This window comes from Talpa occidentalis, unplaced genomic scaffold (genome assembly GCF_014898055.3).
Source record: "Talpa occidentalis isolate TD23 unplaced genomic scaffold, MPIMG_talOcc4v2.1 talOcc4.11, whole genome shotgun sequence".
Taxonomy (NCBI): domain Eukaryota; kingdom Metazoa; phylum Chordata; class Mammalia; order Eulipotyphla; family Talpidae; genus Talpa; species Talpa occidentalis.
This window is the reverse complement of record NW_023601104.1, coordinates 61,475,021-61,763,378: the sequence shown is the minus strand read 5'-3', so window position 1 is coordinate 61,763,378 and position 288,358 is coordinate 61,475,021. Positions and strand designations below refer to the sequence as shown.

The window sequence follows — 288,358 nt, the reverse complement described above, 5'->3', positions numbered from 1 at the left end:
TGCTGCTGCCCTCTGTGATGCCGCCTTATATACGCTCAGCCTCTTGGCTCAGGTGTGCCCACTTACACACTCCCACGCCACTCTAGGTGCCGCCATCAGGCCTGCGTATAAGACCACAGGTGTCCATCATAGATGCTAATGGCGCGAGGGCAGAAAAAACCTGATAACTTCCATTTACCCTCCAGCTTCATAGGATTATTTTGGTGTACTTTAGGAAGATAGCATTTGACATTTGAGTAGGAAGTTTAAATGACAAGGTAACATACAAAAAAAGTTGCAAATAAGGGTAGGATAGCATAGTAGAGAAGAACTTGCTACACTAACCTCACCCAACGTATACTTTATTTTTTTTTTTTTTTTTTTTATAGAGGCATGTTTTATTTATTTATTTGTTTGTTTGTTTGTCCAACGTATACTTTAATACTAATGTCCTGGGATGCTGAGAAGATGTTACTTGAAAATGGGTTCCATATGCAAGTAAATCTGGAAAATATCAGATAAAACAAAGGTAAACTGGCCTTGTTAGTATAAGGGCTTAAGTTTGTTCTACTAACATCCAGAAGCACAGAATATACAGCCTTTTCCAAACTCATTTTACCATGAGGATCTTCTTCATGAAACATCTTGTGGGTCCAGTGTTCTAAAGAAGATTAATTTGAGAAGCAATGAACTGTACTAAAGTCAATGATTCTAGGTTCAAGTCAAAATGTCACCATTTACTGTTGTGTAACCTTAAGCAAATCTTTTGGTGTCTTTGAATTTCAATTACTTATCTGTAAAATAACAGTGATGATGATGATGATGATGATGATGATGATATTTGCCCCATGCACTTAATAAGACTGATGTGAGAGTCAAAGGGGCTAAAGCTTGCGAAAGCATTTTGTAAGCTTTAAAGCAGTATACACATGAGTCAAGTGTTTTTACAATACCTCACATTAGAGATAAGGTAAATACTAAGAAGTTAGAAAGATGTAATCTTAGAATAAAGTCCTTTTTTTTTTTTGAAGATTTATTTATTTATGCATACAAGAGCTGGGGTACAGGCCAGAGGTGTGGGGGGCGAGAGGATTCACCAGAGACAGAGTGGGGAACAGAACAGGCAGATCGACAGAAGTACACTGCTGAGGGGAGCAGCAGTTGAGTTAGGAGAGGTCTGCTGCACATGTGTGTATCTACCTGGCTGGGGGTTGAACCTGTGCTGCAGTGGCTGTGGACAGCTTCATAGGTTGCATCTCAACCCACACACCACCAGGGAGGGCCAAGTCCTTTAATTTAATAGAAAAATTGCACTGGCATATTTTTGTGTCCTACAATTTCTCCATGAACTTAAATCCAAGGGCGAGAATGCACATCATTTTATGAAATTTATGTATCCACAGACTGAAAATCAGCTTAAAGGCTGGGCCCATTTAACAACTGGAATACATACAAAGTAGCTGAAAGTTCTTACATGTGGTATGCAACTCAAAGTGACTACTACTTTGCTTTCTCCAGCAATGAGGTGTCAAAACATGCATTGACAAGGAGCTTGAAGATTGTACCAAAAAAAAAAAAAAAAAAGCAATCACATTCCTGACAGGTTGGCAAAAATAACACTTCCAAAATGGTTCAAATCATAATCAAGTTAAAGTCTATCAAACACTAGGGTTGCTCAACTGGAATATGCCCCTTCATAATCAAACTAATGTTTCAAACAATACAAACATTCCTCTTCCTCAAAGGGGAAAAAATGACAAAATAACTTCTCACTACCTTTAAAATTATACAGGTTTCCACCACGATCCAGAAGTAAACCATTTCTATGAAATAATTCATAATTAAATGGTATAAAGCAAAGAAGCAAGTACCATTAATCCATGCGGTAAAAATTTTGAGCATTCCCATATCCAAAAAGCAATCTACCAAATCATAAAGTAACTCATAAAACCTAAAATACATGGCCTATAGCAAGAGCAGGAATGATATGATACATACATAGCCTTATGAGGTAGTTCCCTGGAAGGAGCTTGCCAGTGCTGCTCTTGCTGCTCGGAGTGCACTGTCTTTAAAACAACTGCTGCAAAAGAAAGGCTGAACACTTCTCAACTTTTGTCAAGTAACCATCTCAGATTTCTTTCTGTTAGTGAAAACAAGCACTAACTTAAATCTTCGGTAAACGCAAAGTGGCATAACTAGAACTTTCAAAATAAGGAGAATATCCAAGTTGCTGCCATTCTCTGTAGAAGACTCAAATTACTATGTGAAAAATTGCAAAGATACTTGCTAACTAAACACAAAATCTGAATGAGAGGAATTTAAAAGCCAAAAAAAATCTGTTCTAGGTTCAAAATCTGATTTCACACTGAACAGCTGCACTTGAAACCAATACACACCAGTTTTAGCTTCTAGGATTTCATTTCTATCGCTTACAGATCATAACATTGGCATAATATGAGCAATAATAACAATTAAATAGTTCCTGAAAAGGTAAACAATATTCTTTTAAGCTTGTATTACTGTATAGGTTTGTGTACATGTCTGATGTGACCCAAGAATTCATTTCCATCACATATATAAAAATTAACATTTTTACTGACCTTTGGAAGTCACGGTGAGAGAAGTACACCACATCTAAGAGTGAGCACTCTCGGGTAATAAAATCGATGTGGAACTAAGCTGGGTGAAGCAAATCGAGATACCACTGTTCACAAAATTCAGAGGTTACAGCTGTGCTGATATTCTCGTTCCAAGTAACTGAAAGCCTGTATAAGGAAAACCGCCTCATATAAGATGTCCAGAGGTAGAGGTAGATTCCAGTGTCAGAGCTCTAGCTTTGCTTTTCTGAGATTCTCTCAGTTCTGCCCTGCCTACTGATTTCATCCTCAGGCTGGCAATGGCCACAAAATCCTAGGAATCATATCAGATAATGGCAAACTCCAAACTGTCTCTTCTGAGCCACACTTTTACAAAAAGAGCTCTTACCAGAAACCCCCATTTCTTCACCGGCTCAATTGGCCTATTCACTGACTATGTCCGTGGCTGGATTAGATTACTGTGTGTCTGAATTATCAAAACTCACCCGTAGTAAGGATGGAGACAGCATCCCCAGAAGCGCACAGAGAACTTAAATTCTGAGTTCTACGGTCAGGGATAAGAAAGCTAGAGTAAACAGGTTTACTATGTAGTAAAGGCAGGCTAGTCTTGGCCTTTTCTGCTCCATCTTAGCAGACTAATGGCCAAATTACTGCGAACTGACCCATTTTGTTTCACAAATATGAAAATCAATGCCCAGACAGATGACAGTCACATTCCTACTCAGTAGAAGAGACAACATATGAAGCCAGGTCTCCTGATCTCGGCCCAGAGTCCCCCCACAACACTATGGTTTGTCTCAGAGTTTCAGGCCTCAAGGAGTTGACAAGCAGATTTTGGAGACAAGACTGCAATGATCATCTTGTTCAAGGTAGAAACCATTTTACTCATAAATTACAGCTTAGAAGATATATTACAGGCCTCCCCAGTGGCGCAGCGGGTTGAATGCAGCACTGTGAAGCTGTCTGCAGCCTCTGCAGCACTGGTTCAATTCCTGGCCAGCCAGGGAGATTCCCACATGGCGTGGCAGACCTCTCCTGTCTCGCCCACTGCTCCCCTCAGCAGTGTATTTTGGTCCTTCTGCTGTTCTGCTCCCTGCTGTCTCTGGTGAATTCTCTCACCCTCCTGTGCCTCTGGCCTGTACCCCGGTGCTTGTATAAATAAATTTTTTTTAAAAATCTTAAAAAAAAAAGTATTACAATTTGCTCAATGTAAGTAAAGTAATTGGTATAATAAATATAATATTACAAGACACAATGCAATTGGAGACTGATAAAAACCACACTATGAGAAAAATGAGTGTGGGTCAATGAAGGACTTATAGGATTTGAATGAACTCCTGAACCATCAAATGGCATATGAGGCAGACTCATGGAATTTTTTATTATTTTAGCAGTTTCAGGAATATTATTTGGGTTGGGCAGGGAAAATACAGCTCAAAGCATTTAAATTTTCCAACCAAGTAGATACTTGATTTTGTGGAAACAGAGATATCTAAGTTTAGAAAAAGTTCTTAGGAATAGCAAGTAGTAATATGTTGAATCTTCCTAAATTACCTGAGTATGTATTTCAATCTATTAGCAAACTCATTTCTGTGATATGCCTTATTAAAAAACTGAAACTAGGAAATTTTAAAAACTACTAACATAAGTTATTCCTCAAAGTGAAATATATTTTCACTGAACTTAAAACTCTGAGATTTAAAACAAGGTTCAGATAAATCAAATCTCCATTTGATCAACTGAAATTATTTTCATTTCTTGTGTTCTCATTATAAGGATACAATCAGCCTGACTTGTGATATCTCAATGAAAAGAGGCTTAAAAGTAATGCCACACACAGCAAATGAGCAGAAAGGAGGCACAAGCTGCTTTCATTACTGACCACAATACTGATATTATATCTTGCAATTAATTAAAAACAAGCACTCATTTTAAAAGGGGATATTTTGAATCTGTCCAAGTATATAGTTTGACTGTACAACTTAATCAAACTTCCAATTTATACTTTAGCATTAATGGCTTCAAAACAAACACTAAAGTTGTTAAATATGCAATTCCAATATATTTAAATACACAGGTAAGATACACAATTTAAAATTTTACTTTTAGATTATGCAATTTTTTCAGTAAAAACCACATTTAAATTCTATTTCAAATCAATTCTTATTAATAAAAGAGCTAAATCAAAAGTAATTAGCAATCATATCTCAATAAAACTGGGGGAAATTAGTAACTTATTAAAATAATTCTACCTTAAGCTATGATAACCCTGAATTAAAATATTCATCCAAAAATGTTAATTTCATCATAAAGCTTAGAACTATGCCTTTAATGCACTGGGTTGAACAAGAACACAAGTGATTTGAGAAAAAACTGCTTTAATATTATCATTTACTCTGAGGTCAAATGCACCTCTGCAAGAGTTGTTGCTATTGCTGTCCTTGGACTGAGTCAAGCATACCCAGGGCTGCATTTGCAAAGGGGCATCAGACATGTGCAGTTGTTGCATGTGATGTCAGGGAGCACTAGCTTGCAGATGTAAATAGGGCAAGGATATTTCTCTATGAAATATGTGAAAGACAGAAGTATTTGTTCACTTTAAGAAAGCACCATTTACTGCAATAACCTTGATTCTTAAGAAGTAGGCAACATGGGCCTCCCCGGTGGCGCAGCGGGTTGAGCACAACGCTGAGAAGCTGTCCGCAGCCTCTGCAGCACAGGTTCGATTCCCGGCCAGCCAGGGAGAAACCCACATGGCACAGCAGACCTCTCCTGTCATGCCCACTTGCTCCCCTCAGCAGTGTATTTCAGTCCATCTGCCTGTTCTGCTCCCCGCTCCCCACTTTATCTCTGGTGAATCCTCTCACCCTCCCACGCCTCTGGCCTGTACCCCGGTTCTTGTATAAATAAATAAAAAAAAAAATCTTTAAAAATAAAAAAAAGAAGCATGCAACATCACACAACAGCAAATGCTGAATACTGGTATTTCTGAATAGTATTTGTCATGATACTCAGATAGGAGTGAAAGCATAGCCTAGTTAATATACATATTAATGAATTTTCAGTACTCATACTGAATAAAAAACACAAAATTTGAAATCAGAACTGGACTGAAATTATACCCATTTGTGTCCCAGTTCTGCCTATTTGCCTGAAAGTTGTGAACACTTACATTACAGTTAGGACAAAATGAATACAGGAAAACCTAACAGGTAGCTAGTGAATGGCAGCTGTTATGACATAGATGCACAGGAATCTTCGTGAAGTTTTGGACTTCTGAGTAAGCAGTTAGTAACATGTGGTAGCACACTGCATTTCTCAGGGTAATGACCAGATTTTACATAATTCAGTAGCAGAGCTGAATGACTGTGGAGAGGGCTGTGGGCAAGAGTTCTCCAGGATGCTTTCACACAGTACCTTATTTCCTCCTAAATTAATTGTAGCTAAGCTGCCAGATTAAGCCCCATAAAACCAATAAGGGAAAAAGAGTGGTCTGCCAATGATAAAATGATTCCATACCTTTTCTGTCTGTGCTATGGCAGAAAATTGATTATTCAGATATCCACAGTAACAAGTCTGAAAAAAAGTGTAACCATGGTTTTTGAAACATCAAATCTTCACCTGCTCAGCCTTTTACATTTTCTGTATTTTCTACTTAAAAACTTGAAATTTATAATGTCATGTGGACTAGAATACCACACACAGTAGAACGCATAATCAATGAGGACTATTTTCTTCAGTCAGAAAATGTGTTTTACTCTAGCCTTTTGACTACAGACCAAGAACACATATGGTGATATCTATTAACTTGAACATTGTTAAATACAAAATAGTCATTTATAAATATGCAACTAGAAATCACCCTTGGCTTCAGCTTTAGTGAAGTGCTTAGAAAAATTTATTTTGTGCTTAAGATATTTCTTCTAAAGCATCACAAAATTATTACACATCCAAACTCTTCTTCAATGGTAGAATATTTAATATTCTAAAGGAGAGGTCTTTAAAACTGTTGTACATTATGATACTGTTAAGTCTAATGAATTCACACAGCAGCAAAATCTAGACAAAATGGGACACGTTAAAGATATTGTAGACTACATAATAGGCAGGTGATTCATTATGTATATTTATGGGTTTCCCCTCCTAATAGCTAATACAGTTCTCTATTGCCCAATCTCCCTTTCTTTGCTGTAACATATAAACTCAGTACTCTAACTCATTAAGGAGCAAAAATATTAAATGTCCCATCCTGCTGATTATACCTATGAAGTACCACACAACAGGAAGCACAACAGAACATGGAGTTTCTTTTCAAAAACATAAGAATATGATTTTAAAACATCAAGCACACACTGACTTTGTAAAATCAATTAAGAACTTTCTATATACGTTAATATATATTGAATACATATACTCTTAAGATACTTTTTCCTGAGTAGAATGCAGTTTATTTTATATCAAATTAAACTTCTGTGCATTTCCAAAATGTAAAATAACAACAAACGCTTTTTCACATCAAATTAAAAAAATCAGGAATGTCCTGTCTTCATAGTCAGAAATAAAAATGAAAAAGTTCAAGTAGCGCTTCAACAAGAATGACAGAAAATCTGAAACAGGGGCCAAAATTTCAAATTATCAGTGACAGCTCTTTGATTTTAAGGATCCCTCAAGTAAACCTCAGTTTGAAAGAAACAAACAAAAAATACTATTTATTAAAATATGAATGTATTTCCAGGAAATTATCTAAATTAGAAAATGAAAACTACAACCCATTATAAGTAAGAAAAACACAAACCATACACTCAGCATAGAAGGCAGGCAACCAACCTTTAGAGGAATCAAGACAACACCATGAACTTACAAAAACTTCCTAAATCAGTAGCACATCCTACAGTAGAGCATGTATTAGCATTAGCATGTGTAGAAAACTAATTAAAGATAGTTTTTAATTAGTTACATAATCTAAAAATAAGGAAACTTTTACTATATTTCTAAAAGGACCACAGAGTTGTTATTGAAATACACATTTCTTGAAACAATGGGAAAAGCTCCCATTTATGGGAAATGTCTTTTTCACACAGTGAAACTGAGAAAATTATATCATATGAGAAATCCTTTTCTCTAAAATAATCTCCTTAAATATCTCGATAATGCAATACTTGGGAAATGAAATTTTTCAATTCAAACTTGAAACAGATTATAAAACAAACATACACAAATCTTATTGCTTGGCACCAGATTTTCAAAAATTAAAGGTTTAAATCACTATACTGTACTTAAATCCTACTTCCAACATTTTTAGGTGGTGCTTTTATTTTCTAAAAGCAGACTGTTCAATCAAATGACATCTAGACTGAACTCTGCAATGCACAAGCAAGTCACAGTTCACTTCAAACCAAAAGAAATGATAAATCTTCTATTTCTGTCAAAATCATATTAAGTTATTTATAAAAATTAACTAGGATTTATCTGTGGCTAATGAAGAACCCACAGAACGTTGTCTTATGGCATTCTGGGGAAAGTCTTTCTTTATTCCTTCTTTATTTTCAGTTTCCTCTTCTGAAACATCTTCATCATCAGCCTCTTGTTCTTCCTCCACTTTTTTCAAAGGTTGAGAAGATTCTGGTAATATTTTTTCTTAAAGATAAAGAATGGAAATGAGTTTTTTGTTGTTAGTTTGGATCATGAGTTTGGATTTCCAAAAGGAAAAGATTACCAAGAATAAATGATATTGTAAAAATAAAAATTGTAAAAAAAATAAATAAATAAAAATTGGTTTGGAAGACCCATTTACTTACTAAATTCATTCTAATTAACCACTTATTTATAAACTGAACTAAAATTAATGCTGTGAATAAGGCAGTTGTAAGAAAATATACTCCATTAAATATAATCATATATTAACTTTCTCTTAAATCCTCTAGGTAACAAACTTCAACACTACCCTCTATTCAGTTCCCAAATGGAAATTAGACTTTTCAAACTAAAAGTTATATTCCTATCGATGTTTTATTTTCAACTGGTATCATAAATGTGCTTCCCCTAATCCACATATAAAATTTTCTTAAGATGTAATCACAAATAATAAAGGTATCAATTGTAAGGACAATGAACTTCTGAATATGTGTACACATATCCATTGCTTGCTTTTACATTCATTACATTGCTTTTAAAGTAATCTACATTTTCCCCTTATAGAGATCCTATATCCTACATAAAAATGATCCACACATCCTTTTTAGTAGCAAAACAATGTGTCAATTAGTCAACAGACAAGATACACTATAAATGCCATCTCCACAGGTATCACTCCAAGAGTTTTGACCTCAGTAAATACAAAGTCATAACAGGTATCACAATCAGAGAAACTGTCAGGCCAAGAGTCTGATTTAGATTCTACTCTCAGCACTCTTCTTTCAGTATAACCTTGGAAAATACTTTATCTTTCTGAACCTTGTTTCCTCAAGGACAAAATGGGAATAGTATCACATATGCAGTCCACCTTAGATAGTTGCTGAAAAGCAAACAGCATTACAAAAAGTCAAAGTTTTTTACAAACTGCAAACAGGAAGCCATCCATAATGGCATAGTTTTCAGTATGAAAAATAAATGACTGGTAGGGAATTATATGCAGACAGCAGCAAATGCTTCTAATGATATAAAGTCATCTTGTAGTAAAGTACAGTGTTAATGCCAATCCTAAATCAGTCACTGGAGTATTTTCCAATATCCTCCCATTTACAATAAGAAAAATCTTTGAATGTGCTCACTGTACTAATGAATAAATTCAAGACCAGAAAATAAAACTTTTTTTATTTTATTCAAATGTGTATTCAAATGAATCCATGAAAATCATGGAATGTCCAAATAAATTGGCCAATAAAAACTGACAGCCAATCAACATTATTAAAATTCTCCATATTATAAAAGCCAAGAAAGTAACTATGTTCCAAAATCTACTGGATGTTTTTCTTACATGAAATATATTTCACCCTCTCCATTTTGATAAAAATTACCACCTCATATTTAGTGACCTAAGCTAGAAGGGCATCCCATTAAATGTGGTTGTGTTTACAGAAATGAATGGATTATGATGAATAAAAATAAACATTTTAAAATATACTTACTGGAAGGGTAGGGTTGGGGTCTGCGCCTTTTTGAAGGACAAAGGCAATCTGCTACAAATATCATACACTGCAAAAAATAAACATAAGAAATATGAATGTACAATGTATGATATAGCTAGTGCAATTCTACTATCAAATTTTGAAATATTCTTTCTAGTACTCTGAAAATGAAGTACTTACAAGTCCTAATAATAATCCTGAAAGCAGAGTTGCTAAAGCAAAAACGGCATATGATCCCCAAACTGGTAATCCAAGGTCTTCAATAAAATAGTTATGGCAAGTCTAAAATTAAAAGAAAAACATGAGCTAAGAAACTGGTTGCTTAAAAACAGGTGAATGTTAAAAATATTTAAAACAGAAATAAAATTTTAGGTCATACCCTGATCCACATAGACAGCTGAAAGAGTGCTGACATACTACTCATCCTAAAGTAAAAGAGAGATCATTGAAAATCAATCAGAGCTCATTCTGGATTGTTGCCATTATGTTAAAATATTTGCTACTTTCTTTTCCGTTTTCTCCTTAATCACAAGGTAAACCTTACATCTGTCAATTTCTCCAATAAACCCTGAGTAACAGGTAACAAGCTCAATGGAACCAGTTGAAAAAAGTTAGGAATACTATAAGCAAATTCCAACTTTTGTTCACCCTTAAGATGCTCCCAAGAATAAGCAGAGATGGGAGCCAAAAGGAAGAACTAAGAGCACCTGCTGAGCCCATCCTGCCCATGTAACAATTATATCCCATTACTAAAATTAAATAAAGCCTACAATAACATTAGTTTGATAACATAAGTAAAAATTCGTTTTACAAAACCCAAGTAGTTTATTTACATGGGTAGTCAGAAAAAAGGAATGTTCAAGAAATAAGATAGGTCTGCCAATTACCAACTATTTTCCCTGTAGCAGAAGTGTTGTTACTGGTGTTGCCATCAGTACATAAATCAATTCACACATTAGCCAAAGTTTCTGTATGCATGATGTCCTTATTCTGTTTTCAGCCATTTGGGTGGGTCTCAAATTTCCTGAGCTGACATTGGGTTGCCCTTCAATCAGTACTCCAAATGGCAAAAAAAAAAAAAAAAAAAAAAAAAAAGGTATAGATTGCTGCTCTGAGGATTCAAACAAGATTTATGAGCAACCCCCTTATGTATAAGACCCCAGAGGTTAAGATTCACTTCTGAGATAAGATTAGATTTCAAAGAACAAACATCAATTATATTTTCAGTTCAACAAAGAAAGATACTTTAATCACATTGTTTCTGTTGTTTAAAAGGCAAAATGGGAGTAGAATCAGGGAATCAAAACCTAGAGCACTGTGTAGTCTCTCTGTAGGGTGCACTAACTAGACTATGAGGAATTGTAGGTACTTGAAGTTGGGCATGGTGGTTTAGTAGGGAAATCCTCACAGCTAAGAAACAATTCAATTCAGAGGCTTTCTCAAGAAAGAAGGCATAACGGAAAGGTGTTAAACTTTTCTTTCAAAACACTGCTTAGAGTTGATCTTTTCATGACTCTCAGAATCCAGAGTCATGACTCTCAGAATTCTGTGTCCTCCAAGGGCAAGAGTGGCAAGGAGACAGAAGAGTTAGCGTAGCCACACCAGGATGAGGCCAGAGGCCTCTCAAATGATCCATGAAGTCTGGTGCCCCCCCAACAATGTGAAAGGAAGCATGCTTGCTAACTCTAATTCTTACTGCTCCATATTAAGCTGGTATGGAGAAATGTATCTATCCTTTAGCTATGTATAATGCTCAGAGTTAAATCATGCCATTACTAAGGTCACTCTTCATCCGTGTTACTCATACACAGTTATCGGGCAGGTAGAATAGCCAACTAAACATAACTCAATCACATTATATCAACAACTAAAATCTAAAGGTAGCATGGATAAGTGTATTATTGAGACTTCTCATTCAAAATCAGTTCAAATGACTGCTTTACACATTACATTGCTCATATTCTTAGAAGATTTATTTAGTTTTTGATGATACCAATGACCATATCTACAAAGCTGAAACATTCCTGAATTTGCATTCAAGTTCTATAAAATGGCTCCTATCTTAACAAGTAACAAGGATAAAAGTTTGATTTAGAAAATAAAGTCAAACTAAAAAAAATCATAGTAAATGTGACTATACCTTAAGAGTCCAAGATATAAACTGAGTATGAATGCTTTCTTATATGAAATAAATCTTTATTGCAATTAATTCAGAAATAAGCAAGATAAAAATCCCTCATACTTACAGAATAGAACCTGGACCAAACCATGTTGAAACTGGTTCAATATTCTTCCATTCTTTTTCACTTATGTAGTTTATGAAGTCCTTCTTAGTCCTTGGTCCCTGATAGCGCCTGAATTCACCATCTTTACAACTAAAGAAGGTTAGAACTAAATATTAACCAGCACCAAGTAAATAAACTTTGCATTTATTCTGCTATTTTTTTTTTAAGATTTATTTTATTTATACAAGCACTGGGTACAGTCAGAAGCATGGGAGGGTGAGAGATTCACCAGAGCCAAAGTGGGGAACAGAACAGGCAGACTGACGAAATACACTGCTGAGGGGAGCAGCAGGTGAGACAGGAGAAGTCTGTGCACCATGTGGGACCCTCGCTGGTGGCCGGGGATCGAACCAGCGCTGCAGAGGCTGCGGGCAGCTTCACAGCCCAGCGCTCAACCCCTGCACCACCGGGGTGGCCCTATTCTATTTCTTTAATCTTTTTACAGTCAATCCTAACTTTCAAAATCATTAGTAATGCACAAGTAGCACACTATACTGTTACTCATGATATCTCAGCCACAAATTAAATGAGATATTTTAAGCCATAAACCTTAAGACTTATTGTTACTCCTCTAAATAATAAAACCATGAAACATAGTAAGTAGCTGTATGTCAATTTTCTCTCAAAACTTGGGTGGCTAGGAGAGAGAACACAGTACTGATAAAGCTCAGAAAATCACTTTAAGGCTTATGTATATATAATATTATGCAGCACTATTGATAATAGGTAAAACCTGGAAACAACCCAAATGCCCAAAAATAGATGACTGGATCAAGAAGATGTGGTACATATATACACAATGGAATATTATTCAGCAATCAGAAAAGATAAACTCATGCCATTTGCAGCAACATGGATGGAGCTAGAAGGAATTATGCTCAGTGAAATAAGCCAGAAGGAAAAAGAAAAATATCGGATGGTTTTACTTATAACAGGAATATAGGGGAACCAAATTAGACATTAGTGTAAAAAAAATAATAATAACAGTACAAAACACAACAACGCAAAAATTATAAACCAGAAACAATTATAAACCAGAAACATCCTGCAAGGGAGGGAGAGGGATCAGAGGGAGGGAGGGAGGAGCACAGGGGACAGTGGTGATGGTGCATGGGTGCCTTGGGGAAGGAAATTCTATGGGGACTCAATCTGAGGGGATGGAGGGAAGCAAATATTGTCTAAAAAATTTTAAAAAATGATAAAAGTTAAAATGAAAAAAAAAACTTATGTGTATGTAATACTAAAGGAAAGCATGAAAGATTGTTGAAATGTTTGGCCACTTATTATTAGCTACTGTTAAGGTATTGGTTAAAAATTTAAAGCAGTTTTTCTGGTATTTCCAGTCAGAATCACATCATCTCCATCATCACACTTAGAATTGCTGGAGGCATCTGGTACAGTCCTTCCCTTCCTATCACTGCAGTAATTCTACTTTATGGTCTGCTTTGCATTCTTCCTGACATCCACCTCCTCCCTCCCATCCCCACTATACGGAGCTCGGTCACAGAGCTTGGTCATAAAACCATAAGTGTTCTCCCTGCTCTACATCTTCACCTTTTGCAAACTACACACCTTAAACACTGCCAATCAATCTCACTTAAATTACACTTCAAAAACTTTCAATAGCCCACTATTATCTACAGTAGGGCTAGTGGCTCCCTGTCCATTCAGAGTTAAAAACCACAAAGCAGCATGCAATTAAAAATTAATTTTGTGGGCCTCCCCTGGTGGCGCAGCAGTTGAGTGCTAGGTTGCGAAGCTGCCCGCAGCCTCTGCAGCACAGGTTCGTTCCCCGCCCACTGGCGAGGGTCCCACATGGCCGCATACCTCTCCTGCCGCCCGCTGCTCCCCTCAGCAGTGTATTTCGTCAGTCTGCTTGCTCTGTTCCCTGCTCTGGCTCTGGTGAATTCTCTCACCCTCCCGTGCTTCTGACTGTACCCAGTGCTTGTATAAATAAACAAATAAATCTTTAAAAATAAATAACTAAATAAATAAATATTAATTTTGTGTAGAAAATGGCATTTGAGGTTTCTTTGAGGCTGGGTGGAATTTCAACAGAAGAAATTAGGGGAATGAGCAAGATTAACAATGTGACTACAAGAAAAAGGACAGGAAATTCCAGAAAAGTTCAGGGGTGTTTAGAAGTAGAAATGAAAGGCAGAGACTAGAGTTAGATTAGGGGCAAGAAACACTTAGGGAGACAAAAAAATTGACATTTAAATGGATACAAGGGAGAAGAGGGAAAAGCCAGAGAGAAAGATACAAAAATAGGGGAGGGAGAAAAGGTGACAAAGAGGGGTAAGATACAAAGAACTTCAAATTTATTTTCAAAATTTTAAATGAGAAAAGTAATTCCTGACATTTAATCTACCAGCTAGGAGTTACTAAGGTACAGGACAGGTACAGATTTGAAAATTCCTATTTTCAGTTTAGAAGATAAAGTAAAACTAAAAGACCTGATACTGAAGACTAATCTTGTTCATTCTGACTTAAGACATAACCATGACACCCTCTCCTCTCTCCTAAGACTGAGCTATAGCACTTTCTCAGCTATTTTTTTGAATATGCCAAATTCTTACTTATGACTGTTTATGAGGTTATCCTCAGGATCAAGGCTTACTCTGCACTCCATAGGAAATTCTACCTCCAAAACTCTACCTGAAACCCACTGTTCTCCAGGAACCACTCCAGCTCACAGGGATGTTTCCCTTATTAAACTTCCCACAGGAATTACAACTCTAGCCTCATAATCATTTATTATGCTGAATAATATTTTATCATTTCAAAAACAATGAATCCCTGAGATCACAGGTTTCATACACCATTCACATATTTAAAGGCACCTCAGTTAGCCTTCCAATATACTTGCCCAAAACAATGCTGTTTAATTATTTACTAGGCCAGATGCCAACTACTGTGATTATAGTCTGATGCATCCTTCTTCTTAAGGACAGAATCTTCACATACTTACTGATAAATAGTAGGAAGAGCAGTTATGATAAATCGTCCACTCAGTCCTACAGTGATTAAAAAAAAAAATCAATTGTATACTTAAAAGCAACTTAGAAAATACTACTGCACATTGTCTCAACTAAAAAGTGTAACAGTTTGAATAAAGAAGATGTTTTGTGTGTGTATGTATGCACACATACATCCATTATAGACCACTGCTTGATTAAGACTACTAATGATGAATCATGGAATAGCACAATATAACAATCTTAAAAAGGTCTGATACAGCAAATCAAACATTGCATCCAGCAAACAAAGACAGTTTAAGATATTGCTAAAAAGGAAAATACTATAAGTTTTTATAAGATGGGTAGTAACTATAGCAGCTGGCATTATTATTATCCCAAGCACTAATATAAATAAGGGTTAATGTATACCTCAGTTTTCTTATCTGTAAAATGGAGATATTACCTATAAGTTTGTATAAGGATTAAATAATAAATGAAAATACCTGGAATGGTACCTCTAATAGCTAAATGCTTGATAAATATTTGCTATTATTACCATTTGGAATGGTGGCAGAGTCAAGAAGCCACGTTCACTGTAACCAAAAGTAGTTAAGATGAGGCTGGTCTGAAAAAGCAGCATCCTTAAGAGCAGGTTCTGCCATGGGCACAGGTGGCCAAGTCAAGAGCATACTTGACCACACAACCCTGGCAATTTTGTAATTAAGAGCCCATGTCTCAAATCATAGGTATAATATTAGGTACCCAATTATAGAAATTCATATCACTTGCCAGGAAATGTGACCTGGACTCCACAAAGAACCTCAACTACAAGCTCCTTATTCTGAAGCTTGATATGGATGCAAATGATGGTTTGGCCAATGTCCAACTGGAGCACAGTGTTCTAAGACTTCTCAGAGGCATTTTTGTCTGGGGCCTAAGGCACCAAGGAAAACAAATCAGATGCAGTTATACAGGAAAGGTGGGGGAGGTAAGACACAGTATTTCCAAGATGCTTCACCCCAACACATACAATGAGCTGCATATGCAACCAAGGAGTTTGCCTTTTGCAGCCACTGCAAACTAAGTCCCCATCAGGGAGTTGGGTAAGTAGGCTGAAGACAATTCTGTTTTCAAAATCTAATGAAAGGTACTGTAGAAAACAGGAGAAGTACCATCCAATTTGCAAGAGAAACAAAACTAACCATTGACTTATAGTACCTGGCTGTTCTGTGACATCTACTTTGGCAACATTGACCTCAAGATCTTCTCCCCACTCAGCAAAACTTTCCCATTCTGGTTGAAGATTCTGACAAGCAGGACACCAGGGCGCGTAACTAAGATACAATTAAAAAAAAAAAAGTTAAGCACTCTAACATGACCACATTTGGATCAAAATTCTACAGCAAATACTTTGTGAAGAGTATTTTATACTAAAAATAAGATAGTAATGAGACTAACTTTGTGAAGATGTCATTTTAAGTGTGACCTTAACATGGAAATCAAGAACAATGAGTTAATCATGAAAAAGTAATTCTGAAAATAAGTTCAGATATGCTTTTTTACATGCAAACAGGTCTTTAAAATCCTTTGGATTTCTCTATTAAAATGTGGCAATTATAAAGCTCAAAGTCAAATCTGGGGTTCACCAGATTTAATAATTTTACACTGCAGGAGTCATAAACCCATGGTGCCAATAAGAGAAAAATGGGAAGTACCTAGAGCTGTGAGAATAAGGAAACACAAGCCCCTGCCTTAAAAAGGGACCCACAACTAAGTAAGGTTGCCTGTCAATTATTGGTCCAGTATGACAAGGTTATTCTTACTTTAAAAGAAACTAAAAATTCTACATTATTACATTAAAGTATTACCCCAAAATTTAATCCACAGAACACAAAGAGGCCATACAAAATTCTTTTAGCCTATCGCTGGTCAGCCAATTTTTAAAACCGTGGGTTTATAAACCTAAGGCCACACATGTTATCTTAATTATTCCTCTGATATTCAGCATCTTCCAAGGTCCTGATTTTCCCCTCTTTATTGTATATTATCTTATAATTTGCTCTGTTTTTTCATGGAACCAAGAATAAAGGCAATACCTTTTAAGACCCAGAGAACAGTTTTTGCACTTCATTATATTTTCTTCACTTGTTTTATGAAAGCAAAATTTTTTAAAAGTATTGGGCCTTGTAAAACAAAGCTAAAATCCTTAACAATAAATTGTACTGCAATGAAAATATGTATGTAAAAAAAGTCTGATCAAAATGGCTTTAATGTAGACAACAGATTTGTAATTAAAAGCAAACTATTATTAGGTAGATCCCCTTTTTCAAGTTCCTTTTGTTTCTCAGCTGTGTTTTAGTTTTAAAGACCACCTCAGGATCCATAGGCTAAGGAGAAAAACTTCTAACCATATACCCTAACTTCACACAGATGCTTTAATTTGAATTCCTCAATATTTCAATTTTGACAGATGCAGTTTTTACTCTGTGAGAAAAATTTTATTGTACTTTGCATAAAAATTTATAATCACTATTGTTTAACACACTAAGAAACTGAATTATTTCATGGGTTCGATTGAAAACAAGTTACTCATGACAAAGAAAAACAAAAAAAAAATAACAAAAACAAATGCTGTCATTGGTTATATTTCTTCTCCCCTGCAGTTAACAATGGTGCATAAACATTTTCCCCTATCTTATTCTCCATGTATAAATACTCTGTCTTTTTTGAAATTTATGACTCAAGAATCACTACTTTAGCCTTCTGAGTTCTTCCTTGGGAATATCCACTCCACCTGACACCTTAACTGACAGTCCAAAGACACAGGAAAACATTCACTCTAGGTTATTCTAACAATAACTGCATGCTCACTGTTAGGGTCTAACCTAACAAAAGACCAAAAGGAAGCCAGTATATCAACACCTGAAAAGATCTGTTTCTCACTGTAAAACACAGGAAATACTACCCATCTTAAAGAACTTGTAGAGGGTGAAATATGACAGTATATGATGCCTAGTGCTTAGCAGAGTCTAATTAATACACAGCTAACATTTAGTTAAGGTGCATTTTTACTAATGTCTTAAACATCACTTATTATCACTACCGCCACCGCTGCCACCACCAACTTAGCACCTAAAGTTAAAGGCAGATGGTTTTTTTCTACAGATGCAGAAGCGACATTATTATAAAGGGATCACAAGACATATCATTTTCTTCGAACAATAAACGATGACCTGGTGCTTTTAGGAGTTTATATGCACACTCATACATTAATTTCACCTTTTGATGCAATACCACTTTGAGAGGCATTAAGAGTCACAACCCAGGACATCCAGACCGTTGTAAAAACACACACCCAAAAGAAAAATGAGAAGGATAAAAGCAGTGAAACTGTAATGAGGGGAACGAAGATTTACAATAACCCAACTTGAACTTACCATTAAAAAAAAAAAAAAAGCACAACCTGTGCAGAATATAAAATTTAAGACAGAGTCCCAAATTCCAACACTACATTCAGGCTACCTTTTAAGGATAATTATACAAAAAAAGAGACTGCTCGATTTCCTCGTTTGCAAAGTTTGATGTAAGTCTGGAAGTCTGTTTGAGAAGAATCAATCTAAAACAAGTAACTGCACAGGCAGCACCACGGCCCTAGAAGAGAAACTAGGGTGCACAGTTTAGAAGAAACTTCATATTCCCTGGTAAGAATAGAGGCTGATCCGAAGAGGAGTTTGGGGATCAGGAAGAGTGGGGGGCGCCCGCGCCGCGGCTGGGACTCGCCGTCCCAGGCAATGAAGGGGCGCAGAGGTGAATGACAGTCCCAACTCGGGTGAGGGTCCCCGGCCCCACAGCGGCCGAGGGAAGAGCCCCGAGACACCCGCCCCGCACTCACAATTCTATCATCCACTCCCCTTCCAACAACTCTTTCCAGTTCTCGTCAGTGATGATGCGCACGTCGCTCCGCCGCCCGTGGGTACACGAGGCCCCCCAAAGCAGCACCACCAGGGCTGCCAGCGGAGCCACGAGACTCCCGGAGAGCGCCATGTCGGCCGCTCGCCCACCCCACAGCGAGAGCTGCGGCCCCCACCTCGGCGCAGCAGCTGCTCACTTCCGCCCTCGCTAGCAGATCTGCGCATGCGCGCGGCGGACGGGCGAGGCGCGCGCGCCTAGAGGACTGGCAGTGCGCGCGCAGTGCGCCTGACGCGGCCAAGTCCTGAAGGGTTGGCTGAGGAGGGAGAGGGAAACGCGCTTATCTCTAGTGCGCATGACAGAAAAGCGGTCTTTTTCTGACCCCAGTGTTGCTAGGGCGGAAACGAGCCAAAAGGGGCGTGGTGTAGAAAGTGAGGCCCTGACGGGAAACTGATTAAAACTCTGTGTCAGGTTTTTGGCGCCAAGTGATTGGCATTTATGCTTACTTGTGCAAATTGACACGATTGTAGGAAAGCAGTTTCCAGTTAAAATCCCTTTAGCGTTCTCGTTTGTTCCTTTTGAAATTTATAGTAAAGCTAATGGATAGTTTTTATGTGAGTCAGAATATTTGGTTTACTTCTGGGGCACTAGAGACTGAAACAGTACACAAGGGAAACTAGTGGGGTACTCTTTGTGGTCTGTATCTTGTGGTGAACAGTGCTTACAGTTGTCTATATTTGTAAAAAAAAAAAAAAAACTCATCAAGTGCATTTTAGGATGTCCGTTAGCCCTCAAATTTTTTTAAATGTAGTAAGTACTTATGTTACAGGGCAGGGAGAGGGGCAGCCCAAACCCAGCAAACCTGCCTATTCTAAATGGGTTTTGCCATCCGCTGCATCAATACAAAACATATGAGACTTTAATGGGAAGGAACTTTAATACAACTAGGAAACAATACAGGAAAGGCAAAGAATTTAGTTTCTAAATCAAGCACCCAAAGTTACCCGACCCCTCGTGGGTAAAACTCCATTCAAACGGGATTGGCCCAGAGCAAGGCCCCAAAGCCTGCCACAAATATAAAGCATCTTCCAGTGGGGACCCACAAAAAAGGGTCAGAAACAACCAGACAAGCCCGGAAGGAAAAAAGCAAAAGCAAAATCAAAATAAAAGCTGCCATTGTCTCCTCCCCACAGGTCTCACCCACATCTGTGTCACCCAGTCCATGATCAAAAGACAAGCGCAGTTTCTTCACGTGTCTCTAGGCTCCATGTGCCTCCTCCAGGTCTCCTGGCTCTCCATCCCGCTTCCTTCCTCAGTCTCCTCTGCAGCTTCTTCTCTTCCTGCTCAGCTCCACCCTCCATTTGGGTGGAACAGGGAACCTGGAACCTCCCCCTTTCCTGGGGACCACCCTGTTACACTTACAGAGATGCTGGATCAGAAATTCAAAATGGAACAAGACACATAGGGGCTTTGGTGATTTTAATTGAGGTAACACTGGTTGACAATACTGTCTATGATTCAAAGGTGCAGGTTCACACCTCTTCAGATTATGTTACCACACCACACCCACCACCATACCACACATAATGCTCCACAAAATCCACTGTGCCCTCTCTCCCTGTTGCTCTCTATCCCCTTCCCTCTCCCTCGAGAAGCCTCAATTCTAATCAGGTTTCTAGGGTTTGGTTGGTTTTGTTTTGACCGTTCCTTTATTTTGTTTCTTTATATTTGACATATAAACGAAATCTTTCGTATTTATCTTTCTCCTGACTTACTTTGCCCCTCCAGTTTCATCCATGTTATCGCAAATGTCAAATTTCATCTTTTTTTTCTGTACAACTGACTAGGATTCTATTGTGTATATATACACCACATTTCCTTTTTTCACTCATCTGAACTTGGGCACACAGATTGTTTCCCTAACTTGGTTATTATAAATAGCAGACATATAGATTTATAACAAACATTTGTGATTTTCTTTTCAAGCATTGTAAATAAATACAAATGCAAAACTACTAATCAGTGAAATGAAAATACTTCCACATCTCATATTCTTTCCTAAGCCCACTCCACAAAGCTAGCAGACCTCCCCAATCCTCCACTGAAAGACCCTTTCAAGGATGCTAGTAGTCTGCAAATGAACAAAACCAGTTGTTCTTTGTATCCACTTTACTTGACTGCCAGCAGCTTTCTGCAGTCACAATACCCTCCCTGAAGTGGTGTATTGTCTTGCCTTCTTTGGCATTTCACTTGCTTTTTTTTTTTTTTTCCCTCTTTTTTCATTAGCTGCTCCTTCTGAACTTCTTGGCTGGCTCTTCTCCACTTGACTTCCAAGCATTGGTTGGCCCAGGGATGCTATACTGGCCCCCCACCCAAAGTCACACACTCCTACAGATAAACTCATCCTGGCTTTAAAAGCAATCAATATGTCTGTCACTCCAGTCCTGACTTTCTAGGCTCTTTGGACATATATTCAACTGGATACCCCTTAGATATCAGGCAGCTCAGACATGACCCAAAATTAAAATCCTGGTTTTCCCTCTCATACTCTTCTATCAGTATAGAAATTCAAGGCCTAATCTGATTGCTCAAGTTTAAAATTTACATGTTAAGTCTCTATTGCTCTCTCTCTCCACCCCCTTCTCAGGTACTCCATTAGCATGTCCCATATACTCTAGCTCCAAAACATGTGCTGAATCAGACCATCTCCACAGTCCAAGTCCAGTGTTCTAGCATCTCTTGTCTAGACTACAATGATAGTTTCCTCTCTTACTTCTCCAGATAAGAGCAAGTCATTTCTCCTTAAAACTCTCCTAGTAATTCCCACTGCACTTAAAATTAAATCCAAATTCCTTAAAAAGTCTTATGTGATCTTAACTCATGTAACACTTACTCTACTCCTCTCTACTCTGTTTACACTCCAGTGGTTCCTTTAGAAGGTCAAATTCATTCCCGCAGTAGAAATTTGGTTTTAGGTGGTCCTTAACTACTTATCCACTGGTCTGCACAAAACTTCTTATCATTGACCTTAATTTTATTTCAGAAAGACCTTCCCTAACCACCCACCTAAGGAGGCCTGTCAGTCATTTTCCATCATATTAGTCCACTGTAATTCTCTTCATAATATAAACCAACATGCTTGTTAATTGTTTATTACCTAATTTCTTTCCTTTTCCAATAAGAATTCAAGATTCATGACATGGAAAACCTTCCTATTTTCTTCACTACTATATAATCTGCAAGATTTAGTGCCCAAGTTACTTCAGTGCCTGGCATATCATGAATGCGCAATATATATATTTGTTGAATGAATGAATGAATGAATGAATGAGGAAAATCATAATTATAGATATGCCATGCTTTTATTATATATGCTGCATTGATAAAGGAGTATGAATATATTCTTAGATATTCACAGGATTGGTAAAAGGATAAAATGGGCTATGTTCATGAATAGTCTTTTTAAACTGTAAATCATATATGATAATTCATTATGAAATTTTTATTTTAAGGGAATTTTTTATTTTATCAAGAAATGCAGTCTTTTTTTTTTTTTTTTAGAGGCATGTTTTTTTTATTTATTTATTTGTTTGTTTGTTTTTGTTTTTTTTTATACATGCACTGGGTACAGTCAGAAGCGCGGGAGGGTGAGAGAATTCACCAGAGCCAGAGCAGGGAGCAGAGCAGGCAGAAGGACCGAAATACACTGCTGAGGGGAGCAGCGGGCGGCAGGAGAGGTCTGCGCGCCATGTGGGACCCTCCTCCGGTGGCCGGGGAGCAGCCGGGGATCGAACTGGCGCAGCAGAGGCTGCGGGCAGCTTCTCAACCCAGCGCTCAACCGCTGTGCCACCAGGGAGGCCCAAGAAATGCAGTCTTATGACTAAAATATGCAAAGTACAGAAGGCTGTGAAGTGAAAAGTAAATATCTTTCCCATCTCCTGCCAGAATTTGCATGCCTGAAGCAACTGCTATTAATATTTCTTTTGTATTCTTTCAAAAATTTCATATGCACATAAACTATTCTTCTAAATATGCACATAAACTATTCTTCAAACACAAATGAGCTCATACCTCAGTTAAGTAAGTTAAAGAAACAGTTTTTTCATTTAATACAAGCATGTCAATTTTTAAAAATTCAAATTTTTAGTATTTGCCTAAAAATATAAATATTAAAAAATATAGGAAAGTATACAATATTACAGTGTTTATAATTTGTCAATTATTAAGTATTAATTTAAGTTTATTAGTAAAATACAGTGTTTATTAAATAATATCAGATGGTATTATAAAATATAATATCTAAAGTATTGTTGATTATTAATCATTAATGTCATGTTTCCTATGTTCTAAAACTACCTTGTTCTCTCAGTCAATGAAAGTTTATATGCAGACCAGTTGATGATTACTTTGATTAATGAGTTTTCTTTGCTCATCTGTATTTCCTCTCTTTAGCAACTGAAATATATTTTACCATGCATTATGAGTGTGTTCTGAAATTACTACTGCCCATGAACTATTAAAAGGCAATGTAGGGCCTCCCTGGTGGCGCAGAGGTTGAGCACTGGGTTGCGAAGCTGCCCACAGCCTCTGCAGCGCCGGTTCAATCCCTGGCTGCCGGGTGAGGGTCCCACATGGCGCGACAGACCTCTTCTGCCGCTCCCGCTGCTCCCCTCAGCAGTGTACTTCGTCAGTCTGCCTGTTCTGTTCCCCACTCTGGCTCTGGTGAATTCTCTCACTCTCCTGCGCTTCTGACTGTACCCAGTGCTTGTATAAATAAATAAATCTTTAAAAAAAAAAAAAGGCAATGTAGTGAGGTAACTAAGTGAATGGACTCTGGACTATGTTCAAATCAGGACCTTCCTCTAAAATGTTGGGTGATCTTTGCTTGACACCGTTGTATCTGAATACAAAGTTGGTTGCAGCATCTGTAAAGGGGAATAGTGATTGTCCTTCCTGTAGAGTTGTAATGAGAATTATATGGCTTAACATTTGTAAAGTGCTTAAAAAGAGTACGGTTAAATCCTCCAAGAATCAGATGTTAAAATGGGGTTAGAAGGCAAAGACGTTACTGGAAGAAAAATCTGTGAAGAATAAAGGGGGAAGAAACAGGAGGATTTTCAGACTGCAGTGTTAGTCTGACACCTGTGAATGAACAAGAGAAAGAAGATTGGCTGAGAAGAGTCTCAGAACACTGAACATTCTAAGAATGTCTCAGACTGACAGGGAATCCTGTGCCAAAGTTGCCTATTAGAGGACTCCCACATCAGGCAGGAAAGGCCAGCACTAGTAAATCTGCTACTTGGTCTTTGGCTGGGAGCTGTGTGTCATTGTAGGGGGTGGGAGGGGATAAAGCCTCAGCATTTACAATGGCAGCAGTTGGGGATCATCAATTAGAGCATAGGTCCCCTCTGGACCCCATAGAAGGTTCTCTTGAAGGTGATCTGGGTAGTGCATTTCCATGACTGCCACACAGGACCTACCACCTAGCAAATACTAATAGATTATGCCTTTATTAACATCAATGGAATGCTTCTGGATTCCTGGTCTAAGGCCAGACTGGTCAATTCAAATTTAAAAAAGCAGAATTTTGGTCAACTTTGCACTGGTCTTATCTAAGGGAAGGCTGAGGAGGAGAGGAATATTTATCACAAGGGCCACTGGGAGTCATATCATGAACTTACCTGTGCCTCTTCGGGCTGTGATCTAGGGCATACACAAAGGAGGGGTTAGTATAAGTTCATGGCTTCTGCAGGCTGCTTGGCCACATGAAAAGGATGTGGAAGCAGCAAAATTATGAAGCAGCTCAGATAAACTTCTCAAAAACTATACTATCTGTAAGATAACATGCTCAAATGAGCTATGGCTCTTTAAGCCAAGATTAGAAAGATTATTATTCTTTCCCATCTGGATGAAGAAAGGCAAAAGTCATGGTCATTCTAAATTTATGAGTTGGATTTAAAAGTTAGCTTTAGAGAAGCTTATTAAATATTTTATAATGTTTCTGCTCATGCATAAATGTTTAAAACTAGCTAGAGAAGATGCTGAATATTCAAAGAGGTAGTATCATGTGAAGCTAAAATTAGAGTCAATAAATGAAAATTTGACCATCTGAATATTTGGCCACTGAAATAATTACTTGGGAAGTTACAGGGATTTATAATTCAAGATTAGCTTAGTATATGTTATTATAATCGTCCAAACGCTCAGGAAAGCTGAAGCTATAGACACCAGGCTTAAATTCTAAACTGTGCCCAATTTCAGAAGAAGAAAAGTATGTTCAATTAGCATTAAAATCTCTGACACAGGTAGAAGCTCTCCCCACAGATAGCCCAAGGCATAAAAAGGATCATAAATGATTCAGAATCAGGACAACAATAAATGCTTGAACTGGACCAGTTTGGAAATAACTATCAGAGCACACTTAACCATGGATGTCACAATTTCCCCGCCCATTAGAATTTGCAGTTAATATAAAGCAAGATAGCATATTAACTTATGTTTACATATTATATTAAAGACACCAGGTTAGATATTAAAATTTATATATGTATACTGATACACCATAAATACACAAAAATCTGTCTGAAATTCATAATTATAGAAAAAAAAATCACAATTTAATTGTTATACAATGAGTATGCCTCCCCCAAAACATTTATATATCAAAGCCCTAACTTCCCCTTGTCATGGTATTAAGAGGGAGGGCCTTTGGGAAACAATTTGGTTTAGATGAGTTTATAAGAATAAAAACCCATGATTGGATTTGCTCCCTTTTAAGAAGACATCAAAGTTTGCTTCCTCTGTCACATGAGGATACAGCAAAAAGGTAGCCAAAGGCAAGCCAGGAAGAAGGCTCACACCAAAAACCAAATTTGTCAGTATTACGGTCTCAGAATTCCTGGTCTCGAGAACTGTGAGAAATAAAAGTATGTTATTTAAGCTATAGAGTCTGTAGTATTTTGTTACAGCAACCCAAGCAGACTAAGACATTCATTTAAAATAATTAAAGATAGGATATCAATGTGCTTTTGGTTTTATTTATTTATTTTTTAAAGATTTATTTATTTATTTATACAAGAACCAGGGTACAGGCCAGATGCACAGGAAGGTGAGAGGATTCACCAGAGACAGAGCGGGGAACAGAACAGGCAGACTGATGAAATACACTGCTGAGGGGAGCAGCGGGCGCAACAGGAGAGGTCTGCCATGCCATGTGGGACCCTCGCCAGCCAGCTGGGATTGAACCGGTGCTGCAGAGGCTGAGGACAGTTTCACAGCGTGGTGCTCAACCACCTGCGCCACCAGGGGAGGCCCGCTTTTTGGTTTTAATCATTCCATTCTACATCATATTTGGACCCAATAGAATAAGAAGCATTTATTTTTACAAAAGCCTGATATATTACTTATCTATAATGCTTTAAATTGCCACAAGTTTTAGTAACTTAAAGCAATAGATGGGATCGCTTAGAGTTTCTGTGTTTCCAGACTTTAGAAGTAGCTTATTGCTAGTGGTTCTAATTCTGAGTCTTCCATAAGGCTGTTGTGAAGACATTGATCATGCGATACAGTCATCCAAAGGTTTAACTGGTGCTAGAGGATTCACTTCCAAAGTGGATCACATGTGGTCAGAAAGTTGGTGCTGGCTGGTGAGACATTTTAGCACAATTGCATAGGCCTTTCCCTGGAGTGCTTGAGGGCTTCTTAACTGGCTTCCCTCACAGCAAGATATCAAAAGCAAAGTATCAATGATGTCTTTTTTTTTCTGCAGAGGCTGCGGGCATTCTCGCACCCCAGTGCTCAACCGCTGCGCCATCAGGGGAGGCCCTCAATGATGTCTTTTATGACCCTCAGAGGGCACTCACCATCAGTCACTTCCACAACAGCCGACTGGGCTCAAAGATCAGATCCAGTCATCATGGGAGAGGACACATAAGAGTGTGATACAAACAGACAAGGATCCCTTGGCCATCTTGGGGTCTTCCTACTGCATCTAACAGCTTCTTTTGAATGATAATACCACCATAGGCTTGGTGGGTAAGAGGATCTGGAGGCCTGGTTGTAGAGTCAGACAGACCAATATTCTAATTTTTGTTGTACTACCTACTAACTTTCTAGTTCTCCATTTCCTCATCTGTTGAGTGGAAATGATCCTCATAGGTCTGCTGTATTTGATTAGACACAGAATAATTCCTTCTGTCAGATCATACCATTTCCCAGCTCAAAGTCCGCTAGTGACTGCCCATCACACTTAAAATTCAGCAGGTCTACCAGATCCTAACCTAGTGACTAATTGACTTCGTTGCAACTGCTGCTGCTTCTGCTACTTCTGCCAACATCACCAAACCAGATACTACTATGATCTTGTTTCTTTCCACTGTCTCCCTTTCCTGCTCCCCTCCATCCATTAACCTCTTCATTCCTCAAACATGCTAGCTCTCACCTACATCAGGGTCTGTGCACTTGCTTTTCCATCTGGAAAATTCTTTTCCCTTTGTTTTTTGGATCATTTTCCTATTTCATTCAAGTCTCTTCCTCAATATTAGCTACTCAGAGACTTTCTAACCATTCCTTTCATCCCTTTTTTCTTCATTTTTCTCTACTTATAGCACTTCTCACAACTTGGTATTCCATTATTTATTTGTTGGCCTATTTAATTCCTGTGGTTTTCCTCACTAGTATGTTAATTCCATGCACCACCTTGTCTATTGTACTTAGAATATGGCTTGCAGTACATGTTTCATATATATTTGCTTAAAAATTAAATAATACATGAAAATTACTCAACACATTGATTGGCTCAGAGGATCATGAGAGTTTAATAAATCTTAGCTAACTTCAAATTTATCATCAACATTCTTCCCTGACCATCAAAATGTCTGACATATATATGCAAGTAATAATGCTTTTAAAAGTAAAGCCGTAATTGTGTAGCTATATCTGGCATTTTCTGACAAGTACTGAAAGAAGGAAGTGCAAGAGGAGGGTTCATCTCACCATCCTAGGAGATGACTAATGAGTTAAGCCATATTGAGAAGACCAAGTTTTCACTAAGAGGAGTCTAGCACAGTGGATAGCACCATCTAGCACAGTGGGGAACAAAGTGCTTGAGTGAGGATTCTAAAGTCAGCTGTCCTGGCCTTGAATTATATGTCTACCAATTTAATGACAGCAGACCTTAGACAAGTTATACAGTCTCCCTGTGCCTCAGTTTTCGGTTATTGTGAGGCTTATGTGAGTTAATATAAGTAATATATGCTCAATATATTCCATTTATTAATATAGGGTAGCCGAGACACCTAGGAGAGTTGTTCAGCTAGTGCTTCCTCGTACAATTTTGAACAACTAGATGAAATTGCAGTTCCATCTAAGAATGCTTCACTTAATACCTCTCACCCACCTTTCCTGGAATCAAAGACAGGCAGACAGCACTGAGTCATTCAGCAAGCATTTGAACTCACTGTGAACTGTGGTAGACATAATATTTAAAGAGACAACAACCCTCACTCCCCCAAATTAGTATGTTCCTAATTCTCAAGAAAAAAAATCAATCAAAACAAGAGAATGCTGCTTATTGTCCTAAAATAAATGCAACCATTTCAGGAAGCGTGATATAGGCTGAGTGGATGGTGCTTTAGAGATAGATCATCTTCAAATTCAGGCTCCCTTACTTACTGTCTGTGTGATCTCAAGTAAACTGAACTTCCATGTGCCTGTATCAGAATAGGTAAATTAAGGGAGGAAAAGTTCAAGAATAAGAATTTAAATAATATTTAGAAACAAAAGGCTGGGCCTCCCTGGTGATGCAATGGGTTAAGACTCAGCACTATGAAGCTATTGGCAGCCATTGCATCATGAGTTCGATTCCCGGCCAGGGAGCTGACCCCACACGGCACAGCAGACTTCACCTGTCTCACCCGCTGCTCCCCTCAGCAATGTATTTCAGTGGATCCGCCTGTTCTGCTCCTCACTCTGTCTCTGGTGAATACTCTCACCCACCCCACACCTCTGGCCTATACCCTAGCTCTTATATACACAAATAAATAAAAATAAATCTTAAAAAAAAAGAAGAAAAAGGCTGTTTAGCACAAAGATAGCTTGTGTCCTCAATATTTTTTATTCTCATCTAGTTTCCATAGTAAAGAACTTTGACCACTCCTACTACCCCATAGGTTCAAGTCCAGGTGAACTGCATTCTAGGCCTCTGGAAATCTATCTTTCTACCCACTCACTTCACCTCAAACTGTATAGCCAAACACATGAAACTACTTGCAGCTTCCAGGGCCTGCTATTATACCTATCCTACCTTTACAACCAACATCCCTTATGTCTAGATGAACCCTTTTACTTTTTCTTTTACCCAGTAAACTGCCATTCTCAAAGAAAACATACATATAGCTTGAAGAATAATAATAAAATAAACATGTACTTACCCCCAGGAAAGAAACAGAAGTAGAGGACCCCCAGCACTCAATGATTTAAAAAAAAAAATCAACATTTGCGATACTTGTATTTTTAACACAGAGGACAAAATCAGAGGACAAAATCATTGTGCTATGTAGCCCTCATGACATGAAGAAACCAAATAATTGGTCACCTAAAAGCTATAAAGGCTCCTGGTCACTGTGCAGAGATGCTGTTAGCAATGAAATATTCAGTGCAACTTGACCAATATCATATTATGGGAGCATATTTGAATATTTTAAGCATAAGCAGTTTTTTTCCTGCTATGCATTGTTTCTTTGGAAACCCAATAGCATAACCCCTTTGTTTAAAATAAATATAGTGGGCTTGCTTTTTTCTTTGAGTCTTTTATGTTTTTCCAGACAAGTCATAAGGATTACCACTAGGTGGCAGAGGATGCGTCTTTTGGTTACAATGAAGAAGCACTTTTAAAAATAAGCCAGGAACAGGTTTTGAAAAATATTAAAAAATCATACTCTAAACTTCATATTTTAATTTCTTGCACTAGTATGCCATGGCCAACTAGTATCCCATGAGTTAACAAGTTTGGCCTCTAGCCATATTGTAGTGATGATAATAATAACAACATCAAAGCTACATTTATGGACTGGTTACTGTGAACCTGACACCAGACTAAGAAGAGATGTCCACCTATTATGCTGTTTAATCCAACAGCAGCCAAATGAGGCAAACACTGTTCATCTCCTCTTGGCAGAAGAGAAAGCCGATCCTTGAAGAAAGGAAACAATGTACCCAAGACATTAAGTAGCAGAGACCAGATTCAAAGGAAGTCTGCTGGGTTTCTGGGTTTGAGAGAATAACAATTAATTTCACTTCACAGACTCTCACTACTGGGAAAATATTTAATTTGGGGAGAGAGCATTCACACTATGATACAATTACAGTCTTTTGCAGTTTGACAATAGGGGTGAGCTCTAAGAAATGCGTCATTAGGCAATTTCATCCTGGTGTGAATGTCATAGTCTGTAATTAAATAAAACTGGATGGTAGAGCTGTATGGCATGTATTTGGGACCGCCATTGTTCATGCATTCTATCGTTGACCAAAATGTTATTGAAAGACATATACACCAATGTTATTTCAGTAAATGAGAGTGGCTCTAAATCACCATATTCCTGCATACAAAGGTGCGAGTACTTGCTAAAATAGGGAAACTTAAATCTCATGTTTTTATTACATATTAAGTTATGGCATTGTCTTAATATCATCTAGTTTGAATGATGACATCTCACCCTGCATTTATTAATGCTTTATGGCTTAAAAGGTGCTTTCAAAAACATCAGGGTCTTTTTTCTTTTCATCTTTAAGATCATCCTTTGAGACAAAGGGAGAGAAGTTGACAGATTAGAAGGACTATCAGTTCATTGAATGGTGGTAGTTTGTTGGATGTTACATATGATACTTGCATTATTCTTTAAATTAGATTTAGTGGGGTTTTTATGTATTTTTCATTATGAAACTCTTCAAACTGGTAAAATTAGAACTCAAAAGTAATACCCTTTTATTTGTTTTCCTTTTAAATAGTCAAACTTTATGTTGGACAAACTAAAGTGTCTAATACGACTGTACATTTAAATGTGCCAATAAGTTGTACATGTATATAATTAACAACTTAAAAAAACACAAGTAAGCAGCTCTTTCTGCCTGCTTGTGTCTATATAAGTGTCCTTTACTCTTATTTCCCTTTATAATAAACTTATTCTTTTGAATATGAAAAATAAAATAAAAATAAAAACAAGTAAAACTTTCAAAAATTCAATTTTTTTTTTTTTTTTTTGAGGAGTCAGAGTCCTCAGCGGCTTTTTTTTTTTTAAAGTTTTATTTATTTATTTATACAAGCACTGGGTACAGTCAGAAGTGCGGGAGGGTGAGAGAATTCACCAGAGCCAGAGCAGGGAGCACAACAGGCAGAAGGACTGAAGTACACTGCTGAGGAGAGCAGCAGGCGCAGCAGGAGAGGTCTGCGCGCCATGTGGGACCCTCGCCCGTGGCCAGGGATCAAACCGGAGCTGCAGAGGCTGCTGGCAGCTTCGCAGCCCAGCACTCAACCACTGCGCCACCAGGGAGGCCCCAAAAATTCAATTTCTTAGGCATTAGAAATATTGTTATCTCACTGACAAGTAACTTCTTAATATTATTACTTCCTAAACTAAAGAAATAAATAGCAGTATGTTAGGGATTAGAGATTTAAGGCTATTTATTGTCACTTTGATGATTTTTTTTGTAAGTGGTTTCCATGCTTTTTAAAAAAAAAAAAAAACTACTCCTTTTTTAAAAAAAAAGTTATATTCACATATAATAAATTTGAGAGCCTTTTTATGTCAAAAGGGATCATTCTTCTAATTTTACTGTCTTGAATAGAATGCATTTATAATAGAATGTAATGTCCTGTGTGATATTATTTTAGTTTAATTACTTTTTCTGTTGAATAATATTCTTTTTATCCATTCATTTTTATGTTTTGCATGATTTGTATATGTATTGTTATGAAATAAAATTAGTAAAAGTCAGATGTTTTATAGATTTGTCTTTACTCTTCTGCCATTCTCAGAATCTCTATAATGTTCTCTGTTTTCCTACCTAGAGTAACTACTTTTCAGTTACCTAAAAAGCATCAAGAGCCATCACTCCACTATAGATAGTAGTGTAGTTATAACAAAAAGGGGGCAGTCTTGGCAAAGACATCAAGGATAACACATTTCAGATTGCTTACAACTGCTTCCCATTGCCATTGTACTAGAGTTAAGTAAAGGTAGCTGCTGTGACAATAAAATCTCAAAATGTCAAAGGCGTGATACCATAAAAGCTTTTTTTTTTTTTTTTTTTTTAATCTTGTGTAAAGTCTAATGAGAATGTGCTGGGTTGGAGGACAGCCTTTGATGTGATCATTAGGGAAGCTGTCTCCTTCCCCTCTGTGGCCCTCTACTGGACCCTTTGCATCTAGCTGGCAAACAGGTACTTAAAAATCTTGCTTGCATGACTGGCCTGGAAATGACAGGCATGGCTCTGCCCTTGCTCCATTGGCTATAACTCAGTCATGTGCAAGGGAAGCTGGCAAATGCTGTTTAACCATGCAGTGAAAGAAGTAAAGGAAAGCAGTTGAACAAAGAGCAGCTTTGCCTAGCCCATGTCAGTAGTACTGTGAAAGAAGTTACTTCCAACAATTCTTTCACATCTTTCTTAAGCAGAAGCAAATTAAGCATGGGACTGCAAGATTTCCAAGCCACATCTCTGCCCTGGTACCATGCCTAATCTTTGAACCTATAAACTACAGTGAATTCTGTTTCTGAGACTTTTCAAATGTTAGTGGGCTGTTTTATATGGATTAGACAATAACAGTGGATGGATGTAAAGTCTCCAAAGCAGGGGTTTTGTACCCAGGAGAGCATTGCCCCAAATGCTTTTAAGGAGAATTCTATCACCACCTTGCCAGTTCTCTAAATCCACTTTCCACTGCCTTTAGCATGACCTGGTCTCCATCTCTGGCAGTCAAAGAAATCACACTCATTGTGGCAAAAATTCATTAGTAGAATGAGAACTGAAAAACTGAACAATAAAATTAATGAGGTTATGGGTTCATGATGCAAATTTATTAATGAATAGCTTAGTGATATTTGAAATAGACTAAAAATTGTTTTTTATCCTTATGAAGTATACTTGTGTCTTGCATTGAATTTGGTAGTTGGGTTGTTCAGTTATTGAAAATTACATTCAACTTTAAATTTTTGGTGCTGACAGAAGGTAAATTTGATTTAATGGCTTGAATTTGAATGTGTCATAAAAGACCTTAATCTCTTTTATGGAGATTAAGAGAAACCTCTTCTGTTAACTTATTTTATTGTTGTTACCATGGAGACCACAGGAGGTACAATCTTCATAAATTCATTACCCAAATGAATTAGCCTCCAAGCAATTAATGTTTTCATACATTTATTCACTTCAAATATTTTTTAAAGTGATTTGCATTTTTGTCAAAAATGAATATGGATTGTTTTTACCTTGAATTTCATAAATATGCAGCTGAGGATCAGAGGTTACAAATATAAAATTAATTCCTGATATATTCATTTTATGAGTCTCATAAGATATGAGTCTCAATTAATTAGTTCATCACAAACTGTCATAGCAAAAAGTCCAGTTAATGATACAAGTTACTCTTATCAGTTATAGACCATTAAAATGTAAAATTATAATAAAAAGTATAATGCATAATATCGAATTTCATGTTAGTATTGTAGTCTAAATTATCTAATATTCTATAGCTTGCATATTATTGTGTTCTAAATTTTAGAATTATAATTGTTAATTGAAAATACATACATAGAACAAGAATCACTAAAAGTCATGAAACAAAGTAAATTGCTGTTGCCAGTTTAGTGTTAGTAATGGTTATGGCCAGCAATATTTGCTTAATAACAGACTCTGCTTGGATAACATTTCCCTCCTAAATATAATTGTTTTTTTCTCATTTGGAATTATTATCTACTCAGAATTTTTGTGAAGGTTCTGGAAAAAACAAGTATTTAGCCCAAAGGACTAATATGGTTCTATAAATTCATTCATCTGAGTCAGATGACATCTTATCTTACTTACAAGAAGTTCACATTGCTATTGTCTTAAAAGCTACCAAGATTCTACATATTGAACTTGAGTTCAGGTCCAGCCTCTTGCTGGGTGGAGGGAAGAGGAGGAAAAAAAGCAGTCCTTTTTAGTTTCTCTAACCAGCCTTCTAGCCATCCATCATCCATCCCTTCCTAAACCTACCTTCCCCATTAAAGATCTAAAAAATAGTTTTTGCTACAACCAGTGATTAGAATTTAAATAGAGATGAAGTTGGGGACACTGAGGTCTGTTTTTAGTCTATACCACCCTAGCAGAGAAACATAAAAGGTTTGGAGCCTCAATTTGTTAACAATTGAACCTTAGTCAAATTAGTAGAAGCTTAGGTAAATTAGTAAGCTTCCTTCTTCTTCAGCTTCCTCTTTGTGTAAAATGAGACTAATTATGGTGGTTATGTCTTAAACAGTGTAAGGATTTGTATCTGTTTGCAAAATCCAGTTGTTGAATTTTTAGTGGTTTTGCAAGTTATTATTAACACAGCCTCTATAATAATTGATATAATTTAATAAATAAGTCCCATTAAATCAAAGGTAATAAACACTCAAAACTCATCATTTCCTGATTTACTCAATTTTACTAATATCCATTTTTTTAATGTATACCTAATGTATCTATATGCTGCAAATAGCATAAATAGTGGACTACTGCAAACTTCTGCCCCATCTCCATGGTGAGTGATATCAGATTGGCAGCTTGAAATTTGCCATGGTAGGGAGCATTTAGTCATGGGAGTTGTCAAACACTACAAAACAGGTTTCTTTTCTTTTTTTTGAGATCTTGTTGTTAAACATTTATCTGTACAACAGCAGCATGCCAGAACATGACTATTCGTGCTAAAAAAAAGTTTTTTATATGTGATTAAATATGTCATTTATATTAGCATGTAAATTTGTTAAATATGTATGTATATAAAAACATAATAACATCGCCGGTACTGTAAGTTCTCAAAATGTGTTCACCATTACTATTTCCAAGTTGTGTTAATTTCATTTTTCCCATCTATATATATATTCTTTTTTTTTTAATTTTTTTTTTTTTAAAGAGAATTCACCAGAGCCAGAGCAGGGAACAGAGCAGGCAGAAGGACCGAAATACACTGCTGAGGAGAGCAGCGGGAGGCAGGAGAGGTCTGCGCGCCATGTGGGACCCTCCTCCCGTGGTCAGGGAGCAGCCGGGGATTGAACTGGCGCTGCAGAGGCTGCAGGCAGCTTCACAACCCAGCGCTCAACTGCTGCGCCACCGGGGAGGCCCTCCCATCTATATTCTTTCCTCCTTCCTCCTCCAGCTACACTTCTTTCCTTTCTTCCACCTCCAAACCTGAAGCAGTGGATATGGGGACAAATGACAATAACTGAAAGTCATTCTAGTTCCCATGGCTTTCCTTCTAACCTCTCTGGACTTAAGACCCACCCTCATGAGGTAAGAGACTCATGAGTATCTGACTGACCACTAGGTCTTCAGCATCAAGCAATGAATGCGTAGCACAGCAGCCCTCAAATAACCTTGCTCACAGACCCACCTGGGAGCAGGCAGGGAGAACTCTGCAGAAATCATGCCAGACAACTACTTGCCATCTTCCTTCTGTGTGTTCTGATTTTCTTATGACCATTAAGTTCTAGAAAGTCAAACCTGCAGTTAAGAACTACTTTTCAACAATGTGGTCCACCCAGGCCACCTCTATCTAAGATTCACTAGAAAGATTTTAGAAAACATTTTAGAGACTATATTTGATTAAAAGACCTCAAGCAGCTATAGACAACAGTTGACGATTCTGTGAAGAAGTATGCAAACATAATGACTAACAGATTTTCATTGCTCCACAGTTCTGGAAGCGCTTCATATTTGTCCTTCTTCCTCTAACTTTATACACATAGTCAAGAGCTTTCCTCTGTAGCAACTGTGGTCAAACTGGCTCTAGTTTTGAGAATCAGATATTCATTCTGTTTGTCAATTTAATGACCTGCTTTGGTTCATTTTACAGTTAGAGGTCCCTCTGCCCCATGTCCTAATTTGGTTTTTATTAATTCTCCTTTTAATGAAGAACTTTGAGATTTAGTTTTATTATGTCGTAGCTGTGTTCTATTTTAGATTATAGGTTACCATTTTGCCCTAATTCAAACTAATAGCAACATCTGACTTTTAGTTGCAGTTGAGTATGTAAAAATACTAATTTGCTATGGTATAGCTATCTATAATTATACTTTTTGTAAGCAGAATAATTTATAAATTCCAAAATTTAGAGAGAGCTATGCCAGGAAATGTTATGCATGACTTTTGCCACAATCTTGATGAACTTCTTAGTTTCTTTATGTTCAAAATATCTGTAACCAGCTTTTTTATTTATGTCTCTGGGGCTAAATTATCTAAAATGCAAATCTTCAAATAATTGTAGATTTTTAAAAAAATGACATTATAAGATACAAACTTCCTTTTAATAACCTAGTCCTATAAAGGTATTTTTTATAATTAATTAAAAACCTTCACCCCAATTTTGCTGCCCTAGTCATCTTAATTAGGATATGATTGGCATTAACCCACCATCTGGGCAGTTTAGGTTAAAGGTGGCCCTCTGCAGGAAAAAGTTTATTTTCTAATGCATGTCTGGTAGTGACCCATCAGCAAAGCAGATGGTTTAGTGAGCAGAGGGCAGCTGTGGGGGGTCTGCTCCATGGTTTAATCTGCTTGCAGGTCACACACCCTCTCTACCAGGGACTCAAAATCACTTTCTTCCATCTCTGTTTACCCCACTCGCAATAGAGATCTGAAATATAAATGCTTTTTTGTGTAATAAAAGATGATAGAATGATTCCCAGACATAGTTGAAAAATTTCTTTGAGTTTACAGAAAAAGCCTGGATTAGGAGTCCCTCAAAGAACAGGTGTTGCAATGTGTTTGAATGGCAGACCATCTGCGGGACTACGGGAACCTGCTGGGTCCAGCTCACTGCCTAACACATCAGGGTGTCACTGATTAATACATCACAAGAAATATGTTAATATCATAGTTTCAGAAAATAGTGCCCAGTGTGGTATAAAGCTAAAATTAAAAAGATCTATAACTTGTTTGTTCTTCTTGGTGTAGACTAATGTGAAATTTAAATTATGCCATATTGGAGAGGATAAATAATCTTTCCATTCATCTATTGCTGTGTAAAGCTAATAAAGCCTGTTACTTTTTCTTTTATACCATGTACATTACATTAATTTTTCAAAATGTAAAATATCCTCCTCTACAAAATATAATGCAATAAGACAATATTCTACACAAAATACACATCTCTCAAAGATCAGATTACTTTTTCCATTGCAACCCAGAATTTTTAAATAGTGCTACCAAAATTCAGTATTCTGTTTTAAGAACGTAATATATATCCAAAATGCCTTACTTTGTCTTGACTCTCTTTGAATGATGTTTCTGTTTCATAGAATTTCTTGCTCATATTTTTGAGGGGAGTAGGTGTAGAACCATTTGCAGCCATTATGGAGCTTTTGGAAGTATGTTATGTGTTATCTGAGTGATCTGTCTACTACTCTTACATCTTTCAAACAAACAGGCTGGCAAATTACCAGTGGCATTCCTCATCTTGAAATACAGTTGACAAACTGAAGGAAACATTTACAACTACTGGGGAAAATCTTATAATTGGATTATAATTTTTCCTTTCCAAAGGGAAAATAACATTTAGACATAGGAAATAAGGTGGGAAATATAAACTTGGCAGTAGAAGCAACTGGATCCATAATACACTGACAGTGTTAGGTAATCCTCAGTGAAATTAGAAAAATCTCTTCTTCATGAAAGAATTCTGATATGAAAACAGTGCAGAGTTTTCAGAATTTTCTTTTCTTGTATCTCTCCAATTCTCAGGAATTATACAGGTGAATTATAAAAATGTGTTAATAGTCCAAGAGACCAGAAATTCCATTGGTCATTGCTGGTTTGTGAACATTTACTGCCAAGTTCATCTCAAAACTCAAGCCATCGCGGGGGCTTTTCTTCTCTCTCCTGCAAGAGTCACAGGAGCTGTTGTCAGACCCTGGGGCTCTGGCAAGTTGGAGGATGACTTTGCCCATGTGTTCAAATACTTTGAGGGCTCTACTCTGGTCAATATGAGCCTCAAAATAGAATTGTTTTGAGTGTTCAGCAGCAACAGTTGGGATGAAGAGAGAGAAGAGAAAGGAGAAAGAAACAGACAGCATAGAAGGGCCCAGCAGCCACCATCCATTGAAGAGGCCACCCTGGCCCTGGGCGGCCGGGAAGGGGAATTAAGACAGGCCAGAGGAGAGGCCCATTTACAAAGTCTTCAGAAATGATATTGACACATTAGTGATACCCCACATCAATTATAAACTCCAAAAGCCCTGCTCCCTTGCATGAAGTGCTACAATCTGCCAGTGAATTCATGGGCTTCCTCTTACAGCATCAGTCTATGATGACAACAACATTCAAGACAATTGTCATTCATAAGAAGTAAAATAACATTTTTTTAAAAAGATTTATTAATTTATTTATTCAAGAACCAGGGTACAGGCCAGATGTGGGAGAGGGTGAGAGGATTCACCAGAGACAGAACAGAGAACAGAACAGGACAGACTGACGAAATGCATTGCTGAGGAGAGCAGCGGGTGAGACAGGAGAGGTCTGCCGCACCATGTGGGACCCTCTCTGGCCAGCCAGGATCAAACCAGCGCTGCAGAGGCTGCGGACAGCTTCACAGCGCTGCCCTCAACTGCCTGTGCCACCAGGGGAGGCCCCAGGAAAATAACATTTTAAAGATTGTTAGCTACTCCTTTGTTAAGCAATGTGATTCTATAAAAATTCTGGTTCACCCAGATGAAATGCAAGGATTATTATAATTATGTAAACTAAAAATAGCTCTATAAACAATAAAAATTAAGTTTAAGATATTACAGCCATCTTACAGAGAATATACCTCTGAACGGTGTTCAAAGGAAGTATCTTTTACAAAAGCAGGGAAACAAAAATAGAAACTGAGCAGTGGCTCACATCCACTTTTATATCATTCGGACTGAGAACAAATTGTGCCTCAACAACTACAGGTGAAAAAGAGTACATCCTGTCCAAATGGGAGAACAGGTAACAGTGATTAAAGAGGCACTTTTGAAGAAAGCATGCCTCTGGGAAACAAATGAGAGACAATCAATGAAACAGCTATAAATGGTGACTATTCAAATTCAGGAACTGAGCCAATATAAATTGAAACATGAGAGTAAGATGAATAGGTGCTATTACTTCAGGCCCATATCGCCCAACTCTTTGTATTAAAATAACCACAACTAAATAAGCAGCTGCTCTTTTATCTTTTCAACATATATAAGCTGCAGTTGCCAGCTGTACTTGCCAGACCTAAACTTGATGTTACTTTGTCTTTGTATGAGTTCAGTGTATTTAAAAAGAAACAATAAACATTGTAAAGAAAAATAACTAAAAGGAGGTCTCCTAGCCCTCAAGTTTAGAAAAATTGAATTATCTGAACTGATATTTATGGACTTTTATTAAAATGGAAGCTGGGGCCTTAAAGCAAGGAGGGCCAATCTACTAGCAGTAACCTCTGTGACATGATATGAGAAGAGTGCTGTGTGATATTGCATCTGTATTCAACATGGGAAATGAACAGATCATCTCTGCTTTTTTAGTTGGACTTTGGTGACACATTCCCTGGGCGGAGTGACCATGTCATCCTCCATCACTTTCCTCACTTTCTATGGTCACAACCTTCTCCCCTGCTCCCATCAGCCCATATGGCCACTGGCATAGCATATGTCCACATGATCCTAAAAGCAGCAAAGGGAAAGAAGGAACTACCCAGCTGATGTCGGGGACCAGGCTGCTCTCGCCACAGGCTCTGACCCTTCTCTTGACCTGCTTCTGGCATAGCTGCTTCTGAAAGATTGTGGCTGGACCAGGACAGCAGGTGGGCTCTGGGCCACCCAGTGCACTCTGATGCATGTCCTAGATGCAGGGAGGCATCTTTCCAGGCAGGGGTGCACATTATTCCCACCTCACTCCCACTAAGAGGGGACTGCTGGGCTTAATACTGAAACCGGGAACACACACAACTGACTACCAATTTGTGTACCATGCCAGAGAATCTAGGATTTCTGGGTTTTGTTTTATCAAAAAAAAAAAAAAAAACCCTGCAAAATTGGTTCACCAAGAAAAATGAGTATTTCTTTCTCACTTAGGAAAAAGGTGATAAATAAATGAACTGGCCCAATCATAAATGTTTCTTAAATGATAAAAGAAATTTATACAAATAAAACTTTGTTTTTCATTCTTTCTGCTTGGAACTGTGTAAAGAAGTACAATTTATTTTATATTTTATATTTATAAATGCATTTTGTTAATGTTTTTAAAAGTCTCTACAATAAATAGGTACCATTTCCATACATGTAAATGTAATAAAATAATAATGCAATAGTTTAGTTCTATCCTTAAGTACTACAAAATAACAATAGTGAGACAGAAATTAAATTAATCAAGAGAAATCAAGCATGGCAATTATCTTTCAATAAAGGACTAAAACAAAATACAGATTAAATGAGACTTTACATGTGATAACTGAGTGAGATACTTTAGAAATTCCAGAATTCCTGGTCACAGAAGCCAAAGATCAACCTGCTAAGCCAATATTTTTTTCTTGATGTTTATAGTGGGGGTATGGGGTGAGGAGTTCACATAAATTTTATTTGTAGACCCTCAAGCAACAATTAATTGATGGCAATTATCAACAGTATTAGTATACCTTAGAATTCCATGTCCACAGGGGAAAAGAAAATTATCTAATATTTATTGTGCTATTTAATCACCAGATTAGAACACTGAAAAGTTATATACATGACAAATCTTTAACTTAGTTAATGGGAAGGAAGGATCCTGTTTAGTAGATTGTGCTGCATACTTTTAAAAACTTTTTCTCAGAATTCCCTAAGTTACAAATAATAAAAATAAAACACTGCACATGTGTTGACAAAGACTGTAGAGATCTATCAGCTGTTTGAAATTCAGTTTTGAAAAGCTTTATTAAGCTCACCCACACTTTACCTCACCAGGGAAAATTGATGTGTGAGATGGTAAATTCTACATTCACCCACTTGCCATTTTTACTGGGTCTTTTTTCTGATATAGCATGACATTTATTGTTAAGAGTAATGTACCTTCTGGAAATAATACATGAAAACAGCCAGAAATTACTAGCCTCACAAGAATATTGGATTACAGAGAGGAAACTTCAGAGACTTAAGTCCTTCCATGGGCACTAAACTCCCAGGAGACATAGTCACCTCCACGACCTTTACTTCCTTCTGTTTTTCCCCCCAAGGGTTCTGCTTTCCTTCATCAGGATAGTCTTGATTTGACTCTTTGGTATGTGGATGGGTAAGAAAATTCTGGCAAGTTTCAAGTTCAATCAGAAAACTATCAAATGAATGTGAATGTGAGTATGGTTCCTCTGCATTGTCCTACAGCCATGTTTTTACCAAAGTACTTTTTGAAAGAAGATATAGAATATAAAGAAAACATAGATGAAGAAGATATAGAACAATTCAACGGTTACTAGAAAAAATTCAAGCTGGACATACAAAGAATTATATGGTGACAAGACAGATTATACTCCTAATTGGTTTTTGGACAAGGTCATGTGATGGCTATCTAACAGAAATGTCTTTTTTTTAATATAAATTTTATCAAAATATGAGTTTGCAGTATGATAGTAGCAATTTGACAGGCAGAACACTGAGCAAATGTTATCAGATCAAAAATGTATTCTACAGTTCCTATGATGATACAAAAAAGTCAGTCTCTCTAGTCTCTCAAAAAAGTCAGTGAAACATGACAGTGTTTTGGTTTTTTTTAAAAGATCTATTCATTTATTTATACAAGCACTGGGTATAGTCAGAAGCGCAGGAGGGTGAGAGAATTCACCAGAGCCAGAGCTGGGAGCAGAAAAGGCAGACGGACGAAGTACACTGCTGAGGGGAGCAGTGGGTGCAGTGGGACCTTCGCCGGTGGCCGGGGATCGAACCGGCACTGCGGAGGCCGTGGGCAGCTTCGCAGCCCAGTGTTCAACTGCTGCGCCACCGGAGAGGCCCACCTGACGGTGTTTTAAAGGAGATTGCAAGCATAAAACTTCAGGACCCAGATGGAACTATACTGCATAGCCCTGTTGACTGTTGGAATGAATGGGACAATGGATTTCTCGGACTGTTCTTCAAATACAATATATTCAAAATGGAGGGGAAATCTTTTTTCCCACAGGCAAGAATAACTTGCATTCCTTAGTCTTAAATTTATTCTAGTCTATTTCTATTCATCTAGCCCATTCATTTGCCAAAAGATCATTTCCTAATACACCATAAAGTATGAAATGAATGGATGAATAATGAAATGAAGATAACTAATTATTGAACCCCAATATATATTTACATTAAAAATTTAGAAGTCACAAGTTTAAAATCCCCTGCAAGATAAATATTATTTCTTTCTATTCTATGTTCTAACATAGAGAAAGTTAAAGTTGTGATGCTAAGTTTTACCCCACTATATTATTGTACTCCATTATATCTACATTAAAATTTTAAAAGTCACAAGTTTAAAATCCCCTGCAAGATAAATATTATTTCTTTCTACTCTATGTTCTAACATAGAGAAAGTTAAAGTTGTGAGTCTAAGTTGCTATTGAATCATTACTGGCGGCATTTTTTTTTTTAAGTTTTATTTATTTATTTATACAAGCACTGAGTACAGTCGGAAGTGTGGGAGGGTGAGAGAATTCACCAGAGCCAGAGCGGGGAGCAGAACAGGCAGACTGACGAAGTACACTGCTGAGGGGAGCAGCGGGCAAGGCAGGAGAGGTCTGCCACACCATGTGGGACCCTTGCCGGTGGCCAGGGATCGAACCGGCGCTGTAGAGGCTGTGGGCAGCTTCGCAGGCCAGTGCTCAACCGCTGCGCAACCGGGGAGGCCCTAGTGGCATTTTTGAAGAGGAAAACAGATTGAAGAAGATTCAGGGGGCCTCTCTGGTGGCACAGGGGTTAAGGTCACAGTGCTGTCAAGCTATGGCCAGCCACTGCAGCATGAGTTCCATCCCTGGCCAGGGAGCTAACCTACATAGTGCAAGCAGACCTCTCCTGTCTTACCCGCTGCTCCCTTCAGCAGTGTATTTCAATAGATGTCAGTGATTAAAATACTAAACACCCCCAACCATTCTTTTTTTCAACAAAAATATTTTCCACACAGAAACTACTACTTGTATTTCAATCAATTTTTTGCTTTATCCTACATGGTCTCCAGCTTTTCCACACTCTGTTATCAGATACTATATATTACTTTTTAAGAGTCAGACCAATTTAGAAAATAACAGAAGACTTCTTGGCTGTCAGGCATCAAAATTCTTCAATAAATCTTTGTTCCTTTTTTTTTTTAAATTTATTTATTTATTTATTTATACAAGAACCGGGGTACAGGCCAGAGGCACGGGAGGGTGAGAGGATTCACTAGAGACAGAGTGAGGAATAGAACAGGCAGACTGACAAAATACACTGCTGAGGGGAGCAGCAGGCGAGACAGGAGAGGTTTGCTGCGCCATGTGGGGTTCTCACTGGCTGGCCGGGATCGAACCCACACTGCAGATGCTGCAGACAGCTTCACAGTACGGTGCTCAATCACCTGCGCCACCAGGGAGGCCCTAAATCTTTGTTCTTAATGACATTTTAAACAATAGTATTGCTAGTTAGTATGTGTCTTTGAGATCAACTGTATCCAGTTATTTTTTCCAGTATTTAGGCTTAATTAACACTTAACGCATCTTAAATTTCTGCTTGGAGTCTTTTAATCTCCCCTAACTATATCATAGGAGTCTTTTCCCTTCTGATATCCATCCATTTTTTAATTAGTCTCTTACCTGTTCTCAGTCAATTTGAAAATGGTCTCTGTCTCCCAGAGTAAAAAATAGCACAGTCTCAGATTAGGCTTTCTAGGAGCAGATTCTGAGGCAGGGATTGGGGTAATGTGTTTTGTTTTTTTCTTTTGTTTTTTTTTTAAATTTTTTGTTTTTTTACATCATTGTTCATTTTATTTTATTTTTTATTCAGAAGAAAATTTATTTATTTCTTTTCTTTTTTTAATTTAAATTTTATTTTTATATTCTCCACACAATAACAACCCCCTTATTTTGAACCCAAACCCTCCTTTCCCCATCCCCACCCCCCATAAAGTGCCTCTGGTTCATAGTTGTTTGTTGATTTTGATATTTTCTTTCTTATAGTTATTCTTTTCCCTGGTCCCTTATTTAAGTTTTCTAGATTCCTGCTATGAGTGAGACCAGCCGGTATTTTTCTTTTTCTTTCTGGCTTATTTCGCTGAGCATGATCCCTTCCAGCTCCATCCATGTTGCTGCAAATTGCATGTGTTTATCTTTTTTGAATGCTGAGTAGTATTCCATGGTGTATATGTACCACATCGTCTTGATCCAGTCATCTATTTTTGGGCATTTGGGGTGTTTCCAAAGCTTAGCTATTGTAAATAGTGCTGCTATAAACATAGGGGTGCAGGTGCTCTTTGGAATTGATGTTTCTGTGTCCTTTGGGTAAATACCTAGGAGTGGAATTGCTGGATCATATATCAAAAAATGGGCAGACAAGCTAAAAAGAAACTTCTCTGAAGAGGAAATGCAAATGGCCAGCAGGCATATGAAAAAATGTTCAACATTACTTGTAATCAGAGAAATGCAAATCAAAACTACAATGAGATACCATCTTACACCAATGAGAATGGCACATATTAAAAAAACTAGCAACAACAAATGTTGGCGAGGTTGTGGAGAAAAAGGAACTCTCCTGCACTATTGGTGGGAGTGCAAACTGATCCAACCACTATGGAGAGTTGTGTGGGGTAATGTGTTTTATTTACTGTACAAGAAAGCCTGTAAGGATGAGGGAGGCAGGACAGGGAAGGGGAAATTGAGGAAGGATATGGTCTCAGGTAAACTCAGGCCTTAGGCTGATTAATTGAGCTGTGAAGAAAGGGGGAACAGGGAGGGGGCACCCTGGAGTTAAAATTTATAATGTACAGCAGTTGTGTTGCACCAGTAGCATCTACTTCAGTCCATCCCATGCACAAATCTTTGCTACCAGGGAACAGATTAAGGCAGTCAGATTTCCTAGAAGTCTGCTGTATCTCCAAAATTCCGATCAATATAATAGATATATAAGAATGCATTTGGTTGATAAATCTCTTTTTTATTATATTTTAATAATATCCTATTGTATATAAAAATAACTGCTATTTACATCACTTAATGTTTTCAAAGAACCTTTGTATCCATTATGCTAACATAGTGTTCTTTCCTTCACATATATTTTCTCTTTTGGGGAAATTTGTGAATTAGTAAAACATCAGCCAGAAAAGTAAAACTTTACTACCTAGAAAGCTAAACACCAAGGCCCTTAAGGAACAATAAGAAGAAAACCATAATAATTTAAAAAACAATAATAAATGCGTGTAGGCAGACGGAGAAGAAACTGACTTCCAATTAAAGACCCTGGGCTCATTTAAATTGCTAATTGCTTCTTAGAGAGGCTAAATAGGCTCTGTGTCCTACTAAATCACTGCCTAAAAACTTCTCTAAAAATGGCAGGTTCTGAGTTTTCTTTGAACTTTAAAAATTTCTTCTCACATAGCTGCAGGAAAGTCATCTCTATTTCAAAAACTTCAGTTCTTGGCTAAAAAGGAATTAGAAAAGTTAGGAGAAAAAGACACTTTATTCAGGTCCCACGAAGGCAGACAATTAACATATTTTTCGCTACCATACTCCTGGAAGCCCCATTCTATGTTGGGAAATCCCCATCTTTTGAGTCCTAGCCTTCCTATGCCAGAAGTTTAGAAATTTTCCTACCTCCCATGCAAACAGTCACCTGCACTTGATAAACGCAAACCTAAGAGACATATTTACACAACACCTCAGTTCAGAAACTGGGACCCACATAAGCCAGTGACGCTCATTCTGGAGGACATGACTGCAGAGTCTTGGATTTCTGGAGGCAGCAGGGGCCAAGGTTCAGCTGCAAGCTACAGTTTGTTTTCAGGGCCAGTCGTAAGCTGTGCAGCTCCCTCCATTGATGACTCCATCAGATCCACTTCAAGTTGTTCAGGCTGTTTAACCTTCAGAGCAGAGTCTCTGGTCCTCCCCAAGAGCCTTTATACTACCAACATCATTTGTTAATTTTTTTTCTGCTTAAACTAGCTAGAATTTACATCTGTAGTTGCAACTGACTGAAAGTTATAATGTAAGAAATTTAAAGATGAATAGGATTGTCTCAAGGAACTTATAGAGAACAGTGGGAGAAAGAAGGTAAATAACCTTAATATGTAAAGAGAGCAGAAGAGTACTAGAGGTATAGTAAATCCTTTGAAAGCCCCACCATTGTTAATTATATTTCCTTGGGTAAGTTATTTAACCTCTCTGCACCCCAGTTTCCTTACTTGTAAAATGGGGATAATTAACTGACAGTGTTTAATGGTAGAAAGTTCTCATTTCTCTCCATATTTGTTCTCTACTTTCTGGACACATGGATGTTATATTTTCCAACCTCCCTTAGTATTAAGTACACATGGCCCTGCAGCTAAGTGCTGACTGATGGAACGAGAGTAAAAGCAATTTGTACAATCCTGGCTTTACATGGCTAAAAGGAAATTTCTTATTCTAGATGTAATCTTTCTTCCCTTTCCTCCCAGCTATCTAAGAATGATGATTGTGGGTCGTGAATTGTAATGGTGAAGCTAAATATTGAGAAAGGCAGAGCCATACTGCTAGCCTGGTGAATGGATGACTGTGTGGAGTAGAATGGGCCATCTAACATCATTGAATTGCTGTGAGAGGAATCAGTGTCTGTATTGGTAAAGGTCCTCCAGAGAAACATATTAAATAAGAGGGTATTTATTATAAGGACTGACTCATGTAATTATGGGGGATGAGATGTGCCATAATCTGCCTTCTGCAAACTAGAGAACCAAAAAACCAGTGATGTAAATCCGTTGAGTCTGAAGACCTAAGTATGAGGCTGGGGGAGTACACTGGTTTAAGTTCTGAGAAGCAGAAATTCTGAGTACAAGAGAAGATGAATGTCCCAGCCCAAGAGAAAGAGAAAATTCACCCTTCCTCAATGAATGGGATGTTACGCACCCCCAAAGTGATGGCTGACCATCTTTACTCAGTCTACTGATTCAAATATTAATCTCATCTGGAAACTCTCACAGACCAGGAATAATGTTTTACCAGTTTTCTGTGTATTCCTTAGCCCCGTCAAGTTGATACATGAAATTAACTCGCACAATATCTTTATCCTTTAAGCTTCGCCATCACTGGAAATTTGTTAGACCAACTCTGACTTTTATTATAAATACTATAGTTTTTACAAGTATTAAATACACATTTTATATATGGCTTAGAACTCTACCTAGTTTACAGTATGGATTATACACATTTATGCTGGTATTATGCCTTTTTCTCATTTGAAGACACTGAAATCCAGACAAACTTACAATTGACCCACAGCTACACTCAAAGTGTTAGAATTATGTTTTAAATTCAGGTCTGTGTGCCATAGAACTGTTCATGAGTCTTAAAATACAAGTTTGTTATTTAAAAACATTTCACATTTACATAAAATGAAACCATAATCAATATTATCATCCCTGAGATTTACATTTATTGGGTTCCCTTAAAGGTCAAGAGAGGTCCTTTCTATACCAGGCTTCCCTTACCCCCTTAGTAACACTGAAATGAGTCATCTGGGGAATAGAAAGTGGGTGGCACTAAGGGCTTAGGAAGGCAATCTTAAGACAGAAGAGTCTAAATCTTAGTGAAAAGGCTGTCTACGAGGGTCAAGCTAGGTAGGAAGAAAGGGACTTTGAACCCAGGGACAGACTGTCCTGTAGGTATATAAAGAACAAGTGAGAGACAGAGAAGACTGGGAAAGGTAGAAGGATAGGAAGTAGCAGTCACAACAGGAAATTGAAATACCTGTGTGATAGGTATGATACACATGTATTATAATCAAGTTTCTCCACATTTGACTGCAAATGGATTGAAGAGGACTTCTAATTGACAGCTCTGCTCTATGATAAGAGTGGAGGACCTCTAGGATTGCAAGAGAAGGGAAGAAAAATAGGGTTTATTGAGCACCCACTGTATTTGACATTTTAACATATACTATTCTTACTTCTAATAACTCATAGCGTCTTATTATCTCAGCTTTTAAAGACAAGAAGCCTGAAGTTCCAAGAGGTTATATAACTTATTCAAGATCACAAATTTGGCAAGTAGAGGAACTGGTATTCAAGATGAACCCTCTGACTCCAAAGTCTATGCCTTCCCCTCTGAGCACAGCCCATGATGATGCTGCCACTTACACTGAACCAAATTTCCTCTATAATATGGGGTGATACAGTACTTATCTCATGCAACTGAATGAAATGAAATAATATATGCACTTAGCACAGTGTCTGGCACACAGTAAGTGTTAAATGTGCTTGGAAACATGTACAATTTTTTGTATGTAACATGAAATGATAAAGTTAATGGCACTTCATTTTGTACTGAAGCCAGAGATACGAAATTGACTCATCTGTCAACGTGGTGAGCTTCTCTGAACTGTGAGAGTACATCCTGGGCTAACTGTTCTGCTTTGGTAGTAAGTAAAGAATTATCATGTTAAGGCCAAAAATATAACAGGACAATTGACAAATCATAGGTAAACAAAGCCAAATGAGTAGAAGTTATAGAAAGATAGACTCCAACAATAACTAGAGAAAGAAGTCCAGTCAGACATTTCCTAAGGAAGGAAAGGTCACTGAATTTATTCAAGCAGACTGGGGAACTACACCATAGACAAAAGTGCTATGTCCTGAACTAGCCAAGACGCTGGAGCACAACAATCTGATCCAGTCTCTTGGCCAAGTCTATGGCTTTTTTGTAGGTTGGGGAGAACGGTTCTATTTCTTCCCTGGGTAATTTCAGGACATCCCAGCCTTGAAATTTATATGAATTATGCTTGATTGAAGATTGTTTTCTCCAAAAGCCACTTTTCCTATTTGTCTTTCCCTGCACCTTTTGAGGGAGGAGCTGTGTCGAGCATCTGCTCCCAGATTTATGTCCTGTCCTCCAGCTATGAAGAACACCCCCGTTCCGGTGGGGGCGGGAGGCTTGGCTCTCCTTTTAGAAATTCCCTTCTGTGCTGTGCTAATCACACCCTCGGTACATTTTACATCTTATTTTTAGGAGCAAAGTAAAAAGAATCCTAGCACCAACAGCAGTTTCTGTGGCAACCTGCATCGCCCCCTTGCTTGTCCAGCTGTGCGGAATTAAATTCTAAAAGAGGCTATTTTACATCATGTAAAGGAGATCCACAGTGAAAGTGCTTTTTAAATGAAGGCTTTCTTCTAAGTTAAGTGGGAACTGGCCAGGAATTAGGTTGGGGGTGGGTGGGTGAGAAGAAGCAGAACCTTTACTTAGAACTAGAACCACTGTAAAATCCCAGGTGTTCACAGGCATGCCCTAGTTGTCTTGATTTTTTTTCCCCACAGGGCATTTCAGACACAAAAATAGCATTTAGACCAATGGAAAGTAGGTCATACCAGAGGATTTTGTTGTTGTTTTCCTTCCACCTCCTCCCCTTGTAGGGTCTCCCTGCATAACTTTCAAGGCTAGTCTAGATTATAAATTGACATACTTTTCATGTTCATTTGAATAGCTTTCAAGTCGACTGTCTCAGCTCCCAGGAGGCTTTCACTAAACTCTTCCTTCCTGACACAGACAAGCAGTGTGTGCAGGGCCAGGCCTCAAGGTAGGCCCCTGAAAACAGCCAGTGTGATTTATGGGACACAAAAGACCACCAGTCCAAACTAATCTCTTCAAGGTCATGTCATGTCCCAACCTATCTGTATTATTAACCACTGCCTTGTGTTACATTCCTTATTCCCATCTGATTCTGTGAAATTACAAACATGCTCCTGGGGAAAATATCATTTTATAACCAAATTCATATTTTGTATTCTTCTTGCTTTAGAAAGTCATGACTAATCCAGAAACAAATAATCTAAAACATTTGGAAAGTGAGCTCAGTCACTTCCACACTGAACTGTTGTAATTTTTCATGTGTACATTACTCAGGCAGTATGTGTTAGGTGCCAGAAAATGTTGGTACTGTCTTCAAGAAAAAACATCAAAAATTAAATGCTGATTTAAGGGACATGGAAATGACTTTTTTTTTTTTTTTTTTTTTTTTTTGGAAATGACTTTTTAAACTCAGACTAAATATTTGCTTCACCCTTAAAATTTGGTAATATGAAAATATCAGCAAAATGGATTTAGCTTATAAAAGCATGAGGCTCTTATTTTGTCCCTTTGCTTTCAAAAACAGCTGATTCTGGGAGCAAAAATGTGCCCATGGTTTCTCGGACTGACTCTAACCTAAGTATTGTAATAGTCAAGTATTGTAGAACTAAATTTGATGACCAAGAGTTGGCGCAAGTTGGTGTGTATCTGACTATATCTGTGCATTAGTGAGGAGTAGGAGGAGAAAAGAGGGAGTTTTATCCGTGAATTTTTTCTCCAGTAGACGTACACTTACTAAAGGCAGGGACACATTTATCTATCTCAGGATCCTCAGTATCTAACACATTTTCCAAGTGTCATACACAGAGACACTGAGGACATATTTATTGAATGAACTGATAATAAAACCAGTTCTTCGAAGTATAACCTCTAACATTGCAGAAAAATTCACCCTGGCACTGGATTTAAATATGTTACTGTATCTCCATTTGGGAGACCTGTAGAGGATATGAACAGGAGAACAAGGTGTCATGTCTGCATCTCCACCCCTTAACCTTTCTATGAGCATCCTCTTATTCGGCTCTGTAGATTACTGGGGAATTAGTGTAATCCTTTCTGGTAGAAGTGGTTGAGACTCGGAGATGACATCATAACAGGTGCTGGCTTTAGGATGAAGTCCAGCCACATGTCTCCTGAAAGAAGGCAAGACCAAGACTGGAGCAACTGACAAGAATGCTAGCATGCACCTTCAGGTGGCACCAAAAGACGGGCTAAACCCCAAGAAGTTCAAAGGCTGAGGGCTTCCTCACTATTTCTGTTCTTGGGTAAGCCCAGAGGAATAGAGTTTCTCCTTTATCCACCATAAGAATCATGGCTCCTCCTCTGTATTTATCTTGTGGTGAGAGGTCTGTAAGATACTTAACCATTGAGGTTTCTAACCATTCAGCCTTAATCCCATTGCCTGAACATGGAGTGTTCATTTTTATATTACTTCCACCTCTCCTAGAGCCATGATGCTCTGAAAATATTTCACCAAGGACTTTTTGGAGCACTGAAAAAGCAAGGTTGGCTCCCTCTCAGTCTCTTTCTTTCAGTTGAAAGGGTTTCTGAATCTCTTAGGTTACAAACAGCTCCCTAGAATTTTGCATACAGAATTTCTTGGAAGTAAAAGTTCTTCCTTTCCTGGGAAAATTCTACCCACACCAAATCCTTTCTGTTGTTGCTCCTCCGAAAATTATCTTATTCTTTATTTAAATGCCCTGGATTTCCCAACAACTCCAGGCTTAATTCATTGTCTTACCTGACAAATGTTAGTGTATTTAGAGGTGGACTTTAACCTACTCACATGTATTTTAACCACAAATATATTTAGTCATACTCTTGACTTTTTAGTTTAATTTCCCTTTCTTTTTTTTTTTTAAGATTTATTTATTTATTTATACAAGCACTGGGTATAGTCAGAAGCATGGGAGGGTGAGAGAATTCACCAGAGCCAGAGCGGGGAGCAGAACAGGCAGACTGACAAGTACACTGCTGAGGGGAGCAGCAGGCATGGCAGGAGAGGTCTGTGCACCATGTGGGACCCTTGCCCAGCGGCCGGGGATCGAACCGGCGCTGCAGAGGCTGCGGGCAGCTTCACAAGCCAGCGCTCAACCGCTGCGCCACTGGGGAGGCCCTCCCTCTCTCTTATATTATTTTTTTTTATGATTTCCTATTTACTGTGTTTCTCCTTCTTTCCTAACTTATCCTGGATAAATAGGCCATCTTTTTCTTTCCCTGTACAGGAGGGACACCTTTTCTCTATGGGCCATATGAAAAATGTCTCAGGTTCTTTAGGCCGTATAGTCTCTGTCACAACTCCACAACTCAGATGTTATAGTGTGAAGCAGCCAGAGAGGATACATCAATAAATGAACATGGCTGTGTTTCAAGAGAAGTTTGTTTACAAAACAAGCAGCAGGCAAGATTTGGCCTGTGGCCATAATTCACCAACCCTTGTTGTTGAGGATTAGAAGTTCATTTTTAACAAACATATTTAGCATTTATTTGAATATATGTTCAACTTCTGTGACAGATAATCTAAATAATATGACTTAAACAAGAGAGTTTATTTCTCCGACTATAATTCAGCAGCCAAGGGTTGCTTTGACAACACCACAGTCTTGGAACATGGGATCCTATTTTATTGGTCCCCATCACAAAGGTGTTGCCCTCACCTGTACCTATATCCACATTTCAGTCAGTGGAGCAGGGGAAGGAGAGGATATGCTTCTTCCCTTTAGGAGCACAACTCTGAAGACACACACATCGCTTGTGCTACTTCTTTTTAGACAGAAATTGGTCATAGGTCATATCTGGCTTATGAGAGAGGTTAGAATTTGTAGTCAAACTGAAAGACCCATATTGTACTCAACTACAAATTCAATGTTTATAAACAATGGGGGGGGGTAGAGGATGAATAGATACTGGGAACATTTAGCAGTTTCTGCTACAACTAAAATTTTGGTTTTCAGAGTTGCTTCAAATTGGAATCCATAACTCCTCGACCAATCAAAACAAAATTTTAATATGTGTTTATTTAGAACACTTAAAATGCAGCTGTGTTTTGACTGACATTCCCTGGATTCAGATTCTTCTGACCCCATGTGAGTTTTTGATATCCCACATCTCTTCTTTAATAGATGTGATTGCTTTAACTGGTGCTCATTTTCTAAGGTATGACCTCCAAACTTTCAGAACAATTATTTAAAAACTTTGCTTCTTTTTTCATGGAGAAAGAAGCAGTAGCATATGGGAAAGACAATATTGTTGCTTAGAAACACCTGAGTTTTAATTACTGTGGCTTACATAAGAGTTTGTGGTTAGTGGACATGAAATGAAATGTTTGCTAATGTGACATGACACTAGGTGAAGGAAGAGCCTTCCACACACATTATCAGTGAAGTAATTCTCTGCTGTTGTATCTGTTCTGAGAAGCTCAGTCATCATCCTCCTTTAGGAATAATGTTTCATTCGTATGTATGGGTGGCTGACAGTTTGTTTACAGGCACAGTGGGAAGAAAAGCCAAAATTATTTGGCTTGGCATCAAAACTGCCTCTATTTTTGTTGTCTGCAGTACTCTGATTCAATGCATTTTAATAAGTTTTAACAATGCATGAATTTGAGTCAGAGGAATGAGAGGAAAGGCTGCAATAACACACACTTATTATAGGATATAAGAGGATGAGACGTCATCTATTGTTTGCCATGCCAACCACCCTTAAATTAATACCCTATCTCCTTTGGAAGTGAATTGTTCTCATTATGACTGCGCACGGGTAACTTGGCAAATTTTGGTTTGTTCCTTTAAGAGGTTTTAAATCTGAAGCAGTGCTTGAATTAACCTTTATCTCATCCAGATTTTATCAGTTTTTTTCAGGATCTGGGCTTTGGAAGTCTCCTTCCCTATATAGACATTAGACATTTGTAGTTCATTGTGTGGGGATATACCCTGTCCCAAGCAAAGAAGACAAAATGTAATGTTTTCTTTAGAGACTAGAATAATACCTTTTTCTGCATGCTTGCCTTCTCTTTGACTTACATCATTGAAGCAAATATGAAACAAACTAAAATTTATGAGCATTAGAGTTTATTAATTTTTTTCTTAAGTAAAAGATTAATTTGGGCTCTCTTGTTTAAATCTTACTTTGTCCTTATATCAGGGAAAACCAGTATATTTAATCTGTCTGCAGTTTTTTCTTGCTGCCAGAAGTTTTAATTCTAAGAGCTGGAAACTGAAAAATTGCTTGCTATCTGGGATTTCAAAACCAATTTTTTATGTCTTCAAATGAAACTGGGACTTATTCTGCAGGCAAGCCTCTTCTTCAGTTTTGCATTGCAGATAGATTTAAGGCAAGTGACTCTACATTAATTTTGGGAAAGCCCTGAACTACTGAAATAATACAAATATAGATATCTCAGACTAAGATATTTTCATTCAGCTTAGTAAGAGGAATTAGATGTGTCTATGTCCTTGCAGAAAAATGTCTTTCCTTCTAAATATATGTTTGGACTGCAAATAATATGCCACAAAAGGTTTGTTATTTAGGAATTAATAGGCTAGACTTTAGTTAGTTGTTTTTCATTAACTACTATGATTATCTTGCAGTGGATGGGGTAGGGCATCAGACCACTCTGTTTCCCCCATCATTCATACTAAGGTGGAAAAAAGAATGTGGGTTTTGGTCTGAGGAAAGAGCACTTTCTCTAATGGCTGAGAAGGGTGGGGAACTAGACTCGGAAGAAAGATCAGGGGCCATGTTATCCGTAGGACATTAGCAGATGCCTACATATGGTGACAGCTCAGGAGAAATGACCTTTATGGGACCATTGTAAAAGGATGTAGCCCATGGGCATTATTTAGCCCAGTTTTATAGCCTAGAATTTCCCAAATTTATCCAAATAAGGAACCCTTCTGTTGCATAACACTTGTTATTATGTCATAGAACACTCTTCTGAAGAACATACCTTAGGAAATAGTGTTAATCAGGACTTCCTCCTAGCATGTGCCAGAATCACCCAGATGGCTTGTTGGAACACAAATTGCTGGCTCCACTCCCAAAGTTTCAGACTCAGGGGATCTGGGACAGGCTTGAGTATATGCATTTCTACCAATTTCCTAGGTCATACCAATTCCTTTCTCTTTTTAGAGTAATGCAAACCAGTTCAAGTAATCAGTAAAATAAGGTCCAAATATGAAAAGCCCACAGCTAATGTCATACTCATAAGTGAAAAATTAATTCACAAAGAATAAGGGAAGGATACCTTCTCTTACCAGTTCTAGTCAATGTAGTACTAGAAGTCCTAGCCAGAGCAATCAGTCATGAAAAAGAAATAAAATATATTCAAACCATAATGGAGGAAGTAAAACTGTCCCTGTTTGCAAATGACATGATCTCATATGTAGAAAATTCTAGTCTCCACAAAAAAAAATTGTTAGAAATATAATCAAATTCATTCAGGTTTCAGGTTTCAAAATTCAAAATTAACATGCAAAACTTAGTTGTTGTGTTTCTACACACTAACAAGAAAAAAACTGAAAAAGAAATTTAGGGGAAGAACATTACGAATTGGGACAAAAAAAAACACAAAGGATAAACATAACTGATAGACTGAAAGACTTACACACTGAAACTACAAAAACCATGATAAATTATTGAAGATACAAATGGAAAGACATCCTGTGTTCATTAGTTGGAGTAATTCATATTGTTAAAATGTTCAGGGCCTCCCCTGATGGCTCAGCGGTTAAGCGCTGGGTTGCGAAGCTGCCCACAGCCTCTGCAGTGCTGGTTCGATACCCGGCTGCCGGCGAGGGTCCCACATGGCGCACAGACCTCTCCTGCCACCCGCTGCTCCCCTCAGCGGTGTACTTTGTCAGTCTGCCTGTTCTGTTCCCCACTCTGGCTCTGGTGAATTCTCTCACCCTCCTGTGCTTCTGGCTGTACCCAGTGCTTGTATAAATAAATAAATCTTAAAAAAAAAAGAAACCATTAAAAAAATTTTTAAAAATTAAAATGTTCATTCAATGCACTCATATATAATTCCAATGACATTTTTCACATAAACAGAAAAAAACAAATCTACAATTCATACAGAACTACAGAAGATCATGAATAGCCAACCAATGTTTAAAAAGAATAAAATTGGAGGTATCACTCTTCTTAATACAAACTATATCATAAAGCTAGTCATTAAAACAACATGACATTGCCATAAAGACAGATATATAGAGCAATGGAATAGAATAGAGTGTATGCAGAAATAAATTTATGTGTATATGGTTAACTGATTTTCAGCAAAGGTGTAAAAATACACAACAGAGAGAAATAATCCCATCAAGAAATGGTGTTGGAAAAGGGAATATCCACATGCAAAAGAATGAACTTGGTTCCTTATCTTATACCATACAAAAACCAACTCAAAATGGAATAAAGACATAATTGTAAGACCTGAATGATGAAACTCCTAGAGGAAAACATAGAGGGAAAATCTTTGTAGCATTAGTCTAGACAATGATTTTATGGTATAATGCACACGATCTTAGCCAAAAGTCTGAGAAGCGATAATGATTTTATGGTATAACACCAAAAGCACAGACAACAGAAACAAAATAAACAAGCAGGACTACATCAAACTAAAAAACTTCTGTGCAGCAAAGGAAATAAGAGTCAAAATGCAAAGTAAAAAATGGGAGAGAACACTTTCAAACTCTATATCTAACAAGAGGTTAAAATCTAAAGTACATAAGGAAGTTCTACAACTTAGTAGTTAAAGAAAAAACCTGATTCAAAAATGTCTATGAGCACAAATACATACTACTCCAAAGAAGAAATGCAAATGGCCAACAGGTGTAGAAAAAGTGTTCAACATCACTAGTAATCAGGGAAATGCAAATCAAAACCACAAGAAACATCACTTCACATCTGTGATGATGGTTATTATAAATTCAAAAAATAAAAACCAAGGTCCTCCTTGGTGGTGCAAGGGGTTAAGACGCAACCGATAAAGCTGTCCGCAGCCTCTGCAGCACGAGTTCAATCCCCAGCCAGCCGGGGAGCAACCCACATGGCACAGCAGATCTCTCCTGACTCGCCTGCTACTCCCCTTAGCAGTGTACTTTGGTCAATCTGCCTGTTCTGTTCCCCGCTCTGTCTCTGGTAAATCTTCTCACCACTACCCACCCCCCACACCTCTGACCTGTATCCCAGCTCTTGTATGCATAAATAAATAAATCTTTTAAAAAATAATAAAAATAAATAAAAACCAAAGAGAACAAGTGTTGGTGTAGATGTGACAAAATTTCAATCTTTGCACATTATTTGTAGGAACACAAAATGGAACTATATGCATAGAATCTAAATGCATATAAACTAAATGAAAAATAGAACTATAGCATATAATCCAACAGCCCCACTTCTGGGTATTTTTCCAAAATACTTGAAATTAGATCTAAAAGAGATATCAGCTCTTCCTTGTTATTGCAGCACTATTCATAAGTCAAGATGCGGGAACAAACTAAACGACCATTAAGAGATGAAACAATTAAAAATGTGGTATATAGATACAATGGAATATTATGCACACTTTAAAAAGAAGGAAATTCGGCATCAAGCAACAACATGGATGAACTGAGACTGTTATGCTAACTGCAATAAACAAGTCACAGAAAAAGCAATATTATTTACATGAAGCATCTAACATAGTTAAACTCATAGAATCAGGAATTACTAATCAACAGGCATAAAATTTCACTTAAACAAAGTGAACAAACTCTAGAGATCTACAGTACAATGTTGTTCCTATAGATGATGATAATGTTTCATACACCAAAGAAATTTGTTAAGACAGATTTCATGTTGTCTTATCCCAATAAAATAAAACCAAAAAACACACAAACAAGCAGTTATTGAGCTTGTACCATGAGCAGGGCATACAGGGTTTATTCTGCCCCAAAAATGAAAAGACACAATGACAAAGGATATTCCATAGACAAAAGATTCCAAATACAGTCACCCCCACCCTGTTACAACAAGGCAATTTGAAAAATTAATAAGCACACTCTAAGTGTCCTGGTTATTTTGATCATTTTATAATTCAATAGTGTTTTCATTTTAAGTGTAAAATAATTGAAAGAAGATGGAGTTTTAGTCATCAATATTAGCAAGAGTAAATTTTCTGCAATTTGCCACCTTCAGAGCCATTTGGGCATGCTGGTTTATATTATTACAGCAGTTCAACTTCTAGTCAATTAAATCTGAAGAAACCCAGTTAGTCGTTAGGCGATTTGGGATGTATAACAATAAACAACTGGTTTTGTTGATTACTTTGGCTGAATTGATTAAATGCCTCAGAGAAACTGTAGAAACACTTTGGTTTGTGTGACAGCTTTACATTTCTGCTTTCCAGTAATTATAGACTCTGTTGAGCCAATATTTCCAAAGGAAATACTGTGAAATGTTCTGAATTGCTGTCTCATTTGCAATATATTATTATCTTCATTATATTTACCTGAAATAGCGAATTAGCAAAAACAAAACCAAACTACAGCAGATAGATGAACTGTCTACCCTCAGGCAAAGTTCATTGAGAGAAGTTAAATATGCACACACTATTTCTATATCTGTGAGCCAGTTAGAAAATGATACACATTATCAACCCCCAAATTCAAATGTGTTTCACTCTAAGTTGCTTTAGGCATTGCCCTTTGTTATATCTGCCTATAATGATGAACTTTGAGAAATGTCAAGGTCACTCCTGTGTCTCAAAGACCATCCATCTGTCCATCTTCTTATAATGTGCTTCATAGTAACTCTGGTGGCCCTGAACTTAAGCTGCTTGGATATCCAGCTGGAATGAGCATAACTGACCACAGCCCTAGTAGTTACCCCTCTTAATGAGGCACATTTGTGCCAGGCTCACAGTTACAAAGGTTGCTCCCAAAGACAGAACGTGATGAACATACAAATGTGGTCCTATTCCTGTGGACATGAGACTCTTCAATGGATAGTTTGGCTCAAGAACTTTCCTTTGGCTTGTTGGCTATTTCTTGGAAGCATGCTACAGTATGAAACTCTTATACCCAAGCTTCCTGCCCTCTCTCACTCCACAGAGGTCAGACCTCTGTTCCCATACAAAGGAAGTCTCTTTCTATTGCCTTTCTTCCCCTTTATACAGTACAGCTGTCACCTCTCTTGCACTCTAACTCCATCTTGGCAATTACTTCTTGGAGAATCCAAATTCCCAGAGGCCATGAGTTTTACACCATCACCCAACACAAAATCAAGATAACCTGAAGCTTATGAAGAAATTTTAAATAATGGGGAAAGTAATGCTAGACTTAGAGTTAAAAAAATCTGAATATTTAATCATTTTATTGTCAGATCACAAATTAGATGTGAAATCAATTGATGTTTTCTGATACTACAGCCTTTGTTGCTTTATTTTATATGCATGTCAAATTTTGTTTGTCAAAACATCCACAGCAGCACATTGCTATGATAAAAAGCCTGGTTTTTCCCAAGTGTACCCTTTCTTATTCAAAAATTGATGCAGATTTATTGAAAACTGTTTTCCATGTAAAAATTTACAGTTTTTTGATTAGTGAATTCTTTGGTATCCTCTTACTTGTTTTTGTTTAGAGATTTTTCCTGTTAGAAAGTCATTATAAAATCGCTTCTTGGCCTTTTGGCTAAGATCAATGTAGAAAGTCATTATAAAAAGTTATTTTCTTATTTGAAATGAAAATCATTACCTAGTTCCTATACCAGTGCCAAAGTCAGACAATAACCACAGTTACCATTTTAGCAAGCTTTTTTTTTTTTTTAAAGATTTTATTTATTCATTTATACAAGCACTGGGTACAGTCAGAAGCACAGGAGGGTGAGAGAATTCATCGGAGCCAGAGCTGGGAGCAGAACAGGCAGAAGGACCGAAGTACACTGCTGAGGGGAGCAGCGGGCAGCAGGAGAGATCTGTGCGCCATGTAGGACCCTCACCCCGCAGCCGGGGATCAAACCGGCGCTGCAGAGGCTGCGGGCAGCTTCGCAGCCCAGCGCTCAACTGCTGCGCCACCGGGGAGGCCCCATTTTAGCAAGCTTTTTTCTATTTTTCTGTGCATGTATCTATCTCTCCATAATAGAAATAATACTACATATACATAATTAGTATTCTTCTTTTCCCCATGGTGCTAAATTTTTACAGAATACTTTTAATGGCTACACAATATTCCATTATATAATTACCCCATTATTTACTTAACTATTAACTCACTGTTGAGATTCAGTTAACTTATAATTTTCTGGCTATTATAAATATCCTATAAAGAATACCCTTGCTCATTCGCAAGAGACTGTGGTGATAGATCACAGGTGCCAAGGTGGTTGGGGAACTATGGGTCTACACCTGAGGGGAGATATCAAATACTGTACAAAAATTTACAATGATATAAGGAAATAAATACATTTTATAACTTTTTTTTTTAAAAGAATACCTTTGCTCATAAAACTTTAGTCTGTATTGTGGATTTGTCCCTTTGTATAAATCCCTGGAAATCTGTACTGGCTTCGTGTTAAGCCTGCAGCTTGAGAAGAACCAAGAGGCTCAGTCCTACATTCAGGTGGCAGCTTAGGACAGAAGCCATCAGTCAAAAGACTCACTATTTCATTTACTAGTTGAGTGTCCTATGCAATTCTCTTTACCTCCAAGTCTACCAGTGTAAAATCAGGGAGTTGAATTAAAGAATCCCTATTGTCCCTTCCATGTTTAATATTCCTTAAACACATTCACTCAGTAAACCTATCTCCTATCTAGTGCTATAATTTTTTATACCCTTTAGTGCTATAGAGACACAAAGAAACACCAATGGTAATGGATTTAGGATATTATTTTTTTCAAAGATTTATTTATTTATACATACAAGAACTGGGGTACAGGCCAGAGGTGTGGGTTAGGATATTATTTTTATACCACAGAGAACACTCAACATTATATAGGAGCATGGTTGCTTCAGTGACTCTCCTCTCTCGATCTCACATAACTGATTATTGTCTGTGGGTTTTTTAATTACTTTTAGCTTCTAAGCATTAAGAAGTATAATATAGCTATGCGAACCTGCTTACTGAACCTTGTAATATTAACCCAAGGGAAAATACTGTTCACTTTCTAGGTATTAAGATCTTACATTTAATTTCTTTTCTTTGTTCCCTGCATTTACCTCTGACTCAATCTTCATTAAAAATACTGTATTAGATGTTTCACTGAATAGGTCCTTGTGCTCAGAACTGAAATACAAAGATTATATTTTTGATATCTAGGAATTTCTAATTAAAGAGCCCTAACACTGAGGACAAAGGAGGCTCTAAATACCCATTGTGAGTTTCAGCGCCTGCTGGGGGTGGAAGACTTCTGGTGGGAGGCCAGGAAAGAAGGGCTTTGAGGAATTTTGAGTTTGGAGAGACTGGAACCAAAGTAATATATTCCTCAGAGAGAAGATACAGAGAGAAAATGGGATTTTATAAGCTTTTCAAATGAAGTGGCAAGCCTTGGGATTCAGAGAAATAACATTTCCAAATCTGGAATCTCCATCAGAAAAGATCTGTCTCCTAATTAAGCTGGATATACCATGCAGTATTTTACACATTGAAAATAAATCAGCTACAGAATTAATAGGAATGATAACAGAGGAAAGGCAAGTCTTAGTGAATTGTTGTGCAAATCCAGAAAGGGAGTTAATGTGGAGAATTAAAGCTAAACACTTGCAGTCACTAAAATGCTTACATGAGAAAATATAATTACTTTCAGTAGCACTAGACCTAATTAGGTCCCCTTATTGCTTTTAATAACAATCACTATGAACTACAGTAGTTCCAGTTATTTGATAATACATATTAAGAGTCTTTTTGCTATCCAGGACTCCATGAAGACTTGGGAAAATATTTTGTAGGAAATATACTGCCTCTTTAGTGTGTGAACTTGGAGTAGAGAGTATGTGTAGCTTTGAGAATGATAATGTTACCTGAAATCATTTAATATTTGGCTGGGCTATGTTTTCCAAATGAGGATATCTTTACAGGCTAACTGGTGCCCAGCACAGCACAGATAGAATTTTAGGAATTTAAAGTTCTATCACAGAAGAGCCTTAATTTGAGCTCCCCTAAAAGAAAAGCATGAGACAAAATTGGGGTACTTAAATTGGGAAGGGTTTCAGAGAGCAGAGTAAGACTTTTGAGAAGGAAGATAGATTAAGAGAAAGAATAATACATGGTGAGATTTTAACTCTTGAGGACCTCATTTCTGAGACCAATACAGGTAGACTTTTCTGTTGTGTACACTGTGGACTCAGTCCACTACACATGCTTAAGGAAACTGTGGAGAGTATATCTAAAGATTGTTCCACTGAAAGACAGGGAGATGGGAGGTGGAGGGGAGGAGGAGATTTATTCATCACCTTCTGTTCCTCTTCATTGAAATGTGCCCACTACGGCATTAACCTCCCACTTCTAGATCACATCTAAGTGGAAGGAGCAGACTTTGGAGAAAGTCCTAAAGCAAAAACCAGAGAGTGTCCTGGCACACACTTGAGGTGAGATATTGGCGATTCACAGACACTAGCCACTAACCTGCTCCAGGGTTCCTTTCTGAGGTCCATCCTGGAATCAGATGGGCTTAGGGATTATAGGACTGCACTTAAGAAGGACAGCTATCGGGCCTCCCCAGTGGCGCAGCAGTTGAGCGCTGGGTTGCGAAGCTGCCTGCGGCCTCTGCGGCGCCGGTTCGATCCCCGGCTGCTCCCCGGCCACCAGAGGAGGGTCCCACATGGTGCGCAGACCTCTCCTGCCACCCGCTGCTCCCCTCAGCAATGTACTTCGGTCCTTCTGCCTGCTCTGCTCCCCGCTCTGGCTCTGGTGAATTCTCTCACCCTCCCGTGATTCTGACTATACCCAGTGCATGTATAAAGAAAACAAACAAACAAACCAATAAATAAATAAATAAAACATGCCTCTAAAAAAAAAAGGACAGCTATCATCGACTTCCCAGTGACAGGCAACAGTTGTGTAATATTATACTCCTCAGAGAGAAGATAATGCAGTTGTAATTCAGTTCCTTTTGTCTTAGTGAAGTGACTGTCTTCCAATCCTTCCTCCTGGGAAACATAACTATTAGATGGTTTCTCTGGTATCATGCAATTAACTAATTCTGATCCAAGCCCTCAGACACCTCTCATCATACTTAGCCAAGGCAATTGTGGCATTAATGCCTTATCGATTGTATGTTATTTCCATGTCCAGCCATCAAAGAACCCAACCAGTTACCTATTGTCTTTGCCAGGAAGTTAAATCCTGTACCATGGAGGGTGCTCTGAGGCCAACAAATACTTCCTTATAAAACTTTACATCCCTTTATGATGTTGAGGTATGTCTATAGCAGCACTATTTACAATAGCTAAGCTTTGGAAACAACCCAAATGCCCAAAAATAGATGACTGGATCAAGAAGATGTGGTACATATACACAATGGAATATTACTCAGCAATCAAAAAAGATAAACTCATGCAATTTGCACCAACATGGATGGAGCTGGAAGGGATCATGCTCAGCGAAATAAGCCAGAAAGAAAAAGAAAAATACCAGATGGTCTCACTCATAGCAGGATTAGAAAACTTAAATAAGGGACCAGGAAAAAGACTAATTATAATAAAGTAAAAATCAAAATCAACAGGCAACTATAAACCAAAGACACACTACAGAGGGGGAGAGGAGAGAGTAGGAACAAAACAAGGGGAGGTGGGAATTGTATGGGGACTATAACAAAGATGGAAATGCATACATTGTGTAAAAATGAAAAATGATGTAAAAATATATAAAATTAAAAAAAAATTTACATCCCACCCCACTCTGTCCAACACCCTCAAGATAAGCTCCTACACGAGTTCTGTGTTCCCACCAGTACATATTACTAGAGTACTGCAGTTCCTCGAGAACTTGGGGCAAGAGGGTATCTTTACAGGATGCTTGGGCTATGCTGAAAATTGACCCAAATTATTAATCTGATAGCAGTAATGGAAGGTGGGGACAGATCTTGAAAAAGACAAGCATTATTTTACATCTACTTAAGATGAAGTATTTATGTAATCTGTTGGCAAAGGGAGGCTGTTCTTCTCCAGAAAGATGAAGGAAAATATTTATTTCCATTCAAAAAAATCAGGTGCATTCACAAAATATGCAGTCCCGTGTCTCAGCACCCAACTCCTTCCTTATAAGGGCTCTGACCTTACTAAAGTTAACCTGTCAATGATGAACATTCAACCTTCTGAATATCATCTCTTTCCTTTACCAGTTAAAGATCAGCATCTCTTTAATGCTGCCATGTACACTTATTGGGTTTCAGAACATGCCCTGTTTTGATAGTTACAACATCGATGATTCTTTCAAGAGGATTCATTTCATTCTTGAACTGAGAATGTCAACCTCATAAGTACTAGAGCTACTGCAAAGGTCAATGCTTCCCTTGCTACCTTAACCTCATGCCAGTTCTTCCCTAGTGATATTCTTGGCAGTAATGATGATAACGCTCGCCAGAGGTTCTTTCCACCCTGCCCACCATTTACAGGGGTGTCCTCTGTTCAGTGTCCAATCACAAGGGTCTGCTATTCTATAGCCACTTCCATTTCCAACTGTCTTAGTTGATTCCTCTAAACCACATGCAGATTGAGCAATCTTCCACAGCATCTGAGAAAGCATTAAGATAGAAAAACAGAGAGGTACTTGAGGTAGGATGTTGCCAATGTGCTTGGCATTGTTCACTATGGCTTTAAGGAAATCAGAGAAGCAAGGAGTGTGGTTTAGGGGACACCAACCATCTGCTACAAGAGGTTCATGAGCTAGAAGGAACTCAGGAAAAGTGAAAGACTCTTTAGAAACTTGCATTATCAATCCATTCCCCAAAACCATCAAATCAAGGATAGTTACAACATCTATGATTATTAATTTATGAATTAATAAAATTCATTAAAATAGTTTTTCTTCTTTTAAGTTAAAACCTGAGGAATACCAATCACTTAAAGCTGAGATTCATGAAGAAAATTATGCTACTTTCCCAAAGACCAAAAAAAGAAAAAAGACTAAAATACAGTTCAGGCAAGTAAACTAGGAAGAAGGGACAGTGACTCTGCCCCCTGGATTGGATAAGGACAAACATGGAATTACTAGAAGACACCAGCCAGCACTATAATTCAGAGGTACACTAATGGGGCCAGAAAGACAGGCATATATACATTCAACCTTAGTTTGGATATAGTTCATACCCCGAAGTCCCCATCATTGTAACAGAAGCACCTTTTGTTAACTGTTCATGGGAAGTTCTGCACAGAGTAAAGTGTTTATAACAACCAAAGCCTATGAATCTAGGTCTTATGTAAGGTAGAGAGGCCTTGTTTCCTCACTCCCAGCAAACCTCACGTGGTAGCACCAGAAAGTTGCTCAGGAAAAGCAGCAACATCATCTGCCCAGGGAGCTATCTACCAAGAATTTCATGGAGGAATCTACCAAGAACTTCATGTTTGTTTTACACATAAGTTGAAAAGAATAAGCTTCCAGCTGGCTTCGGCCATGTGTCAGAATAAGGTTAAGTGTTAAGATAGCTAATAGCTATAACGAGCAAAACCTCAATGGTTTATACCTACAGAAAATGTTCTATTTTTGTTCTTATCATAATCCAACCAAGTCAACAGGGGTTCTGCTTATTGTAGAAATTCAGGGATATGGACTGCTTACATATAGAGACTCCTTGGGCTCCTCCACTTTTGAGAGAGTGTGTGAGAGAGAGAGAGACAGAGACAGAGACAGAGACAGAGAGAGAATATGGAGTGGAGGACCATTTGGAGGACTGGTGGCCTACTGACTTCTATGCGCATTCTTTTACTCAGAACTAGTTATGTGGCCCTACCTAGACACCAGGGGATGGGCAAAGCAGTCATTGTGTAGTCCCAGGAGGAAAATGAAAGAGTTGGGGGAGCACAGAGCAATGACTGCCACAAACTTTATTCTGCTACAGTTGCACTGAGTGATGTCCACCAGAGAAAAGGGGATAACTGTACCACCTTTGAGAGTCTAGTGATGTTGCAAATTAATGCAAATGCAAATACCCTTTGCTTCATCCTATGACCCTACATTTACCCTGGGCTTTGTTCCCTGCAATGTGATCTGCTCAAATATTTTTCAGAATCATTTTGATTATACAGGTCAGGATTTTTGAAGCATTGTGGAAGACATTATTATGAACTTCAGTATTCTGAGCTGTTCCAGGAAGCAGTTCAATAGTGCTTTCCCTGCTCTTCTTCATTACTTCCCAGGAATTCAAAAATTATTTTCAAGTGTTGTTTATTTAAAAAGTTATGTTTTGGAGAAAACCATGGATATTAATAATCCTGAAGGCATTATTGTTTCCTGATCAAAATGGAGCAAAAAGAGCATGATAACAGTTAGAATTTACTTTTGAAAACTTGTTTGCTATCTATGACTTGTTTAGAGCGGGGACAAACAAGTATCACTCTGAGATATGCTCTCCTCCACCTGGTGAAGCACCCAGAGGTAACAGCAAAAGCCCTGGAAGATTACATATGTAGCTGATAGACCCTGCTTGCCAGCCAGAAGCTACTTGCCCTAGAAGGATGCTTTGGTGCACCAGATCCAGAGATACACTGACCTCTTCCTCCCCAGCAACCACTGTGTGCAGTGACCTGTAACATTAAATTCAAAAACTATCTCATCCCTAAAGGCATGATCATACTTACATCACTGTAACACAAGTGACTTACATCACTGACTTCTATGCTGCACAATGACAAATGATTTCCTATTCCAGAAATGTAGAACCCTGACAACTTCTGGATGAGAGCAACCACTTTATTAGTGTTTACTTCTTGTTGTTTTTTTTTTTCTTCCCAGCAAGAAAATGGTCTTATAAGAGATAGTGCCTAATCTGGATGGAGCTGTTTTTATTTCTCATCACCGTTTTATAGAAATTTACCTTAAAATCTGTGTTTGGCCCCAAGTAATCGCTACCACCCAAATTGCCAACAAATTTGCTTATGTGCTACCTTCTTAGCAGCTCAGCTGCATTGCTGTGTGAGGAAGGACAGATCATTTGGCTTCTGCTATGATGTTTTCTAATATTCCCCCTCACCTGGGGCATCATTCACCAACTTTCCTCTTCATCTCCTTCAGGAATTCCTTCTTTGCCTTCCCCTCTCCTTAGCAGTGCATGCTCTCAACATACAAGGATATCTAACATCCACTAAAGGAAGATTTCCAGAGTTTTCCTGCACAAATATATCTGCTAGTCTTCATATTCTCTAACATTTGCACTGGCCATCACATATGCCAATATTTATCTAATATTGAGTCATACTATGTGGTCAGTATAATAAGATGATTAGTGTGTGCCAATACAGAGCCACTATAGAACGTCCTCTAAATGAAAATCATAATTTGGTGGGGAAAAAAAGCATATAGAATATCAGAAAAAACATTTGCCTGGAGAATTTTTTTCTCCCTATTTTATTTTGTTTTCACTCAGTGATAATTCCTGATAGCAAACAGAAAAGGGTAAAAATCCCTGCCCCCTCTCAATGATTTGTTTCTTTATGATGGTTGAAAACTATGTAATAAAATGATGACACAGGGCCTCCCCGGTGGCGCAGTGGTTGAGCGCTGGGTTGCGAAGCTGCCCGCGGCCTCTGCGACGCCGGTTCAATCCGTGGCTGCTCCCTGGCCACCGGAAGAGGGTCCCACATGGCGCGCAGACCTCTCCTGCCGCCCGCTGCTCCCCTCAGCAATGTACTTCGGTCCTTCTGCCTGCTCTGCTCCCCGCTCTGGCTCTGGTGAATTCTCTCACCCTCCCGTGCTTCTGACTGTACCCAGTGCTTGTATAAACAAAACAAACAAACAAACAAATAAATAAATAAAACATGCCTCTATTAAAAAATAAATAAATAAAAAATAAAATGATGACACTGTCAATCTTTTTTTCTGCATATATTTTCCCCTTTGTAAAAATTTTTTTTGAAAGAATAAATGGAATGTGAGTTGTTAAAAAAAAAAAACAAAAAAACATACTATGATTTCATTTATATGAGATATCTAAAGTACTGTATTCATTAGAAGCAGAAAACAGAACAGTAGTTACCAGAGGTGGGAGCAGGGGTGAGTGGGGAGTTATTGTTTAGTGGGCATGGAAATTCCATTTGGGAAGATGAAAATGTTCTGGAGATGGGTAGTGGTGAAGGTAACACAATAATGTGTATGTATTTAATAACACTGAACTGTGCACTTAAAAATTATTACAATGGTAAATTTAATTTTATATCTATTTTGCCTTTGAAGGAGAGAAAGGAGGGAGGGAGGGAGAGAAGGAAAGAAGGAAGGAGGAAAGATGGATCCAAAGAGGAGACAAAAAAAAAATCCTACTCACAAATCAAGACCCATTGTTTAGTTATGGATTGGGTAAAAACAAGGTGGCTATCACCCAAGTTTGCACTCAGCTGCAGTTCTCAACAGGCTCCCTCCCTCATGAGTCTCTTTATGTGGTACAGAAAGGGAGAAAAAATAAGGTTTAAATTGGATTTTCATGCCATTCATCCTTTTCAAATTCTGGTTGCTGTATAATTGCTATTTACTGAATGCCTGCTATGAACTGGGCACTCTATAATCCTCACTCTCCTATATGATAAATCTATTCATTCTTATTCTCCCTCCCCCTCTCTCTCCTCTTCTCTCCTCTTTTCTTTCTCTTCCTCTCTCTTTCTTCTTCCCCCCACCCTGCCTCAATCTATCTCTCTCTCTCCCTCCCTCTCTAGATTAGTACACTGAAACTTAAGAGAGGTTGAGTCACTTCCTGACACCTTAAAGCTATTAGTGAAATAGAAGCAGAATTTAGTTCCAGCTGTGCTTGACTTCCTAACCATCACACCTCCCTCTTTTTTCTTAGACAACCACTTGTAAAGCTGTTTGCTACTGAGACTCCCACTAATGAGGGGCATGATTGAGGAATATGCATTCATTCCTATTTCAACAGGATACCAGTTGCTGCACTAGTTTTGTGCATGTTTGAAAACATCCATAACAAAAAGTTCTTTCATTAACATGATTTGGATGAGTAGTTCACAAGCAAAGAAAAGTTGGGCTCGTAAATTCTGTATGTGAATTGCTCAAGCAGCATCCTCCCTCTTACCTGCTTTGAAAATTCTTCCTATATGGGCCAATTGTTTAAGTAAGCCAAAATGGCAGGGCTACATGTCAGATAAAATGCCCCTGAATACCAAGATACCAATGATTCTTTCAGATTCTATCTGAAAGAATAAAACATGTTTCAACCTCTTTCAAAAGGGCTGGAGAAAGAGGAACACAGGCTGAATCAACTGTAGTGAGTATATTATCTAGAATCTAAAGCCCAGATTGGTGCACCTTACAGAACAGAACCTTCCATTCCATTCTGCAGATTTTCAGGTCCAGACCCAAAATCTGTTTCTGAAACACCTCCCACACTTGTTGAACAGCTGCTCAATCTCAAGTTAGCACCCAAAGGAAAACATAATGATATGGGTTGTTTTGTTCTTTAAGGCCTCACTTGCCTCGATTTTATCATGCTGGCATCAGCACCATATGCCTACTGGTGTGGCAAATTGAAAAGAAAATGTTTCTATGACTGTACTGTGGGTTTTAAAATAACATATCTAATGAACCAGCTGTGATTAGGCAAAAAACACTAATAATCATTTCTGTACTTTATTTTATCCTAAACAGTTGTCAAATATTACTCTATCTTTTTCAAACTGCAATACAGATATCATGCAGATGACCCATTTGATAGGTTATATTTTATTTATTTTTTTAAAAGATTTATTTATTTATGCATACAAGAACTGGAGTACAGGCCAGAGATGTGGTGGGTGAGAGGATTCACCAGATACAGAGTGGGGAACAGAATAGGTAGATTGAAATACTCTGCTGAGGGGAGCAGCTGGCGAGTCAGGAGAGGTCTGCTGCGCCATGTCAGTATCTCCCTGGGCAGAGATCGAACTCGTGCTGCAGTGGTTGTGGATAGCTTCATGGGTTGCATCTTAACACCTTGCACCACCAGGGAGACCCAAGATGGGTTTTATTTAAATAGGCCACCTGAGAGAGCATTGTTTTTATCAAAAGTTAAGAAAAATAATCTACCCTAGATCAAATGGACAGAAATAAAAATATATTATGTCTTTTTTCTATGGAACCACAAGAGACCCTGAATAGTCAAAGTCATCTTGATTTAAAAAAAAAAAAAAAAAGAGGAAGGAAGCATTATACTCCCAGACTTCAAAAAGTATACTACAAAGGTAGGGTAACAAAAATAGTATGGTATTAGAATAAAAATAGATACACATAAACCAAAGGAACAGGATTGACAGCCCAGAAAAAGCCCACATTTAAGTGGACAGATAATCTACGACAGGCAATCAAGAGTACACAAAGGAGAAAGAAAGGTTTCTTCAACTAATGGTGCTGGAAAAACTGGAGCCACATGCAGAAAAATGAAACACCACCACTCTGTCACACCATACAGAAAAATTAACTTTAAGTGATTTAAAGACTAGAATGTAAGAGTAGGAACAATAAAGCACATAGAAAAATTATAGGCAAAACACTCCATGACATAAGTTTGGGGGACTAAACTCCAAAAGCAAGGAAAACAAAAGCAAAAACAATCAAATGGGGCTACATCAAGTTAAAAGCTTCTGTACAACAAAAGAAACTAACATTAAAACAAAAAGACACAAAACTCAATGGGAAAAAATATCTGAACCTCATATATCTAATAAGGAACTAATATATAAGCTCTACTAAAAACTCATACAATTCAACAAAAAGAAAACCAAGAACCCAACCAAAATATGTGTCCCAAAGAAGACATACAGATGGTCAATAAGCACATGAAAAATCTTATCAATCACCATTTACTATCAGGAAATGCAAGTCAAACCCACAATGAGATACTACCTAACTCCTGTGAGACTGGCCCATATTAAACAAACAAACAAAAAAAACCCACAGAAACAACAAATGTTGGTGAGAGTGTAAACAAAAAAAAACCCTCATACACTGTTGGTGGGAATGTAGATTGGTCCAGCCCCTATGAAAAACAGTCTGGATGTTGCTCTGAATATTAAAAATAGAGCTACCACGTGACCCAGCAATTCTACTAGGAACCTACGCAGAAAATTCAACACCACTAATCCAAAAGGATATATGCACTCCTATGACTTTTGCAGCACTATTTACAATAGTCAAGTATGAAATCAATTAGATGTCCATTGACAGAGCAGTGGGTTAAGAGGAAATGATATATATACCAATGAAACACGCCTCAGCTATAAATAAAAAAAATTCTTGCCTTTTGCAACAAATGGAAGGGACTGTAGGTTATTATGCTAAATGAAATAAGTCAGAAGGAGTAAACAAATAACAGACAATTTCATTGACAAGTAGAATACAAAAACAATCAACAACAACCAAAAAAAAAAGGAACTGAAAAAGTACACCAAAATTAACTCTAGATATAAGACTGCAGAATTGAGGTTATTAGAGGGAGAGGAAGGGAGGAGTAGGAACAGAGCGGGGGGGGGGGGGGAGGGGGCACGGTGATCTATGGTAAAGCACTGTGGATACTTGGATGGTGGAGTGGATGGTAACAAATATCCATGTGGAGCTATTCTCCTAAATCACATATAGTTTTTTAAACCAATGTTACCTTGGGCCTCCCAGGTGGCGCAGCGGTTGAGCGCTGGGTTGCGAAGCTGCCCGCAGCCTCTGCAGCGTCGGTTCAATCTCCAGCTGCTCCCCGGCCACCGGAGGAGGGTCCCACATGGCGCACAGACCTCTCCTACCGCCCGCTGCTCCCCTCAGCAGTGTACTTCGGTCCTTCTGCCTGCTCTGCTCCCCGCTCTGGCGCTGGTGAATTCTCTCACCCTCCCGCGCTTCTGACTGTACCCAGGGCTCGTATAAATAAATAAATAAACCTTTTAAAAAAAAAAATAAACCAATGTTACCTCAATAAAAAAAAAAAATTAAAAAAGGATTTGCATGTACCAGTGATAGTTGCCAAGAATCATTACCCAACTCTCTCTACCTTCTGTGTGGATTAACTCCATCTCTACCACTTTCCAGCATTCCTATGATTATTGTGCAAAGATGACACTCATTAAATCAGTAGGCAGGGACACTGAGAAGGTCCCCAGGGAATCCAAATCTTTACATGTCTATCAGTCTCATCTATAACAGCAGAAAACAGTGATAAGGAAGAACCAGAAGTTTCCCTTCTGATTTGTGGTTGCCAGAGGCCATGTGAAAGGGGTTGGGGAAGAGATGGGTATGGAAGGTCAAAAGGTATAAATTTGTGGTTATAAAATAAGTCATAGATGAAAATTACTAAGAGAGTAGTAAGTCTTAAAAGTTCTGATCACAAGAAAAAATATTTTTGTGTAGTTGATGGATGTTAACTAGAATTATTGTGGTGATCATTTAGCAATGTGTACAAATACTGAATCATTTTGTTGACCTGAAACTCATATAATGTTATATATCATATATACCTCAATATAAAATAAAAAGAAAATGGCCTTGAAAAAAAATAGCTTTGATAAAATGTTGTACATTATATAAGAGAGTATTGTCAGTTCATGGAAATATAATGATTTATCCCTTGGAACCTGAAAATAAAGATTGACTTGAGGGCCTCCCTGGTGGCACAAGGGGTTAAGACACAACCTAAGAAGCTATCCACAGCCCCTGCAGCATGATTCAATCTCCGGCCAGGGAGCTACCCACATGGCACAGCAGACCTCTGCTGACTAGCCTGCTGTTCCCCTCAGCATTGCATTTCAGTCAGTCTGCCTGTTCTGTTCCCCACTCTGTCTCTGATGAATCCTCTCACCTCCCCCACCTCTGTACTATACCCCAGTTCTTGTATGCATAAATAAATAAATCTTTAAAAATAATAATAATAAAGATTGACTTAAGCGTTAAACCCTACAGTCAATACATAGCAATTGGAATTGAAACTGCAAATCTGCTTAGAGACCAAGCAGCTGTCAGGTCAGCAAGACTGGACCAGAAAAGGATTATGATACCTGAAGAATGTGTTCATCCAAAAGTGTATGGGAGGAGACGATGTTGTCCTGACATAAAAACACAGGGAAATAAGTGTCAATAACTAAAGAAAGGGTTAGCCATGTGCACCTAAGCATTGTTCAGGGGACAAGGAGCCTTAACCAAAAGCTCTGAGTTTACTCTCATCTCATAAAAAGACCACTCCTCCAGTGGGCCAGATGCTCCAGACTTTAGAAATTCAAAGCAGAATTTATAAACTGGAGTGCAGGACTCCAATCCAGTGCACAGATGGATTTGTCTGGTTCTTATAGGTTTTCTTTTTAATATTGAAGTTGATCAGAAACTTTTTTTTTAAAGATTTATTTATTTTTATACAAGAGCTGGGGTATAGGCCAGAGGCACGGGAGGGTGAGAGGATTCACCAGAGACAGAACAGGGAGCAGAACAGGCAGATGGACTGAAGACACTGCTGAGGAGAGCAGAGGGCGAGACAGGAGAGGTCTGCCACACCATGTGGGAATCTCCCTGGCAGGCCGGGAATCGAACCCGCGCTGCAGAGGGTGCAGAGAGCCCACAGCACTGCACTCAACCTGCTGTGCCACCGGGGAGGCTCTGATCAGAAACATTATTAACTGACTTTTTTTTACATATCATTTACAATATATGTAAATCAACTTTCATGCTGTATGCCTTAGATTTCAACAGTGATAATGGAATGTTTAACTTTATATCAGGTTATCCATTTACCGCTTTTCTTGAAAAAGTCCACATTCTCACATGGCAACAGTTAGCTAGCATGAAGCTAGAGTTGTCACCTGTGACAGCTCTCCCTCTGGCTGTCCCTGGTCTCCATCAGGACCTTTAATCAGCTCTCTTACCTACCTGGTCCCTGAAGACACCTATATTGGCTACTTCCAACTAAGCTTGTGTCATCAGTGACTTTCACTTCCTGCGTTCCAAGTGCACATGTACGTCTTAGAGTTCGAGTCCCAGTCCCCCTGTAGGTTAAACACAGGGAGAGAATGAACTGGTCATGCCAGTGTGAGGACTCCTGACTATGTGACAGGTTTATATTTCATGGTACAGTAAATGTGGCATTTTGAATTTACATTATCAGTCTCCGGTAAGTCAGCCCCCAAGACACAGATCCACTCTTGGTATAACAATAAAATCAAGTGTCATACAAAACATCAATGAGACATCACCTAACACTTGTTAAAATGGCCATCATCAAAGACAAGAGACAAAAATGCTGTTTGTGACATGGAGAAAAGGAAGCCTGTGTACTGCTGGTGGGATTGTCAATTTCCACTAGGTTCAGGCACTACGGAAAACAATAGAATCTTCCAAAAATTAAAAATAGAACTGCCATATGATCTAGCAATTCCACTTCTGAGAATATATCCAAAGAAATGATATCACTAACTTGAAAAGGTATCTGTATCCCATATTCATGATAGCATTATTGATAATAGAAGAGAGTTATAAACAACCTAAGAATCCATTGATAAGATGCATGGATAAAGAATATATTTAAAACTTGGTGGAGACTACATATATTATAAACATCTATATATATATATATATATATACACACACTATATATATGACCATTATTCAGCCATAAAAAATGAGGAAATCCTACTATTTGCAACAACATGAATGGACCTTGAAGGCATTATTGTTAAGTGAAAAAAGTCAGAAAAGGCAAATACTGTATGATCTCACTTATGTGAAGTCTAAAAAAACTCACAGAAAAAGAGATCAGACTGTGGTTATGAGAAGCTTAGGATGGGGAGGGGTAGTTGCAGAGAGGAGGTAAAAAATTACAAACTTCCTGTTATAACTAAGGACTAGGGATATAATGTATTGCAAGATGATTCTAGTTTATCCTGCTGTATGATACATGGGAAAGTTATTAAAAGAGTAAGATCTAATAGCTCTTATTGCAAGGAGATTTTTTTTTCCCTTTTGTCTTACTTCTTTCTTTCTTTCTTTTTTTTTTTTTTTATATATTGTAACTACATGAGAAGACAGAGGTTAGCCAAATCTATTGTGGTAATCATTTCACAATACATGTAAATCAAACCATCATGCTGTTTTGCCTTAAATTTCCACAGTAATATGTCAATTATTTCTCAATAAAACTAGAAAATAATAATAATTAAAATGAAAAGAGGGAGGAAAATATCAAGTGTCAGTATTCAAGCCTGAAGATCAAAACCCCATTGCTGCTAAACTCAAAGTGGCATTTTCTCTTGGTACTGCGACTTGGGATTGAACAATCCAATGTTCCCATATGAAATCCTTCAGAAAGGACAAATTCCAATTTTTATCTTATACCTAGAATGTATACTTCATGCTCTAATTTTGTTTTATAAGTCACATTTGCTTAAATCATGCTTTTGTATGTAGGAATACATGTGTGTGTGCATGTGTGTGTGTGTAAAAATCCAAAAATAGGAGATCAGGTTAGCAGAAGAGAATATGAAATGAAAGCTGTGTTTCAAAAATAAAATGGTATTTGCCTCTCTAGCATTCCCTCCTGCAGAGTGCAGGGTGTATGCTTTTGGTTGCTTTATCCTTTCTATTAGTATCACATGTCATGGTTCTTTACTAATTGTGGAGGAATTACTGCCTTTGCTAACTCTCAAGCTTATCTTCTCTACTTTGTTAATGCCATTGCCTCTGCAGTCACCCATTAGCCTCCTTTATTTTATAATTTAGAAGATGTCCACCTACATATTGCACCTCAATTGTGTCATCTGCCAAGAAGCACGATGATTGGGAAAGAAAATTTTAAAAACACTTCCTACACATTCACACATTGCAGAGGCTTTCCATCACTGGCATTTGGGAGTCCCACTGTGTCTGGGAGAACTTTAGAAGAATCCATGCAGGAAGCAACTTGGAGAAAAATGAGCTCTGGAAGATTCTGTTTAGCATGAATGTCGCTACACTGACTCATGTGACAACTCTGAAACATTTAAAATCCTCCAACTCTTTCCACATTTCAGCTATAAACATTAACATCTCATTCATTCATTCATTCATTCACTCATCATAAAACATCACTTCTACTGTGTGTAACTGACCAGAGATGCACCTAAAGTTAATAGAAAGCAGTTTTCTGGCACTTACTTCAATGATGATAATAATGATGATGACAAGAATAAAACAGAAAAGGACATTTTTCTTTTGCAACCACCTAAGTATTTTGTTTTCAGCACTACCAGATAGAACTGTTTGACAAGAATTTCCAGAAAGTGTCAAGTAGACTTCCAATTTCTTTTTTCTCATGTAAAGAGGAAAAGATCTTTGGAAGTCAAGTTGGAGCTTACTATAAAGATGCAGGCTGAAAACTAGCAACTACTTAGGAAATGTCTCTGAACATTGCTTCCAAATAATTTTAAAAACACACCCGAAAGTCAGAAACTCATTTTCTTTTTTTTTTTTTTTTTATAGAGGCATGTTTTATTTATTTATTTATTTGTTTGTTCGTTTTGTTTATACATGCACTGGGTACAGTCAGAAGCGCGGGAGGGCGAGAGAATTCACCAGAGCCAGAGCAGGGAGCAGAGCAGGCAGAAGGACCCAAGTACACTGCTGAGGGGAGCAGCGGGCGGCAGGAGAGGTCTGCGCGCCATGTGGGACCCTCCTCTGGTGGCCGGGGAGCAGCCGGGGATCGAACCGGCGCTGCAGAGGCTGCGGGCAGCTTCGCAACCCAGCGCTCAACCGCTGCGCCACCGGGGAGGCCCAAGAAACTCATTTTCTATCTCGGTCCTCCTTATATCATTCCTATATCAGTGTTACTTATCATTGAAGCAACTTCAAATGAAATGTAAATATGCAGTATATTTAAAAATAATAAATAAATAGATCTTTTAAGATTGTTTTTGAAATCCCATATGTATTAATAAACCACATAAAAGGATCCTAACTGAGGGCCTCCCTGGTGGCGCAGCGGTTGAGCGCTGGGTTGCGAAGCTGCCCGCGGCCTCTGAGGCGCTGGTTCGATCCCTGGCTGCTCCCCGGCCACCGGTGGAGGGTCCCACATGGCGCGCAGACCTCTCCTGCCGCCCGCTGCTCCCCTCAGCACTGTACTTCGGTCCTTCTGCCTGCTCTGCTCCCTGCTCTGGCTCTGGTGAGTTCTCTCACCCTCCCGCGCTTCTGACTGTACCCAGTGCATGTATAAAAGAAACAAAACAAACAAACAAATAAATGAATAAATAAAACATGCCTCTATAAAAAAATAAAAAAAAAAAGGATCCTAACTGAGCAATCCTGAGATCTTTCATTTCTACAAAAAGGATACTTCCAAGGCTGACATTTAAATAACCAAAATATATTTCAATGACAGACGGAACATTTGAGTCAACTTTTTATAAGGGTGACAAACTTTATTTTAGATTTTGCTTTCTAAGAATCAAAGAGAATGATAGGAGAAAAATGACCATATTGTGAAGGCTGAAATATTGATGTTTTAATTACAGAAATGACAGTCCTGCTCCAGAAATTCAAGTAAGGCACCTGGCATTGGTCTCAGAAAGGGTTTTATCCCCAAAATATTATTTATAACCTTTAATGATTTCTTAGAATTCAAAAATATGATTTTAATATAAACACTATTGAATTAGTGTCTACCTCTTTTTTCTACAAAGATCTGCTTAAACAAAAACTTGTTTCTGCTCCTGTAAACTTCAACAACGAGCCAAGGAATTTAGTAACCTGACAAATAATGTTCTGGAAATTACTTGAAATTACGTTTTTAAAACTGTTAATTTTTTAATGACAACCACATTGCTTTATCATAATGACAAAAAATAATTTTGTGAGTTGTATATGGGAACTCTGTACAACCATCTTAGCCAACTACAGGTAGACTTAGAGATCTGACCACCAGAAAGGACATTTGATGACCTGAGAAGGGTGGGTTTGAGATCGCAATTTGCACTAGGAGGGAAAAAATATCAAGTTGAATGTCAAGTATTAAAATAAACACTCTAAGTATCCACAGAATGACCTACTGGGAGACAGTACACATATGTACTGTGCTACTCAAAGTCACTACCAAAGTGCTCTCAACTTGAAGGATGGAAAGCAGATGACTCCCCTGTGTGGCATTTACTGTATAAAGCAAAGATTGCAGGGAGTCTATTTTACTCCAGAACCTCAGGTCTCATAATTAGGCATTTAGGGTCTGTGTGACCTCAGTTTCCATAATGTGAGTCTAAAAATTTTATCTATAAGATTAATAAATGTAATTTACAAAAACAGAAGTACATAAAACTGTTTTAAGAGTCAAATGAGAGAATGAGCTCAGAAAGGCATCTGATGGAAAGTAAATGCTCAATAAAGGCGAGGACTTTGAGTTACCCTCACCCCATGTCTTCCAATGCCATAAGCAAAGGAACAAAACTGTCCCTTCTGGTTTCTGCTTTCTGCTTTCTGCCTAGAGGAAGAAAGTTATATAATAGCAATATAATGTGTGTGAGCCCCCTTTCCTGGCATCAGTGAGATGTTGAGAGAGAGAGATGGTGTTCTAGAGATGGCAGATAATTGTTCGCTTCTGTGTGGCTGTGTGTGTCAGCTACCCCACCCCAGCGTAGTGCAGAATGCCACTTGTGCACATAGAAAACACAGGTCAAAACCATTTTTCTCATTCACATTAAACTTCTTCTCCAATAGGCATATCTCAAGTCATTGCTTAAATATCCCCTTTTCAGTGAGGCTTTCTTTGACCCCCATGTTGAAAATAGCACCTAGCTGTTGATGCTCCTCCTTAACACTTTCTTCTTCCTTAGACTACTAATCTAATAGAAACTCCTGTTTTCAAATTTAGTATATCTATTGCTTATTGTCTGCTTCTTCCAACTAAGGTGTAATCTTTTGGGAGACAGGAATCTGTCTACTTTGTGCCTGGAAAACTTGATAATTTGTTGAATGAACAAATAAATAAATAGCTGTATTTATATTTGCTTGTATATGCATGAAGTAACTCTGGAGGACTTCTGAGAAAATAATACCAGTTGTTATTAGGGCAGGGAAAGTGGCGAGGTAGTGAATTGGGGATGGGGGTGGGAAGGAGACTTCAATTTTTAATTTTTGAATCACAAGGATAATTTGATATTGGTATCAGAAACCACTGTTTCTAAAGTCATCAGTCACCTCTGGCAGGCCTGACTTCCTTCTCCTCACCCTCTCTAGACAGACCTCTCTCTTTTCTCTTTTTTCTGCATCCCTATGATTTCTCTGGTAGGTATGGAAGTAGCAAATTTTCCTCCTGCTACATATGCATATATATGTGTGTATACATATCCTTTCTGTGTAAATCAATATTTTAAGAAAAGTGTCAAACTGAACTTCAAATTCAAAAGAGATATCCCGTCCAAATATAAAATGAACCCAAAGTCTCTAGTTAATAAAGGCTTACTGAACAAAAGTCACAACAAAAAGTTGACTCCTAAGAGAAGAACAATCAGGAAGAGCATTGGTGACTTTACAGCATTCATTAATCTACAGATAGAAAATAATGGCAGAGGGTAGATACTGCCTTGGAGGGCAATAGCCCTTGCTCCCAGGAGTCATGGGGTGGAAGTTCCATTGTGTAGCAGGGAAGAGACTTCTGTACTGGGAATAGGTGCTCTGGGATTCTCCCTGCTGAGCCTTTCCCTGGGGCCAGGATATCTACTTCTAGGTTGCATCCTCTACCGCTCTGATCAAAAGAGTCAGTGATGTTACAGTATCTGACGGGAAACATCTCAGAGAGACTGAGGGATAACATACAACAGATCTGCAATATGGTCTCAAGAGAACAGAAGGAGCCCGTGAGTTGGGATGTATTACACATTGTGACTTCATTTCCATTGTCACTAGAGGGAATAACATTACCTAAGTCAAGACAAAGCCACCTGCCTTCCAAAATCCAGTATGTTTGAACATACGAAAATTTTTCTTCCATTCCAGCCTCTTTTTTACCTTCTTCCATGCTTTCCAGACAATTTTAACAAAGTGGATTATTATTCTGGCCAAATTCCTCCAGGAAGGAAAGAATAAGCTCAATCCATCTTCATGTCTCTCATCTGACAAAGTAGGCAGGACAATGGTACTATCAGTCTTTGAACTCAATGGATTTTGCTCACAGGGATTTAATGAACATCCCTTAATGCACTGCAATTAGCAATGCAGAAATATGAAGAATAGCAAAGTGATGAAGGCCATGAATCACAAATTCCCAAACCCTTATTATGCAGAAATCTAATTTCTTCTTACTACATTAAAATCTGGCTACACTAGACCCAGGATTTTTGTATACCTATATGAATTTTAATTATGTAAATTTCTGTATTTTTATGTAAAAATGAGTCATTTTTAATATAATTATTTATTCCTAATTTCTTACAAAATCATTTCTCTTTATTAAAAAAAAGTTAGTGAGGGCCTCTCCGGTGGCACAGGGGTTAAAGACAGAAATATGAAGCTCTCGCCAGCCACTGCAGCATGAGTTCCTTCCCCAGCAGGCCAGGGAGCTACCCACATGGTGCAACAGACCTCTCCTGTCTCACCCACTATTCCCCTCAGCAGTGTATTTTAGTAGATCTACCTGTTCTGCTCCCCACTCTGTCTCTGGTGAATCCTCTCAACTCCCCCACAAGTCTGGCCTACACCCCAGTTCTTGCATGCATAAACAAACCTTTAAAAATATTTAAAAAGTTAGTGAACAATAGTCCTCCCAGGATCAAAAATTGTTAGTCACATACCACAATGACCTGTATGTTTAAAACAAAGTCTAGGAGATTTTTTTTTCATTGACTTGTTAGATTGTGTATTGTACTTAATCCACTGACCTAGAAAATCCTGTTAATATAATTGGAAATTGAAAGCAACATTTTCTAAATTGTTGCCTACAATTTCTCAGTGTTAGCTGGTGCATCCATTCTGAAACATTATAAATGACACCACCCCTTGAAACCCTGTCCCAAAATAAGACTGTCATGTGATTCCAGAGCAGCAACTAGTGGCACATCACTTAATCCTCTGCTGTTCCCCCACTTACTCATGTCATGACTGTAGTTGTTTTTCCACTGTAGGGGCTCCCACAACAAAAAAGGACAGATCCTACCCTACAATATCTTCCCTTTACATGAGCACTCAGCCCTAAGGGAGCAACCCAGGTCCTCTGAGTACCTCCCACACAGAAAGCGCTTCAGATCCTAAATAGCAGCTTTGCCCCTTGCTGCATATATTCTGCTCAGGATATTCAGAAACTGTACACAGTCTATGAAATTGGGCTTCCCTATAGCTCTAAAAGAAGTCATGCTTCAATGGTCAAGTGCTGGAGGAAGGGACAAGCCAGAACCAAAAGCTCTAGCCGTTGCCATGGCTGCAGCAACAGGACTATGAAAGGTTTCCAGAAGCAAGTCTGTCTCAAGAGTTTATAACTCAATCACATACTGTCTTAGTTTAACAGCTGAATAAATACAGATCTAGTCGTTTTCCAACTCCCTGACTCCGTCTGCATTAAGACTATCTGGTGAAATTCTGGAGAGGCAAGAGTGCTGAACTCTCTGACCCAGTCTTCAAGTTAGCCTGCAACAAGAAGGCTCAAGCCTTCCTCCCAGCTTGCACAGGAAATGTAGCAGTAAGCTGATCACTGATGTACATTTAATTCCCCTGGCTGAAATTTCTGGTTGTACTCTAACCTTTACCAGTCTATAACTGCAGAGTGATTGACCTAAGAGCAAAACTGATTTGCTTGCTATGGTTTACTTGGAAATACTGAAAGCTAATTTAGATGGCACAGGGGAATATTCTTTGCATCTCAATTCATTTCTGGAACAGCAATAAAGGAACATTTCTTTTTCCTTATTCCTCTCTAATTAGCAGAGGAAAGCAAACTCTAATTGCAGATGTAAACTCTCCTCTGGAACAAGGCCAAATATGGGTCCATTCCCTCACTCCAGGGGAAGTCAAAGTATCTTGTTTTTGTAGTAAAATACACATAACTCAACATTTACCATTTTAACCATATAACCGCTATATAACTCAGTGGCATCAGGTATATTCACAATGTTGTGCTATTATACCACTATCAACTTCCAGAACTTTTTTATCATCCCAAATAGAAACTGTACATATTAGACACCAACTATCTATTACTCCTTTTCCCTCAGCCCCTGGCAACCACTGTTCTACATTTTTTCTTGAATTTGCCTATTTTAGGCACCTTATATAAGTGTAATTATACAATATTTGCCCTTTGGTATCTGGCTTCTTTCACATAGTACATTTTCATGGTTCATCCATGTTGTTGCATATGGCACAATTTCCTTTTTTAAGGCTGAATAATATTCCATTGTATGTGTGTGCATGTAATTATATATCTATAAATATATATGATACACAAATTGTATGTATATTTTATTTATCTAGTTCCTCTGTTTTTACTTTGTGGCTACTGTGAATAATGCTACTATGAACACTGATGTCAAGTTTCTGTTTGAGTCCCTGCTTTCAATTATTTTTGTTAACATCCAGAAATAATCTTTAGGATCTTTTGATAATTTTATGTTTAACATTTTAAAGAACCCCAACTGTTTCACAGTGTCTGCACCATTTTACATTCCCATCAAGTGTCCTTACCTTTGAAATTCTATGTCCTTTGTGTCATCTTCCCAAATATCAAGGTGTTGGGGGAAGTTTGCCAAAGGGCCAACACTGGGAATCAGTGTCAACAACCTTTCCCTGATGTCACCGTAAAATCCCAAGAAGTTAAAGTTAGTAAACATTGGTTGAATACCTTCTGTGAGCCAGGCAATGTGTCAGGCATTAAAGATAGACAAAGAACTCAGAGCTTTGTGAGGAGGGTATACATTTAAATGCAAAAATATTGTGTGATGGAGCCAATAATAGAAGGATGCACTAGACAATAAAAGGGCAGGAAAAGCTTTGTAGAAAGGATGACTGAGCTGAATTTTGATGATGAATAGGAATTTGAATCCTAAGAGATGAATAAAAGTTTGATGAATAGGAATAATGATGAACAGCAGTTTGCCACAAAGGAGAAAAGGGAATAGCCCAAATAGAGAAAAGTAAATTCAAAGAATATCCAAGACCTGTGATGCTCAGAGGACAGTACCTTATGGCTACAGCTTAAAACCTGGTTTCTGGCCTTCTGTTGTCCCCTCAGAAACTGTGGTTAGGACAGGAAGACATGCAGATATGTAAGCATGTGCTCATATATGGACCTGAAGCAGTGAGGCTTCATCAGATGCTGTTCAACCTTGTGATTTGTTATCAAATTCAGGAGCCTAGAGATAGCAAGTTAGGATGGCGCAAAGTAATATTTTGACCCTTTGAGGCACTGAAGTGGTTGCTGCCAACCTAAAGATAAGAAATGTGATCCACTCAGAACTTTAGGAATCCACTTTTTCTCAGTCATTTACATATCTACATAACTTTGGGTATACAATACTGTACCTCTATATGTACACATGCTTCACTCACTCCTAATCAAAACCCTCATGCCAATGTCCTTTCAAAACTTCACTTTTAATTGATCCAATTTCAGCAATATGGCAGGCTAAGAAACCTGAAAGCCCTCCCACTATAACCCCTAGAAAGAATTTGTGAACTATAATAATAATTCTTATAAATGCAGAGCCAAAGTAACATATACACAAAATACAGACATTTTCTGATAATATAAAAGAGGTCACTGAAGCACAAACATGACTTGAATCTGTATATATGGTAGTTCAGGGACAAAGTTGCAAAATGGATGTTGAAGGGGAAGGCCAAGTTTACTGGTTTCTTATAAAGCCAGCAGAAGAGCAAGAATGAGAGTTAACAATAAGGAATCTAATAAGGAATCTTATCTAGTGTAATATAACATGATTATGTGGGTGACATCCCATCACTTTTGCCTTATTTTGTTGATTTGAAATCAGTTACAGTTGTCACACTCAGAGGGCAGATTATATAAGTCATGAATTCCAGAAAAGAGGGGTCACTTTACGGCCTGCCTACCAAGGTACAGCTATTCTGTAGTGCCCACATCCCAGAGTTATCTATGCAGAGGTCTATCACCAATGTCAGAGTACAGTGCTGACTTCCACTGTCACCTCTGACAAGCTAGCTACGTGGTTTGTCCCTTAGCCATTGCCTATAAATGTTGAACACAAGATTTGTTAGTTTTTCATTTGTGTATTTTATGAGCAACACATGGTTATGGAAACATTCTAAACAGTACAGAAAAGTATAAACACAAAGGACAATTTATCTCCTCCACTCACAAATGCCAGTACTATTCTTCAGGTGCCATCTTTGGAAATAGTTTCTGAATAGTGCAAATTATCAAGACTATCACCATTTCAGGAGAACAAGAGTACCATCTGCTCAAGAGAAAATAGGAGTTGTCTTGAGCAAGGTTTGTTACTTAGTTTCTGGACTACCCAAGGTAAACTTCCATACTGCTTTCCACAAAGGCTGGACCAGTTACATTCCCACCAACAGTACACAAGGGTTCCTTTTTCTCCACACCCTTGCCAATACTTATTGTTTCTGTTCTTTTGATATAGATCATTCTCATGGATATGAGTTGGTATCTCACTGTGGATTTGATTTGCATTTCCTGATAATAAGTGATGACCAATAAGAATTTTTTCACACGCCTGTTGACCCATCTGTATGACTATTCAGATCTGCACATCTATTCAGATTTCTACCCATTTTTTGATTGGCTTACTTCGTAGTTAAGAGGAAGAAAGGTAACATGAAAAGAGTATAAACTATAAACGTAAATAAAGATTACATGAAAACACATTAAAAGTTAAAAATCAAAACAAATAATTACAAAGTTAGACTTAATTTTTTAAAAAATATCGGTAAAGAGATGAACGATTTACGAGAAAGACAGATGTCCTATATTTGTGGAAATATTATAGTTTAATCTCCCTTATAACCAAAAAAATGAATAAAATCACAAGATTCTACTTCTCACCTAATTAGACTAGCAAAGATTTAAAAGTTAGGTAATTTCAGTATAAACATGAGGAGAACAGTCACTCTCAGAAACTGTTGATAGGAATATAAATTTCTATGCCCTGTTTAGGTGACAATTTGACAGTATTCATAAAAATGTATAAAGCTATTCTAAGAATGTACCTTACATCTGCATGGTGTTTGTATATATAAATCTGTCATTTATCTTTATATGTAAAACACATATAAATATATATTTATATAGATATTCATAGATATATAGATCACCAATGATTGAAACAGGGAAAAGATAGAACACCCACAGATACAAAAACTGGCAACATAAAGGATTGTATCTCAAGCAAATATGACTTCTTCCCTTAATATAGCTTTCTCCCACCTGAAATGGGTTTCCTTTCATTCCTCTCCTTCAGGAAATCTTCTCAGGTTCTTCCATATTCTTAATGATGAAAACTTTAATAAACAGTAAATATCAATTTTCACTCACTTTTAAACTACCTGATGTGATAGATTGATTGCATTAATGGTCCCAGTCATATGTATGCCAAGTACCTCTGTTGTTCTGGCTCCATTTGAATCAGGGCTTCACTATGTAAATTGTTTTAGGCCAATAGGAAAATAGTAAACCACTAACACACATACAAAAACACAGAGAGGCTTGAAAAAAGAGAGTGTACACTCTGCCCTCTCTGTTTATACATTTCTGCTAGATCCCTGTGATTGCAAAAAACCTGCCTAGACTGGAATATGTGGGATCAAGCCCTGTCATCCCAGCTGAAGCCATCACGGATCAACAAACTGCTATCTAATTGTCAAGTCAGTGAATAAGCCCAGCTAAAATCAAACTCAGTAAAGATCAGCAGAACCAACCAATCAATATATAGATTGAGGAGAAGTAATACATAGTTGTTTCAAACTACTATATTTTGGAGTAGTCTGTTACATAGTAATAACTGATATAACTGCCAATTTACCTTTCTGAAAAAAATGTGCAAATTATCAAGCTACTTGTTCTTATTAGTTAACATTCACTGTCTAGCTTAAAAATATATTTAAAATATGACCTACCATTAAGTTTAGGATATTTTACTCATGGTGGTTTAGTTATTATATCTTCTATGAACGTAGATTTTTTTCCTACAATTTAGGAGTTGTTTAGTTGTTTGTTGTTTTTTTTTAATCAACCTCTCTTAGTCTTTTTGAAAGGAAGCTATGCATACTTTCAATTGTGTGGTAATCAAGAGTATAGTGATTATGAGCAAAGTAAAGAGAAAAATCTTTGGAGGGGATTTCCTTAAGTCATCAGTTTGGGGGTTTGTTTTTCTCCCATCCTGCCCCAGGTTCCTCTATGAATCAGGAACTCATTTGACACAGTATTGGTTTCAAACTAGGAGAAAACTATGAGTACCCATAATCAATTACCCAAAGTAAGAGAAGTATAAAACAGTCTTTCAGATCAAGATGAATATGACTATTTTGATCTTGGAAAAAAAGTCAGTTTTTACATTGCTATGTAGTGCAAATTGATTTAACTTCATCTTCACTTTATACTTTATAAAAACCTATGAAAAAAAGCTGCTACAAGGGGAAAAGATATAAATATTAACAATTTAGTTCCCTAGGTTTAAGTCCATCAGATTTTCTTTCTGCCGAGTACCTTTTCTAGAACCTGTCTTTTTCTTGCATTCTGTTGTCTTTTTTTTTTTTTAAAAACACACTTCAATTTTCTGAAATAAAAGGAGGATTGATTAGGCCCTCCATTCATGCTTCAGGTGCCCCATTCATAGATGAAATACTTCTTCAAAATTTCTTTTCAAACAAGCTCTCAAGTTAATTGCTTTCCTTCTTTTGGCAACATAAACTAAATTGTACCATTGGTTATTTAACACAAGCAAAATGTCTCCCTTTGTGAAAACCACCAAGTCATCTGGTTTAAAAAACTAAAAGATAAACCACCTTTACCTAATGGATGGAAATTTATGACTCCTCCATCTGTTTTTACTAAAATTGACATGGCAGAAGTTGCCAAGAGGAGGCCATAAACAGTAACTCTAAGGAGAGAAAACTAGATTATGAATCCTCATTAAACATATCTTTGTTTTAAAGTTTGATTCTACTTCCACCAGGAAATTGACGTATTTCCCCATCTCTATATTTTGTCTATAATTAAACAGTTTTAAGATAGATGTTTTCAAAATAGCTATTCCCAAAGTAGAGAAAGCAACATTTCCACATAATTTTTTATATACTTAGGTTGCCAATGATTGTCCTTTTCATATCTAACAGAGCAACAAAAAGATGCCCATATCAGCAGTACTTGTTTTCTAGGATAAGTAATTGACCTTGGTACTAAATATCATCAGTTACACAGGAAACCAGAAGCCTCCAGAGAAAAATGACCTAAATTCAAACTGGTCTCTCAAAGTCCAACCTAAATCTTCTAAAGTCATTGTTCATATTCAAAACATACTCTCACCTCTCCTGTCAATTGTACTATATACCTCCACACATACACAAAAAAAAAAAATCTGTGAATTTCATTCAATCTCTTTTTTGCTATTTGGCAATGGCTTTCAAAAAAAATTAACTGAAAACGTTACACTGGCAGCCAAAAATCACTCTTATTCAATGGCAGGATGCTGCTATTTTTTTTTTTTAATGCGGTTTTTTGGTCTCACAAGTCTCCTTTGTTTTAATCTCTTAAGCATTTTTCTTACTTAAAAAAGTGGTTTTTATATTGTTGAAAATGTCCCCTTCTATATCCATTAAAGAGAGGTGTGATTTAAAAAAAGAGAGATGTAAACTAATTTAGCAGTAACCACAAGCCAAGTGCTTTACATATGTAAGCTTATATAGTCCTCATAACCACTCTGTAATTATACGGGTTTTGTAGTTGAGGAAATCAAGGCTCTTTAATGGAGGTGATAATTTGCCCAAGGTCACATATCGAGTCAGAATTTGATACCACTTGGGTCTGAAGCCAAGATTATCCATTTCTTTTTATTACCCAGCCAGATTTTAATAAAACTTATTTGAATTACACTTATAAGTTGTCACCAAGATTTATCTAATTTAATTTTGACTTAGGAGCAAGAGAGACAGACTCTTTGAAAGGTTCATGGTTTAATTCCAGGCTCTGTCATCAAGCAGGCCTATGTTCAAATCTTCAGGGGGTTGTCCGAAGACTAAACAAGGTCATCTAGGTAAGCAGATGATAGATGTACAAGAAACAGCAACTTAATTTTACCAATACTTAGATCTATTCCCCAACCCCCAACCACATTTGATGAACCTTGGAAAGAAAGGGAATAAAAAGAGAAGGGAAGGGATTAAAGAAAAGGCAAGGGCCTCAAGGCTATGGAGCAAAATGCAATGGAGCACACAAACAAAGACCAAACCTTCCCATTTTACAAAGTCAAGGGTTGTGACTTTTAATTATATCTAGATCCTGGTAAAGTCTTCTTCTCCTCTTAGAGAGGCTTCCAATTTCCACTTGAGAGTGGAACAATCACATGTGGCAGACAACAAGCAGTTCTACGATGACAACAATGCCCAGACAACAAACCTGTTGACAGAACAAGCTGACAAGTTCACACCCTCTATGCAGGATTGTAAATTCTCAAACGTGTTTTGCCACCTTCAAGTGTGGACAGATATATTTTGAAGAAAATTACTTTCTTGCGAATTAGAATTGTCATATGTTGCTGAGCAGCTCCTGCAGTTTTGACAGGTGCAGGAGAGGCAGGGGGAGGAGGGGTAGGTTTGCGAAACCTAGCCAAAATTTGCCTCCCCAACTGTGCAAGGTGGATGATGGGCAGCATGGGCAGTACCTGGTAATACTGTCACTTGTCCTGATGGACAGAGAAATGGGGGTGGGACTCATCTTTCCACATTTAAATACATGCATATTTAATGAACACCTACTCTGTGCCATGCATTTGGGGATGCAGGAGAATTCCCTGCTTTCAAGGAGCACATATTCAAGTGGAAGGATACAACAAACATACAAAAATATAAGATAATTTCAGATCCAGATAAATATTGTGGAGATGTTTAAGTAGTATCATGGGTGTGACTGAAGGGAAGGATACGTTAGCCAGGAATGAAGGCCTCTTGAGAAAGGACCTGAAAGATGGAAAGAAGGGAGCTATGAGGAAATCTGAGGATAAGTATCCCAGATATCAAGATCAGCAAACGCAAGGACCCTGTCATGGAAGACCCTTGTCATGTTTGAAGGAAAAAGTCTCAGTTATTTGCCATGACCTTGTTCGAGACTAAAGATATGGTCATGCTTCAGTGATTGTGTATGGCTCTCTGGCATGAAATACTTGGTGGGGAAGAGAAGGGCAAGGGATTTGTTCCCTCAAATTCTTTTCTCTTTTAATCTCTAAATGTGTTATGTTGATAAATGAGTTGGGGGTGGATTACACCTACTCAGACCTTTAGCATTGAGATGAGTTGAATTAATTTGCTTAGAGAAAAATATTAATTACAGCATGTCTTGCAGAAAGTGTATATCATAATATAATGGTCACCAAATGTCTAGCAGTCTAATGTTACCTCCTATAGACTATTCACAGGTTTCATAGCCTAAAGACTCTTGTGGGCTGAATTGTTTCTCCCCTAAAACTTACACCCTGGTCATTCAAAAGGCAACTATATTTGAAGATTGTGTCTCTAAAGAAGTAATTAAAATTAAATTAAATCATTGGGATGGGTGTTAACTAATATGATTGTCCTTACAGAAGAAGAGATCAAAGGAAGTTCATGTGAAAACAAAAGAAGACAGCCATCTACAAGCCAAAGACAGAGGCCTTAGAAGAAATTAACCTTACCATCACCTTGATCTTGGACATCTAGACTACAGAACTGTAAGAAAATAAATTTCTCTTGTTTCAGTTACCCAGTCTGTGATATTTTGTTACGGCAACGCTGGCCGACTAATACAAATAGCTATGGAATCTATTGAACTTATGTTAGAATCTCAAGTCTTCCATACAATAGTTGTGAAACCTCCGTCAATTAACTATTTGAGATTCATTTTTCTCATCAGGAAATGGAGATGATAATGCCTATCTCATAGGCTGAAGATTAAATGTGATGTGACATTATACATTATTTATTAGAACAGTGCCTGCATGGTAATTGTACTTAGCATTTCCTAAGTATTATTACTACTACTATTACTGTTGTACATGGAAGAAATCACTACTTCTTTGTCATCACTTGTCTTTATATAGTAGATACTCAAAAGGTATTTATTGCTGATCACACTGTAGTAATGGCTTCTTACTCCTAAGGGACACTTTATTCCCCCATAGGTGGAATCAGGAACTATAGGTGTGGTCTCAATCTCCAAAATATAGAAAGAATTGTAGAAAAATATAAATGAAGATTATTCTACAGTGGAAGAGGCAGAAAAGTCTGTCTTTTTAACAAATGAAATAAATTTTTAACTTAAAGAATGGTGAAAATTTATAGTTAAACAAATAATTAAACCATTAATGCCAACAAGGAAGCTGCTTGTTTCTGATTAATTTTCCGAGAAAATTATTTCCAGTTATTTATCAGCATTAACTGGAATGCACATTCTTCCAAGTGAGATGCTCAGTGCTCCATTTAAAAAGGTGTTGAGTCTATTTCTGTTTTTAGTAGAAAGTAGAGCAAAATTGTTACCTAACAATCCTAGACTGCACTACCTTTGAGAAGTATTCTTGCACTTGCTAAAAATGGAATAAGCTGGACTTTAGGAAAGGTACCATCAATTCCTTGGACTATGTAGACCTGGGATTACAGGCTGTGACTGATATGGATTCATTCTTAAAAAGAATGGATGTTTCCCCTGTCAATCTCCAGGAACAGAAAAGGATACCCCACCAACACCCATGGAACAGAAATGGGTCTGGCAACAAGGGTGGGGAAGGGCATTTTCCCTTCTCCACAGTGAGAGTATAGACTGACCGACAAAGGTTGCTGGAACTTTTAATGTTTGAGGTTGAACCAACCTCTACTGCTCAGAGGTTTACCCAGACATCACCCTTCCAGTAGCTACTTTTGATGGCATATCTAGGCTGTATCTTGTCATTTACATCTTGTCACTATATCTTGTCACTTACAAATCTTATCCTAAATCTCAAAACAGAAAGAAGTTTCTTGTTCACCTTTATATCCCTGGTATCTAGCATAGCTCTTGACACACATTTACTGGTTTAAATTTTCATGAAATTATCAGTGCATTCACATCCAGATATTCCTGATCTCAATATTCAAGTTTGTTTTTATTGCACATGGAAGCTGAAATGCAGTAACTCAGAAGACTGCAATATTTGTTGACTGAATAAATGTTGTGTTGCCCTTCCTCGACTCAACAGTGGAAGCGTGTACCCAAAAAGTAAAAGTAATTCAACTATTGGCTCTAAATTATTTATTTTTTAAACTTCTTTTACTAAAAATTATATTGTTAAATTTCCTTTTTTTTGTCCAGATTCTGGAGAATCTCAGGTTTTCCTTAGTTAGCAAGGAATTATGCTGGGTCGTTCAGAGGATGCTAAAACTCATGGAATGTTTCTGCCCTTTGGGAAAAGTCCAGCAGTTTCTTCCATCTATATGTTTTTGTGTCTCATACACTAAAATAATAACTTCAGGATTGAGACCCCTTTTTATTACAAATTATTTCTTCAAAAATCCAAATTTCAACTTCTCTGCTTACTATGTACCCTACTAAACATCCTTCCCTCTCTTATACTTTCTTTTGAAAAATTTTACCCAGGAAGGCTTCATAACCTCACCCATGCATGCTGTCTCTTTCCTCTGACCCCAGGACACCCTGGAACCATTTTCTGGCACTTAGAGTCTGACACTGTGATCATGAGTGACTTTTATCTTATTTTCTCTAATAAAGCATTAACTCTGAGAGGGTAGAGATGCTTCCTCAAGTCTTTCATAATCAACAATGAGCAATAAATACTTTAATTGAATTTTGTTATTCTTTAAAATTAGGCCCATAATTATCTTTATTCAGATCTTTTAACTGCTATTTTAGAACAGCAACTACATTCAAAACCATAAATAAAGATGACATTCAAAATAGAAGCCCCATGTTATAGTTAATTTGAATCTGTAAGAATATAAAAGAGAGTTTGACTTCAACCCATAATTAATTATTTGTCATCTACATTGCACAAAGAATTATTTCAGGAGAATTGGAGGTCACAGTGAAGAATCAGGTGTACATATAAATTTTTGAAGTGTTATAAAATAATTTAATAGCTAATCAATTAAGAGGTACTGTGAGCAACTCAAAGAGATTTGAACCATGGATTTTGGGCAAGGAAAATAATTTTTTTCATTCAGGCTCTTATCAGAAGTAAAATTTAAAAAATGATGATCCCCAACCCAGAAATAAAGTGAAAATATCCCAAAATCTACACAAAAGCATTCTAACATAGTATCCATTAGCAACACTAAGAAAGAAAAATATAAATTTATTTCATCCACAGCTTACATGGAAAAGTCTTTTTTTTTTTTTTAAGATTTATTTATTCATGCATACAAGAACCAAGGTATAGGCCAGACATGCAGGAGGGTGAGCGGATTCGCCAGAGACAGAGCAGGGAGCAGAACAGGAAGACTGATTGAAAGACACTGCTGAGGGGAGCAGCTGGCGAGACAGGAGAGGTCTGCCGCACCATGTGGGTATCTCCACAGCCGGCCAAGATCGAACCCGTGCTGCAGAGGCTGTGGACAGCTTCACAGCGCTGCCCTTAACCTGCTGCACCACCGGGGAGACCCTAAAAGCCTTAATGGAAAACCCTTAATTAAACCCATTTCTAAAATTCACATTTATTTACATGCCATAAAATGCACAATTAAAAAAAACTGTATGTGTTAAAAAAATAGAGAAATATGGAGCAATAAATAGTAGCCACCTCATAAAAAGTAGCATCTCATTTTACTATGTAACTACCCTATAAATATCATTGGAGCTGAAAAAACATTGCATAGAATAACACTTTAGAAATTATGACAACAAAATGTTAATTTGGCTATCCCTTCATATGATCTGAGCTTTACTCCACTGCTATCTATGTGACCCTGGGCACATTACTTAACCTTTCAGAAACACCCCTGTTTCTTTACAGCTAAAGTCACTTACTGGGGTTATAAGGAGAAAACGACATCAAATAAGTCAAAGCATTAAAGTTAGGTATACTTCCAAAAGTATTTTATGTTTTTTTCTTAAAATTCAAACCAATATGCTTATTACATTAAATTTATATTTTAAGGTATAAACATATTTTATGCTTGAAAAATGAATGAAAGTTCATGTCAAAAGAACAGGCGTTCATAAAATAGCTTAGTAGTTGCATAGTCATAGTGTAGCCATTTTCCTTCCCCAAATGGGGAAGGACATTTCACATATTCATAGGATGTTATAAGTCCTAGAACTTAAGTCTATCCTCATTCTCATTGAGGCTGGGGAGAAAATGTTTTATCTTAGAGACTGCAAAGCAGATCCTTCTCTCCACTTCCTTTTTCCCCTTCTTTCCATAAATATAATGTGGATATTAAAGTCAAAGAGTCATTGAGTTTCAAAGGATCTAAGGAAACATCTAAACATTCTTAAAAATTGAAAATTTAGGGCCAATAAGGTACAGGACCTGCACAAATCCATATAGCTCATACAATCCTGAGAAATCTAATTTTAGAACTGAAATCTGTGATTTCACTCTTCAAGGAGCAGTCAAGTTGGAAAAAATTGGTCCATTCAAATCTTCATACTCAAATCTAAGATTTTTATAAATTCTCTTACCTTGTTCTTTCTATCACTAATATTTTCAAATATATAATAATAACTATATTCTTGCTTCTCCAGTAATAACTATATTCTGCTAACTTAATATCAAGGAAAGAGAATTGGACTACAGCGCAAAAGTCCTGGCTCTACTCCTTACTGTGTAAACGTGGCGAAATCATTAGTCCCACTTTTTGCACTTATAAAACTAAGATGTCAACCTTAAGTACCCTGCAGTATTTAACAAACTAGGAAGTGAATGTGACTATCTTCTCTAAGGTTCTAAGTGAATCCAGACACTTTTGTTATATACTCTGTGTTCTACTCAAAGATTTCTAAAGATTAAGAGGGAAAATTATATTGGTGGAAATGTAAATAAACTAAATTCTGTTTTAAAATGGACAATAAAAATAATGCCAGAAAAGTGACAGAACAGGAAGCTTCAGTCCTTATTCCCATACAGAGACACTTAGGTAAAAATATATGAACCAAAACACTTTTTTGAGAACTCCAGAAACTAGTTAAGAAGTCTCAGCATCCCTGCCGAACGCATGGCTGGGAACAGCTGCACTGAAAAGGATAAGGAAGCCCTTGTATTTTACCTGCAGTTGCCCCTCACCTCAGTTGACACAGTTTAGGACAATTAAGACAAAATGTCCAAGTAGTTGTTTCTCCCTTAGGAGGGATAGAGAAGAGTGGAATGCACATTCAACACTCCAGCTTTTAGGGACTGCCCTGGGACCTAATTTGGAGTAATAATTTGGAGAACTGGCATACTTTGGATCCCTGGGGGCTTTGTTTTCAGAAGCCAATTTTTAAAAAGTAAAACAGGAATGCATTTGTCAGCGAGGAGAATGAGAAATATCAAATTGTAAAGGGCATTTAGATTTCTATGAGGTTAACAGAAAATAAAAGTCAGCACTTTCTGAAAGGTAGGAACAGAGTATAATGACACCATCATGAAAGGAAAAAATACATATACTTTTAACCTTAATAGATGTTCCTATACAACTTGTTTAGTAATCTTTACTTAAAATTAATTGACCATGGATACATTAATCTGTTCCTAAATTATTTTCTGTTTCATCGATCTATTCTCAAGACATTTGACACAATAATTTAATAACTAAAACTTTTGTAGTCTTAAATCAGTTAATGTAAATCCTTCAAGTAGGATTTTTTTTTTTAAGATTTATTTTTATTTATTTATACAAGCACTGGTTACAGTCAGAAGCACGGGAGGGTGAGAGAATTCACCAGAGCCAGAGCGGGGAACAGAACAGGCAGACTGAAGCACACTGCTGAGGGGAGCAGCGGGCGGCAGGGGAGGTCTGCGCGCCACGCGGGACCCTCCTCCGGAGCAGCCAGGGATCGAACCGGCGCCGCAGTGGTCGCGGGCAGCCCCGCAACCCAGCACTCAACCGCTGCGCCAACTGGGAGGCCCCTCAAGTAGGATCTTTTTAAAAATAGTTTTGGCTGCACAAGCTTCTTTGCATCTTCAAATAGATTTCAGAATCAAGTTGTCAATTTCTATCCCAAAAGAAAAAAAAAAAATCCTTTTGAAGTTTTGCTAAGAATTGCATTGAATCAGAAGGAGGAGATGGAGGAGGGAGGCAGATGGGGTTTTGGTACTGGTGGTTTGGTAGAGGGTGAGTGGACATGTGCACATATGGAAGAGCAAAAATGAAACCACACAAATTAAAATAAAATTTTTTTAAAGAATTGCACTGAATCTATAAATCAATTTGGGGAAAACTGCCATCTTAACAATACTGACTGTACCAATCTATGAACATGGCATATCCCTCCATTTATTAACATTGCCTTTAAATTTATCTCTGTAATGTTTTGTGGTTTTAGTGTGTAGGTCTTTTGCATATTTTGCAATTAAACTTCATGTAGTTGATGATGTTGTTAATGGTAGTATTTTTTATTTTAATTCTGATCAAATCAAAATTTTTTTAGATTTTATTTATTTATTTTTGCATAGAAGACCTGGGGTGTAGGCCAGAGGTATGGGGGATGAGAGGATTCACCAGAGACAGAGTTGGGAGCAGAACAGGCAGATTTACTAAAATACACTGCTAAAGGGAATAGCAGGCAAGACAGGAGAGGTCTGCTGCGCTATGTGGGTTAGCTCCCTGGCAGTGATCAAACTCGGGCCTTTATGGTGGGCTATCATGGTAATAGTGCAAAGACTTAACCCGTAGGCCACAAGGGAGGCCCCAGTGGTAGTATTTTTAATATTAATTGCTAATTCTGGATAGCCATTATAGGCAAATTGATGTTTGTATAGTTGAGTTCTCTTCTTTCTGGCTGAAGGAAATATAAATGATTCTTCTTTCCTCAAAGTTATTATTGCTATTTACCTGTTAGAGGTTCATCCTATATAAGTACTCATTGTATTTAAAAACCTAAGCCAACTCCCATGCAGATACATGAAACTTTGTTCAGCTCTTTTCACTCTGGACACTGGACTTTCCTTAATCATCCTCAAAGCCAATCTCTGCATCCTCAACCCAGGGAGACTGATGAACAGTTTAGAGTCTTCCTCTTTATACCACAGTCTGAAGGTATGACTCACTTCTTCGCATTCTCTTAGGAATTAGACCTATACTTCCTGAGGTCTACTATCCAAGGTCTGAGAATAGTTGTTTCCTATAATTTAATGATGCTTTTCAGTTAGGTATGGCAAGAGGATTCCTCCCATGTGGCCAAAAGAGGGAATTCTGTCCCTCTTTGTGTAATAAATTGTTTTGATTGTTTTCTGAATGTTCAAACAAATAAAAAGGAATTTCCTAGAGAAATCCCTACTTAGTCATAGTTTATTAATCTTTCAATACAATGCTGAAATCTATTTGTTATTATCTTTTAGCAACTGAATAGTGTTAAAAGTGCCAACATCTACTACTGAGATAGTTTTGGTCTGTAGTTGTTTGTTATATTCTTTATTAACTTAATTGTCATATATTGTCAAGATTATGCTGGCTTCACAAGATAAACTGGGATATAGTCTGTATTTTTCTTTAATTTAGATTATTTCAATAACATTAAAATTATTTGTTCTTTTAAAGTTAGCTAGAACTCATCTGTGCAACCATTCTCTCCTTAAGATAATAAATTTGAAATTATCTTTCAAATTTTACTTATGGAGTTTGGTCTATTCAAGCTTTCTACTTTGAGGGATTAATTCAGTTAATATGTATTTTGCCAGGAAAGTATCCATTTCCTCTGGATTTCAAAATTCGTTTTCATAAAGTTTCACATAGCATTTTCCTAACGTTCATTAATTATGGGTTCTATTGTACTTCCCATTATATTAGTAGTTATATTTCCTTTTCCAGGGTTCACAATACACATATTTATTTACTAGTATGTGAGAAAAAATGATACCAAACAATATTTCAAAACAAAATATTCTAATTCTCATCTCCAGTAATAATGGATCCTCAGAATACTTTTACTTCCCCACTTGTTTCTTATCCATCTTGAGGACTCTGTTAAGATTCAGTCATTGTTCAGCTGAAAAGTCTTTCTATAGTATTTTTCTTACAGGGACGATGAGTGCTATGTTCTCTGAATTGCAAATTCTTTAACCTGACAAAAAGTGGTATTTTGATTTAAGTAGACTATAGATTTTATTCATTTTTTTCTTGCCTTTAGGCTGCAGAAAGAAGTCCAATGCCAATTGGATTCATTATTTCTTTATAATTAAATTCTTATTGTCTAGGGGCTGGTTAAGATGTTCTTTTCTTGGAGCTCAAGAATTGTATTTGTATGTATCTGGGTCTTTTTCATCAATGTCATCTATAATTCTAAAATTCTTTCAATCTTTAATCTCTTACATTTCTTTAGTTCAAGAAAGTAATCTTTTCAATTGTGTTTTTCCCCCATCTGTGCCTTTTTTTCTTCCTCCCTCCATTATTCACAAATTGGTGCTGGTTTATCCAACTCTACCTTAACACAGGATTTATTATAAACCTCCATCTTTCCAGATTATCTCTCCCACCCTTTCCAAAATATCAGTAACAAAGTTACTCACAGTTAGAAACACTACACAATTTAAATAAGGTCATCTTCCATTAGTACTATATGAGCAAAACACTTAATTTACTACATTAGTTGTATAATTAAAAGACAAAATGATATCAACAATTAATATGGAAGTTACCAAAGAATGGAACAAAATTGCAAATATAAAATCAAATATTAAATTATCCCCCCCAAAAGGAGTTTCTTTAGGAATTCTTTTGAAATAGGACATCAATATCTTCAAATAATACAATTTTTATAATCCACAATCTGCAGTATCCTTAATAACAAAGAAAATAGAGAATACTTGCATCTATTAGACAAATCTTAAAGTGTTAGAGCCTATAATCATTTCATTTTTTGCTTTTCCCCTTACAAATAAGAATGGGTGTCTCTAAGAAGGAATGTGGGGAGAAATAAGAGAATTCCTTCTTCTAAATTCATCATTTAGAATCAGAGAAGATGTGTTAGTAATCAAGCATGGTAGTGAAAAAGCAAAATAGAAAAGTACCAAATTTTATCATTGAAAAGCAATTATCCTTTTAAAAATGAAAAGGCTGGCAGTTCAACTCATTGCCAAATGATATCACTTGGGTGAATAGTTTAATATGTTTCAGAGGACAGCCAGACACTTTGCACATTATACAAATAAGAATATCTGTACTCACCCCCGGAATGATGAAATTACAGGACTATCAATCCTTGAGCTTCAGGACATAGGCTGATCACCAACTGGACGAGAAGAGATATTCCCTATAGTATTTCTATAATATCATCAATTACATTCATGTTTTTATACCCCTCTAAACACAATTCACTTAGTGGATCTAAAGGGTATGATGATCAAATAGTACAACATGAGTGGGAAATGTTCAAAAGTATAGAAAAACATTTTGGACAAATTAATTCAGGAAAAATAATGAACCTTTAGGGGAAGATGAACAGAAAAGCATAGAAGTTAACAAAAATCATTTTTTGTATTTATCACACACAGAGCCTGACAGAGAGTAAAATTAAGCATATGTTGAATGAATTAATTAAATGACTGAACAAAGAAACAAACTTAGATGTACCTAGGTTCAAATCCCAGTCTAGCCAATATTTACCTTGAATATTTTACTTAACTTTGCTTATCCTCAGTTTAACCAACTGTAAATGGAGATAACTGTACCCATTTCTTGCTATTATAGGTATTGATCTAGATAGTGCATATAATAAATAAATGATATGCCTAGAACAGGATGAATATTCAACAAATGACAGTCATTTTAAGAATTTATTTATTTTTTTTAAAAACTCTATTAACTCATACTTTTATCCATGTAACAGTCTTTCTTTTTTTTTTTAAGATTTATTTATTTTTATTTTATTTATTTATTTATACATACAAGCATTGGGTACAGTCAGAAGCACGGGAGGGTGAGAGAATTCACCAGAGCCAGAGCAGGGAGCAGAGCAGGCAGAAGGACCCAAGTACACTGCTGAGGGGAGCAGCGGGCAGCAGGAGAGGTCTGCGTGCCATGCGGGACCCTCCTCCGGTGGCCGGGGAGCAGCCAGGGATCAGCCGGGGATCGAACCGGCGCTGCAGAGGCTGCAGGCAGCTTCGCAACCCAGTGCTCAACTGCTGCGCCACCAGGGGAGGCCCCATTTTAAGAATTTACCTGGTATTAACTGATTTAGCTAATTCCTGGCCAAATACATCTAGCAATTTTAATCTTAAATCATTTCAAAATATTTTATAATAGATTAAATTGACTAAGTCTGTATTATAATCAGTCACTTTGTAAAACCAACAATTATACCTTCAGATAATCCCTAAGACTATTCTTTACTTTGAACTAAGCATAAGTTTCCTGCTAATAGGCAGATGTCGAAGATGGTGTCTTAATCTGTTCAGGCTAAAATAGCAAAATGCCACAGATTGGGTAGCTTATAAAAAATTAGCTATTTAATTCTAGTTCAAACTGGGAAGTACAAAATCATGGTGATAGCAGATTTGATATGTAGTAAGGACCTGTTCTTCATAGAAAATGGTCATCTCACCGTAACTTCATGCGGTGCAAGGGCACAAGGGCATTTTCTCAGGCTACTCTTACAAGGGCTTTAGTCACATTCATGAAGGTTCTGCCCTCATGACCTAAACACCTCCCAAAAGATCCAACTTCAGGAGGTGTTTAATGTCTTCACTTTGAGGATTAGGAATTCAAAATATGAATTTTAAGGACATCCAATCTATAGCAGATTGTGACTGTGATGAGCAAAATTTAAACTCCTAAAAGGACTGACACCTGCTCACCTTGGGAATATCCAAAACCCTGCCCCAAGGCTACTGTGACTTTCAACCAAATACATACAAGTCATAAAAAGGATTGTAAATTATGAGTGGTACTGACTCTAACAGTTTTTTAATTAACTACTTGTTATTAACTTCTCTTGAGAACTATAAATTAGATATACCCTCCAGATATAGATAATGATTCCACTTCCTTACATGTGTTTACAGAGTATATATCTGCCTTAATTTTGGACACTCTGGACTCAACTTGCTAAAAGTCAGGTTAAAAATAAATCACATGGCATTTGTGTTTAGCATTACTTTAAATAACAAAGAGAACATTTTGTCCCAGGACAGTGATTGACTCCTGTTTTATTGTAACTGAAAGTATTAGGAAAATAACCTAGTTTATTGGACTATTTATCCAGGGGCAGGGTTATAAAAAGTTCATTTTTATAAAATGCACTGGGCTGTAGCTTTAAATTATAAATGTAGCTGCAGAGAATCAAGTTGTCTCTTTTTTAGAATATGGAAAGTTGGTAGATGTCTTAGAATTTTTGTCACTTCATGAATCACTCAGCAAAGGGTAGCCACGTACTATTTCAAATGTTACCTCAGCATATCACTTGACACAAATATTTTTTTGTTTTTCATTTTTGATCCTCCATCACCAAATCAACAGTTCTGCAGCAAGGAACAGAACTAGGTATCTCCAGCAATGTTTGGCGAGAGAGGGAGAAGGAAGCTTAATATTTCAGGACTATCACTAGACCCACTCCCCACCGCAACCTGCACCACCATCATCCCCACGCACTTCACAGGGAAGAAACAGAAAAAAACCCACCATTCTGGAAGCTGTGGTGGGCGCTCAGGCCACCTGACACTGGAGTCAAACACTGAAACTCAGCAGTGGCACAGTGATTCATCCACAGAGCTAAGTTGCTAAACTCTGGCATTCCAGCCTCCACTGAGCCCAGGGTCTTGCCAGCCGTGGGGAAGGTGCTGCCAGCACAGCTGGGGTGCATGGAGATTGAAGAGGGCATAGAAACACACTCACACCACAGCCTATACGCCTCTGGGCCGAGCCTGGAATTTTAAGCGTGAAAAGAAGGGGAGCATAGCTTTTAAGTATATACTGAGCTTTTTCATCAGTCAGTAGGTCTCATGGCAACACCTGGAAATCCATGTTATTCATCTCCTTTTAGGCGCCAGGACTGAGGGTGAAAGAGGCGAAGAGGCTCCCGGCAGGACCCACACCCGAGGCGGTCAGGCTCCCGGGAGGAGGGCGCGCCAGGGGCGGGGTGATGGGGGGCGCTTCAGCCGGTTGCTCGGGGTTGGGGGGGCGCGCGCAAAAAGCCTGGTTGCCATGAACCTCGGCCTGGTAAAGCGCCTGCCCAGGCAGCCAGCAGCGGCAAGAAAAGGGGGTCTCCGCGCCGCGCGGCCCGTCCCCAGCGCAGGGGGCCGGGGGGACCCCAGCTGGATGCCAGACGCAGGCTCCGTCACGAGCGCCCCGCGCCAGCCCCCTCGCCGCGGGGAGGGCTTTCTCACGCCCCCCGCTCCCGGTGACTGCGCCGGAGGTCGGAAGGAAGCGGGGCGAGGAGTGAGTCATCCCGCCTCAGTCCTCCTTCCCGGCCCCCTCGCCTGCGCGCGCCTGCCCCCTCCCGAAACCCGGCCGCCGGGAGCGACGCCTCCCCTTCGCCTCGCCTCAGAGAGCGCCGCCAAACCCGCCGGGGCCTGCGGAGGAAAAGAGAAGGACGGGCCCGTGGCCAATGAGAGCGCTGCTCTCTCGCCCGCCGTCCAATGAGCGTCTGCCTACAGGCGAGGGGCGGGAGAAAGGGGGCAGGAGGGGGCGGTTCCGGGCTGGCGCGCGGCGCCGCGGGTTTGAGGCTCGGGGAGAGCGCGCGGCTGGAAATCGCGCCCCGGCGACGCGGGAAGCTGCCTCCGCCGCCGACGCCGCTGCCGCTGGCCAAGGTGCTGGCCACGACTGGCCGACCGGCCACCTCGTCAGCGAAGGCTCCCGCTGCAGCTGCCGCTGCCTTGCCCCCGCCCGGTCCCCATGGAAGAAATGGAAGAAGAGTTAAAATGCCCGGTGTGCGGCTCCTTCTATCGGGAACCCATCATCCTGCCCTGCTCTCACAATTTATGCCAGGCGTGCGCCCGCAACATCCTGGTGCAGACCCCGGAGTCAGAGTCCCCCCAGAGCCGCCGGGCCTCGGGCTCCGGGGTCTCCGACTATGACTACCTGGACCTGGACAAGATGAGCCTGTACAGCGAGGCGGACAGCGGCTACGGCTCCTACGGGGGGTTCGCCAGCGCGCCCACCACCCCGTGCCAGAAGTCTCCCAACGGCGTCCGTGTGTTTCCCCCGGCTATGCCGCCACCGGCCACCCACCTGTCCCCGGCCTTGGCCCCGGTGCCCCGCAACTCCTGTATCACCTGTCCCCAGTGTCACCGCAGCCTCATCCTGGATGACCGAGGGCTGCGCGGCTTCCCGAAGAACCGCGTTCTGGAGGGAGTCATTGACCGCTACCAGCAGAGCAAAGCCGCGGCCCTTAAGTGCCAGCTTTGCGAGAAGGCACCCAAGGAGGCCACCGTCATGTGCGAACAGTGCGATGTCTTCTACTGCGACCCGTGCCGCCTGCGCTGCCACCCACCCCGGGGACCCCTAGCCAAGCACCGTCTGGTGCCCCCGGCCCAGGGCCGCGTGAGCCGGAGGCTGAGCCCCCGGAAGGTCTCCACCTGCACAGACCACGAGCTGGAGAACCACAGCATGTACTGCGTGCAGTGCAAGATGCCTGTGTGCTACCAGTGCCTAGAGGAGGGCAAACACTCCAGCCATGAAGTCAAGGCTCTGGGGGCCATGTGGAAACTGCACAAGGTGAGTCCTAAGAAAACCCGTCTGTAACTACTGGCGCCTCGAATCCTGGGATTTTACAGCAGACATGGTCCCTTCTCTTTTGCGCACAGTGCATCCCAGCAGGGGCGCAATGCAGGTGCCTCCTATATCTGCTTCCCCCGTCTGGTGCATTGCAGGAAGCGCAGGGGAACCTTAAAGGGCGCACAGGAGAGTTGAATGTCCCCAGAGAGTGTCTGGGTTGCCTTACGTTGGGTCTTCCGTGGCGCGCTGCCTGCGAGCCAGGCGCTGGCTCACTTCCTTGCTGCGGTTGTGTAGCCTGCGGCCGCGGCTAACTTACAGAAAAGCGTTGCGTAATTGCACAGAACCACGCCAGAGCTCAGGGCCACCAGGCACTTTCCAGGCTAGAACCGGCTGCGCGGCTCCGGACGCGGTCCCCGGGGAGGAGATGGCGCGGCTGGGTGGTGAGGGTGGAGTGAGGCTGGAGCTGCTGGAGAGAAAGGGCATCAGCTGGGTTGCGGAAGACGTCGCCGGTTGAATACTAATAGGTCAGCGCGGGCCCAGACCCTGCTCCCCAGCTGGAGGAATTGCAGGTCAGGGTACCTTGAGTTCTGGAGGCAGAGTTCCAAGTCCAAAGCCGAGGGGGGTGGGGTGGGGAAGGAAAACAATCCTCTGGTTGCCATGGTAACACGACTTTAAGGCTGTGGTTCTCACGCTATAGGAATGGACCTGAGGCCTAAGGACTGGAGGAGCTTAGTTTCGACCTAAAAGCTAGGCAGGTTTATCAATTACGGTAAGCCCTTCTCCCAACCACTTCTCCCATCCACACCCACTTCTCCAGAATTCAGCCCTTTTCTGCTTTCAGCAGTTGTCTGTGCAAACTTTTGAGACACCTGTTATTGGATTATCCTTTTGATAGCTTTTGATCCTTTTGGCATCCACCAAAACTAGCTTCAAGAAGAGTGGTTTAAGTACAAGTTAGGTCAGGCCACTCCTCTGCTCAAGTCCTCCAATTGTTTCCCACATTCTTGGAGGATTCTTAGAAAGGTTCGCCAAACCTTCATAACCTGCTCCTCTTCTGCCTAGTGGGTCTCATTTTCTCCCACTTATTCCCTCTGTTTCAGTCCTTCTTGCAGGTCCTCCACCAATACCAGGCACCTGGTGTGATCTACCCCCAATACCCTACATCCCAATGACTCACTCTCTTGTGTCCTTCAGATCTTTGTTCAGATGTCACCTTTGCCATGAGACGTTCCTGACTACAGTGGCTGCTGTCCATCTCAGACACACCTTAGTTTCTTCCCACTTTAATTTTCTTAGTAGTACTTATCACAATCTGGTGTGCTATGTATTTGAATTATATCACTTTTGTATTTATCTATTGCTTCCTCCCCTCCTCCACTGCAGGAAGATAAGCCTCATGAGGAAAGAGATCTTGATAATATTATCCCTACACTACTTAGAAGGAAGGAAACCACTCTTGAGTAAACGTGCAAAAATTGACATTTTTATTTCAAATAATCCATTTAGTTAGGGGTGTGAAGGGTAGAACAGGGGTTCAGAATTATTGCAGGGATATTTTATACACATCATGGAGTTTCAGACCCAAGGGTGAGGCAGAACAGTAAAAATGATGGTGTTCAGGTCTCAGTTAATGCCCCCATTCAGCTTCCAAGCATTCTCTAGAGGCTAGAAAGGCTGGCTTTTGAGAGAAGTCAGTGATATTTTATTACAGCAAGAAAAAAGTATCACTTTTTCAGGAAACAGGGAGGTTTTCTTAACTCAGTATTGAGAGTCCTTTGTGTTTTAATCGTTTTGTTACCATCATTTGTATTCTTACCTATAACCTATTAAATCATATTTGTCTGATGGAGATGTAACTCAGCATAAATTTAAGCTTCACTAGGCACACCCCAATATTTATTAAACACTTCAATTAAAAATATTTTAATTATATTTAATTTTAAGTTTCCAAAACTAGTTAATGACTGATTTTTTCTTCATATTATTTCACTCTTAAGGTGCTAACTACAGTCTGTGTTGAGTTGCCCTACAAAACTCTCCTTGGAACTAAGAAATTAATCATCCTGTCTGAAAGAAGAACTTAGAGCCACACACTAATTAGGATGGCCAAACTACATTACTTTTCTGTGAAGAAAAGTCTTAATTTGTCCATTTATGCCAAAAGAAACATCAAGTTTCTGTCAAACCCCATATAGATTTGGAATGTTAAATCATTTGTTTAATGATAGATACTGTGGTGCAAACTGGATTGAAATTTGATGTCTGTTAGAAAAGAACAATTTTAAAACCCTTGACATATGACATAGTAGGTTAGGAAGGGAGTGCTGGGTCATTAAAAAATAAATAGAACATTTCTTCTCTAATCTCTTACACAAAGTTCCAAAATAGTAAATAGGTATAAGTTTTGTTCACTCAATCTCAGGATTATTAAACTTCCAAGAAAAAATAAGGCAAAAGTGACAGATTTTAACGTTCAGTTATCACCTGTCACATGAACAACAAACATTACTCTGCTACTTTATCTCCTTAGTTAGGTTATTTCATTTTCTCGTACTTTCAAGTGAATGAAACCTGTATCCCACAAAAGCTAATGAGCCAGAATTCCTAAGCCCTTCAAAACATAAACAAAGAATTATGCCAGTAGTTCTCCCAAATTTGGGCAAATAATTATCAACACAGGTTATTTCTAGACCTTAATTTTTTCACTAATCTACTATATTAGTCATTTCTAGTAATAATGAAAATCCTGTGAACAACAGTTTCTCTCGGACACTAAACCATTATCTTTCATATTCAAGACAAAATGGCTGAAGTTTATTTATTAAGTGGTTTTAAAAACAACAGTGGAAATTTATTAGTTCTCAATTGACCAAATTAAAATACTTTTTAGATATATCTGGCCTTCAAACCCTATACAAAAACTTCGTGAAGGGGCCTTATAAGATAAATAAATACCTGATAATTTTCATTTGGTATCAGCACTCACTGTATTCCTTTACCAACCTTGATTTTTATAAAGAAATGCTATATCAAAATGATTTGATAGTCTCAAATAGGCAATTAGAACCATAAATATTGCTTGTAAATCTAGCAATTCATATTCCTAAATCTAACATCATTCTGAATTCCTGGTATGTTTTATCAATCACTGAATCAATAGTATATTTATAGCCTTTTTTGTTTTTGTGTAATTGAATAAAGATTTCCTTTTCCTTTCTATCCTAAGCACTGGATTTTCATTCTGAATCTTATCTCAAATGCTATTTCTCCCTTGCCTTCTTGTTTTTAATGAAGGTTTGCAATTTAAACAACATTTTGACATAAACCATCTATTGTTATGCTTTCATTTTCGAAGTATTCTGGAAAACTATCTGTTTATAATATGGAGGCATCTTATCAAGTATTCAAGGAGCAATACGTGTGTTATTTAATGAAATTAAATTGGTATTCAGTTAATTATGCATCAGTAGTGAACACAATATAATCTAGATGTTCCTGTGGTAAATGTACAGTATGTTTTCATGTTTTAAATTTTTCCTTTTAATTTACTTCTAGTACAGTCAGAACATTCTATGTTCAATGTAAACATTCTTAGAGCTATTAAGAAGAATGTAACAGAGAAGCAAATTGTTCTCTTGGCATTGAGGCATAACAAAAGAGCTACATGACATGCCATCCAGATTGCAGAATAGATGCTGCCACTTACTCACGAATAGCTTTAAGCAAGTCTCATAACCTCTTTATGCTTCCTACCCACAGATGTCAAGAGCTCAAACTGTATTTGTGAAAGTAATTTGAAAAAAATAATTGAAGTGTTTATGTAACCAGTTTCAGTCTGGCATGAGTACATTTTGGGGTCAAATAATATTTGTCTCACTAGTCAACAATTCCTGCATGAAAATATCATCCCCCAACTTAGGGTGCCTTACTTGTTGCTTTCAGAGTACAAAGCCACACTGGAAGGTGATCTAAAAGAGTGATCCATATCCTCAAGGGTCAGAGGGAATGCTCAGTTGAATTAAGCTCAAGGAATAAGAACACTACATTAAGATTCATTTCTACATTAAACACAGGTATTTTTTTTTCAGTAACAAAGCTTAAATGAAAACTGATATGACTCAGTTTTTTTCAGGTTCTCCAATCAAGATATTATCACCTTGAAGTAGCATAAATTGTTCTTCCTACAAATACCATGAAAAGATACTATTAATTGCAACTTCAGATCAAATCACAGTTTTCATAAAGTAACAGAAGAATGATCACAGCCATCTGTTATTGATTAATAATAAAGACACACAGGCAAAAATTATCCTTACCATCAGTATATTAAGTTGTATTTCTCACACTTACTTTTTTGTGCGTGTGTTTGTGTGTGTGTGTGTGTGTTTGTGTGTGTGGCATGGAGAAGGATGGAACCCATTATATGATAAATGTTTAACAAAATCATTGTAAACAATGTCATTTTTTTTTTTTTTAGTTTTATTAGGGATAGTTAGTTGTAAGAAACAGAAACCCATTTTTAGGTGATCTCAAAAAACTTAAAGGTGAATGAAATTGGGAAACTAGAAACTAAGTTCACTCTCTATCAGTCAGCTTGGACTCAGTTTTGCTGAGGTAACAATCTCTAAATTTCAGTGCATTACAACAGCATCTAATTCCTTTTCTTAATATCTACTGAGAGTCAGATGTGGCCTTCCTCTAGATCCTTCTCATGCTTACACTGAAAGAGCATATTTAAGACATGCCAACCTTATGGCAGAAGGATGGAAGCAAAGCAGAACCAATCAATGGCACTTAAGGATCTATTCTGATATGGCATGTTACTTCTGCTTACATTCCATTGGCTAAAACAAGTCATGTTACCAAATCTGATGTCGGGGCTATGGGAAGATCACTGTTCCACAAGCAAAGGATTCTAGGGAGGGGTCTCATCCTCCACTCTTCCCTCTGCTTCTTTCTTTCAGAATGGATCTTGTTAGAACAAGGTCCAACATGACTCTTCCAGACCCTACTCAACTTGACATTTCAGTTTAAGTGTTCGTTATCATCTTCCTGGTGTCTTCCTGAACTCCCTGAGTTCACATTTTCAAGACTAGAGAAAAAATTCTTATTGGCCTAGCTTGGTCAGGTATATAATGGTGAACATGTGGGCCACAGCCCACCCCTTTGGCTAAGTGGATCCAGGAATCTTGGGTAAAGCCAGTGAGACATTTACCTCAGGTGCAAAACCTGAGGGTACCAAAAACTTGGTAATAAGATAAAAAATATTGTCATGCAATATCTTAAAATGTAAAATTACATGTAAGAAATCTATGATGAGCAAAATATCATCATTTTAAATAAAGGTAAGATCAGTAACAGTCCCATGCTAAGCTCCCTTGGAGTCTGGGTACAAGGAAAACTCAATACCTATGTTTGAGCCTATCTTTGTTTAAGAGGTTGATCTTTTGTTCATCATGGACTTTTTGCATTAATTTTTATTGTTAAAAATATTGCATTAAATTATTGTTTGTGTTGATTGCTAATATATTGGCACCCCCTTAACTTCTGCACCTCAAAAGAGTGCCTCACTCACCTCACCCAATCTAACCCTGATGGACAGAGTCACTGATGCACACCAGGCTCCTGATCTCACTGTTCAGCAGTAGGAAAACCCAGGGCAGAATGCCTTTGAGAACAGCGAGGGTGGGGAGGCACTGACCAGCACAGCCTGTGCAGTGTAACAGGATGCCTTTCTGGGTGCAGAAGAAAGACCTTGTGCTCTACCTGCATCATCTGTACTAATTCCTAGAGTTGCTTTGAAACTGAAGCAACAGAGTGGGTGATGATGAAAAAGAAGACAGAAGTACAGAGAATGCTGACAACTCTAGTTCAGTGAGTCCTCTCTCCAGCAATGCCCCAACACCAAGTGGTTTGTGCTGTTTCTGATTCCTATTTCTATCATGCATTATGGTCAATGTGGGCAGGTGAAAATGGTGCCTAACTCTGCTTGTGTAGGACTGGAGGCAGGAGGACAGACAGTGTTAAAACAGGATTTTGTACTAACTTGGGGCTTTTAAAGTATGTTGTTGGGTTGTTAGTGAGAAGAAAATAAAACCATATAGTTTCATTCAGTAATTCCATCCATTTTTCAGAAAGAAAGAAGTTTTAGTAACCATGGAATTTAGTGGGGTTTAGTTTTTGTGTTTTGTTTTCTTAACAGCAGTACTCTTCTTATGTTATCTAAGTGTTTCCCTCACCATCACTTTCCTGCCTCTGCCCAGTCCATGTGATTCTGCTAAGATGCCAATTCCAATCACTTGCATTATCTGGCCAAGTGGGAGGCCAAGTCACATAGTCCTGGCCAAACATTATACCCTATCTCTCTGGCCAACATTATTAATTCAAAGGATCAGCACAAGACCCAAGCCAATTTATTAAGAGTCCTTTGTAAGGTTTATATATACTAAATTAGGGCAAGGGAGCCTCGCTTGCCTCTGGACTTGTTACAGCTGCAAATAATAAAAGCCAGGAGGTGTCTGTATCCATACGTTTTCCTCCCCCACTACCTTAGTAGAAGAAAATAACCCAACACGGAGATACCAAGAAAAGAAAAAATACTGAGAACATTATTTGAACCCTGGAAGCGGTCATGATTGAAGACACTTATCCATTTCTTCTTGTCCAGTTATGTGACTCAACAAACCTACCCTTCTTCACTTTAACTAGTTTGGATTCATTTTCTGCTACTTTCTTTTTTTTTTTTAAAGATTTATTTATTTTCGCATATAGGAGTTGGGGTACAGGCCAGAGGTAAGGGGTGGGGTGTGAGAGGATTCACCAGAGATAGAATGGGGAACAGAACAGTCAGACTGACTGAAATACACTGCTGAGGGGAGCAGTAGGTGAGACAGGCAAGGTCTGCTGCGCCATGTGGGTTGCTCTCTGGCCGGCCAGGGATCAAACTCCTGCTGCAGAGGCTGCGGATTGCTTCATAGTATGGGGCTTAACCCCTTGCACCACCAGGGAGGCCCTCATTTTCTGCTACTTTCAACTAAGAAGTCCTGACTTAAAAAAGACATATGGATTAACACATATAAACATTTGTATTTGAAGATGCTAATTCTTATCAATTCTAGATATTGTCTTTAGATTTCTAAGAAGGCTGCATTCTGATGCCACAAATACAAATGGGTATGCAGTTTTGGTTCAGTGAAGCAAAAATCATCTATTTCACCTAACACTGTCCACCCATTCACCACTATGTAACAGGTTTTTATTAGCCCCTTGGCTGATCTCTTCCATTTTTATTGAAAGATTGCTTACAAAGAAGCTTAAGGGGATTTTTTTAAAACTAACTCTACTTGGTTTATGTAGTGATGGCACTTTTAAGTATAGGGAGATTCTGAAATTAAACTTCCATCAATAATCAATTTTGTTTTCAAAGACAAGAAACCTCATAAGCATGCCAGAATTCATTTTAGTTTAAACCATACTCTAGGTTAGAATTTCTCAAACTGTGTTCTCATAAAGTTTCCATAGTTAAATAAATTTGAGTCTCTCTACTCTAAATATGTGCCTGGTAGCTCACATTGATTGCTATACCAGTGAACCAACCCATCCTGCAGCAAAGACCCTGCTTGATTCAACCTGGCATTTTCCAGATATTCAACTTTGGAAACTCTTTTGTTTGTTTATTTCCTTCATTTTTTCCAACATTATTAAGTTATTGACATATAAAACAATGTAAGTTTAATGTGTACATCATGATGTTTTGTTATACATGTGTATAATGAAATGATTACCACAATAAGGTTAGATAATACTTCTGTCCTCTCACATAATAACCCTTTGTGTGTGTGCTGGTAAGTTTTAAACTCTATTGTCTTAACTTTCAAGTATATAATACAGTATTGTTAATTATAGTCATCATATTGTATATTAGAGCCCCAGAATTTATTCATCTTATAACTGGATGTTTGTACCTTTTAACAAATATTTCCCCACTTCTCCCACCCCTAGCCTCTGGCATCTACCATTCTACTCTCTGTTCTATGAGTTTGACTTTTTAGATTCCATTATTATGTCAATGAGATTATACAGTATTTATCTTTAATTTCACTTGAGATAATGTACTCAAGCTTCATCCATATTGTTGCAAAGGGCACAATTTCCTTGTTTTTTTTTTATAATTGAGTAGTATTCCATTGTTTATAGTATCCAATATCACTTAATGATGAGAATGCATTCTGAGAAATGTGTTAGGTGATTTCATTGTTGTGTGAATATCCTAGAGGGGTAATTATACAAACCTAGATGGTGTAGCCTCCTATACCCCTAGGATATGTCAACTAGCCTATTGGGACCACTGTCTCATATGTGGTCAGTCCTTGACCTAAATGTCATTAAGCAACATGTGACCATTATATATCACATTTTCTTTATCCATGCATCCATTGGGTTGTGCAAACTTTTCTTTTTTCTTTTTTTTTTTTTTTTGAGTGCTACACAAGTTTGGGAAACACTTTTCCAGGCAATGATTAAACAATAAGTCAGTAAGGAGATAATTATTCTTAAAATTTTGTTATGCACAGTGGACTACCCTAGAACAATAACCTGTAGATAAATGTCCCTAGTAAGCTTATTTTTAAGTCTTATGTTAATTTTAAAAATAAATATTAAAAGTTAATTTTTGTTATTCTTTAATTATTAAAAGTCAGAGGTAAAAAGTAAAAGTTTTTGTAGTACAGATACACATGAAATTGAATATGTGTTGTTTCCTCCCAGAAATAACTGAAAAACAATTTTCAACATGAGACTGATATAATTAAAAATAACTACTTTGATCTCCTATGACTACTTTTATTTTTTTTTCTTTTTTTTTTTTCCAATCCTTCCCTTCCTGCCCCCCACCCCCCAAAAAGTGTCTCTGGTTCATAGTTTTTTGTTGATTTTGATTTTCACTTTCTTATATTCATTTTCCTGGTCCCTTATTTAAGTTTTCTAGATTCCTGCTATGAGTGAGACCATCCGGTATTTTTCTTTTTCTTTTTGGCTTATTTCACTGAGCATGATCCCTTCCAGCGCCATCCATGTTGCTGCAAATTGCATGTGTTTATCTTTTTTGAATGCTGAGTAATATTCCATGGTATATATGTACCACATCTTCTTGATCCAGTCATCTATTTTTGGGCATTTGGGTTGTTTCCAAAGCTTAGCTATTGTAAACAGTGCTGCTATAAACATAGGAGTGCAGGTGCTCTTTGGAATTGATGTTTCTGTGTCCTTTGGGTAAATACCTAGGAGTGGAATTGCTGGATCATATGGAAGCTCTATGTTTAGTAGGTCCAGAAATCTCCACACAGCTCTCCATAGTGGTTGGACCAGTTTGCACTCCCACCAACAGTGCAGTGCACTCTCCACACCCTCGCCAACATTTGTTGTTGCTAGTTTTTTTAATATGTGCCATTCTCACTGGTGTGAGATGGTATCTCATGGTAGTTTTGATTTGCATTTCCCTGATTACAAGTGATGTTGAACATTTTTTCATATGTCTGTTGGCCATTTGCATTTCCTCTTCAGAGAAGTTTCTTTTTAGCTCTTCTGCCCATTTTTTGACTGGATTATTTTCTTTGTTGTTGCTCTTTGCAGATTTTTGTGATCAGTCCTTTATCATTAGTGTTGGGTGCAAAAATGTTCTCCCAGTTGGTGGGGTTTCTCTTTGTTTTTGTTATTGTCTCTTTTGCTGTGCAGAAGCTCTTTAATTTGATGTAGTCCCAGCTGTTTATCTTTGCCTTCACTATCACTGCTTTGGGTGATGTGTCTGTAAAGATGTCTTTGATGTGCAAATCCCGTAGTGTTTCGCCTATATTTCCTTCTATGTATTTTATGGTTTCAGGTCTTATGTCTAGTTCTTTAATCCATTTTGAGTTGATTTTTGTGTATGGTGTGAGGTAGTGGTCAAGCTTCATTCTTTTGCATGTAGCGACCCAGTTTTCCCAGCACCATTTATTGAACAAACTTTCTTTGCTCCAATGCATAGTCTTTGCTCCTTTGTCCTATGACTACTTTTAAATTTTGTATACATGATGCTAAATGACTGGTTTGATTGAGTTTTTCATTAAATTGAGGTGGATGGAAATAGATTGTTTTAATATTTCTTTTGAGAAAGCAAAAAAAAAGATAGTATTGAAAATTTAAAATGTTAATGTTGCTTCTGTGATAATATAGCACAGTTTAGGAAAGTTTAAGGGGAAGGGGAAGTTCTTTGCCTGTTACATTCTAAGCTTTGCTAGTATTTTCATATTGTCAGATTTTCATTACATTCAGAGTTAACTTTTAACCTTAGAAGAAGAGCTCGGTAGCCATGTGCCTGAGTTAACAGAGACCATCTAGATTTTGTCAGCAGTATGTCAAATTTATCCCAAGAGCCATCTCAAAGCTAAAAACACTTCCCTGGAGTATTCTTGCAGCAGCTGTATTCCCAGCCCCAAACCGGGTCCTGTTTTAAACTGAGAGCTATCTAAGTGGGATTACTCAGAAAAACCCAAGTAGCACTCATAGAATGCATTTGACATCATTGTCAGGGAAATCATCACAGTTTCATTTCACTTCTAGTTGATCCTAGCTTTGCCATCTTTTTAACTTTCTAGCTTAAAGTGCAGCCCAGATCTAGTCATAGGTCTCTTTCTGTATAAGTTACCTCTTCCTTCTTGACTATCTTGGCCTTCCAGCTCCTGGCTGGACTCTCTCCCTACCCTCCAGGCTTGCCTGCCACTGTTTTCTTAAATTACACGTTCAGGTCACCTGACCAAGCTTGCCAAGACCAGTTTACATGAGCCAGCCTGGACAATCTGGCATCAGACTGATCTGGCAACCAGGAGCCTGTGAGCTGCACCCCTCCCCACCAGAACCACCAGGCACCGCAGCAGCCCTTCCCACTGTGCTTATTTATAGACAATTTTTAAAAACTGTCAAGATTTTTCTTCATTGTGACTGATTCATTTGAAGTTGAAAACACAAAAAAACCTTACTTTTTATTTCTACTCATGAACAAATAAATATCACAGCTCTCCTCCCATCCTCACCATGCCTGTCTCATCCACCCCATGGTTTCAACTCCCGCTTGTACCAGAATGTCTGAAACAGAGCCCATCACTTCAGTCCCCTACACTTGCTCTCTTCTATCTTCTCTCCACTGCCTTCCAAAAACCCCACCTCTGTGTACCAACACTAAACACCCTCCCACTATCGTAGCCTAGCACCAATTAGAATCTTCCACAGGACCCTAATTACTTGGTCATAACTTTCTTACATATTTCTGATTCCTCCCTATCTCCCTTTAATAGATGTTAAAGAAAGATTTATTTAATGAGGAGAAGTATGAGTAAGAAGACTAATTATTATCAACATTTAACTATATTTTAAGTTTCTCAAATTAGCCTGACAGTGATCATTAATTTTTTAAAGTTTTATTTCATTCTTTCCCCTAAAAACGTAGTGAGCGCTTACTCTGTGCTGGGTACTGTTCTATGTCCTTCCCAGGCACTTTCTCATCTAATCTTCAAAATACACACTGTGAGAAAGCTGGGGACAGAAAGATTATAAAGTCATACCCATAATAAGGGGCAAAGCCAGGGATTGAATACAGGCCCTCTGACCCTAGAGCTCATGGATTGAACTGCCCTACCCTTCAATAATCACAAGAACTATGTGATCTATAAAGCATAGGTTTATGGTCTTATAAATTAAAATGACATACAAAATAACTGATATCCTTTAGTTCTTATGTAAGAAAATTGCCGAAAAATTCAAAGTCATGTTTTTTACTTTCTTGTGACAAAATAAATTTGAATAGGAAAGTACATAATGGAATGAAGGGAGAGACCAGTGCGTTGAGTGTTTCCCAGCAGTGTGCTAGGGAGGCCAGGTTGCCTTGTGATGGTGGATCCTGCCTCCTTGTCAGAACCAAACAAATGACAGATAAGTAGAAGATTCCATTGGCTCAGCCATGAAAGTGGCTTCATTATCCTTCCCTTAACAAAATAATCACTTGAAAAATTATATACAGAAATGACATAAGAGAATAAGTAGAGGGCTTTTTGGCATTTTAAGAGTGATCTTTATTTTTGCAAACCTAAAACATTTTGTAATGTCTATCTTTGTGAAGGCACAAAAATCTTCTAAACCTCTAAGCCAGCATTTGCCCTGTTTGCCGTCAGGTTTTTTGTTTGTTTGTTTCTTTGGGTATTTCTACTTAGGTGGTTAAAAGGAAAAGATATATTTCTGTTCAAGAATATATCCCTGATCCATCCCTTACCAAAATATAACAAGAAATATGTGAAATGGAAAAGCCTATGTTTAGGAATGTATTTAAGCACTGCCAAATCAAACTGTTTTTCATAAGCCTTGCATAAGAACCAGAACTAATAGGTCTGATCAAAGAAGAAACTGTTCTTTGAAGACTTAGCCTTGGAAGTAGAATGCTAAGCATGGTTCAGTGGTGTGGGAACAGCTACCTTCTGTCATTAGCCAGTACAAATAGATGGTTAATTCTCATCCACTGTTGATTTATTCATGTGAAGCTGACTTTCTAGCCAGATAGAATCAATTCCGCTTTATTGAGATTTTTGTTCATCCTCTTTTTTTCTTACTTTGCATTTTAAGCTTGCATTTTAAGAAGCAACTGTTTGACACCAAATACCTCTCTCTCTCTGATGCCCAAGAAAAACCATGGGAGAGCCATGCTGCTCTGAACAGTGCTGCACATCAGTCTAAGATATGTTCTAGTCTCTGGAAAATTCAGATTGCAGAGATGAGTAAAGGTGAATATGGGGCATTAAATGGTTTCTATCTAAGACTTTTGGATTTTGTAGAGAACAAACATTTAGAAAGTCAAATATATACAGGTTCAATTGTAATTACAACCCACCCAAAGCCAAGAATGACTTTATAACATTATCTACAATTTTTGATCATCATCTTTATTTCAGATTCTTTCATCAGTGCAAACAACCAACTGATTTTGTTATAGATGTGTACAGTCCATCACATAGTAATAGTGAGATATTTGAGCCATGCCTGGTCCCATCAATTCATGAACTAGATAAAATACTTGTGTCATGCCTTCTCCCTGCCACATCTATGGAGTGTTATCCCAAGAGCATTAGTCACATAAGAATCCAATGTAAAATTGGACTTCTGTCCAATCTGACAATCTCATGTGGCACAGATATATCCATGGTGCTTTTAACAAGCAATTGTTATTGATTATATTGACCACCAATCATCTGGCTAAGACTTAGCAAGGAAATATGATAAACAGCTTTCAGCACACAATCAACGAAGTATGAAGAAACTTGACGTTTCCATTCAACTCATGTTATCTGGCTATCTCTTGCCATAATGGAAATGAATCTACCACTGGTACAACTAAAATATTCACTGTTAAATAAAATGCTCTCTATTTTCTCCTTTGAGAAACAAGAAATATGTAATTTAGAAACTTGTATGAGCACTGAATTTCTAATCTGGCTTCAACAAGCATGATAAACAAAGGTACAAAATATAACTCCCTCTCCCTCCCATTTCATTGAAAGGGTACATTTACACCTGGACTAGGACATGGATTTCTGATTGCTCTGGTCACTGCATATAAAAATTTTGTGGAAAACTTTGAATTGATAGCAAGATCCTGCTATGCAGCTAGAAAACATATTACTAAGCATTGATATTAATTAGTAAATCAGCACATAAATATTTTATATGAATTTTTTGAAGGTCCAGCCAAAGGGAAAATTAATGTTTCTAGCATTAAGATTGAGAATATCTTTGGTTCTTGTTTTCAAAGAGACTGCACCATCTAACATTCCTAGCAGCAATGTATAAGGGATTTCAAGTTCTCCATATCTTTACTGACACTTGTTATTACCAATTTTTTTTATTAGAGTCATCTTTGATTTGAAGGATTGTCTCATTGTGGTTTTGACTTACAATTCCCTAATAATTAGTGATCTTGTGTGTATTGACTATATTTATATCTTTGTTAGAGAAAATGTCTTTTAAATCCTTTGACCCATTTTTAAATGGGATCACTTCTCTTTTATTGTTATATTGTAATTTTTTATATGTTTTAGACATTTTTAAATTAGGAGAGAAAGAGATGTGAGTCTCATTTCTCAGAGACACAATAGAGAAAAAATAGACACAGAGCTAAGGAAAAAGTTCAGTCTGAGAAGGATCTACTGCTAATTCCTTGCCCAGTTATCCCATTAACCAATTCTGAGATATACTTGAATCATCTCTACCAGGATTGGCTCAAGAGTAATGGAAAACATGTAAAAATACAAAAGCAGGGGGAAGAAATGATTTAGTTATCAAGATCCCTGGCTACGGTGGCTATGCCTCATCCCCCTTACTTTGAGCTGCTCTTCCCCCAGCTGTGGAGATGGAGTACAGGTTTATAAAGTTCCAGGGCTGCCATGATTTCTGTTACTTATGGGTTACTTTCGTGGTTTTAAAAAAAAATCATTTTTAAGGTGTCAAATTGGTGACTTCTTCCCCTCCATTTCAGTTATACATTGATAGTATTAGGACACTGAGTATTCAAGAGCACTCCCAACTCCCTCCAAAGTCAAATCCCAAAACATTTCAGCAAATTTTAAAAGTCACCCAGTACATAGTACCAAAAAAAAAAAAAAAAAAAAAAAAACCAATGGGAATTCTGAATATCAAAGGACCCATTTTCAGTTGTATGTGTGTGCACCTCTTTCTCTTTTTGGAAGCTTTCCTTTGCCCCCAGAAAACCATAATGAGCTTTTCCCCCATATTCCATGACCACATCTATCAAATTTTACCTTAATACTAATTCAATTAATATTGAATTATAAATGGGATATTCATTTTTTAGCATTGGCCTTTGTTCAAAGTATCTGTCTAATGGTAAGTGTTGAGCATGAGGTGGGAAAAGGAAGACTGTGGGCAATAGGCCTTGCTTTGTCCCTCAGACAGGGAGAACTGCTGCCTTGCTGTGTGGCTGTCCCCTTGGATTGACTATCTGATTGGTTCTGGCTCTAGCCAAAAATACAAAAGTTGTTAATGGGAGGAAGCAAAAGAATGTCCTATTGTTCCTCTTCCCATTTTGGTGCAATACCTGCCAGCTTTGTGGGTATCTTAGAACTCTCTACTCCTTCCATCTCCTCCCCCTGTAGTCTCCTGTGAATCTTCTGCTTACCTCTCTGCAAACCCAGGTTTGATTGCATTGTATGTGCCCTCTTTCTGGTTATCTCCATGCCTTGCTCTGACCAGAGTGTGACCAGTCTGCTCATCCACCTCCAGACCCTTAACAAGCAACTTCTGGGCCGTCTCTCTGCCCAGCCCATCTGGCTTGTGTACCCTCTGCCTCCAACCTGACACTGGTTTTCCCAGTCTTGGCTTCCTTCCCACTGAAGGTCTTGGTACTGACAGCTCCTCAAATTATACCTTGTGGGTAATGGCTTCAGGGTTGGCAGTGCTCCCTGTAATAGATTACTATAAAGTACTCGGCCAATAGCCTGTAATGTTAAAATAAGATTACATCGTATACATCTGGATTGTGTCACGCTTTGCTTTTGAAACATGTCATTAGATGATTTAACTAAATACAAACACAGAATCCCTGAAACGTAGCCACCACTGAAATAATGGATACTCTGCTTACATTGAGTATAGGAAGTAAAGAATTTTTTATAATTTTTATCTGTAAAAATATTATCTGAAGGAATGAATTAGTAGAGAGAAGATTATTACCCAATTTGGAGGCCAGCCAAAGACTGACAGTCAGTTCTTCTCCTCTGAGTGGGGCCAAATAGATAGTTCAAGTATGTTATAGATTCACTCCCTTAAGTCTTCTGCTTGCTTTTATGAAAACAAAGTCATCAATTTAACACTTAAAATATTTAATTTGCACATTATGATGATTTTTTTGGATTATGGTCATGGTTACTAGTTCTCCTAAAACTATTTGTAGAAAAAGTTATTATTAAGATATAGGCATCAAAAATTAACCCAGTGCCTCCCCTGGTGGCAAAGTAGTTGAGCGCTGGGCTGCAAGGCTGTCCGCAGCCTCTGCAGCGCTGGTTCGATCCCTGGCCATAGGCGAGGGTCCCACATGGCGGCAGACCTCTCCTGCTGCCCGCTGCTCCCCTCAGCAGTGTATTTCGGTCTATCTGCCTGTTCTGTTCCCTGCTCTGGCTCTGGTGAATTCTCTCACCCTCCTGCGCTTCTTACTGTACCCATGCTTGTATAAATAAATAAATTAATTAATCTTTAAAAAAATTATTTTTTTTTTTTTTTTTTTTATCTTTTTTTTTAAGATTTATTTATTTATTTATACAAGCACTGGGTACAGTCAGAAGCGCGGGAGGGTGAGAGAATTCACCAGAGCCAGAGCGGGGAGCAGAGCAGGCAGAAGGACCGAAGCACACTGCTGAGGGGAGCGGGCGGCTGGAGAGGTCTGCGCGCCATGTGGGACCCTCCTCTGGTGGCCGGGGAGCAGCCGGGGATCGAACCGGCGCTGCAGAGGCTGCGGGAAGCTACGGGCAGCTTCTCAACCCAGCGCTCAACCGCTACGCCACTAACCCAGCATTTTTAGACAAAGTCTTTAATTAATATAGTTGAAGGAATTGTTTTAAAAGGTGCGTAAATATTAAATCTGAAATTAATTTCATTAGCATGTGTTCATATCATGATTTTTTCCCTAATATATTTAACAGTGGTATACTAAATCCACTTCTGTCCTACTGTTTTTTGTCTTCCCAACCAGTTTAAGGAATTTAAAGGATCTGTAGTCAGAGCTTCATCCTCACTATAACTACCTCAAGGTCCCATGTGGACTGAGTGAGGCCCTTACTGTCGTTGATCAGATTCCAGCTACTGGCAGTGTGACCTGACACCACTGGCTGCTCAGTGGCGCTGAGCTCCAGTTTATCCAGCTGCTCAGCAGGGCGAGTCTAGACACTGAGGGAGAGTCCCAGGTTGATCACATAAACAAAGTATTTTATATGCCCTCACAGAGCACAGTAGTGGTTACACAGATAACATGTATGACCATTTTCGTTCCCAAGTGCCTCTGAGAACTAATTCTTGGGATATATTTAAAACCAAGGTCATGGAACAGCTGTTGCTGGAACGGGGTTTGCTGTGTGAGCCCAAGGGTTACTTTCCTTCAACATTGCTACTGATATTGGGATGTTGGATCAGAAAGTGACAGGCTAAGGGAGACCTGGAGGGAGCAGGTGCTGGATCAGTGTTTCCTTTTGCTATAATGGGAGAGAGGTAGAGAAGGAGAGGTTTAAGCTGAAGATATGAGGGTCTGTCAAGGAATTTAGAATAGGAGGTACAAATATAGAAAAAGCAGAAGACTCAGAGTGAGAAGCTCCTGTTCTGATCTCGTCTTCCTGTTGGCGGGTTTTATGTTTTGGTCAAACAAAAAATTAAATGAGAAAGTCAAAATCTAGTTAAAAGGTGACCTATGCAAGATCCTGGAGTCCCACCAACCTGGCCCCCTCATTGGTACATAACTGAGTGGTTAGAGCAGTAGATTTAGGGGCCCAGTGCAAGGTTTTACCAAGAGAGTGTTCTGCCTGTAGAGCACCTCCACGCAAGGTCATATATTTGGGTTATTTGGTATTGACTATGCTAGGAAAACTGTTAAAAGGTGGGGTGGGGTATTTTCAAGTGGATGTTGCTGGAATGTTGGGGTAGCCATCATCAGGAGGCTTGCAGGCCTAGTGAGTGGCTTTACTCCAATGAAAGTTAGGGTCAAAGCACTAGAACACAGATGAAGAGGCCTCTTTTATGATAAAACTCTAGTTGGCTGCCTCCAAGGTATTGTGCCTCTTGCTTGTGGAGGACCAGAAGGGCTAGTTTCTGTTCCTGCTTCTACCAGCATCCAGGCAACACAATGAAGGGGTTAGCGAGCAACAAACTGCTGTGTTATTTCTCAAGAATGCACCCCAAGTGGGCATGTGTTCCTGAAAACATTGTATAAGTCAAATCATCTTAAATACACTGGAGATGTTTTCAATATTACGAAATCTTTGGTATACATTTTTCAAGTGTAAATATCTGTTATAAATGTCTGCTATGAATCTACGTTGTCTAGATTTCAGGACACCAACAAGTTAATAACAGTCTTAATTGTTGTTGTTGTTTTCTAAATAAATAAATAAATAAATAAGGAAAAGAATTACCCAAAAAAAAAGAATTACCAAAAAGAATTATAAGGTATACCCCAATTTCAGAAACATTAACCTGCAGAAGAATTGAGGGGTCTGTCAAGGAATTTAGAATACTGGTTACCATGTCATCCTGCTGTGCAACCCACTCAACTCCTAGGGTCTTCCAGCTTTTCATATAAAGAATAAGGATGTAGAGGGCCTCCCCAGTGGCGCAGAAGGTTGAACGCAGTGATGTGAAGCTGTCCACAGCCTCTGCAGCACCAGTTCCATTCTCGGCCAGTCAGGGGGAATCCCGCATGGTGCGGCAGACCTCTCCTGTCTCGCCTGCTGCTCCCCTCAGCAGTGTATTTCCGTCTTCTGCCTGTTCTGCTCCCCGCTCTGTCTCTGGCGAATCCTCTCACCCTCCCACGCCTCTGGCCTATACCTCAGGTCTTGTATAAAAATTAAAAAAAAAAAAAATCTTTAAAAAAAAAAAAAGAATATGGATATAGGATTAGATGAGAGCTAAGGTCTCAGTCAGGGGCAGGTTTAATTGGAATCTAGATTTATTAATGCTTCTCTGGCTCAGTTCCTGACAAGAGTCTCTTGGATAAAACTGTCTGCTACCTGCTGCTTGTGACTTTGTGAGGAGATTTACTTTAATTTCCTCCTGTTTCAAGTTTCTCAGCAGTTGGGGCTTCAACATTTGGGGAGCAGAGGAAAATGGACCAGGTACCTGCAGCATCTTCCATTCCCCTCATTTTACCCTTGCCTTGAAAGTGCCCCAGGGGGCCCTGAGCCTTGTAAGAGAGAGGCAGACAGTGCAGGGTAGAATAAACAGAGGCAGCTGAGCCTGGAGAGGGAGGAGTGCTGCCCAGCCCAGCTTTGAGCTCTCTTCCCAACCCCCTGTCCTGTGCAGCAGCCCCTGGAGAATCTGTAATGACCCTTTGTCTACAGATGAGATTCTGTCTCATTTCCTTGCAGAGAAAGAAAAGGAAAGGGCAGGGAAAAATAGTTAAGAATTAAAAGGCAGTTTTTGACCATTTAATTCCTAAAATGAAAAGCAAGATTTGATTGGAAGAGATTAAAGGTGATAGCAAAATGGATATATATGCCCATGCCTCCTCACTCCCCCATGGAGATGGGGATTTTGAAGGATGGCTGGAACTGGCCTGGAGTTCCTTATCTCAAGAAAAGAGCCAGTCTGATGTTAAACTTCAGGGGGAGTGTATATTCATTTCAGATGTCAAATTGCTTCCACTTTAAGTGATTACTATTTATGCAGAAGAAAGAGACATTTGGCTTATGGTGGTTTGTTGTTACTCCTAAGATTCAGTGGTTTACTCGTAAATATGTAATTATGTAAAGTCCTATTGTATTTGCTAGGGCTGACTTGATGCCACCCTGATCCCGGCACTAACCTTGAAGTGGGAAAGAGTCAGTAAGCCAGTTCCAGCACACCATCACTTGCTAAGTCTTTTACTTTTTGTCAGATGGCAGGAAATGACAGATTGCAAGTTTTCTAAAATAATTCCTAACATTATTTAAGCCTGCAGCTGCAATATATATATATATATATATATATGCATATGTATGTGTGTGTGTATATATATATATATATAGAAACATATAGTGTAGAAATCATGAATGTACTGTTCAATAATTTTTTTCCAAATCTGTGTCCTAAGTCAGGACACAGAATATTATCAGTCCCCGGAAACCTTCCTCAAGTTCTCTTCCAGTCAATAGCCCTCCCCGCCAACCTCTGCCAATAGCAACAGGTATCCTGACTTCTAACAGCATATGAATTTCCCTTGGTTTTGTACTTCCCATGAATGTGATCAGACAGCACACATTGCAGCATGATTTCTTTTGCTCATATTTATTTTTGTTGAATTAATTCATATTGTTGCATGTATTTTTAGATCATTCATTCTCATTGCATAATATTCCACTTTAGGGATATCCCACAATCTATCCATTTTATCATTTGTTGGGCATTGGGGCAGTTTCCAGGTTTGAGCTATTCTGAATACCACAACGATAAACATTATAGCGTGTGTTCTTTGGGGTACTAATGTGAGCAGTACTGTTGTGTGTATCACTGCAAGAGGAATGGCTGGGTGGAGGGCATCAGCTCAGCATTAGCACATGCTGGCAAGAGTGCTATAAGCGGGGGGCCTCCTGGTGGTGGCTGGGCTGTCTCAGAACTACCAGCATGAAGGCCCACTGCAAGGGACTGAGTTCCATCCCAGCCAGGGAGCTATTTCACATAGGGCACAGCAGACCTCTTCCCTTAGTAGTATATTTCAGTAGATCCACCTATTCTGCTCCCCACCCTGTCTCTGATGAATCCTGTCAACTCCTGCATCTCTGGTCTACACTGCAATTCTTGTATGCATAAAAAAATATAAATCTTTAAAAAAAATACTGCTGTCAAATGGTGGTGCACTAGCATATTTCCACCAGTGGCACACCTCATTCTCACCAACACTGGCTATTATTTGTGTTTTCACTTTTGCTATTCTGCTGGTTATAAAGTGGTAGTGAAGTGTTGTGATAATCAATGATAATGAGCAACAGTACATTTTCTGGTCATTCCAATATCCCCTTTTGTTTGCTGTGTGCTAAATCACTTGCCCACTTTTCCTTTGGCTTGTCTGCTTTGATCTTACTGACTTATCTTTTCAACTTCTTTTATCCACAAATTCTAAAAACAAAAGAAACCTAATTCTGAAATAAGTCGCTTTTGCCTATGGACCAGAGGTACCCATTAGGAAAGAGTTGCCACTTCTGCTTTCTCTGGTAATCATTTCTTAATGCAGACCTTCTCCAACACATTGCTCTCTACATCATTCTTCATCGAGTCTTTATCAGATTTTGTGCATATTTCATAGCTCCACTTAGATATATTTTAAAGCAATTTTAGGGAAAAGGATTTTCTAAGAACAAACAGTACAAATGCAAATGTTTTCAGTAGAGAACAATTCTCTTTTTTAACCAATTCATTTTCCTTCTTTCTTTATTTATTTTAATTAAGATTTTATTTTATATAATTCTTACATCATTTTTCATTTTTGCACAATGTATGCATTATTGTTTTGGTTATATTCCCCATATAATTGCTCCCCCCCTTATTTTGACCCTAGTCTTTCCTCTCTACTTCCCTCCCCCCACCCGTGGTGTGTCTCTGGTTTATAGTTGCTTGTTGATTTTGATTTTTACTTTGTATTAATTAGTCTTTTTTCTTGGTCCCTTATTTAGGTTTTCTAAATTCCTTCTATGAGTGAGACCATCTGGTATTTATCTTTTTCTTTCTGACTTATTTCGCTGAGCATGATCCCTTCTAGCTCCATCCATGTTGAGAACAATTCTCTCTTAAATGAAAGTAAGAACTCTTCAAATAGTCTGCAAGAAAAACAAAAAAAACGAAACCTCAATAAGCTCAAAAAAGTAATTCTGATTTCATATTAAGTATGAGTTTCAGCAAGTTTCCAGAGAGAAGATTTCTTTTTCCTTTCCTTTTTCTCAAAAGAAAAACCTTGTTTCTTATCTACTTGTCTTAAAAAAAAACCTTGTCCACTAGAAATTGAATTCCTCCTATGTATTGTATAAACTGTCTTTTTTTTAAAAATCCTTTTTCAATAAAGGAGTGCAATCTCTTAATCCATAACTGATTCTATGGCAAGAAAATAGAAAATTTTAAAGAATAATTCACTATTTCAGAGGTGAATTATTTCACCTTTCCTTGAATAGCTAGATGTGGGTCAAATATACAAATAACTTTCTAATAGAAGCTTAGCTGTCTTAACGTCCTTCAGTATATAGTAAACATTTTAAAGATAAAGTATGAAAACTATGATTTCAGAAAAGAACTATCGCCCTGTGAAGAAGAGGAAAGAAATTTCCTGAATGTCCCAGAAAGAATCAGAGATATTCCCAAAATCTTCTTGAGACCCAGACATATTTCCCCCAAAGCCCAGATTTGCCAGTTCTGCTATGAGTGCCATTCTACTTCACCCAACATGGGCAGCCCACAGCAAACCTGGGGAAAAGGGGAAGTTTCCCTTCCATAAATTCTGCTTCCCTTGTCATTATGCTGTTCCTTCAAGGTGCTGCCTCTCATTGCTGAGACCATGATTGATACATATGTAATACCTTCCCACTCTGTTCTGAGTCCTTGGCATCCATCACTGTCAATCATGGCACTTTTCCCCAGTGAGTCCAGGTATAAAGCCAACACAGCTCAGAATTATTAACACAGTGCTCTAAGAGACCAATACCAATTGATCCGATTTTTAAGATGGCACCTACTTGTCATCATTTTCTTAAGCATTATTATTCTTATCCCATCTTCCTGTCAACCCCAAAGTAGAAATGTATTCCAAAGATTATATACATCACCTTATATGACAGTCCTTATTATCTGAATCTCTGACTCATTGTTTTCCATCCTGGTTCTGGACACTTTCCATCTCCATCAAAACAAAAGTGTTAGGGGATTTGGGAGACGGGGGTGGGTGGAGGAGGAGTGCAGTTAGGACTGAATCAAATGCCTGCAGATGATACAAGCAAGATTTGCACATTTAGTCCACAAGAACAACAACAGTACTTTTCACCTACATTTATGAAGTGAAATATGGCCCTCGGTCTATTGTCCACCCTAAAAAATAGCATTCAGTTGATTCTCATTATTCGAGGTAGTTATTTTCTGTAAGATCAACACAAACACTGAATTAGCAAATACTGTACTGAACCTTTGTTCCTAGGGGAAATGCAGGACTAGGTTCCTTCAAGCCTCTGGTCCTAAAATTTTTGTGAACCAACCAGTATATGACTTTGTTTTATGTGTGTTTCTGTTTATACAGTTTATTTAAATATATTGCTAATTCATTATCCTTGAACTAAAGGCCACAGCACCATAACTTATGCCTGAATGAAACTTACCTAACACATGCATTTTCTCTTAAGACACATCGCCACCTCCATACACTAAAGAATAGTAAACAGCATTTAAGCACTCCACCAAGGTCATTTTTAAACAGCAAAATCACCAACAAAAAGCACAGAAATGCAAAAACCTAAATGCATATGGAAGGACACTTGTGCAGTTTGAGAGCGGACACAAGAAAGTAAGGCATTGGATGACAGATTTTTCACTGTTCTAACTGAATGATCCCCAATGTGCTATAAATGTTTATTTGGAGAATACAAATAAATTTTATCAGGTAGGCAATATTATAAAAGCAGAATTTACATGTAAAAGTATCTGCTGTGTTTTTCTACCATGAAACAATTAATAACGCAAGCACAAAGATAAATGGCAGCTGAGCTTGATCTGAGTAATAGGGATAAAATGGGTGTTGCATTGTGAGACTGGAAAACCAAGGAGGATGCCATCAATTACAGTCAGGTATTGCCTGGAAGAAATTTGGGCCCAGGATCGACAGATCTTCCAACAAAATCCTGCATCTGAGTAATTTTAATATGAAGTCACCTGGTTTTAAATGTTGATTTATGAAGTCTTCTGGTTTTAAATGTTGATTTAAGTGAAAAAACAACACCACCACCATGGAACAAACTAAACACATTTCTTTACCATGTTGGACAACTCAAAAGGCATCAAAACACAGACTAGGAAAATTTTTTAAATCTATCAAAGAACTTGAATCCAGTTTATGTGTAGTTTTCATTGCTTAATGATGGGAATATGTTCTGAGAAATGTGTTAGGCAATGACATGATTGTGTGAACATCAAGTGTACAGATGGTATAAGCTACTGTACACCTATGCTATGGTATAGCCTATTGGTACCACCATCATCATATGTGTGAGTGACACATGACTATATCCCTACAGCAAAAAGCAAGCAGTTTCATTTAAAAATTATAAAAAACATGAACAGGCATATTATGGTCATTAAGCACCTGAAAAGGGGCTCAACATCATTAATTATCAAGTAAATGTAAATTAAAACCACAATAAATCACCATATTACATTAGATAGCATATATTGTAATTAACTTGCATGTTATAATCACATTGTGCATTATGCTATTTTGTACCTTTTTTATTGTAAATAACATATTAGAAATGCTATTTCTGAAATATTATCCTGATAGTCAAGTGATTTAGAGCAGGAACAAAAGGAAATCTAGGAAAAGTATTACAAATTCAGAAATAGTCCAGGCAAGAGATAATTCATCTATATATTCCAGCTTGATGGATTCTTTCAAGTGAGAGACCTAAGAAAACCTGAAAATTGGTCCAAGACTGTGGTTGTAGAATTTATTTTGTATTTTCCACTTAATGCATTGTTTTGAACATGGCTTTAGGGCCTTGCTAGTAACCAATATTCAAAAGAAGCTGCACTAATGTTAGATGCCCAAAGCTGTAGTACAGAAAGGGGGCTATATATTTTTCCCCATTCTTTTTATTGAGCATCAATTTGAATATTGGTGAACAATTAAGCACAACTGTATAAGAACAAGACAAGCCTCAGCATGTGTATTCTTCGCAGATGAGGCTCTATTTCCTATAATTAAGGAAGGTACCTGTATAACTTATATGTTTACTGGCTTCCACAATGCTGTTTTGTAGAAATGAATTCAAAAGTCATGAGGTAACCATGGTAACATGAGAAAAAGTTGTGGGAGTGGTGTTAAGGGAAATGAAAAATCTCTGTCCTTCCTCTCCTCTCTGATCATTTGTGTCCCACTGTTTCCCTTTTGGGGGGAAAGTTGATTTCCCAAGGATCCTTATGTGTGGGCGGGGGAGGGAAGCATGTGCTGATATTGGGGAGGGTCTTAGGCCAGGCAGACACTAAACCTCCATTTCATCAATACATTCTATACAATGTACATATTCTGACTTGCCCTAGAGAATGTGGAAAACTGTGTAATCAGCAGGAGGACTCCAAAATTCTTGTGTCCTACCACAGTCTCTGGAGAAAAATGCAAATCAACACATGAGAATTCTTACTTGTGTATGGAGAACTAAGCTTAGGAATCGGCAACATTTTTCTAATTGTTCCAGCATCTCATAACAAATCCCCATCCAGAATCTTCAGGGCATTTGTCATTCTGAATTGGTGTGATCAAGAGATTTAACATGCTGCTGAATTGTAGGAGCTTAAACAAAGCAGAATTTACCTCTTTCACATAAAAGTCTGAGTTGAGTGTATCTTTTCTGCTGAAGCAGTCACCAGGAACGTAGCACCTTTGGTCCTGCTGTAGTCAGTCATTCTCATGCCTGGGTGGCTCCTCCCCACGCTGCGTACTCATTACCACCCTCGGTGGGAAAGATGAAGGGAAATTATGAACTGGAGCATGCTCACTTGACTTTCCCTCACATCCAAATAGCCAGGGTTGGTTCTAGGGTTACATCCAGCGCAAGAAAGGCTAAGAAATGCAGCCTTTGTTCTGGTAGAGAAGGATTCACATGCAGCTGAATCAATAACCTACCTAACTAGATGTGATCTTATTTGGTCTTTCCAATCAATTATGTTAATAGAATAGGCAAGGCACTCTGTGAATGTGAGGCTCACAGCTCCTGAGTGTTTATTTGCTCAAGGGCACTCAGATAATAAGTGGTTTTATGGGGACTAGACTCTGGTTTGGCTCTGAGTTCCAGTTCATGCTTGTTTTGTGCTATAATACAGGGTCACCCTCAGGCTCACTGTGGGAAGCTGAAGTGTATTAGCCTGGGCCCCTCTATTACCATGGAAACTCATTTTCGCTTGTTTTTCAGTCCCTTTACTGATAGTAATGTGTTTATAGAAGCATCACTTTCTGTGAGTTTTAGACTTAGAAACTAAATAATCAAGGTTATTAGAATTTAATTTAAAATCAGAGTAAATTGGCTTGGAATCAAGCCCCAAAATTCTCTCCTTCCAGTAAATTATCTTTAATCGATCATTAGTGGATAAACTTGTATATTGACTTGGTTCTGCAGACACATTTTTCAGTTACCTCTTCGTTTTTCAGAGATGGTTTTGTCTTGCACAAATGTTTTAGTCTCAAAAAAATTTTTTTAATGTATGGATTTTCTGAACCATCTATTTTTTAAATCATACACTATATTACTAGAAGAAAGATTAACTCAACCAGATTAAAAGACCACAATTTTGATCTAACAAAAATAAAACATGATTATCATATCACCTGAAAATTCTGATGTACAATGACATACTGCCCATATATGTCATATTTTTAGTGGGTCACAAAAGAATAGTTGACAAGCAGATTTTAAAGATTAAAAAAATAGGGAAATTTTTCATATGCGACATTGTATTTTAAGTTCAATGTTTTATATCTTAGCAAATAGGATATTATTATTACAGAAAGAAAACTCAAGCTTTAATGACATTAACAATGATGACTTCTAAATAACAAATTTCTTCATCTATAAGAGGAAATATACATGTGATATATATATGTCATATATATATATAGCTTACATATAGCTCATGTATATAGCTTCTTAAAGACAAGGAATATCCGTACACATCTTTGGTTATTTTAGAAAACAGAAATACTTTAATTCTGGAAAAAGAACAGCACTCCTAATAATCAGGCTAATAACAGTAATAGAACAATTCATTAGCTCAGCCATTTACTGGCATGGCCCAAGTAATTTGCTTCCCATTGAATATGTGAGCAGCAATTTCTATCAAAGGGTGATGGAGTTTTAGGGTAATGAAACATGAGTTGAAAGACAGCACAGCATCCATGGCGATGCCAATATGTGTCTGAGGCCTTAAGCTGGCTACCAAAAGAGACTTATCAATGAATGCTTTCAAAATAAAAAGCTCCAGAATAATTCTGTTAAAGAATGAGAGATGCATTCATTTATTCTTTCTTTTGTCTGATCAGCAGAAGCTAAGCAAAGCTAGATGAATATTAATCGGTATAAGATATTGCCTTAAATCTCTATTTCAACTTAATAAATATTTGCTTCTTGACCCCAGAAGCTTGAAATACTGACCTTTGATTTGAAGGAAAGGAAGGGAAAACTTGGGAAAATTGTATTATGTGTGACATGACAGCAAGAATAGAGGAAACAAAGAAATAAAGTTTTCAAAAAATTTTTCACCAGAAAAGTCAAGATTTTGGACTAGTTGCAATTAAGATCCTGGATTGTAAAACTGGAAAGAAGAATGATGTATTAAGAATAGCAAAATAATGGTTTTCTTGATAGTTTCCCAAGCTGTTGATCCAACCCACCTGCCTGAGTCATCTATTTTACATTCAGAGTGCTGTGCCCTCTGATGGATAGCTCTCTGTGCACACGTGAGGTGACATTTCCAAACTGTCTGGAAAATGTGAGACTCATTTCTCTAATGTCAAGGCTTTGTATGTGAGTTATGAGATCTGGGATCTTGGGTATAGCATATCTGGCACTGGAGATTATTTCATGAGTTTGTTTATTTTGTTTTGTTTTTAGAAATTCAGTGTTGGAATTAGATAACACAGCTGCAATTTATGCATGTGTGTAGAATCTGTGTTATATGCTAGACTGAAGGCTAACACAAAGAATTTGATTTTTTAAATTGTAAGACCAAGTAAATATCAGTTAATGTTTTTTATGAAACATCAGAGATCAGAATGGAGTGTTGACCAAAGAGAAGATGGTTTTAAACTTAATTAGGCCTTTCAGATTGTTTAAAACTATTCAGGAATAATAATTGAATGATTCTTATGAATTTATGTATCTGGCAAAAGATTATTATTTCAAATCTGTAAAAGTTATATTGTATACATGGATTGTAAGATTTACTGTATTAGCTTCCTATCCCTGTCATAACAAATTATACAACCTTAGTGTCTTGAACCAACACAAATTATTCTCTTCCACATTTTTGTAGGTTAGAGTCCCACACAGATCTGTCTAGGCTAAAATCAAAAATTCATTTCCTTGCTTTTGCCAGCTTCCAAGGGCCGTCCACATTTCTTAACTCCTAGCCCCTTCCTCCAAGGCTTGCTTCTCTCTGACCACTTTTCTGTAATCACACATCCCTCTGACTCTTCTGCCACTGTCTTCCATGTTAACGACCTTATGATGACATTGTGATTACAACCCAGGATCATCTCCCCACCTGCTGATGGTACTCTCACATATTTATCAGGCTCTTAAAGGTGTCAAACTGAGTAATTCCCACTCTTGCTCATAGACCTTAATGCCATCTGCAAACTTAATTTCCTTTTGCCATGTTCCCTAATATATTCATTGTTTCTGAGCCTCAGGATATGTTTGAGGGTCATTATTCTGACTACCACACTCATTTTTTCCACATTTTACCATCTCTGCAATCAGGATATGTCTTACAATCAATGTGATAAGAAAATCTTTTCATTGTTTAATTGGCAATGCTTTTCTTTCTTTTTGATACATAAAATAATGGTGCTTCTTATAATTGATGGCATTTAGATTTAATGAAATAATAATATTGTAATTTCAAAGTAATAAATGAAATGAATATAAATAAGATCCAATCCTTTTTCTTCTGTGTGAGTCATAAATTATACTCTCAAAATGATGTTAAAATGATTTATAGAGCAAGATTAATTATTTCTGTAATCATTTCTGGACTTCAATTACTACATTTTGAGATAATGAATTTTTAAAATTCAGGTTAACCATTCATTTATCTTTAGAGATGGTGGCTGATTTAATTGACATCTTCATTTATTAAAGATTTTAAGACAGCTGATCCTTATAGATTCATCCTTGCCCATAAATATTTCCCTTACATTTTATAGTTTTTATCATTGGATAATTTGTAATCTCTCCCATCTGTGAGAATATCTAGTGTGATCCATTTTACAGTTGAGCTTGTATGACTGTGACACTCCCAAGGAGTGTGAAATGCGAACTAAAACTGAGTGTTGAATCAACTTTTCTGTATTTGAATAGAGGCATCGCCTATTGTCAGTGTGCACTACATATGACCCCATCGTTCAGAGGCAACCCCCTCCTCCCATAAAGAGTCAAGTCTTTTATGAGGACAAATCTAGAAAACTGACCAGGGATCTGAGACATTCAGGGGAAGGGAGGCAGGAGAGAGGATGGGAGAGGAGTGAAAACAGGAGGGAGAAGAGCACAATGGACTCTGACTAAGGACTATGACTCTTTGTGGTAGGGTGGGAGCAAAGGGAAGAGGGGGGTCCAATGGAGGATTACTGGGGCTTTGGTGGTGGGTGTGGTAAAATAACATACGATTGTAGAGGGGTGAACCTCTACGCCTAAGACATAGACTGTGATGTAAATTAACATTATCACAATTTAAAAAAAAAGATGTAATTCTTTAATAATTATACTGACATTTTAAAAAATGAAGAAAAAAAGATTCAAGTCTTTAAAAGAAAAGATTTTCTTTAAAAGTATTAGGAAGAAATGAAGAATTTCCCTCAGGGCCTTGGAGGAAATGAGCACTTGAAAATTGGGCTCATATTGGGACTCTTAAGAAACTTGTGAATAATGTGAGAGTACCTAAAATAAAACTTACCTTATTATCATTAGTAAGATGTTTCATGAATGTGATATAAAAGTGCTCTGTGCAAGGCGTCGATCAGGGTTCTTTTCAAACCTGAGTGTATTGGGTTAGTACAAGATAGTAAAATGACAAGCTTTCTCAGTGTCAGAAATGAGGTATGGGTACCATGAGATACCATCTCACACCAGTGAGAATGGCACATATTAAAAAAACTAGCAACAACAAATGTTGGCGAGGATGTGGAGAAAAAGGAACTCTTGTGCACTGTTGGTGGGAGTGCAAACTGGTCCCACCACTATGGAGAGCTGTGTGGAGATTTCTGGACCTACTAAACATAGAGCTTCCATATGATCCAGCAATTCCACTCCTAGGTATTTACCCAAAGGACACAGAAACATCAATTCCAAAGAGCACCTGCACTCCTATGTTTATAGCAGCACTGTTTACAATAGCTAAGCTTTGGAAACAACCCAAATGCCCAAAAATAGATGACTGGATCAAGAAGATGTGGTACATATATACCATGGAATATTACTCAGCATTCAAAAAAGATAAACACATGCAATTTGCAGCAACATGGATGGCACTGGAAGGGATCATGCTCAGCGAAATAAGCCAAAAAGAAAAAGAAAAATACCGGATGGTCTCACTCATAGCAGGAATCTAGAAAACTTAAATAAGGGACCAGGAAAATGAATATAAGAAAGTGAAAATCAAAATCAACAAAAAACTATGAACCAGAGACACTTTTTGGGGGGTGGGGGCGGGAGGGGAAGGATTGGGGTCAGAATGGGGCGTTTGCAATTGTATGGGGGAATATAAAAATAAAATTTAATATTTAAAAAAAAAAAAAAAAAGAAATGAGGTATGGGGCTTACACAGTGCACCAATAAAGTGAGGTGGCCTGCTGAACCCTAGCTCTCAACACTTAGAGATTTATAGACAATGCTGTATGTACCTGGAGACAAGATTGAGGGCTGAAGAGGAACCTGCTTAAGTAATGGGGCCTGAGCGCACAGTGACTGCAGCTAAACTAAATGTTATAGAATCTTGCCAACCTCTGTGCTTACATCAAAACTCTTACTTGGAAGTCAAGGGCTTATATCATTCAAGAGTGAGAATATGTCAGATTGACTTTCTGCTTCAGGTAATTGAAATTGCTGTCTCCTTTCTACTCAAAATCAAATCTGTAGGGATTCACAAATTAAATGTTGCTAATAGCAGCAATAGACAAAAATAAATAATACCAAGGGACAAGGCTGTTAATGAATTCCAGCAGACACCTAATAGTGGGGGTAAAAAGGTTTTGAAGTGTGGTTATTAACTAAAAAGTAATTCCTAGTTTGTTCACAGACCTTGGTTCTTTTGTTACTTTTAAAGGGTCTCCCCAAGTGTTGGGTAGTTTGTACTTTGCTTTACAACACTTTTAGGTATTTTTTTCCACCATATTAAAGAGTTTGAATGTATATGTTGAGAGAATTAATTTAAAAGGCCAAGCCAAAGAAGGATAATAATAGAATTTAGTAGCTGGATCATTGTGCCTGTCATACAAAAGATCTTGAGTCTGGATTGTTTGACTGTTCCATCCTTTTCTCCAGGGTGCCCATATTTGCAACTCACTTGCAATCCAAGTTTAGGATGATTTAGCTGTATGCATTATGCTCCTCTGCTGATTGCACACACATTAGCAAGTTACATGAATGCATCTCTTTCTGGGTGCTTTCTGGAAAAATCTCCCAACTCCCATCCTCAACACACAGCCACCTGCCTGCCTCCACCCCACTCACCCCCAATTCTCTTCAATCCTTTCTCCATAGTAGTGATTTTGCTAAGAGAACCACAGCTCCTCCAAGTGGCCTTGGACAAACCAAGGAGGGAGGGAATGAGAGAAAGCTAGGGAGTAACAAGTAGTGAGAGATAAAGAGAGCTTAAAAAAAGAGGGAGGGAGGGAGGGAGAGAGAGAGAATGGACGTGAGAGAGAAAGAGAGAGAGATTAGAAGACTAAAAACCAGGGAAAAGCTTTATTCTTTTTTTTTTTTTTTAAGATTTATTTATTTATTTATACAAGCACTGGGTACAGTCAGAAGCACGGGAAGGTGAGAGAATTCACCAGAGCCAGAGTGGGGAACAGAACAGGCAGACTGATGAAGTACACTGCTGAGGGGAGCAGGGACATCAGAAGAGGTCTGCGTGCCATGTGGGCCCCTCACCCAGTGGCCAGGGATCAAACTGGCGCTGAGGATCAAACTGGCGCTGCAGAGGCTGCGGGCAGCTTTGCAACCCAGCGCTCAATCGCTGCACCACCGGGGAGGCCCAAAAAGCTTTATTCTTTTAAGGACCTAGCCTTGAAAGGGACTTCAGATCATTTCTGTGGTATTACATTGATTGAGACAATCCCAAGAACCTCTCCAGATTCAAGAAGAAGAAGCATAGACCCCTGTCCTGTAGGTCACATTGTTAAAAGTAAATCTAGAAAGAGATAGGACCATTTTTTGAAAACATAATCTTCCATAGGGAGAGTTTCCTGTGCATATATAGACATAAATAGACAGGTATCATCTTTGCTCACAGCAGAATGTGAGCTCTATGAGGGCAAGAGATCATTTTGTTCATCATATCTCCAATATATGAAAAAGTGTTCACACCAGAGTGGGTGTTCAGTGTGTGTGTGTGTGTGTGTGTGTGTATTTGTTCAATGAGAGAATGAAAAATACAATGAATAGTAGCTCCTTCTGCAGGCCATTCCCAAGTTGTTCAGACCAGTGTGGCTGCAATGTAATAAATGTTTCTGGGAGGATTAGGAAGGGCAGGATTCCACTGAATGTACAGATTCTAACTGCTAAGAGGCATTCATATTACTGTAAGTCACAGTGATGCAGGTGCAAACTTTTCAGTCTTGATGAAAGAATAAGAAAAGCCCATAATGGTGCTTACACTAAATTATGTTAATGTAAATGTGAATGTTAAATCTGAAGTGTGATGATTTTTATTTTATGGATCAGAATCTAACTCAGTCATTGCTTTTGAATTTGTTAATCATTTATGCCAAAATCAACCATCTTTGCAGCTTTTTGAAATAGTGGAGCACTATCTTAGTGATGATAAATCAAAGGATTGAAATCTCAGAGTAATTAAAATTCTATAAAGTGTTTCTAAGGTGGCTTGCCTTCCATGTCACTGGGTACAAGGTAAATTGTATTAGTAATGAAATGATAGTTCAGTCCTTTTTTTGAAAGCCCTTGGGATGAAACCAAGTAATAAATATATATGGCTGCTAATTTAAGGAATTTAGCAGCAACTTGATCCATGATGGTCATGCTTACTACAGGTAACAGAAAGCATCAGTACACCTCTGGGCCACGTTTCTTAGATCATTACACTTAATATGACCCCTATCAGTGAGGCGAAGAACTCTGCATTAAGCCTTCATTATTTAAACGAATTATGACCTACCCAAATAAATAATAATATAATTAAATTTTTCTTTTTCTGTACACATGTTTTCTTTTCTGCAAGGTTATCATGCTGGATATCATGCTAGACTCGCTCAAATGCCTGTTGAACACCATGCTGTTATATTGGTCTGGCAATACTTGTTTCCTGTGAATGATTATTGACTTCTGGAGATCAGTTTTCCTTCTAAGTAAACACAACCCTAATTTAATAATTATTTTGAGACTTCATGATTTCTATAAATTTATAATGAATATGGAATTGCCTACAAATCAAATTTTATTTGATTTTATATAACAGAAACCCTGCTTTGGTTTGACTTTTCAATAAATACTTTACTAAGATAAATTCACATACCATACAGTGTATGCTTGTGAGCATATAGCTCAGTAGGTTTTAACATATTGACCTGTTGTGTAAACATTACTTCCTTTTTTTAAATTTTATTTTTATATTCCCCATACAATTGCAACCCCCTTATTTTGACCCCAATCCCTCCTTTCCCCGCCCCTCACCCCCATAGTGAGTTAATGGTTGTTTGTTGATTTTGATTTTTTTCTTTCTTACAGTTATTCTTTTTCCTGGTCCCTTATTTAAGTTTTCTAGATTCCTGCTATAAGTGAGACCATCCAGTATTTTTCTTTTTCTTTCTGGCTTATTTCACTGAGCATGATCCCTTCCAGTGCCATCCATGTTGCTGCAAATTGCATGTGTTTATCTTTTTTGAATGCTGAGTAATATTCCATGGTGTATATGAACCACATCTTCTTGATCCAGTCATCTATTTTTGGGCATTTGGGTTGTTTCCAAAGCTTAGCTATTGTAAATAGTGCTGCTGTAAACATAGGGGTGCAGGTGCTCTTTGGAATTATGTTTCTGTGTCCTTTGGGCAAATACCTAGGAGTGGAATTACTGGATCATATGGAAGCTCTATCTTTAGTAGGTTGAGGAATCTCCATACAGCTCTCCATAGCAGTTGGACCAGTTGTAAACATCACTTCTATCTGGATCTAGAATATTTTCATCATTCCAGGAAGAAACTATATCATGAGCAATTTCTATTCCCTTTCCTCCCATCCCTTGACGGCTCTTAATCTACAGACTTGTCTATTGTGGCTATTTCAGATAAATGGAATCATATAATGTGTAATCTTTGCATCTTTAGTTCAGTGTAATGTTTTCAATGTTTATTCATATTGTAACATGTATCAGTAGTATTGATACATTACTTTTTATTACTGAATAATATTCTATCATAGGGATATACTACATTTTATCTATCCATTTACTAGTTGATAGGCATTTGACTTCTGTGAATATAGCTGCTATTAATATTTCTGTACAAATGTTTTTTTAGACCCATGTTTTCAATTCTCTCATGTATATACCTAGGAGCAGAATTGTGGGTCATATGGTAACTCTATGTTGAACCTTTTTTTTTTTAAGATTTATTTATTTATTTATACAAGCACTGGGTACAGTCAGAAGCACAGGAGGGTGAGAGAATTCACCAGAGCCAAAGCGGGGAACAGAACAGGCAGACTGATGAAGCACACTGCTGAGGGGAGCACTGGGCGTGGCAGGAGAGGTCTACACACCACGTGGGGCCGGTGGCCAGGGATCGAACCTGCGGAGGCTGCAGGCAGCTTCGCAGCCCAGCGCTCAACCGCTGTGCCACCAGGGGAGGCCCTCTATGTTGAACTTTTTGAGGAATTGCCAAGCTACTTTCCAAAGTGCTACATCATTTTACATCCCCACAAGTAGTGTATTTCTCTACATCCAATACTTTTTATTCTGTGATTTTTATTATATTCATCCTACTGAGTAGTATCTTAATGAGTTTTGATTTGCATTTTAATTTGATTTTCTTAGTCTCGTGTTCTCAGTCATTAAAGAAGGCTTAATTTGTTTATTCTAGAATTAAATGTTTCCAAACTCTTCTTATCCTTCTGTATCAGTCAGGGTTCAATCAAAGAAGGAGAACTACTAAGATTTTCAGTCAGTCAGTCAGTCAGTTAGTTAGTTAGGTAGCTAATTTGTTGATTTATTAGTAGAGCTACAAAAGGCTGAAACAAGCACAAGCTTGTCTGTGAGGATGGAATGAAACCCTCCCAGTTCTTGCTTCTGAACTTGGCATGACATGATGCAGGTATCCTGTAAAATCTGGAGCTTTTGTTATAGAACTACACACACACACACACACACACACACACACACATACCTAGTCCAGGAATTAGAGATTACTGAAGGAAGGTCAGTGGGAAGTTGGAGTACTTTCTAACTCAGCTGCTGCCTTGTGCCAACTAGTTGAACCAGTAGAAAAATGACAATTTGTGTGAGTTACAAAATAACAGCTAATTCCCTTTCCCCCTCCAAATCTCCCACAAGAATCTCTCTTGTGCTTACCCTAATTGGACAAACAGGAAAGGAAATTCTGGGGGATGTATTTCCACCTACATTAACATATTGCAAAACTACCACCTCTTCTCAGTTCCATTCTAAAACCAAAGAACTGAAAAGCATTCGTGTAATCACTGAACTGCCTCATTCTATTAACCATGTGCAAATGCTATAGAACACATAAACGATCTCTAAGTTGTAAATCCTAATATTTGGTTTCCTATCCAATTTTCATATAAAACCTCTGTGGCTTTGATCCCTTCTAGTGCCTCAGGGTTAGCCTTAGCTAAGACAATACAACCTATTTGGGGGTCCACAGATGGGCCATAGATAAAACTGATCAAGAGCACTAATGCAGCCATTGAGCATTTACATTCTATCCCAGATGGTCTAATATTTGATTCTAATTTGTTCTCCATGTTTTATATATATTTACCTTTCTCTTCTCTCTATTCTTCCCACACTGCCTGCCTTCCTACCAACTTGCTAGCTCAGTTATACTCTAACCAGGACACCACACAGTCTACACACTCTGGTTTCTTCCTTCCCCAACACTTCTCTTCTCTCCATACTTCAATTAGTTATCCATTAGCATACCTGAGTTCTGTTATTTTAAATATCTAAGAAGAAATGAGCAGAAACTGAAGTTCTATATAAGATATTCATGATTGGTTCTAATAACATTCTTAGAAATTCAAAGGTAGAAACACTATTGGAGATTATAATGTATGCATTTTAGGATCTCATATAAGCAAATTTAGCCACTAATAGCACAATATCACTACCATTATTAACGATGAACGTAGATAGTGCTTTATGCTAGGAAAAAAATATATATATATATATAATCACAGGACACTGAAAACAAGAAAAGAAGGCCAGCCCTTGTTCACCCAGAGAAAGTTAGAGATAGGTCTGGAAGAAAACTGTTGTCAGGTGGATTGGGTTGGTACGAGAGCAGGTGAGTTTTGACTCCTGCTAAAAGCTCACAATGGGCCTCCCTGGTGACACAAGGGGTTGAGCACAGTACTATGAAGCTATCCGCAGCCTCTGCAGCACAAGTTTGATCCCCAGCCTGCCAGGGACCTACCCACACGACGCAGCAGACCTCTCCTGACTCGCCCACCGCTCCCCTCAGCAGTGTACTTCAGTCTGCCTGTTCTGTTCCCACTCTGTCTCTGGTGAATCCTCTCACACACCACCACCCCCACCCCCTGGCCCCCGCACCTCTGCCTGTATCCTAGTTCTTGTGTGCATAAATAAATAAATCTTTAAAAAAAGAAAAAGCTCACAATGAAGTGCCTCCAGTTCCTCCCCTCCCACCTGTCAATATGTGGCCTCCAGTGGCCTCATGACCTGCACCAATCTATTCTTACCTAAGGAGGAAAATGCCCAGTGGGAGGGCTGGAAGGAGAGAAGTGTTTACCTTTCTGGCCAACAAGGCAAAACTTGTATAATTTTAAAGTCCCTTTTCCTCACCAAACTTTTCTCAACATTAGTGCAAATTCCCTTAACTACAAAATCGTTCACTTGACAACTAGAAATAAAGGATGTAAAAGGGAACTATTTAGCTTAAATTAAAATTTAATAAGAATAAATATCAGTGAAAGGATAGTGGGTATTAGACCAGTCACCAGTGACTGATGTCAGGTCCTTCCTATGATTTGAGAGGAGGACGAAAGCTGAGTCGGCATCAGGGGACAGCCTGCAGGGCAAGGAAGGCACACATAACAGACATGCAGACTTTACCAGATTTGGCCCCTTATCTGGGTAGAGGCAATGTCAGGCTGAGTACTGAGGTTTTTGAATATCAGCTCACAGCATAATGCATCAACATACTGGGGTGAGAGGAAGTTGATGCAGTGATCATGTTTGTTTATGCAGAGGGTCCTCATTACAGTCCTGAATATTTATATCCTTATAAAAGCTGCAATTTTTTTTATAGAGGCATGTTTTATTTATTTGTTTATTTGTTTGTTTTGTTTATACATGCACTGGGTACAGTCAGAAGCGCGGGAGGGTGAGAGAATTCACCAGAGCCAGAGCAGGGAGCAGAGCAGGCAGAAGGACCGAAGTACACTGCTGAGGGGAGCAGCGGGCGGCAGGAGAGGTCTGCGTGCCATGCGGGACCCTCCTCCGGTGGCAGGGGAGCAGCCGGGGATCGAACCGGCGCCGCAGAGGCCGCGGGCAGCTTCACAACCCAACGCTCAACCGCTGCGCTACTGGGGAGGCCCTGCAATTTTGTTTTGAAGCTTATTATTATTGTTGTAGCTTATCAGCTGTGCATACGCTTTCCTTTCTAAGATTCCTGTTGAGGGTAATACCTTCCTCAAGTACAACTTCAGACCCAGCAATGATTCTAGTCCCACTGTTCAGAAAGAGACTTGGTTTAATGGATTCAGGAATGGAATCCACTTTCAGAATGAAAACGATTTTAATTTGTATAAATGTTATTCAGAAAATGTGTTTATAAAATATTCTTTGAAATACTTAATCATTTTAGGTTGTGAAATGAAAATGAAAAACCTAGGGCCTCCCCGGTGGCGCAGCGGTTGAGCGCTGGGTTGCGAAGCTGCCCGCGTCCTCTGCGGCGCCGGTTCGATCCCCGGCTGCTCCCCGGCCACCGGAGGAGGGTCCCACATGGCGCGCAGACCTCTCCTGCCGCCCGCTGCTCCCCTCAGCAGTGTACTTCGGTCCTTCTGCCTGCTCTGCTTCCCGCTCTGGCTCTGGTGAATTCTCTCACCCTCCCCCACTTCTGACTGTACCCAGTGCATGTATAGACAAAACAAACAAACAAACAAATAAAATAAATAAATAAATAAATAAATAAACATGCCTCTATAAAAAAAAAAAAAAAAAAAAAAAAAAAAAAAGAAAATGAAAAACCTAGACATGTTTCTGTATTTTTTAATTAATAAAATAAAACATTACTAAGAAGGGGGATGATGATAAAGTGAAAGAGTACTCGTGTGCAATAACAGCACCTAATTTTAACAGAGAACTAGATAATAAGCATTTAAATTTACACCATTCCGAGTGCCTAAAGAATGACTCTGGGAGTCTTGTCTCCAGGAAACTAATAGTTTGTGAAAATAAGGAAAGACATTGGGGATGAACACTTATGGTTTGCTATGAGGTGCTTTAAAATTTATTACCTCCACTTTGAATTAAAACATCGGAATTCACAAGAAGGCCAGGCTGTGCAGCCTGCGCTTGGTGGGTGGGGGAGTGAGCTGCAGTCCAAAACAGGCATGTCCCTGCACATTGCACTGTCTGTGATGTTAGTGGCAGATTCAGCAGTCACCTCGCATAACCTGACTCATGCAAGCTTATCACAGGCTTTCTTTGGAAATGATTGCACAGTTATTTAGTCGTTTACAGAATCAACCAATTCCCATGGTTGTGGGAGTCAAATCTTAGATTCTAACTAGCAGAGCAAAAATCTGCTGTCATGGAAACCATTCCCATTTCACTAGGTTGGAGCTGCAATTCACTTGCTTGGAGACAGAGTGATAATAATGCAGGTTAGAAAGGGTGAAAAGAAATCAGACATTGCTTAAATCCACTTTTCTGAACAATGTTGATGATAACTATGAATTTTATTTTGGATGGAAACAGAGCTGTAAATACCGATCCTGAAAGTCCTTTTGATAAGGGGGTAGTGGGATGGAGACCTAAATATGTTTTAGATATTTAAGATATCCAAGAGTTTTTCTTTTGCCAACAAAGAGGATCATTTATTAGACTAATATTGTGTTTTAGTTTGTTCTCACAGGAATTGAAGGAATGCAGTGAAGGGAGAGTTATTTTAAGAATAATTTAATTTCTTTATATTTAGACTTAATAAATTAAATGTTAGGGCTCTCAGAGAAGGAATATGTGGTTTTATCATCAGTACAAAAGGATTGCTTGCCCTTCAAGCTCATAATCAGAGTAAAGGAACAGAACACATCTGTACGCAAGTTCTTGCTACAAAGCTATGACATCATGAGCTGATCAGGTAGCATGCATGTGAATTACGAGCCTTAAGGTATTTGTGCCTTCCCAAAAGATGGGAAAATTCAAAGGGTAAATGAAGATCCTGGCAGAAATGGTGTGTCATTTTATTTCTTGCTCCATGACTCCAAACATTCCTGCCTCCTCTGAGGAATGGTCATTTTTCAAATAGGCACATATTTCCTTCTAAGGCACCTTCAACCCAACCTTTCATAAAAATTAAAATCCTGTCACTGTGAAAGTGCACACACACTAGGTTACCATTTGCCATTTGACTAGATTGCAGGTGCTGCTGGGTACCTTCACTAGAGAAAAAGCAGCAACATGACCAGGGAAAGGGCTTGAGAGATTGAGAGATAACAGTCTTCTTTCCAGGCAGCAACAGCCTCTGAGTGTAAGACTCCCAATGTCAAGTCCTAAAGAAAATTAAGTGAAATATTTCTATTGGGTGTTATGGATATCTACTTAAATTTAGAGATTTCAATTGGAAAAAGAAGACCACCTGAAAAAATGCTTTAAAAAAAAAAACACAACATGGCATCTTAGTAAACACATTAACTGTATCTTTGGAGGAAATGTCTATTTTTAACAAAATTTATTGACAGTAAAATATACAAATCTTAAGCTAAATAAACTTTTACATACATTTGTATTTTTTAATTTAAGGATTAAATTTAAAAACTTAATATTTCAGCCACCAAATCAAACTATAAAACATATCCCGACCTCAGAGAATCTCTTCATGACATCTTCTAGTCTATTTCTCTACTTCCAGAAGTCACCATTTTCCTGACTTCTGTCATCACAGGTTAGTTCTGCCTATTTTTGAGCTTTGCATAATAACAATTTGTACTTTTCTATGTCTGACTTCTTTTATCCAACCTAATGTTTTTAAATGTGTGGTTTGTGTATATCACTGCCCTGAACCTTTTATTGTTAAGCAGTGTTGCATTGTGTGACTATATACAAGTTATTTATCCATATTATTGTTGATAGATAGTAGGCTGTTTCTAGCTTGAGGCTATTATAAATAAAGCTGCTATGAGCATTTCATCCAAGTCCTGTGTAGTGTAGGTATATATTGAACTTTGCTATAAAATGCTACTCTTCCCAATTGGCTTTGCCATTTTAACTTCCACTAACATGTGAGCCTCTCCATCCTCACTAGCACACAGATGTCAGGCTAGGGGGACTGTGGAAATCTTTCTGTACATGTCCTTTTTTCTTTAAGATTTATTTATTTATACATACAATAACTGGGGTTTAAACCAGAGTTACAAGGGATGAGAGGATTCACCAGAGACAGTAGGGAGCAGAACAGGCAGATCTACTGAAATACATTGCTGAGGGGAGCAGCAGGTGAGGCAGAGAGGTCTGCTGTGCCATGTGGATTGCTCCCTGGCCCGCTGGGGATTGAACTTGTGCTGCAGTGGCTGGGATAGCTTGATAGCGCTGTCTTTAACCCCTCCACCACCAGGGAGGTCCATGTGTCCTTTGTTTTTAAAGAAATCATGCTAATCTCTGCAGCAGTATTATAGACAGCAGAAGTCAGAATTAGAATTCAGATATTGTTATTAACATTTCCTAGTATCCTAATGATCCCATACATCTGGGGATAAATAAAAGGAGTTTTTCTTAGATGAAGTATAAGTTCAAGTCAACGGAGATCTCAGGGAAACTATAAGCTGATGAACTGATTTAAGTAGGAAAGGAACACTTTCATATCTAAAACACATATCAGATAAGCCTTCTGAAATGAACAACAGCCACCTGCTCTGAAGAGACTGAAAATGAACTCCCTGTCCCAATTTTTGAGAAGTCATTGAAATTCAGTAACAGACCACAGCCTGGTGGGGAAGCAATCATGGTTGGTGATTTAGTCCTGGGGCTGTTGGAGCAGATCCATCACATAGAATTTCTGCTTTATCAGGAGGTCAGATGCCTCAAACACCCCCCCCCATGTGTATGGAAAGAGCTGAATAGTCAACTCTTGATATTTAATTCAACCTTGAAATGTGTCTACAGGTTGCAATGGTCCACATTCTTTTTATTTTTTGTGGGATTTTGCTTTCCATCTAAAGCGCCTCCAACTTCAAAGGGCCAACAGGAGATGCTTAGTCTAAACAGTTTTACTAAACACAATGTGAAGCAGTGTGGCCCTTGCCAAAGGGAATAAGCATACAACTCTTAACTGAATGCCTTCTTGTGTGTATTAGGTTTCTATTACTGCTGTGAAAATTACCAAAAATTTCATAACTCTGGACACAGATGGTTTTTTATATCTTTAAGTTCTGTAGGTTAAAAGTCTAATATACAGGGCTGAGTTGCCTGCTGGATGCTCTGGGGGAGAATCCATTTCCTTGCCTTTTCTCTCTACTAAAAAACAAGTTTTTTAAGAAGAAAAACAGACTATAACAAATAGAAATATAAACAAAATAGATGAAATAAAGTTGACTATATCAACTAATAAAATAAATGTGGAGAGCCTAAATCCAAAGACAAATATAGTCTTACAATAAAAGATAAGCAAAGTTATAAGAAAGTGAGACAGGGAGAGAATAGAGAACTAATAATTTCAGATGAAATGGAGTTCAAGGTAAAAATAACTAAGTGAAAGAAGCTTATAATCTAATGTTAAAAGGTATAATTAATGCGTACAGATGATTAAGCAAAAGTGAAAGCCACAGTTTCCATAAACTAAAAACTCCTGGAAATACATAACATTAGAACACAATCAAAACACAGTCCTTTTATTTGTTTGAGCATATTCTAGTTCAAATAGACAAATACTAATCAGGAATGTAGGGTATCTGAATAACCAAGATAGCAAGTTCAATTAATGTATAAAAAAGTTTATATTATGCATATGATCTTTATATATATCCCCTCTTGTATCAGAGAAGAATATATTCTTCTCATATGCCCATTGAATGTTTACCACAAGCTATTACATACATGTACCTATCCACAAGTGATGCTTATAAATTCTAAAGAGTAGAGATTTTGTGAACCAGATGTGACCATAATCTACCAAAACTAGTAATCCATTTCACTTCCTCTCCAGCAAACCTTAGCTGGATCTTCCAGGTGATTTTCCATTCTTTGACCCTATGGCTTTTGGTAAGCAAACACATATGAGAGGCCAGGTTTATCCACAGATAGTCATCAGCATTTGGAAGAAGCTAATTTGTTCAACAAATTTAGGTAGCACACTATGGGCTAGACCTCTTCTAATTGGTTTACAAATAATACCAGTGAGAACTTACACCTTAATTAGAAAACAATCAATAAGAAGCTTTTGGAAAAAACTTAGCCCTGCACCATAGTAATTTTAAAATGCAAAATTAAAAATGAGATTTTATGATGTGGTACATTACCCTACAGCTTAGTCTGGCCACAGGCTTTTTGGTTTGAATCCCTGTTCTATTTCTTAACAGCTTTATGATTTTTTTTAAAGATTTTATTTATTTATCTTTGCGTAGAAGAACTGGGGTGTAGGCCAGAGGTATGAGTGGTGAGAGGATTCACCAGAGACAGAGTGGGAAGAAGAGCAGGCAGATTTACTGAAATACACTGCAAGGGGAGTGGTGGGAGGGACAGGAGACATCTGGTGTGCCATATGTGGGTTAGCTCCTTAGCTGGGGACCAAACTCAGGCAGTCACAGTGATAGCACTGAGACTTACCCTCTATGCCATCAGGGAGGCCCAGCTTTATGTTTTTTGATCACTTAGCCTCCCTTACCTTAATTCTCACCTATAAAAAATTTGAATAATAGTATACACCTTTGGTGGGTAGTTTTGTGAAAAGATAATATGTGTAAAGCATTCAAACAGTTCCAGTCACATTGTAAATGGTATCAAAGTATTATGTAACTGTTGAAAAGAGGCAGTAATGTATTTAGCCAGATTGGAAAATATGCATAGCATATTAAGTGGAAAGGGCAGATTTCAAGACAGCAATAGGTATATGACATGATCCCAATTTTGTTGAAACACGTTATATAAAGACATACATTTTGCCTATAAATATATACAAGACACAAAAGATAAACATCAAGGGTTCATTATCCAGTCTTTTAATAGTGTGTCTCTGGTGAGACTGAGCATTTTATTTTCTTCGTTTAAGTTCTCTAATTTTCTGACTTATCTGAAATTTGTATTTTCTGCTTCTGAAATAAGGGGTAGAATGTTCTTTCCTGAAATAAAGTATCTTGATCCCATTAGCTGTTTAGTTCTTATCATTAGAAATGTAAAGGAATGGATAAGAAGTCATTCCTGCCTTAGCACTTAACACTTGAGTCTCTTCTAAAGCATTTGTGTATTTTAAAAATCATTTCTTTAGTTTGTCACATATTTTTCTAATATATCTTTCTATCTATTTTACTTTGGAAAATAAGTGTGATTGAGAGATTCTACTGGGGTGCTTAAATACTATAGAGAACTGAAATTTTATAAAATCAAATCTGTTTTACTTATCTTAACACTGTTAAGACAAGGAAGAATGACATACCAGATCTGTAAACACAACAGCTTCTTGGAAAAGGACTCTGAGCCTAGGGTTAGGACCTTAGAATTCTCCAGAGAAAAGACAGCATGTGCACAAAGGGGCTCTGTCCAGAGTCCATCTCTGGGTTGTAAAACCCAATATTTATACAAAGGTTTAGCCCAAGGAAGGCATATTTTTAATCCCATGCTGCAAATACTTAGCAACTGCCTAACAACACAGAGGTCATGTTTTAGAACATACAGAGAAAGGCATGCTCTCTGCCAGAGCCCCGGGCCAAGTAGCAATCACCTTGCAGCTTGTGTGTCTGCTGCTATATTAAAGTGTCATGCCCTCGATCACAACTGCTGCATGAATACTTTCATAGCTTCCAGTCATAGAGATATGGCAAATCAATTTTTCCCCAAGAAGCTCTGAACATTGAATGAGGCACTAGTTGTTTTTTTTCCCCTCCTCTCTGTGCTCTGAGGCAAAACATGACTTCCCTATATTTTAGTTTAAAAAAATCTGTCCTGCTTATTTGCATCTCCAGTTTGATGGTTTGCTCTCTAAGGTGTAGAAATACCTGAAGTGTGGTGGATAAAGACTACACAGAGTGTGTCTGGAATCTGAACTCTGGTCACAGCTATCTATGTCTTGCTAGGAAAGCAAATACTTCTCATTTTCCCTGAGAGGCAGAGAAGTTACATTTTTATTATTAGTTAGAAGTTTGATCCTCTGCTTTGTTAGAGAGTCTATGGGAGAAAACTTTAAATGGACATTATCAAGCTCAGAATGGTGATGTTTGAGAACAATAATGGCTCCTAAAAGGAAGAGACTATGTCTATTTTCTTTATCATTGTTTTCCTAGCATGAATCACTGTGCTTGGCCCATGATGAAACTCCATGAATGCTGATTAATTAATAAATCATGAGGTCATTTTTAAGGCTGGTATGCCGTATCCAAAGCCAAAAGCTTCCCGATATTTCACTCATATCTTCTCACACATACTCTTCATGTTCCATATTTGCATTCACACACATATTCACATGTACAATTTCACACACACACACACACACACACACACACACACACACACACACACTGGACTGTGTATTCAGTTCCCAGGCCCAACCGATCACTTGGCAGATCACAGCTTGTCCACTACCCTATTCCTGCTGCTGGGCTTGGACAAGTTGGCATCTCCAGCCTCTGAGGCTTCTACTCATCCAACTGCATTGATCTTCCACCATAAGAGACATCCTTTTGTGGTGGCAGGAAAGGTGTAAGCGGGAAGAATAGAAATTTTAGCTACAGGGGCCTCCTTGGTGGTGCAACGCGTTAAACACAGCACTGTGAAGTAATCCACAGACTCTGCACTGCAAATTCGATTGCTGGCCAGCCAGGGAGCTACCCATATGCCATAGCAGACCTCTCCTGTCTCACCTGCTGCTCCCCTCAGCAGTGTATTTCAGTCAGACTGCCTGTTCTGTTCCCCGCTCTGTCTCTGGTGAATCCTCTCACTGCTGTACCTCTGGCCTGTACCCCATTTCTTGTACACATAAATAAATAAATCTTTTAAAATAAAGACATTTTAGCTCAAAGGTCATCGACCCCAGCTTAAAGGTTCCCCAAGTACTAGTCACTCTGTAAATTCTTATTCCTTTACCTCCCCTAGCCCAGTCCCTGCCCAAGGCCTCAGGTCAGTAGGATAAAGCCAGCATTGGATCCAAGTCACTGACCCTCTCCCATGAGAGTTCTTTCTTTGACAGGGGTTTTATTCAAATTCACCAAAAAACTCCACACAGGAAAAAATACGTTGAACATTTCATGAGTAGCCATGCTATGGTTTATGGTTTATCTGTCTGTAAGCATAATAAAATTCCTCAAACTCAATCATGATCCCTCATCAGTTCACTTTTGGTTCTATATACTCTCATAATGCATTGTTTTTATTTCTTCCTGAATGGGTAGGAAAGAATTCTCCTTTTTGGGAAGTTGAAGCAAAGAGTATGATTTTGGAATCAGACTGGGGTTTGTGGTTCAGCTTTTCCAGGTTTGAGTAGTAAAATGTTAACTCAGGTATGTCATCTCTGAACCATCACAAAATGGTGGGGTAGTGATTGGGATCAATTAAGTCATATTAAAAGGGCCCATCAGAGTTCCTGAATTATGAGACATAGCCAATGTATAGTAACTATTCTAATATCTTGCTCTTACTTTTCCATCATATGATATCAGGAAGGTAGTGAGACTCAAAAATCAGTATTTCTTCAAGAAAAATTGTTATCCTCAGGGGGACAGGTAGGGGGAGGAGAAAGATGCTTCCTTCAGAATCACACTGCATCCATTCTCACTTTGCTCCTTGTTTTAAGTTGACTTTGGTACCTGGGAAGGAGGTGGTGCGGGTGTAAGTCCTGAGCAGCTGCACTGTGACAAGCTGCAGGGAGAAGCAGCAAGGTTGTTTTCTGGGTCATCACTGTCCTAACTTGCTTGCCGACTCATCTACTTTGTACCAATTCTTTGGGTTGACTGTTTTTGACCCATCCCTCGCCTGTAACTTTAGATCCCAGACAGCCAGGAAGCTTCCTTTCATTTGTCCCAATTTGTCGCTGTCAGATATTTGCAGTAAGTGGCAGGGAGAGATGACACATGAATAATGTTTACAGCAGGAAATGGAAAGGAGACACTGTCTTCCATCTGGGCATGCTCGGCAGCTGGGCGGATGCACGGGCAAGGAAGGAACTGATCAGGATGGAGTGAATTCTATTACTCATTTCACAAGCCTAAATAATAATGGGTCCTGAAACATCCTCCACGTGCTCTCCCAGATGAAGCTCCTGATCTCCTGTAACATTCGCTGCGCTGGGAGGCGAGGGGAGCTAGAGTCTTGGTGGAAGTTGAAAGAGAAAAGCCAGAGAGGCGAGGAGAGAGGGAAGAGGCAGAGTTCTTTGTTTCTCTCCTTTACACTCTAAACAGTTCATTTTTCTGGGAGATCTTGGTTATTCAGAGCATGCCCTGAGGACTTGACTTGAAATTTGTCAGTGCTTCTTTGGCTACATCATTTTCCACTCTCATTCGCTTTTTGATCATCACACCTTTTCAGAAAATTGGAAAACAAATATCCAAGAAATCAGGACATCATTACTTAGACATTATAAACAGCCTCTAATGACTGACCGCATGATGCCAGAACAAAAACACACCCGAAATATTTGCATCTCCAATGTTCTCAGTAATAAATTTACAGGACTGCTCTGTGGTCCTGAATACAGAACATCTGTTAGCACAGGGCAGGAATTTAAATGCTTCTGGGAAACAAAATCAATCTATAATAATGTTCTTCTACATAAGCTGTAGCTTATAAATGTGATCAAAAGACTATCCTATAAAAGCAATGCATTATAAACCCTCCAATAAGAGAATTTTCTGGTGATAAATAGTTACCAGGATTTTTCAGGCTCCTTCTTGATTGCTTCAAGTTGGTATTTATCTTATATTGCAATTATTTATCAGAACAGCCATTAGCCGGGTAGCAGGCATTTTGGGCACCAAACATAGACACAAAAGGAAGAAATCTGCAAATGAACTGATTTTTGTTGTTCACTCATTGTTTTGCTATATAAAATCCTGGGAGAGGATAAGGCCAGCATTCTTCTACAGCTACACAATAATTTTTCTCTAAGTATGCAACCCGTGGGGTCAATAATTCTTTATGATGTCACATCTGATTTATATTATATAGACAGTTAATTGCAAGGCTAGAATACAAGAAGTCAGGTAGCTTCAGTTCTGTGTACCTGAATGAATTTGACTTCTGTCCTCCAATCTTACTAATACAGTATAATATAAATTTTGTAATATTATATTTATATATTATACATTAATGTATTGATTAATTAATATATTTATATATTATGTAAATATATTGGGTAGATTATAATATATTATATATTATGTAATGTTATAATAATAAAAAGAGGCAGGAAACTCTGATAGCCCCACAAACATCTACTCATTCAGCAAAGAAGAGCTCTAAGTGCTAAAGTAGCAATGAAAAAACTCCTCTAGAATATATCTCTTATTTTATTGTCTCGGCAGTAAGGAGACCCTCTTCCTTCCTTCATCCCCTGGAAAAAGTTCTTAAAGAGAAAACTTTTACCCCAAATTTTGGTGCAGCTGAGACCTTGTAATAAACAGTCAAGTATCCTATACCCCAACTATAGGCTCCTGGGTGCTTTTTCTTACTCAGTTGTGGGTCTAGCCTCCCAGTGTCTGGGTGCCAGATCAACATATAGGAGATGAAGGGTATCCTCCAACTGACCTTGTTCCAAATCTGCCCCAAGAATCCCCCCTTTCAGTCAGCAGGTATCTGTGAGCAGGAAGAAGGTGAGGAAGGGATATTCCAATCAACAGGATTCAGCATGTGCCCTGTGCCAGCAGGTTCTGGGCTTTAGACACAACACCTCCTGCAATACAACTTCTCATTTTATGGATGAGGTAAAACTATGTTTAGAAGGTTGAACAGCCAGTAACTGGAAGACTTTGTGAATGCCAAAGAGTTCCCTTGCTCACTACCCTTTACTAGCAGGAGCTTTCACGTGGATTAATGCGTTAAACTCTCACAGCAACCCAACTACAAAGTATTATTATTATTCCCATTTTTTTCCATTGGAGTAACTCAAACAGAGATAATTTTCTCAATGCCAAACTTAGTAAGGCACAGAGCCAGAATCTGAACCTTTCCAATGCCTGTGTTCCTTCTACCATCCCACATTATTTCCACCAAGTGTTTGACTTGCATATTTTTAAAAAGATTCAATGCCTGACTTAGTACTTAATAGGGCAAATACAAGAGAAAAGCATTCATTGGACCAGGAGTTATAGTTTTAAGGCTTTGTCCTTTTTTTAAAGACTAGATGAAGCATTGTGTTGGCAAGAAGAAGTGTCGATTTCAGTTTTCAAAGAAGGTGTTATGGGAATTGGAAGTTTGTCACTGTAGTTTAGAGGAGGGATGGAAGGAAATGCTTAGGCAGCTAAAAGAAGGAATTTTGGATCCAGTACAGTAGAATGGCTGCAAGTAATAGAAAACTCCAATATAGGGACTTAACTAAAAGCTTTTTCCCCCCATATAACAAGAAGCCTAGTGGCAGGAGATTTCAAGTGTGGCTCCCTGACTTAGGACTTCCTCTTTCCAACCCTCCCCCTTCCCATGCTGGTCTTGTCATGAGAGTCATAGGCATCTGCCATCCAGTCCAGTGGGAACAAAAAGCAAGAGGTTGCATCAGCCACACTGGGGCCATGTCAGTAGAAGAGCAGAAGTTTTCTCAGACTCTGCCAGCTCCCATTCGACTCACTCTTAGGTGTCACCAATCAGCAACATGTCCTGTGGCCATTCAGCGGACAGTGAGGCTAGAAAGCAAGTGCTCACCTAGACACATTACCCTTCCCCAACAGAAGTGCATCCCCACAGGATGGGATTCACCTGGGTTTAGGAGGCTGGCGTGGTGAGGAGTTAGGGCAACAGGGCTGTACTTGGGAGAAAGAAGATGACGGAGATGTCATCTCGCTCTTTATCTAAACACTTATAGCTCATCAGTGATCGAGCCCTTCCCTCCCTCACCTGCTCTCCACTCCCTAATTCTTTCTGCCAACCCCAGCCCAACAGCCCTTTGGATTAAAAAAATGTTGATAATTGCCAAGTCATCTGACTTGCTGTTCTTTTGTTTAAATTCCTGGCAAATAATAGGCATTAAATAAATTATTCCTGAAATAATTACTTAAAGAGATGAGGATATTCTGGGCAGCTGTCAACTGGTGAGGGCTTTTGACTGCAGTGGTCTATGGTTGGAAGTATTCACTGCCTTAGGGGAAAAACCACTTAGGAATATATGGAAGGAGTCCAGATGCTGTTGTTCCCAGAATTCTCATGTACAAATGTTGGTTAAGTAAAAATGTCAGGTACAAATGGAGGACCCTTGGGTCTTAGATCAAAACAGCCCCTTGTTACCACTTCCTGTGATTTTAGCTTTATGGTTTCCTTTGTCTCTGCAGAGTCAACTCTCCCAGGCGCTAAATGGACTGTCAGACAGGGCCAAAGAAGCCAAGGAGTTTCTGGTGCAGCTTCGCAACATGGTGCAGCAGATCCAGGTACTGGCAGTGTAGAACAACCTCAAGGGTTAAGATGCAGCTGGGGAAGGGGAAGTTTGTCTCTTTTGTCTGTTTATTTTTATGTGTTGTGGGGAATTCCTGTTTATTTTTTCTGTCTCTTCTAATACGTACAAAGACACATACAGACTAACTTTAAAGCTACCCCTTCCTGAGGTGTTGCATTTTGCCAACAAGTCAGAAACATAACCTGGTTCGCTGAATGATTTATCTTCCACGCTGAGGTCTAATTCTCTACTAATGGAGCTGTGGAAAGAGGCCTCTGTCAGGTGACTCTATAAATTCAGTCATTATTGTTGAGGGGTTTTTTTTTTTTTAACTCTATAGGTTCCCAAAACACCATGCAATAATAATATCTTATTTAATGGTAACAAATTGTTCACATTTTTCTTTTTAGATCACCTACCTGTATTCACTCTGCTTTCCATCTTCCCTTCCCCAGTTCTTTACTTCTTTCCTTTCAGTCCCTCCTTTCTTCTTTCCTTCCTTCTGGTCCTATAGTAATTCTTTTCCCCTAAGCAGGTGTTAAGCATTCTTCAACCATGACCCCTGCTTACTAGAATTTCACATTGCCTTATTTGGACACAATGACCTAACTGATCAGACAGCATTTGAGAGCTTATGAATTCTTCCATATAGCTAAGGGGAAGGAGCCATAAACTGCATGAGATGCTAAAATAATGACCTTCTGTGCTATTTGCCATTCTTATGTTTTGAGGTTTGCCTCACAGAAATAACCTGAGCTCTGGCCTCCAGTAAATAGGCTTTCTGAGCTAATATTTAATCCATGTCAAGACAGAAGTGGCTTTTAAATGTAAACCAGCCTTTCAAAGCATCTCACAGTGATTTCTTTGCCATTTTTTTGGCATGCATGCCCATGTTAAAACTTTTGATTCCCTAACAGCCTAATAGTATACACTTCCTTCTGTTTTCCAAAGCAATAGAGTTTATCAATCAGTCCCTTCTTTGCTTTTGCTGGCATAAAATGTGCAGCCCCAGGCTTGCCTCTCTGCCTCGCCACTTCATCAGAGCAAAGCTTTCTTTCTGCTCTAAATCAGGGCCTACAAGAAGACTCCCCCACTCCCTCCCAGTATTACCCTGCATGGAACATAGAGAGCTCTTGTATGATGCTTTCCAGAGGGCTTCTCTGAGAACGCAAACGCAGTTGCCATAAAAGCAAAATTTAGCATTTATTGAAGTCATTGCTCAAGCAATCACTAATGCACATCTTATATATACAAAGAAGACCTTGAACTTGAAAGCAGTTACCAAATAGCTACCAGAGGATTATTAAGAGACACAATTCTTTATATATTTGGGAATAAATTAAAATTTTATAGGCTAAGCTATTCCTTCCTTGCTAGCCCCCAAAGATTTACAGTTTACTCAATTGGATGCTGTTTTTTTAGTTGTCAGTGTATGTGTGGTACTCTGCTTTTGTTTTCTGGAAATTAATTTTTTTTCAGATTATGGTTTGAGAATTGAAATTACAAAGTAACTTATTGAAAGGACTACCTTTAATGGACTTAATGAGATAATTGCTTAAAAGAAATACCTATAACGTGTACAGATCTAAATCAAGTAAAAAATTAGATCCATCATTCAATTTAAACAGCATGGCAAAGCTATATTTCATGGTTTAGAACATAGTTCCCTTTACTCCATAAACTGTTGGTACTTGTCTTATTTTTACAGTAGCGTGATGCCTGTTACATATAAGATTATCTACCTTCACTTTCTATTTGCTTTCCTTATAAAGTTGGAAGTACTTTTGCTTATCATTATTCTTATAAACTTTCTATTATCATTGTTTTTTTTTAATATATATATTGAAGATCATAGCCATCTTCTTTCTTTCCCCAGATTTAATAATCTTTGCCCTAACAATGCCCCACTTCCTCTGGCAACCAGCCTTTCTGAATGCCACCTTCCATCATACACAGATGGACCTATGCCAAGCTTCCATGTCCACTCTGAACTCACGTTCAACTTTGTAAACTAAACTTTCACTTTACTTAATATGACTCAAACAGCAGAGATGATTTCCTTTTTATAAACATTAATTTATTAAGCAGTATTTATCCTTTTCTATTTAAATTTAAAGCAAAACACTAGCACTATAGGGGGCCTCCCCGGTGGCGCAGCGGTTGAGCGCTGGGTTGCGAAGCTGCCCGCAGCCTCCGCGGCGCCGGTTCGATCCTCGGCTGCTCCCCGGCCACCGGAGGAGGGTCCCACATGGCGCGCAGACCTCTCCTGCCGCCCGCTGCTCCCCCCAGCAGTGTACTTCGGTCCTTCTGCCTGCTCTGCTCCCCGCTCTGGCTCTGGTGAATTCTCTCACCCTCTCGCGCTTCTGACTGTACCCAGTGCATGTATAAACAAACAAACAAACAAACAAAATAAATAAATAAATAAAATAAATAAAGCATGCCTCTATTAAAAAAAAAAAAAAACACTAGCACTATAGAATTAAATATATCTGGCTAGTTTAAAATGCCAAATATGTGTTGAGGACAGAGTTACTTTTTATCCCCCTCAGTAGCAATTTCCCATAAATGGGGGGGCTCTGTTTCTCTGGTGCATGAGGTACACAGGTGTCTATGGCTGAGGTGTGTGCTCTCTCATGCAGGAGAACAGTGTGGAGTTTGAGGCCTGCCTGGTGGCCCAGTGTGACGCCCTCATTGATGCCCTCAACAGAAGGAAAGCCCAGCTGCTTGCTCGTGTCAACAAGGAGCATGAGCACAAACTGAAGGTGAGCACCTTGCCCTGGGGGGAGCAGAAAGCCAATAAGTAGGGCCTCCCGGCTAGAAGAATTTCCTCTATTGGACAAAGGACAAGAAACCCACAGCCTTGGCCAGTGACCTGGCTAAGCCTTGATAAGCACAGCCCTTCATTGAGCACTCACTCCTGCATCTACCTCACCAATATTTGTTGAAAGATTCTTCTAGACCAGGAATAGCTCAGAGTACAGGCATAATAAAATAAATTAAAATCTCAACCCACATGGGGCTTGGCTAAAGTAAACAAGATAAGTCAGTAAAATATGCAGCATATTAGTAAAAAAGTCCTAACAAAAAAAGAGAAGTGGATGGGGAAAATAAGAACTGGGGATGGGGGCTGGAATTTTAGACAGGGTGTCCGGGGCAAAATATACACAGAGACAAAATCTATTTTTTAGTGGAGAAATGGAATCTTTACAGAAAACAAACAAGATCTGTGCTAATTTCTGAAGTATCCCATGCAACTGGACAGCAGTAAAGGCTTTTGTCATCATATAGAATCAATTGATTACAAGTCTGGAGTTCTGTTGACAGAAGGACTGGTTCTCCTGGCAATATCTAAGACCCCATGTATTAGTGGGGGGCATCAAGATGTGAGAGCAGGCTGGGTGCATGGGAAAAGCCCAGATAAAAGGATTTCAGAAACAGTGAGTCAGTCAGTAGATGTCCACATATGTGACCAGGAAGCCTGAGGGTGACTTCCAGTGGGTGGTGGGTGGGATGCAGTGTTAGCCTGGCATTGGGGCAGAGGGAGAAGTGAGGTCTGACCACAGGAAATCTGTTGGTGTCAGTGGATATCAGAGAGCTCCAGTGGGCAGCAGTGTACACACACAACCTCAGAAGGACAGGTGCCTGCTGAATGACCCGTAAGCTACTCCAGTTCCTGAAGATTATAAAGCCCCATTTCTAAAAGAATGAGATTCCATTAGGAGAAATAAGGATGAGTTTCAACATAAAAAAATAATAGAACACAACTTACAAGATTTAGGACTAATATTTAATGCCAGGGAAACTTCCAGCAGGCCAGCACCCAGTTCATGGTTACCAGAAAAAGGCAAGAAGCCAGATGCCAACCGGGGCATGAGGTCTGGGCAAGACTTGCAGCAAGACTGGCAATGCTAAGCCTTGATCAGCAGTCTGCAATCCTTAACGTGTGCCACACACATATCAGGACCCCAGAGCTCCAGGGTTTCTTCCAGGAAAACAAGGAATCAGGCAGTCTGATGAACACAAACATGTCCTGGGAGCAGCTTTGATAGCTGGCTCCAAAGATGAAGAAAACCCCCTCTTAACATCCTTCTCCCCTGCCCACCTGCTGCTCCTCCAAACAAATGACACATTTGCTTCTTCTTTGCCCCAAGTCAAGGCAGCATTGTGACTGGAATATAAACCTTTCTCCCCTTCCTTAGTGGCTCACCTAGCTGTCACACTGAAGGGGTCTGTAGAATTGAAGTAGGCTGTGCTGTGATGATGTGATTCAAGCCAGAAAGACTTGTGAGGGCTGTGCCCCCTGATGAAGTTTACCAGCCAGACCTCTGCAGGCACAGTAGCAGTGCCATGTTCCTGAGAGTTCCTGATGAGACAGCAAGAGGCTCAGCAGATTCTTTGATAAAGAAAACTGTGTGTCTTAACATTGAATCTGAACCAGGAGTTTGGAAGGAAAAGTGCCCAGGCCTCTAATGTTCAGTCTCAACCTATTGGTTTGGACAGCAGACCAAGGCTAAGCATTTTAACAACTCTTCCAGAGTGGCCATCAGTGTTTTATGGTGGTGGGTCTAACTGGAAAACCCTCTCAGTTTCACTTTGAAACAACCGCACACTTCCACACCCCATGGAGCCATCCCACCGGAACTGATGGTGATGCAGGACATTGGACTTGGGAGTGAAGGACTGGGGCCTAGGTCATACATAGCTACAAAGTGCCAAATGATAGCAAGTTTTACTTAGATGACTTTCTCTAATTCATCATTTTCCAGGCTCCTGGATACTAATGTTAGTTAGCAGACATAGAAGCTGTTTGCTTTTGAATTCCCCAAAAGGCCACTGGACTTTGTGTTTCCCAGTAACATAGTTGGTCATTCCTAAAACGTAAGGCAAGAAAGTGGGGACATTATGAAAGATAATGTTTTTTACCCAAAAACTTCTCTGAAAGTTACCAAGGGGATATCAATCTTACACACTTCACTACAGCAACCTGGGAAATGGTCTTGTTCCATAAGCTTTGTCATCCAACATAGTCAGGCTAGATCTTAATGAGAAATCCTTCTAGAGTTGCCATTTCTTGTCTGAATTAACATCTAGAAATGCTGTGAGATGTGATTCTGTAGTTACCCAGCCAGCAACACAAAATGAGTATCCTTGTCGACCAAGCCCTGCCTGTTATCATAGCAGTAGGTAACAGTAAGGGACACTTTCTTTGAAGCAGCTCAATACAAATTGTGTTACAAGGATCAGCTCCTTTATTCCTCACAACAACTCTACAAGGCCATTATTACTGTTGCCCGCATTCTAGAGTGAGGACACCACACCACCATATAGTAAGAACTGGTCGAAGAATCCAGACTCCTGGTGCTGGTAACCTGGCTTCAGAGTCTAGAATCTTCTCTTCAGCACTCTACCACATCTGGCTGATAAAAGTGTGATACAAAGAGAAGCATCTCTACCCATTCCTAGGAAGGTGGAGAAGGTCCCGGCCTTCGTGCTTCATCAGTCAGCTGGCACCTTGTGCATAGCTGCTAGGAGCAGGAAAGCAGGACTCAAAATGCCATTTGAATCCCCTAGAGCAATGGAAAATTAAATCACAGTTGTCTTTGGGAAATGAGAGAGACACTGTGCTTTTCTCTGTAAATAGCAGGCCAGCCATTTTATAAGGTTTAATTATTTCTCAATGGAAATCTCTTTTTTAAAAACATGGCAGACATTTTTCTGGCACCTATAAACAGTTTGTGGTAAGTCATTTGGAGACTGTATAGCAGGTTTCTACATGGGAGAGCCATAGGGTAGCAATCTGGCATTTGCCCCTATCAAAATGGAGAAGAAGGGTGTGAAAGTCCTCTAGTTCCCCTTCCTAGTGGTGCCTCTGCAGGGTGGGACTCTGTGGGAATCAGTTATGGGCTGTGCTGGAGACCTGGTGGAGACCCATAGGAATAGCCTTATCGCATCACTGGGGCTCCACGTCCGGGCCCTCTGTCCGGGTCACCTCCCTGCAGGGCACACAGATGCACCAAGGACCTCTGAGCAGTTGGAGTTCCTGCCCCAGATCCCAAATTGCTGCAGAAACATGAGACAGGTGGCTGATTGTCCCCCATGGCAGTAAAACTGTTCTGTCTTCTGTCTCAAACAATTTGTTTTTCTACTGTTTTCAGCCAAATGTATCTGTCACTGCTTCTAAAAACAGTCAGCAGTGCCGATGCTCTGACGACGGATGCCGTCTCCATGTCTCCCTCCCTCTGCTTTTCTCCTCCTGCATCTTCTTTTCTCATTACTTCTATTGCCATGTAGATTTGTGAGAAAAAACTGGCCTTTTATAGACATCACTTCCAAACACAGTACTTCTTTCTGTCTTTGTTGGCTGACCCATCACTCACAGTCCGGAGGGAATAATCTTATGGTCTTCCGCTTCCCTTTGGCCGAGTTCTTGGGGAGCCTGCTTTTTGCTGACAAAGGGGAGAGTTGTACGTGTGTTTTTCTGGCAACTTTCTCTTTTTTTAAGCAATCCAACAAGCTAGGGAGACTGGAAAGCAAGTGTGTATAAAGACAATCTTTATAATCTACTCATGTCCCATTCTGAAAGCACTGATTGCTTGAGCAGATTGAATAGTTCTGGTTTTGAAACAAGATGGAGCTGAATAGTGAAGAGCCCAGATTGTGTGTCACAGAGATGGGTGTGAGGACACAGTTTATTACTTACAAGGTTTCTAACCTTGGGTACATCTGTGGCTCAATTTCTTCCACCTGTGGGTAAAGGAATCATCACTTCATTGGATATTGTAAAGTACTTAGCACAATACTCAATGAATGTCAATTATTATTGTCATTGTCATTGACAGAGAATGAGTGCGAGTATGGTTTCATTCAGCACACTGACTAACTCCTAGAGTTTATTTTCCACAATCCCAGAGTAATATTGTAGAATTAGCCTATATGCAATATCATTATCCTAGAACCAAGGAAATTCTTTAATGACCTGAGTTTATAATTCATCATCCTATATAAAATAATTCCCAAAGCATGGTGAACTATTTTTAAAAGCTAAACAAAATTTTTTGAGGCATATGCAGATGTGACCATATTTTAGCAGCACTTTCAAATGTAAATTACAGCTAATACTATTCTGTGGTTTGAAAAAACACTGAGAGCCAAATATCTATTTTCAGTGCTCGCTTCGGCAGCACATATACCAAATATCTATTTTCAGAATGTGGTGAACTAAAGCAAATATAAGAACATTACTGGAGGGCAAAAATGCTTTTGAGCTTTTAAGAATATTATTAAATCCTCTCTGGACTTGTGCAATTTTTGCAGCCACTATACAAGAGCCCTGCAACCAGCAGAATGAGCTAGAACCTTACGTCTCTTGTCCTGTTTGTTCTGTTAGCTTCCCTCCAGGCTTTCCTTAGCTGAGCAAGGCCCTAAAAAATGCCTTCATGGGGAATTTGTATCAACACAAATTAAAATGTGTCATTAACGAAATCTATGCTTTTATGAGGAACTTCACAAATATCATTTTTCTTTTGTTAAACCTAAAGAAATATCTGAGACTCACTTTATGTCAGAATTTGAAACATTCTACATCATCCTAAATGTGTTCTCACTCCAATATTTTGGAATGAATTCATATGTTGATTAATAAAAGGAGATATCTCCATTGTGCCTTTCACTTCTAGGAGTCTCTGGGAGAAAAAAAGACCTTAGTTATTCAAAAATATTCTGAAAATATCTAATCTTTAACTTCCATGTGTGGCTGATAAATTAACATACCAACAAAATTTCTTAGAAAGATGCTAAGGGATAATGATAAAGTTTATGATTTTATAGAGCTTTCCATATTTCCAGAGGGCCTACAAATCCTAATTATAGTTATCTATATAATGCTTGATTTTGAATCCTAGTGTACCATTGGGTCGTTAGAATGATTATCATTATTGTCATTATTTTATCTTTTGTGATTATTTACCATGTATTGCCTATTATATTCCCATTATAATTTTTTGAAAATAAAAATTAATTATATGACCAACCATATTATTAACAGTACAAATTTACACTGGAGATATTATTGACTTGTCAAATTGTTCACTGAAGTTATTTTGACATTGATTCAAAATAGGTGAGTAAATCTTTGGCCTTTTGATTCAGAGAGCCAGAGAAAAGAAAGAAAGGGAAGAAGGGAGGGAGAGGAAAGGCAGGAGGGAAGGGCCTTCCCAAGTTCACAAAAGCATTTAAAAATAGTTAGATAGAATTTGGCTGGCTACAAATAATAGGCTCAATTCCAATAGAACTATTGGCAAGGACTTCAGTCAGTCCATTACAATGAAACATTTGAAAAAATTACACCTTGTAATCGCTGAAGATTCAAGATTCAAACACCCTCAGCAGATGTATTTAGAGTCCAACTCTAATAGTGATTACCATCATTAATGGTGAGTTCCTTTCAGAGTTTCATTTGGCAAATTCTGTAGTCCTTTGCTTCCCACCATGTAGGAGCAAAAGTCACAGGTCTGTTTGCAGTAGATGCCCAGTCTGCCCATGAAGTCACCAGGATGCCACCTGCATAGCTGGAGCTCACCAAGGTTAGGGAATACACCTTTGAACACCCCTACTCACTTTGGCAGTGACAAAGTGCAGGACAATCAGAACTTCTTAAATTTTTTCTGCCTATACCCAGACATGAGTGATACTTCTTATGCCAGAAGGAACAGCAACTCATATCCTATAAACCACCTTATTGCAGATGTCACTCACTGTGGCCAACCATAGATGGTAAATGTCTTCCTGTGTGGGTGGGACCACAACAGCATCCTTATCTCTTCAAATGGCTGTGATTTCTTCCTTCATTTCTCTGTACAAGGATACGGTATTCTCGCCACTAAGAACATGCTTTACTTTATTCCACTTGGTATTTATTGATGAGGCTGTTTGGTGGCATTCATACTTCTGGAATATAAAACTCACAGCTTAACTGTTAAAATTTCAAGCATCTTTCAGAACAAGTACATGTTTCATTTATTTAATAGGTGTGAGTCTTTTCTTGATAAAAATCTCAAAGTCTCAGACTTGTCTTTGAAAGATTCATTGCCAGCATGAATAAATTAATAATATTAATATAGGTGGCAGTAGCAAGGGAATGGGGAAATATTTACCTAAAACAATGTAGGAAAATGGTGACATGTGAGAAATTAAAAAATTATTCTTTAATTTTAATGCCTCTGTAGAGTATGAGAAAAAAACAAAGAATTCTTAAGTTTACTAGATGAATCCAACTGCAAAACACCTCATCTATCATTCAGAATGAGTCAGTTCCAAGCTTCAGTTGGTCTTGTTGCTTTAGGAGACCATGGGACATAGAGGAACTCCTCCCACTGACCAAACAACCCTGCGGAGGAGAAATTCTTCAAGTTTTCAATTTGCAAGTACATGTGTCTTAAGTAGGAAAAAATGATTAATTTATACTTAGGGGAAATTATTGTAAACTGTGATGGAAAGATAAAGATTATATTTTGGAAAGAATTTCTTAAAATAGGAGAAAAGATACCCAAGGAAGAGTGGAGCTGAACAGGGAAGAGAAGAAGCTGGAGAGGAGACTGGGGAAGGAAGGAAGCAGGATGGAGAGCCAGAAGGATACCTGGAGGAGGCACATGGAGCAGAGAGACACGTGAAGAAGCTGTGTTTGCCTTTTGGTCCTTGACTGGTTGACACAGATGTGGTTTGTGTGTAAGAATTAGGAATGGAGTCAGCATATCTTCAAAAGTATCTCGGGGCATGTCTAACTCAGGGTCTTGCAGAAGTGGCAAAAATACATCCAGTGGATCCAATATTATATTTAGCATTGTGGCTTTACAAGTATAAGGAAAATGTGACCTCAGAGCAAGCAAGAGAAAAGGAAATGGTGGAGTTGGAACGTGAAAGAGAAATAGCTCTAATGGAGCAGGAAATGATGGAGAGGTTCAAAGCAGAGGAGATCATGTTTCAGGAACAACAACTGGCCTTCCAGCTAGAGCTGGAAATGCAAGAAAAAGAGAGAGTGAGAATAGAAGAACTAAAGAAAATAGAAGAAATAATGGAGAAGGAGGCAAGAATGAATATGGAAAATATAGTTAAGGGTGAAGATGCCCCCCATTTAGAGGAATCAGGCAAAACATTAGCTGAAATTAGCATCCTGTACCGGGCACCTAACTTGAGCAGAGTGGAGGAGCTTGATGAGCTGATGCTATCTGATGTTGCGTTAAACATTGATCAAGATTTATAGTCTCAAGCAACCCAAGAGTAATAAATTTTTCTGCTTGTTTCAAGTTTAAAAAACAAAAAGAAATAGGGCCTTCCCTGGTGGCGCAGTGGTTGAGCGCTGGACTGCGAAGCTGCCCGCAGCCTCTGCAGTGGCTGTTCTATTCCCGACCGCCGCCGCTGGTGAGGGTCCCACATGGCGTGACAGATCTCTCCTGCAGTGCCCGCTGCTCCCCTCAGCAGTGTATTTCTTCATCAGTCTGCCTGTTCTGTTCCCCGCTCTGGCTCTGGTGAATTCTCTCACCTTCCCGCGCTTCTGACTATACCCAGTGCTTGTATAAATAAATAAATAAATCTTAAAAAAAAAAAAAAAAGAAATAGAGAAAATAATTTCCAGAGTCACGTGTAGGACAGGTGAATGGAGGTGGAAAAAGGGTATCAAGGTCAAAGTTGGATAATAATGAAATTCCCCTTAATCCACCTTAGTTCTGGCTATTGGTCATATCACAGGAACTGAGTAGAGGAAGGACATTAGCCTGCTAGTGATGCAATGGGAAAATATAATGGTAGATTGGTAGAACAAAACTTCACATTTATATTTTAGAAACTACTGTTGGTTACTCTGTGCTTCTGAAAAAGTCTCAGAATTCATTCCCAGATTCTCCTTATATCCTGACCCAGGAAGTGGCCTTTATAAATTTTCCACTTAGCAAAATAAAACTGTTTAAATGACCAAAAGGTACTTACCGTCCAGAATAGATGGTGAATGCTGATAAAATTGTAATGCCTTCTCTGAAACTGTGGATTACAGATTAATTCACTGCCCCAAGAAAACTGGTATCACCACTAATGCAGATGAAGGCAGGAGGATTGTTTTCCAGTTTCTATTTGTGTCATGCAGCAACTTGCACATTTCCCAAGAAAACAGACTCGAGTCTAGCCACAAACATGGTGCCAATGTTTCTCTAGAGCAAAGAAATGTACTCAAGGAAAAAGTGGCAATGCCTGCCTTCCTAGGAATTTTCTTCCATAAAAAAGAATTAACATAGAACTAAGTCATAGTAATAATTATAAATGGTGGAAATAACACAGTCTAAAGAGTTGCAATTAGAGAAAAAATTATTTGTACTCTTTAAAGATCTAGTTATTTGGCTTATTTCCATAAGGTGGGAAATCTTGCTAAATTGAAAAATTAGAACTCAGTTATCACACACCCCAAAATACTGCTTCTAGGAACCTTGGAGTTTAATATTTAGTAGCAATATTTGTCATGAGCTATTGTGATCACTCTGAAATAGTTGATTAAAATGTAAAAGAAGGCCTCCCCTGGTGGTGCAGTGGTTGAGTGCTGGATTGCGAGGCTGCCCGCAGCCTCTGCAGCATCAGTTCGATCCCCAGCCACTGGCGAGGGTCCCACAAAAAATAAATAAATAAATAAATAATAAAATGTAAAAGAATTGAGCAAAATCCACTGGAACAGCAGAGGAAGTTGCAAGCCAGGAACTAAGGGATATTGAGTCCTTCCAAGAAAATCAGCCCAGAGAATTCAGGAACCAATGACAAACCCCTGCTGGCACTCACCCAATCTTTGGCAACACAATGAAGATTTTAAGCAGTAGTGAGAGAGGCCCAACACTCAGACAGCTCCTTTGGCACCACATAAAACTTGCCTGAGAAGGAAACTTATAGATGGAGACACAATTTTATGAGGACTGAGTAACATTTTAATTTCAGCACACTTAGGGGAAAAATTATCATTGAGCTGAATACTTCAAGAAGTAAATACAACAATTCATTCTGTTTTGCCTCAAAAGCAAACTCACTTTGGATTATAATGTTCAGATCTGTTCTCTGCTTGTTTTTCAGACATTCAGAAGCAGTCAGTGACACATAGTCACAGGATAGATACCATTTGGATATTGAATAGTAACTGCTAAAATTTCTACTACTTAGCAGCATTGAAGTGGCTACCAAAATATAAAAGCACTTTCTGGGAGTAATTTAATTAAATATCATATAGCAGAGAGGAGTAGTATATTAGCTAGATGACACCTGTCTTGCATTTGATATATTTTGCATATAGCATTTTCTCCCCACAAGAACCAGATATGTAACCTGATTCAAAAATTTACAGCAAAGCTACAACAACCAAAACAGTGTGGTACTGGCATAAAGACACTTGGACCACTGGAATTTAAAAGAGATCCCAGAAATAAACTCTCATCTACCTGGTCAAATGATTTTTGACAAAGATTCCAAAAGCATTCGTTGGGGAAAGGGCTGTTTTTCAACAAATCATCCTGGGAAAATATCTATCCACATGCAAAGAATGACTTTGGACCCACACCAAGCAGCAAATACAAAATGTAACTCAAAAAAGATCAATAAGCCAGAAAGAAAAAGAAAAATACCGGATGGTCTCACTCATAGCAGGAATCTAGAAAACTTAAATAAGGGACCAGGAAAATGAATAACTATAAGAAAGAGAAAATCAAAATCAACAAAAAACTATGAACCAGAGACACTCTATGGGGGGTAGGGGGCGGGAGGGGAGGGATTGGGTTCAAAATAAGGGGGTTGCAATTGTATGGGGAATATAAAAATAAAATTTATTATAAAAAAAATCAAAGACTTACCAAATACTTTTAAATTTTGCATTATAGGAATGAGATTATTTTTTCCCATCTACTTTTGATTGTTTTAGAAACTGTATATAATAATCTCTAATAGAAAATAAATGTATAATCAAATATGAAAGGAAACAAAAGTTTTAAGTAATTAATATTAAAACTACTTTTAGTTATTTGCCATAAAATCTGGGATGCTGGGTATTTTGGAAGTTTTTGCAAAGTGATACAAATATCAAGGATGTGAATAACTGAAGTTCCTAGAAAACCCTAGTTCAACCCTTTGCATCAAAAACAACTGAGCAGACAATACAGAAGATGAACATCTCTAAAGATAGACACCTTTCAAGAACTGTCATACATTTGACACTGAGAAAAGACAACATCCCAACAGAAACTGCATGTTTAGAGAGATGCCGTTGTAGCTGAAAGCAGACTCACAGCCTGGCAAATGAAGCAGCCCTTAAAGCTGCTTTCCAGAATGAGGTGGTGATTCTAAAAGGGTTGTTTTTAAAACTTAATTCTACATCCATCTTTCTCTGGCTTACTGGTTGCTGTTAGCTCATTGCCTTTTAGCAAGTTCCATCTCTAGCCCCACCCCACCACCCACCCAAGGAAACAGAATCAGAAGGAGGAAGAAACTGGGTTCAGATGATGACGTCTGCTATTTAGAAGAGACAGGCAGAGGGTGGGTAAAGGTAGGAGACTGTGTCACAGAGCAAAAACTGCAGCCGCACCCTTGGTTGCTGAGCTCCTTTAGGGATTCTCTGGGACCTCCAGCTTAGGACAGCTTTTCAGAAGAGGGGAGCCAGATCAGGAAAGGTGCTCGGGTAATCAGCATGTCCTTCTGATGGGTTCTATAGTTACAAGTTCCTGTAAGAGCCATTAGCCCATCTGTCTTCCAGAGCTATTGTCCACAGCAGACACTGCCACAAAACCAGTTTCATTCCATCATCCCATGATGCTCTTGGATTATGGCATGACAGATCTTTCCAGTCCCAGTTTGATTCCTTTCTACCCTTTGCCATTGTTAGACTGTTCTGTTCTCTCATCAATCCTAGGTGGTTCGAGATCAGATCTCTCACTGCACAGTGAAATTGCGCCAGACCACAGGTCTCATGGAATACTGCCTGGAGGTGATTAAGGAAAATGATCCTAGTGGCTTTTTACAAGTAAGTTTCAATGGGGTTCTGTTTCAGATTGAGTCTATAACACCAAGGTCAGACACCCAAAAGCCCTGGCTGGGTGTGGGTCCCTCCATAAAGGAACCTACTTCGTATTGCACACAGTCTCCTTATGGGTGCTGAACTCCACTGACTTCCTGAAATCTCTGAAAGCACATCACCATTTGCTACAAAATGAAGAAGTATATGGGCTTTTGGTTTGTTTTCACTCTTGTGTTTAGTCACGAAAACATAAATCCCTTTAAGTTCCTCCAAAGCAGAGTTACTGCCTTATCTAAGAATTGGGTCCTGTTATACTAATACCTCTTGAATAGTTTCATCAGCTAGAAATGTCTAGGTATGCAAGTTTTCTACCTTCTTGACTCCATCATCTGGCCAATAACTTAGTTCTCAAATTAACTGAGTTTTTTTTTTTTTTTCATTTCGTAGATGTTTCATCATTTCTTCAATGTTAATTGTTTCAGTGAGATGCTATGATAGCAAATAAATTCTACTTAAGTTGTGATCCAGTGATTAAGGGACCATCTATTAAGGAATAGATACATCCTTTGCAAATCACACATTACCAAACTATTCAAGAGTGACACAGGCGAGTAAATATGAGAAATGAAAGAGTTCCCTACTAAAGAACAGAGTGATATATGAAGATGATGTGAGAAATTTCATTTTACATTTTATATGCAGCCTTTCTAAACCTTTTATAAAACTTATTTTTAAGTCTTGACCAGATACACACACCTCATATGGGAAACTTAGGGTTATTGGCTTTATTAGGATTAACCACTAACATAATGTTATTTAATGTACTTGGCTTTCAGTTGATCAGTCATTAATAGCAAGAGCATATAATAGCAGGTTTGTCTATTAGATTGGTTAACAGCTATTAATTACTTATAGTGGCCCCATTGGACTCACAAAAGTGTCCAGATTTGGTGATAAATCTTGAGTCACCCTTGTCATGACAGGATCCTCACCAGCTGCACACAGTCAGGGAAGATGTGGATCCCAAAGCGCTTCGGTGGTAATGACCCAGGAGAGCAGAGGAGCAGGGCTCTGTGTCTGGTGTGGTGTTGTATTTCTTAGGCTGTGGTCTTTGATGTGACTAGATTTCTGACGCCCTCATAAGGAGAGTGCACCTGACCGAGGACCAGTGGGGGAAAGGCACGCTCACTCCCAGAATGACCACCGACTTCGACTTGAGTCTGGACAACAGCCCTTTACTGCAGTCCATCCACCAACTTGACTTTGTGCAGATGAAAGGTACGTGCCCCAGTCACAGCAACAGCTCAAGTTGAAATCTGATACCTGAGGCAGGATAAAGGCTGTGTGTGAAATTGCCACAAACAAAAGGCAACTACCAAGTTTATAATCACTTGAGAGGTGGGAATGTAAACACACACAGACACACACACCCCTCTGGTTAATATTTCAAACCTCTTGAGTGGCTCCTATCTTATCATGTAATGGAATTGTGTCCTTGGAGCTATGTAAACTCCCCCTCTCAGAAAGTCAGATAAAATTCAGATAAACTCAATGCTTGCCTCCTTGAGAGTCATGGAGATTTCACATGTTCAGCATTATAGAATAGCTGACATAAAAAGAGATACAGAGGTATACTGCACCAAAAAAAATCTTGTTACAGAAACGAATTCAGAAATATTGATATAAATCAAAGGAGTTCAGAATTGAAATGACTGCTTCTCCATAGATAAGAGTGAACAGTCAAGTTGGTGGGGGGAGATTGGAGAGGATCACAATCCACTTGCCATACTCGTCAGGAACATACAAGCCAGGATGCAAAAGAAAAATGAAACTTTGAAATAAACTTCAACCTCCTAACTTTTTGGTTTATGTGAGTAAGAGGTACAGAAAATCTCTTTGATATTTGGGGATATAGGTACTTTAAATTATTTAAGGAAAATAACTCTTTCAAAGAAAAATAAAACTCAAGTCAAGCAATGATATTTTGATGGGAGGTAAATAATATCCATTTGAAAAATATTTATGATCTTTAACTTTTTATTTTTAAATAATACATTCACAAGAAATTGCAAAAATAGCAAGGAAATGTCCTATGTACACTTTGTCCAGTTTCCATCAATGGTTACATCTTATACAATTATCACATCAAAACCGGGAAATTTAGGTCTTTTATCATATACCCAAAAAGAATCTATATTCTGTATTAGTTTAATAATGCTATTGTAATAAATGATCACAACCTAGGTGGTTTAAAAAACAGGAATGTATTGTCTCATAGTTCTGAAGTCTAGAAGTCCAAGATCAAGGTGTTATCTGGGTTGGTTCCTTTTGATGGTTTCGAGGAAAGTCTATTCCATGCCTCTGTCCTTGAGTCCTAGTCCATTTGACCTGCTATAACAAAATTCCACAGACTGGTGGCTTATAAACAATAGAAACTTATTTCTAACACTTCTGGAACCTAGGATGTTCGAGATCAGGACAGTGGTAGATTCAGTGTTGGTGAGAGTCTGCTTCCTGGTTCATAGATGATGACCTTCTTCCACTTGGTAGGAAGGGACAAAAGACAACAGGAACTGGACATTGGCACAGAGTGTGTGTGTAGCTGGATGCCATGTTATCACGTTAGATCTGTGTACCCACCATTGCAATTAAGATACTGATCTATTCCCTCACCACAAAAATCTCTCCTGCTACCCCCTTATAGCCACACTCATGCCCCTCAACTCCACCATCCACAGTCCCTGGCAGCATAATCTCCTCCATCTCTATAATTTTGTCACTTTCTGATGTGTTTTAAAACTGAAGAATTTGATTTGCTCTTGGCTTCTCCAATTTCAGTATCCACTTAACCAATGGCTTCAAATTCAGTGCCTAAATTTTATTTCTTAAGAACAATTTGTATGTTTCCATTTACCGGGGAGAACCATATAACCCAGCAATTTGTAGGACCACATACTATGGCTTATGTCACACACTTAAACTCATCCTGTACCTGGTTGATATACTTCTTCTCTTCTTTTAATGAAGTTATGATTCAGTTTTCCTATTAATATGTGTTGCTTTGAGATGATGCCTTAATTTTGGAAGTAAACAGTGTATAAATTGTAAATAAAAATCTTTTACATTTCTTGACAGTTCACCAATCCAGATATTCTCCTAAGTGTTTAACATGGAGTATCACAATCCTAGTAGGCAGCTGAGGAAACTGAGGCACAGGAATTTGGGGTTGCTTGTCTGAATTCACATTGCTAAGATATGGTAGGGCCAGGATTCAAACCCAGAAAGCACGGCTCCAGAAGCCACGCCTGCAACTTCTAGTATGTGCTATATTGTTAGTGTCTTCCTAAGTGGCTTCTTCAAAGAATAACTGGATTCCTCTTTTAAACTTAAGCAATTTAATTTTTTTGTTGCAACCATTCTTTCTGGTTCTTTTTTTTTTCTTTAACATTTTCCTGTGAAATACAACCCTCCTGAATAATGGATAAAGCCCCAGATAAATTCCCCTCCATCAGCCTCTCTCTGTATCCAGTTCTTCCAATGAGGTAAAACTTTGACAGGTTATATCCCAAGTAGCTCATAGGATAAAATCTGTCACAAAAGGGTAATATAAGGGCTTTTGATAGAAAAGAAAAAAATGAGCCAACTCAATTAGCCTTGGTGATGGGCAGGAGAGAGGTATATTGAGGGTAAAAGCCTCAAGGCCTTGAAATGCTTTAATAAACTGGAGAGCCCATTTGTTGTCTTTCTGAGTCATGTCCATCTGCCCATCTAGAATCCAGGCCAACTGGCAGGATGGAAACAATCATGTTAGAGTAAACAGGCCCTTCATCTGATATGGGAACTGCAGGTTCATATTCTGTCCATCATAGACTGCATTCCTAAAATGTTATCATTGGGGCATTAGGGGTACACACAGAAATAAGCGTGGGCACGGCTGTATGTGCAATCCTATTGAGTCTGCATATACAGCAGAGAATGCCAAGCACTCTAAAGGCTGAGATTCAGAACACTCATGCAACAGAAACTCACCTGGAACACAAAATTATCTGGGACAAGTTATTTTTGAAGTTAATATAACAGACCATTTGGTATGAGACAGGATTATTCCATTTTCCTTTTTTTTTTTTAACACTTCATCTTAATTTAATTTATTTCTGATTATTATCCCTCTGCAGATTTAATTTATATGCTTTGGTTAGTGTCCATTACGTTTAATTAATACAATGAGAACCCATTCTCTATTGAATCTGAATAATTTTTATCTGTCAGATCCTTGCCATAGAAAGAAAAAGCCAAAAGGTCATGATGCAACAAAACTTGATTGACTGTAGCTAAGACTTCTGCTGGCCTCTTTGAGATCTGTTAACATATCCACTATGGTACCTGGGGTAATGTTTGTCTTTTTACATTTTTAGGATACTCTTAGCTCAATAAGCTTGTCAGTAAAACAAAAAAAATTCCAAGAAACCCCATCCCAAAATTCATGTACAAATGGCCAAAATTTAAGTAGCATTTGGAAAAGTAATCTGACTATTGTAAAATTAATAATGTATGTAATTCAATGTTTTATAACTGCTAAGTGGATTACAATAGAAGTTAAAATACTTTCAAAGTTACTTGAAATATGCAGTTAAAGTTAGGACTCACACTGACAACTAAAATAATCTGTTTACTTTTTGACTTAATGTTTACTTCAAAACAATGAAATTTCAAGACATCGAAATTGCATTTTTTTCTTGATATCAAAGAAGATAGGTCTGTTGTTTGTTTTTAAATGTAAATAGGTCTGTTATTGGTTTCCACTTAGACCAGGTACATTTAGTAAGACTGCAGTGCCTAAAATTATTCTCATAATAGCTGTTTCCAAATCACCCTCAAGCAATTAAGATAGGAATGTAGAAAGCTGATACCTTCTTTGTTCAAGCACCCCTAAATTGTAATGACATGTTTTCTGTTTGCATTTTGGTTAGATGATCATCTATACCTCTTTCCAGAGTATTGGGAATGGTGCTTAATCCTTTTTCTTTTGTAGAAAACAATGAATTAAGCTTTGGTTTCTGTTTTTGTTAAAGAATAATAAAAACATTTTCCCCTTTATTCTAAGTTGGTATTGTCAATATTTTCCCAAATTGGGAAGGAAATTTTAAGATTATTTTCCTTGTCCATTAACAGCTCTAATGTTTGGTTCAGAATAGATTTCATATATCTACCCTCTCCCAGAAAAATCTTAGCCCAGAATTGTCTAGGTATCCAAAGTATCCCAAGATTCATGAGTTAGTACTGAAATGAAATGCCAGTGCTTTCATTCTGAACCAGAAAAAAACAGGGACCTAATATTCCACCAAGTCTTTCTAGCACACAGATACAAGTGCTGTTAATCTCTCTAAGTGCCTCTGTTCATCTTAGCACAAATTTATCTTCATTAACTCACACTGAATGTAAAAGCCCTCAATATTCATCAAGGTCACAAACAAGGACAGTGCGATCTAAACAGACCTCCAATAAATCATGGAGAAAGAGTGCCCAGAGGCTTGGCAGTGATGGGGATGAGCACACACACTGACTTGCATGTTATTTGTTCATGCACATAATCTGTTCATGGTTTGGGGGCCTGAAATGCATGTCCATAAAGCAAGCAAAGTGATAGCTTTCCAGAAGTGGCTTGTTTCCAAACTTTCCTCATATGCCCTTGGTATTGTTCATAAAAAGGAATATAGAGGAAACTTCAGAGAAAATGGCTCAGAAAATACATTCTCAACAACCACAGTTCTTAAGGTAAAATATGTCATTCATCTACTTGTTTTAAATCTACCTGTAGGAAACAAAAAAGAAACTCTCCTCTTGGAAGTGGGTATGGGACTTCCCTCTAGTACACTATCACTAACCTTCAGACTGGAGAGGCAGCAGAATGCAATGCAGGCACACAGACCCAGCCAGCCTGCTTGATTTTAAATCCCAGCTCTGCCACTTACTAGTCATGAAACCTGCCTGTGTTTCCATTTCATCAGCTACCAAAAAAAAAAAAATAGTAACAATACCCACCTTGCAGGATTGTGTGAAAATTCAGTGACTGTAATACATGTTAACTTCTTACCCCACTATCTGACATCCAGTAATTTTTCCAAGCCAGGGTTGTGAAGCCAGTTTCTTTTTCTTAACATATTCTCAGAATACTCCTGTTAACTCACAGAAGAATTCTGGATGGTTATGAGTGTTTACAATCTGAAAGATTAGAGAAAGGTATTAAAAAAATATGAAAATGTGAGGTATAGCTTGAACTGGAATTGCCTTAACAAGGGGAGATATTTGAAAACCTTCATACAACAAGCCTCTATTATAGAATTTAATTTGAGCCAAAGCTCCACCAGACCCCTTCAAAGAAGCCAGCAGAAACAGCTGTTCTGTTGTATCTAAGAGGAGGACTTTGAGACACAGGCTTAAATTCACAGGCTAAAAGGATACTAAGTACTAGAATTCTGATCTGGTTAGAATTAGTTAAGGAAAAACAAAGATGCTCAGGAGTGATCATAAAATTGTTGAGATTAAGGTGGCGGTGGCAGTCCAGATGCCATGATAGTCTATAAGCTAAATCATTCTTAGTGTTCAGCCCAGGAAACGTGATGTTATCAACTTCCAAAACACAAAAGATAAATTAATTTGGAAATACTTCTGATTCTTGCAGACCATTTATTTTATACCTAATAAAATGAAATTGAGTAATATAACCCCATTATAAAATCTGTTTTTCTAAAATGTCAACCTTAGCTTTGGCTAATGAGTCTGTAAATTTGTCACATTTGCCTTTCATATGCAATATCACTTGGGGTAAATAAGGACAAAAGAAAAAATGAATTATTAGCACATTGGAAAATAGATTTAGACACATGCTAATGTCTCTGGGTTTTGTTCTCTCTCACTTTGCTTTTTTGTTTGCTTATTTGTTTAAATCTGGGACATAATAAGATCTGAGGATTAGTGAGTGGTTAGAATTTTTTCCTATCTTTTGGTCTTTTTTAAAGAATATCCACTAAGGACTGATGTGAAGTTCATATGTTTTAATTATACATGACACCATGTGTTTCAATTAATCTTTTAATTATACCTATGTCTATTCAGGGAAATTTTATTTTCTTACCAGAGACATTGCAATTATTTGTATGATTCAACTTGAAACCACTTTGTAATATTACTCTTTGATTTTAAAACTAATGAAATGTAAACTTGCCTGAAACACGAACAAAGGGAAAATAAACACTGATAGGGGAGCTAATGAAATAACGAGAATCCAAGGAATTTTTGTTTCATGGTTGGCTCTAACTGACAAGGACGGTTAGGAGAAAATATTCCCAGGGAAAATCATTCCATCTCTCTAGAAGCCCTTTGAAGAATGGTTTTTTTAACTTGTTATATTTTACTTTTATAGTTATTATACTAAGATGTATTCTTTTTATGAAGGAAATAAGCTTTAATTACAAAGTTCATTCCTAATAAATAGGTATTAGTTGCATATATATATATATATATATATATATATATATATATATATATATAAAAATAGGTATAGTCACCGAAAGTTAACCCTCCATTACGACTCCTAGTTGATGCCTATTTATGTGTAGGTCATCATTAGAATCACCACAAGAGGTTGTATCTCCTGTCTCCTCTCTTCAAATTCTATAGTCTAGGCATTGAATTTATCTCCTTGCCTCCAAACCCAGATATTATGGGACTTCTGAGGCTACAGAAATCATGATCTTTGATAATCATATTCTTTGATAGTAATCTGCCTGGACTCTGAACTCATAATTTTCCTTCCTAGGCTGATCACCTCTAGTTAACTGGCCATAATTTTGGCTTAATTATATTTGACTTAGTAACTGGGGCATGGTTTTCTTATAATGTATCACATTTTCTCCTTAAGTGTAAGACAGTTGACCTGTTCTCCATCCTATCTCCTACATTGTAGTCACAGGTTACCCATTATAGAAACTACTTTTCTGCTGCTATTAAATTAACCACCTTCTTGGCTAGGTGACTGGCAAGATGCAAATTTAATTCAATGCAAGACACTCAGAGTTCAATTTTGGTACAGCATACCAGGTGTTCCACAATTAACATTTGTTCACCTAAAGTCCTTGGATGTGGTCCAAACTCTTCTCTCCTGTTGCTAATGTGCTACAAAAAGAAGTTAATGCTTTGGTAATGAAAAAAAAAAAAAAAAGGTTTGAGCAGTTGGTAAAACAATTGTTCCCAGATACATAGATTGAGTTTCTATTTTAGCAGCTGGAACCACTGGTTAACTAACATTGCTCTGTCTGTGTGCCTGAAGGCCCAGGTGATCTACAGTTTTAAGTAATGCAAAAGGTGCTCTGTGCAAAATGGCAGGAGGGTATTGTGACTAGTGACAAAGTGATAGAGTCTCACAAGGTCATGAGGACACTTTAACCCTCCTCCCTTAGTCCTCATCTACTCCGACACTACTCTCCAGGTCCACAATTAACATTTCTATACCTACCGAAAGTGTGGACTTGAGCTCTAGTGCTGGATTTCAAGTTACCATGAAAGAAAGATATCAAGTTCCTCAGAGCTTTCAAAACTGTTTCAATTGCTATTAGGGTCACTTGATACTAAATTTTCGAAAATCCATTGTTATAGTTACTTATGTATCCAAGACCATAAGTAGAAAACCTGGTAATAAATAAACAAATAATGATAGAAGCTTAGAAATATAGTGACATCAGAGCTATTCCTAAAAATAGGCTGTCCCCAGTTTATAAACTGGGATTTAAGGCTCAGAATAAATTACTATAACTGTATTAGTCATGTATGGTTTAAATAGGTTTTAGCAGACTGGACTGGAAATTCATCCCTAATATCCACCCCACTTAAGAAGATGTCTTCAACACTCAAGCAAGTGAGAACAAAGCAGTTGTCTCCCCTTACTACCAGCTAAGATAGGAAGTGCCGACTTGGAAAAAGGCAGCACAGCAGCTCTGGAACTTCCCTGCAGAGGCTGGGAGAGATTCTGCTCAAGTCCTCCTGCACACTGGTTAGCTCCTCCATCTGGCCACATGGTTACCAGTTCCTGAACATTGATGTGTTTATAACTGAACAGAAACCAGAGTTACATTAATTTCTGTCTAGCTTCCTCTCCAGTCCCAGCCACCCCCATTCTGCAGCTGGAGGAGTGCTGCACCCACAACAACAGCGCCACACTGTCCTGGAAACAGCCACCTCTGTCCACAGTACCTGCCGACGGGTACATTCTGGAGCTGGATGACGGCAGTGGTGGTCAGTTCCGGGTATGTAGAGCCTACCACTCATTAACCAAAACCAGGGTCTACCTCTGATGACCCTCCATGGGTCTCATGTCAGCTTCCCCACCTCTTATAGGGACTGATCATCCCAGTGAGGCCTGCTCTCCCCATGTACCATCAAAGATGGACAAAGGAGTTTCTGAGTAGAAACTGTCCTCCTCTTAAAAGAAACTTCCCTCATGTTTTCAAAACTGGTTTTTATGGATCATATTGATGGATGAAGAACCCAGTAGGCATAATATACTATATGAGTACCAAATAAATAATAACCATAGTGCTAACTATAAGCACCTAACTTTATTTTTTAATCCGTAGTGCTAATAACTACCATTCACTAAGCTGCCAGGACTGCAGACTCTGGAGTCAGATGGCCTGCATCCAAACCCAAATTCCACCTGGACATGTCCCTGCACCCATTACTCACCTCTTTGCTCATTCAGGTTCTTATTTGTAAAGTGGGATGATGATGTGAACATGTACCTCATGTATTATGGTTAGGAGTCAACTAGATAATCCATATAAAATTCTTAGCATGTTGTGATGGCAGACCCCAATCTTCTTAGTACCCAACTGGAGAGTAGTCTTTTAAGGCTATGCTTTGAATGCAAATTATTTTTACTCATTACGTCATTATAATGTTGCAAAGAGTACAGATATAGAGGGAGGCAAATGCCTAACCTATGCTAAGGATGCATTATGCTAGGATTTATTTTAAGCCTTTGAAATGTCATTCTTCCTGCCTCCCATGTTTCCTCCCCCTTCCCTCTGTGCTGCAATGAAACCAGACTCAAGTCTTTGAGTGCAGTCTCGGCCCCCCTTCCTGAGCTTGCCAGTGGAGTTATAAACACAACATTGAGACCAGCCTCAAGTTTTCAAACCTGGTTTTTTACAAATCACATTGATAAAGAAAATGCTCAGTAGGTATAATGTACTTTATAACTGCCAAGGTAATAATAATAAGCATAATGCTAACTATAAGCATCCAATTTTAATTTGTTAAGCCCTTGCTGCTAATAATTGCCATTCGTTAAGCTGCCAGGCCGGTATTAAATATGAGGCACCAGGCTAGTCAATTGGCTCATGTGATGTAATGTATTTCTCACTCAAACCTCATCAGGTAGGTTATTGTCCCATTTTATAGATAAGGAAACTGAGATTTACAAAAAAGGTCAACAGAATGCCCCCCTCCCCAAGCACTCACCAGAGTGCTAAGTGGTCGCCTGTTATTTGTCAATCCTCAGGAAGTGTATGTCGGGAAGGAGACAATGTGCACCGTGGATGGTCTTCACTTCAACAGCACATACAACGCACGCGTCAAGGCCTTCAACAAAACAGGAGTCAGCCAGTACAGCAAGACCCTGGTCCTCCAAACGTCTGAGGGTAAGGCCCTTCAGCAGTATCCCTCAGAGCGAGAACTGCGAGGCATCTAACGTGGCTGGCAAGCCCGGAGGTAACCCCACCACTGCCCACATTCTGACGTGTTTCCATGACTTGCTCTGCATTCTGGCACAGAGCTGCTGTTCCTCTCCTGCCTTTAGAGAGCCCATGGTATGTGGATGTGATCAAACCAAAGAGGCCACAGCAGCAGTTCAAATGGCTTGGGCCTTCGGCTTCCTTTGATAACACTCTAAATAAGCTGCATTTGAAGAAGATGCAATGAAAGCCTGAAGGTGTCCCGGTGTGTGAGACAAATGTGTCTAGGCTCTAGGGCAGGCTCCTATTCTCCAAGTGCACATCATTTTCCCATTTTGCCCAACTGATTCTAAATTGCTTTATAGTGCTTGCTTGTTCCTGAGGGTGGGGCCAAGGTTCTTTCCAGCTGTGAGTTGTTTGACTGAACATGTTTCCAAGTGGTCTGGGGGGCTAGAGTTGCCTGAGAGGGCCTGTCGGCCACTCCTGGCTTAACCGGCATGGATTGCTTCCACTTCACTCCCAAAGCTGAGGCCAGCAGCACCAGGACCAGACAGCAAGAGACCTGCATCTCCATATGGCCTCACCATTTCATCCTTGCCAGTCCTTGTAGGCATGATTAGGATGCCTAAGGCCATCATACAAGGACAATCCCTAGAGAACTTTCACTTCTTGGCTATACTGTAAATATTTTGGTCATCCAAGACAAGCTGTCCATCTCAGTAGAGGGGCTTGAATTTGATGACCAGGTATAACCTCTGGGGCTTTTAACATTTTCATTTTAAAAGCAATTTCAGCACATGAAATTAACCCTATGAAGAAATATTTGTGGGCGGTGCCAAAACATTCTCAGACCTTCTAAGTGTCATTTTAGTCAAAAGAAGTCCGCCCCCCTCCACTGACATCCTCCATAGTTTCCCTCTGCAGAGATAATTATGTTGATTTTGCTCAAATTCAAGATGTCCGCTACAAGAAACTGTGGTGTGGTTGTAGTTTCTCCCCATCTCCCACAAACCTTGGCATGTGCCAGCCACCCCCAAAAATGGTTCACATGGTTAAAAACAAGCACAACTTCAAATCCGCAGCAAGGTTGTTAGGTCCCTAGTGGTGAAAACATGCTTGGGGAGCATTTGTAAGTCTGTGAGTGGCATTATTCAAAGAGAAGCATGTGTTGGAAGGGAAGAGCCCCCATGGCCCATTCCCATTTGGGTTACAGGGACATTCCTCTGAGATGGATCTAGCAACTTCTCTCTGGGATGAATGTAGCAGCTTGAGAGCAGCTGCCTCTTTTCCTAAAGTACCGCGCTAAATGCGAAGGCCCTCCAGAGTCTTTCCCAAACGCAAAGCAGAAGGCCCCTGATGGTGACAGCCTCCTTTCTCGTGCGCGTACAAGGCAGTGTGGTTGAAGAGTGAAGTGCATGCCGTCAGAGCAGGGATATCATTTGCAGCGATGTGGCTACTCTGTGTCACCAGACCTACGAGAAAACTCTTTCTATCTGTACCACAACATGGAAATCATACTACTCTGCGAAAATCAGTTGTTAGCATAGCAGTCTGAGCATTTACGTCTCTCTTTTCATCCTGCAGGAGGATGTAGTTTCTCAGTTTCTCTAAATGTGCATAAGATTATGGTATCTAATAAATTACAGGATTGGAACTTCGATCCTTGGTACCACAGTCACAGAACTGGGGGTCACTTGCTAAAAGCAACTAACTGGAACAAGTCCTCTTCCAACAAAGAGACTGTATTGTAGAAATTAACTTCCTCCATGATTTTTATATATTGTGTACAATATAAGGTATGTATCTAAAATACAAAGAAAACCCTATCATCGTGTAGATATCAGTATTCTCTGTTACTGCACAGAAGTGATTTTTCTCATGATGAAATAAAGTTCACACACATACTTTCTCCATAACTTTGGTTTGTTCAATTTGTTTCTCCCTCATTCTAACTCATTCAAACAGTGAGACAAGAGTCAGAAAACGAGAAAAAAATATGTAATGGACAGTGTATTTTTTAAAAGAAGACTTTTAATCTGTCACACTACAGAAAGCCTACAGAATTAAAGGATTACATGTTTTGTTTTCTAGAGACCAGTGAGGCAAAATGCCATTAACAGAGTTTTAATGCATTGACTGAATTTATTAATCTTATTTTCAACCATTCCTAGAAAGTTGTTCCTTGGAAATTTTTTTCTTTGCTGCTATTTGAGGTCATGGGGTGGTTTGTTTTGACTTTCTCTGTAACAAAATCTTTTGTAGTCTTCTTACAAAAGTTAATCCCTTTCCAAAGTTCAAAACAAAGCCTGTTTCACAGAAGGGTATGATTCATATATGATAGCAAGTCTAACTTGTATTTACATGCATTTAGTCTGAAACTTAAATTATCAAAACTTTTTGCTGACTTAAAGGCAAAATTTTGTAGGGGAGACTGTGTTGTAAACATCATATTGATAAGAACCTGATATTTTTTTCAAAAGCAAATTTGTTTGTTTATCTATTTATGAAGTGTTTGAAAAGTACCCACATGAGGTATACTGTGGGGTAGTGTTGAGCAGACAGGCCCTGCTGTCACCAAGCTTGCAGTCTAGGAAGAGACACACAAGTAGTTACATACTTACAAATGTGGATGAACACTGTGAAAAAAGGGGAAAACTGGCAATTTATATAGACTAATTGGTCAGAAAAACAGAAAGGATTTTATTCAATGGAAATTAGAAAGAATATGCTGAGAAAAGGAAAGGAAAATGTATTATTATATAAGCTCAAGTTTGGCTAGCTCCCTGAAAGCAAAGGTCATGGAGATGTACTTAAGACAGCCAGGCATTTTGGTAATGTTAATTCTTCCAATCCATGAGCAGGGTTGTGGGAATTCTATGGGGACTAAACCTAAGAAAAGAAAGCAAACATTGTACAAAAACAAACAATGATGTAAAATATATATAAAATAAATAATTTTTTTAAAAAGACCACTATGCAAATAAGGCAGCTCTAAACCAAATTACTCTGAATTAAGAAGAAATATAACTATAATCAATTAAGAATTCTCAAGAAAATTTAAAAGTAAGACCCACCAGCCTGGTGGCAAATGCCTTTAAAAGTAATTCATGGAATAGTCATTGTCGCTGTGTCCCAGTCTTTGAAACCATCTGCTAGAGTAACCACTGAGAACATTAAGTAATGTCTTCATGCCTTATTAATATGCAGTGTTCTGGGATTCATTCTGTGTCTCAGAGACTTTACTCCTGAAAAAAAAATTTTTTTTTCAGATAACGTTGAGAACAGAATAGAAACATTCCTGGCTCTTTTTCCCTATTTCCCTCTACCTGTCTGAACAAACTACTTTTTTGTTTTAATCTGGAGAGAAAAAGAAATAGATCAAAGGTATATTCCTTGCACTCAAATAATACACTAGGGCTACTAACTGTCTGAAAGTGGAGGTCTCTCTGACGGCCCTTAGGTCCCAGAGCCAGGGAACTGCTTCCTGTAGGAGGAAAAAATTATTGATACTATGGTTATTATTGTCATCATCACATGGGGAAATTCAGCCTTTGAGAAGTTAAGACATCAGACCCAAGCCTTTCAGCCTCTAGTGCCTAGCACAGTGCACTTTGGCGTAGACATCAGAACAAGGCTATTTGCACTCAACCAAAAGGAAGGAAAGATGGGCTATTAGCCTAAGTCTCTGTACTAGGTGTCTAGAAACAGCTTGTGAAAACAAAGCAGCATTCTTTTCTTTTTTTTTTTAATTTTCATCCAGAAACTCCAGCCAGAAACCCGACTTTAACACTTTCAAAGGGCTATGTTAGTGTCTGTTGGAAAGAATAACATTCCTGCTTTAAGAATGAGTTGGAGTGAATGTGATTCTTAGCACATCCCAGCCCTTCCTTGGGAGCTGTCCTTTTTTCACATCTCTGCATTTCCTCTAGCTCCCCTGTCCCCTTTAAGAAGAAGGAGAAATAACATTGAAATAATGTTGAAAAGAATAACATTGAATAACATTCCTGCTTTAAGAAGGAGAAGTTAGAGTGACTGTCATTCCTAGCATATTCCAGCCCCCCACCCCTTGGGCCTGTCCTTTGTTCTCATCTCTGCATTTTCTCTAGCTCCTCTGTCCCCAGGGATAGGCATTTACCCAGACAAGCTCTTCTCCCCTTGGGGAGCAGTGGGTGCTCTTTCTGGTGGTTAGCTGCCTGGGAAGTCAAAGGAACGTGAGAGTCACATTTTCAACTTTCAATGTCCTTGAAAGACACTAAGAAAAGTGTTGTGGGACTCAGAACCCCTGTCAGGTTGCAACCAGAATTATTTATTCACAAGGTCTCAACTGTGAGGCAAAGTGGGGAGAAGGTAATTGGTGATAATTAGAGATTCAGGGTTTAGTTAAGGTTTTAATTCCAACACTCCCAGCAATGGGTTCCCAGGGCCTGTTGAGCATTCTATTGTGAAAAGAGTACTCTCAAGCATCCCCTTAGTTGAATGTCCACAGGAGCCACTTCACAACACTCTCCAACATTGTTCTTTGTACTGGCAATAAAGGAGTGGGGATTCTTGAAATTACATCTGAGACATTGCTTTCTAGAAGGAGACATCAAGGTGTTATTCATGACATTGCAATGCATTTTCTTCATTAGACTCTCAGCATCACCCTTCCCCTTCTAATGAGAGATCCTTATTTCACACATCAAAGGAAGCAGCCCAGAGAATATTCAGTGGTGCAGACAGAATATGGCCCCAGATGCATCTGTCCAAAAACTCCTTGAGGATATTTTATAGTGATTTTGGAGCAGCGCAGGTACTGCACCCTTAAAGCCTGATATATCAAGACACAACCCCCCTCCCCAAAGTTGTAACCTGTAGAGACCTCATCTGATCTCAGAAGAACAACAGGGAACACCTCAGCTCACTCACCCACTGTGGCCAAAATCCCAAAGGGGAGAGTGATGTGTTTGCCTTTCAATCCCCGTTAAACTATTCTCTTTAGAGAAGAAAGGTTTAGCACCAATATAGCACAAGGCTTGGAAATAATGTTAGGTCATCTTTTAATACATAAATCTGTCACCTCTGAACCAGTGAGATCAGGGTGTCCCAGGGCCTCTGGCATAAACTTCACCTTTTATATATTCCCAAGGCACAAAAGAGCAGCAATGGACTTGTCACCCCCAAAATTTGATCCACCAGGAACTTGATCCTGCCTGGGTCCCTATCCTGTCTGTCCACAACTGGCAATGTAACGGGGATGCTTCCTTACCCTCTCTGGACCTCAGTAGGGCTTTTTTGCTTGCTTGCTTTGGGTTTTGGAACTCATCTCTAAGTTCGTTACAATTATTATCTTCCGGTTTGCTTCTGTGGTTGCTCCAAAATTACTGCTGAAAACTTAACTTGCTGCAAACATTATCAACAGGCAGTAGTCACCCCTGCCTCCTATAAGGGTCTTAAGGTATCTTAAAGATCTACCTGTGACGCTAAAAATTCAACACCGATAGGATTTAGTTGATAAAGAATCATATAAGGAAAAAATATATTGCCCAGTGAAATCATTTTTTCCTACGCTTCTGCTTTTCTTTTTTCAACCCAACATATCAGAGCCTCTTTAAAAATTGTTTAGTTAGGAAAATTTGCATTTCCAGGATAAAATCCGTAGGTAGATAAATCATACCTGAACAAATTTTGTTGAATTTTGTAAAATCCAAGGCGTGAAGTGTAATAATAGTTTTCATAGCCCAGGAAGAAAAGGAATGCTTCGTTCCTTTTCATTTTAACATGTGTGATATCCCAGAGATTTTTTTGAATTTTTCTATATGCCTGAATTGGATCCAGACCTTATTTTTGGTCTGGAAAATATACTTTGCAAGCAATACACTGAAAAATAGTTTAGTCCTTTGGAATCTTTTATCTATTTGAAAATTAGGAATTTTTGGTTGTTCTGATGTAAGTTTCTTATAATGCCAAGTATTCTAAATTGGAGTAGAAGGCTTGCTGACTTAGTACACAACTGTCCCAGAGTCCATAAGAGGCTGTTTCATTTCTTTTTTTAAAAGGGGGTTTTCAAAACAGATTTGTTTCTTACTTCTCAACTGCAATTAGTGCCATGCTTAAGAAAGCTTAAAATACCACCTTTTGTTACAAATTATGTGCCAGTGGGATCTAATTGTGACTTTGGATGCTTATTAGATCGTTTAAGGAAACTCAGTCTCCTTCATTATTTCTTTGTTTCTTTTGAAATCTTCCCAACAAAAGCAAATTATTTTACAGCTGGTTTATAATTGAACTGAAACTCATCTTTATCGCTATATGTGCAGTTCATAATGACATATCCGCCTTTACTGTGCTCTGAATACAGCCATCACATTCAGCCAGCATCTAGAACTGCTTAGGTTAGGAAACTGTTTCCAACAAGGCAGGACGATAACCCAGAATGCTATCAGGGCACAAAGGAAGCTGGACTGGTACATGCTATCGTCGAGAATCTTTGCTTTTCCTCCTGAATTCCAAAATAATAAGTCTTTGTGGTGACAAAGACTGTGTTTCACACTTTTATAATATTCTATAACATCTATAGATAGCTTTAATATTGTGTCCATGTTGGAAACAGTCAAGAAATTCCACCCCTAGAAGTGCAAAGCCAATCAATAACATAAGATATTCTCTATATTATGACCCTTCCATGGTCAGCTCTCCTGCCAGCATCCTGTTTCCCAGTTGCTCAGTTCTAATACGATTCCTGCGACAGGGTAGGGGCTCAGTAAATGTTAGCTAACAAACAGGTAAAAGAAATACACAGAAAGCCACACAGGGAGTACATCACACCTAGACATTCTGTTTTCACCTTGAACCCCAAAAGTCAAGAAATGGTAAGTGTCAGCCACCAGCCAATATTTCTTTCACAATTCTCAATTGCTTCTTTTAAGCAGAGACCCCAACTCCCAACTCCAAACTCCAGCCCATCTCAAGTGCAAAGGGAAAGCAATCTAGCAAGGGCAAGAGAAAAACTATGGTGTTTGGCAGAGCTGGTAGAAAAAAGCATATCTTGGGCCTCCCCGGTGGCGCAGCGGTTGAGCGCTGGGTTGCGAAGCTGCCCGCAGCCTCTGCAGCGCCGGTTCAATCCCCGGCTGCTCCCCGGCCACCGGAGGAGGGTCCCACATGGCGCGCAGACCTCTCCTGCCGCCCGCTGCTCCCCTCAGCAGTGTACTTCAGTCCTTCTGCCTGCTCTGCTCCCCGCTCTGGCTCTGGTGAATTCTCTCACCCTCCCGCGCTTCTGACTGTACCCAGTGCATGTATAAACAAAACAAACAAACAAATAATAAATAAATAAAACATGCCTCTATAAAAAAAAAAAAAAATTAAAAAAAAAAAAAAAAAAAAAAAAAGCATATCTTGACCCATTTCCATTGGAAACAAAGCCCCCACCCCAGAGCTATAGATAGTCCTAGAATCATCACCCCAGTATTCAGCTGATGTACTGTTTTTCCACACTGTTTTCATTCAGCACAACTCTTCAATGGGCAGGACCACTGCATGCATGCAATGGAAGACAGAAAATTAAAAATCTCTTAAGGAGCTCCTTATCTCTCTCTAATGATCAATGTGTTCAAAATTAATAATAATCTACCTGTTTGCTAGCTATGACCCAAAACATGGCTTTGTATAATGTGTTCTGAATAAAACAATAACCTCTTCATCTTGACTAGTAGAACATTAGTGACTAAGAGGCTTTCTCCATATCTCAATATTTGTGTTATAAAGAGTTGATGAGGAAGTGGAATGTACATTATTCCCATGTCCATGGACAACACACAGAACATACACTTGTGTATATGCTCAGTATGAGTAAAACATGATTTGGCTAAACCAAGAAGTGGAAATACTTTTCTCAATATTGTCTTAAATTCACATCTATGAATAAGTCCAGAAGGACATGACAAGGAGAATGAAGAACTGAAATCCCTAACATAGAGGAAGGCTGAAAACAGATTCTATTTAATCCAGAAAAGCAAAGGTTTAAAGGGTATCAAAGACTACCTCTAAATATTTGAAGAACTCATCATCTGTTCTGTATTGTCCCAGATAGCAATTTTATAGTTGATGAGCAGAGCTCCCAGAGAGGTCTGTCCAGGCCATTATGAGCAATAATTACAATCCAAACTGGTGGGGCTGCCCAGAGGTGAAAAGCACCTCCACCCAGTGGATATCAAGGGGGATCTTGATGATTCCTCCTCAGATACTACAGGGGAAAGTGACTTCCCTCTTAGACTCTTGCAGTTCAAATAATATTAAGTGGTAGAGATGACCAATTGGCACTAACCAAACATTTGCACTACGTGCCCATGGGAAGGGCATAAAGGGACTCTGGCTAGGATCAGGGATCAGGTAGGAAGTGCTCTAGCTCTTTGGAAAGTTTTCATGACAAGGTAGAAGATTTTCTTTCTTTCCCTTTTTTTTTTTTTTTTTTTTTTTGAGCTGCTTAGAAAAAAATGTGTTAAGAGCCCAGCTAGAAGGGTATGGGAGCTCACAGGTGGGGAAAACGCAAAGGCAAAGATGGACTGGTTGGATAGTATGGATATTAAATAAGCTTGCCTGAATAGAGGAAATAATTCAAGAGCAAAGAATCAAGGAAAACTGGGTCATTCTTTTGTGGCTAGACAAGCAATAACCATTTGAACGTCACATTATTAATCCCATGAATAGCCATAACTACCCTCAGCCCCCACCCCACTGAGTGGTGCCGTCACCAACTCTAAGTGCTTCTTCCTGGTGCTGAGAATAGAAAAGGTGAGTATAATTCCTAATGGTGTTGTATATGCTCCCCAAAGTCTAAACATGTCTCTTCACTGGTTTTAAGATGATTACTTGGGGATTCAATATATTATGAAATGCATTTACATACATATATGTATATATATGTATATATCTTTTCCCTTAATTTTTAAAACAACCAAATTTCCATTATAGTGAGTTGACTGTTACCGCCTGCTTTTAAAAAACATACATTTCCAAGCAAATTTGTGAAATTTTTTCAGTTTTAAAAATCCTTTTACTGACTACTATCTATAGAAGAATCTCATTTCCTTTCGCAGTGCTATGTTTTTATATTTCAGTTTTTTTAAATTAAACTGAAAGACTAATTCCTCCTTGAAGCAATAAATAAAAATCATTTCTGATTTACCATTTCTGAATGAAGAAATGATCAAACATATCAAGTCATGCAAACCATGTCAAGTTTAGGAAAAAGAAAATTTAAATTTATTATTATTGGAAACAGAGACTTAACTCTGTAAATAGCTATATTTTCTCTCTGAGATCTGGCTTATACTTTTCTTTAAAAAAGCAAACAGGGGCCTCCTGTCAGCGCAAGGAGTTAAGTCTCAGCACTATGAAGCTATCCACAGCTACTGCAGCACGAGTTCCATTCCCAGCCAGGGAGCTGACCCACATGGCACAGCAGACCTCTGCTATCTGGCCTGCTGCTCCCCTCAGCAGTGTATTTCAGTAGACCCACCTATTCTGCTCCCCATTCTGTCTCTAGTGAATCCTCTCACTCCCACACCTCTGGCCTATACCCCAGCTCTTGTATGCATAAATAAATAAAATATTTTTTTTTTAAAAGCAAACAAATTTTCCCCAGGATATGTCTAAAGTCTGAAAAGTTAGCTTTAATATTGTCAGTTAAGAAATTAAAATGAGGCTCACTCTTGACTGTATTAACTTAAAACTTACCAATGTGCTTATTCTGACTCTTCACATAGATTCGTGTCAGTACACACTTGCTCTAGTTGTTTTTGTAGAATATGCCAGATAGTGTTTTAATAGGTTAAGGGTGTGATCAACACAGAGGGATATGTTATCAGAAAGTATTTCCAGGAACACACTCTGGCCACCAGAACAAAATTATTTTTCAACATGAAGATGATTCCTTGGTGGTTTGGACATAGTCTATTACCATATCTTGTCATCTGTATTTGATGAATAATTACTATCAAACTGAGTTCTAATATGATCCCAACTAGTAAAAAAAATAAAATAACTAAGGTGATCTGACTGGATCACCTTACTGCATAGAACCAACATTTGGCCAACAAGAGAAAGGAGTGAATTTAGAAGTATTTTCAAGAAACTACTACAATTCCTTCTAAAACCAGGTTAAGTAATTGAGAGTCCTTATTGAGGTATAATAGCAGACTATAGTAGACTGTGGTAAATAGAAATCTACTGTAATCTGCTATTATACCTGAAAATTAAGACATTTTGTGACTAGTGCACATCACCCCTGCCTATTTATTATTAGAAAACCAGACGTATTCAAGTGGCATTTCTAGGATCTGATCATGATCTAGAAACAAAGGCAAGGCTCTTACCCTGGCTGCCTATTTAGCCCTATTTTTCTCTCATTCCAAGAGTGTGCTGGTATAGAAAATCATCTCTTCCATTTAGAAATGGTAAAAAATAAAATAATAAAAGGGAGAATATGGATCTTCAATAAGGTGGTAAAAATCATCATCTACTAAACAAAAACCTTTCTAAGGGCATTGTTACACAGGTAGTAACTTTGGAGATTGCCAAAAGGGGTAAAGTATTACTGTCCTCTTGGTCATTGATGGGTAAAATGTATCTCTAAAGTTTCTAAATTCAACTCTAAAAATATTCCATTTAATTAAAAGGAAACCTTCCAAAATGCTTTTTCTGCAACTAAAAATTGGGCAGAAATGAAAATAGTTGTCAGTGATATTTGAAGTGTCCTGTGGTCTTGGGTCCTGACACCTGCCATGAATCCCCTCCCAGCACCAAGCCACTTTGGTTTAGGAAATGCCTGTGGCACCTGTGGGGATGGATGAGACTTTGTGCAAATGCATTGTTAAGGCAGATCTTGGGGGACCCTGCATGAGGAGGCAGCAGATTTCTGATCTCTAGTTTGCATTGATCTTACATTTAGACACAGACTCAGAAGAACAGACACTCCCTTTTCCAGTGCCTTCGGAAAGATTGCCGCTCCGTAGAATGAGTCCTTTCTCCTCCACCCTTAATCTACAACCCAGCTTCCCCGGGAGATCCTACTTTGATTTGAGATCCTCACCCCACCAGCTGAGCTTGCATTCCTCTTTACAGTCTCTCAATGCACCCGGTGAGCTGAGCTCCTCTGACCTTTCCTCTTGATCTCTGTGCCTTGAAGGCATCCCTGAAATACCTGTTTTGTTCTTGCCATCTATGTGCGTGGAGCGGGCCATGAGCCAGTCTCTGTGTCTGTGGCCTGCTTCTGGTATGGGGAATGTTTGGATAATGGAGTTTGTGGCATTCTTGTTTGTGTGGTGTGAGGACCAACCGTTGAGCTGTGGTCAGTGTATAATGGCATTGAAAAGTGATGAGTGAAGTTTTTCTTTTTGCACAAACTGGTAGCACCATGGATGACCCGCAGTCATCACATGCAGTGGCACAGCACGGTACCGGCACTGGCTGACTGGAGGCTGGGGCCTTAGTTTGGAGGTTTGCAACCCTGCTGTATCCAGGAAACCAGCTGTGTCTGGGAGACTGGATCAGTGCATCTAGTGCGGAGTGGTCTGATTAAACATAGACTCAAGAGATCTTTACTGAAAAAAATCAAGTCAAAGTCAAAACGCACCAAGAGCAGAATGCATCCTACAAGGCAGGTGAACCAGAGAGCAGAAAGTGAAAGTATTTTCTGCAAAAGCCTGTGCTCACTGGTAGGACAGTGAGGCTCAGGACTGATTTTTTCCAATCAAAAGGGAGCAAATTAGAAGCCCTTAACCGTGCTAACACTCAAAGAGCCCAGTTATCAGAAAGTCTGGCCTTCCTGAAGTTCCCCACGGTAGAGTGGGTTGTGACAGGATTTTTGGATGATTTTAGGGAAGCTAGACTTGTGTTACTGTGCAGTGAACTCTGTCTAGCAAATAGAATCTGAAAAAGATCTAAGATGCAGACCTATTTGATCTCTTCAGGACTATATTATAATCACGGATACACATGATGCACATTTCACATTTCCAAAGGTTTGTTTTGTTTTGTTTTTTATTCTTTTGCTCATCCCACATTCTGGAATGAAGAAGGCCACAGCATGACAGTGCAAAAAGGATGCAGGGACTTCAAGCTCTCTTTAAAATGACATCTTTTCTTTGTGCTTTTATGTTTCTTATTGTTTCTCTGTGCACTACTGGCTTTCAAACATGCTTTGTTATGAAATCTTTTCACTCGTGTCTAATGTACTGATATATTGTTATGGTCTTTGTAATGTATATTGTCTCAAGAATAAAATGAAATATGGATTTGGAGTATTTGATAGCTGTGTTTGACAGCATTGTTCTAGTTGTATCATTAAATCTTACATGTATGATGGTGTGCTTAAAGTAGCATAAAAAGATTTCAGAAAACTTGTTTTGAAAAAAATTTGTACCAGGCATGATTCATTTAAAATTTTGAAAAGCCCTATTCAAATTCTATAAATTTATTTCCAAAACTGCATATAAGATTCAATTTTAAAACTCCATGTATTCCAAACTCACTGAGCTCTAACCCATCAATAGGAACAGAAGTGATATTTGATAGGAACTAAACATAAAAAATCAGCAGTTGGTAGAAAATGACTCATTTGTATGTGAATTATCCCAGAGTAAAATAACCAAAAGTCAAACCATCACCTTTAAATTTTTGTTTTTACTTCAAGTGTTAGTCCTTTAGCAATGTGCTGTCTTAATTCTTCTAAAATTCTTTTTTATTCAGTGTATTATCCTTCACTTGTTTTAGAAATGAGCATATAAGGGCCTTCTGAGTTCAAAAATTAAATGATTCTTTCTCTGTTCTCTAGGGCTCATCAAAAACATTTTCCAAATCAATTCCAAGTATCACTTGAAATTGTAGTTCACACATCTTTGAACCTGTTAATAGGGGACAGTTTTTTACACCCCATGTAGCTTCTCATGAGCCAGGGAGGGGTATCTCAAAAAAAGGGGTGGTCAAAATGTTCCTGAGGTGATTCTAATCTCTCTGAGACATCCCCATCCCCAACAGTCACTACCACTCCCCTAGGTGAGAAGCATTGAGGTAGTAAAACATCTAAAGAAATAAGGTAATCTGTGTTTTTCTACATTTAATGTCATTATTAAAATGATCAGATGTATTTATTAATATGTGGATTACACATTTAGTTCTATGTGTATCATTTAACTTGGGCCCAAATCACAATAAAGGCCTCTGGCATAAGCAGAGCTAAAGAGCATAGAATAGTGATGTGGAACAGAGTTTTTTCCAAGATCCTGTGATTTCTCCATTTCAGTTGGGTGAATTTTTATCATTTTTAAACAGTAAGCCTTGTTAACATGAGAAGTTTAGTGGGAAAGATTGAAGTTGGAAGTTGATGGAAATTTACGCTATGGAGTCAATAATCAGTTGGAAGGGCTGTACTGAATAGAAAAAAAACAAGATGTACTTTTTGTTTTTGAAAGAAAGAGCTGAGAAGCAATCTTTCCCCAAAAATGTAAACTAACATTAAAAGGGCTTTAGTTTTTCATGAGTCAGGCCTCGGTGACTCTATTCAGCTGGTGCTTTAAAGTGTATACAAGTAATTTTTATCAACTTGGTTGTTGTTTCATAGCTTTGATGTGTAGTATCTCTTTATAGGATGCAATTTTGAGCCACAATCTGCACCTTACTCTCAATTAGGCAAGTATACCTATTGTGATTGTTACCTTTTACTTATGTGATTGGTATGCCCGTTTTCCTTCAAAAAATAAATGGCAGCAGCTTATTTTATGTCAATATGTTGTCTAATTGTCATTCTAACAGTTACTCAAATACTTAGAAAAGTGGAAAAGATACCTGTAGGTTTAAATTTTATACCAGGAAGATCACCCCCACCCCATTGTCTTATACATCAATAAATGTGAAGCAGGGAAGTGTGGGTAAAAGTACAAGTCAAACCAATATTGTAGTGTGTGTAGCATTTAAAATTGAGCCCTTTTTTTGGTTTTAGTCTATCCAAAGAGACATGTTTGCTTATCAATGTCACTTTTGCTTCCTATTTCTCTCTCCCATGCCTTTCACTGGAATGACAACAGTTGACATTAAAAAGCTGTTGGCAGGTATGGAATAACCTTATTCTGTTGCAAATAGCAGAGACCAAAGTGCATGTGAGGTGACTCACAGGTTCAATAACTCAGCCGTCACAGCTCTCGGGAGTGTGGTACGGGTAGGCGGCGCTGAGAACCAGGCCGTGAGAATGTACACCAAGACCTCATCCCATCTCCAAAACACCTATTGCTCCAGCAACATCTTTGACATGATAGTTGCAGCAGTAACACACAAACTGTATTTTTAAGTTAGCTGAAGGAAGCAGCCTGCCTTAGAAAGTCTTACATCCAAGTCACATCACTCATGAGTATATGTTGCTGATCACTTCACAGCTTTTGAACTTGCTGTAGCACTAAGGAAAATTTCAAAATGACTAGATGTTAGCACTTCTGCCAAAGGAATATTTCCTGATTTCACTCCGTGTGTTTTATCCCTCCTCCATCTAGGACTCTAGATCCTAGCCTCCCCGCCTCAGGGTTACACAGGCCTCTTAGCACGTCCCTCTCCCTTTATGTCTCTGGTGTACTGTCCTGCCAGTCACCAGGTGAAGGGACTTGCACCTTCCAAAATCGATGCCACTTCACTCCCGGATCAACTGGTTGGGAGTGCAGTCTGAGCCAGGTAACCCCTGCTGAATCGGTCGTGTGTCCTCCATCTGCTTCTGAGAGCAGAGAATTCCAGCTCCCAGGAGGTGCCCCCCAATTGCTGACTCAGGGCCCCTTCTGGCCCTGGATGTCTCCTTCCTGCATGGCAGCATGAAAATGGGACACGAAACTCCTCACCCGCCCAGGAGTGCGTGCCGGTGTCGAGCTCCTTGGGTCTCTCTCAGTAACCCCCTTCACTTCTGTTCTTCCCAGTGGCCTGGTTTGCTTTCGACCCTGGCTCGGCGCACTCTGATATCATCTTCTCCAATGACAACCTGACTGTGACCTGCAGTAGCTATGATGACCGGGTGGTGCTGGGCAAGACCGGCTTCTCCAAGGGCGTCCACTACTGGGAGCTCACCGTGGATCGCTATGACAACCACCCCGACCCTGCCTTTGGCGTGGCTCGCATGGACGTGATGAAGGATGTGATGTTAGGGAAGGACGACAAAGCTTGGGCAATGTATGTGGACAATAACCGGAGCTGGTTCATGCACAACAACTCGCACACCAACAGGTACCCTGCAGCCCCCCAACCAAGCCTTCTTCATGTTGGCTTCTGGTCGAGGATGAGAGCCCCAGTTCCAAGGCCTGTTAAAGAGATACATTCAGGAAGCTGAGCAGGCTACCTTCATTAAGTCGCTCAGGAGTTCTACCACTCCTAGCGAGGTCCAACCTGCTTTAGTTTGGTTTATTTATTCATTTATTTGCTATGTTCCACCATGGCTGGACACTAAGAACCCCCGTGCATAGCCAGGACTCTAAGACCCCGGACGTACAACTTACCAGAAAAGTACTTTCAGATGAGTTATTTAGTTTCATTGAACCATTATTTCCAAGTTGACCAAATTAGGAAAACAATGGTTTCCCTTGTTGGAGTGTTCTCAAAATGAAATGAGATGTGCCGAAATGCCTCCTCATATCAGAGACGCCTGAAAATAGAAGCCATTATTCTTATTATAATTGTTATGAATGCCACGCTCAGGATAGAAGCCTCCTTAAACTCAAACTTATGAAAGCCAATGTGGATAAATGTATACTTAAAGTATGCTCTTATTATTGTCTGAATTCAGAGCTCTCAATTTGCTGGGGGAAGAGAACAAAGTAATTTTCTTAGATCTTTCTCCAAAGGTTTTCCTTAGGCTTACACCCCAACGTAGGCAATTATAATGTAATTCAGATTGGACATTTTCCCTAGACTTTCTTTTTTATTTGGTTTGTGTTTTCCTCCTGAAATGTATTCTCTAAAGTTTCCTAGGCTCTTTCATGGACCTTGGTCCACCTTAGCAATTTCCCCAGGATACATTCTCATTGATGTATGAGAAAAAAAAAACAGTTATATTTAGTCAGTTCAAATGGAAAATGAATTGGGCAGTAGGATAATGAACTTCACTCCAGCTTTTTTGGTGCACTGACCGCTGTCCCTTCTCTAGCCAGCAGGGTTCGTAGGGTCTCCATTTCCTGTTCCCTATTTTCCACACATCTCTATTCGGGTGTGTATTATACCCTATTACCTGAAATGACCAGGATACCAACTTGATGACAGGGCTCACCAGATGCAGATGTGCAGTTATCTTCAGGGGTTCACATTTGGGGGAGCCCCTGTCACTAGATTCCTAATGCCACCACCCATGTGCCATGCTTACTTTCTCCCCTTCCAGCCTCTCTAGGTTGGAGTGAGGAGCGAAGCATAACACAACTGTCGCACTAGGCAGAGAAACACATTCTTAAATCTGAGTGCGCCTGTTTGCATGCAAACTGCATGTCACTTGTGCTATCATTGTTGATGCTGTGAATTAACAAGACGCAACGTAAAAACCTGTTCTTACCAGTCATGTACAGTCTGTGTTCTGCATGCCGGGGAAAAGCACAGCACTCTGAGATTTCTTTGCTCTGCTGAGATGAGGATGAAGTTCAATATTGCTAGATTTCAAAGAAGCGAAAAAAGACAAATCTGTTCATCTATCCTTAATGTTTTTTGTGAAATCATCAATGGAAGCATAAGACACAATTCTTTATAAAACAACATCTGAATGCAGGTTCTTTGAAATCACTCTATCCCCTACAGTATGATTGTTTCATTTATAGGGGGAAAAGCCTCTTCTTCAATGCTGCCATTTTATAGAGAACCTCCATCTTCTTAATTGAAACTCAACATGCCAAAAATTGCAGCCTTTCTGAAATGAGTTTTTCTATCTAATGGCTAATAGAAGGCCCCAAATCCAATGTTTCATACTCTTCGGTTCAACTTAAATGCTTCTTTATTTTGACTTTCAAATTAAACCATTTTTGTTTTAATGATGTTTAATTCACACCATTTGTGCAAAGTGTGCAACATAGTTATAGGCAGAGTCTGAAAGCCCAAAGGCAATATATTTTTGGTTTTTATTATTTTCTACTGCTAAGGTTCAGTGGTAGAGACCCCATCTGAATAAGCTCACTCTCAGCAATAGCAGAACCACAGGGTTGAGCCTGTACATTCTCAACATGGGGCAATACCTCCCCCAAGGGAGTGAAAATTGGTTCGGGGGGTGTGGGGCAAGCAAAAATATTGTACTCTGTTCATATGTAAAGCACAGTTATGCATACAGCACATAAACAGATATGCCACATATCTGTGGTAATAAAACTTTATGGGGGGGTAATTAGAGGGAAAAATATTTCAAATGGCTCCTGGGAAGGGGGAGGATTGCTTCAAGCAGGTTGAGAAACATGGTTTAACCATACAAGGAGAACTTCTAGAATGACAGACATGTGAAAACCAATTATTCTCTTTTCCCACAGAACTGAGGGAGGAATCACCAAGGGAGCCACAATTGGGGTCCTCCTTGACCTAAATAGAAAAACATTGACCTTTTTCATCAACGATGAACAGCAAGGCCCCATAGCATTCGAGAATGTGGAGGGCATGTTCTTCCCAGCAGTCAGCCTGAACAGGAACGTGCAGGTAAGCACAGGCCCCCCCAGTGCAAGTGCCAGCTTCTGCTGCCTCTACTGAAAGGCTGCATGGGCGGTTAATCAGTCCACGAGAGAGGGAGCCCCGTGGAAGGCCCAGGCCTAGACATGGAGCAAAAAGAGGAGGGAAAGAGGTTGGCCACCGAGATGATTCTACGCCCGCCTAAGCCCTTTATACTGGGGCACAGTCTAGAAAAAACAAGTGGGAAAGAAATTCAGTTCATGCTTTGCTGATGACTATCTGTCAGAGCCCTAGTTTCATCTCAATGGAAATGAAACTCTTGCACCCACTGGCATGAAACCAAGTGAAATGCTTAATAAAAAGCTCCATGAATGCCTGGGCAGTGAAGGTGTAGTATTAGTGAAGGTGAAGTATTAGCTCCATGATCAGAAATTTGAACCCCGTCTTCATTCTTACTCTGCTTAACTAGGGTCTCTGGGGATAGAAACTTAGTCCCTGCTTATGAATTAGTTCGTTATGATTTATTGTAGATAACAGGTTCTTCTCATTCATTCAACAAATATCTATCGATGCCTTTAACATGCAAGCACTGTTACACGTATTTGGAGTTAGTCAGAGAAAACACAACTTAAAAAATATGCCTTCCTAACACTTACATCCTAGTTACAGGAGACAAGCAACAAATAACAAATGCAATTGCTATATTAATTATATAGTACATTAGAAGGCAATCAATTTGTGCAATGGAGAAAAGACTAAGGGTGGGGTAAGGGGACCGAGTGCCAGGGCTGGGAAGCAGGGGTGGTTTGAAACGGGTGGGCAGTCATGGAATCTGAGCCTTGAAGGAGGTGAGGGAGTAATCTGTGTGGAGATTTCCAGCAGGGGTATCAGTCTAGGCAAAATGTCTAAGGCATGAGGGGCCTTGCCAGGGCAAGGAAGGGCAAAGAGGCAGTGGGCTAGGACAAAGAGTGGAGGGAGTGAAGAGAGGGTCAGAGTCCTGAGGAAGAGACAAGGGACTTGGTCACCTGGATTTGGGAGCCCACCACAGTGGCCAGGTTCTTAGCACAGGCAGACTTCTTCTAGAACTCTCTTCAACATCTGTGTTAAGAGTAGGGAATGAACCCCCTTTTGAGTTAGGAGTATACCTTCTGTGCCCTGGGGGGGCGGGGGAGTCCAGGGGACTTCCTGCAGTGCCGCCAGATCTCACAGTCTCTCCCCCCAGGTCACGCTTCACACCGGACTCCCAGTCCCGGACTTCTACTCCAGCAGAGCCTCAATCGCCTAAGGATGTCTGTGGAGGCACCAGCTGCCTGTTCTTACCTCCACCTGAGAGCGACAGCAAGGAGCTCCGCCTGCAAGCGGATGACAGAGAGCTGGAAGGAGAGGGGGAAGGAGGAGCCAGAAGCTGGTCCTCTATGGTCTTCACACCCCGGCTCTGCCCCCTTCCCCTCCAACCTCTCCGCTGCTGTCCTGCCTGCAGCCCTTCCACCTTCAGCAGTTCTAACCAACACAGATTCTGAGCAGCCCACCGAGTCACTTCATTTCACTCCCAGATTTTGTTTTTATTTAACATAATTTTTTATGTAGGTGAGTTATATTTTGTTTCTTTCTGATCATGTTATTGGCAACTTACTGAACTGGCACTGCCAACAGAAAATTCTCCTGATAACTTCTTTTCTTAAGCTTTCTGCACAACAAGGAGATTATAGAGAGAAGTAGGGCAGAAAGACCTGAATTTGGATCCTGCAGTTTACCTCCCAGAATGTTCTTGCCCTGTGTCCTCCCGTGCAGTACAGGTAGCACTGGGAAGTTTCACCATCTAGCAAAGCACAAAAATACCAACACCATCACACATAGGTTCGCAGCTGGTTAGGATCATTAGGACAGGCCAGAAAACCCGGTCACTGAATAAAATTGCAAAGTCTCTACACACAGGCAGACCAGGGGACTTAATGAGTTGGTATGTTTCTTTAAAACAAGTTTTTCACTGACAACCTACCATGGTCCAGGCACTATTCTAGACACGGGAGACACAATGGTGAATACACAGGTGTGGTCTGGACCCTCCTGGAGTTTATGTTCTCCTCGGAGAACAGACACACAAACAAAAATTACAAATTCTATAAGCTCTAGAAAGCAAATAAACAGGGGCAAAGAGGCTCTAGAAGGCAAATAAACAGGGGTAAGATCTTTCAGATCCCTTAGCTGGATGCTAAAAATCCATGCATTCTGGCCACATCACAGAAATGAACCAACTCAATGCCTTTCAACCACACTATTTTGATTATTGGACCTGCTGCTATCCATCACAGAGCCTTTCTTTGATAGTAGTGATGTTGGCATTCTTGTTTGTTAATGCTGCAATGATCCTAAGCCTTAAAAATGGATGTAAAAACAAAATTACTGACCAGAGGGGAAGACCCCATTCTCAGTAATAGAGGATCTGAAGTTGCAGCGTTCACATTCTCAGGATAAACATGCTTGAGTCCACGCGCACTACCTGTGCCTGTTATAAATGCAAAATCCATCCACTCTGCTGCCACTCACAACCTAACTTTCTGGAGTAGTGCAAATGATGTTTGGAAGAAACTGAAATTGTAATGTCGTTGTTATGACTGATAACAGAATAGTGATGGTTAGTCCTATCTAGAGAGAAACTTATGTAAATTACCCTTCAGATTCTTTAGTTTGACATGAAGTTTTAGAAAAAAATATGAAGTTTTAGGACCTGGAAAGAGGTTCTGATTAGTTGTTTAAACAATTTCCAGTGAGCCAAGAAATCTACCAGGAAAAAAAAAGAATAACAAAAGAGCAGATGTAGAATGAGAAAGCTAACACATTAAAGTTTTGGCAAAAAGTAATTTATGTAAATAGCTAATAATTTACTTTTGTGCTTACTTTATTTAGATTATTTCTCCATTACAGTGTTTTTCTAGTTAAGTGTACCTAATTTATTGAATGGGTGCTATCCTGTTTATGTCTGTCTTGGTTTTTCTTGGCTACAGAAAAACTGTTGCAGGACAACACTAGTTTGATATTTGATTTACTCTCCAATGAGACTCGATGGCTGGGCCGCTGTAGACTCATAGTTCCTCTTTCTATATTAAGTCCATCCAGCTAATTAGATTTCCAGTGACTTGTAACGCGTAGTTTACACTGAATTGCAATTATAGATGCATACAGCTACCGTACTAGGGAAAACTGATATTTCCAGTGTGCCAATAAATGATTTTTATGAGAGAACATCCTATGTCTCTTTAGCATTTCTTAGTGGTTGCCTATTGGAGGTGCTAATTCACCTTTATCATAACACTGGGTCATTGGAAAGTCCTCCCTGGCTCTGGTTCTTGAAAGCAAGTGTTCCTCCCACATTTCCCCCAGAATGCTCACACTGTCTCCTGGTATTACTTACCTACTGAATCTTAGCTTACTCTGAAACTTTTATAGTTTATACTTTAGATGATGTTGAGGTTCTACCTCCACACACAGGAGACTGACTTTAACAAAACTGCTCCTGAAAAGAGCCTTATGCTTGCACTGCAAAACAGAGCATCACTGACTTTTTCAAACCTGGTTCCTTCAACATTTCCTTGAATGGCTGAACAATACATTTGATATTAAATAATTAGATGTTGATCCCCTTTACCTTGTTATTACCCTTTTAAAATGATCTGCCTTTATTTTTTATTAAGAGAAAAACATCACCTAAAGTGTCTAGGTGTCAGGTGGGACACCAGGCAGTTGGCAGCCCAGCTGCTCTGTGTCCATCCTGGTTTCCCTGCTTTCTTCTCACCTCATCTATATCTACTCTGGTGTTTTTTTTTTTCCTCTTCCTCTATTGGTCCCATGTGTCCTCTGGTTTTCTTCTGCTTACAACCTGATGGAACACATTAGGCATATTTTACCCTTCTTGGGGTACTAAGGTTCATGGAACTTCCATCCCCACTATTTCCTCATAAGAGTAATTGAGTTACAAGAAATCACTGTATTTTCTGGAAGAGATATCCTTTTTTTTTTCCTGCCTCTAATATGTACATTTATCTATTTAAGGAGGGCTTACTATTGAATCAGACTCACTGATTATGAGGTAGTCATTAATCAAAACACTCCCGATTGCACTATCTTAAATTTATATGAACATGCTAAAGATACCTGGATATATCCATCAAATATTTATGCCAGCTACTTCCACAGATACTAGTGTTCAGAGAACGCTGGGCCAGACAAAATACATCAGACACAGGCATAGTCGTGCCTTATCTGAAAAACATCTTTTAGGTGACACACAGAATATGGGGTATTGAGTAAGAGTGAATAATGGAAGCACCTAGTTAAACACATGGAAACATCAGTCTGGTCCCTTGCATTTATTATCTCTTCTACTCTACCATGGGTGCAGGTACAGAAGTAGATAGTGGTGATGATTGCATAACCATGTAAATACACTAAAAATCACTGACTTCTGCACTTTAAAAGGGTGGGGGCCACTTTGGACTTTCCTTACAGCTTCCTTCACACTACACCTAACAGTCTATCCCTATTTTCCCAAACCTGTCCTCTGAAATAAAGTCCCAGCAGAGGTGGAGGGGTATTAAGCACCTAGGGTGGTCTCCTGACCCTACCTTTTCTTTCACCTTCCCACATTTCCATAGTAAGGAGAGGGCCTTGACTTGCCCCCTCCTGTCTGGGGAAGAGTGCTTTCACACTTCCTTCTCAGCCTTCCATTAGCCAGTCCCTTTCCTGGGGCCCATAGTGGTGGAGAGAGCAGAAAAGCATTAAGGAAGCAACTCAAAATAGACTTCACATACTCTTAGCGGTCATGAGTCTTGCCCTTATTTTACTTCTTTCTCCCATCAGGTAAAAATAAACATCATGAAATCTAAAAAGGTTAATGTTTTGGCTTGTAGTCTTACCTTTTAATCCCCAATTTTTATCTAAAATTCTCTAATAATTAAAGAAGATCATAAATTATCATTTCATTGATAAGCATGACCAGATGTTCCATTTTAACAACCTATGAACAACTTACAAATCTCATCTTTTGATGTATGGCCACAATTTTTAGTGAACATGATAAAGGAAAACATAGAGCTAAGAGACCAACTTGATGAAAGAAACTGGATGAAGGTATAGTTCAGTGGTTCTCAACCCTGGCTAAAATTCTCTAATAAGGACAATATAGTCAACTGTGAAGCTACAATGCAAAGGACATAAAGCAAGATACAGCATATGAAAAGTCTTTGTACAATGGAGCTGAAAGACATGTTAATAAATACAAGTACTAATTATTAAGTAACCTTTACAATCTGCATTATCAGATACTCTGAGAGCAGTAATGCACAGTGGCTGAGGGCACACACAGTATCTGGCCAGAACTGCTGAATTCTGGCCCACAGCTCCACGCCTTTTGCATACCTGCTGCAACTGATGAAAACTCACCCACAGTGTGCATCTCTTACATGAACATAACAATAGTGTTCTGAAGATTAAATCAAACTATGTATGTAAAACAATTCAGAGCAGTACCTGGCTCTTAATGAATGCTGTGGTGTGAGGTATTATTTATTTGTGTGGATCTGTTAATGATGCCATAATTCCATGCTCTCCCTTTTTTATTACTAAGATCTCAATTGAGTGTCAGCCATGATTTTACCATCCTCTTTTTGAGAAAACAACATTTTGAATTTGGCAAAATGTTTGTTGAATTCTTTTGCAAAAATTAATGAGAAAATGTAGGCCAGGAAATTTTGAGGAAAAGGAGTCACTTGAGGGCCTCACTGTGGCACAAGGGGTTAAGCACAGCACTATGAAGCTATCAGCAGCCTCTGCAGCACAAGTTACATCCCCGGCCGGCCAGGGAGCTACCCACATGGCGCAGCAGACCTCTCCTGCTCACCCGCTGCTCCCCTCAGCAGTGTATTTCAATCAATCTGCCTGTTCTGCTCCCCACTCTCTCTCTCTCTGGTGAATCTTCTCACCACCCCGCACCTCTGGCCTGTACCCCAGTTCTTGTATACATAAATAAACAAATCTTTTTTAAAAAAATAGGTTCTTGATAAAATAAATAAATAGGGGGAAAAAAGGAGTCACTTGACCTGTATAACACATATGAAGTACACTGCTGAGGGGAGCAGCGGGCGGCAGGAGAGGTCTGCGCGCCATGTGGGACCCTCACCCGGTGGCCAGGGATCGAACCGGTGCTGCAGAGGCTGCAGGCAGCTTCGCAGTCCAGCGCTCAACTGCTGTGCCACCGGGGAGGCCTGGCTTATCTATTTTTTAAAACTCCTCTCCAACTTCCATTTTACATTTTAAACCCTCCTCTGTTATCCCTGCCCATATAACATTGCCATTTCTTTCTTTCTTTCTTTCTTTCTTTCTTTCTTTCATTCTTTCTTTTAAGATTGATTTATTTATTTAAGGATACAAGCACTGGATACAGTCAGGCGCGGGAGGGTGAGAGAATTCACCAGAGCCAGAAGGGAGAGCAGAGCAGGCAGAAGGACCGAAGTACACTGCTGAGGGGAGCAGCAGATGGCAGGAGAGGTCTGAGCGCCATGTGGGACCCTCACCCAGCGGCCCGGGATGGAACCGGCGCTGCAGAGGCCGCGGGCAGCTTCCCAACCCAGTGCTCAGCCGCTGCCCCACCAGGGAGGCCCACCATTTATTTCTTTTAATTAACTAGACCCACCCTCATCTCATTGTCTAAATCCTTTTTTCATATTAGAGATTTATTGAATGCATTGATTTATTGTTATGCTGCCATTTGACAAATTTAACATATGAGGTATTAAATATGAACTACTCTGCCCTCTGTTTCCGGACTGTATTTTCAACTTAGTAGTTAATGAGTTTATACTGAGCAATCATCTGAGGGAAATGAGGGTCCTAATTGTTCCTTGTAATTTCTACATGTGATCTGTGAGGAGACCACTCCACTCAATATACTTTCCTAATTGCCTGCTGGGCAGGGTGACTGTCAGCTGTGAGGAAATAAGTCTTCGGTCTTTCTGATTGGGCAGGCTTAAGATGATGAGCAGGGGAAGGTTAATTGCAGCGTCTCAAGAGGTTGGCCTCTTCACTGGTAATACAAGCTTTGCATAATATGTAACTTTTAACTATTTAGATATGGTAATGCATGCAAACCTGATACACCTGCAGGAAAAATATCACAAATACCTGTCAGAAAGAAATTAATCTTAGAAACTTCTGAGGTCCAGCCAAACTCCATGCCACTATCAAATTCCATGTCTTTATCAAATTCCAAGATTCAACTCAGACCATGAGTTGAAATGTAGTGCAGTTACCACCTACAATACCTACATGTGGGTAAGCTAGTGGCCCATCATCCAAGTGAAGGGGTTAGTTTTCCTTGGCAAAGGGAATCTGGGCATCCGCTTGCCATGCCTTAAGCATGACAGAGAACCCCAATGGATCAGATGAAGCAAAGAGGACCTTCCAGGGGTGACTAGAGATGCAGGTGCATTTCACATGGGTGCTTTCATTTATTTTCTTTTTCTTTAGAAAAAGCTTCATCCCTAATTATTTTTCAGGTCTTTGGCATAATGTAAAGATCACTGGAGCATATGCCTAATAGAAACTTTCAAAGATGCTATAAAGGACAAGTAAAGAAAATCCTTTTCAACAACCTTAGTCTGACCCAATATGATATTTTTCATAGTCTAAGTCTTCCTGAGGCTAAGCTAATAATAACAATAATGATAATGCCCTATTTTCTTATTTCTCAAAAGCAAATGTGGTTGTTTGGTTTTGTTTTTGATAGTTTAACATTCTCTACAATAAAGATATATCTTATATGTGTAAACAGAGACTCACCAGCCACTGGTAAAGTGGTGGTTCTCACCCTCCACTGCACATCAAAATCATCTGGAGAGCTTACAAATACAATTCCAGACTACAAGTTAACTGTCTGGAATGCAGCCTGAGAATCTGGGGTTTTCTTTAAGTTTCCCAGTTGATTCTAACATGCCATCAGGGCTGACAATGCAGTGGTAAGGATGACTGGGTGGCATACACTTAGAGATAGTTACTGCCTGCACATTTGTGGAATTAATAAGATGTGGGTGTAGGGGAAAATCAGTTCATCAGTCTGTTACCTCTGTGGAACTATTTGCATTGATAGCTACAAATTCATATCCACATAATTGTCACTTAAAACGTCTTTTAAATATTCCACTATAACATAATACCTTGGGTGTACATAAAATTAATAACCATACATTAATAACCATACAACTGAAGGTGGTAAGAAATGCCAAGATTCTGAGAATAGATGATATATTTTCAATTCTTGGAAACAACTGATGTGTCAAGAGCATTCAGATGTTACATCTGTCCAAAGATTCCAGTTATGGCCCAGAAAAACTCTGTACTTATTTAAAATTCAATTAACAGCAAAGCAGCCAAAAGGGAAATGTAAACAAACAAAAGACATGCATAACCCCCCAATATTCTCTGGTGTTTAAATTAGTTGACAGCATCCTAATGATGCTAACAAAGCACAGAGCCCAAGCAGCAGTTACCATTACATCACAGATAATTGGCAATGGCCACACTTAACAGGGAGGCATGTTAGACCCAACTGTGACTGTTTTTCTGAAACACCATACATATGTGAGGAAAAATGGACACTGCTGTGAATGAGATTTTTTTTAACTTTTTCTCCATCTAATGTGTTAGGTTTTTGTTTTCTCCAAAAGAGGCACTATTCAGTCAATGATACATCTTACAATCTTTGACAAAATCTTCCTACAAATGATAAATACTCTCTGTATTAGTAGATACATGTATATATGTGTATATGTATATATTGAATTTCATTGTTTTCCATACAATATATGAGGGTCTTTAAGTGAATCCTCTTACTCAATCCTCATCTTACTTATGCATCTAATATTTCTGTAGGGTAAATGAAGATTGTTTAGGCTTTTGTGCCACTGGCCTGTGCAGCTATCACCTGCGGCCTTGAATGCAAGAGGTGCTTGGGAGTGTGAGTTCGGGCTACCCACGCCTGATGATGGACACCTGGAGTATGGTGTGTGCATGTGTAAGTGGGCACACTTGAGCTGAGAGACTGAGCATATACAGGTGCAGCAGGAGACCATATGGCGGAGTGCGTTGGAGAACAGCTACGAGGGAGGATGAGCAACAGCCAAGAGACAAAAAGACCAAGAGAAAACGCCAGAGAGAGCCCAAAGAAAGAATAAAGATTCACCGGGTGCTGGGAGGCCTGCCAGCCTCCTGGCCCTGAGGGCTCCCAAACCCCCTGCCTGTTCGCTCTGTCTGTTTGCTCTGCCGGAGGACAGCCTATTTCATTCAGTTATAGTCCAAGTACTTCTCAGTCAACAAAGGCTAGCTCTGTATCATGAGAGCAGAAACTGAAGAACAATTGGTCTTTTCCAAATCCCTAAATCTGCACAAAATGCTCTTTCACATCTTGTTGTTGTCTCTCTGCTCAAGATTTGCTATTTTTGCTTGGGTCCTGTGCCCCTTAGCAGAGAGAGGGCAGGACCTCATAACTCAGACCCCAGCCACTGCATCCAATCTATGTGCTTTTTTCAGGGTAATGTTTCAAATGAATGAATTCTACTTAAGTCTGTGCCTTTAATTCCTGGGGTTTTGTTTTGAATTGATTTGTTTTTACCAAAGTGAATTCAAAATGGCAGGGAACAAGGAGGCTCAACTTCAAACTCTGCAGAGAATAAACATAGAAGAGGGAAATTCTCTTCAGTATTGACTTTATATCTTAGAATAGCAAATGCTCACAACTGATTTTGCTCATAAAACAACAGAGCTTTTACAGTTCAGGTGAAACTGAGGTGACACCAAATTTTACCTTAATACATCTTTTCCAAGCAATGAAGACAAGAAATAATTACCTCTATGCTACTCAAAAGTGACCTGGCACAAGGATCCATATAGCCAATTTTATTTTTTTTTATATTTTTTTATTCTTTTTTAATTTTTATTCTTTTTATACTTTTTTTGAACATACAGCCAATTTTAAAAACATTATTTTTCATTCTCTGGATCTTGCCCATCTGAAAATCTGTCAACATGGATTTTCAAGTCACAAAAAGTAGGTTCCCAGCCCAGGTCAACCACTTAATAGACATGAGCTTAGACTAGTTAACCAACCTCAATCAGACTCAGTTTGTCACGAATTGTAGGTAACGATACCTACACAATAGGGTGATTGAGGACTGAGTCAGAAAATCTGTCACATGCCTAAAACAAACCATTGGGAAGTCTCTTGATTAAAGTCTTGGTGTTCCTTGTATTTGGAAAATGGTAAAGACATGGAGAAGAACACATTGCTGGTATGCTTGCAGAGTATATGTAGAGGGGGACAACTTTATAAAGTTTATAAACCCTTTATAAAGGGTTTTAGCCTTGAGTAACAGTAAAAGATTTACATTCCTTGAGTATAGTACACTACAATGTTTCTTAGGGCAAGTAGTAGTTGTTATTGTTCCTTTACTGCTCACGATGTGCCAGGCACTATTCTAAACCCCTGATATTTATTAACTCATTTATAGCTATACAACAACCTATAAGGTTGGCATTATTGTTATTATTATCTCCCCATTTTAAAATGAAAAAATTAAAGCAAATAAAGTTTGTGTATTTTGCTCAAGGTCACAATGCTAGTAGTGACAGAGCTGGGTTTGAGCCCCTCTGGGACTTTCACTGTTAACTATTCTGCTCTACTTGGCAAGTTACAAAGAAGCACCAATCCACACATACCCAGCGACAGGCTGCTCATCTAACTCTTGCATACAAAGTTGGGAACTGGAGTAACAAATTAAAGTCCAGTTTTAAAATTATGTGTGTCTTGTGGCTCCTCAAAAATTAAAGAATTTTCAAGTTTTATAACAATACTTATGTGAATATGAGTTCTTTGAGGACAGAGACCATGTATACTTCAGTATTATTTTATACACTCCCTGCTCCCTATAAGATGTTCCATGCACATGTGAGCAAACCAATCACAACTACGCATGCATGCACCTTTCGCACTTGCTATTGGTAAAGACTTCTCATTGTCTGTTCGTTATATGGAATGTATGGCATAAAGGAGATATTATCTCCTGGGATTGTTGCAGTGCTGACTAAGGGGCACTCCAAGACCCTCAAACTTGCACCTTCTAAATGAGTTTTGCCATCTGCCACATAAAGACAAAACATATTCTTAGTGTTTAAGAACTTTAATAGAATTTTAGTAGAATTAGTGTGCATAGAAACAGAATATAGGATAAATAGCTCCCATAAACCACCCAAAGGTACCCAACTCTTTGGGAGTAAATGCCCAGACAAACAGGTTTGGCCCAAAGCAGGATCCCTGAGGCCTGAAAACTTACCACAAGTCTTAGGCAGCTTCTGGTGGGAACTATAGGAAAGGGACAGAAGGGGTCAGGCAAGTCTGGGATGAAAAGAACAAGATCAAAGTACAACTCAAGTTAAAGGTTGTCATTGTCAGCCTCCCCACAGGTCTCTCACTCACTGTCTCTCCCAAGTGTCTCCTTCCAAGTCCCCCGAGTACTGGGTGCAAATCCAAAGCCAAGACGCAAGCTCACCCTCCTTCACATGTCTGTTGCGTGTGTCTCCTCCTCTAAGTCTCCTTCTCCATGTGCCCTTTTCCAAGTCTTCTTCACCTTCTCCTCCCTGCTCAGCTCCATCCTTCCTTAGGTGGGACAGGGAACATTGAATTTCCCCTTTTATGGAGAAGATCACATTGTAACAGGATCAGAAATAATTTTCCCTCTGGGAAGTAAAGAGAATTAAATCTTCTCATTTCCTGGGATAGATCAAAATGCATTATGTTCATGTGTGACTATTTTAGGTACTTTATATAAGTGGAATCATGCAGTACTTGCCTTTCTGTGACTGCTTTTTTGTTTAACTTAGCAATTAATGATGTCTTCAAGGTTCATCTATGTGGTCTCATATTGCAGAATCTACTTCTTTTTTAAAGTTGAATAATATTCCACGGTATATATAAACCATATTTTGTTTATGCATTCATCCGTCGATGGACATTTCAATTGTTTCCATAGCTCAGCTATTGTGAATAATGCTGCAGTGAAGCTGGGTGAGCTAAACACAAGGAACCAAGAGTAAAATGATGGGTGCCTGGGACTGGGGGAGCAGTGGGGGAGCAAAGGGAAGTTGTTTATCAATAGGCATACAGTGTCAGTTAAGCAAGAGGACTAAGTTCCAGAGACCTGTTGTACATTTTGCCTATGAAACAGAGTCTAGACAGTTAAATTGTTATCTGACCCTATGAGCACAAAAGAAAAAAACTTATCTAACTTTGTTCTTTGAGGCTTATATTTACAGATTAGAGAGCCTGCACATCATCTGACACAGTCTGAGCAAGTAGAAGCAAACAACCTTGAACTGAGTATCAAGGCCACTGAAGCCTGAGAATACAGAGGGGGTGGGGGCTATGGAGAGGCAGGGGAACACCAACAGAAATGCAAAACTCCTGTTATCTGAGGAAACATCTCTTCATACTTCATGTATGAAGTACCCTGTGACTAGCCATTGAACTTCAGCCGAGTCCACATTCATTTGTTTCTAACTTAATTTTCACCAATAAAATTTAACCCCTTTGTTCTTAACTCTAGTCCCAAAAATCTAGGTAACCTCATTTCCATTTTTAATCAGGGAGGCAGATTTATCTCCCACCTCCTTGCCAAAGGACTCAAAATTAAAGCTGATCCTTCTTAAATGCCTGATGTCATTACCTGATCTATGCACTGGATAGAGATCCCACGGCTAAGTAGCAATCACAGTGAACAATACTGTATTGTGCACTTCAGAAGTTGTCATGAGACTAGATGTCATGTTAAGTATTCTTTTACAAAGAGCTTTTATTTTAAAAGAACAAAATTAAGGTTCTTCTAATAAATGATAACCTGGTTAATGGTATACATGCAAAGCCTATTTCTCCTCTTAGTCTAAGTAAGAGGACATTCTATTACCTCCAACACAAATGTCACTGGGCCTTGCTCTCAGACGCCTCACCAAACTCCCAATCCCTGCACACCAAGTCCTGTATTTTTGGGAGTCTCCAGAAGGTGTCTCCACATGCTCCCAATCCACTGGCAAGTCAGCCTCTGCTCACTGAGCCCAGCAGTTCCTCCAGACCTTCTTCCAAGGCCGGCAGGAATGAAGCACAAGGGAATGACTCACCTGTTCATGTTGGAAATAAAACATTCTTGCTGGAATCTGAGTGTTTTTTATAAAGCTTAGTAAAAAATCCTTTCAGCTTTTACTGACAGCTCTCTATATCCCACGGAACACCTGCTTCCAGAGAACTAGACCAGGAAAAGGACTGAAGAAGCTGCTACCATGCCCCAATCAGACTTGCTACTCTCCTCTGACAACTAAGGTTTCTTCCTGGCTCTAGTTCAAAGAACCAGATTCCTTGTGCCCTTGGGTGATCTTTCACCCAGGAAGTACCTCAGCCTTCACCAATCATCAGCTTACTAATATGCCCATAGACGCCTGAACCCCGGCAGTGGGCATGGCCTGACTTCTTTCCTAGATGACTCCAAACCCCCAGGGCACACTGATTTTACTCAGCCCTGTCTCACTGCTTCACAAACATGCCCAGGCATGCTTAAAAAACTTGTGGTTGTCTCCATGGATCCTTCTACTCTGCTACTCTAATCCTGTAAACTCATACACTTGGCTGCACAGTCCAAGCCACTAGCACAACCAACTTTAAACGGTTTCTAAATCTAGCAGAATTTTTTAATGTGTTCTCAAAGTTCTGTATCAATAAATTACTTCTTTAGATCTCAATGTATGTATTTACATCTAAGATTTTGAAAGGAGAAAGAGCCATCTATTTTACATGCTGGCTAACGTAATGAAAATAATCAATTCTGATTTTACTTCTTCAGAATATGAATTACTGATTTTTTTAATGGTGCTTGGAGGCATAAATAGCTAGGACAATGGAAGAAAAATAAAACAATAATTAAAATCCTTTGCCAAGACCCTCAATATAGTGAGATGTGGCGTTCAAATCGCAAATCCCTCCACCTGCTGGTATCTCTCTGTCTCTGCAGTTCTCACACTGAAACTTTTCCTCAAAAATATAAAAGATGATTCACCATGAAAATCATGAGAGGAAGGAAACCTGATGTTTTCATCTTAAACTGGAAATGTACTATGATTCAATGACCCACATACTGTCATTCAAGAGGGTGGAGTAGGAAACAGAACTTCGCTGTTGCCATTTGGCTTCAAGACAAATGCAAGATGCTCTCTCTACCCTGTGAACTTAAATGGCACTTAAGGTCTGGGCTATTTGTTTTATTCTGATCATTTTCTGCCTTGCATTTTCATGTCACTGTGGTGTCTCACCTAGCATAGAAGCTCAAGGTTAGTTCAAGGTTAGGCCTGCATTTTTTGTTACATCAAGTGTGAACAAGGTTCCTTGTATTCATTGGGTGCTAATTCAAAGCTTTGTTAACTCTCCAAGTTAGGCAATACTTACAGGTCCTTCTTATAGGGACATCCTATAATTATGGCAGTAAAATCTAGGTTAGGTTGTAAAACGAACACTTTTGCAATAAGTATATATAAGTACAAAGAGGATGAGAGGCAGTTCCCAGAACATGGACAAATGTGTCTGGTTACCTTATGTGTCTGGTTACCTTATAATCAATTTGGTCCACTGGTATGCCCAAGTGAACAGCACAATGCTGGACACATAGTAGGTGCTCAATAAATATTTAAGTTCTAAATCAATAAATTGAATTTGAAAAGCAGAGATATGTTATATTATACAAAACTATACTTAATGAACTATAATCCAGTAAGAAATGGGAAAAGAAATGCTCTGTATTTGTGTATGATGCCAACTTTCAATATATCAATTCCCAACTCCCATGTGTCATCCTTGAAAATATTAGTGAAAAGGAAGCTATTTCTCTTGGTCTTACATGTTTTAAGCTAATAAATGTTACCCCCTCATGAGTTAAGCACCTTATGAGTTAGAGATTTAAGGATGGATAATTAAACAGGTCAGAGAAGTTTAAGTATCTGGCATTTGAAATCTTTGTGTTGGTGATCCCTTAAGGAAACACAAATCTAAAACCAATATTTGTATGGGAGCTTTTATGTTTTATGTGGTTAATGCCTATAATTAATCAATCTCGTACAAAGGGCAGGTCAAAAAAAAAGTGTGAGCGCAACAGGGGGTCTGCTTTGAAAGGCGATAGGAAGGCTGACATTAGCACACACTGCATCGCATCACCGTTATCTGCCGAAACCCTATGGTTAGCATACCTTTCATTTCTTTTCCTCTGTGAGGATTTGTTCATATCTCTTTCTAATATTTCTCCAGAATTAATCTCCTAATTGCTTCACATAATAAGCTAAAAGTTTTTTCTGAAACATGTGTCTTGTTGCATTAATAATAATAATACCAGAGGGTGAAGCCAATATAAACACATATAAACTTGGTATGCTTAAATGCACTTTCATTTTTTTTATATCTGCTAAATTTCTAACTGGTGCCCTCATTTGTACAGGAAGGAGAAAAATGCAATCTCAGTCAACTGGTCCATTCAATCCAAGGCACCAGTGGTGAGGGAGGGTGGGGGTCAGGGGTCAGGATGGACAGCCCCCACTGCTGAGAATCCCCAAGTAACCACTTCGTCTCTAGGGTCCTGATCTTCCCTGGATCTTCCCAGGAAGCAGAGAAAAGTCCTTGGCTGTTCATAGACATTCAGGCTTCCTGGGGTTTCTGCTGGATCCCCAGAGAAGCAGACTCCCAGCTCCTGTTTCCAAGACAGTGCCATGTGTCCTCTCCTCAGACCCACTATGTCATCTTCTCAATCCTGCCCCAGTCTCATAGACACTTGGTCCTTCCTATATATATACATATGCATATATATATCCATATACATATGTAAAATTTTATTTTCACATGCCCATGAGAATGATTGTCAAAAGTCCCTATAAGGAAATAAAGATATAGGGAAATGTTTATTTCCCTGTAAGGAAATAAACAAAGAATTTGAAGAATGTTAGAGTAGCAAACACCCAATCACCAAAGTCATAGCAAAATACCCACTCTTTCACATATATTCTATGGAGACTATGCTCTTCAGCGATGCCTAAAACACATGTGGTCACCATAAACACTTAAAGTATAACTGAACATTATTTTTGGTTTATAGGAGATTTATTTGAAGAAATAGATGTACATTTTAGAAACACATGAAATGGAAATGAACTTGCAAAGTGTATTTAAAATCTAATTTTTAAAACATAGAACTTACTTTCCCGTAAACATGTTTCCTCCTACCCCAAAATTCATTTTATGCTCATGAACACTTGGTTGTCTCTGGCTTACAGTAAAACAGTTTTCCTCTTTATGTAAGTTGTAAAGCATATGGAGATATCTGAAGAAATAAAAAATACTAAGAACAGCATTTAATGGCCTCCTTGGTGGCACAAGGGGTTAAGACGCAATCTATGAAGCAAAATGCAGCCTCTGCAGCACAAGTTTGATCCCCGGCCAGGGAGTTACCCACATGGCACAGAAGACCTCTTCTGACTTACCCGCTGCTCAATCTGCCTGTTCTGTTCCCCACTCTGTCTCTAGTGAATCCTTTCACCCTCCCCTCCACCGCACTTCTGGCCTGTACCCCCATTCTTGTATGCATAAATAAATAAATAAATAAATCTTTAAAAAAAAGAATAGCATTTAAAATTAAATATTATGGAATACATTAAATATCAGACAATGTGCTAACTAATTTACCTGCACTGTTTCATAGACTATATTTGCAGAGAGGAACCAATATCTTATTTCAAAACCAAACCATGAAAAGCACTGCCATTACTTGAGATCAAATGTATAACACTTGTACAAGCGCCTAAAAGGTTTAACAATTACTATAGTGCTATTAATATTTTCAAAACTCTTTCATTTTCCCTAATAGTTAAAAATATTTATTTTTCATCACAAGTGAAAATTTTCAAAATACACATTTATGTCTTTCATAATCTCTAAGTAACCATAATTACTTACATATTATTCTCATAGTATATTAATATATGACCTAAGTGTAATTTTAGATGCCTTAGGAAGAAGCATTTATGAATATAAGGTAAGTCTAAATAAATGTTTACTCAAAAACCAAAAATAAGTACACTGTACTTTTTTCTCACTGCTTTGCCTTTCCAGAATGCAGTTAACTGCTCTCTATTATAATTTCTTGGGGGGAGGGGGAAGCTATTCTGTGCCTTAACTACTTCCCTCTTGTGACCCTTGCTCTTATGCATCTCCTAATGCTCTCCTAAGCTAGAAGCCCTATGTCCTTCCTTGGTAAGGTTCATATCCTTCTTTGGAGATTATAAGCACCAAAGCTTGAATGACTATTCAAGGGAGACAGGGGAAAAGTAACAACCATGAGAAAATTAAAGCATTGGCTAATATTTTTAAAATGTAATCCCAAATCAATCATTGATAATAATAATGCTTTGAACATTGCCTAGCACTTCCCTCCTCAGTAAGCTTTGCCATCTGATGGAGTGAATGAGACAGAGAACATTTCCTTACTTTGCATAAGTCAAAATTGAGACACTATGTGATTCTGCAGTCTCAGCATATTCTACACCAGGCATGTTAAGACTGTCATTGATTTGAGGACTGGGAGAAAATGGGTTGTTAAGCATTTCCAGCTTTTCAGGAACTCCCACTGGACCACACCTAACAAGCCAGACTACTATATTAATGAGCAAATCCAATATGACAGGGCCCAAATGTGTCAGGAATACCCTTGTCCTTCAAGACAAGTCAAATATATTCAGGTGACAAGTGAAAGGTAGTAGTCACAGCCAATTATAGAGATGGTAATTCTGTGATCCATATTATCTGCAGATTCTAAGGGCATGTAATAGTATAATAAAGCCAGGCTCTCAGTCATTGTACTAAATATTTAAAACAGCAGAGTCTAGGCAGTGGCTTTGGTTGACAGATTCATGCATTAAGTATTCTGTGAAAATGTACTTAAATTCACACATGGGCATAAAGCTCAGCTGATCTACATTGCCCATCTCCAAGATTCAAACAACCTGTTGCAGGGCCTCTCTTGAATCTGGCATTTCCCTGGATTTCAGAACTAATTAGAAATAGGTTAAAAGACCAGAGAATATTAGGGGGAAAAACCAAATGGTAAGGGTAAGTGAGTCAGCTGAGATGCAGTCAGAATTCAGGGTTACTGAAGAGATCCCAAACCCTGTTTGAAAGAAGGAAAAGCTACACAAAGATTTGAAAACCTCTTCAGCCACTGGCTAAGTGACCTTGAGCAAGCAATTTAACTTCTCTAAGCTTCAATTTCTTCACTTGTAAATGGCAAAAAAAGAGAACTTGCCTCACAGCACACGTGACAGAAATAGTGGGGTATGCATAATAAAGCGCCAAGCTTGTTGCAGTTCTCATGAATCCGCAAGTGGCATGCCCATCTAATAAGCCCTGCATTAAAGCTTAGTGGCTTTAACCTATGTTTGTTCATCCAGTATCTTTCTGTGGAAGTTACCAGAATCTTTCTGTGGAAGTTACCAGACTGGGCCTCACAGACCTCCCACTGCATGGAGCCAGACTGGCCAAGAAGCATGGATAACCTTGGCCTGTTCACGCACAGGCCACTCCTCTGCCAGCTGACTTTCGCTCCAGAATGGCCCAGAGGCCCTGCTGGAACTTCTTGGGACTGCAGGGCACTGTGGGGTGCCCTCCTTCCGCCCTCCCTCTTTTCTTCACACAGGTCAGCCTTGCATCATAGTCTGACACTCTCAGGCTAACTTGGCTTCCTCCTTATTTTCTCTCCCATAAATATTTGTGCTAATAAAATCCTTGCACGTTTAATCCTGTCTTATCATCTGCTTTTCTAAACATCCAAACTAACACTTTTCCAAGGTTCTTTTCTGACAGTGGGCAACTTATGCTTGTCCTGTGAGGTCTGGACAGTTTGTTCATTTATTCACAAGTGCTGTTTCATCATAGCAGTCACGGAGAAGCAATAGTTGAGAAACAGGAATAATACAGGTCAGTGCTGACAAGGCCGGTGTGAAAAGATGTGAGCAACTTAAGTCTGATACTTTTCCAGGGAATGACAGTTTTTGGTGTTTCCAGTCACCAGAGGCTGACAGAAGGGATTTTAAAGATAATAATCTTCTTGGTCAAGTAAATTAATCTCCCTTGGCCTCAGTGTCTTAGAAAGTACAGAGTGAGCTGATGATAAATTTCAAAGAGACCTGGGGGACCATAAGCTCCGCATTTCCCAAACCCCAGCTACACTTACACTACACTTTCTTCGTCAACTCATGTACTGCCCAATCTATGTTGTTTTTCTTTAGGTAAATTAACTTCCACTTAAATTTCAAAAAACAAAGTTTATATCAGAATGTTAATTGGAAAAGTATCCTTTTACATAAACAGAAGACAATATTATTAAATTCTGGTCTTATGCTAAAACCTGAAGAAGGTATAGAATCTGGGTCTGCTTTCATACAGATTAACAAGCAGTTAAAGACATGTTAACATCAGAGATTTACCAGAAGGACTAAAACAGATGTGAAAGGGGATTAACTGTCTGACAATGAAAAATACTACCATTGAAGGTTGATCTAAGGAATACTCCTAAATCTCCTCTTTACCATGCATGAGCCTCCCACATTCCATAGTTCGAACATTCTTCCATTCAGCTTTTTCCCTCTGAGAGATGTTTGACTCAGAGATGCAAGCTCACTGACTGGACACTGAATCATACAGATGGTGTATTTATTAGTTCTTTTTTATCCTAGATTTCCAACAAGAATTTAGTACATCTAGTAGATTGGATGGGGAGGTGGGTGAGGGCGGGGGCTAGGATCCACCTATTTTAAATTGTTTTAAGTAAAACTAAGAAAGAGTAAATTTGGCTTTCGTGTCTCCCATCTCTTCTTTTGCACCCCCTAGTTCCCCAATCCCCATCCAAGTGCGCAGACATTACTTTGCCTTTTGCTGCTCAGAGGTCTTCCTGGAATTGGCTCTGCTCAGACCTACTTTCCCTCATCCTCCTGCTCCATCCGTTCTTCCACTCAGCTGTGAAAGCTGATGGAACTATTTCACACCAACATGTGAATGGCCCAAAACTGGCTTAATGCTATAAACATCTTAGGAATATTCAAAGCTTATTTTTATTTTTTTTTTAAGATTCATTTATTTATTTATTTATACAAGCACTGGGTACAGTCAGAAGAGTGGGAGGGTGAGAGAATTCACCAGAGCTAGAGGGGAGAGCAGAACAGGCAGAGTGACAAAGCACACTGCTGAGGGGAGCAGCGGGTGGCAGGAAAGGTCTGCACGCCATGTGGGACCCTCACCCGGAGGCTGGGGATTGAACCGGCGCTGCAGAGGCTGCGGGCAGCTTCGCAAACCAGCGCTCAACTGCTGCGCCACCAGGGAGGCCCTCAAAGCTTATTTTTAAAAACACATTTTTATTATCAAATTTGTCAAGATACCTTTCCTTCCAACCTCTCCTCAAACTTTTTCTCACAGATCTGGTTGTTTTCAAGAGTAATCATTCTGATAAGTTTCACTCTTAATTCAGCATATTTCTTGCTTCATCCAAATGAAGCCCAACCCTCATCCTCATAGCTCCTATTATAGCGCTTGCTATGCAGGTCATCAGTATCACAGATACTGCATAGGGCCCAGTGTAGTCTCTGCTCTGCCCCAGCAGCTTAGGATCCAAACCCTTAATGTTGAGAAAACAAGAAGTTGAACATATTGCCAAATCTGAACTTTTATTTTATTTTGGTGAGGGCTCCATTTAACCTAAGTCAAACAATCCCCCCACCCCCCAAAATCCAATACAGCAAATCAAAATAATGAGCTTTGGTTTATTATTCAAAATAAAGTCTATAATCAGTTGTACTATGAGGTTTTTTGTTTGTTTTTTTTAAAACTCAGTTCTGGCAATGAACTGTTGCTAAAATAATAGTAATACTACTTTTGATGGAAGAAGAAAAAGCCTCTGGCTTCCTAAAATAGCATGTGTTTGCCTTTGCCAAGATTTTAAAACACACACACACACACACACATATACAAATAACCACCACCAAAGCTGGAGGTGAAAGGTGCAAAGATCATCCTGTTCTGCCCATTAACAAAGACTGCCTTGTTTTATGTAAACAGGGCAGCTGGCTCTGTGAGTTATCCCTTCATTTTCCACACACATAACCTTTCTTTTCTACCCACTCCCTGCCCCTCCGGTTAAAAAGTAATTCAAACAAGAGGCCTGAGGTTGAAACCCCTGCCACCACCGAGTCAGCCTGTGGCCAACCCGAGCGTTCCTAATTCAGTCCCTCCCGAAGAGCAACAAGCAGGGTGATTTGCAGAGGAGGAGCATAGGTCTTCGGAGTCAAATCCCTGAGTCTTCAAAAAATGAAAGCAAAGGAGAGTCCCCAGAATTCCTTTCTGAGGTCTGGATTCCAGGATGAGGCAAGGATTGACAAGGAGGGTGAGTCAGCTGAAGAAGTATTCTACCCCTTCAAGATCCCTCCCGACGCCTTGGTGAAACCCATTCCAAGTGAGAAACAGTAACACCAGTGAGCGCAGTTAGTAAACGTCTGTAGAAAAGTTTGCCAGCTCCGTGCAATCACACACAAACATGCTTCTTCAATCAAGAACCTAGCAAGGGGAGGAAAGACAGGTGCTGGGCTCCAGGTTCTGCAGACCCGGAAGGAAGCCTCTGAGTGTCTACGTGACCTGCCCCAGGTGCCAACCTTCCACCGCCTGGAGGGCTCAGCGGGGTCCTGGGGGGACAGCCCCACCTGGCCGCGCGCAGCAATGCCCGCAGGGGCCCAGCGCGCACCCCAGGCCTCGGCGCCCACCCTCCGCTGCCCCACCCTGCAAAGAGAGGCCAGGCCCTCCTGCTCCCCCCATCTCTGTTTGGAACAGGGGCGGTGCCCTGCCGGGGGGCGGACCCCGAACTTTCCACCGACTCAAAAGCCGCGGCCAGCGCTCCGCCCTGACCTGCCGCCGGGCGCCTCGGGCCGCTCGATCCGCTCGTCCAGCTCGTCCCGCGCGTCCCGCTAGCTGCTCCGCACCGCCCGCCGCCATGGCCAAGCCCCTGACCGACCAGGAGAAGCGGCGGCAGATCAGCATCCGCGGCATCGTGGGCGTGGAGAACGTGGCCGAGCTGAAGAAGGGCTTCAACCGGCACCTGCACTTCACGCTGGTCAAGGACCGCAACGTGGCCACCCCCCGCGACTACTTCTTCGCGCTGGCGCACACGGTGCGCGACCACCTGGTGGGGCGCTGGATCCGCACGCAGCAGCACTACTACGAGAAGCGCCCCAAGGTACCGCCCCGAGAGCGGCGGGAGGGGGTGGGGGCCGGGGCGGGGCGCTGGGGCTCCTCTCTGGCCCCGCGGGTACAGCAGCCCGGCGTGGGGGTGACCTGGCGTGACCACTCTTGGAGCGAATCTTGACCACCCCCGGGCAGCGCCCGCCAAAGTCTGGGAGACGTGTCCAGGTGGTGGGCGGGCATTCTACCAACACCCATGCTGTACCCCCCTGAGCACCTCCTGGTGAGCAAGTGCCCAGATCTCCCTTTCTTGTCCACTCATTTCACAAACGTTTTTGGAGCATTTATTCGTAGCATTTAGCTCAGAAGTATCGGGCGCCTCCTGTGTGTGTGCCAGGCACAGTGCTGGACCCACGCTGCTGGCCCTGAACAAAGTGGACCAAAGTCCTTCGGCAAAACTTAGTCTTTAGGGAGGGATGAGAAAAACAGTTCGTCAGATGTAGTTAGAGCTCAGGGGGTTGGGGGGGCAGGGCAGGGGAGACATGGCTAAAAAGAGAAGTTGAAGGGGATGCACTGCCCAAAGGCTTGGGAAGACTAGGTGGACAGACCTGGCCAGTGACCTGGAAGCTCCACACAGGAGTGGGGTGGAGGGTGAGGGCTAAGGTCCACCCCAAGGACAGGGGTCTGCGAACCCCCTTTCTGCCAGTTCCAATGAGTGGGATGTGGCGCTCCTGGACTAACACAACTCCTTCGGGGTGGAGGCAGTGGGCCAACATGCTCTGACCTCTAAGACCTGCCCCCTGAACTGCTGTTCCCTGACCTCCTACCCACTGTGAGAAGACTGGAGAGTTCCTTAAGGTGCTCTAAGCAAATTACCTCCCAGGACAATCTAAGGAAGTGGGTAGGGAGGCTGGAGGAGGCCATGGCAGGGGGAGGGATTGTGTTACACAGAGGGAGGGTTAGAGTGGAGCTCTGGCTGCTGGAGTGAGGTGGGTGTCCATCCTTATTGGGAGAACAAACTGGAAAAAACGGGTTGAAAGAATACTAGCAAGGTGAAAGGCAGATATGTCCTGGAGGTTGTGGGAAATGTATGTAAATATTTATTAGGAACTTTTTCAATATGTAAAAAGCATGAAGAAGAAACTAACAATGCACAACCCAGAGCACCAAGATTCCCTGTGCAAAAGAAAGTATATTCTCACTGGAAGGAATCCCAGCTGTAACAAAGCTTTCAAATAGAGAATAACTCTTCCTCATCTCAGACTCAGTCCTGTACCCGAAAGTAGCAAGGCTGGAATCTATCCTTCCAAAACACTTGTGCATACTCTAAGTTTACTGTATCTTTTTTTATTTGCATTGAGGGGACACTACAAAGTCCACCATGCTGCACCTTAAATTAAAAGTTATTTAAGTTTTTAAGTTGGAGTGGTAGATAATGAGCCATATTTTAGAACCTCATCCCCATCTCCCCACACTCAACCCCTCTATAGTATTAGTATATAATATAGTCTGATTGGAGAGTTAGAACACCAACACAATAACACAATGCTAGAGCAACAGACCAAGGCTAAGTCTGGACAGTAGGCCAGGTAATATTGGCAAACTCAGAATGCCTGGTAGCATAGGAGAAGCCCGCAAACTCAGTGGACAAAGGTAGCCTAGGAGAACCCCACAAGCTCAGTAGTCTAGGAGACAGCCCCCTAGCCCAGCCCATCAGCAAAAGACACAATGCAGAGACACCCAAGAATCAAACCCCCACTCACTATACCCATATAAGCACCTACTTCTTGCCACCCCAGTGGCTTACCAATGGGACCCCTCTCCACTCCAAAAGCTTTCCTGTTCTTCTTCTTACCTACCGATCAATCAATCTCTTGTTTTTCTCTAACTTTGGTTTTTCTTTAACTTTACTCCCCCAAGACAAGAAGCAAGAGAGAGCCCACCTGGGGTCCTCAGAATCTGGGCCTCCTCCCCAAACCCCAGTTCATCAGTAGTAATTTTATATCTTTACCAGTTTATATTCATTTACTTCATGCAGCTCTGCAATACTGATTAAATAGATATTTTTCTAGAAAATTAACTCATGAAATTGCTGAGTTGGTTGTAATAATAATGTGATGAGGATGATGATGATGAAAAAAGTAACAATCATTGCTGACACCTCTAAAGAGTGTTTAAATATCTTGGTACGGCTCTTATTTTCATACATGAAAACACCATATTCCTAGTCAATTTAGGCTTAGAAGTATTCTTAAGAAAATGTATTAAGCATTTTAATAAGATTCTAATGTTTGGTTTAAAATTTCTTGTATTAAGTACATTCAGAGGTCAGTATATAGATATTTACTATTTTTTAAAAAGTGAGGTGAGAATGCAGAAGGAAATAAAGCGTAATATGTGACATTGTTAATTTTTTTTTTTTTTTTTTTTTTTTTTTTTTTTAAATATTAAATTTTATTTTTATATTCCCCCATACAATTGCAAACGCCCCATTCTGACCCCAATCCTTCCCCTCCCGCCCCCCACCCCCCAAAAAGTGTCTCTGGTTCATAGTTTTTTGTTGATTTTGATTTTCACTTTCTTATATTCATTTTCCTGGTCCCTTATTTAAGTTTTCTAGATTCCTGCTATGAGTGAGACCATCCGGTATTTTTCTTTTTCTTTTTGGCTTATTTCGCTGAGCATGATCCCTTCCAGTGCCATCCATGTTGCTGCAAATTGCATGTGTTTATCTTTTTTGAATGCTGAGTAATATTCCATGGTATATATGTACCACATCTTCTTGATCCAGTCATCTATTTTTGGGCATTTGGGTTGTTTCCAAAGCTTAGCTATTGTAAACAGTGCTGCTATAAACATAGGAGTGCAGGTGCTCTTTGGAATTGATGTTTCTGTGTCCTTTGGGTAAATACCTAGGAGTGGAATTGCTGGATCATATGGAAGCTCTATGTTTAGTAGGTCCAGAAATCTCCACACAGCTCTCCATAATGGTTGGACCAGTTTGCACTCCCACCAACAGTGCAGAAGAGTTCCTTTTTCTCCACATCCTCGCCAACATTTGTTGTTGCTAGTTTTTTAATATGTGCCATTCTCACTGGTGTGAGATGGTATTTCATGGTAGTTTTGATTTGCATTTCCCTGATTACAAGTGATGTTGAACATTTTTTCATATGTCTGTTGGCCATTTGCATTTCCTCTTCAGAGAAGTTTCTTTTTAGCTCTTCTGCCCATTTTTTGACTGGATTATTTTCTTTGTTGTTGCTGAGTCTCATCAGCTCTTTGCAGATTTTTGTGATCAGTCCTTTATCATTAGTGTTGGGTGCAAAAATGTTCTCCCAGTTGGTGGGGTTTCTCTTTGTTTTTGTTATTGTCTCTTTTGCTGTGCAAAAGCTCTTTAATTTGATGTAGTCCCAGCTGTTTATCTTTCTCTTCACTATCACTGCTTTGGGTGATGTGTCTGTAAAGATGTCTTTGATGTGCAAATCCCGTAGTGTTTCGCCTATATTTCCTTCTATGTATTTTATGGTTTCAGGTCTTATGTCTAGTTCTTTAATCCATTTTGAGTTGATTTTTGTGTATGGTGTGAGGTAGTGGTCAAGCTTCATTCTTTTGCATGTAGCGACCCAGTTTTCCCAGCACCATTTATTGAACAAACTTTCTTTGCTCCAATGCATAGTCTTTGCTCCTTTGTCAAAGATTAGTTGACCATAAATCTGTGGGTTTATTTCTGGATTTTCTATTCGATTCCATTGGTCTGTATGTCTGTTCTTGTTCCAATACCATGCAGTTTTGATGATTATGGCTTTGTAGTATAGTTTGAAGTCTGGGAGTGTGATGCCTCCATTTCCTTCTTTTTTTTTCAGTAGAGCTTTGGCTATTCGGGGTTTTTGGTGATTCCATATGAATTTCATCAATAATTGTTCTATTTCTTTGAAGAATGCCATTGAGATTTTGATTGGAATAGCATTGAATCTGTATATTGCTTTTGGTAGGATGGCCATTTTAATAATGTTTATTCTTCCAATCCATGAGCAGGGGATGTCTTTCCATTTCTTTGTGTCTTCTTCTATTTCTTTTAACAGTGTTTTATAGTTTTCTTTGTATAGGTCCTTTACCTCTTTTGTTAGATTTATTCCCAAATATTTGATTTTTTTTGTTTCGATAATAAAAGGGGTGGTTTTTTTGATTTCTTCTTCTTCAGATTTATTGTTTGTGTATAGGAAGGCTACTGACTTTTGCGTGTTGATTTTGTATCCTGCCACTTTACTGAATTGATTGATGAGTTGAATTAGTTTTTCTGTGGAGATTTTGGGGTTCTCTATGTATATTATCATATCATCTGCAAATAGTGATAGTTTGACTTCTTCTTTTCCAATTTGGATTCCTTGGATGTCTTTCTCTTGTCTTATTGCTCTGGCTAGGACTTCCAGTATTATATTGAAAAGCAGTGGTGAGAGTGGACATCCTTGTCTTGTTCCAGATCTTAATGGAATTGCTTTCAGCTTTTCACCATTGAGAATGATACTGGCTGTTGGCTTGTCATAGATGGCCTTTATGATGTTGAGGTATGTTCCTTGTATCCCAAGAATTTCAAGGGCTTTTATCATGAATGGGTGTTGCACTTTGTCGAAAGCTTTCTCAGCATCTATTGATATTATCATATGGTTTTTATATTTCTTTTTGTTGATGTGTTGGATAACGTTGATTGATTTTCGGATGTTAAACCATCCTTGTGCCCCTGGAATGAATCCAACTTGGTCGTGGTGAATTATCTTATGGATACATTGTTGGATTCTGATAGCTAAAATTTTATTGAGGATTTTTGCATCAGTGTTCATTAGGGAGATTGGCCTATAGTTTTCCTTTTTTGTGTTGTCCTTATTCGGTTTTGGTATTAGTGTAATATTGGCTTCATAGAACGTGTTTGGTATTGTCCCTTCCTTCTCAATTTTTTGGAAGAGTTTGTGAAGGATAGGCACTAATTCGTCTCTGAATGTTTGGTAGAATTCATTTGTAAATCCATCAGGTCCTGGGCTTTTGTTTTTGGGGAGGTTTTTAATTACCATTTCAATTTCGCTGCTTGTAATTGGTCTGTTTAGGTGTTCTATTTCTTCTTTATCTAGCTTTGGGTGATTGTAGAGTTGTAGGAATTTGTCCATCTCCTCTAGATTGTTGAACTTGTTTCCATATAACTGTTCATAGTAGTTACTGATTATTCTTTTGATTTCTGCTGTGTCCGTTGTGATTTCTCCTCTTTCATTTATGATTCTGTGTATTTGTGCTTTCTCCCTTTTTTCCTTTGTGAGCCTGGCTAGGGTTTGTCTATTTTATTTATTTTTTCAAAGAACCAGCTCTTGGTTTCATTGATCTTTTGGATTGTTTTTTTAGTTTCAATTTCATTTATTTCTGCTTTGGTTTTTATTATTTCTTTTCTTCTACTGGTTCTGGGGTTTTTTTGTTGTTCTTTTTCTAGATCTTTGAGCTTCGAGATTAGGTTGTTTCTTTGAGTTCTTTCTTGTTTTTTGATGTGAGCTTCTATTGCTATATATTTTCCTCTTATTACTGCTTTTGCTGCATCCCATACATTTAGGATATTGGTGTCCTCCTTGTCATTCAATTCAAAGAATTTTTTAATTTCTTCTTTGATCTCCTCGTTAGTCCAGTGGTCTTCCAGTAGTGTGGCTTTTAATCTCCATGAGGTAGGATAGTACCTTGCCTTCTTTTTATGATTTATTTCTAGTTTGATGCCTTCGTGGTCAGAAAAGATGGTTGGTATGATTTCAATCTTGGTGTATCTGTTGATGTTTGTCTTGTGCCCCAGTATGTGATCGATCCTAGAGAATGATCCGTGTGCGCTTGAGAAAAATGTGTACTCCGTTTTTTTTGGGTTTAGTGTTCTATAGATGTCTGTTAAGCCCAAATGCTCTAGGTCCTTATTTAGAGCTTTAGTTTCTTTACTTATTTTTTGTCTTGTTGATCTATCCATTGTTGATAGTGGTGTGTTGAAGTCTCCCACTACATATGTGTTTTCTCTGATGTCTGTTTTCAGAGAGGACAACAGTTGTCTGATATATTTTGGTGCTCTTTCGTTTGGTGAGTATATGTTAATGAGTGTTATTTCTTCTTGAAGTATTGTCCCCTTAATCATAATGTAGTGACCATTGGGGTCTCTTTTTATTTTTTTGAGTTTGAAGTCTGTTTTATCTGATATAAGTATAGCTGTTCCTGCTTTCTTTTTTGGCCCATTTGCTTGTAGGATTGTTTTCCATCCTTTGACTTTGAGCCTATTTTTATCTTTTGTAGCTAAATGTGTTTCCTGGAGACAGCAAAAGGTTGGGTTTTGTTTCTTAATCCAGGCTGCAACTCTGTGTCTTTTTATTGAAGAGTTTAGTCCATTTACATTTAGAGTTAATATTGATATGTTAGCATCTGTATTTGCCATTATGTTTGTCTTTCCTTTGATTTTATTTATTTATTCTTTTAATAACTTTTTTTTTTTTTTTTTTTGGTCTTCTTTCGTTGTTATTCGTCCCTCTGAGGTTCTGGCTTTAGGATTCCTTGTAGTATTTTTTGGAGTGGGGGTTTAGTCGCAATGAAATTCCGGAGTTTCTCTTTGTCTGGGAAGGTCCATATTCTTTCTTCATGGAGGAAAGAGAGCTTTGCGGGATAGAGTATTCTTGGTTGGCATCTGTTTTCTTGGAGTCTGTTGACTATGTCCCTCCACTCTCTCCTTGCCCGTAGTGTTTCTTCAGAGAAGTCTGATGTCAGCCTGATTGGTTTTCCTTTGAATGTTATCTGTTTCTTCCCTCTTGTCAGCTTCATTATTTTTTCCTTGTCCTGGATTCTTGGGAGCTTTACTATTATGTGTCTTGCTGTGTTTTTCCTTTCGTCGTGGAAGTTTGGTGTTCTTCTTGCTTCTTGTATATCAATTTTCAGCTCCTTCTTCTCATTTGGGAAGTTCTCTTCAATTATATCCATGAATATTTTCTCTGTTCCTACATCTCTCTCCTCTCCTTCTGGAATTCCTATAACTCTTATATTTCCTTTCCTCATGGAGTCAGATAGTTCCCGAAGTCTTTCTTCATTCTTTTTCCTTCGTACTTCTCTTTCCTTTTCTGTTTTGGTTCTTTTTATTTCTGTGTCTTCAAGATTACTTATTCGTTCTTCCATTTCATCTATTCTGCTTTCATTGCTTTTCCCAGAGTTCTTTAGTTCCTCCATTAATTCTTTGATCTCCTGCATTTCTCTTACTTCCCTCTTTAGGGACTCAATTTCCTTCTTCTGATCTATCACTTTTTTAATCATGGCAATTTTAAATTCTCTTTCTGGAAGGCTCAGAAGTTCTTCCAAGTTGCTGTCGTTGCAATCTGGGGAGTGGTTTTCTTTTTGTGGTGTGCTTCTTTCCTGAGGAGTTTTTAGGTTGCGTGTGGTTCTTCTACTCCCTACTGTCTGTTTTCTAATTTGTCGTATGCGTTGGGACACTGTGTTGCTCGGACTGACTGACATCTTGGGTGAACTTCTCCGCTCCCCTCTGGCTCTTCCAGGAGCCATCTCTGTCTTCTGGGGGAGCTTTCTGCTGGTTTTAGGCAGTTTTTACTGAAGAAATGTCCCTGTTCTCAAATGGCGAAGCGGGATGCAGTCCCTGCGCCTCCGGTTTCAGGCACACTCTTCTGCGCACCCAGTCTGCCCCAGACGTGGGTGCCTGCTCCCTCTGTGGGCTCAGACTGCTGGTCGGAAGGGGCCTGGCGTGGAATAACTTCCCGGCTGGCCACTGGGTCCTCCAGAAACCTTCTGCCCTTTTCAAGCAGTCTTAAGAAATGTCCGGCAGCCCGGGCTGTGTGCGCGTCTCCCGGGGTCTTTGTTCTTCTCTAATGGCGCCCGGAGCCGTTCGCTCACCGCCGCGGCGGATCCTGCAGGGTTCGCCTCAGCTCCCGTTCACGGGGTGTGGTGGCTGCAATAGTTCCTTTCCACTCACAGTCCCGCTTGCTGCGTCGTTTGTTCTTGTGGGCCGTTTTGGTTTGTTGTTTCCTCCTCTCTGCCGGTCGGAGAGTGCCGCCTCTGTGGGCGGGGGAGGGGAGCAGGGTTCTGCGCTTCCCTCCCTTCTAGTCCTCTTTTATGGCCACTTTCTTCTTTGGGTAGTTTGCTGGCGTCACCCGTTTATCTTCCGTGTCCCAGTTCTCACTGGGACCTGCCGCTTTTCCTCCCTATTTACTTTTTTTAATGGGAGATCTTACTCGCAGCGTCTCCTCGCCGCCATGTTGCTCCGCCGCTCTCCGACATTGTTAATTTTACATTGGAAATATATTTCTTGACTTGAATATACTTCTTGACTTGAATAATATTAAAGAAATATACTTCTTGACTTGAATAATATTAAAATATTTGAAATAGTTACCTTATTATAATAACAAAATGATTGGTTTTGGAAAAATAAAAATTATTTTTTTTCAAAACTCTCCTTTAAAAAAATGAACTGTTTCAAAAAAAAGAACATTAAACATTGGTGATTAAACTGAAAAACCAAATTAAAAAGATTTTAAAATTATACACAAAGTCATAACACTGAAGTTTGAAGAAAAGAATATTCTACATAGAATAATCAAATTAATTGTTATTTATTTAAGTTAAATTGATAACAATAATCACATTAAATTTAAAAATATGTCAATTTGTAAAGAAAGAACTATGTCCTACTGGCGAAAAGAATGAATTTTATTTGCTAAATGAAGTAAATATTATCAAAAAAGTGAATAAATGTAATGCCCTATATGAAAATTCATTCAAAATGAATTTAAAGACTTGGACATAAGAACAGAAAACATAACGTATTTGAATCAAAATATAGACAACCCAATACAGGACCCCTACTATAAACATGTATTTGGGAATATAAATCAAGCAGCAAGGGAGACAAAAGCAAAATAAACAAGTGGGATTATCTAAACTTAAAAGCTTTTATTTTTTTTTTTTAAAGATTTATTTATTTTTTTATTTATTTATACAAGCACTGGGTACAGTCAGAAGCGCAGGAGGGTGAGAGAATTCACCAGAGCCAGAGCGGGGAGCAGAGCAGGCAGAAGGACCGCAGCACACTGCTGAGGGGAGCAGCGGGCGGCAGGAGAGGTCCGCGCGCCATGTGGGACCCTCCTCCGGTGGCCGGGGAGCAGCCGGGGATTGAACTGGCGCTGCAGAGGCTGCGGGCGGCTTCGCAACCCAGCGCTCAACCGCTGCGCCACCAGGGAGGCCCAAACTTAAAAGCTTTTAAACCTCAAAAGAAACCATCCAAAAAAAATGAGGCAACCTACAGAATGGGACAAAATATTTGCATACATCTAACAGATAATCTCCAAAATTTACAAAGTACCAACAGGAGCCAACAGCAAAGAGCAAATGCCCCATTATAAAATGGGCAAACCCCTCAACAGACATTTCTCACTTATGACATTCAAACAACATTCAAAAATGTTCAATGTTGCTTATAATAAAGAAATGCAAATTGAAAGCAAACTAATTAACCATCTCCCCCCATGACAATGGCCCATGAAATGACACCACCACTTTGCCTTGAGGGGAGTCAAGGAGCAGGCCAGGATACAACTTTGAACCACAGGCATTGCTCCCAGTGGGGGCCACTGAGGGGAATCACCAGTTAGCCCACAGCAACCTAGTAAAGATTAGGCAGGACAGACCCAATGCAGGACCATATCATGCCAGAAGAGGGTGCTAGAGGTGTAAACAGCTACTGGGCCCCCTTTTGGGGCCTCCCATTTGCCCAGGGGAGCCGCCACCCAGGCTCAGGGTGAGGTTCACTTAGAACTCTATTGTATCTCAATTAGCATCAGCTCTGTTATAGTTATTACTCTTGGTGCTAGGTACAACTTGGTGATCTCAGTTATCATGAATGCTCTTAAAGTTATAACTCATAAAGTTATAACTCATGTAGAAAATGATCTCAACTAAAATTAACTCTGTTATAATTATTACCAATGGTGCTATGTAGAACTCAATTGTGAACTCAGTACTATCAGCCCTTTATTATTGTTGCACATGGTGCTCATATAGATCTCAGTGATCTCAGTTAATGGCAACTCTGTTATAGTTGTTCCTAGCTGTGCTTTGTAAAACTCAATTGTGAGGTCAGGTACCATCAGTTCTGTTGTAGTATTACGTGTGTGCTCATGTAGAACTCGGTGATTTCAATTAATGTCAGTTCTTTCATAGTTATTATTCTTGATGCTCATGTAGAACTTAGCTCAAGTACTGTCGGCTCTGTTATATTTATTACCAATGGTGCAATGTAGAACTCAATTGTGAACTCAAGTACCATCAGCTCTTTAGTGCTATTACACATGGTGCTTATGTAGAACTCCGTGATTTCAATTAATATCAGCTCTTTCATAGTTATTACTCGTGGTGCTATGTAGATCTCAGTGATCTCAATTAATTTCAACTGTTTTATTATTACCATTTGTGCTATGTAGAAATCATTTGTGAGCTCAAGTCAATCAACTCTGTATAGTCATAACACATGGTACTCATGTAAACTCATTTGTGAGCTTAATTAATGTCAGCTCTATGTTAGTTATTACACATGGTGCTCATACAGAACTCTCTTATAGCTTAATTATAGTCAGCTCTGTTAGAACTGTTACTCATGGTGCTCATGTAAAACCCAATGATCTCGATTAACATCAACTCTCCTATAGTTATTACACATTTGTTCTCTAGAACTTGATGATCTTAATTATGCTAGCTCTTTTCCAGATAATACTCATGGTGCTCATGTGGATTTCAATTCTAAGCTCCAATATTGTCAGTGCTGTTATAGTTTTTACTCATGGCTCATGTATAACTCAATTGTGAACTCAATATCTCCTCTGTTTACTACTTGTGGTGCTCATGCAAAACTCAATTCTGAGTTCAAGTCCCTTCAGCTCTGTTCTAGTTATTACACAGGGTGCTCACATAGAACTCAATTGTGAGCTCAAATACTTTCAGCTCTGTTATAGTTATTACACATCTTAATTGATCCGTATATATTAATAGTATTTAACACCCATAGAACATACTCTTTCCCTCTCTGATGGCTGAGCTGGCACTTTCTAGTTATTCTGGTTCTCTAATGAGTTTTTTTGCTGGGCTCTCCTTTCCTACTACAGTGTGGTTATAAGTCAGTTAATCTGATAATGATACAGTGAGTAGGATTCATTCCATACATATTAATTAGAATCTACTCTGTGACAGCCCTTCATCTACACAGGAGGGCCTTGGGCCAAGTGGAACCAGCAAATGTATTCCAGCTTCTCTCCCATTACCTCTGCTCTTCAGTAACTGTGCAGATGAATCCCAAATCTGGATCTCTAGTCTGACTTCTTTTTCAAACTCCATTCCTACATTTCTTAGATCTTGAGCAAGATCTCTTCCTACTTCCTCAAACTCAAATCACTATCCTTCCCAGCTCTGCCCTATCTTCTGTTTCTAAGTTAATGGCATCGCTATCCTGACAATCACCCAGACACAAGCTTTAGTCTCACCTTTGACTTCCCTCTGTATTCCCTATTCAACTGGCTGTCACATTCTGTTGAAATCTGCTGGTCTCCTTCAGATTACCTAATCTCCTCCTTTTTTAGACTTCTAAGTGGTTTCTATGCTCCCAGAAGTCGTAAAACTGGCCACAAGCAGCTGACATGTTTTACTTGGCCAGCAAGACATCTCTTAGCAGGTTAATTTTCAGTCCCTTTGGGCAGGACATGCACGTGCCAGTTCTTGGCCCAGTACACCCCATTGTTTCATGTGACCTCCATTACACATTGCTTCTCTCTACCTAGCTCCTGAAGGCATTCGAGTTTGCAGTCCCATCTCATTCTATACATTGTAGCCCTATTCAGCTTCCTAAAGCAATATATCTTGCTCCCTGCTCGGATATCATTGGTTCCCCTTGTCCTGCCATTGTTCTTTATCAAGCTTTTAGCATCCTTCTCAGTTCAGGTGAACCTGTCCTTCCCATCTCATCTTCCTTTACCCTCCTGGACTTACCTTACTCTCCCATAGAACCAATGTGTTATTCCTGTACTCCCCACTTTTGGGGCTCTGCCCGATGCACCTTCCACTTGACATACCCTTCCCACCATGTGCTCAGCTCCTGCCTGTCCCGCAAGTCTGTTTTGTTGCTACCTGTTCCATACATCTTTACACAAGTACCCAGGTGCTCTGATTAAAGCAAGGAATAAAATAAAAATTATCTTTAACATACTTATAATTCTTATTTCTTCTTTATTTTGTCATTACAAACCTTTTGAAAAGATCCATTTTGTAAAATATACATAAAATAGTAGTAATTGTAATACATGTTTTTAACTTATAAGGTATATTGGATATGCTTAAATATTTTTATTACTGGGATATGTAACAACTATTTGGAGATCATTAGCTAAGAAGATAAGGAAGAGCTATCATTCAAGATCTATATGTTCCCAAATATAGCATGAGGATCACACACACACACCAAAAAAAGTGATTTATGAGAATATAGAAAGTGACCCTAAATACATGTTCTTGTAAAGGCTGTCACATAATGAGGTGCTCTTTCAATTACTTCTTTTTATGTTAACAACCATATTTAATAAGTGCACATTTATCAGACAATGTTTTACAAACTGTATTTGATAACTCTCAATTACTTTATTTTGAGCAACAACTTTTTTTAAGGAAGATCTTGCAATGTTTAATAGATCTGAAGTCCATGTTGATGTGGAATCATTAAAAGGGAGGCCAAGACATTTAACATAGATGTAGTTATTATTTCAAAGGGTGTGACCCCACAATTGCAAGAGTTGTGTATATACTGTTTTTATAAGCTAGTTTTTTATAGATTAAGCAAAAGTAAAAGCAATACATGTGGTCCTAAATGAAAATATGTAATAGGGAAAATGAATAAAATTTGCCCTGAAAATATGCAAATGGGTATTTGTGGCTTAGAAACTTTCCTGTGATGTAGTGACCTCAGGTACAAGTTACCAGCCATGGGGATGAATGGCACCAGGCACCCCTTTGGCCTCTATCTGCCCCAAAAAAGAGACCTTTTTCCTAACTTACACAAAGACATCTGAGGAGTGGATGAGGGCCCCAGTGACAGCATCATAGGGATTCCAACAACTTGGATCCAGGTAATGATGGTGTGCTCTGGAAATAGTGTCAAGTGATACAAATGATACACTAAAATACAGATGTTGATGCCTATGTGAACACCTAGAATTCCATTGTTTTATAAAATAAGTGACAACAGATGAAATTTCTAAATTTGCATTTTCATTTAATACTTTATTATAAATATATGTGTAACTAATAATTGAATATTATGATAGGCCTTATCTCGAATAAATTCTGATTTTTTTTATATTTTTGGGTTCATCAAATACTTTTCTTTTTGGTTCTTATTGGCTCTTATTGGGATAAGGGGTCACCCTTACCCTTAATATTTGAGGTAACTTTATATTTGTGTATTTACAGATTTTAGTTGTGTGTGTGTGTGTGTGTGTGTGTGTGTGTGTATGTGTGTTTGGTGGGGAAAAGGAAACAGATAAGGAAGAGATTGTCAAAAGGGATGATGAAGTCACTCATTTTTTTCCAATTAGTAGACTGTGCTTATATTTTAAAAGGTTTTAGGTGGTCTGAATTTGACACCTCTTAATTTCAACTTCTGTGTCAAAGACATTCAGTTTTTAAGTTGATCGAGAAATTTTCCATTTCATCCAGGATAAATACCAAAAATTCTAAGGTAGTCTTTTGTTATTGACTATCCATAAGCTTTCTAGAATAATTTGATTCTAAAACAGTCATAATTTTACTTGTAATCAGTCCAAGAAAAATACCTTCTAGTCATTGGGTATGTCTGGAGGGAATTCATCTTTGTGTTTCTTAGATGGCTTGATATGCTCATAGCCACCCCAGCTGACTCTCATCCTATAAATATTTCACAAGTGAATGATGAGCTGTGACAGTTTGACTTTAGTTTATCCAAAATATATGCGTGATTCATGAAGCTCATGAACAGGAAGCTAAAAAACACAAAACACCTAATCTAATTAGTTGAATGCGTTGGCCTTGTTTCCTCCTGGATGTAAAGGATACTGAATTGCCTTGACAAAAATCAGGTATAAAATGGTTTCCCCAAAGCCAGTTGTCAGTAATGCCTTTGGTTAGTCCTTGATTCATCTAAAGGACTCTTATTTGAACCCCTGTTAAAGTAGGCCTTCCTGTGTGTGCTTGTTGGTGACCTTGTGTTTTTATGTTGAAAATTAAAGTTGGCCCCATAAAGTTAATATTACCTCTCTTTGTTTCAGAGAGTTTATTACCTCTCTTTGGAATTTTACATGGGGCGAACATTACAGAACACCATGATCAACCTTGGTCTACAGAATGCCTGTGATGAGGCCATTTACCAGGTACATGGTTTCAATATTCTTTCATTCTCTCCCTTTAAATTTCAAGTTCAGTTCAGGAACATTGAAACTGTCACACCAAAAATGGTAAAAATGTGCTTCTGTGAATATGGCTAATGCAAACTATTAGAAATATAAGCTACTGATGATCAGAGTTAGGGAAATAGTTTTGCCTTGTGAGAATATTCTTTTCCATCCAAAATTTTTGACAGCATTCCCCAGCAAATTACATTTTTTAAATTAACATCTGAATACGATTCATAAAAGCACTTGAGTCTCTGCTGGGGAAATACCAAGCTTTACTTTGGGCTTGTAATTTTTGAGAATGATAACTACTATTGTATATCAAGGCAAAATATGAAAAAAATATTTTTTTAAAATATGGTCATCATACATTCTTTATTGCTTAATGAGATGCAAAATATATTTCCTCTGTAAATGAGAAGCCTGAGGTGTTAAACTTTAAATGCAAATTTGTTTTCATGAACATATTTAATTCTTTCTTCCTGGGGCTTCAGGTATGTCCATGCCAAAACCAAATAATCCTTAACCTTTCTGAAGTGGTTGAAAAGAGGAATGGGCATTTGCAATGACATGTTCTAAACCAGAGGCTGTCCACACTGCACCTTTCCTTGGCAGGGGACTGGCCCCTGAAAGTGGCCAGCTGCTTGTCACTTAGGGCTGGTTTCCTCCATGTGGGGTAGGTTTTCATTTCCTGTAGAAGAACCATTGCAGCTCCCCTCCACTTCCCTTTTCTTTGCTTCTCTTGATATCAGCTCAAAATAATATATCTCCTTTGGCCCAGCATATAACCAGGTGGGATGAAACAACCCAGGGCTACTTCCTTAAGGTCTATAGCCTACTTTAGACTTTTACTTTTTGAGTTTAAAAAATCCAGAGTGTTAGCATTAGCAGTTGAACTTGCACAAGAACCCCAGTAAATTTGAGTCATGAAAGCTCCCAGAACTATGAACAGAAGCAAATCAATTTTTGAACTCTTAGAAAACTGAGTTGTCAAGACCTGTATGAGAAAACAATTCTTGGTGTAAAGGTAGGGATCCAAATAGATGGGTCCATGGAGACTGGGGCATCAACTGCAAGTCATACCTATATCTTGTGCTTATATTTTCAAATGTGTAAATTATATATTTCCATTATAATGTCATGGATTGCCTCAATTTCAGATAAGAATGCAGTCATTTCACAATAGACCATCATTAGCCAAGCATGGGGTAGATTATTATCAGGTTACCATAGGACAGCTCATTTAATTTATCTGGCCATCAGGTTCCTCATTGTCAGATGAGCAGTCCAAAGTGATCTCCCAGGCTGCAGGATTCTGCCATGAGTCCACGCTGTTCGCAGTGGTGTATTCTGAGCAAGTGGATCATGGAGTCGGCTGGCAACCATTTCCATCCTTCCCCAATGTCACAAATGCCTCTTGACTTCCCAGGGCCTCCTGTCCTCCCCAGAGAGAAGAAGACTGAAAGGCCCAGACCAACAGGCCGAGGGTTTGAATTTCCCTGGCAGCTCTCTGACCCTAGACCTCACAGACAATGACTAACCAACTGGTTTTGGGTTAACAGCCACTGACCCTATTGAGTAAATATATTCTGTTCATGAAAATATGAACTTTAGTCCACCCTTGAAGGTCTGCCCTCGTACTTTTCGATAATTTTCAAAATCCTTCAGCCCAGTTAGTATCAGTTTGGGACTGGACTATTTCTGAGATTTTACCCCCATAATACAAAAATTTTTTTTTTTTTTAAGAAATAGTAGCTGACATTTATTGGGAGATATATACCCAGAAATCCCTGCTAAATATTTATATATTTCCTTCTAAATGCTGTGTTTATATGTTCTCATTTAATTTCAAATCTATATTTATCTTCATTTTTTTCCTCATTTTTTTAAATGAGAGGGGTGAAGCTTGGAGAGATTTAGTAGCTTGTTCACGGTCCCCTAGCTACAAAGGGACAGAGTCACTAATGGACATTGAGCGTCCACACTCTTCTTCAAGCTGCTGCTGTGCCATCTCATGCAGTTTGCATCTGCAGTCATCAGCATCTGCAGTGGGTGTCTGAGGCCAGATGAAGCAGCAAGGGAGCTGATAGGATTTCATGCCTGACCAGAGCTTAGGAAATGACTGAAATGGACTGCATTTTTATCTAAATCCAGTGTTGTTTTCCTTTCATCCTCAGCTTGGATTGGACATAGAGGAATTAGAAGAAATTGAAGAAGATGCAGGACTTGGCAATGGTGGTCTTGGGAGGCTTGCTGGTAAGTGACATTGTGTGTTCTGTTTTCGGGCTTTTGGCGCCTGCTCAGATGCTATGTATCTGGTTAGAAAAACCAGAGAGGCTTTCTAAGAGAAGTGCAAAGTGTGACCTCGCTATAGATTTTCACTGTGGTTTGATCAATTCTAGACAAACAGTAGAGAAGGGAACTTAACAAAAGAGACATTGCCTAAGACCCCAGTTAACCAGATCCTTCCTGTGTGCTTGAGGGTTTCCACAGTGGCCCCTTTATTTCACTGCTCTTTGCTCATAGCTGCTAACTTCCATACTTTTTTGGTGTGACCTAAGTTATCTGACCACTGTGTTGTTGTCTTGTGTACTGGACAGTTTCCTTTTTTTGAGTGACCAGTAGGCAGTGACACACCTGTTATATTACCAGTATGATTTAGTTAATTACTATCTGCCTTTTATATGGATGAAATTTCCTTGCTGTCTTCAGGACGTGATTTTTCAGCAAATATAAAGGAAAACATTAAAAATATTACCTTTCATTAATTTGAAAATGCATCCCTATGATCAATTTTACTTTCTGACATGTACACTAAAGAAACACTCAAACTTGTGCACAAGGAAGTATGTGGGGGAGAATTTGCAGTACTGTTTAAAAAGGCAAGATATTAGAAATAACCTGATGTCTACTGATAGGAGAATAGGTATATAGGTGGTTGTACATCCATGTTAAAGAATAATGAACAGCAACCAAAAAAGAATGAAGTTGATCTATGAATAGACCTCCAAGAAGGTGGAGGGACCCTCCAAGGAGTGAGGAGTTACATCACATTAAAAATGAAAAGATAAATTCACAGGATTAAGTATTTTACTACTACACAAAAATAATTTGAATATCCCAAATGACTTTGTAAAATCTGCCATTACTCCTTGGTGTGAAATCCTTAATAGAAGCGATAAAATGTGAATTGCTTTTGGTGGAAAAAAAACACACACACACACACACACACAGTGTTATCCTATTTATTTGTGTTTTTAAAATGTTACTTTTCTGTGAGTACATATATGTGTAAATCAATAGGAAAAAAGTCTCTGTGATGTTCCCTAGAAGGAATGACAATGGGGGGGGTGGTAACCAAGGGGTATCCTAGCCCTTGTCTTCTACAGGAAGAATATATCATAAATTATTTGTGAGATTTAAACTTGATATTAAAATATACTACCACATATGTTGTGTCAGATTGTACTGTATAAAAAACAAATATCTATTTCTTCTCTTTCAGAAATGGTTCTAAAATCTCTTGCTTTTTACATACATTCAAGTTATGTATGTAAGTTATTCTACATACATAACTTACATACATACATACATATAAGTTATTCTACATACATAGAAATCCATTGTATATCTTTCATATTATTTGAACTTTACTACATTACTTGTGGCTACTAATTTTTTTAGAGAAAGGCTTAAAATTTTGATTAACCTTTATGACTCTGCCTTTTACCTGTGTATCTGATTAATTTAGCTTGCTTCTTGGATTCCATGGCAACCTTGGGACTTGCTGCCTATGGATACGGCATCCGGTATGAATATGGAATCTTCAATCAGAAGATCCGAGATGGATGGCAGGTATATATGTGGGCCATCTTTTAAAATTATGTCATTAAAGAACTCTTTCATACCCTCTAGACACTTAACATAGAGCTGTACTAATTTCCCTGACAATCAGTGAGGACTGTCAATAAAGACTGCCTTTCCCCTTTGGATATAAATTCCCAGTGCCATTTACCACCAGCTCCATAGCACTTCCTGCACAAGGGTGCTCTGAAAACATGTAATCCAGAGAAACCTTGTCTTAGCAGGCATAGCCTAAATAACCAAGATCTTGATACAACCTGACCAGATAGTACGTAGTATTCATTCTGTCTTTGAAAGTGTTCTGTGTGGTACTCATATTTCAGAAAGTTTAGGAATTTCATTTCTTATCTTTTACCTACTGTTCTGTGAAAGATTAAAAGAAAATTAACAATCTTGAATTTTCAAATTTTATGAAAGGAAACTGTTAAACTAACTTTGCTACTTTTAAATCTTTATTGCAGGAAACTCTCCCTTTCAGTCCTGTCAGGACAATGAAGCATCTATTTCCAGTGTTTTTACAGGAAAAAGAGAGACCAGTTGGCTTTTGCTAGTCTCCAAAGCCACTCTAGTGGCCATAATTTCTTTCCTTATAATTTGAAGTTGAATCAGAAAGACACAATATTTTATTTGCCACAGCCATTGTTTACTGGAATGGGATTTTAAAGGGCAAACATAAAATAGATCATACTGATAAAAAAAGAGACTATTTCCATAAAAAACAAAAAAAACATTTTCTAGAAAAGTGACCTGCCCTTTAGAGCTCGGTCCTGTCCCCACTCACATATATTGCCCTTACAGTGACAGATGTGGAGAAGTCTGATGAAAATCTCCCAAGCTGGAAAGATTTTTAAAGGTCAAGGGGGTTCTTAATTTCCTTGCAGTCTTTCTGCAAGAAAGATATACAGCAACAAAGTATTCATTGTGATTTCCCCCAAGGAAAATAATTTTGTTAGAATTCTTACCTTACCTTGAACTCTAATAGGGTTAGATGAAACACTAGTAAGAGTCCCCTAAAAAAATAACTGACCCATGGGAGGAAGAGGCAGAAAGGTGATTGCAATAATCTCACATTAAAGTTTGAGTCACACACCAAAGTTGTGAGTAGAAAGCTGCTCAAAGTAGGTATATCAGCTTCGAATCAGCCTGTATTGCACAAACCTGTCTGTCCTGAGACCTGTAGTCAGCCTGCTGCATGTAGCCATGCAGCTCCCATTACCCAGCTCACATCACCCTAGTTACCATTGCTAAATGCTTAGAATTCCCTGGAAACAGTTTTCAGTTAATTGTTAAATGCAAATAATTGTCATGTCCTGCATTTGCTCACTGGTTCTTCATGTCCTGTGTGTCCCAAGTTGAGAGGAAGGTATTTCTTAGAATTGTGTTGCTAACAAAGCTCCTGAGCTGACCTCTGCTTTTCTACTGGCTAGAATACAGATTCCATTGAGTAATTCCCCTAAGGAGATGCCAGTCCAGGCTGCCACTCTGCCCATATTGGCACACTGTGCCTCACTCCACAGACCCGCGTTTGCTTTGTCTCAGCTCTGTTTCATCCAGGATGTTCAGCTCCAACAGCCCTCTTAGATGTAAATGAAAATTCTTCTCCCATATTGCCCCCTCCATTTTCATGGGGCTCAGCATGTTAGTTCATTCAGGAACCACTGGCTGCATGGAAATCTAGATTGACAGAACAATTTACTGATTTGTTGAAGAAAGCAAGGTAGGGAGGAAGTTTATCACCAACCACCCCACAGCTTATGTGAACTTAGTGGGGGTGTTAAGGGACAGTTCTCTGTTTCCTCACTGCTCAGACCAACTTGTGGTCATTAACTGATTCCTTATCAAAGCAGGAAGAGACTCACAATAAAGAACAGCAAGTTAAGAGTTCTGTTCTCCTTGTTATCCCAGTTACATTAAAATCAGCCACCATTATGTGGCAGGGAAAAGATAGACCAACATTTCATGGCACTCAAGGTGATCTGCTAACTGGTCCCTCAAGTGTGAGTGCAACCTCCGATTGCATTGGAGTGTGGGAGGGTGGTTGATGGGAATCCAGCGCCTCTTCTCTTGTGAGCATTTCAAGCTTCTTGAAATGCAGCTTCAAGATTCTGCTGTATCTCTCAGCAGAAAATATGTTGTCAACTCTACTTTAAGCCTGATTTGTAAGAAGAAAACTGTTTCTGCCTCATCGTCCTCCACTTTCATGGCACACATTCAGGTTTGTTTTACAACAATCTTGAGTGCCGAAATGAGGCAAATAGACTTTCCAGTTCTTTCCTGTTACAGGAAGCAGTGTCTACACTGACCAATATTTTAAAACCCCAAAACCACTTTTGCCTAAGTGCAGCATAAAGTGTTTTGTAAGTCAGGATATTTTGATCCTTTGTGATCCTTTGATATTCTCATTTATCAGTTATTAACACAAACTAATATCTTTAACTTAACTAGCTTCTCCTCAGCTGATACAATTCAGTCCTTTCCTTACTACATTTTATTCTTTTTTTTCCCTCTCTCTTTCTAACTGGAATGGTAGAAGTTTGGTTTAAAATAATGAATGGTACCTCTCAAACACAAATAATGTGGTAAACTAATGTTATCTCAATTTTTTAAAAATCTGAAATTATAGTTACTGACTTTGTATCAGTAGGTAGCTCTGTAGTTCCAGGATATGCCATCTATAATTACTCCTAGGAACTTAATAAAAATGCAGAATTTCAGACCCCTCCCCAGATAGATGGAGAACATGCATTTTAATAAGATGTGACTTGCTGGTTAGCTCCATCTTGCTCCAGCATTCTTCAGGCTTTCTTCCTGCATCTGACATATCCATCTACCCCCTGCAGCTTTCTAGCTCCCAGATCTGCTACCTAAAGATATTCTTTCCATGAATCCCCCTTTCATTCATCATTATCATGACTTTCTGGCTTTCTTGATATAAAGTCATGAGCAATGTTTGAATAAATGAATGTGCATTTGCTTGACTGGCTGTTGAAATTAATTTTTTGTCTAATATCTTGAAGATAGTATCTGTGTCTGTTTCTCTCCACAATCTACCTGGGGTGGGCACTGAACTCAAGTTAGGTGATCATGAGGCACCAAGCGTTGTGTCATAATTCATTAGCACTATCTCCTTAAACAAAACCTGAGTCTTCTAAGAAGGGAGAATGAGGAATCACATAGGGGAAGAACCATATTCATTCTAACCTCATTAACAAGAGTACTGTGTATTAAGGAAACTTACTCATCCCTTCTTGTTAGACACAATTCCTTTTTTAAATATATACATAATATTTTTAATATTTTACTAATAATATCTTTAAAAATATGTCCCCCAATGTGGGTGTTTTGTTTTTGTTTTTATTTTGTTTTTTGGTTTTTTGCTCTTGTTTTGGTATTTTTGGTTGCCTATATGTTGCAAAACAAAAGTCATTTGATGTCCAGGATACCCTAAATACAAATTATGACTTGAAAATTTTTATAAGAAATATTTTTTATAAATTAACAAAAATACATGGGAAAATGTAGAAGTTGCCAATAAAATAAATTCCTCTTCATATATGTTATTTTCGGGATGATCTATAATTAATAGTCTATTATCACATGAAAATTACATAAAGACTATATTAATGAAAGATGACAAAAGGTGATAATATTCTGTACCTATAATGAAATAAACTTTATTTAGGGAGATTTCTATGAGTGGCACTTCTTAATTAATTTAGTGTGTTTTAAGCACAAGAGTTTTGCCTAAAACCATTATGGAGGACGCATTGGGTCTATATGCAACTATCAATAATATCCCTGATACTGAAAAGAGGAGGGCCTCTTTTTGGCTCAAGTTGGATTCACAAATATTAAAATACACACTCTAGAACACAAAGATCTAAGGTCAAATCTTGGTGACACTATTTACTTAATCTGTTCGTGACCTTGATCAAGTTATAATTTCCTCGTATCTTAAAAAAGAAGGAAATCATAGTTTCTTCCTCGGGGCTGCACAATAAGTAAATGTAATAATACATATAAAACAGCCACACTGGCAGGTATTGTTGATTTAGGCTGTAAGACAACAGAGGTGAATTGAGATTGACAGAACTATTACTCTTTCCTGCCAAAACAGTATTCTTGAGTTGATTTAGTTTAAAGTATTTCTATTTTAATATGGTTGAAAGGCTAGCTTCACATGTGAAATATAAATCTAAGCCAGATCCTTTTTTCAGGTAGAAGAGGCAGATGATTGGCTCAGACATGGAAACCCCTGGGAGAAGGCCCGCCCCGAGTTTATGCTGCCTGTGCACTTCTATGGAAGAGTGGAGCACACTGAGGCTGGGGCCAAGTGGATCGACACCCAGGTATTCAGAGTGTCCTCACTTGAGCATTCACTACCATACAGCACAATGAATGTGTGGCACAGAGTATAATGTGTATACAGTATCGAGCATAATGTGTTGTGTATTGAATAACAGAGCATATTCTTATAAATAAATGCATACAAGAACTGGGGTACAGGCCAGAATTGCGGATGATGAGAGGATTTACCAGAGACAGGGTGGGGAACAGAACAGGCAGACTGACTGAAATACACTGCTGAGGGGAGCAGAAGGCGAGACAGGAGAGGTCTGCTGTGCCATGTGGGAAAATGTAGTGCTGCAGAGGCTGCGGACAGCTTCACAGTGCTGTGCTTTAGCCTCTTATACCACCAGGGAGGCCTTATAAATAAATCTTAATGCAACCCATTTGTTTTGGAGATCAGAGAGCTGAGGCCAAGAGAAAAGTGATTTTTCCCAAGGTCAAGTGACATAATCAGAGTCATTTTGCAATCAGCTTTATCAGAGATTAATCAGTTCTGTAATCCCAGCATGCTTACCTTTCCAGTTTTCTATAAAGTTGTTGATACCCAGATTAAATACAGTTAAAAGTCATTCCTACCCCACCACTTTATATACACTTACTTATAACTTCTTCAGAGATAAATATTTTAAAATTGATTTATTCAAAAGATTATTTGTAAAGCCAAGAAAATATGCAAATTATTGTACTCTTATTTCATGCCAAATCACTCTAGAGAAATAATGCTGGTGTTGATTCAGGTTTATTTACTTCATGGGGATGTGTTTATCCTGACACTAATTTGAATATTACCTTATCAATGAGCAATTCACTTTTCACCATCCCCAGTGGCAATTTGTGCTTTGTTGTCTTCACAGTTTTGGACAACATCCTCTACTAACTATTAGATTGCACTGCTCAAGCATTGGAGGCCCAACTTGAGATATTTGTTCAGTAAACATGGTCTCAGGCTAGAAAAGATATATTGTTGGCCATTTTTTTTAATTTAAAAAAATGGTAAAGATCAAGTAAATGATATTCTTATATTAAAATTAGAAGCAAAATTCAAAATTGTAATGCTAAATTCAGTTGGTTTGTAAATTATTCTCAAGGGATAAATGCTTCATTCTATCTTTGAAGAACCAAGATCCCCATGTTATACTTGATTTTTTAAATTGATGGTTTATTTCGCTAATCTACATAGAGCTAGTCACACAAGTCAGAAAAATAAGACATTTTTACAAGTTTTCCTATGCATATGTGAATTTATTCAGCATATAAAGTAAAATATCAGAAACTAAAAAAGGTAACTGTGGTAGAATGGTAAGGAGAGAGCTGCAGATAAATTAATCATTAGTATGCCCAAAGAATTCACACAAGTATTTAGTATTAAACTAGCAAGTATTCGGTTTTGGTGTCTGAAACTTCATCAGTGGCTTCTGATCTCTTTACATTCTTTTCACACTATGGTCTCCTGTTGAGCTACATTATATTTACAAAGTACCTCTCGACATTTTCGTAATATATCCAGAAATTCAATTAGAGAGAGTGTGTGTTTCTGTGCCCACCAAGACTAGGTTATGGTAGAGATGCAATGTCAGGTGAGCTATCCAAGCTGTGTAGAACTTTCTAGAACAAAGCCATCACCTGAATCAACCCTAGATGGATAGCCAGTGAGGTCAAGAGCAAGAGGTGAGACACAGTGTATGCATTCTGTGGGCACCACCCAGTAAAGCCAGCCCCTTCCTCTGACAACTCAAGTTCTCTGGGAGCAGATACCAGAGAGAATTGGAAATGCCAGTAACACTTTGGAGAAATTCCTATGAAAGATAAAAGGGAGGGGGAAATGGAGGAGGTAGGAAGTTGGGCTGCAGTGCAGATGTGACACGTGTGAAGAAAGAAGGGAAAAGGGAGACTCAGGATGAACCTCTGATGGCAGTGCAGGGCTGAGCCAGCAGCCAGGCTGGTGGGGCTCAAGATAAAGATGGCACATGAGGGAGCCCTGGCTCTCCTGCTCCCACCACGGTGGCGCATCCTGGAGAAAGTACACAGGCACGTGAGCTCCGAGGGGGCGGCTTCTAAAGGGACAATCACGTCATGTACTTCTTCTGAGCTGCCTCAGGTTTGCTTCAGGGGTCAGAAAGATGGATCATTTTTGAAGGTCCAATCCCACTCTGCCAATGACTTTTCCTGGTTAATCATTACTTGCTTTTAAAATATGCAGATAAAAATGACTGGATATACGTGATTGACTGATAGAGGCTATAATGCTTCGTCCATTCATAATTTTGCAGACCAAATTAAAGAGATTTGTGTTTAGGTTTCAAATATGCCACTGACTATGACCTTGGCAAGTCACTTCTCTCTCATTCCCCCCTCATATCCAAAATGATTGGGTTGCACTAAATGATCTCTTGCACCCCCAGTTCAATTAATCCATCATTGACTCTGATGAGGCAGGGAATAGAAGTGAGTCATTCCTTACATAAATTTTAAGTTCACATGAAACACAGTTCATATTTCTGTTGTTCTGTATTTCAATGATAGTCATAAGAATGAGGTAGACTTTCCAAAGCTCACTTCTCACACTTCTCAAAGCTGATTTATCAGATCACTAAAATAAGTCTTTTTTCATGCAACTTGGAAAAATCAAGCACAATATTTTAAATATATGCAAATTCTGACTTCATATATTTCCTGTTGTGCTGATTTTTACCATATTTGAAATTAGATCATTGAATAAGCTCCATAAAGCACATACTGATTACTCTTTTTAATGGGTACAGATTCACATTTGTCACTTTGCACATCATACTTGATTATTCTTAAAACATGACAATCTGAAACAGGAAGGTCTACAGTGGAATTAGGGCAGGGTACACAAAAGGAAGTCAACATGGAAATGTTGTAGAGGACCATCACTCTGGATGGTTCCAGCTGTCCAGATTACTCCAGCAGAGTGAGGACTCACACAGTGCCAAATAGCCCCTTCACTTCTGGGACCCCATATTTGGGGGAGGCCTCACACAAATTGAGTTAGTGATGGAAACAGGAACAGAATTCCAGCTCTGTCCCCTAGCTCTGTTCAGCTATGCCATCATATAGGGCCAACAATGAGCAGCTGCTTCGTTGACTCCCACAGGTGGTCCTGGCTCTGCCATATGACACCCCGGTGCCTGGGTATATGAATAACACCGTGAACACCATGCGCCTTTGGTCTGCTCGGGCACCCAATGACTTCAACCTCAGAGACTGTGAGTACAGCGTGGGGCTCAGGTCTCTTTGTGTGCGTGTTTATTCTTCTTGGTCCCTAGCTAGAAACAAATTGAGCTTGAAAGAAAAGCCTTGAGTTTCTGATGTGAACTCTTCAATGATCTCAACTTTTCAGTGACTAAAGCAGCAATTTTTTTTAGAGTAACCATGGAGGACATTTATTTATTTATTTGTTGGCGGACAGAAGAGGCAGATTTATTGAAATACACTGTTAAGCAAAGCAGTGGGCGAGACAGGAGAGGTCTGCTGCAGCTGGAGGACATTTTTAAAGCAGTCCAGCACTTGTAGATTCCCATGTGAGTCCTAACACAGTGGTTTGCTGAAACCCATTGGGGTTTTTTAGGGATTTTATGGATCCCACATGGCATGCAGAAAATTTCATCAGAAAGATCAAGGGTCTTCCTGTAATGGTGGCTGGCTTGTCTATTTATTCCTTTTTCTAACATTCCTCTCAGTTAACGTTGGAGACTACATTCAGGCTGTGCTGGACCGAAACCTGGCTGAGAACATCTCCCGGGTCCTCTATCCCAATGATAATGTGAGTGCTCAAGCTTGCTTTCTCAGTGAAAACAGGAGCTTATTTCAGAAGCAGCTATTCAGTAGCCCTGTAAAGCACATATTTAATATTGGTGTTTTTCTTCCTTGGGGAATCATCTCCAGCTCTTCGTGATTAGTCTAGATTTCCCCACCCAACCAACTTTGTACATTTCCTGAGATCAGAGTTGGTGTCTTGCCCTTGACTAATGACCCCATCACTAATTGGGAGGTTCTGTTCCTGCATTTCAAAACAAAATTTGAATATAAAAGATGGGGTGAATCACTGGTAAAGCACTCCTTTCTTTCCAAACAGAATTTCATTCCAGAGTCAGATCCTGCTTTTTTCCTGCCTGGCCTCTTCCCTTGACTGACAGGGCTGTCCCAGCCTCTCTGACCAAGAGAGCCTTGGGGCAGCCCCAGGAACAAACACTTGTTTCCTATGGGACAATTCATTTCATTCAACTGTTTCTTGTAAATGATTATTCCTAATTTTATGCTAAAATAATTTAATTAAGAACACTTGGAACTGCTCCAGACTATTCCAGAGGAGAGAGGACTCACATAGATCGCTGCTATTGGATTCTGAGTTTAAATATACTCAACTCTAACTTCTCCATGGGTACAATAATTTCCTGGAATTGGTGATAAGTTTTGGTTTTTTTTTTAAATAATAGCCTCAGAAGCAACCAAGTTAGTGTGCTGTATGCTACTTTACAAAGTTAACACCAAACAAGGATCCTGGAAGCTAGTACATAAATGATCCTAAGACTAGATGTTCGGTTGGTGTTAAACCCTGGTCTCTAAGAAGAATTAAGTGGATTTGCTGCAGCATTTTGAGGAACTTAGTGGTATATGTTATTTTTCCTTTGGGAGAAGCATTTGACTTCAGTACATTTCCTAGAAATATGCAAAGAGTTTTTTACTTCATGGTCAATTAAGGTAAGAATCCTGCCAAGTTTGGGGCCACACTGCCTAGTCAAACCCAGATCTGTAGGATTGTTTAACTCAAGGTATTGAAATTCATCTTCCTATATTCAGTAAGAACTAAATCTAGCTTAGAAATAATCATTTACAACAGTTGACAGTGTATATAAGTTAGCATGGAATACAAATTGACTACATTTTGGGGTAAAAGGTAGCTCTCAGGGTCACACTTTTTTTTTAGGGTCACACTTATTTTTAAGCACAAGTTGAGAAATCATTTTTGTATAGTAGTTGCAGGACTGCAGAGATGCCTCAATATCCTCAACTTGGCCATAGCCCTAGGCCAGACATCAGACTCTCCTCCAAGAACCATGCCCCTGCCCTCACACTGTAACTAATCTAATCTCTTTCAATCTTTCTATCTGTTTTTCATTTTGGCTGTCATGTTTTAGTTTCCAAGTAATTTCTTTTTCTAGATATTTTTTTAAAGCAACTTAATTCTTATTTCTTGAATATGACATCTTTAGTCTATCTGAGGATATTGATGGTATTCTTGTAATATTCTTTTCTCTAATCTCCATTTCCTCTATGTTGGCTTTGGTGTATTACTTTGACCTCTGTCTTTCTTTTACAAGGCTTTCTTAGATGCCTGATGAGTGCTTAACTGCCCACTAAAATTTAGAAGATAATTACCCACAAGCTTTGGGGAGTTCTGTACACTGGGGTGGGGCTTGTCTATTTGGACTTCACTGTACTGTGATCTAGTGGGATGATCCCTGATAGAGATGCTCATGTCAGTATCTTTAGGTCCTCCCTCTTGGGTCAAATTCCCTAGAGAAAACTCTTGTAGCTTTTTCCTGGTGGAATTAACATTGGCTATTTTGAAATTTGATTCAGAGAAGGCAACTAAGAATATCAGTATCCAGTACATAAAATCCCACTTATTTCTGCACTCCCGTGTTCAGTATGGGATGGTATGCCTGCCTTCACTGTGCCCAGTACCCTCCAGTCCAGAGACCCCTGTTTTACTGTCTCCATTGAATATACCTCCAGCTTTTGTCTGAATTGGCAAAGGAAATTGCTCAGCTGGGGGAACTGGAGATGAGGTGTGAGGTCAGTTGCTCCTTAGATTTTCAACTAACCTTTTACCCCACCTTCACCCCTACTTCCAAAGGCATGCAGTCCTGCCAGCTCCTGAGCCTTTGTGAGCTTTGATGTATAAATTGAGATGCTTTTAGCTTTTCACTACCAAGTCAGAACCCAGCTTTTCTGAGTCTTCTAACTCAATTACCATTTCCCATCTGTTTTTCAAAGTTATTCCTTTGTTTTCTCTCCCAGCAGCCTGTGTGCCTTTGTAAAATCCCTCTACTAACACATTAATTAATTAATGGAGTTTCAGGAAAGAGCAAAGTTTGTTTGGCATTGTCTGCCATCTTCCACCAGATGTCTGGTGGACTTCAGCCTTAAAGTCTCCTAGGCAGGAGACAGAAGTCCCACTTCTGCCATGCTTGGCATTGTGAACCTCTCTCACCTGGTCTCTCTTGTTTGAAGTTTTTTGAAGGGAAGGAGCTAAGACTGAAGCAGGAGTACTTTGTGGTGGCTGCTACCTTGCAAGATGTCATCCGACGTTTCAAAGCCGCCAAGTTTGGCCCCAGTGACAGTGATGGGACTGCATTTGATGCCTTTCCAGATCAGGCAAGTACTCAGTCTATGAACACTGGTGGGGACAATTGGGGAGATCAGACCCCCTATCATATGTACCCTTCTGCCTTGGTACTAGGATTGCTGAGTGGGTATGGTGTGCTTAGAGCCTTTCACAGAAGCCAGCATTTTGTTTTGTGCTTGGCCCAGCCCTGTCTGAGGGCAGGACGGAAACAGCTGCCTTCTTCATGCTGGTGTCTTCTCCCCACACAGGTTGCCATCCAGCTGAATGACACTCACCCTGCAATGGCCATCCCTGAGCTGATGAGGATATTTGTGGATATTGAAAAACTGCCCTGGTCCAAGGTCTGGATAGTTTGGCTTCTTTTTCCTTTAATTAACTAGAATATCTGTGGCTGAGAGATATCGCCTAAAGTTCCTTTTATAGTTTTTTAAAACAAGTTATTGTTGCTAATTTCCAACAGTCAAGGAAAACTTTGACATTTCAGTGAGCCAGAACCAATGAGTTTCAGAATAAAGCCAATGGTTTCATTCCCAGGCATTGGCTCTTACTCTTTCTCTTTACAAGGAGGAAGTCTAAGAAATAAACACCCATTCTTAATGGGACCCAGCTCACTGACTATACTAAAGCTGATATTGTGTTTACCATTTTTGTTTCTAAAGAGTTTTCAAATTGAATTGTCTAACCTCAGAATACAACTAATTGAAAAGTGTCCCCAGTGCTTTGAAAGTCAGTATTTTAAGCATACGTTGTACCTTCTAAGAACATTCAAGTTTTATTCCTCAAATTTTGTTCATTAATAAAGAATATTAGAGTAGGGCCTCCCCGGTGGCGCAGCGGTTGAGCGCTGGGTTGCAAAGCTGCCTGCGGCCTCTGCGGCGCCAGTTCAATCCCCGGCTGCTCCCCGGCCACCAGAAGAGGGTCCCGCATGGCGCGCAGACCTCTCCTGCCGCCCGCTGCTCCCCTCAGCAGTGTACTTCGGTCCTTCTGCCTGCTCTGCTCCCCGCTCTGGCTCTGGTGAATTCTCTCACCCTCCCGCGCTTCTGACTATACCCAGTGCATGTATAAACAAAACAAACAAACAAATAAAATAAATAAATAAATAAAATAAATAAAACATGCCTCTAAAAAAAAAAAAAAGAATATTAGAGTAGTAGAAAGGATTTGTCAGCATGCTGTCTTAAATTTTATCAAACAGCTTTATGAAGAGCTGCTTTTTATTTTCCAAATATATATTCCCACTCTGGACCATTCAGGAACCAAGTGGAATCAAGTGTGTCTGCCTATACACACAGATAGAATTGCGCTGTTGCAGACAGGGAAGAGGGGAGGTTTCGCTCTGTGTGATGGGGGCACAGCCTTTCTTCCAAAGGAAAGCAGCTAACCCCTCCCTTTCCCTCAGGCCTGGGAGATCACCCGGAAGACCTTTGCCTACACCAACCACACTGTGCTCCCAGAAGCCCTGGAGCGCTGGCCAGTTGAGCTGGTGGAAAAATTACTTCCACGACATTTGCAGATCATTTATGAGATAAATCAGAAGCATTTAGATGTAAGTCATTCTGAGGGATTCATATGCCTTTTGAGAATAAGATCCTGAGATATTAAGGGTGGCTATCGTGTGTCCTTTCTCCAAACTTGAGGACCAACCATGGATACATCGAAAGTATTCAAGTCTCTGTTAAAGACATCTTTTTGAAAACACTAAAATGGAGGCATGGTGTCTCCCCAGGGCAAGCCCTCCCCTCTCTGTGGAGGGGCTCCATCAGAGAATTGGCTTGGGAAGGACGTTATCCCAACCTCGCTTTAAACCTGAGTGACTAGCAGGATCTTTCTCTCCCCGGGGCTAGAGAATTGCAGCCTTGTTTCCTAAAGACATGGACCGCCTGAGAAGGATGTCTCTGATAGAAGAGGAAGGTGGCAAGAGGATCAACATGGCCCATCTCTGCATTGTGGGCTCCCACGCTGTGAATGGAGTGGCGAGAATCCACTCTGACATTGTGAAGACCCAAGTGTGAGTTGCTGTTCCTGTGGTGGGGGGTCTGACATGGCTCCATTAGTGAAGCAATGCTAGAAAATGCAGAGTTGCATTTGGGGGTAAGGAAAGGCTCTGTCAAAATGTTTAAAGGTATTTTCTTTTATACAATGAACCTTTTCTCATAAGAGATAAAGCCTTCTCTGAACCATCTAATTCTAGACTTGGGCACCCAAAAAAAACCCTATTCTGCTATAAAGTCTGGCATATATGTCAGTGCCAGGAAGTCATATGGAGATGATTAGATTTGGAATTTTTCTTATAATTATTTTGAATTGCAAATGGATTTCTATTTTCAATGGCAGCCTCTCTTTCTACCTTTATTTAATCTTTAAGCTTACACTTGGCTTCTTGAATGTAACTCTGAACTTTATCCAGCATACAGGAACCTGTCTTTTCAGCCAAATTCAGTGATGGGTCTCTTCTGTCTCCAGATTCAAAGATTTCAGTGAGCTAGAACCAGACAAGTTTCAGAATAAAACCAATGGGATCACTCCGAGGCGCTGGCTCTTACTCTGCAACCCAGGGCTGGCAGAGTTAATAGCAGAGGTGAGTGGGAAATACTGAGAGGGAGACCTGGAATTTGAGAGGCTTCTGAGGGCACTTGGTCTTGCAAATGAATCTGCAGCAGGGCTGGCTTCATTAGTGTGATGTGCAGCTGCCCCACAGAGCTCCTTGGCTTGTTTTACTCCTCCGCTGTAGCCATATTGAATTCCTGATATTTGAACAAAAGACCTTGCATATTATATAGCTGGTCCTGGCTAACGATTTATGTGACACACAAGTGGAAGATGCTACCGTTGTTTTGTAAAAGAGGATAACATATATCATGTAAATAACTAGCAGAACCTGGGTTCTTTGTCCCTCCCTTTTAGGTGGATTTCCTGTTTTTAACAATACTAATGAATCACATTTAAAATACTGGAGAAGTGTTCTTTCCACAGAGCTTTTTAGTCTCTCATGTGAGTGAAACCAATCTGTGCCCAGGTGGTAGGGGTGCTCTCCTGCAGAGGGGAGAGCAAGCATCCCTGCACAGACTGACAGGAACTGCTTATTTGCATTTGATTGCCTTCCATGAATTAAAGTCACCTCTTCTTTAAACTGAAAGAAAATTGGAGAAGACTATGTGAAAGACTTGAGCCAGCTGACGAAGCTACACAGCTTCCTGGGTGATGACATCTTCCTGCGGGAAATTTCCAATGTGAAACAGGTGAGGCTTCTTTCCCTGGCACTTGCTTTGAGGGTTTATGCTTCTGTTTTTGAAAACAGAACCCCCTGTCTTCTAAGACAAAAGGGCTCTGGCACTATGCACTGTCTCAACAGGAGAACAAGCTGAAGTTTTCTCAGTTCCTGGAGAAGGAGTACAAAGTGAAGATCAACCCCTCCTCCATGTTTGACGTGCACGTGAAGAGGATACATGAGTACAAGCGGCAGCTCTTGAACTGCCTGCACGTGATCACCATGTATAACCGTGAGTGGCCCCTGTTGCAGCCATTGGCCCCTGGGGGTAGAAGCATCGCTGTCCATTAGGGCCTGCCACCCCGCTGACCACCATCCCCCACCTCCCGTTCCATTCACTTCTTTTTCAGGCATTAAGAAAGACCCTAAGAAGTTATTTGTGCCCAGAACAGTTATAATTGGTGGCAAAGTAAGTTGATTTTCTATTTGGTGGGAAATGTGGGGGACCTAGTCTCTTTCCATTTGTCCTCATCATCATGGCTACATTTGGACAGTGTCTTGGCCATTCTTCCCCAAGGCTGCCCCAGGATATCACATGGCCAAAATGATCATAAAGCTGATCACCTCGGTGGCAGATGTGGTGAACAATGACCCCATGGTTGGAAGCAAGTTGAAGGTCATCTTCTTGGAGAACTACAGAGTGTCTCTTGCTGAAAAAGGTAGTGTCTTCACCAGAAGCCTTGCAGGACCAGGGAAAATTCGAGGGAGCGGTTACTCAGTATGGAAAAATGGGGTGGCTGATCTCAGGGAGTCTGTAACTTAAGATACAAGATGTCACTCTTGGGCAGAATAAAGGCCTAAACTTTTACATGAGCTTTTAAGGTCACTCAAATGACAAAAAGATCACCAACCCACATCAGTATCACAGGCTTATATTTGCGAGTACAGTTTCCTCCCAGTTAATAAGAACTGGTGCCACAGGAGGTGGCCATGAGGTTTTGGTAAAATGCAGACTGTGCTTTGCAAAAGAAAGGAAAGATATTCCTTTCTCAGTCCCAGTTTTGCAACAGAACAGCAATTCCCCAGCCTCCAGCTATTTCTCTGGGCATGTCATGGAAAGAACTGTCATTTATTCATGTAGCCCCAGGGTTATGAGGACAGACATCAGGCTACCAAAGCATGAGGCTTAGATGTGCTTCAGATGGACCCTTGGGATCAAACACGGAGTCCCCACTGGGGGACAACCATACTGGCAAGAAGCCACCATCCTTTTCTCTATGCTGGCATCTTATTGGCATCACACGCTCACAAAGCACCATCCACATACAAATTCCAACTGCATATTCATTTGTTTCCAAGATACCTTCTCTCCTTTTTTTGAGTGTTTTTGGATCCTCTAATGTTACTGTTTAAAAATTATCTACATAAAGAGAAAGAGTCTGGTTTCTGTGGATGCAAATGAAGGCATAGTTAATCCACTAATAAGCTCTCAAAGTAAATCACAGAATTGATCCTGACCTTTGTAATAAAAATAAAAGTTGGGGGAGGGGGTGATGCAAGGTTCAAGCAGCACTAATTTGTGTGTAAATCAAGCCAGAGGCTTGGTATCTAGCCCCAGGCACACCTAAATTGAATGTTGCTTATTTCTCTGCAATAAAAGTAGAAGGAAGTGTGAGGTGGATTGAATACACACCATCCAATTTCCATAGATTGCAAAAATGAGGTCGGTAGAAAGTAAAATGCAAGGATTAAGAAAGAGAAATTTCAGTGTATTTTATTAAGTTATAAAGTAGAAGAAATGAAAATAAAACCATGACAAATCTTGAAAGGAAGAAAAGCATGAAGAGAAATGCAGTGTCAACTTTTATTATTGTTTTAAAGATTTGTTTTTATTTATTTATGCATACAAGAGCTAGGGTCTTGGCCAGAGGTGCAGGGGGTGAGAGGATTCACCAGAGACAGAGTGTGGAGCAAAACAGGCAAATCTACTTAATTACACTGTTGAGGGGAGCAGCAGGCGAGACAGGAGAGGTCTGCTGTGCCATGTGGGTCAGCTCCCTGGTTGGGGATCGAACTCATGCTGCAGTGGCTGTCAATAGCTTGATAGTGCTGAGACTTTAACCCCTGCAGCACCAGGGAGGCCCTAGTGTCATATTTCATAGCAGAAAGTCAATAGATGTGTGGCCATAACCACCAAGACAGAACATTAAAAATGGACAAAGCAGTTGCCTAAGTCAAGAAAAGTGAGATCTGTCATTCTACACCATTTGAATGTTTCTTGCACTTTAATGATCAAAACCAGCTAACCAGATAAATATGATACAAACTTATCTAGAGAGACAGAATCACTCTTTAACACGCCTTGCTTCCAGTCATTCCAGCCACAGACCTGTCGGAGCAGATTTCTACTGCAGGCACCGAAGCCTCAGGGACAGGCAATATGAAGTTCATGCTGAATGGCGCGCTGACCATTGGGACAATGGATGGAGCCAATGTGGAAATGGCAGAAGAAGCAGGAGAAGAGAACCTGTTCATCTTTGGCATGAGAGTAGATGATGTAGCTGCTCTGGACAAGAAAGGGTAAGGGAGCCACTCCTTCTGATGGGTAGGGTGTAAGCTTAAAATGCTTCCTATGCCCAGGTATCCCACTGAGACTGGGCCATGGGAAATGTCCCAGAACATCCCCCATGAATCAGGGGAGCAGCCTGGGCACAGGAAGAGGGATATCCTTCATTGCAGAGCTGACCTTCGTGAGTTATTCATTTCTTCATCTTTTTAATTTGGTCAAAAGATGAGCCAGCTTCTAGTTGAAGTTCTTTCCTATAATTTAAACCATGTAGTGTTCCTTTATGATCACAAAGAGATGAATTAAACTGTGGTAGAGGGTAAGTGAGGCTGCACAGTGGTACCAAGGAATACTTGTTTCATTTACTAAATATCTACTCTGGTTTATTAACTTGAATTCAAATAAAGAAAGAAAGAGCACTGCCTCCCCAAAAAAGACCACAACTACGAAGACCACAAAGTTTACAGGGTGTCATACATACTTGCTGAAACTTGGAAGTAAATTTTCACCCAATAGCAATGCATTTGGAAAATCTATGGGTCCTAAACTTCTATTTAGAGCCATAAAGTCTGCATTGAGATGAATCTTACTGTATTCTTCCAGATTAGACTACTGCTCAGTGACTGTAGTTTTTATTATCTGTTGTTCTTATTATCTTCAGTTGTAAGGAATTAATCAAATTTGGGGGAAGGGAGAACGTCAGGATCCAGTCAAATATTTATACCCATGTTGAACTCTGCAATGATTTCTATGTGTTAATATTTCTGAGTGCATTTTTCTACAACTAAAGTAATGTCTAGTGTGTTGGTTAATCATAAACATTAACAGAACCTTTTTCTTCTTATCCACAACCCCTCACCACAGGTATAAGGCAAAAGAATATTATGAGGCACTTCCAGAGCTAAAGTTGGCAGTTGATCAAATTGACAATGGCTTCTTTTCTCCAAAGCAGCCTGGCCTCTTCAAAGACTTAGTCAACATGCTATTTTATCATGACAGGTAAGTTCCCACAAGAAGCCAGTGCTATTTAGGCTGTGAAAAGGGAACAAAAACACCTTAAACCAACTCAAAGCCTACCACATAGAAGTGCACAGATCTGTGATCTGATAAGCCAACCTAAATTTGGAAAGAAAAATTGAATATTCTCTATTAGAAATGTTAGGCAGATTTAAGAATAAGTCTCATGAGCTAGGTATCTTTCTCTCCCACTGGTGCGCCCATCTTTCAAATGCAGTCATATGAGGGCATGCTTGCATGTGGGAAGAGGCATAGAATGGTTGAGGGCTGATGAAAGTTCTTGGGAATAGAGATGGTAAGCCTGCCATACCTGACATTAAGCAAAAAAGAATTTTAAATGGAATCTTAGCATGCATCTATTAGTGAAGTTATTTGTTGTTCTTTCCTTCCAATCACAAAAATACAGGTTTAAAGTCTTTGCAGACTATGAAGCTTATGTCAAGTGTCAAGATAAAGTCAGCCAGCTATATATGGTGAGTATATTGCCAATACCCATAAAGGAAGCCAGTCCTATTACTACTTAAAATTTTTCTTTTTATTAAATCTAAATTATAGGGCCCCACTAACTAAAAAAAGAAGTGAAGCAATTTTCCAGGATATTCAGATCAAAACTTGACTTTTCTCCAAGTTCAGGTTGACATTTCAATAACAGTTGTCAATGTTTTAACATCAAAGGAAAAATATCACAAATAATTCAGTATTCATTGAGCACCCACCATATAGTAGGCATAGTCTGAAAGCTAAAGCTATGTCAACTTAAATATTCATTTTATTCCCTCATTTATTTGACAGAGAAGTCCTTGGGCAGGGACTATGTGGGTCACAGAAGTAAAATAAGGGTTCCTCCCTCCCCTGAAGGTGTCTGTTTGTGCCAGGGTCTTAACCAGAAACGCACATCAGAATAACCAAAGAAACTTTTTCAGGATACAGATGTCAATATTCAGACCCAATAATGAGTGTCATCATTCTCAGTTTTTGAAAAATCAGCTGCGATGATTCTAAGACTGAGCCTCAGTTTGTTGGGATAAGGACTAACCCCCTAGTCTTTGAAAATTGGAAAATAAATATCTCTCCTAGACTACCCATGGAGTGGGACTATAGGAATAAAATATAAAAATATAGAAATGGGGGGTTTCATATTTGAATTTTAAAGCAAAGGAGGAAAGAAACAAAAAAGACCCCCCTCCACACACACCACATACACAACCTAGAGCCATGTAAATATTGTCAAATAGCCCAGCCCTCTAGGACCACTTAAGAAATATATGGAGGGGCCTCCCTGGTGGCGAGGGGTTAAAGTCAGCATTATCAAGCTATTGCCAGTTACTGCGGCACAAGTTCTATTCCCTGGCCGCTGGCTAGGGAGGTAACCCACATGGTGCAGCAGACCTCTTCTGTCTCGCCCGCTGCTCCCCTCAGCAGTGTATTTCAGTCAATCTGCCTGTTCTGTTCCTCACTCTGTCTCTGGTGAATCCTCTCACCCTTCGTACCTCTGGCCTGTACCCCAGTTCTTGTATGCATAAATAAATAAATCTTTTTTAAAAAGAAATATATGGAAAGGTTGTTCATCTTTGATAAGAAAGACTGAGTAAATTGCATCACCACAGCACAGTTACAGAAGGCTGGCTCTGCACCCAGATTCCAAGGTGTGTTTCTTGAGGGTCTGTGCCCTTGAGGCCTTCCGAGCACCCTTGCCCTTGCCGACATGGTCTGCCTTTTTTGCCCTCCAACTACAAAGTCATTATATAACAGAAGAGTGAGGTTCCATAAAATCTCCACTTCCTGCCCTTTGGATATGTCAGTAAATTCTTCCAGTGGAAACACGCTTCACTAACATTTCTTGCTCTATCTTTCCCAAAGCATGTGACTGGGTAGTCCCCACAGACATCCTGGATGTTACATTAGGGTTTTAAAAATAGGACTATTCAGGACCCGTGCTGCTTTACAACCTTTATGGTTTGGTGGGATAATGTCCAGTCCCCCAAAAATGTCTAAGCCAGAGTAAGTTCAAGTAGCTCGTCAGAACAAAGAAGGACTGACTGGCTCGCCAACTGCTTCCAAACACTGGAAAGAGCAGTGCTTTATGGCCTCCCAGAACTCAGGCAAGGAAAGATGACTGCCTCTGGCTCTTTCCTCTTGATCTCAACCCACGCTTCTATGCTTGCATATAGAAAAGCTACAGAGAGAAAGAAATACAAATAAAAACAGAGCAGGAAAGGAAAATATTAAAAAGGACAAATGTCAGTTTTGCACAATAGGTCTCCTCTATTAAAATGATGGCCCAGATCCAGAGCTGCCCAAAAACAGGCCCAGCATTTGGCTGTCTTCCTTTCTTATTAGTACAAATTGCAGTTTTTACTCTTAACAATAATTGTATTATTGGTACACAAAGAAAAAATATGGAAGATGAATTTGTATTCACTCCAGTAACTCCTTCAACAGATATTTAATGAGTTTTATCATATTTGAGATATAAGGCTGGGGGTAGGGTAGACCTGAGTCCCTGCCCCAAGGGAAGAAAAATAATGATTGCATTGTTAAGGCTTAGAAAATATGTCCCACATAGCTGGGAAGTCTATTCATTATCCATTTAAATAGAGAAAGTGAAGAGAGGAAATTTTTATACTCTTCTTATTTTAGTAAGTTTCCAAAGTCTAAATATTGTCAGACTCTGTTCAACAGTACCTTAAGAAATTACGATAGTTTTGGATTTTCTTTTAAATGCTTATAATGCATTGCTAGTGGTTTTGAATAATATACCTGGTCATTTTCTATAAACTTCTAAGGTCTAAAATAGGTAAATTCTTATATATATTTACATAAAAACTGTACTATTTGGATAGTATATTCTCATAACAGATGAAGCCTTTATTGATCCTGTTTTGAAACTCCAATGGAGTACTTGGGAATTCAGTATAAACCTACAGGGGCTTCTTACCTTCAGGAGGAACAAGAGAAGTAGGTCACTACTCTCCCTTTGGACTGATTACCTCTGTGATAGCTAATGTTTTAAATAATGTTTCCAAACTTGATTGTGAGCTATAGCTTAACTCCCTTAACATGGCATCTAGCAGACAATGCATGTTAATTAGTTCCTTCCCCCGGAACTTTAAAGAAGTATCTTCATTCAGAACAAAGTATGGGAAAGATGGTTCACATACTAAAACATGATAACCACAGCAAAAATTAATAATTAAGGAATTTACACCATGGTTTCTCTTAAATGAAAAAATACTTTTTTTTTTTTTTCTTAAGAGAAAACACTCTAAAAAGGAGCCTCTCACCTGTGAAACAAATGTTTTCACTGTAATTTTCTCCTGTTATTTTCCCTGTGAAATATGCTTGGACATGCTTGGCCTGATATTTGTCATAAAGCCTGCTGGACACTCAGCCCTTAGGCCATATGTCTCTGTGTTTACAGAATCCAAAGGCCTGGAACACAATGGTACTCAAAAATATAGCTGCCTCAGGTAAATTCTCCAGTGACCGGACAATCAAGGAATACGCCAAGGACATCTGGAACATGGAACCTTCAGACCTAAAGATTTCCCTATCCAATGAATCTAGCAATGGGGTGAACAAAGTAAATGGAAAGTAAGTTGTAAAATGGCTCTAGAAAAAAAAAATAGCTTCTTACTGAACTTGAACATTTGTATGACATTCTAGCTTTTGTTTTGTTAGCTAATAACCTTATAGTTAAGCATCTCTGGGAATTGGGAGGGAAAATATATGACTGTATTAGGGCTAAAAATAAAGTGCCAATTTCCAAACATTACATCAGTGCCAAAATTTACTATTTTATAGCAGATTGAGTAGCATGCTAGGACTTTCTCCAAGGCTATTCAGAAATCTAGCAAACTGCTTGGAACATTTTAATGTCATTTAAGTGAACTAAACTAGAATGTAAACTGTTAATGACATGGAGCACTTTCTTGTGTTGTTGTCTAAGTCCAAACCATAGACCAGCCTATTCACAAATATCCCCAGGATGCTTGGTAACTACACATTTTGGATTCCAAATTTTACCAAATTCTGCTTCTCCACAGTGAGATTTCCACACAGTCCACAAAGTAGACTATGATAAGTTAAATGAAAACATTTCATAATGCCCAGCATCCATCCTTTCCTTTACTTAAATGGCAAATGACTTGTAGAAATGTCAATGACTTCAGCTCATTCACCTGCAATTTTACATTAAAAATACATATCACAGGTGGATTTGGACCAAATCTTCAATGAAGAGTTCCACTGCTCTCAGACCTCAGGCCCACTGCTTGCTCAGGAAATCTCTGCAGAAAAAGGATCTCAATCAGATCACATTCTTATGGTCTAAATAAGTCAGAGCAGCCCTAATTGCCCTTACAGAAAAGATCATCACATTTAGCAAAGCAACTCTTACCTCACAGCTGGTAACAGTGCGGGGCTTTTACAAAGAAAATTGTGTTGGAAGCCAGGAGGAAAGATCACCATCTTGACTCTCTCTTTGTTCCTATATGCATTATATGCAATTTCATAGACCTGGAAGGGACAGAAAGACAGAGGCTCAAAAAGACTGACAATGAAAGTCATTGTTTTTCAAATTTTCCAAGAGTCCACAACCAACTTAGGGAGTTAATCTCAGTAAGTCAAAGATGTACTGAACATGGAACATGCAGACCTAAAGATTTCCCTATCCAATGAATGTAGCAATGGGATGAACAAAGTAAATGGAAAGTAAGTTGTAAAAATAGCTCTAGAAAATAAATTGTTGAGGCAGCACATCCCCATTTGGGAGCCTCAACAATAAAAGAATCCAATGCTGCACAACTAATATGGAACTGATAGAATCTTGTCCCTCCCCTGCCCATACCTTGGTGCAAGGGGATCTACAGCGGAATTGCTGTAGATCCACTCTACTCATTTAAAAGAAAAGCATCTGTGGGCCTCCCCTGGTGGTGCAGTGGTTGAGCACTGGGCTGCGAAGCTGCCCGCAGCCTCTGCAGCGCCATTTCGATCCCCTGCCACTGGCGAGGGTCCCACCTGGTGCGCAGACCTCTCCTGCCACACCCGCTACTCCCCTCAGCAGTGTACTTCGGTCCTTCTGCCTGCTCTGCTCCCCACTCTGGCTCTGGTGAATTCTCTCACCTTCCCGCGCTTCTGACTGTACCCAGTGCTTGTATAAATAAATAAATAAATAAATAACTCATTAGGAAAAAAAAAAGAAAAGAAAAGCATCTGTGTCCCTATTTACAGAGCTAGTATAGAACATGGAAGTTCCTATAGCAGTCTAATCCAACTCCAATTCCAATGAACAGCCCTAGACAAGGAGCCAGGCACCCCACAACCCTCCTCTTAGCTAAGTAGCATAGGACATTGATGCTTTTACACCAGGCTATTTAGGGAAATGGAGAATCTGCTATAATGTCAGAGGCTCTCTTTTAGATACTCATTAAAGTTTGACTGGGTGAGAAAAAGGTGAAATGCATAGAGTATATTTCTGCCAGCAATAAGCTCTTAGCTTACCTGTTTTCCAAACTCCAAAGGCACTGTCTTATCGTCCTCACAGTGTAGGATGAGAAGGGGAGAAGACAAGAATTTAACACTAAGGACAAATGGAGGAAAGGTGTTCAGTTCAAGAATTACACATTGGGATTGCTCCTATTTTAAAATTTTAACAAAACTTGAGGTTTGCCCAAAATACAAGAATTCTATGTCCTTCCCTCTCAGGAACAACTTCATCTATAATAAACTTCATGTAGTAACATTTTTTTTGTGCAGACAGGTTTCCCTCTCTTCTGTTTACTCATACAATTTAATTAGGCATTTACCTTAATTTACTTCTACATGATATTTTCAAATAATGAAGGAAAACATTGAAACTGAATTTGTACAAAATTAGAATTTCATCTTTTTCCACCTTATTTCTCAATCTGACTATTTCCATTAAAACTACAAAAGAACACAAAATAATTCATAATCCAAAAATAACAAGAATTACCATGGAACCAAAAATAACACTTTATAGCAATGTGTTTACTTTTCCAATCAATGTTCATAAGGGACATACAATTAACACATTTGATTAGCTTCCTGGTCAACCTGCTAGTTTGGTCATTTAAAAAGCCTATGTGGCATGAAGAATGATTTGTTCCCACTCTCAGAACTTTCTGAAACAATATTTCCCTCCCCCACGACTTCTGACACCCATTCATCCCTAACACAGTGACACCACTACTACTGAGATTGTTAGAACCGTCCACTGTGTTGAAATAGGGGAAAAAAGCTGTAACAGCCTATTTGGGGAGCATTCTTAAGATTCTCCAACTGTAAGAGGCTAATTTGCCAAATTCCGTTCATTGGAATTGCAGTCCGATTAGTAGACCTAACTACAAGGGGAATAAGGTCGAGAAGTCAGGGATCCCCAAGAAATGTCAGCTAGCCCATAGAGGAACTTTAAAAGGTACTAAATCTACAACTCCCTTTGTGACTTCAGACAAATTATTGAATTGCTGAAGTTATCAAATTAGACATGAAGAAAATACTGAAAATTCTTAGATACCTTACTCCAAATGCTAGAGCCCATCTAAGAATGCTATTTGCTGCTCACCTCCCCATCCAAGTGATAGTTAACCACCACATCCTCCAGACATAGTAATACTGAGTATCATTTCATCATTATCTTACTTTTCATCATTAGGGAAGACTATTTTGTCTTCTTTCAGGGCATCCTTAATTGTGCGTAAAAATCCTGGAAGTTTCCGGTAAATCTATTTTTCACAAAGGAAAAAAAATTAAAACTTAGCCTATAAATGTGTCATTTTGTTATAGTTTCCCACTCTGAATTGTGGTAATATAAAGAGGAGTGACTTTCTAAATAAACTTTTTTAAAAATAAAACTTATAATTTTAAAGTAATTCATGTCATTGTAGGGAATTTGGAAAATACAGGAAGGAAAAAAGAAGAAACAAACCACACATTATTCCATCATCCATAGACAATCACTGTCAACATTTTGTTGTTCTAACTTCCTATCTTTCTTTAAAATGCAAATAATACCACTAATTCTATTCATACTTGTAAAGAACAATGATATGAATAATATTAACATTGCTTCTCTAGTGAACATAATTAACTCTTTAGTTGAGGAACCAAAAATTCTGATTAGTCAAAAATACTAATGAAATTATCCAAGACTCAGTTTGTTGATTTTATAGAATTTGAACATTGTAAATTCTGTTGAATATGATTTGATATAATATCATAATGTTTTAAAAGGCATTTAGGATTTAACAATGACCACAGGATTCCAAATACAACGATTTTCATTCTAAGCATACTGAATTTGCTTTAATGGCAAATTAAAGGAAATGCTGGCTCCATACAGTTTTACCTCCTGTCTCTCACCCTGTTCCAGGTTACCATCAGGCCCTGTGCCTTCTGCTCTAAGAACATACTATGAAAAGTCAGCTTATTCAGCTTCTGTCTTGTATCTGCCACTCCAGCAAGGATATAAACTTCATAGGAGGCTGAACCACAACTTTCTTATTCTCTATAATAATCATAGAACCCGGAAACATTCCTGATATCCAAAAGAGACTAGATATTTACTAAACATGGAACGAATCTATTTTGCAAATATCCCTGGAGTACACTTTAAGCTATTATATGTCATTTTCATCTGAACATGACTGAATTTCATTCAGATTTTATTCCTTGGGATAAATATGCCAAGAGGAAGACCAGCAAAGTATTGCATATACTTCTCCGTTGTGCCTGAGAAAAGGTAGAAGTGCAATGATTTTGCCAGGGAAGGAAACAGGTATAGAAGAGGTAAGCTGAGGTAAGCCAGTAAATACTAACTTCATAGTATTTCATAGTTTGAGAAAGAGAAAAATTAAGTTTATCACTCCTTAATGAATGTGGAGAAATAAGGGTTAGTGATTATTGCCCAGAGCTAGGTCATCTGTCTCCCAATATGATCTGCAGTAATATGAAGAACAGTAACTTTCTAAATATAATGAGCTTTAAAAAAATGTTTTCCTGATTTTAAAAAGCAAGTCATATCATTGAGGGAAATTTGATATAGTGTAGGTAATTTAGTGGGGGGAATGGATACAGAAGCAATAAATACACAAAAACAAACTCTGCTTCACCATTTTGGCTTAGGCATGCTGATTCCAAGAAACTGTTTCTTATGTTTTTCTGCCTGATATTTTCTGCCTGGTCTCAGAGCAAATGATCTGCATTCAGGTACGGTCAGTATACTGGAGATCTTCTTTTCTTCACCTACCCCCCTCTTGCCCACCTAAGGGCATGACTTTTTGTTTTGCCTTCTTTTTTTGTCTTCTGACTTCACCATCCTTGAAATTAGGATTCCACTGAGGAAAAGTCAATAAGAGAAGCCCTTCAGCAATTCATTTCAAATTCTGAAGGAGTATAAAGAAGGTAGGCTCCAGTCAATCCAGTCCCATTACTCCTCATGCCTCAACAGCCAGGGATGCCCTGGAGACCGAGAGGTCATACCATCCCCTCCAGCCCAGATGTAGCAGTGGGCTCCTAATTGGTCTCCCTGACATCTCTCAATTCTAAATAACTCCAAATATTCTTAAAATAGCAATTATATGAAACCGGCTATTACAAAACTTTGGGAATGCCACACTATTTACTTAAAAAAATAAAAATACTCCTAGCTTGGCCACAAGCCCATCCACATCTGGCCACAATCTTTCATTGTGAAGGCTGCTCACCTCCAAGCTGCCAGCCTAGAGTTAGAAGACACAGGACTGAATCCCATTTTCTCTTCTTATAATGTGTGTGGTGATTGGGCAAAGCACTAAGTCTCCATTTCCTTCAGCTCTAACTGAGGAAAAGATGCCAAACTCACAGAGTGGTAGTATTTGAAGCTGGGTATCAAAAGACATTATATGGAAGCCCTAATGACTCAGATATTTTATAACAATAATGACCCAGTGGCAAACAGGGACCTTGTTCACATTCTCGCCTCCTCTTTATTTCCTAACTGCTTTCCTTCACCTTCAAGATAGGAGCTTGGAGTCTATCAATGTGTGTCTTCATTGACCAGAACTGCAGGTAAGACCTCTCTTTCCAGAATTCCCCTTACCTGAAATTATTCTGCTGGATCCTGCCCTAACACTTACTTTATACTTTGTAATAAAAAGAGTGGGGAAAGGAAACATATTTGTTGAGGACCCACTAGCAACTGTGTCAGATTATGTTACTTAATGTAGTCACCATAACAACTGAATGCAGTATGCAATAAAAAATTGGAAAACTCAGAGAAGGAAAGTAACTCAACTAGGTCATAATCAGCTAGTGGGCAGAAGTCACATTTGAACCCAAATATGTTTGGTTCCATAGCCCATGCTCTTTTTCCACTACATCATGTTACCTTCCTGTTCTGGGTACAAAAATTGATTCATTTGATTCCAAAGTGATAAGTGGAAATCCCTGTCATTAATTTATATCCCCCATTAGTTTTTTATCTTCCCAACTAGACAGGAATCTTCTTGGGGGAAGGACCCATGCTTTTACTACATTTTCATGTCTCATGTCATCTACACATTCTTATTATTGACATCTGCTCAGGGTTCTGGCACTCCACTGATAATAAAAGTAGTTCATGGCCATTGAATGCTTACTCTATACCAAGCAATATAGTACATGCTTTTCATATATTACCTATTTAATTGTCACCATTATCTTGAATAGACTATTACACCATTTTACAGATGAGGCAGTTGAGTCTTTAAACCAATTAATGCAAGATTCCACAGCTGTTAAGTGAATGCCTTGAATCAAACTCACAAACTATGACACCAGAGCCATGGCCATTTTATAGGACTGTTACACTTCCAGACCATCAAAGTGACTATTAAACTAAGGTTTTCTGACAGATGAAATTGATATTTAACACCAAATTTCTCCTTGAAACACAGCTGCCAAGACAGAAAAAGAAAGAAAATAGAAGCGAAAGAACACAGAACATATGGCACAAATGGAAAAGAACACAGTAAGAGAGCAGACTGAAACCTAAATATATCATGATTACATTAGATGCAAACAGACTACTAAGATTAACAAACTTTGTCATACAAGGGGGAAAAATCAAATTCCAACTATATGCTGTTTACAAGAGACATACATTAAATGTAAGAATTCAAAACAGTTGAAAGTCAAGGGATACATAATGCAAACTATTAAAAACAAAGGTTCGCTGTCCCCTGACTTCAAACTATATTACAAAACTATAGTAATCAAAAGAGCATGGAATGGAATAAACAGACACACAGATCAATGGACCAGAATTAAGAGCCCAGAAATAAACCCACACATATATGGAGAACTAATTTATACAAAGGTGCTAAGAACAATAGAGAAAATAAAGTTTCATCAATTGTTAGGGTAACTGGACAGCAACATGCAAACAAATGAAACTAGACCACTGCTTTACTGTGTACATAAAAATGCATTCAAAATAGGTTAAATATTTAGATGTAAGACTTAAAATCATAAAATACATAGGTGGTAAGTTCCTTAACACTGACCTTACGGGGATTTGACTCCAAAGACAAGGGAAACAAAAGCAAAAATAAACAACTAGAATAAAATAAACATCAATCTAAAAATGTTTCTGCTCAACAAAAGCAACCATTATCTAAATGAAAAGGTAACCTACTGAGTGGGAGGAGATATTTGCAAGTCATTCATCTTACATACCTACAAGTTAGTGAATTTATTAGTAATTTACTAGAATAATATAAATGTTTAATGTTATGCAAAAAGTATTCCATTAATGATTAATTTAAATAAATATTCAATTGTCTGGAACCAATTAAAAGTATTTCACTTACTAAATCTTAAATTACTCAGCATTTGGTATCTTAGATGTTTAAGGGGATTCCTATATTGAGTTGGAGCTTAGATAATACAGGCATTTTTAAGATTATATGATTCTGTGAACTAGTTGTCCCAGGGAGTAATGACCTACCTTTCCCTGAAATAGTTTAGCAAATTCCAAAAAGTTCTATGATGACTTATTGTACAAAAGATTGCAGAGTAGACTGTTGAATTAAATTAATACCCCTAAGATATCTTCCAACATTAAACGACAATTTAAAAATTTGGACCATTTAGCTCCCTTTGAGAATTCCACATCTATCTCTATGTAAATAAATAAAAATTTCCATCTCTCTCATGCAAAAAAAATGCCAATATTTATGTGGAGGTCTGACTATCACATTAAGATAATCTATACAACACTTTTAAAACTATATCTTGTCCCTATTCTTTAACTTCTTGGAAAAAATTTGTCTTTTCTCTGGAATTGGGTAAAATCATTTGGCAGCATCCTTGAATTCTCTAGAGACTTTCTTAACATAAAATCATGAAAATGTATGAAAGTTGTATGGCTGACATTCATAGAACTAAAAATGATGTATAAGAGGTATGTTTACTTTACTTTAAAAAGGAATAATTGTAATAATTAAACCTAAGTCTGGTGTATTACAAAATTGTAAAAGATAAGAGGTACAGTGAATGGGGATAAAAGGCTTTGGCTCTTAATAGACCACTCAATCTATTAGAAGAAAATAAAAAGACTAACAAATCCAAAAGTCCTTGTATCCCCATTGAATAGCAACTGTCAACCTATTTCAAGTTAATCTCAGATTAGGATAATTTAGAAACAACACTAACTAAGAAAAAGAATATGGTTAATAAACACATATGTCATGAGCTTATACACTGACATCTTTTGAAGGTGGATCACAGACTCACCTTTAATAAAGGATAATTGATAGTTTCAACCCACATGTTGGTAAACGGAGCTTCCAAGACAATAGCATCCACTGGGAATCCTTGAAAATAAAAATAATCCCCTTATAATATTTAAATATCACCATCCCTAGATAAGGGATCCTCAAGGCTTTGTACATGAATTATCTGCATCAAAATCATTTACGATGTTTATTAATAATGCAAATTCCTGGACGCCACACCAGACATAATGAGTCAGAGTGTCTGAATTTCAGGAGGTGGAGGGTTGAGAATGTGCATTTTCTTTTTTTTTTTTTTTTTTTTTTTAATAGAGGCATGTTTTATTTATTTATTTATTTTATTTGTTTGTTTTGTTTATACATGCACTGGGTACAGTCAGAAGCGCGGGAGGGTGAGAGAATTCACCAGAGTCAGAGTGGAGAGCAGAGCAGGCAGAGGGACCGAAGTACACTGCTGAGGGGAGCAGCGGGCGGCAGGAGAGGTCTGCGCGCCATGTGGGACCCTCCTCCAGTGGCCGGGGAGCAGCCGGGGATCGAACCGGCGCCTCAGATGCCGCGGGCAGCTTCGCAACCCAGCGCTCAACCGCTGCGCCACCGGGGAGGCCCGAGAATGTGCATTTTCAACAAGCTTCCGCCACCCAAGAGATCCTATTCACATGATAGTTAAAGACCACTACCTTCCAAAATGCAATCAGATTTTCATGACATGGATAATTTAAGAAAGCAAAGTACTACAGGAAGGGATAGGGTTCTTCAGGCCTTCTGTTAAGAATGTGCCAGGAGCTGGCTAGTTTTTAACCCACAATCCCATTGAGAACAAATAGAAAATGTGTGTTGGAAGGATATATTTGTGCCCATGTATGTGTGCATGTACCTGTTTGAAAGCATCTGAGAGCTACTAAATCAGTGAGGCTTCATAGAGTTAATACCAAAACAAATCAGCCAAGAGATTTCCAGTCACCCTTCTCTTCAAAGTCACTAAAACTTTGAAAGCAACAGTGTGGCTGCAAGGCTTACTGTTAGACAAAACAGAACTTTCAGCATTCTCACAGGACCAAAAGGAAACAACTTAGAGCTTATACTCTGAAAAAGCAGTAAATTTCTCAGGTTTTGTGTTGTCACCTGAAAGGACAATGCATTGGGAGTCATGGTGAACTAGAAACAGGCCAACTCTCACAAAAGCATTTCACAATAAGGATTCATTCAAAGATAATTTTAACCCTTTAGTATTTATTTTCAATTTCAAACATTAAAAAGTAGCTATTGTTTTATATTAGAGAGAAAAAGTTTGTCACACTATCAAAAGCTGTCTGAAGTTGGGGTGCTTTAGGTATTTCAGTGTTCAAAGTGTCACTTTTTCTTTTCTCGCCTCCAGCCAAGAAATTTTACCATGTAAGCATCATATAGTACCTTTCTCTTCTAGTACTCTGGCAGCATTTGTTGCAACTCTGTAAAGCAATGAAGATTAGTACACATGTGAAGCAGTGACTGAACAGTCAAGTATATAATACAATATGCAACGGCCAGAAAAAGCATCTGATAGAATCACTAGCTTCTCTGGTCACAAAGTGCACAGACACAAAATTTTGCATAGGATTTCAAGGGGCTACATTGGCCCTAAATTAAAAATCCTTTTCTTTAAAACTCTCAAGGAGTGTTCTAGAATGGGCTTCAGGCAGGCACAAAGATGGCGAGTTCTCAAGCCAAATGTGGGATGTGAAAGAGACTAGAGATGAGTCCCTGTCTCCTAGCTGAGCACTCCTTCCACTGCTTCCTGCTGCCTTTGATGATCCACAAAACCACAAGCACCCATCACCCCTACTGACCCCACTTACCCTGTACCCAGAGAGTGGCCCCAGAGACACACGGGTGTGGTACCACTTCTTGCCTTGGTCCACTCATAGACACAGATAGCATCTGTAGTCAGTCCCTCCTCTGTGGGTCTACCTGTAGAGTCGCCAAACCCTGGCAGCAAGGAAAAGCGAGCACACTGTCACTACCTCCACAATGAGGGGTCATCAAAAGCTTCCTGCTTCTCGAAAAATCTTTGCTCACTGTTCCTACCACATACCTCTGTAGTCAACAGACAAGACATGAAAACCACCAGCACTCAGCACCTACATGACAAAAGGAGCTGTTATCACTTGAATGAAAAGATATAAGTAGAAAAGGTGGTTTAAAAATTTCCACTCATCTTCACCATATCCATAATCCTAGTGGTGATGATTTAGAGAAAAGATATAATTTTGAAGTCTGGTGTCTGATTTCAAACTTGAGGAGACCAGACTGAATGGGAAAAATGGAAATCAGAGAGCATAGCAGGGCCAAACAGCCAGGGTCACACGTGGCACTGCCTCTTAGCATCTTTGTGACCTTGGGTGCAGTACTTAACATTTAAATATGTAAATATATTCTGAAAAGTGAGAAACAGTAAAAGCTACCTTCAAGGCTGCTGGAGAATTACATAAGATGGCCTATTATTGTATCTGATTACATAGTAAATGTCTTTTTAAGACATCTATTCAAGTCTCTTGATAATAAGAATTCTTTGCAGAGTTGCAGGGGCAAAAATGGAAAGATGTTTTTGTTAAAAGTGAATAGAAAAGAGTTAATATCAATCAAAAATAATGACCCAATTATATATAAGACCATTACCAAGCCGTGAGTATATAAATGAGGAAAAAATATGAAAACATTCCACTAAATATATTAAATTTACATAGTTAATATAATATTAAATGAAATTCACTCTGTCTACAAGAGTAGACAGAGAAAAGGGGACCAAAATTTACTATGCAGGCACTATTTAATCCTCACAACAGTTCTTACAAGTAGGTATTACTCTAATTTTACATCTGAAGAAACTGTGAGACCTGGAAAGTTTTAGTAACTTGTTCAGGGTCACATAAATGGTTAGAAATTAACACCTGGGTCTGCTTATGTCTAAGCACTGTGCTTCCATTACTAAAGTGTAGATGTGAGTGGGTGAAACACATGTGGAACTTTTAGATACAAAATTAACTAACAATGAGGAACTAAACTTTTTTATGTCTATTTAAACTACTTTATCTTCAAAAAAGTTGTCCAAGACACAGGGCAATAAAGCTTCCAGGGAACTGCTTCATGGGCTATTCATAGTACTGTAAATCAAAGGTCCACCATGACAATACAATTCAAGAACAAGAGCAACAGATCCTACTCCTAGGATTTATTTTAGGAAAATTTTCCAATACTTAGTTTTCTTTAGTAATACTATTTAAAATTAATTGGGGAGGAGATGTGAGGAAACATCTATCTGACAGCAGGGGAATAGTTTGGTCAATAAACAATAGTCTACAGATAAAAGGTAAAGTTGGCCTAAAAGTTAGTAACTGTGGTAACTATGGAAAAATGATTATGAAATAGTACTTCAAAGAGTAGAAGATAAAATTATATATAGATATATATAATCATATTACTATGAAAACTTTAGAGATAAAGACTAGGTAAGAATACAAATAAATGAAAAAGCTGTTGGTGATTGAAGTGATTAATGAATGAATGAGAAAGAAGAGGAGGAAGAAAGATGAAAATTGTAACAATAAAAGTGTGTTTTTTAAAAGAAATCACTTATCCAAAGGAGAAAACCAATGACTAAGGATTCTGGGAAAAGATGACTGTGGCATTTGGTATCTAGAACCTACCTGGGCGAAGAAGTCCTATCATACCTTTCCACCCATCCCAACCACCACATTATCTGGCTACTCTTCATACCTACACCTACAACTCTTCCACTTTCTGCACACATAGGAGACAAACGAACATTCTTTATCAAGAATGGGAGGGGGTTATATTTATATATATATACATTCTCATGGACATCAGCTTTGCCACCATCCCATATAGGAAGTACAAAGAATAGGTGCTGTTTGGAAAGCAAACCTAAAAATTAATAGACATCATCATCCCAGGTAAGACTGCATGCATCTCACCACTGCTTCTCAAGAGCAGGCTCTGAGAAGGCAGCAGTGGAAGGGAGAGGAAGAAACCAGAGAGGAGCTTCCTATCTGAATGGGGGAGGGAAGCTGAAGACTGACTGCGAGTACTGGGTGGGGCAGGACTCTGGACTCCACTAGTAATGTCAAATCAGAAAAGAGCTCTGAAGTGGGAGCTGCATGTGGAAGGAAAGGTAAGTCCTGTGATCAGTAATTGAAAAAGCAGCCCAGTCACCTGCAGCAGAGGTTACTTAAATGGAATGTGGGAGAAGATAAACAGAGGGCTTGCCCAACCAGCTGAGTCACACTAGGAAATTCAGGGGCTGCCCCAACAAACTGTAATCATCTAACAGGTGAGTGAGGAGAGCAAGGTGTTGCCATCATCCCACTCTGCCAGACCTCGTATGGGGCTGAAGCCAGAGCCTGAATGAGTTTTTAAAGCACCACAAAAAAAAAAAAAAAAAAAAAAACACTGTTCTGTAGGAGTGTTTTGCATTGAATACACTCTGATCCCACCCTCCTGCCCCCAGGGAAAGCAAATAAAAGTGTCCTCATTTGGCTACAAAACTAATAAATTCATGGAAGTATTTTGGGCCTCAGGGATGTTCACACCTCCTCTCCCAAGGTCAATGCAGGAAAGGAAGTTGACCTGTGACTCTGGCCCACAGATACCACAGTCTGCCTTGAAGAGCTGTCAGCAGATAACCAAGCAGAGGGCCTATGGGACCTTACCGCTCTAGCCCAAGACAGAATAGGCAGGGACTTATAAAACTGGAGCCTTGAGGTCTCTTCAAACATACCTTTACTAGCTTAAGTCTGTGAGGAGCTGCCCTGTAGAGAAGGTTAAAAGAAAGAGAGAGAGAACACAAGAATTAGCAATTATATTTAAGTTCAATAAAAACCATTAGCATGCTGCTGGGATCCAATCTCACACCTTTCTTTTTTAAGTAGAGAAATAAATAACTAGGAAAAAGGAAGTTTCATTTTATTTTTCGGCGTCAGCTGGGGTGAGTGGTGTGTGGGCCACCATTGCCGCTACTGTGTTCCTCCCAACAAGTGCCAGACACCCAGGTAGATCGATAGTGCTTCTCAACCTAAGCATTCGATGAATTACTGGTGAGACACAGGGCAAGCTAGAAATTAGGCAGTTTCAGGGACAGTGCAGGAGGGGACCTCTGAAGAATTTAGGGAGACTTCAGAGATAAGGACAACCAAGGGAAAGTAACCCATTCCACTAGGAAAAACAAACATCTCAGGACCGAGGACAACATTGTTAATGCTGGTCCTGGTTTCCTTCAGGTGGTAAAGGGAGGCGGAGATTGGAGAAATGGAGAGTGGTTTAATTTATGGACACATTAGAAGGGCAGCTGTTTAACTTCAATGCAGGGATGCCCATCCAGAACTGGGCCATAAAGATAAAGATGCAACAAATGGGGAAAGAGAAAGCTGTTAGATAAGGAATGTGAAGATCCCCACTCAGTAGCAAATTAAGTGAGACAGACGAGAACTAACCAATCACAAAGAGACTGGTGGAGCTTTAGAATAATGAGGGAAAGAAGGTATATATTCCCTGAGACACGACTCCACTTTGGCTTCCTTGCCCCTCCCAGGCCTGGTTCCCTGGCCTGGGAGTCCCACTTTATTTCTGCTCTTTTTCTCCTCAATAAACTTTTTCTTTCTATAAACCAATCTGCCTCTTCTTGCTTGCTTGCCTGAGCTTCTGCGAAGTTCCTGCTGCGGCTTCGTGAGACACCAACCCGTGGGGGGTCTAGCGGCTGGGGCTCAGCATTGCTCCTGCAGCCTAGGATCTGTTCCTGGCTGGGAGACTAGGCCTGACAATTCCGGTATCACTGGCAACCCATCTCCTTTCACTTCTACACAGTAAAACTTATTGATAAGAAAAATTTTAGAAGCTAAAGGAAATTCAGTTTCAGAGCATGGTTTTTCAGAACAAGGGATGACACAGTCAATTCACCAAAGCAAGTTCTGCCTGTATTCTGTCCACCCTGCTGTTAACAGCAAGACGAAGTGAAAAACTCACAGCCTTGAAGATACAAGAAACATGTTTTCCCAAAATAATGATATTGTCTGCTCTCTATTGTAGCCACATTAATTAGAGAGAAAAAGAAGTTTCAAAGGGCAGAGAATTCTTTAAAAATCATTTGAATTTTGTTTTGGAGTTAAGTTTCTTAAACTTTAGTGGGTCATGGTGTTAGGGGGAAAAGGATGTCCCAAAGCAAATTCCATATAGGCTTTGTGGACTCCACCCCCACCCCAGGCCAAAGCCAAAGACACTGGGAACTCCAAATCCCATCACCACCAAAGGGAAGGTGGCTGGGACCTGAGGGTGGGGTTAAGCAGCCAGGTGGATACAAAAGGCAGACACGTGGGCTTTGGGGGCTCTCCATTTTTGGGCTCTCGGCCAGCTCGCAGTGTCCGGCCAGCTCTGAGAGTGACTTTGGGTTTCCAGGTCGTCGGATCGGGTAGGACGCATTAAAGACTTTATTTCCGTATTTTCTCCCTGAGTTGTACATTTTCCTTATTTCTTTTTCTCTTGTAAATAAACCTTTTATTAACCCTTTTGCGTGTGTCTGTAGTAGAGTATTCATAAGTCCCTTTAAAGCGCGCGGGTGAGGACCCACAGCCAGGTACCCGTTTAATATCGGGGTTGCTCTATAACAATGGAACACTCTGAACATATGGTTAAAGCTATAGACCCACTTCCCAGAAAAAATGATCCATGCTTCAAATGTTATGTATAATTTTAGGGAGGGGAGGTTCTTGTACACCCTAGGGTTTCTGTGAATCCCTAGTATAAAACCAATGGTTTTATCAAAGTTCCTATAACTCCAATTTGGTGTCCTTTTTGCTTAGTACTGCTGAGAGGAAGCTGAGACTTCTGGGCAGGGGATAGAAGCAAGCTGGAACCAATCAAGAGCCATAAATCTAGCATAAGCTGAGGGCATATACAGATTCACACAGAGAGGCAAACACAAATGCACTGGTCCTTTTAATAAGAACATTCTAGCACCATGTCGAAGGTTAGCACAATCAGAACAGTGTTGAAAAATGTTGAATTTCACAAAAAATCTGTCCATGAGATTCTAAAATGGACACCTCAGGAAGCCCCTTGAGCTAATGCAAGTCTGAAAGAAGCCATCATCATCTGACAGAAAAAGACAGTGAGAAAAAGAGACAGGTGAGGGAGCCAAGGGGCAGACTCCAGAGCTGGGCGCTTAGTTTAAAGTGTTCTTCCAGAGACAGATGAAGTCTGTGAGTCTCTGAGGCACATGGCCCTCCCCCATACTGAAGTGTCACAGTCACAATTGATAATCATCACCCACCCCACCCACTGCAATTACACAGGCCACTGACAGCCCTGGCAACATATCAAAGGACACGGCTGTCCGGAGGCATTCTGTTACCAAGCAAGATTGGGGCTAAGGCCCCAGTGTGGCCGGACAGGATTTAGTCAGCCAGTCCCCAGTACCTATAGTCAGAATTCCAGGTTCTCTCTCCCTTACGGAGACTTCATTTCTGATTAATAGGATTGATACTAAATGAATCTCCACATCGTTCTGTGAAAGGACCAATGATGTGGAAATTGCTCTTTTTCCCCACCTCATGCCCATCCGCTCTCCAAACATTCTTGGATTCTAGCCCTCTTTTCAGACCCTCTGATGGTCCAGAGCAACCACTGCCTTTTTTGAAATCAGTTTTTGATGCCCCTATTTGAGTGTGTGTACAGTAAGTATTTACTTAGTTATTTTTGGTGTAGAAGGAGTTTATTGAAGAGTAAATTGTTCCATTTGCTTAAAACATTGAGCAATAATTAAATATAATGGCTATTTTGAAAGTCAGTCTCCCTCTCAGTTAAGGATCCATATAGATCTAGAGAATATATAGGATCTATCTAGAATATATGGATTTTTAAAGAGAAACCTGGAGGCAAACACCCTAAAATTTAATTTAAAAAAAGTAGAGGCATGCTTACAGGCATCCCTCACAGAGCTGAAATATGCTCTCTAAAATAAAAAAGCACAAGCAAAGGTACTGACCTGTGTTCAGCACTGCCGTGAAGATACACAATAATTGGGTTGCCATCACATAGGGCTGCTTCATACCAGCAACGGTCCTTCCCCTTAGCATCTTCCTCCCGGCAGCTGGGAACTGTGTGCCTAAAGAACAAAGATAGATTTTAACAAACATATACAAAGAGAATTCTCTATCCTTGCCAAGGTCCTCAATGTTCCTCTGTCAGTCAGAAATATGTATATGTACATATTTTAGGTGTAATAAATTGTTTTATAATTTTTATTATATACTTATTAATATATATATTACATTATAGATAACACTTTGATATATTTATTATACATAATGTTATATCATGTGTTTTATATTTTAATATTTTATTAATACATAAGTATATAAATATATTTCTATAAAAGTCTATATTTATATTTTTTATCTGAGTAATATAAACACCTGGTAAAAATGAAAATATAATACCTCAAATGCCTTTTAATGAAAACTACTATGCCCTAACCTGTCTCTCCTAGGCACAGGGACAAGCCCCTTTTAACCACTTACTGTTTTAATTTTTCTAACTCCCATACCCATTCATCTTCCAAGACTGCCATTCTTAGGTGCAGTCCATTGGGTGGAAACATGCAAAAAGATGATAGTTTCCACCTGCTACTGATTTGAATGAAGGGACAAGTGGGAAAATTTTTAATGGGAAGCCAGTTTGAACAGGAGAAAAGACTGTTAGCATGGAACTCCACTATTTCACCCAAAAAACCATGTGAGACCCTGAGTTTTTAAACACCTGTCTGAGCTCCAGTTCTACTACCTTAGGAAAGCAATGAATGAACCCTGAGAAAATAAATGCTGCCGTATGACATGTCACAAAGGGACTTGGGCACTGACCCCATGATGGAAATCTTCAGCCTTCTCAGTCATTCGAAACAGAAAGTCTAACACCAAACCCCAGGGCTTTTGAACTGAGAAGACAGGTAGCTAGAGAAGCTGGTAATGAGCAAAGTTAACTCACAAAAGGAAGGACCAATGAAGCAAAAGCAAAGAAAAAAACATTTTCAAATTCCAGCCCCAGCCCCAAACATGGCACAGCACACCTCTCCACCTCTCCTGTCTCATCCACTACTTCCCTCAGCAGCATATTTCAGTAAATCCACCTGTTCTGCTCCCTAGTCTGGTGAATCCTCTCACCCCCACCCTGCACCTCTGGCCCTTACCCCAGTTCTTCTACACAAATAAATAAATCTTAAAAATAAACAAACAGGGCTTCCCCGGTGGCGCAGTGGTTGAGCGCTGGGTTGTGAAGCTGCCCGCAGCCTCTGCAGTGCCGGTTCGATCCCTGGCTGCTCCCCGGCCACCGGAGGAGGGTCCCGCATGGCGCGCAGACCTCTCCTGCTGCCCGCTGCTCCCCTCAGCAGTGTCCTTCGGTCCTTCTGCCTGCCCTGCTCCCCGCTCTGACTCTGGTGGATTCTCTCACCCTCCTGCGCTTCTGACTGTACCCAGTGCTTGTATAAACAAACAAACAAACAAATAAATAAAATCTTAAAAATAAAAAAAAATAAAAAATAAACAAATAAACTCAAAGAGATAAAATATAAAACAGAGGCACTGGAAACCTGACAACCAAGAACAGGAAAGTAAAACCAAACAGAAGAAAATATTGAGGTTAGCATAGCAAGAATGCTCATGATTTCATCTGAGCTACATGCCAAGCACTGTACTAAGCTATAAAAACCCACCAACAAAATCTCTCACCTGTAGAAGCTATAATGTTTTAAAGATAGCAAATATTAACTAAACAATTGCATGTTTAATTATGGTGGGAATCAACACTGTAAAGAGTGAGCACAGTTGGCCACCAGAGCATATGCCTAAAATGGGGATGAGGAAAAGCATCCCTGAGACCAAAAGACGAGTAGGCAGTGAGTTAGGCAAAAAGGAAACAGAGGAAGCAAGATAGAAATGTTGCCGACAGAGCACACACTGTGAGGGTGTGGCTTGGTTTGCAAGGAGGTCGGTGGGTCTGGAGGAGGCTGGGAAAGGGTGTGGAAAACGACATGAGAGGGGACAGGACCAGGACTGCAGACCTGGTGAAAAACCCAAAGCACAAGCCAGCACCTAAAAGACTATACACTCTAAAGAATTCCTGTAAAGCAAAATCAAACAGATCAGAACTCAGCATCAAGGGAAGGGGGGTGTGGAACAGCTTCAAGGACTTCCGAGGAATACCAAGATGTCCACAGGCAAGCAGCAGCTCCACTCACACTTGCCAACTGTGGAATGTGAGAGCCACACCCAGCAAGCAACCCAGCATCCAACCATGGCACTCACCAGATTCCCAAAATCACCTTCGGTTCACATCTGATGTAGAAGTTCACTGTGTGAGGCATTGTTGACTCCGGTCTCTTTAAATCCACAAGAAATGGTGCTTTGACTAGAAAGTAGAAATCATTATCAACTCCCAGAATCAAATTACAGGTCTTTTAATCACAATGGAAAAAAAGCACATTAGCCTCGGAATTATCATGTTTCTAAGTGGCAAGCTACTATGCTCAAATCCTAGCCGAATATTTTTATTTTGTAAACTATTAATAGGACAAGCCCACAGAAGACAATTGTGTCCCCTCCCCCATCAAAAAAATATATATAGCTAGATTTTAAAACAGGCTCAATGTGGTGGCTCAAATAGAGTTTACTCAATCCTTATCCTTGTCTCCAGCCAAAGGCAGAGAGATCATTCCCCTCAAAAGGTCAGAAGAACTAGAAGAAAGTAATGCATATTCTGCTACTTTATTCAAGCGTGACTTTTCCCACAATTAGCCAAAAGCCATGCATTGTCCAGGGGCAAGCAACATACATCTAGAGACAAGCAACATACATCTGGAGACAAGCAGGCGAGAGCGTTACCGTGTGCTGTGTGTTGCACTAACACAGAAAAAAACACGTAGGAAAAAACTTGGGAAAATACGTCCTCTCCTCTTCTTTCGTCTCTCTGTTTCTCTCTCTCTCTCTCAGTAGGTAAGATGAGCAAGGGAAATAGCAGGGACTGCAGTAAGCAGTATGGTATTCATTTTAACAGCTGATAGGAAGACTGACCTGAATTGAAACACCACCTACACACCATGTTTTTCTGCTTATCCCCAACAGTTAGCAAGAATTCGTGCTAGACCCCAAAGGCTATATTAAATAATTTTCAGACCATTCAGCTCTAGCCACAATTCCATAACTGACTTTTCCACTATGTCACAGCTATAGGGGCAATCAATCCCTTATAGGGGAAAAAACATATATATATATATATATATATATATATATATATATGGAATATATATATGTATGCATGTGTGCATGTATGTATGCATGTATAAGTAAAATCAAAAAAGAGAAATACTTACAAAAATCTACAAAAACTAGCATGTTCATCAGAGGAGGGAAAATGTGTTCTTTTAGTGATTTACTAGTAAAGCTGTTGTACAGAGTGGCAATTTTTCTTCTGAGTGTTGAACAGGACTGTGGAAAGGATCTGCAAGACATTGTGAAGCAAACAAGAGAATCAAAATGAGTCCAAGTTTTGTCTTGGTTTGTTTTTTTTCCTCAAATCAAATTTGAGAGACTAACACCAGAGAACACAGGTAACTTGGTTTGTAAGCAAAATCTTTACAGAACAGTGTGTAATTAGGACAGCTCAGGACTGGGCACTCTGGGAGAGCCAGGTGAGGAAAGCCCTGGGCAGGCCCAACCACCAGCTGCTGAGACCAGGCATGACAGGAAAGGACGTGGATACACCAGGCTTGATCCCTTCATGTAGCCCCACAGAAAGCCAGAGTTGGATCCCCAAGTCATCAGAAACAGGATTCAGAAGTTTAATAGTCACCACTATTTTTAATCATGTCACAATTTGGTTCTCTACATGCTGTTATTAAAGTAGTAAGGAATCTTCACTATTCTGGCTGGGTCTTAGGAAGAAATAAGTCAGTAAGAGAAGACTCCCTCACTTCTGTTCTGACACTCTTGAGCAGAGGGAACCGAGAAGCAAGGTGGGAGCAGGGGAGGCTCTGGGAGTGGGCTACAGCAGCACAGGGACCTGGTTAGGTCACAGCACACCAAAGATGTTGCACATCTTCTTTGCTCTGTTACTCTTCCTGTGACTCAAATTCCCAACGTGGAAGCCTCAACAGAGAAGTTGTGTTTTGTCCACCAGGATCACTAATGCCACCTCTGTCTCTAGCTGCATCATTCAGGATGTCCCCTTCCTTGAATGTCTTCTACCTTTGAGAAATTGTAACAGGGTGGTCCCCAGGAAAGGGGGAGGTTCCCTGCCCCACCCAAGGGAGGGTGGAGCTGAGCAGGAAGAGGAGAAGCTGCAGAAGAGACGGAGGAAGGAAGCAGGATGGAGCCAGGAGACCTGGAGGAGGCACATGGAGCCTAGAGACACGTGAAGAAGCTGCGCTTGTCTTTTGGTCGTGGACGGGGTGACACAGATGTGGGTGAGACCCGTGGGGAGGTGACCATGGCAGCTTTTATCTTGATGTTGATTTTGCTCTTTTCCTTCCGGGCTTGTCCAGTTGTTTGTGACCTTTTTCTGTGGGTCCCCACTGGAAGATGTTTTAGACTTGTGGCAGGCTTTGGGGCCTTGCTCTGGGCCGACCCCATATGGATGGAGTTTTACCCACGAGGGGATGGGTAACTTTGGGTGCTTCATTTAGAAACTAGACTCTTTGCCTTTCCTGTATTGTTTCCTAGTTTTTATTAAAGTTCCTTCCCATTAAAGCGTCATATGTTTTGTGTTGATGCGGCGGATGGCAGAACCCATTTAGAATAGGCAGGTTTGCGGGGTTTGGGCTGCCCCTCTTCCTGTCCTATAACAAAATGAGGGGTCCACTAGGTCCGTATCACCACCTCCTGCTTCGGGTTTTCATCCACATCATGCATTAAATAAATCCCTTTCCCTGCTGTGAGTGGTCAACGTGAAGACTGCTCAGTGTCACCAAATCATGGAGACGGGGAGGGGCCGGAAAGCATCCTTGATATGCTGGTTCCACTTCCCTGATTCTCTGCTAGATCACAAGCATTTTAGATGATAACTATTATTACCTAAACTTTGTAAAGAGGAGACTGAGACGTTAAGGGACCTGCCCAAGGTCACACAGTGAATGGCAGAGCCATGTGTCCCCAGGTCTGTCTGACCCCAGAGTTCAAGGTGAGCTTCCATCAGCTGTCACAGAGCTGGTGGGGTCTACACGCCCCCAGGCATGCAAAACTGAGCCCCAGGAACAAGGCTGGGCTCTGGCAAAATTCACTCTTAGAGGAAGTTGTTTTAGGTTCCCCTTCTCCCACCCCGCCCTCCAACCCCCCTTCGCCCAGGTTCCCTTCCTCTCTCCCTTCCTGCTCCTGTATTCGCAGGAAACCTCTGGCACTAAAGACATCAAAGAAAGACCTCTACAAAATTTAGTTCTCCCTCAAATGTTAGTAAACCACAGTGCTTAGATATGTTTGGAAGAGATGAGAAGGGAGAATATAATGAGTCTCTGATGCATTTCCAGGAGTTCTGCAAGGAGCGGAGGCTGCATGGACCGTGAGGACAGTTCTTCCAACAGATCAGACATAGGCAACTGTCCACTCAGGACATGTGCAAAAAGGAAAGGAAAATGGTGGTTTCCTAATACTTTAAATATCGCCTTCATAAAGGTGGTAGGAAGGAGAGGACATCTGCTTTTAGAGATAGGAATTTAAAACTCAGAGAAATCACTTTGAGCCAAATGGGCAGAAAGGAACACAATCTGAATTCTTTTTGCTTCCTTCCAACTGGCTGGCTCCTGCTTGCTTTCTTCTACCTCTCTGAACTCACGCTACCCTGCCTGTTAGTCTCCCACTAAGTTATCTTTTGAAGGTAGCAGGGTGCTTGGGAAGCAGAGGCAGAGGAGGGAAATATGCTTCTGTTTTTAAAGAATAATTTATACAGGACCTTTCTCTCAAATAGCTCAAGGCCCTTCAGAGAGAAGCAATGTAGGAATAGACCAGGGTGACCAGACCCCTCAGAGCATCAGTGAGGCACAGTGGCTTCTTTTAACTAGGGGGCTGTCAATTAACTTCCCCTAGATCAGTAGGGGATCAAAAGCCCCCAGCAGCTAATAGACCTTATTTGAGCAGAGGATGCAGTTTTAGCCCTACCGGCAGTAACGGCCAGACACATCAAACAGCCACCTTGAAGCCTCGGTGTTCTTTTGCTTGTCCTTTGATCAGGCCTGGCTGCAAGGGGACAGCATCCCACAGGGGCCACCGAACCTCACTGGATGATCCTCATTGGTGAAACTGGCTGAAGCCTGGGCTGCTGCAGGGTGAATCATCCATGCTTTTTTTATGGAAGTAGCAGTTTTGGGAAGTCCAACTCTACCAACATTTGGCAAGACAACTGTTTCAAATATTAAGACATGTTGCTGCACACCTACCCTATGTGTCTATTTATTCGTCCTGTATGCACTGATCACCAAGCACCAAGTTCCATCCGGGTTCTCCTGCCTTCTCTCCTCCCAGCCAAATCGTCCTCTTCCTGCACACCCACTCATGTCTTTGCGTGATCAGTCTCCCTAGACACAGTGACCTTTTTTATCTTTCCACCCCTCCCACTAATTATAAACAGGGCCTCAGTTTGAGCTTTAATTGCTCTTTGATTGTTTTCCCACTATCAGTCCTGTCTTTCTAAACAGGGCCTCAGTTTGAGCTTTAATTGCTCTTTGATTGTTTTCCCACTATCAGTCCTGTCTTTCTAAGAACCACGAGGCCATGGCATATAATGCTTCTATCACATTCCAATCTCTCTAAGACAGGATTGATCTCCAAAAATATTTGCTGAGCAGCAAATTGGGAATTGAAGGAAACATGTATATCTTTCATAAGGGAGAAGGTAGTAATCCTTATTGGTAGCTTTAGGGGAGAAGGGTTTCATTTTTTTTTAATTAGTAGTACAGTAAGAAATTAACCCTATTAATTTCCAGTATTTTTGCCTGTTTTTATTTATCACTGTTTGCTCAGGGCCTAGACCAGAGCCCAAGAGAGAGCAGATGACCAACACTATGGGAAAATGAACAAATTTATCAACTCACTTGTGGGAGTTTTTAAAGCACTATTTAGAATTGTAAAGTCTTGGGGTGACAGCGGGAGAAAAAAAAGGAGAAAACAGCCCTTGGGCTTCCCCCGGCATCTTTCCTAAGCACATTTTCAATTTTTTTTTTTTTAATAGAGGCATGTTTTATTTATTTATTTGTTTGTTTGTTTGTTTGTTTTATACAAGCACTGGGTACAGTCAGAAGCGTGGGAGGGTGAGAGAATTCACCAGAGCCAGAGCAGAGAGCAAAGCAGGCAGAAGGACTGAAGTACACTGCTGAGGGGAGCAGTGGGCGGCAGGAGAGGTCTGCGTGCCATGTGGGACCCTCCTCCGGTGGCCGGGGAGCAGCTGGGGATCGAACCGGCGCTGCAGAGGCCGCGGGCAGCTTCGCAACCCAGTGCTCAACCACTGCGCCACCGGGGAGGCCCCACATTTTCAATTTTTCATATCAAAGAAAACCCCCATTGCAAGTGGAGGTTTACTGTCTTGGGCCCTTCCACCTTACACAGCAGCTACATCTGATTAAACTTTGGTAAAATAAATTTTAAAAATTAAATTTTTGTAAAATAAGCTCCTCACAGCAATAAAAATAATCCCTGAAAATATTACATAATTAAGTGTGCTCCTAGAGTCACACAACATATTACAATAGATCTAGTGCCACAATCAGTTGCAGTTCCACGTACAATAACTAGCATGCTTCCAAGAAACAAATGGAATCAGGAAGCTGCATATATGTCTGTGCCTCTGCCTTAGCATGTTCTAAATTGCATCAGTTATTTTCTGCTCCGATAAAGTGATGCACTGGTGTTCTATTCTTTCAGAAAGCATCTCTTAAGAGCATCTCTCACCAATTAGTAAGGTAAGTAATAGGGGGTTCCCAACTCCCCATCTTCCTATCCATTATCGAAAAAAAAATAGGTTGTTCTCTAAGAGAGTGAACTGCATCTTGGATTCTCCCCTTAATAAATGTTCTTACTGCCAAATAAATGTTAAATAATCAGCCATCAACTTTACAGAAAACAAAAAAGAGAAAGGCAATAAATACCAGCTTTCTGAGAGCCACCATAACCCAGGGATGTAAGGGCTGGGAATGTGAAGTTTGAAAAGTGCTGTCCATCGGGGTATTGTGACAGGTGTTCAGACACAGCATGGAAGGGCCTGTGGGTCTGCAGTGAGGAGGGGAGTAGGGCTACTCTCTGCCCCCTGCCCTGAGCTAATGAAAGCTCAGAAGGGAAATCAGAGTTTGTCTTCATCACTCAGACATTCTGAAGTGAAGTCTCCTATGTCTATATATGATTCCTGAATATTCTGTAATCAGCAAAAATTAAAACAAATGGATAGAAAGCAGGTTTTAAAAAAATGCCAATACTGGGCCTCCCCGGTGGCGCAGCGGTTGAGTGTTGGGTTGCGAAGTTGCTGCAACCTCTGCAGCACTGATTCGATTCCCACCTGCTCCCCGGCCACCGGCCACCGGGAGGAGGGTCCCACATTGTGCGCAGACCTCTCCTGCCGCCCGCTGCTCCCCTCAGCAGTGTACTTCGGTCCTTCTGCCTGCTCTGCTCCCCGCTCTGGCTCTGGTGAATTCTCTCACCCTCCTGTGCTTCTGACTATACCCAGTGCTTGTATAAATAAATAAAAATAAATCTTTTAAAAAAAAATTTTTAAAAATGCCAATACCTTCCCACACTAACAAAACTAAACAAGATAATTGAGTTTCCTGTATTCAGGGTTTCCAACCAATTCCTGGCTTCAATGCCACAAAGACTGACAATGCTTTGCTGGCTGATTCAGGTAGTTTAACATTACTGTTTCAGCTAAGGATTAATGGGAGGAAGAAAATACAAAACCCACTAACACAGACATTTCAGATTTAAACAATATAAGAATTTGGCACAAGAACTGGGAACAAGCAAGTGCCGGGATAAAGATGTGGCATATGCACACAATGGAATACTCTTCAGCTTTATATTAAAGAAAGAAAACATGAAATCCCTCCATTTGCAACAATATGGATGGACCTCAAGGGGATTATGCTTAGTGAAATAAGACAGACAGACACAGTATCATTTCACTCATGTGTGGTATAGAGGACTAAAAGATAAACAAAATAAAAATAAAACTTTTGAACTATATGAACATTAGTGGTTATTGGAAAGGGAAGTCAGGAAAAAGGACACTAGTGACCCACAGATTTGAACTTTCAGCAGTGAACTTAATGTAATATACACATATTGATTCTCAAAGATGTACACCATAAACTTACATAGTGATATAATGGAATGTCATTTCAATTAAAAATAAAATGAAATAGGAGTGAATATGGCACAGGCAATGCTAGGTATGGTTTCAATGACCTATATGCATCTTTCAGGAGGTGAGTTCTTTATGGGCATGCCAGAGAGTTCACATTCAGGTAACTGGCTCAGATTCTTTTCCATCCACACAGATAGGCCCTAACCTCAGATCATCCAAGAGTGCAACAGACATTGTTATTGTCACCATTCTTGGCATTTTTTAACGTGTCCTACATGTTAGTAAAATGGGCAGGGCAGAATTCTACAGGAACCTGAACCATCTCTCTGGAATATCTATTTCAGTTCCAAAGGGATTTAAGTGCCTGAAAATCAAAACACGCAGGTAGGATAAAGCTGTCGGAAGAGCCCTGGGGCTACCGAGCGGGTCTGATCACAGATCTCCTGCTGTGCCCTCCCGCGCACAACCTGGAGGGGGTGGGGGTGGGTTAGCCCGGTTGCCGTCCTGCGCAGAGCACTCACCGCAGGTTCCTCTGCACCATGTCCCACCACTCGGCCGCGTAGTCCTCTGTGTCCGCCTCCATCCTGCGCCTGGTCCCGAAGCCGCCGCCGTGGACCTGCGGCCCGGACTTTACTGGTCCCTCCCCGCCGCCTGGCCCGCCCTACTCCCCCGCGCGGGGCGGCCACCGCGGGGCCCTGGGGGCAGGTGCGCAGGAGGGACCAGGCGCCGAGAATGGGGAGCCCCACCTCGCCTCGGGGTACACTGTGGCCCGGGACTCCGGCTGCCCGTGGCCCTCATATGCAGATGTGTTAAGAGTGTTAAAGATACGAGTTTCCTACGCTTATAGAGAGCCAGACAGAATTTTACTGACTTTTTAATTTTAAATTGGTTTCCATTATAAGTGTGTTTGAGTGTGTGTGCACCCAGCGGCCATAAAGTAAAATATATTTCCTGCCATGATAGTAGTAAGAGAGAAATTTGATAGTGATGGTTTTAGAATATCCTCATGTTGCATATAAACTTTCTGCTACTTTTTTCTTCTTCCTCTTATTTTTCTCTTTTTCTGAAACGTACCCCCACCCAACCCTCCACTACATCCTCCCACTTACACACGCACACACACACACACACAAGTTATCCTGACCATAGAAAGAATTTCTTTGGCTTCCTTCAGTTGAGTAATGACTTATCTGCCTAAGGAATTATGAACATATCCAAAATTAACATCTTTTTGGTGGCTTGTCTGTTTGGGGAGGGGGTGCAGCATGTAACAGAACCCCACTTCTCCAACAGGAGTTCACACCTTGAAAGGTGTGATTCAGGTTTACACCTGCATTCTCTCTTCCTTGCACGAGCTCTCCTCATCAAAACTGCTCCCCACATTTGTAGTCCCATAAACCTGAGAGGAGAAAGCAAATATTGTACAAAATGAACAATGATGTGAAATATATATAGATAAATAATTTCTTTTTTTAAAAAAAAATGCTGCTCCCAAGGAAACCCCAGGGTAAATGAGGAAGCTAGGGTGTGAGGTTTGTTTGCAGTTTAAGGCTAGAATGAAGACTTCAATTTGGTGGAGAGGTGCAATTCCCCCAGGGAGGTAATGTGGTCTTAGTGTCTGAGACCTGAGCTGCTTTGAACTTTACCAGTTGGGGGAGAGGGCACAGCAAAGGATGGCCAGCCCCCATAAAGTGGCCAGGAAGCCCTCTGCTTGTGGCTAGTCATGCCAGCCTGGAGGACCGCACCCACACCTTTCAAGAAAGATAGTCTCTTCCAGCACTAAGATATTTCATATAACTGGTCTGGCAAGGGGGAAATTTTGTTCACTACTATGTACTCTGGGAATGTAATTTCCTGGTTCACATCAAGAGCGGAGTCAGATCAGACGACTGAGGAAATCGAAGCCTTACTGATACCAGTTGCAGGTGAGTTTTCACAGGACCACGCCCTGCCTGGTAAGAAAGATGAAGTCCAACCCATGCAGATGTCAGACGCTACCCCGACGTTGTTCATGAAGAAGAGAAATTCTGGATGAGATCCTGGACCTTGTCATGTGGAGGTGTTGGGATCAGAGACGGGGGAGGTGGGCAGGGGGAGCAGTCGCTGCCTCTGGTCCCAAATTCCACTTCCATTGTTTATTCAGGTGGAGAGGGTAGAGACCCACATGCTGGTTTGAGCAAACCCCAAATCTAGGGGCTTACAATGCTCAGCAACATCACTGTAGTTAGTTTTCACTGTGGTCCTTTTTAGAAAACATTGTAAATTGAAACTCCAGGAAAAGTGTTCCCCATTGCTACTTTCCAAATAACATATTCTGGAAATCAGAGAGGAGACTCTTTTTTATGATTTGGCAAAATCTAAAAAACAAGCAATTCATTCATTTATCCAGCACATTTACTGAGCATCTGTCAGATGCCACATACCACACTGGACACTATAGAGATGAAAAGCAAGATCCTGCCTGACATGGAGATTTATCTCAGGATAAATCACAAGAACACAGAATGGCAACTGCAGAGTGCCCCAGGAGCAGGATTCAAATGGGGGGGCAGAGGGTGCCAGGGCCTAGATTGGGGAGAGAGGCATTGACATTTTAGAGTGATAGAAATAGTCTATATATTTCAAGTGTAGTGATGGTTAAATGACTAAACATTCAGAAAAATTCATAAAATTGAAAACCCTTCAAGGATGAATTTCACCGAATATAAATTATATCTCAGCAAATCTGACTTTTAAAAAGGTGATCTAAAAAATGTATAGATCATCCATATAAACGAATATGTCTTACATGATATTGTACACATATCAAAACAAAGCTGTGGGGGCAAATACACCCGAAACCAGTAGTTAAATTGTTTTTTGCTCTTCTAGTAGAAAAGGGAAACTCAATTGGAGATAGATTAATTTTGCCAAGTGAAATTATTCTAGAAAAAAAGAATCAGTTTTCAAGATTGACTGTCTCTCAGGTGCACACACCTGTGGAGGTAAGCTGCTGGTGATAAAGCCTTTGAGGAACAAAGAGCTAGCAAACACTAATCACTGATTTTCCATTATTGTGAGCACTTTATCTTGAAAAGAAAGTATTCACCTTCCTTGCATTTTCCTTTTTTCTTCAATAATAGCTTTACTGAGACATAATTCACATACCAAAAAAATCACTCTTTTAAAGTGTACACGTCAGTAGTTTTAGGATATTCTCAGAATTGTGCCTTAATTACCCCTATTTAATTTTAGAACATTCTTATCACCCAAAAGGAAATCCTGTGCCCACTAATAATTACTCTCCATTTCCCCCTCTTCCAGCCCCTAGCAACCACTAATCTTGTTTCTGGCTTTGTGGGTTGCTTATTCTGGATATTTCATATAACTGGAATCATTTAATATGTAGCCTCTTGTGTCTACTTCTCTTCCTTAGCATGTTTTCAAAGATCCATGTGTAGTGATTTCATTCCTTTTTACAGTTAAATAATATTCCATTGTACAGATGTATCATTTTGTTGGTACACTCATCAGTTGATGGGCATTTGCATTGTTTCTAACTTTTGAGTATGGTGTCTAATGCTGCTATAAGTATTCATTTATAAGTTTCTTTATCAACATGTTTTCCTTTCTGTTGAATATTTATACTTAGGAGTAAAATTACTGTATAATATGATAATTTTATGTTTAACTTTTTGAGACCCTGCTAAACTGTTTTTCCAAAGTTGCTACCCCATTATACAACTCCACCAGGGACACTATGTAAAAGAATACTTTAGCTTTTCCCTTGTTCATTTTCTTTACACTTTCCATACCCAAATAGAGAAAATTTTTAAATTATGCTGTTGAGATTGAAATGAAATATTAAAGAAAATTTGAAGGCAGTCCCAGATGATAAGGAGTGAAGAAACTAACTCATCCAGAGCATTCTTTTATATATTGTTAAGATTTTGCATTATTTTTGCCTAAAACTGATCTAGCATCTTCAGACACCAAGTCTCCCAAACCACAAACTTGAAATTCACCCTTCATTCTTTTCCTTCCCTTAAGCCCAGAATTCCCTCTATATAGAATGATGAACATTTTTGATGTGAAATTTACTTACTCAACAAGTATTTACTGAGCACATCGTATATTATTTTGCTTGGGGAGCAATTGTAAGCACAGGACCTATGTACACGAAAAGCTAAATTGCAATCTGAGCTATATCACCGAATAGCATATAAATATGAATAACAGATAATAGAATGCTGCAGACTCGGTAAGAAATGTCTTTATGGGTTGAAGAGGTCATGCAAGGATTCCAGGGAAACACTGTTCTGTTGCTTAGAAACAGCATTGCAGATGGGAGATCATTTAAATACCTATCTAAAGAGACTCACAGCGTATTAAAGCTGGAAGCTATATAAGCAATCATTTGCCAATACCTTCATTTCACAAAGAGGAAACTGAGACCCAGAGAGACTGAATGATGGATAAGCTGGATACATTCAGTATTTATTGAGTGCCCACTGCATGCAAAGCACATGATGGATAATAAGGGGATACATTCAGTATTTATTGAGTGCCACTGTATGCAAAGCATGTAGGACAGTGCAACCAGGGTGAGACTAGTTCTCAAAGAGATATCTAGTAAAAAAACTAAACCTCTGTCAAGCATCCCAGTGGGCAAGGCTGTGATGGCAAGGTGGTGGCTGTGATGGCTGGTAGCTGCAAATGCTCACTATAAACTAGTTTTCCACTTACCCTTGAAAATAGAAGAATTAAAATAGTTTGTTACAGGTTAGTTATTTCTGCTTCATGAGTAATCAGGGTAGAAGATTTTACCACCACCCACAGAGTCCAGTCTGTTCATCAGATTCCAAGTCAGAGATTCTGCAACAACCTTTACAGTGTCCACTTGAAGGAAGGTTTTACAAGCCTCAGTTTTTGTGACATGGAAACACAGAGACTGGTTTTAGGACAATATAGACAGGGAAGTTAGGAGAGTCTTGCCATCAAGGATTGCTTTTTTTCTTGACCACTATTTGAGTTATTTTTTTTTAAATGCTTCTCTAACAAATTCAGAGTAAGGACTTTTCCTTCAACCTTAGAGTAAACAACGACATAAGGTTTTTACTTTGGAGGTAGTCGAACAGGAAAAGCTAAAAGATTAGATGAGAATATGGAAAAATAGTTTGCTGAAAATGAAGACATATGCTTGGAGAAAATGTCAAAGACAAGAAAAAAGTCAGAGCAGGAGATAAAGCAAAAAGTAAACAGGAACTGGCTTTTCAGTCCCAGAAGACTAAAGGGTTCCAGTGCTGGGCTCTCTGGATGCCTGCCATTAGTTTGAAGTAATATATTTCTCATTGTTTGTAGAATCTCCAAAGATGGTCCTGAAAGTTGCCTCATTTCCTTAGTTTCCCAGTTCATGCCCGAGTGTATGTGTGCTCCCAGCACAGCTTGAAATTAGTGTATTTTTTTCATCTTTGTCTTTAGTTTTTACACAAGCAGAGAAAGGCCCCAGGGGAGGTGG

At 39.2% G+C, this 288,358-nt stretch overlaps 5 protein-coding genes, 1 long non-coding RNA gene and 1 pseudogene across 11 annotated transcripts; 3 read left to right on the top strand and 4 right to left on the bottom strand.

Moving 5' to 3' along the window:
- Window positions 1-6,291: 6,291 nt before the first annotated feature.
- TMX1 (thioredoxin related transmembrane protein 1) lies at window positions 6,292-19,124 on the bottom strand. Its single transcript, XM_037503324.2, has 8 exons — window positions 18,841-19,124; window positions 16,167-16,282; window positions 14,960-15,005; window positions 11,950-12,078; window positions 10,083-10,128; window positions 9,884-9,985; window positions 9,704-9,770; window positions 6,292-8,213 (listed from the first exon to the last, which is right to left on the bottom strand). The coding sequence occupies exons 1-8, from the start codon at window positions 18,990-18,992 to the stop codon at window positions 8,035-8,037; spliced, it is 837 nt and encodes a 278-aa protein (XP_037359221.1). The 5' UTR covers window positions 18,993-19,124; the 3' UTR covers window positions 6,292-8,034.
- LOC119239608 (small nucleolar RNA SNORA70) lies at window positions 15,945-16,066 on the bottom strand (annotated as a pseudogene).
- Window positions 19,125-102,081: 82,957 nt separating the features above from the next.
- On the top strand, window positions 102,082-198,767 carry TRIM9 (tripartite motif containing 9). 6 transcript variants are annotated; one of them, XM_037503319.2, is made up of 14 exons: window positions 102,082-102,978; window positions 153,036-153,131; window positions 155,776-155,898; window positions 167,058-167,168; window positions 168,287-168,440; window positions 176,307-176,464; window positions 177,721-177,859; window positions 178,678-178,708; window positions 188,818-189,008; window positions 191,516-191,557; window positions 191,953-191,976; window positions 192,823-193,126; window positions 195,394-195,556; window positions 196,749-198,767. In XM_037503319.2, the coding sequence occupies exons 1-14, from the start codon at window positions 102,157-102,159 to the stop codon at window positions 196,809-196,811; spliced, it is 2,421 nt and encodes an 806-aa protein (XP_037359216.1). In that variant the 5' UTR covers window positions 102,082-102,156; the 3' UTR covers window positions 196,812-198,767. The 6 variants fall into 6 exon arrangements, with proteins under 6 accessions (XP_037359216.1, XP_037359217.1, XP_037359219.1 ...); XM_037503320.2 differs by lacking the exon at window positions 178,678-178,708 and adding an exon at window positions 185,884-185,897 and having other exon boundaries at window positions 177,721-177,875; window positions 188,820-189,008; window positions 192,823-193,072; XM_037503322.2 differs by lacking the exons at window positions 178,678-178,708; window positions 188,818-189,008 and having other exon boundaries at window positions 192,823-193,072.
- LOC119239084 (DPY30 domain-containing protein 1-like) lies at window positions 162,858-163,423 on the top strand. The gene has a single exon (XM_037503323.2). It carries the CDS (start codon window positions 162,873-162,875, stop codon window positions 163,392-163,394), a length of 522 nt encoding a protein of 173 aa, XP_037359220.1. The 5' UTR covers window positions 162,858-162,872; the 3' UTR covers window positions 163,395-163,423.
- On the bottom strand, window positions 180,959-209,275 carry LOC119239085 (uncharacterized). The gene is made up of 4 exons (XR_005123742.2): window positions 207,121-209,275; window positions 194,439-194,532; window positions 193,396-193,541; window positions 180,959-181,137 (listed from the first exon to the last, which is right to left on the bottom strand). It is a non-coding gene; the product is annotated as an uncharacterized LOC119239085 (long non-coding RNA).
- An 8,309-nt stretch (window positions 209,276-217,584) lies between these two features.
- Window positions 217,585-257,480, top strand: PYGL (glycogen phosphorylase L). Its single transcript, XM_037503315.2, has 20 exons — window positions 217,585-217,920; window positions 232,208-232,309; window positions 234,508-234,586; window positions 236,082-236,185; window positions 240,412-240,543; window positions 243,663-243,774; window positions 244,249-244,331; window positions 246,806-246,949; window positions 247,169-247,261; window positions 248,320-248,466; window positions 248,765-248,928; window positions 249,384-249,498; window positions 250,058-250,159; window positions 250,273-250,420; window positions 250,539-250,597; window positions 250,706-250,847; window positions 252,501-252,708; window positions 253,559-253,693; window positions 254,118-254,184; window positions 257,133-257,480. Exons 1-20 carry the CDS (start codon window positions 217,678-217,680, stop codon window positions 257,307-257,309), a joined length of 2,556 nt encoding a protein of 851 aa, XP_037359212.1. The 5' UTR covers window positions 217,585-217,677; the 3' UTR covers window positions 257,310-257,480.
- A 344-nt stretch (window positions 257,481-257,824) lies between these two features.
- Window positions 257,825-283,444, bottom strand: ABHD12B (abhydrolase domain containing 12B). Its single transcript, XM_037501836.2, has 13 exons — window positions 283,383-283,444; window positions 276,896-277,023; window positions 275,832-275,934; window positions 273,518-273,637; window positions 270,260-270,290; window positions 267,557-267,602; window positions 267,321-267,450; window positions 266,896-266,933; window positions 265,487-265,566; window positions 260,375-260,457; window positions 259,214-259,292; window positions 258,111-258,229; window positions 257,825-258,000 (listed from the first exon to the last, which is right to left on the bottom strand). The coding sequence occupies exons 1-13, from the start codon at window positions 283,442-283,444 to the stop codon at window positions 257,973-257,975; spliced, it is 1,047 nt and encodes a 348-aa protein (XP_037357733.1). The 3' UTR covers window positions 257,825-257,972.
- Between the last annotated feature and the right edge of the window lie 4,914 nt (window positions 283,445-288,358).

Bases quoted from the DNA above. Each gene is read 5' to 3' on its own strand.
- PYGL (XM_037503315.2), top strand. From the start codon at position 217,678: ATGGCCAAGCCCCTGACCGACCAGGAGAAGCGGCGGCAGATCAGCATC. The intron at 240,544-243,662 runs GTATTCAGAGTG...TGACTCCCACAG, and splicing joins CCAAGTGGATCGACACCCAG to GTGGTCCTGGCTCTGCCATA. The intron at 243,775-244,248 runs GTGAGTACAGCG...CATTCCTCTCAG, and splicing joins TGACTTCAACCTCAGAGACT to TTAACGTTGGAGACTACATT.
- ABHD12B (XM_037501836.2), bottom strand. From the start codon at position 283,444: ATGGAGGCGGACACAGAGGACTACGCGGCCGAGTGGTGGGACATGGTG. The intron at 259,293-260,374 runs GTAAGATAATGA...ATTTGTCCTTAG, and splicing joins GTCTTCCCTAATGATGAAAA to TGTTAAATTCTTGTCTTCTC. The intron at 258,001-258,110 runs GTAAGAGTTGCT...CTTTTTCTGCAG, and splicing joins GCACTGTTACCAGCTGTGAG to AGATTTCCTGAGCAAGCAGT.
- TRIM9 (XM_037503319.2), top strand. From the start codon at position 102,157: ATGGAAGAAATGGAAGAAGAGTTAAAATGCCCGGTGTGCGGCTCCTTC. The intron at 168,441-176,306 runs GTACGTGCCCCA...ATTTCTGTCTAG, and splicing joins TGACTTTGTGCAGATGAAAG to CTTCCTCTCCAGTCCCAGCC. The intron at 191,977-192,822 runs GTATGGAATAAC...TGTTCTTCCCAG, and splicing joins CATTAAAAAGCTGTTGGCAG to TGGCCTGGTTTGCTTTCGAC.
- TMX1 (XM_037503324.2), bottom strand. From the start codon at position 18,992: ATGGCGCTCTCCGGGAGTCTCGTGGCTCCGCTGGCAGCCCTGGTGGTG. The intron at 16,283-18,840 runs GTGAGTGCGGGG...ATTGTATCTTAG, and splicing joins GGGGAGTGGATGATAGAATT to TTACGCGCCCTGGTGTCCTG. The intron at 15,006-16,166 runs GTACTATAAGTC...TAATCACTGTAG, and splicing joins AGATGTCACAGAACAGCCAG to GACTGAGTGGACGATTTATC.
- LOC119239084 (XM_037503323.2), top strand. From the start codon at position 162,873: ATGGAGTCAGCATATCTTCAAAAGTATCTCGGGGCATGTCTAACTCAG.